Source organism: Aedes aegypti, chromosome 1, assembly GCF_002204515.2.
Source record: "Aedes aegypti strain LVP_AGWG chromosome 1, AaegL5.0 Primary Assembly, whole genome shotgun sequence".
Taxonomy (NCBI): Eukaryota; Metazoa; Arthropoda; class Insecta; order Diptera; family Culicidae; genus Aedes; species Aedes aegypti.
Genome location: NC_035107.1, coordinates 305,933,469 through 306,221,826, shown reverse-complemented (window position 1 = coordinate 306,221,826; position 288,358 = coordinate 305,933,469). Strand labels below are relative to the sequence as shown.

General features: G+C 40.1%; 6 protein-coding genes and 1 long non-coding RNA gene across 7 annotated transcripts; 3 read left to right on the top strand and 4 right to left on the bottom strand.

The window, feature by feature from the left end:
• Window positions 1–5,351: 5,351 nt before the first annotated feature.
• Window positions 5,352–6,599, bottom strand: LOC5565181 (actin). Its single transcript, XM_001649482.2, has 2 exons — window positions 6,136–6,599; window positions 5,352–6,079 (listed from the first exon to the last, which is right to left on the bottom strand). Exons 1-2 carry the CDS (start codon window positions 6,512–6,514, stop codon window positions 5,421–5,423), a joined length of 1,038 nt encoding a protein of 345 aa, XP_001649532.2. The 5' UTR covers window positions 6,515–6,599; the 3' UTR covers window positions 5,352–5,420.
• A 96,239-nt stretch (window positions 6,600–102,838) lies between these two features.
• LOC5575225 lies at window positions 102,839–105,643 on the bottom strand. Its single transcript, XM_001655581.2, has 2 exons — window positions 104,589–105,643; window positions 102,839–104,532 (listed from the first exon to the last, which is right to left on the bottom strand). The coding sequence occupies exons 1-2, from the start codon at window positions 105,641–105,643 to the stop codon at window positions 103,506–103,508; spliced, it is 2,082 nt and encodes a 693-aa protein (XP_001655631.2). The 3' UTR covers window positions 102,839–103,505.
• Window positions 105,644–124,759: 19,116 nt separating this feature from the next.
• Window positions 124,760–125,367, top strand: LOC110674698. The gene is made up of 2 exons (XR_002499106.1): window positions 124,760–124,898; window positions 124,977–125,367. It is a non-coding gene; the product is annotated as an uncharacterized LOC110674698 (long non-coding RNA).
• Window positions 125,368–137,404: 12,037 nt separating this feature from the next.
• On the bottom strand, window positions 137,405–139,698 carry LOC5575226. Its single transcript, XM_001655582.2, has 2 exons — window positions 138,661–139,698; window positions 137,405–138,599 (listed from the first exon to the last, which is right to left on the bottom strand). The coding sequence occupies exons 1-2, from the start codon at window positions 139,695–139,697 to the stop codon at window positions 137,579–137,581; spliced, it is 2,058 nt and encodes a 685-aa protein (XP_001655632.2). The 5' UTR covers window position 139,698; the 3' UTR covers window positions 137,405–137,578.
• Window positions 139,699–155,231: 15,533 nt separating this feature from the next.
• On the top strand, window positions 155,232–222,012 carry LOC5575228 (major royal jelly protein 1). The gene is made up of 5 exons (XM_021838438.1): window positions 155,232–155,526; window positions 219,555–220,209; window positions 220,269–220,455; window positions 220,519–220,713; window positions 220,773–222,012. Exons 2-5 carry the CDS (start codon window positions 219,570–219,572, stop codon window positions 221,371–221,373), a joined length of 1,623 nt encoding a protein of 540 aa, XP_021694130.1. The 5' UTR covers window positions 155,232–155,526; window positions 219,555–219,569; the 3' UTR covers window positions 221,374–222,012.
• A 24,384-nt stretch (window positions 222,013–246,396) lies between these two features.
• LOC5575229 (glycerol kinase) lies at window positions 246,397–263,810 on the top strand. The gene is made up of 5 exons (XM_001655585.2): window positions 246,397–246,689; window positions 246,762–247,439; window positions 262,404–263,220; window positions 263,284–263,388; window positions 263,469–263,810. Exons 1-5 carry the CDS (start codon window positions 246,612–246,614, stop codon window positions 263,576–263,578), a joined length of 1,788 nt encoding a protein of 595 aa, XP_001655635.2. The 5' UTR covers window positions 246,397–246,611; the 3' UTR covers window positions 263,579–263,810.
• A 47-nt stretch (window positions 263,811–263,857) lies between these two features.
• On the bottom strand, window positions 263,858–285,763 carry LOC5575230 (uncharacterized protein C18orf19 homolog A). Its single transcript, XM_001655586.2, has 2 exons — window positions 284,823–285,763; window positions 263,858–264,323 (listed from the first exon to the last, which is right to left on the bottom strand). The coding sequence occupies exons 1-2, from the start codon at window positions 285,442–285,444 to the stop codon at window positions 264,085–264,087; spliced, it is 861 nt and encodes a 286-aa protein (XP_001655636.2). The 5' UTR covers window positions 285,445–285,763; the 3' UTR covers window positions 263,858–264,084.
• Window positions 285,764–288,358: the final 2,595 nt, after the last annotated feature.

The following is a 288,358-nucleotide window of genomic DNA, read 5'->3' as shown; positions in this document are numbered from 1 at the left end:
CATCCTTTATTGCACTCTTATTTATTCATTCAGATTCGAATGCTTTTGATACTTTGTCAAAGCTGAAATTATCACTGAATCTACAAAATTCAAACAACTTTTTTCATTGTTTACCATTTTTCTGGACATGAGAACTCCTGGAGTTTGGCTGATTTTTTATGTAAAAAACATCCGTTTCAAAATAATTCTGAACTACCCAAGTAACCACTAGCCCACTAATTCGCTTTGTTGGCCTCATAGGGCTATTATATGGCTAGTATAGGGCATGTCAGCTGTATGACAGCCCTGGTGAAGGTCTGAGTGACTATTTTAACTCGATAAAATTAAAGTATTATCTCATTTTCAGTGCAAGCATTAGCATTAAGCTTTTCGCACAAATTCATTACAGTCCTAGACCATTGTATTAGGATTGCCTTTTTCCCGTTCGTTACCAAAGTCAGAAATTTGAGAATAACCTCTAACTCTTAGACAAGATTCACGCATCCTACAATAGTCGAGAGCTGTCCTGGCCACGTCCTTGCGAAAGCTGGGGGAAATGGGAAAGGATGGTTGATTGAACACCTACTTAAGAAAGATGCAGAGAACTCTACGACCTCTCATAGGTGTTACGGGATGTTATGGAATGTTGATGGAAAGGGTAGTGCCATAGGATACGTTCGGTAGACGTTCTGGCCGATAAATGTTTAATATTTACGCATTTTGATCATGCGCTGCTTCACACGTCGGAGATAAAATAAAAACGGGTTCGATTACTACCACAGAGCACTCTCCTCAAGCAAAAGCATGCAAATCGAGAAACAGTAAGAAAACAAAACTCAACAGATCTTCAGGTATAATCTTCGAGAAGAAAAAAAAACACTGTTGTTACTTTGAAAAACATGTTTCCACAGAACGTTTGCACATGTCAAGGCACCATCCGCGTAGGGTAGATGTACCAATAGTGGAGGTACTAAGCGAGATTGAACTTCATTTAACTACCTTAATTCAAGAAGCGCAATTAATGCACATGTTGATGTTGTAACGGGAAGTAACGACCATTGACTTAATGAGAAAAATGATTTCATCGCAGTAATCCACGGCATGTCAGTGAAAAATAATACCTCCACTATTGGTACGCTGTTCCTTTAGTTGCGGTATTTTTTTAATTTGTGTTCCTATAGTTGCGGTATCCGTTGTTTTCTTATGGGATCCTCCACTATAGGAACACTTTACCGCAACTATTGGTACAAGCAAGAACAGTTTTAGCAAATTTAGTGATTTTTCATCAGTTTTCAAGCAATTTGGACGCTCTTTTCAACTATTCCGTGTATAAACAAGCCAATACGTCGATTGGCAGTGTCGGTTCTGTGGTTAATGCAATAAAATCAGTGAAAACGGCACTACCGCAACTATAGGAACACCCACAACTAAGGGAACACTTATCCTATCTAATTTTCACCAGCTGAATTGAAATAACGCGAAACACGAGGTAAACGTAACACAAAATTCAAAACGCGCACGGCTTGCTGCGATTCCATTTCATTTTCGGTGCAAGCATCGCTTCAAATTCCGGTAGGCAGATATAGATTTATCAACACTGCTTACTCACGACATACATCCAACTCAGTTTTTTGGCTTATACTCGATTAATTTTTGACTCATTCTCTATTCATTCTGAGCTCACTATTGATCCACTCTCAACTTACTTACTAGTTGAATAGTTACTAGAATTTATTCTGGACTCATGCTCAGCTTATGCTTATTGTCGATTATGTTTCTTTATATTCCATCGATTCACTCACTTTTGAAATTCCTAAAAGAAACATAGTTTAAGACTTATCACAATTGAAAACATTATTTGAATTTTCATATTAAACGCAAAACGTCGCTCCAGGCTACATTGCCACATTGTGTCAAGAAGTTAAATTGGTATTTTGCCAAAGCTTTGAACTATTTTTTGTATTTATTTTCGATTATGTATGGACTCACTTAGAAAATCTGGAATATTCCAGACAAATCTGGAAGGTTGGCAACGCTGTCTATATGTACAGGATGATGTATGTGTCGAATGTACATCTCATAAATCCAAATGAGGTTCAGCAGATTGCGAAACAGGGTTGCCATTATGTTAAACTAATCTGACATTGCCAGATTTTCATTCGAGAAAAAGACACACTGCTCATTTTGCCATAAAATCCAGTCAGATTTCACAGCAGTAAATAAAATATTTAAGGATTACACATACAGCGGCGTAGAAATCAGGAAACGGGAACACTCGTATTGCAGACGCAACACGAATATTCAACAAGCCTTGCATTTTGTCCAACTTACCGACTTTCATTACTATGATATTTTAACATTTAAATCTCATTTTCCTAAAAACACACGCTCATTTACAAATTGATGCTTAATAGTTAAAACTATGTCCCTATCAACTCCAGTAGAGCACAGTTCTCATTAAATAAAGCTAATATGGATTATCGGAAACAGTCTCACTAATCCGTGGTTCTGGTTATCTAATTTTACAATCATAAAAATATAATTTCTAGGTTCTAAATCAAACATAACGGGTGTTCAACAAAAAATGAGAATGATTTCAATACCTTTCTGTAATTAAAAGAGCGTATTTTTTTTCTCTCCAAAAGAATTGCTCTCTGGACTCCTTAAATATAGGTGGTATGTTTCTTTCCGCTTGGGTGCTGTCATTTCAATCGAAGGTAGCGTCGAAACAGCAAGCACTCCGCGAGCGTGTTATACGGTTTTACCGTACGTGCCAAAAGAAAGGAACCCGATGAACTTGCCCCAGTGCCGTCCCATGGAGGATTTCTTCGGCTGCCTCAGTGACCTAGTGAACAAAAATAATTGGCGGGCCAATAATACGAAGCAGCAAACCAAGAGGATCCGAAATTGTATCCAGAAGATGAACGTCAGTGCCGTTCAGCACTCTTGTGAGAGCTTCGCGACTCGTACTAAGTTGCTGCTCAGAGGCCCTTCTCTAATATTTATTAACGTTTTTTTAGAAATAATCATTGTTTTTAACACTTCAGTCGTCGCGCTGTTGTATTTTGTACAACAGTGGTGAAAAAACCTCGCTTTCCGATCACAACAGCAGCGTGGTGGTTTTGACGGTGATCAACCACGTGACGACTGGAAGGTTTATAAAAAATACGTTTTTTGAGGAGTAAAAACTGAACTCAAAATTTTCAACACAGATCCTCATGCGATTCGAGTTAGAGTGCAGAAACATGCGAGGATTTTTTCAGGTACTCTCTCTCTCTCATGCTGCGTTGCTCATCTTCACTCACACTTCAAAAGAACTCTTGAGTGTGCCGCCAGAACAGGACAGTCCTCGGAGAGTTGTGATTGCTCTTTCTTTTATGGAATTTTACTCTGTTGTGTTTTGTGCTGCATATACCTCACTTGCTGCTCTAGAGTATGTCACCGAACTCTGACGATGTTGAGGAGTATTATCAAGCCTGTTGAGTTCTATGCATCGCTCCAATTCATTTAAGTTATGTTGGTAATTAACGACGATGCTCACGTTTGACACACTGTCAACTCTTTTTTGAATTATTCTCAATGTCGGCTTGCTTTTAGAGTCGTATAATTCCTTTGCATGCTCCTGTTTGAGCAACGTAATCAAGACCAATCGTGTTCGGTTCGCGTTCTGTGAGTGTTGAGTCCGAGGATGAATTGTCAACTGATGAGCTCGTTTTATGCTTATTGCATATGCATTTTTATCCTAGCAACGTTACGTTGATGTAATTTTCAAACAAACTATGGATGGTTCGTCACTACAAATGGTCGGTGTTCAGACAGACCGGTCTAGATTATATATTGACCTTGCAAAGATTAGTCAAGGACGCCGTCAATTCTGATTAGTCCGATGCTTTTTTGATTCAGATGTTTCATCAAACAGATAAATTCCATTAGTACAGAAAATAATCCCAATGTATTGATTTTCTGAACCATTGGGGTACGTTTTCGTAAAATCATTAAAAAACACTTGATTCACCGACCAAATGTCAACATAAACCCTTATTCTTTTATCTTATAGTTTTCATATACACATACATATCTATTTTCTTCATTACTACAGTGATACCTCCATGAGTCGATGTTCCATGACTCGATATCGACTCATGGAACCATACTGAAAACAAAATTTCATGGTTACTATGATGGTCCCTTGAAACAGGTTTCCAAAGGATTGCTGTTCCATGACTCGATATTTCCATGAGTCCCCGATGGTCCCTTCATTATCGACTCATGGAGGTTTCACGACATTATGAACGTTGACGTACTTTTTAAGAACTCTACCAATATCTACCATTATATTTTCACTGCGATATGAAAATTCAAAACTAGTTTTTAATAAGAGTCGTTTTTTCTCCTTATCCATGGATCGCATCATCACCGACCAAAGGTGACTCCCAGATCCTTTTCCTTAGTACTCTTACCGTGGTGATTGTGGAGATGCAGAGGTATTCTCGGTCTCCAGAGGCAAAAATCATTACACATTAACATTTCTTCCCCATCCCAACTGACTTTGCCGGCGCCGTTATTGATCAATCACATGAGATCTGCTAAAATGTGCATGGCGAGAGTAAGCGGAAAGTCCCATCTCAGTGCCATTCTTACCAGTTCCGATCAGTCAGTCTATGCTATGCTATGCTTTGTCGCTAGGTTGTGACTAGACCAGCACACAACTGTTGGTGAGATGGGTTTATCTTGCTTAATAACAAGGTATTGTTTATGGAAATTCAGGTAAACGAACCACTTACAACATCCTGGAATAAAAATCATATGATCTAGAAGTTCGATTGCTCAATGTATTTTATTTTTGAGTTGAACTGAGTGTAGAACTGAGTTAACTAAGATCTCCTTGGGACACAGACCTTCAAATCTGCGCGCGTTATCATTAATATATTAGTTCCATTTAACACTTTGATGAGTTTTCGTCTAATATAACGTGAAATATTATTATCCACATAGTAAATGAAACATGGTTTGCCTTTTCACGGCAGCTTTACATGCGAATTCTAACCGGAGATCACCTTCCACCTCCGTTGCACTTAGCAGGGTGTCAGCAAGTCGGAGGCCTCTTTTTAGGTAAGACACAGTAAGGATGGACATGGCCGAAAAAAGCGATATTCAAGCTTTTGGTATGCTTGTTCCAGAGAAAGATTATGGATGAGATGTTGCTATAGCTACCTACCTACGAAGTATACAGCAGTTATGCTAACTCAGTAAACGTTAGTAGAACTGTATTCCTAAACTCAAAAGAATTCCCGTACACTGAACTACCGGTAGATGTTTAGTTCAGTTCAGTATCGTTAACTCGTCAGGAAGCGGAGTATTTAACTCACGTGTTGCTTGAATTGATTGTTATTTATTACGAGATTATGATACATGGTTGATGAAACTTATCGGCACGGAAACTACAAACACTTCCGCTGCACAACGTCCAGTCCAAATTCGTCGTACTCCTCCCGGGTAATCCACAGCTTTTGGCAGCTGGCTAGCGAAGCCAGGTTCGATCCACCCCTCCAGGCGGAGTACACTCGTTGCGCCGGGGCAATCACCTTGACCTTAACCGTGCCCGGAGCTAGCGCTTGCAGTTCTAGCTCCAACCGTTCACGCATTCCCCCGAACATGGTAGATCCACCGGAAAGCACCACGTTGCCGAACAGCTCCTTTCGGACGTCGATATCGCACTGCATCAGCGAATCGAACAACGCCTGATGGACGCCGGGACTTTCCAAATCCAGCAGGGCCGGTTGAAATAGGGCTTCGGCGCAGCGGAATCTCTCCTGCCCAACGGTGATGCTTTTTCCGTTGGGCAATTGGTAATACTTCTCCGTAGTCGCCGTGGACATTTCCTTGTCGAACTCGAACGCAACATAGCCTAGCTTCTCTTTGATTCCACGAACAGTCTCGAGGTCTAACGCCGGAGTCCCTTTTTCCTCCAGGAGGGTAGCCAAGTAATCCGTCAGGCTGCGTCCGGCGAAGACCAACCTCTTGATGGCGTTGGACAACGCGTGACCACGGTAAACAGGCACGATATGGGTCACGTCGTGACCACAGTCCAGCACAATCCCTATAAAAAACAGGTTTTATCATTGCTGTCATTCGGGCTTATTCAATCCGAGTTACCTGAAGTTCGTCCGGCTGCGTACAAACTGAGCACGGCCTGATTCGCCATGTAGACCGCCGGGCAGTTGAACGTCTCGAACATGATCTGGGCCATCTTCTCGCGGTAGGCTTTCGAATTGAGCGGTACGTCCGTCAACAAGACCGGATGCTCCTCCGGAGCAACGTTCAACCGATCGCGGAACGTGGCCTGCCAAGCCTTCTCCATGCCGTCCCAATCGATGATCGTGCCCAGTCGGACGGGATTGCGATGTCCTTCGTCGTTCTCGGCAACGAACGTGGGAAATACGGCGGAAGGTTCGTCCTCTCCGGCCAACCCGGCCTTGATCCATCCGGAACCGTTGTCGATCACTACGGCGGTACCTAGGGCCGGATCGAGCATTTTTCGATCGAATGATTAGACTTTTACAAACTTTTGCTGAAGAATATCCAACAATGACTAAAGCCGTTTCCAATCTACGGCAGTGGTCATTTATAGAACCACAATCGATAAGACAATATTGCGAGCTTATCGCGTTGGTTATCTTTGTGCTTTTTACCTTTCGACGGTCCGATTATATGAATGGGACGATGCATTCGACAGAAGGAGGTTTTGTTATTGGTAGCCTAACACAAGTGTAGAACATCTGTTCGACACTTGTCTTTGAGTGTGATTCAATGAGCACAGGAAAAAGACTAAGGAATTTGAGACCGATAATCAATCTCGATGACTTTCCTGGTAAAACGATTCTCTTAAACGTCCGGCAAACTCAAATCATAAAACTTATTGGTCTATACAGGTCGGACTCGATTATCCGGGATTTGATTATCCGGAATTTTAGACTCGATTATCCGGAATTTGATTTTTGATGTTTTTGTTTTTCAATTTTTATGCATAAATCTGTGATAATTTAGTATTGTAATATACAATATGAATGGTTTTGCAATTTTGAACGTATTTAGGAAAAGTGGGGTTTGAAAAAGTGGTTCTTGTGTATGCTGGTCAAAAAATTGTTTTTCTTCCCGAGCAGAAGAAAATAACTACTGAATACCAAATTGAGGTATTCCATACCAGATGATTTCCAATACTAAATACCTGAATGAGGTATGAATTAGCCCTGCATAAGAGGTAAAATACCTCAAATAATATCTCAAGCATATTCTACGAACACCAAACTGATAACTAGATCAGGTATTGTAATACCTCAATAATACTTAATGGATTTTCATATAAAAATGAAATTTTTCAATTGTAGTTCAATACCTCCAGCAGACCTCAATAGCTGTTGAATACCTCAATGAAGTATTTTTAATTGTTTTAAAGATTTTTTTCAATACCATTATAATACCAAATTGAGGTATTGACAACTGAACAATACCTAATTTTGGTATGATACCAAAAAATGGTATGCATAAGTTATTGGGGAGTTATTTGTTCCTCCTCGGGTTGTAAAGACCCCTACTGTTCTTAAAATAATTTCTTGCTACGCCACCGCATCATACAAATAAAACAACAAAAAAAAGATAATATTTATGTTCTTTCATCGAAGATTTAAATTTTTTTAGTGATTCGATTTTCCGGAGGATTTGATTATCCGGAGTGAAAAAAAAATCGATACTCCGGATAATCGAGTCCGAACTGTACTGCTCTTCTATGATGACTTATAACATCTGATGAATTCAACAATTTAAGCAGTTTAAACAATCCACGAACTTGTACTCGTAGATCTGATGACCTGATTTCCAGATGGTTCTTGGATGACCTGTAGCAGTCCTGCTACGCATTAGACATAGGATTTTTCCAAATCGATTCCAAATCTAAATCCAAATTAGCACAATCTGCTTACCAGATGTGTACGCTCATTATCACGGTCATAAAACAGTAACGTTGGTTATTTTGAATTTGATGCGCTTGCGACCTTTACCTGCAGACGCTGTATTATTATTGTTTATTACTCACGTAGAGAGACCGTTAAGCATGTCTCATGGTTATGCCGAATTGCAACCTTTGCAAGGGCGTCACCCGAGCTATGTTTATGATGCCTCACTCGGGTTATTCCAAATATTGTCTATAAACTGTCTGTGTGAGGTAACGTAAACTTAGGTAAATTCTAGTGGTAGAAAACTTAGATATAAGCTAACGAGAAATACATTATTCGCTCTTTTTTCTGAATCCAGATACAGTCGTGAGTAGTCTTCATTCTTGATGACAGTCGTGATATACCGTGGCGAAGTTCTAATGAAACAGATGTGATTAGCAGTGATGTTATTTGGCGAACCGCGACTAAGTGGCCAATGACCTGCCTTCTCCAGAAAAAATAAGTTCAGCGCCACGAAACAAAGTGTTGCTAAAGTGTTCGTACAGAGTCGTGCAGTAATAAGTGCTAAAATGGGTTGGTTCACATCAGATGACTACATCACGAACCAAGTGGAAATGAACACCACGGAAATGAGAATCCTAGTAGGCGCGTGTGTGATAATTGTATTCGTGATTATTGCGTATCTACTGCTGCGTTTGCATAGCAAGTAGGGAGACTTACGGCTTCGGCACCATTCGACTATTATCGGCAACCAAATTTCAAACGCCAAATATACAGTATTTTTCTATCAAAACACATCAGTGGAAACATTCAGATGATTCTTTGTTCTGTCCGCTTCCCGCTGGCGAGATTTCCAAGACTAAACAAACGATATTGCCGGAGATGTCATCAATTCAAATGAGCACGCCTCAAAATGCAACTGATTTGGAGCTGCCGAAGAGATTCACCAGCAGTTGTTATGGGAAGGTTGCCGAAGAGATTGAGGCTGCCGACAATAGTCACACTGACAAGGGATGTTCGCAGCGTTGTAAAAACGTTTCCAAAAGCATTTTGACAATTCTGTCGGTGTGAATCGGTAGAGGATTGAGCAACGCATAAATGTAAATAGACAATCACGGAATTTGTCTGCTGATGTCCGAGAGAATGACAAAAGAAGCACGGCATCGGCTTAAGCTGCCGAGAATACGTAAGTTCCCCTACATGAAAAAGGGGATCAAAAACGTGGTTCAACACGAGATCCAACTGAACAATGTAAGAAGTTTGTGATCACTAAGAACAACATAACTATCGCGTGTGTTGCTATATGAACATAATGAATCGCGAAAATTGTACACATGTTTTACTCAGTGTGTGATATGTGGGGCTGTTTACCTATAATCGTAAGCACAACAACTACCACGACCCCGTCAACTACAATCGAAGAAACGCAGAGTAACGTTTTGAGCACGGACGTTAATCGTGTAAATAAGCTAGTGGAAAATAGTGAAACTGTCGAAAATCATCTGATATTCGTGATAGCAACATTGACATTAATAATTGTGTCAACAGTGATAATTAGCGCTGTTTGGTACAGACGCAGACAAAAGAAGAAAAGAAGTGAAAAAACCAAATTGATTAAAATAGTCGTTTTGATGGCACAACAGTCCGTTCTAACGGACACGTCAACAGTCAGGGGCGAACGGTCAGCGGTCAATGACCACCCTGAGAACGCATCACAATTCCAGGGCGAACAGTCACAAGACACCCTGAAGACTCATCAATTACCAGGGGCGAACGGTTGCCAGACACCCTAAGAACGCATCACAAGTCCAGGGCGAGCAGTCACCAGACACCCTGACGAAACAGCACACACCCAGGGGCGAACGGTTACCAGACACCCTGATGAAAATTTCAAGCCTCAGGATAAGTACCCATCAACAAAGATGATAATAAATAAATAGAAAATGTAGATTTATAGTTTTTCCATGGTCAAGTGGTTTCGGTAAATTATTTGAAACATTCTGAGTAGGTAGATCGCTTAACAGGCGATGTGTTCAATTCTTGGTCGAATGAAAGAAATGTGTTGTATGCTTGGGCAAAACGTGTGATTTTTCTTCTAAATGAGCAGATTAAGTTTTATCGAGGATTATATCTCCAAAGAGTTTACAAACCTCCGGAAAAGCGTCAACAAGGCCAAAACCCTTGAGACGATAACCTCGAAGGAAGAAACTTTAGGAAATTTATTCAGCGAGTATGTCAGTCTTTTGAAGTCAAGCAAGAAAGAATTTGAACAAAAAGGCACTTGGAAAGCGCATTACGAAACTTATGAAATAACGAAGACGAAATTTGAAGGATGCAGACAACTTTTATCTAAAGCAATTATCAGTTCTAGAACACCAAAATATAAGTTAAAAACTATTGCAAAAACTATCATATTCGTTAATCGTTTAGCGCCTCCAAAAGTCTGCCCACCAAAAATTCAATTTAAAACAGTCGCGAGACTAAGCATACTCCTGAAGCGTTTTTCACCCTCAACCTCTCAAATTCCTCGTCCTCCAAAAATTAAATTCAAATCGTTAGCAAAACTTATCGTATTATTACGACGGTATAACTTTCCGACAGTGTTCGCAGACGCTCAAATTATCAGATTCAAAACACTTGCGAAGCTAATCATCTGGTTAAACCGATTCAACAAAATGACTGATTTTGACATTAAAACGGCTCCTGCATTAGTCCAGCCATACAATGGAGATGCAGATGGCCTAGAAGCATTCGTCGATTCAGCAAATCTTCTAAACGAATTAGTCAAAGCTGATCACAAACCTTTGGCAGCAAAATTTTTACGAACAAGACTAACGGGTAAGGCAAGGCTTGGCTTACCCGAAACGGCCAATACAATTGAACTGATTATTGACAACGTGCGAGACCGTTGCCAAGAAAAGATCACTCCGGACAGCATTATCGCGAAAATGAGGAACGTCAAACAAAAACAGTCCGTTCAAACACTATGTGATGAACTGGAAAACCTTACGGCAAAATTAAAATCCGTGTATTTAGGTAATAAAATACCGGATGATGTGGCGTCAAGTATGGCCAATAAAGCCGGAGTAGATGCCCTCATAAACGGTGTCACTATTATACAAAGTTAATTTTAAAAGCCGGAACTTTCAACAACATTAGGGATGCCATTACAAAAGTTGTGGAGAACTCAAATTCTCCTAGCCCGCCAAATGCAGAAATTTTCACACTTTCCAGCAGAGGTAGGAATAATTTCAGCAACAATTTCGGTAGAAATGACTACCAACGAGATTTTCACGGAAATGCAAGAAACTTTCAGAGTAATCATCAAAGGCCAAACTACAACCGAGGATATGGTCAAAATTCTAGAAGACAGTATTTTAATCGAGGTTACAACAACAACAATCATAACCGTAACTACGATTCCCAGAACGAGAACCGTAGCCGCAACTATGATAATCGCTATCGTAATCGCAATAATAATGCTGATAATAGACGTTACGATAATAACAACCGTAACGACAATAATAGCAGTCGAACTAGTGAAGGCCAAAACAGAAGTCGAAATGTGTATTACGCGGAAAACGAGCAAACGTCATCGGCCCGTCCCCAGCCGGAGACGAACGCACCCACCGGGGTTGCTCAACCAAGAGCGTAAAAGTTTTCAATTTAGACATAAATTACACTAATTTTGTTACTCTGAAACTAGAGATGTGTGACAAGTCATGCACTCTAATAGTCGATACGGGAGCGGATGTTTCGTTAATCAAAGAAAACATCCTACAACCCACAACCAATATATACACAAATCATAAATGTATGATTAACGGAGTAACTAGTGGACAAATTGAAACCATCGGTATTTCACACACAAATATCCTAATGAACGGCGTTAAAATCCCACTCAATTTTCAAGTTGTCGATAAAGAATTCCCTATTGCAACAGATGGAATTCTTGGTCGAGACTTCCTGGCACACTATGGTACCAAGATTTGTTTGAAGACATGGCTTTTGACTTTCGATTACCAAAATAAAAACTTTGAAATTCCGATCGAGGATAAATTCGATAGCAAAATCATTATCCCACCCAGGTGTCAAATAATTAAGGAAGTAGATATTGAAGGAGTCACCGAAGATTGTGTCATTATTGGTGATCAAATGGACCCTGGAGTTTTCTATTCTAATACTATCGTAAGCCCAACATCGAAATATGTTCAAATTGTCAATTCGAAAGAACAACCTGTTACAGTTCACGTTACTGCCTTCAAACCAAAATTGATACCACTACGAAAATTCGAGTTCAAAACGCAACCACGTAAGGTTAATCGTAAAAAGGAAAGGTTGCAGAAATTATCCGATGAAATAAGTTTAGAGATTTACCCAGAAGCAAAGGAAAAGTTGAAGGAACTTTGTTTCAAATATAACGACATTTTCGCTTTACAAGGCGATACTTTAACAGCAAACAATTTTTATAAACAAAAAATCACCCTTCAGGACGGAAATTCTGTGTACATCAAAAATTATCGGACCCCAGAAGCCCATCTTGAAGAGATCGATAAACAGGTTAACAAAATGTTAGCCGACAAAATAATCCAACCGTCGATAAGCTCTTTTAATTCGCCAATTTTACTAGTCCCTAAGAAATCAGAAACGGATGAGAAAAAATGGCGTTTAGTGGTGGATTTTCGTCAATTGAACAAACGAATAATCCCAGACAAATTCCCACTGCCACGCATAGATGAAATTTTAGATCATCTGGGCAGGGCAAAGTATTTCACAACTTTGGACTTAATGTCCGGATTTCATCAAATTGAACTTGATGAAAACTCTAAAAAGGCAACAGCTTTTTCAACAACTACTGGGCATTATGAATTTAATCGATTGCCTTTTGGTCTAAACATTTCTCCAAACAGCTTCCAGAGGATGATGACGATTGCATTAAGTGGATTACCACCGGAATGCGCATTTTTATACATCGATGACATTATTGTCGTCGGATGTTCAGTTAATCATCACCTAGCGAATCTCGAAAAAGTTTTTGAAAAATTAAGATTTTATAACTTAAAATTGAACCCGTCGAAGTGTAACTTTTTCAAAAACGAGGTTACCTATTTAGGTCACCACATTTCTGACAAAGGCATACAACCTGATAAGTCCAAATTTGAAGTTATAAAAAATTATCCTGTACCTACGAATTCTGACGAAGTACGTCGTTTCGTAGCCTTTTGCAATTACTATAGAAGATTCATTCAAAATTTCGCTAATATTGCCTACCCGCTCAACAAATTATTGAGGAAAAACGTTACTTTTAGCTGGACAACAGAATGTCAGGCAGCATTCGATACTCTTAAGAGCACACTAATTTCACCAACAATTTTGCAGTTCCCTGATTTCAAAAAGCAGTTTATCTTAACAACCGACGCGTCTAAAACAACTTGCGGAGCAGTGCTTGCTCAGCAACACGGCAATATTGAACTTCCTATTGCATTCGCCAGTAAAGCATTCACGAAAGGCGAATCCAATAAATCGACTATTGAACAAGAGCTAATTGCTATTCATTGGGCAATTATGCACTTTAGACCATACCTCTATGGCCGAAAATTTTTAGTCAAAACGGACCACAGACCTTTAGTGTATGTCAGCTAGCGACATCAAAAGGTAAGCTCATACCTGAGAACACAAACATTATGGATATCCTGAATGAAATTGAAAGAATGGCCACAAAAATGAATATCAATGCTTTAGCTCTAGCGCTAAACAGCGATATTTTTCAGCTTGTTACTCCACATATTTTTAAGGAGAAATGTGCACAAGAACTGAATTCTCTGCAAATAATTATTTATCAGCCTAAAAGGCTTGTTGAAAGTAAAAATGAGCAATTAGAAATCATCAAAATCAACCATGACACCCCTTTAGGAGGACATGTTGGCGTCAACAGATTATATAAGAAGCTTAATAACCTATACAACTGGCCCAACATGAGAAAAACTATTACCGATTATGTCAAACAATGCGTAAAGTGTAAAGAAAACAAACACGGTGTAAAAACGAACGAAAACTTTACATCGTTCCCAACAACATTTAAAACTTTTGACTCCATTGCTATGGACACCATTGGACCGTTTAACAAATCAAATACAGGCAACAGATATGCATTGACTATTCAATGTGATCTGTCAAAGTACGTTGTCATTAAACCAATTATTGATAAATCCGCAAACTCAATAGCGAAAGCATTTGTAGAAAGTTTTATTTTAATTTACGGAGCTCCATCTGTCATCAGAACGGATCAGGGCACCGAATACAAAAATGAAGTTTTTGAAAAAATTTCAGAATATTTACACATAAATCAACAATTCAGTACGCCTTATCACCCACAAACAATTGGAGGTTTGGAACGTAACCATCGTTGTTTGAACGAGTACATCAGACAGTTTGTGAACGAATCCCAAACTGATTGGGATGAATGGTTACCTTATTATGCATTTTGCTATAACACCACTCCAAACACAGATGTTCGGTACACACCTTTTGAATTAATTTTCGGAAAACCTCCCAACCTCCCTCAAGATATCCGAAATCCATCCAAAGTTGATCCAGTATACAATACAGATTTATATTATCAAGAATTGAAACATCGTCTCCAAAAAGCAACAATAACAGCTAGACAAATCATAACCAAAATCAAAGATAAGCGAATTATTGATCAGAGTGTAAAAGCAAATCCAATTAACGTAATGATAGGAGATAAGGTAATGTTAACAAACGAAAATAGACGTAAAGTTGAACATCCGAATGTAACTTTATCGGATAATAACGGATATACTACAGTTGTGCATAAAAATCGTATAATTAAAATTTAATCACTTCTTACTCTTCCTCTTCTTCAGGGGGAAGGGGACAATCACATTTAATAAATAATCTTATATCAATTATTCTAAAAAAAAAAATAAAACTGGAAAATAATATTGTAATACATCACTGATTTAATCACAAAGGAAATATTCCATAACATATAACATATAAAAATATAATATAATAAAATAAGCTACCACAGACAGAGTCTACGCAATATTTGAGAATAGCTTCGCTATTCTTTCAAAAGGGGATAGGTGTAGCAGTCCTGCTACGCATTAGACATAGGATTTTTCCAAATCGATTCCAAATCTAAATCCAAATTAGCACAATCTGCTTACCAGATGTGTACGCTCATTATCACGGTCATAAAACAGTAACGTTGGTTATTTTGAATTTGATGCGCTTGCGACCTTTACCTGCAGACGCTGTATTATTATTGTTTATTACTCACGTAGAGAGACCGTTAAGCATGTCTCATGGTTATGCCGAATTGCAACCTTTGCAAGGGCGTCACCCGAGCTATGTTTATGATGCCTCACTCGGGTTATTCCAAATATTGTCTATAAACTGTCTGTGTGAGGTAACGTAAACTTAGGTAAATTCTAGTGGTAGAAAACTTAGATATAAGCTAACGAGAAATACATTATTCGCTCTTTTTTCTGAATCCAGATACAGTCGTGAATAGTCTTCATTCTTGATGACAGTCGTGATATACCGTGGCGAAGTTCTAATGAAACAGATGTGATTAGCAGTGATGTTATTGACCCAAGCATCCGTTGCGCTTGTTTTTCAACTCCTGTGACACGCACTTGGAGAATCAATGATTACGCTTGCAGTCTTAGGTCTTCCAAGTTCCTTATTCCAGAGAGTTCTTGAAGGTTCCATTGCACAAATGGTCCGGATCGAGAATTAAGCTGGAAAAAAAGTGTTTCCTCTTTTATCGTTGATTCTCAACGTATGAGGTCTTCTGAAAAGTTGCGCGTAATTTACAGGATTCAATCAAATGCTTGTGATTGGAAAAAAAACTGAATAGGGTGGTCCTTATTTAGGTTCTAATTTTGAACATTTTTGTTTTTGTTTGAGAAAATTTGTGGTTGCGTTCTTTATCGAGCTTTGATAAAATGTTATTATGAACAACTTCGCCGGAGAAACTTTTTTATCTAACTCTTCATTTGAGCATAAGGACTGTTCATTTTATAAAGTGGACACTTTGTTTATGCTATATCTTTTTTATTTATTGATAAAATCGTAATCGGTTTTCTGTGTATCGTTGACCTATTATTCTAAAATGCTATGAAAATATAAAAGCTTTGAAAATGCTTTTGGTTGAAGAGCTAAATAGTTTTTCCAAAAACTCTTAAAAATAGCTGTCCGTCAAAGTTTAACATTATTTTTCGCAAAACAAAAATCCTTATTTTTATGAACAAATTGTATGTTTGTATCCTTTACTATTCTACTAAAGGTAAAGCTTTAAAAATATCAATTATATTCCACCATTCTATGACATTAGGTAACTTTAGTGATTTACCCATTTATGGCCAAATTTGCTGATACACCATCCTTTCACTCCCAGCAAAAGAGAAAAGTAAAAAGCGTGTTCAAAACTAGTTTGGATTACTAAAGAAACTATATTAGTATAAACGAAAGCTAAATCGTGAGATTAAACTACAGTCTTAAGTATAAATTTTACTGTTTATGGTAGTTTTACTAAAAAGTCTCATACTTTTAAAATCATGTACGCATATTTATCGATCTACAGCAAATTGTAAACAGTTTTCTCCGAATTTTTCAATTGGTAATCTCAGAATAACATATTATGAAAATAATATGTGGAAAATAAAATCGATTTTATTACAGCAGTGTTGCCAATTTTGATGATTGTCAATGTACTTCGATAGGTCTTCTAAGAATAAAACATTTGTGTTTCTGTTGTGCTTTGAATGTGACGTGGGGACTTACTAAGTAACTCTATGAAGGCGTAAGTTATTTTTCATATTAATACTGTATTAGGACTTCCGTCAGGACGTACTTTTACACAAAAAATTCTACTCATATCAATTCCCTTCAAATTAAAGAAAAATTTCTTTAAAAATATACGGGAAAATTGATTTTATTATATCTGTAAAATTGTTGCTCCAAAAATAACTTGATTTTTTTCCATCAGGCTTCTGATTGATGATGCTTTCGAAGAACAAGCCTTTTTTGAAAATAGAAAATATAAATTATCGAATTTTCCAGCCAATTTCTTACAATCATTGATTTTGATAACCTCAAAAAATCGACCGATCTAATCGTTGTTCCATATTCGTGTGAAATTTAATTATTTTGGAGAATTTTTATTATCACAACATTGTACAATACTAGTCGAACGATGTGCAAAAAACCGATTGAAATTTCATTGATTAATAAAAAAGATACAGCATGCACAAGGTGTCCACTTTATAAAATGAACAGTCCTTAGTAGATTAACTCTGAAAGTTTTAACTTAGGGTGGACCCAAAAATCATTTAATCTTTGTTAGCGGATGACACAGACCTCGCCAAAGGACGAAGCCTGCGTGTCATCTGTAATAGATTGCACAAAATATCGGCTATTTTTTCGTCATTCTTGCAAAAATGGAAGATTTCCCCTTAGGCTTTCAAAACTCAACTTATAAAAGGGGATATAAACCAAAAGCTCTTTATTTGAAACCTTCAAGTAGACAACTCTGAATTATTGGACATTTTATATGATGTGAAATATTCCTTGATAAGTTGACAAAGAAGTTGAAGTGAAGAAGTTGAGAGTGAATCGAAACCGAAACACTCAAATCATCATAACTCACGCTTGAGATGATTTTTCATGAGTAAGTTCTAAACTACGCAACTCAGCAGTCAAAATATCATGGATGAGTTGGCTTATCTGTATGATAAATGTTACAGCTAATGAAAAAGAGAGCAAATTTAGGGTTAATTTTATGAATTAGTTTTGCTTTTTTGTTTACGGTGTAAAGCGCCGCTTTTGCTCAACCGAGCTGTCAGATGAATTTCCGTTTCCGCTACAAGTTTTTCACTTGCTCTCGCGAAGAGAAGACGTGATAAAACGATTGTTAAAACCGCGTGTGAACAAAGAGTTGAATTACAGTCCACATGTTTTATTTGATTTGAGCTATCCGAACATGATCCTTCGAGCCGGATATGTTCGAACAGTGAATAAGTTTCCGGCACCGGTGAAAAGTGCCCTGAAAGTGGATTCCGCCTCGTGGAACGCGAAGTTTTCGCTTGCGGAGTGACAGAAATCTGCTTCTTGTCGAATCGTGTTAATGGATTCCGCCACGCGGTCATTGTGTTTCGGAATGGGACTCCGCCCTCTGTGACTTGTTTTTGGGCAACGCAGAAAAAGTTCAGGAACACGTTGTAACGTGTCGGGAGTGATTTCGTCATGGCTGAGCCATTCGAAAAAGTGATTTTTTTTTGTTTTTTACAAGGGGGAAATCTGCAAACAGATCCCCTGAGAAGATAACTCAGGGAATGCGGGGATGACGCACCAACGACGACCCGCTAAAACCAGCCTATGCACTGTGCATGAGCAATTCATTTAGAATTGCTCAAGTGGTGAACAGTGCATCGACATGACCCTTGGACTCAGACCCTCATCTCCCCGGAACCACCTTACGGTATTTCTTCGGGAAGGGACCAGTGCATTAGCACAACACGTGTAGCAGAAGTAGCCTAGGCAAACTGCTTCTCCTAGCCGACTTAAACAATGTTACAAGGGACCAGCCTCGGCAGGGCTAATCCTCTGCAGCCAACTCTTGGTCGGTGCGCCATAGACGCTGCAATTCTAACATAATGTGAGTGACAGCCGTAGTTACTGCATTCCAGCACTCGGCATCCGCACACATTCTCTCTATAATATTGTCGGGGGACGTGTCCCCTCCGCATGTAGTGAGCATGCGACCTCTCACAACAATGAAACGGGGGCAATCGAACACGACATGCTCCGCTGTTTCCTCTACACCAGCACAATTGGGGCACGCAGGAGATTCTGAGTGCCCGAACCTATGCAGGTACTGTCTATAGCAACCATGTCCTGACAGAAACTGCGTCAGGTGGAAGTTCACTTCCCCATGGCTTCTACCATACCAATCTGACACATTTGGTATTAGTCGATGGGTCCATCTACCCTTAGTGGAGTTATCCCATTCCTGCTGCCAGCTTCTGAGCGTTTCCTCTTTACACGTGTCGCGGACTCCTCTGGTACCCCTTTGGTTGAAGCATTGAACATCTTCCTTGATGATGAGCCCGATGGGCGTCATCCCGGCTATGATGCACACGGCCTCTTTAGATACCGTCCGGTATGCACTTGCTACTCTTAAGCACATTATCCTGTACGTGCTTTCCAACCGCTTTAGGTTTCTGTTCGTTCTAAGCGCTTTTGACCAGATTGGTCCTCCATACCTTAGTATGGATAGCGCCACGCTTGCCAGCAGCTTGCGTTTGCTGGCAATTACAGCAGAGCTGTTAGACATCATCCTCGAAAGCGCCGCTATAGCCGTAGATGCCCTTTTACAGGCATATTCAACGTGGCTAGGGAAGCTCAGCTTGTCATCGATCATTACCCCAAGATGCCTAAGGGATCGCTTGGACTCTATGGTGCAATCACCTACCGAGATAAGCGCCCGTTGCTCGGACTAGCGGTTGTTGACCACCACCACCTCAGTCTTGTGACGGGCCAGTCCTAGTTTCCTAGACTTCATCCATTCCTCAACCAGGGAAATAGAGTGCGCTGCTGTCAACTCTACTTCCTCCATCGATTCACCATAGACCACTAGGGTGATATCGTCGGCGAAGCCAACAATCTTAACACCCGTCGGAAGGGGCAGCCTCAGTGCGTCATCGTACATCGCATTCCATAACAGCGGGCCCAGGATTGAACCTTGACGAAAAAAAAAAAAAGGGATTTGGTGTTGATCGCTGTACTGCGGTATTTTGATCCGTTCGATGGAGAACGGAGGAAGAAAAGTGTGATCTCGGCTTCGTTCTGGAAACATTGATAGTATTCTGCTACGCGTAGCATAAGAAGTTTGCACAGTGTGCACTGAACAGAATCTAGCAGTGTTATTGATGAGCTTCTGGAAGAAAGCTCAAGTAGGCTGTTTGAACACGGAAGAACCTCGCACGAGATAAGTGATCGGCGAAAAAATCGGAAGAGCAATCGCCGAAGTAAAGTGAACATAACCTCATAAATTGAGAAGACGCTGTGATTGAAGTGCTAAAAAACAAAAAGAAAAAGGAGAAAGAAAGTGATGTTTCTCCGTTCCGGACGTCCTGTAAGGCTGAATTTTTCTCTTCCGGCAACACCCCATCTTCCGACGATATCGACACCGGTAGCATCCGTCGCCGAGCAGAAAATTCAGCACGTGGAGGAAAAGGCGAAAACCAAGATGGCGGAAAGCATTGCGTCTTTGAGCCAATGTTGCGAGAGAGCACAAGGTAAGGTTACTCGTATTCAACAAGCTGTACAAGCAGCTAACCTTGATATTCACGCTCTGAAGCTGTACAAAATAAAACAGTTGAGTCAGCCTATGAAGAATACAACGAGCACCTGAACAAGATGTACCTTGTCGATCCTACGCGTAAAACGGAATTCGAACCTAAATTCGTGGATTTTGAGGAGCTCTACGAGTTTACCTGCATAGCGCTATGTGAAATGATTGAAACTTACAAAGAAAACAAAGAAACAAAGAAAACAAAGAAAACCCTAGAATTGGTTAACAGACTTGATGTGCATGCGGCGCCTTCGAGTTCCCAAGTACGATTCCCCCCGACCATTGTATTACAGCAGGCATCACTACCGACATTTGACGGCAAATATGAACACTGGTTCAAGTTCAAGCAGATGTTCAGAGATATTGCCGACAAATGTACTGCCGACTCTGCTGCCACCAAGCTCCACTACCTTGATAAGGCATTGGTTGGCAAAGCGCAGGGTGCGATTGACGCTCAAATAATTCGTGATCAGGCTTTGCAGAATTCGCTCTCATTTGAGAATGAAGCACGATCAAAGCAAGCAAAGAAAAACATCCCATCTGTTGCGGTCCACGATCGTCATTGTATCGCAAGGTGTAACAAGTCTGATAAATGGAAGCAGCGAGCGAAAGCCCCAAAGAGAGAGCTATGATAAAACCCATTTTACTCGCTTATTTACCGTTGGGGATAGGTGTTTTTCTTTACTGGCACGATAAACAATCCACGAACTTCCAATAGCAATAGTGTCCCCCAGGCTTGGAGCATGTTTAGAGGGGTTTTATCATACACTACTATCCCCCCAATCTGATCAAAGTTGTAGCAGTATACGATAAACAGTCTCTCATAATGTGCAGCATGTTATGATAGTTACAGAGAGCGATACGTGAGCGATTCTCTCAATTTTCTCAGGATTCAATCCCTGTTCGTGATAATGATTACGAAGGTGCGTAGAGGAGCCTAACCCAACAGTTCGAAAACCTGCCGGCCCTGATTAACGATACGATCAACAAGTTGTTGCATTTGAAACCAATGACGTGTGAATCTTACCAACAATTGAAGGCACTAATCGACGACGTAGACAAGTGCGTTAGCTCGTTGGAGTTCCACGGTTTGAATGTAGACAGATTATCAGAGGCCATATTGACGACGCTGATTTCTACGAAACTGGACGCTGACAGTAGAAAGGTTTGAGAATCGAATGTTAAAAGAGGACAACTACCTGTTTACAAGCAGATGATGACAGCACTTCGTGATCACCTGAACATCTTGGAACGTTGTGAAAACGCGAGGTCCACAAGGTCGTGGACCGCGAATCCTCCAACTCGGGCTCAACAAACTGCAAGGAAGGTGCACACTGTGACGACTACCCAGAAAGCCGATGATACCTGCCCTCTGTGCTCAAGCAAGCATAGTGCTGATAAATGCGACGAATTCAAGATCTTGGACGTGAAGCGACGCTACGACAAGGCCAAGCAATTCGGGCTTTGCTTCATGTGCCTTAAGAGAGGTCATAGAACGTCGAACTGTAAAGTTACCGCAACGTGCTCAAAATGCTACAAACGCCATCATTCATTGATGCATCCGGAAGAACACTTTACGAAGGAGAAGTCTGCTGCACCGGTGAAACCTGCTGCCGGAGATGCTACCGGAGAGAAACCTGGTATCGGTAGCAGCAGTGAAACGACAGTGGCGCAGTGTTCGGCAAAGTGCAGTGATGATAACTCGAAACAAGTGTTGCTAGGGACGGCAATAGTGAATATATTTGATGCTGCTGGAGTGGGGCACAGATGCCGTATGCTTTTAGACTCTGGTGCAATGGCAAACTTTATGTCTCAATCGCTGGCCGAGTTTCTACGAATTCGGAAACAGGGTGTAGATCTACCGATCGTCGGAGTAAATGGAATGAGAAGCACCGTGAGGCATAAGGTGCACGCTAATGTACAGTCGCAGTATTCGGATTACGAGTTCTGTCTGGACTACCTGGCGGTCCCTCGGGTGACCGGGACGCTGCCGCAATCGACAGTTAACGTGGAGAACTGGCCTATACCTACCACCTTGCGTCTGGTGGACCCGAAGTTCTACGAACCCGCCCAAGTCGACCTGCTAGTCGGTGCTGAAGCATTTTATGAAATCTTGCGAGTCGGTAGGATCAGGATGTCTCCTGACCTTCCAATGCTGATAGAGAGCAGGCTAGGATGGCTGATATCCGGGCGAGTGAAAATTGCAACGACGATCGGAACAGTGCGAGTGTTGCAAGCCACAGTCGACGAAGCAAACGAAGATCTCGTGAAACTGATGAAGATGTTCTGGTCGATCGACGATCAGTCGGTTGACGTTGGATCCCCAGAAGATAATTGTGAGCGACATTTCGTGGAAACGCACAGCAGAACTGCAGACGGACGGTACAAGGTACGACTACCGTTCAAAGGAGATGTTGGAGATCTTGGAATGACTCGGCAAATGGCCGAGAAGCGTTTCTACCAATTAGAACGCCACCTTGAGAAGAATCCTGACCAACAGAAGCTGTATCGACAGTTTATGGCCCTCGGACATTGCAGAATCGTCGAAAATCCAGAAGCAAGCGGTAATCTGGGATATTATTTGCCGTGCAGGCATTGTGAAGAAGGATCGGCATGATGGTGGTCTTGAAAGAAGATAACACTCCTCCGAAGACCTGGAAGCTTGGAAGAATCACCGCAACGCATGCCGGCAAGAACGGCATAATCCGAGTCGTCAAGGTGCGTACCGCTACTGGAGAATACTGTCGACCAACAACGCAGGTAGTTGTTCTACCTATTGCAGACAACGAATAGAAACAGTAACCCAGGGTTGTGCCTAGCCCAAGGGGATGTATGTTACAGCTGAGCAATTCCACCGAACATGACGAATTTTTTTTTAAATTTAATTTTTGTATATTTTGAATCACCTGAAAATTTGCATACAGATTCTTTATGACCAAAAATGCCATTTTGCACCTTCAGACCGCCATTTTGAACCTCGCCTTATTTTTGAGAAGGGCGTATCGGAAAATGCATGGCAAATCTTTAAAAAACTGTAACTCGAAAACGGTTTGTCCGATCGATTTGAGATCTTCTACAAAGTTGTAGGTATTGCTTAGGACTATATGGAGAAAAATATGCACGGTAAAAAAAGTTACAGATTATTTTTTATTTCAAAAACAAAATTTTAAAATCGATTTTCTCCAGAAACGCAGTTTCGATTTTTTTTTATTTTTGGATATGTTTTAGGGCACAACTTATGTGATTTATTGCACAATGTTTTAAAATGGAGAAAATATGGACAAAATAGTTATGATTTTTAAAAAAAATACAGATTTTGAAAAAAATCGAAATAGAGGAAAACAATAATTTTTTATGTGATTATTTGAAAGTACAGGAAAATTGCAATCGAAAAGTACTTAAGTATTTTTTTTCTAGGTTGAATCAATTTCGAGATATACTTATATTTATATAAAATTTTCAAATAAAAATAAGTAAAATAGGCCCTTTTCAAACATATTTCGTGTTTCTCCATTCCAGAAATATTTTATTTTGATTGAGTGAATCGTAGCTAATTTTTTTATTGTTTGATCAAACCCTATATACTAAAGTATTTTAAAAAGTATACACGGTAAAAAAATATAAACGAAATTTTCAAATGAAAATTTGAAGTTCATTGTTCTTAAAAACCGCAAAATTGATGTTTTTAATTTTTGGATATGTTTTGCAGCATATTGTTTGAAATTTCTTGCACAATGCCTCAAAACGGAAAATTTTTGGATAAAAAATAAATTATTTAAAAAAATAAATAAAACGAATTTATGTAAAACGATATTTTTGGTGCGTTTTTTTTGAGTACAGAAAAATAACTATATATTTTTAAATATGAAAAATTTCTATCAAAAAATACTCAAGTTTTTTTTTGTTTTTATATATATATATATATATATATATATATATATATATATATATATATATATATATATATATATATATATATATATGTGTTTACGAGGAATAAGACCCCTAGCTACACCTATGGAACTGGCTCTGCTTGGTGAGATCTTCGAACCTACGAATTGGGAGAAAACTGGGAAATAACTACTTCGGTACCTGAACCGTTTCGAATCGATGACGTCAGGTAGATAGTTCGGGTGTCGGAGTTAGGTTCAGAGATCGAACAAATGGGTTAGTTGGTTGATGAGAGATGCAGTGGCAGATCAGTTAGCTCCGTATAGTCCGGTCGCGCGGTCATCCCACTCAATGTCTAGACCTAAGTTTTAATTTGTTAGTCTCTAAATAATTCCATGTTAGAGTTAAGTGTAATAAATGTGAACCGTGAAGATTTGTTTCCTTAAATAAATGTGTAATTGCTGTACGTCGCGTGTGAAGTTATTATTGCTATATTGTGGAAGGAAGAGCCGGTTTTGTGGAGGAAATCGCCAGTGTCGGGACTGTGTATTCATCTCATACAGTCCACATCAGAACCCATACGATCGCAGGAAGGGCGATTGAATTCGTTTGGCTGGTAGGCCCCACATACACCCCGACATTTGGTCCTTCGAGCCGGATTAGGGACCCCCGGTAGGACTTTGGAACCCACAAACCCGCTCATTATCACTAAAACGCTATCCGCTGGAACGCCATTTGCAACCGCCAAATTGTCGCATCAATTGTCGCCTATTGTCGTTGGATACAAAGGATAACGCCACCATCTGTAAGGAACATAGGACGGTGTCACCATCTTGGACGCTACATCTGGCTTGGACATCAGCACCGTTGGCTATTGTGTAGGTCAGTATAGCTACTATATATGTCCTGCCGAAGCTGGACATTCCGGACTCCTTCTAACACTTCTCTATTGGTAACACGGAATCCAACGACAACGACGTACGAGCACCTGGAAATCCCCTGGAATATTCATTGGATCGGAAACAGCCCTATGCCCTGGAACACACTCTTTCGGATTAGAAGGTTCACATTCGACCGCTTTGAAGACATCATTGGACTTCGGACTTGCGCTGGAACTGTTGGCAGTAACATTTTTCTAAGGTAACTGCATGAATGTACTATGTATATGTCCAGCCGGAGCAATTCGTGCAAGTACTAACACCACACTTCGATTTTCCTATGCGTTGAGAACCACTGGAAGCAACAAGGATTACGTCATCGGGGATACCATTGCATAATCATCATTCGTCATCGAAGACAACAACATTCGACTACTTCGGGACATCGAGCACGTGCGTTTGGTACGACGTCATCATTACAACGTGGTCACCGAGAGAGGCTCTCTGGCATATCATCTACATCGGCAACGGCTTCGTCGGACTATCGAGATATCGCTTGCTATTGGTGTCGGACGAGTGAAACACCATACGAAAGGCCTGCACAACACATCGATCGAAGAGGAGGCCAGCGCAAATGGTCTGTCAGGTTAGTGAACAATAGTATGTGTTCAGCCAGCCTGGACATTGCAGACTATATACACATGTTAATTATATAACCCTCTTCGACCGGTATTGTTGTTGACCGTTTGCACACTGCATGAGCCCTGAGAACAAAGAACTTGTTTACGTCTGGATCGAAACCTTGTTTACGTCTGGATCGAAACCTTGTTTACGTCTGGATCGAGATTCGGTACCTATTCTGCTATTTTGCAGACAACTTTCCTGTAAGGTTAGTTACTGCAGTATATGGCCAGCCGAGGCCGACTCATTTTGATACTACATGAATCTTCCCCTTACACATGTTTGCTTGATCGAGATTGTATTGGATTTGGACTGATTTACCTACCATACTGCTGCACTATACTTCGTGAGAAGGCCAACAGCGCACCGTAGCTTTTGTGAAGGTTTGTGCTACAGTATATGGCCTGCCGAAGTTAGGTTTATTTTGGATACTACATTGCTTATTTTGCACTCTTTGATCACTGCTGTTCGAGTCGTCACCGTGGATGCGACACTTGATCGATCGGTTGGACTGCTAATGCGATTTGGATATATTTTGGAACTGGACTTGGAATTTCTTCAGCATTTCGAAACCTTTTGGTCGAAGTGACTGTTCCGTCAGGTCAGTCTTACTGAGTATATGTCTAGCCGAGGCTAGACATTTATTTTGCTACTACACCTGAATCTTTTTTCGATTTACCCCGAACGTGTGAGAACCAACAATCATCATGCTTGGAGCTGGGAAGTCGCCGAGCCTACGAGCATTGCAGCTCAAGCTCAAGGAGGTCCTGCTGATGTTCAATGATATTCAGCATTTCGTCTCTAAATATAGAGCAGATACTAGCGCAGTTCAGATTCAGGTTAGATTAAGCAAGGTAGATGAGTTGTGGAAAATGTTTAGCGATACCTTGGTTGAGATTATGTCGCATGAGGATTATGTAGCAGATGAGGAAAAGTATGCTAAGGAAAGACAGCAGTTTAGCGCTCAGTATTATAACATTAAGGCATTCCTTTTGGAGAAATTAGAGCAGATCCAACGAGCGGCAATGGATCATTCAACTAATGTCCATGACAGCTCTACGTTGAACATATCGGAACACGTTAGGTTACCGCAGATCAAATTGCAAACCTTTAAGGGAGATATAGACGAATGGATTAGTTTTCGAGATTTGTTCATTTCGCTCATTCATTCTCGTACGGATTTACCTGACGTCGAGAAGTTACATTATTTGAAGGGGTGCTTGATGGGTGAACCCAAGGGATTAATCGACCCTCTAGCAATTACCGCAGCCAATTATAATGTTGCTTGGAACCTGATCACTAAACGTTACGATAACAGCAAGCAACTTAGGAAACGACAAATCCAAGCCCTTTTGAATATGCCCTATATTGCCAAGGAATCGGTTACGGAACTGCAACCTTTAGTCGAAGGTTTTGAGAGGATTGTCCAGACCCTTGACCAGGTTGTTGAGGTAGCGGAATACAAGGATTTACTTTTGGTCAACATTCTGTCTAGTCGATTAGACCCTATTACTCGTCGATCATGGGAAGAACAGTCATCTACAAAGGACAAGGATACGTTCAAGGATTTGGTTGATTTCTTGCAACGTCGTATACAAGTATTGGCATCGATACCGGCACGATCATCGGACTCCAAGGTTTCATCAACCAATGCATCACGGCAGAGGGCCGTGGTGAAGGCTAGCTTCAATTCTGCGTCACAATCATCTACCAGTTGCGTATGCTGTTCGGAGAACCATTTCTTGTATAGCTGTCCGGCATTCCAAGGACTGTCAGTTAAGGATCGCGAGGGTGTGCCACGGAAGCACTCGTTATGCCGAAACTGCTTCAGATTTGGACACCAAGGGAAGGATTGTCGGTCGAAGTACTCCTGTCGAACATGTAAGGGGCGACATCATACACTCGTTTGCTTCAAGCAAAATGCGGACACTGTTTCTACGGTTGGAAATAGTGTTTCAAATTGTCCTCCAGATAACGGAGAGCCATCATGTCCTGGAACGAATACAGTAGCGAGCGTGGCGACTTCGGAGATATCTGTATGCAATGCGTCAGGGGCAGCATCGCAAGTTTTCTTGGCTACAACGTTAATACTTGTCGAGGACAACGAAGGCAACGAATATGGAGCGCGTGCGCTTTTGGACTCTGGATCCGAATGCAACTTTGTTTCGGAAAGACTTTGTCAGCTTCTCAAGGTGGTTCGATCAAAGACTGACGTCAGGGTACAAGGAATCGGTCAAACTACATCACTGGTGAAACATCAGGTCCAGATCAAGGTTCGATCAAGGGTTTCATCATTCGCTCGGTCGGTGAATTTTCTGGTTTTACCAAAGGTAACCGTTAACCTTCCTACTACTACGGTGGACACTCGGGAATTGGTCATTCCTGAAGGCGTACGGCTAGCGGACCCAGGTTTCTTCAAATCAAGTGGAGTAGACATAGTTCTAGGTATTGAACTCTTCTTTAGCTTGTTCGATATCGATCGCAAAATATCGCTCGGAGACAATATGCCCACGTTGATCGATTCGGTGTTTGGTTGGGTGGTGTGCGGCACCATGGCGATGCCCAAGGCGATATCTCAGGTCAACTGTAATCTTTCGGTGAAGGATCGTCTTGAAAACTTATTCACACGGTTTTGGGAATGCGAAGAGGTCGCAGATCAAATCAAATCTTCACCTGAAGAGACGCTTTGCGAGGAACATTATCAGGAATCAGTCAAAAGAGCTGAAGACGGTAGATACATCGTTGGTCTTCCCATGGACGGTGTTAAACTGCAGCGACTTGGCGAGTCAAGGGACATCGCCTTGCGTCGTTTCTACAGTACGGAACGAAGATTGGATAGGGATTCCAATTTACGTCAGCAATATGTAGCATTCATGGACGAATACCTACAGCTACGACATATGAAGGAGGTTCAGGAAATAGCAAGCGAAGGTAGCAAACGGTGTTACCTACCACACCATCCTGTAGTGAAGGAGGCGTCCACGACAACCAAGGTACGGGTCGTGTTTGACGCATCCTGTAGGACGTCCAATGGCATATCACTCAACGATGCGCTCTATGCTGGTCCGGTTATTCAGGAGGATTTACGAGCGATCATCATTCGTGGGCGAACTCGGCAGATCATGGTTGTGGCAGACGTGGAGAAGATGTTCCGCCAAATTTGGATACGTCCGGAAGATAGGCATCTTCAATGCATTCTTTGGCGTTCTTCACCCATGGAAGACGTCAGAACCTATGAGCTAAATACGGTTACCTACGGAACCAAACCTGCTCCATTTCTGGCTACGAGGACTCTACAGCAACTTGCCACCGACGAAGGTCGTCGGTTTCCATCGGCAGCAGTCGCTGTGAGAGAAGACACTTACATGGACGATGTAATCACTGGAGCGGATAACGTGGAGGATGCAACAAGATTGCGTTGCGAACTACAAGATATGATGGAAGCAGGTGGTTTTCATCTCCGAAAATGGGCGTCCAATTGTTCAAGGGTGTTAGAGGGCGTCCCCGTCGAAAATTTGGCTATTCCCAACACCGAAGAAATCACTCTCGAGTCGAATCCATCGGTTACTACACTTGGCCTGGTGTGGGTGCCAGGAACGGACAAATTAAGAATCAAATTCCAAGTTCCACAACTTAATCCAGCAGAATTGTTGACAAAACGGAAAATACTGTCTACGATCGCCACACTTTTCGATCCCACTGGACTCATAGGAGCTGTGGTCGTAGAAGCAAAATATTCATGCAGCGTTTATGGACGATAGAAGGTGAAGATGGTCAACGACTGGATTGGGATCAGCCGGTACCGCCGAAGGTGGGCGAGGAATGGTGCAAATTCTATGAACATCTACCACGGTTGCAAGAGGTCGAAGTCCATCGGTGTGTAATCATCCCAGCTGCAGTCATTGTAGAGGTTCATTGTTTTTCCGACGCTTCAATGAAGGCTTATGGGGCTTGCATATATTTGCGGAGTCAAGATTCGTCAGGAAATATTCTTGTACGGCTGTTGGCATCACGTTCCAAGGTGGCACCTTTAAAAACCCAATCTCTACCCAGGTTAGAACTTTGTGGGGCGCTACTTGGAACTCAACTCTGTCAGAAGGTGCGTGAAGCAATTCGTTTCAAAGGAGAGATTTTCTTTTGGACCGACTCAACATGTGTCTTGCGCTGGATAGCCGCAACTCCGGCGATATGGACAACATTTGTGGCTAATAGGGTGTCCAAAATCCAAGCTCTATCAGATGGATGTCATTGGGGACATGTGAAGGGTACCGAGAATCCTGCGGACCTGATTTCCCGCGGGCTGAACGCCTCCAATATCATCGATAACGCTCTGTGGTGGTCGGGACCTTTCTGGCTTCAACATTCCCAGGAACAGTGGCCGGTAAGAGATGCGGGAACCAACGAAGAAGGAGAGGAAGAACGACGTCGATGTGCTACAGCTAATACCGTGTCAACGTGTGATGAGTTCAACCAGTGGTACATTGCTAAGTTTGATTCGTACGACGATTTGATTCGGCGTACCGCTTATTGGTTGAGAATGATGGAATTACTCAAGCAACCGAAAGATCAGAGGAAAAACGAGGAGTTTTTGACTATCGTCGAAAGGAAAAGGGCCGAACAGGTTCTCATTCGTCGTGTTCAAGTGGAAGCGTTTCCAGAAGAATGGAAGGCGTTGTCGAAAGGGTTGTCTGTATCTGCAAAATCGCCGTTAAGATGGTTCCACCCCTACATATCCAAAGAAGATGGACTTCTGCGCATTGGAGGAAGACTCAACCATTCACAAGAGCCTGAAAATAAGAAGCACCCACCAATTCTTCCGGCCCGTCATGTGTTTACTCGGAAACTACTCCAGTCGTTTCATGAGAGACTTTTGCACGCTGGGCCACAGTTGTTGTTAGCAACAGTAAGGCTTCATTATTGGCCTTTAGGTGGAAGAAGTCTTGCTCGTCAGTTGGTACATAAATGCCTTAGATGCTATCGGTCGCAACCATGGACTGTCCAACAATTTATGGGAGATTTACCATCGTCAAGGGTGACTGTATCGAGACCATTTTCTCGGGTTGGAGTGGACTATTTTGGTCCTGTCTATGTAAGACTTGGTCCAAGGCGAACCGCTGTAAAGGCATACGTGGCTCTTTTTGTATGTTTTTGCACCAAGGCCATCCATATGGAATTGGTGACAGATTTGTCCACGGAGAGGTTTCTCCAGGCCTTGAGACGCTTTATTTCACGCAGAGGGAAACCAAGCGACATTTTCTCCGACAACGGAACCAATTTCGTTGGAGCGAGAAATCAGCTGACCGAATTGATGGCTTCGCTGAAAAATCGAGACTGCCACGAGAAGATATCCAAGGAATGTAACGCAGAGGGTATACAGTGGCATTTTAGTCCCCCCAGTGGGCCACATTTTGGCGGCCTCTGGGAAGCCGCAGTACGTTCTGCGAAAAAACATCTGCTCAAGGTGCTTGGCGAAAACGTTTTGACCTTCGAGGACATGAATACTCTCATTGTTCAAATAGAGAGTTGCTTGAATTCACGGCCTTTAACACAGTTAACCGAAGATCCTGAAGATTTAACTCCTTTAACGCCAGCCCATTTCCTCGTTGGGTCATCACTACAAGGCCTTCCCGAGTATGACTACACTGAAATCCCCTTTAACCGACTTAAACAATGGCACGCTGTCCAGCAAAAATTTCAACATTTCTGGATAAGATGGAAGAGGGAGTATTTAGCACAATTGCAAGGCAGGATGAAAAGGTGGAAACCACCTGTAGAGATCGAGACTGGGAAACTAGTCATTATCCAAGATGATAACCAACCCCCATTACGTTGGAAGATGGCTAGGATTCATCAGCTTCACCCTGGTGATGATGGGGTCGTTAGGGTAGTCACTCTTAAGACTAGCAATGGATATTTGAAACGTCCTGTTGAAAGGATTTGCCTGCTCCCGTTACCAAATCAAGATGTTGTAGTCCAACCATGAACTCCACACGTAGCTCGCAGCGATTCTGGTCGAAGAGGTTTCTTATATTTTCAGAAATCACCGTGCTTTCAGGATGGGCGAGCATGTTTACGAGGAATAAGACCCCTAGCTACACCTATGGAACTGGCTCTGCTTGGTGAGATCTTCGAACCTACGAATTGGGAGAAAACTGGGAAATAACTACTTCGGTACCTGAACCGTTTCGAATCGATGACGTCAGGTAGATAGTTCGGGTGTCGGAGTTAGGTTCAGAGATCGAACAAATGGGTTAGTTGGTTGATGAGAGATGCAGTGGCAGATCAGTTAGCTCCGTATAGTCCGGTCGCGCGGTCATCCCACTCAATGTCTAGACCTAAGTTTTAATTTGTTAGTCTCTAAATAATTCCATGTTAGAGTTAAGTGTAATAAATGTGAACCGTGAAGATTTGTTTCCTTAAATAAATGTGTAATTGCTGTACGTCGCGTGTGAAGTTATTATTGCTATATTGTGGAAGGAAGAGCCGGTTTTGTGGAGGAAATCGCCAGTGTCGGGACTGTGTATTCATCTCATACAGTCCACATCAGAACCCATACGATCGCAGGAAGGGCGATTGAATTCGTTTGGCTGGTAGGCCCCACATACATCCCGACAATATATATATATATATATATATATATATATATATATATATATACTGCAATTTTATTTCTTAATTATATCAACTACTTTCTTGTTATCGTCACAGTTCGAAAATTGTCTAATTTCAATTTGTGTTTCAGAGATAGGGATAAACGAGTGATATTTCTGAGTGCCTTGAACTGTTTTTGCACTTGAAAAAATGGGTATGGGAAAAACGTGTTTGTTCATCATACCTACTAACACAGGCAAAAGTGATGAAAACCCTTGTGGAGCCTGTTTAGTAGAATGCCTGTAAATATACAAAAAGATGAGTAGTACTGTTCCTTTTAATTCTACTATTGTATCCTTCGACAGATACGCGTATTTCAACCTCAACTGTAAAGCCGTCTTCAGTGTTGTGTACTTGACTTGACTTGGTTTGTGTTGTTGAAATCAAAATAAAATTTTCCGGAATGGAGAAACACGAAATATGTTTGAAAAAAAGCCTAATTTTCTTTTTTTATTTGAAAATTTTATATAAGTATGAGTATATCTCGAAATTGATGCAACCTAGAAAAATTTTACTTAAGCACTCTTCCAATGAATTTTCTGTACTATCAAATAAACACATAAAAAAATATTGTTTTCCTCTATTTTGATGTTTTTCAAAATTTGTAATCTATATAAATAAAAATGGAATGGTGTTTGTATGTCACGTAATGGCTTACGAACGGGTTAGCGGATTTGGATGATTCTTTCTCCATTTTGTTCTTCAAGGGTTCCGACGTGTTTGTGTATATAAAAGTTCTAGGACATTCACCGGGAAAGCTGGAAAAACGACAGTGAACTGAACTGTCATTTTGTATGGGACGATTCGTAACGGTTTTCATCAGCCTACTTGATGGCAAGACGAAGTTTGCCGGGACCACTAGTATTTTATAAAATTATAACTTTTTTGTCCATAATTCCTCCATTATGAAACATTGTGCAATAAATTACATAAGTTTTCCCCTGAAACATATCCGAAAAAAATAAAAATCACAGATGCATTTTCATAGAAAAACGATTTTAATTTTTTTTATTTAAAAAACCTGTCATTATTTTTTACCGTGCATATTTCTTTCCAAATAGTCCTAAACAATACCTACAACAACCGCAAAATATATCCAAAAATTAAAAACATCAATGTTGCGGTTTTTAAGAACTATTACAGTCATCTCTCCCTTACTCGATATTGAAGGGACCATCGAGTTAGGGAGGTATCGAGCTACAGAACACAAAAGCAGTGCAACTGCGTTCCAAGGGACCATCGAGTTAGCCATGAAAAGCAACTTTTACTATGGTTCTCTAACTCGATATCGAGATACGGAATATCGAGTAAGGGAGAGTTAACTGTAGCTTCAAATTTTCATTTGAAAATATCGTTTATATTTTTTACCGTGCACTCTTTTTTCAATACATAAGCATAAATGTTTTGATCAAACGATAAACGATTTAGCTACGATTCGCTCAATCAAAATATTTTTTTTCTGGAATGGAGAAACACGAAGTATGCTTGAAAAGGGCCTATTTTTTCTTTTTTTATTTGAAAATTTTATATAAATATGAGTATATCTCGAAATTGATGCAACCTAGAAAAAATACTTAAGTACTTTTCGATTGTAATTTTTCTGTACTTTCAAATAATCACATAAAAAATATTGTTTTCCTCTATTGTGATTTTTTTTCAAAATCTGTAAATTTTTAAAAAATCATAACTTTTTTGCCCATAATTCTTCCATTTTAAAACATTGTGCAATAGATCACATAAGTTGTCCCCTAAAACATATCCAAAAATAAAAAAAAAATCAAAACTGCGTTTCTGGAGAAAATCGATTTTAAAATTTTGTTTTTCAAATAAAAAATAATCTGTAACTTTTTTTTACCGTGCATATTTTCTCCATATAGTCCTAAGCAATACCTACAACTTTGTAGAAGATCTCAAATCGATCGGACAATACGTTTTCGAGTTACAGTTTTTTTAAGATTTGCCATGCATTTTCCGATACGCCCTTCTAAAAAATAAGGCGAGGTTCAAAATGGCGGCCTGAAAGTGCATAATGGCATTTTTGGTCATAAAGAATTTGTGTGCAAATTTTCAGGCGATTCAAAATATACAAAAATAATCGGGTTTGCGAAACGGCGTGGAACCGCTCAGCTAATGAAAAAGAGAGCAAATTTAGGGTTAATTTTATGAATTAATTTTGCTCAACCGAGCTGTCAGATGAATTTCCGTTTCCGCTACAAGTTTTTCACTTGCTCTCGAAGAGAAGACGTGACAAATCGATTGTTAAAACCGCGTGTGAATAAAGAGTTGAATTACAGTCCACATGTTTTATTTGATTTGAGCTATCCGAACAATAAATTCTCTCGTATTTTACAGTTTCCTCGCATAAAGCCATGATTCCTTGTTAGTCTGGTAGATTTATAATAATCCTTTCCGACGCAAACAACAGCATTCAGTTTTTACGAATTTGTGACAGTTTCGTGACTGAATCATAATCGACGGCTTGAGTGTCATTGAGTGCTTTGCCTGAACATCTCAAGCATGAGCTTTGCGAAGCAGATCTCGAATGTTGCTCGCGCAAGAGAGCTCATTGATTGAGATTTGAGTGTGAAACTGTCGATACTGTCAATTAGAGTTGGTAAGTCGTGAGCTAATTGACAATGAGTGAAGCATTAGTTAACATTGAGTCAAAAGTGAGATGAAGGTCACGTTTATCATAGCTGGTAGACTCATTGAGATTTGATATAAAAGCAGAAAATTGCAATCACCAGATTTTAGTTTTTCCAGCTACGAAAAAAACGCGGTTTGTTGCAATCTGTTCCCTATTGACTTCTTTTATTAAGTTAGTAACGAAAGAATTTAGTGCACACTCTTTTGCCAAAAATGAAGTAGATAAAGTTTTTTTTTCTATATACATGACCGATTTTCTCCATCAAACTCGTATAGCCTTCACTTATAATTGAAAGATTCCGTTCAAACTTTCACAGTAGCTATCAGTGATGAAAAGTAGCGAACATGTCTGCTGAACCGGAATAAATACAGAAAAAAAAATTCTCGCGAGCATCAGAGTGCTGATTTACTCGCATCTGTCGTGCTCGCGAGTAAACCAAGTCAAAGTGATTCATGAACGTGTTCAAAGCTGTTCAAAATGCATTGCGCTTTTGAAAAAAAATAGCTAGATTTCTTATTCCACGTTTTCTGGTTTTCAGGTTTTTCTGATTACAAACTTGTAGTTTATTGTCGATTTGATGGACATACAATTGATTTACTTGTCAAAACCATGATAGATCTAGGTGTAATTTCGTTAATCGCGAGTAAATGTTCGCGAACATTTTGTTATTTCATTTGGTATGTCTTCCCGAGCAGGCGGGTGCGAACTTACACACAAAGCCTGTTCGCAAGTCTGTCATGTTTATTTTGCGATGTTTTACACTCGTTAGGTGCTTCATGATGCGAATATTTCCACCACAGGTAGCTATGCTCCAACTCGTGAAAAATTTTCAAAAAAATATTTTTGAGAAGATAATTTCATAAGCTTTAATTGCTGAAATTTTTGAAATGTACTTTTTTTCGTTTTTGAGTTATGGCCAATTTTGTAAAAAATGTGCAAATGTGCCATTTTGAGCCTTTTCTTTGAAAAATCATAACTCAAGAAAGAAGCATCGTAGAAACAAAGTTTTTTTATGAAAATGAAAGCAAATTTTCTCAGGAATAAAAAAAAATAACTGGAAACAGTTTTCCACAAAATTTTCCACCGTTGAGAAAATTCTTAAAGAAAAGCCGGGAAAACTATGTGCCAACTCGTGTAAGATTTTCAAAGAAATATTTTTGAGAACAGAATTTTATGAATTTCGAATTCTCAGGAATGAGAAAATTTGCTTTTATTTTCATAAAAAACTTTGTTTCTACGATGCTTCTTTCTTGAGTTATGATTTTTCAAAGAAAAGGCACAAAATGGCACATTTGCACATTTTTTACAAAATTGGCCATAACTCAAAAACGAAAAAAATACCATTTCAAAAATTTCAGCGATTAAAGCTTATGAAATTACCTTCTCAAAAATATTTTTTTGAAAATTTTCCACGAGTTGGAGCATAGTTTCTCAACGGTGGAAAACTTTTTCCAGTTATTTTTTTATTCCTGAGAAAATTTGCTTTCATTTTCATAAAACAAACTTTGTTTCTATGATGCTTCGTTCTTGAGTTATGATTTTTGAAAGTAAGTAGTGTCAGGGGAAAATAAAAAAAATCCAACTGAGTTTTCCGGGAAAATAGGCGACCCTGAATTTTTCTCATTTTTTTTTATTCATATATTGATGAGCCCTGCCTGTGGAAAAAGTTTCATGAAAATCTGAGACCTTTCGGCCCAAACCCGTACGGAAATAAAAAAAAAATCCCCAATTGAGAGCTAAGAGCCAGTCTACCAAACACTCAAATCTCAATTATTTAGCCCTTTGGTGAAAGCAAAATCTCTTGTTCTTACACATAAAATATCTCAAGCGTGAATATTCGAGATGAGAAGTCGGGCCTCAAGCGGTGAGTGAATTTAGTGTGAGTTGAGAATAGATCTAAAGACTCGTTTCGTCTTTTGTGGATCCATAGTGAAACAGTTGTGAACTAAGTGAGAGCCAAGGTTGGGTTGTTAGCAGAATGGAAGTGAGTGGAAAATTGATTTAGAGTCCAGAACAACATTAAAATATGTTCAGAATGACTTGATAGAAAATCAAGTGTGATGCGAGCGGGCGTTCAGACTGAGCGAATAGTGAGTGAGTCGTTAGCCGAAAAGTGAGTGAATCGTTTGCAGAAGCAATCGTGAATTCAAGTAATAGTAAAAAGTCATTAAGACAGAGATGAGGGAGAGTGACCGAGAGTGAGGGAGAAGGAGTCCAGAGTGTGCCTATAATAAGTTCTACACTTACTAATGGACCTCAGAATTTAAGAAGTGGTTAAGAAGAAATACATAGTTTGAAGGTATTGAAAGTGAGTTATAATGATTCTGAAGTGAGTCGAGAGTGCTTTGAAGGAGTTTCAGGAGTGGGTCGCGATTACGTTAAGGAGTATGTTGCTAGAACTTCCATCATCCGGATGATTTACAGAGCATAAAATGCTATTTGCGGCTTAAGCTAAGTATGCTGTTTTGCTCAAGAAAAGTAAAGAAATTCCTTGACTGAAAGGGTCAAGAAATTTCCTACAGAGAGCCCCCTTTGAAGTGACATTTCTTCTCAACTGCATACTGCGATCAGAAAAAAGTGATTTTCTTGACCATTTCTTGGGAGAAATTTTCCACGCATCGAGATAGGTGATTCCTTTTCTTGTCAGTAGCAAACCGGCCTTTAGCACTCACAAAACTCACTGCTTAGATTTTTTATTGTATTTGTTCAACAAGAGAAGATTAAGAAGCGCGTGAATTGATAGTTGAAAGAATTAACTCTCGATAGCGAGCCTTCCTCAGTCGAGTGGTTAGAGTCCGCGGCTACAAAGCAAAGCCATGCTGAAGGTGTCTGGGTTCGATTCCCGGTCGGTCCAGGATCTTTTCGTAATGGAAAGAAGAAGAAGAAGAAGCGAGAGAGTAGATAATCTCTCATTGTTACATAGAACATTTAATAAAGTTCAGCGAGATTTCGTCAACATGTTAGTCGTTCGCTAACAGTAAGTTGAGATTGAATCGTTGGCGAGTTTTTAGTGAGTGAATTCGAAAATGAATCGCGAGTGAGTAAAGCATTAGTTAAGATTCAATTTGAAGTGAGTCGAAACTATCACTCGTCAGAGCTGGTAGACTCACATTCAAATCTCAAGCATTGAGTCAACTAACTTGAGTGTGCCTTGAAAATTCTCTGGATTGAGATCTTCATACAGACAAAACTTGTCTCTTTGTTTGTGAGAAAACTGTGGATGTGAGAAAACACTGAAAACGGACGGGACAACTTATAAACTCACACATGATTTTTTTTGCGAGACATAACTCACGCTCAGTAAGATCCAAGCATGAGATGTGAGAATTCAACTTGAGAATGTATAGAAAACAAGCCTGCAACAAAATGAAACAGGGTCGAGAATTATAGGGAAACATTTGAAAAGTCCTATCTGCAGTCCTATCTAAACATTGAGATATTCTCGATTGGAGATTCATTACAATATTGATAAATCCTATTAGAAACCATCTTACTTTTGTACTAATTTTATATTTGTGTTCGACACTCATTATAGTCTATTGCATGGCCCATAACACTTTTTAGGCACTTTTATGCGTCTTCAAACCAGTTAGGCTATTTCAGTTTGGAACTTTGATAAAACATGGTTTCAGTTAGGTCCTTCCAGTGGGTGCAGGTCGTTAGGCCGAAAGCCATTAGACCGAATGCCGTTAGGCTGAAATAACATTTGATGATTTACTACTATTTCAAATAGCCAACATCCTATCTAGTGTCAATTATCCTAATCTAACAACTAACAATCCATTCTACCTGAATATTCATTAAGTGGTTTCTAGGTAATGCAAATTATCCTGTTTTATCCCTGTTAGTTACCCATTACACCTTACGGTTCATTAGTACTATCGGTCATTTTCGTCCTAATGGCCTTTTCGGCCTAACGCTCGTTTCGGTCTAACGGCATTCGGCCTAACGGCCAACGGGTAGAATCCCTCCAGTTTGGTCTTTTGATTAATTTGGCCTTTTTAAATTTGTTAATTTTATTTATTATTGAAGTGATTGGCCTAATTCTCGATCGAAAAGAAAAACGCTATAAAATAGCTAAATATTGAAAAAAAATAAGAATGTGCGAATGGCCAATTTGATTTTGATGAAAATTTGCAGTTAGGCCCTCTTATGTCCAGTTAGGTCCTTTAAAAAGTCCCACTATCAGGTAGGCCCGTTTAAAATATAATTATGTGTTTCTAAAAATGCGTTTTGTATGCTTTTGGCCAGTAAACATATACACAGTAAGTTGCGAGTCGATCAGCAATGAGATAAATTCAAGAGTGAATCGAGATAAGGCCCATTGTCAGTGGATTTCATGAATGAGACGTAATGGGCGTGAGTCGACGACAATGAGTTAAAAATAAGTGAGTCGAGAGTGAATGGCCGAGCTAAGACTAAATAATCCTCAGCCAGTTTTGGTTGACTCATTCTCAATTCTCAATCAATGAGTTCTCTCGTGAGATCAAAATCATTTGAGATTCGCCTCACAAATCTGTCCTTTGTTCAAAACAGACGATGAAAATGCAGAGGTTTTCTTGTTTCTTAACAGTCTAACTCAGTGTTCTTGTAGAAACGGCTGTCCAATTAAGGCAATCCTTTTTTTACCATGCGTCGTTGTTGAGCTACAATGGTTACTGTATACAGTGAGTTAAGAGTGGATCAACAATGAGTGAAAGTGATATTTAAGGAGTGAATCGAGAGAAAGCCCATTTTTATCGAATCAAGATGAATTCTTTGATGAGTCGAAACGAACATGAGCGTGAATCGACGACAGACATTGCTGATTTTGAAGCACGATCAAAGCAAGCGACGAAATGCAACGTATCTGTATCGGTCCATGATCGGCAGTGATTCGCAAGTTGTAGCAAGTTTGATAAATGGCAGCTGCGAAAGAGACCCCCAATGAGAGCGATAATAAAACCCATTTTTCTCGCTTATTTATAATTGAGGTTTATACTATACTCATCCTATTGCAAATAGTGCACTCCATGTTTGGGAGCTTGTTTAGATGGATGTCATCACGCACTGTTATCCCCCCGATTAAATCAGAGTTGTAGCAGTAGACGATAAACGGACTCTCATGATGTGTTACGGATCATGATTATTACAAAGAGCGATAAGTGAGAGATACTCTCAATTTTCTCAGAATTCAATCCCTGGGAGAGTTTGAGTCGGTTATGAATGAAACCGCAGTAAATTAAATGAAAGGTGAGAGTTGTTTGTAGAGTGAGAGTGAATCGAACGTAAATCGAGCGCAAGACGAACTGAAACAATTAGGAGCTCAAAATGTGTTAAGAATGAGTTGTGTGTAAGTAGACAGGATATCGAATATGATTTGAGCGTGCGTTCAGATTCAGTTGTGGTTTAGTGAGTGAACCGTTGGCCGAGAATAATTTCACAATAAATCGAGAATAGGTGAAGATTCAGAAAAAAAAAAACGTAAATATTATTTATTCAAGGATGTGAGTGATTAAAAAAGAGTGATTATTAGTTGTAGACTCACTAATAAAGTTCAAACTATGATGAGCGATAAAACACAAATCAAAAAAGTATGAGTGAATAAATGTTTTTTTTTTATTAATTTAATCATGAGTTGAAAGAGAGTGGCGAGTGATTTAAGAGTTGTTAAGTTAAGACTAGTTAATTCATAAAATGAACTCAGAAATGACGATATGGTCGAACAAAATTGTCACCATAACATATTTTACTTTTTTATTTAGTATGTAAGCGCGAGTGCGAAGTGTTCTATGAAGAGTTCCTCGAGAGTGAATGATGAGTAAGTGCAATATAAGTTAAAAGTGAGTTTATGGTGTCTCTAGTCAGATTAAGTCGGAAACACAACACAAGAGTAAGTCAAGCTTCAATCTAGATTGATTAGAAAGTGAGTTGAGATGGAGCGGAAAGTGAGTTGTGAATAAGATGAGTTTGACTCAAGTCGACAGTGTATGAATCGTAACCTCAATATGAACCGAGAACAAGTCCGGAGTGGTTTTAAAGTAGGTCGAGAGAATCTGGAACACGGTTCGAAAGTGAGTGAAATAAAAGTAAGCTGATAGGTAGTACAACACCGTGTCGAGAATCAATCGTTTTTGAGTCTGATTGATCTGACTCACTCGTTATCTGAGAAGGTTTTCAAGCTTGGAAAATGCGAGTTTAAATTATCAATTAGAGAAGTCTTATACATAAGGAGTGCGTGAATTCTTAGTTGATAGATTTCACTCTTGAGGATTCATGTTGTCATCCGAGAATAATTTGGGAAAACATCAGTAGTAAATTGGTAATGTGTCGTGAGTTAGTAGCGAGTGAATTAAGAACTGAGAGTAATCCAAAGATCAGTCAAGAATGTTTTAGGATCAGGAACAATAAGCCGAAAATATAAATAAAATGGATCGAGTATAGACCGGGAATGAAACGATTATCAATAAGTCGAGCAGCAATCCAAAATATGTCCAGTACTCGTGAGTGAGTCTTCAACCAGAAGCAACGTGTGTGAATTAATGGTGAGTGAATCATGTGTCGCGAAGGATTCCTGATTAAATAGAAAATTATTCCAGTCGTGAGTCAAATATAAATGGAAAATTTGTCAAGAGAGGTAATTCGAGGGGCTATTGATTCTAGTACGAATTGGGAAGCATTGAAAATGAGTCGCGATTGAATCAAGAAAATGTTAAGAGATCGAGTTTCAGGGAAGAATTTATCGAAATTGATTAATATAAAGTAAAGAGTTTATTGAGCTACCGATGACTGATTTAGCTTTTAGTTGAATGTTAGTGAAGACTTAGTCAAGGATAATTTGAAAACTAATTACATCAACAATGATAGATAAAGTCCAAAATGAACCGAGAATGGGTTGATAGGGATGGAATCGACAGTTAATGGAAAGCTGATAGTAAATTGTTAGCCCTGATTTAATCAGGTAGGCTTCTCTAGTAATTCAAGAATAAGTCATGAGTGGAATGAGTAGGAATTAAGATTGAATTAAGGATGAGTATATAGTGAGTGAAGTTTTAGCTGAGAGTATTCACTCTCGTGGTTTCACATCGTAAGCCGAGATTTAATCGAGAAGGTTGGATGCGAATAAGTCGTGAGTGAGTGTTCGAGAATGAGTAGTGAGTAACGCGAGCATTAAGAGTGATTGAATCGTGATTAAGTGGTTTTCTTCTTTTCACAAGATTAATAAAAATAATAAAATCTCAAAAGTTTACTGTCGCTTAGGAAAAAAAAAACATAATCAATGAATTCTTTCGTGAAACAAAATCATTTAAGATTTAGTTGGTTAACAAGAGTCTTACATATTGAGTTCAAAAGAATTTTTCCTTTGAGTTTGAAGAAAAAAGAGATGATTAATTACTCGTCGTGTGGTTAAAAAATCTACTGTTTTGCAATGATCTACTGGTCAAAAATAAACTTACGATCAAAAATAAACCTACGTCAAAAATAAAACCCCAAGGTTTATTTAGTTTTCCGCCCACTGTGTGTTTCTGCCTGAAGTATTTTCATTTCAGTCAGATCATTTTCTTCAAAGCCATTCATTTCCCTCAAATCTGTCCCGAGCTCGTAGAATCGCTCCACCACAGTAGACAAAGCGAACGCCAGGTCGTTTACTCATCATCCGAGATCAACTTTAGCGTTATCGCCGAAATTTCACAGAAATTTCTCTTCCCCGATTCCGCTTTTTTTCGTCTCCTTCAATGGAAGCGGTAACAAACCAATTCAAATTTGTAAACAGAGAAAACCGAAGTCTGAGAGAGAATGAGCTCTATTTCTCTCTCGATTCGATTGCGCGAGCACAGAAATCCATCAAAGTAGGCATCACCCGCGCGCGCTTCCATAAAAGGTTACGGAAAAAGGGAAATCTTCTGCCTCGCGGGTTGCTTCGATGCGATGCGACCAATCGACCGCCTACGGTGTGTTTTTGTTAGTACTTCTAGGTCAGGCGGGATTCCTCTCTACGAAATGCCGTCCCGATGAAGCTCTGGAGATTAGATTAACGATCGCGGTGGCTATTTTCGTACGAAGGGGTAATTTTTAATCGAATTAGACGGGAATTTTCATACTTTGTAGGGCTGGTAGCAGGTATCTTTTTAGATACTTGTAAGTCTCTTAAAAATGAATTAATAACAGAGATTTTTTTTTTTTTTTTTTTTTTTTTTTTAATTTCTTTATTAGTATCATTCCAAACATTACATTCATTTCTTATATCTAGGTGTTCTGTGTTATTAGACAACACTATCATCCTAATTTGGTAAAACAAATTTAAGATTTAATTAACATTTTGTTAACAACATATTACGTTTCATTTGCCGTAGCAGTTCAGTTTTTTTACAGGTGAGTTGATTTCACCTGCTTATAAGAGAAAAAAAATGTTTTTAATATACTTAACCTAACTTAACCTAAACATATAACGCATTAATCGTGGCAATAGAAGATTGTAACGATTTTTGCCTGAAATTATTAATGATTGTATTTGACATTTGTTCCAATGTTTCAACATTGGATATTCTATGTAACTCATTGGTACTATACCAGGGAGGAAGCCTCAGAATCATTTTCAAAATTTTATTTTGAATTCTCTGCAGAGCTTTCTTCCTGGTATTACAACAGCTAGTCCATATTGGTACAGCATACAACATGGCTGGCCTGAAAATTTGTTTGAATATCAACAGCTTGTTCTTAAGACAAAGTTTTGATTTTCTATTAATAAGGGGATAGAGACATTTTACATATTTATTACATTTGGCTTGAATGCCCTCAATGTGATTTTTGAAAGTTAAATTCTTATCTAGCATGAGCCCTAGATACTTAACTTCATCTGACCAATTTATTGGAACCCCTCTCATCGTGACAACATGTCTACTTGAAGGTTTCAAATAAAGAGCTTTTGGTTTATGTGGGAATATTATTAGTTGAGTTTTGGAAGCATTAGGAGAAATCTTCCATTTTTGCAAGTATGAAGAAAAAATATCCAAACTTTTTTGCAATCGACTACAGATGACACGCAGGCTTCGTCCTTTGGCGGAGAGGCCTGTGTCATCCGCAAACAAAGATTTTTGACATCCCTGAGGTAGCTCAGGTAAGTCAGATGTGAAAATATTGTATAATATTGGTCCCAAAATGCTGCCTTGAGGAACACCAGCTCTTACAGGAAGTCTTTCAGACCTGGAGTTCTGATAATTAACCTGAAGTGTACGATTTGACAGATAACTTTGAATTATTCTAACAATGTATGTTGGAAAATTAAAGTTTTTTAATTTTACAATCAATCCTTCATGCCAAACACTGTCGAATGCTTTTTCTATGTCTAGAAGAGCAAGACCAGTAGAATAGCCTTCAGATTTGTTGGAACGGATCAAATTTGTAACACGTAAAAGTTGATGAGTGGTCGAATGTCCATGGCGGAATCCGAACTGTTCATTGGCAAAAATTGAATTTTCGTTGATGTGGGCCATCATTCTGTTCAAAATAACCTTTTCAAAAAGTTTACTGATGGAGGAAAGCAAACTGATTGGACGATAGCTAGAAGCTTCTGCAGGATTTTTGTCTGGTTTTAAAATTGGAACAACCTTAGCATTTTTCCATTTGTCAGGAAAATATGCTAATTGAAAACATTTGTTAAATATATCAACTAAAAATGATAAGCTACTTTCTGGAAGTTTCTTGATGAGGATGTAGAAAATTCCATCATCGCCAGGAGCTTTCATATTTTTGAATTTTTTAATAATAGTTCTCACTTCTTCCAAATCAGTCTCCCAGGCATTTTCGAAAACGTTCTCTTGATTAAGAATATTTTCGAACTCCTGAGTAACTTCATTTTCAATTGGACTAGTAAGTCCTAAATTAAAATTGTGCGCACTTTCAAACTGCATAGCAAGTTTTTGAGCTTTTTCGCAATTAGTTAGTAATAATTTGTTTTCCTCTTTCAATGCCGGTATAGGCTTCTGAGGTTTTTTCAAGATTTTAGATAATTTCCAAAAGGGCTTAGAGCCAGGGTCCAATTGAGAAATTTTATTTTCAAAATTTTTGTTTCTTAATTGAGCAAAACGCTTTTTGATTTCTTTCTGCAAATTCTGCCATATAATTTTCATAGCAGGATCGCGAGTACGTTGAAATTGCCTTCTCCTCACGTTTTTAAGACGGATCAAGAGTTTAAGATCATCGTCTATAATCACGGATTCAAATTTTACTTCACATTTTGGAATTGCAATGCTTCTGGCTTCAACAATGGAATTTGTTAAAGTTTCAAGAGCATTGTCAATATCAAGTTTAGTTTCTAAAGAAATGTTAACATCAAGATTAGAGTCAACATACGTTTTATATATATTCCAGTCAGCTCGTAAATAATTGAAAGTGGAGCTGATAGGATTTAGAATCGCTTCTTGGGATATTTGAAATGTAACAGGGACATGATCAGAATCAAAATCAGCATGAGTAACTAATTGGCTACAAAGATGACTAGAGTCGGTTAAGACCAAATCAATCGTAGATGGATTTCTAGAAGAGGAAAAACATGTAGGGCTATCAGGGTATTGAATTGAGAAATATCCTGAAGAGCACTCATCAAATAAAATTCTGCCGTTGGAATTACTTTGAGAATTATTCCATGACCGATGTTTGGCATTAAAGTCACCAATGACAAAAAATTTTGACTTATTGCGAGTCAATTTTCGCAAGTCAGTTTGGAGCAAATTAACTTGCTGTCCAGAGCATTGAAAAGGCAAATAGGCAGCTATGAAAGTATATTTACCAAACTGTGTTTCAACAGAAACACCTAAAGTTTCAAAAACTTTAGTTTCAAATGACGAAAATAGTTGATGTTTTATACGCCTATGAATGATGATTGCAACTCCCCCACATGCCCCATCAAGTCGATCATTACGATAAACAAAAAAGTTAGGATCTCTTTTGAGTTTAGATCCAGGTTTTAAATACGTTTCGGTAATAACTGCTATATGCACGTTATTAACCGTAAGAAAATTAAACAGCTCGTCCTCTTTACCATTCAGAGAACGAGCATTCCAATTTAAAATATTTAAATTATTATTTGGATCCATTAGAAAAACGTAATCCAATAACAATTTGATTTGTAAATTTTACACCTACTTGGACTGCTTCAGTCATAGTGGTGGCTTTGAACATTGCATCAATCATTAGATTCAATTGTTCAGTTAGAAAATTAAAATCAGAGGCAGACATGTCATGTGATTTCCCATTAGAATTTCCGGTAGACGAAGAAGCGGAATTACCTGTGGCGGTAGGGTTTTTTCCATTTGATTTGAAACAAGTAGAATGGGTACCCATGGATCGAACAGGGGAGGAGTTCAAATTTCCTGCTACGATATCGGCAAAGGATTTACCGTGGGTAGATACATTCGAAATTGAAAGATTCGAACGGCTACCCGACGGATTAAAATTAGTTTGTGAATGAGCATGATTATGATCTTCCTGATGGGTATGATTCATGATCAAGCGATCGTTAACTGAAAAATGAGCATTGTTCGATACTCTACCAGGCAAATTCCGGAAACGACCGTTATCGTAACGGATATTATCCTTCATCTGCCTGGCACGAGCCTCAATGACCCTTTTTCGTGAAGGGCAATTCCAAAAATTGGACTTATGGTTAGCCCCGCAATTACAGCATATGAACTTGGTGGTATCTTCCTTCACTGGACAGACGTCTTTGGCGTGAGAAGAACCTCCGCAAATCATGCATTTAGCATCCATGCGACAATTTTTTGTACCATGACCCCACTTTTGGCACCGACGGCACTGAGTGGGGTTCTGGTAATTTCCTCCAGGTTTCTGGAAATGTTCCCATGTCACACGGACATCGAACATAAGTTTTGCTTTTTCTAAAGCTTTAATATTATTTAGTTCTTTTTTGTTAAAGTGAACTAAATAAAATTCTTGAGAAAGTCCTTTCCGAACAAAGCCAGATTGGGTTCTCTTTTTCATAATGATTACTTGGACTGGGGAAAATCCAAGTAAATCATTTATTCCATTTTTGATCTCTTCAGGTGACTTATAGTCACTTGAGAGACCTTTCAAGACAACTTTGAACAAACGTTCAGTTTTGTCGTCATAAGTAAAAAATTTGTGCTTCTTCTCTTCAAGATATCTGAGAAGAAGTTCACGATCTTTAAGAGATTCCGGCAAAACGCGACAGTCTCCTTTCTTTGCGATTTGGAAGGAAACCTTGATTCCCCTAATGGAGTTCAAGATCTCCTGCCTAAATCCCGCAAATTCGGAACAACTGACCACGATAGGCGGCACTCTTTGCTTCCTCACTTGAATCAAAGAGCCTGGGCTAGAGGCTGCTTCGATTTGGTGTTCGGAAAATTTGTCTAGAGCATCGAACTGATTGCTCATTTCGATACAATTATTCATTTCACCCTTGGAAGAAAGTTCGCATTCCGGGGAAGCGTCCTTTCTTCCATTCTTGCCACGTGTAGTGACAGTTTTAAAACCCACTTTTTTGGAAGGAAGTAGTGAATTCAGAGATTCACCCTTCCTTTTGTTAGTTGTTGATACCATGTTTAGTTAATAAACGAAAGAAGACGTGACCTTCGAAAGGTTTTTTCCCAAGACGGTGTCCAAGAAGGATTACCACCGCTAGCTTTCGCCAACGGGTCCAACGAAAAATCGAAGGCACGGGTCCAAACAAGGATCGTAAAGGGATCAATAGTAGAAAAAGTAGTACTGAAAAGTACTGTTTTAGTAGCACTGAAAAGTACCGTTTTTAATTTTAGCACTGAAAAGTACTGTTTATGTAGCACTGAAAAGTACTGATTTATTGCTTTAGGTAGTTTTTAAGAAAACTTCCAAGAGCAGAGAGAATTCGTGTACGCACAGCACGAAGGTACGATGCGCACTGTTAATAACAGAGATGATTTTCGGTACTGAATTACAACATAAGGTTAGTCAAATTTACCGATTTTGACGGTTACGCTTTCTAAAGGGCGTAACTCAAAATTACGTTTGAAGCTTTTTTCTAATTTCCCCAGAGTTGTAAAACAATCACATAAGATATTATATATAAAAAACTGACGTTAAAAGTTTCGACGACTATTCTCGCATGATAATAACGGTAAATGCAGCACCATGACACTGCTACTATGTTAATTTGTTGCAATTCCAAGAATGCGAAAATCTTGTTTTGAAAAGTCAGTCAAGCCTGAAATAATACTATGTTTTTTATTGTAATCAAATTCCCACTGCTCTTCAGACCTTCGCGAGCGTTTTCCGAAGTATTAATCATCGCCTGTCAGCGGCTCAATTACTGACGTCCGTCTCAACGGTGGCAATCGAGAAAAAAAATCTCACATTTTGAAAGACAGAAAATTTATCGCAAAATTTGGACCGATTCCAGAGCATGTAACCCGTATGATGGCACACAGCCTGCCTGATGATCGACACCAAACTCGCATCTCTCTGTGCATACAAGTTGATTTATTTGCAAACATGAACGAATAGTTTCGTGTGGATTGAACTATTTTCGGCACCGAACAGGAAACCGCACTTTGGAGCGAATTTCATCTTGGAACAACAGGTGGAAAGTTCGCGCGCGCCACCTCGGATCGCACCAAATATGATCGCGGATCGGTGGGTAAAAGCGATGAATGGTGACGTTGCGTTTGAGCATGCGTCCTCTGGACGCGATGGGATTCTAGCGTTTAATTGTCGATCGTGGGTGGATGTTAGACTGGTTCAAAATTGGTACTGAACAAGCGATCTGTATAACACATTCTTTTTTGCAAATTCTCATCGTAATAGGCTGTTTTTCATTACGGCAGTCTGTCATTTTCCTGCACTGAATTATGCAGTGTCGTAATAGTCATTACGCCACAATTTTCTGAAATTGTTTTAATTATGATTCATGGTATATTGAAAGTTTGAACAAATACCAAAAAACTAATCATTACATATACTTTTGCAATAAGATTAACCCAATTTTAACTAGTTTTTCGGAATTGGAAATTGCAAAATAATGGTAAATGCAATGCGATATGATTTTTGATACCTTCAAGTAGTCTTCTACGAAATTACAAAAAAAAAAATCAGAGGGGGTTGTGTACAAGACACGACCGCATGACGTTAACTACGCCAAGTGTTCAGTTGCTTCTCACCTCTCGACGAGTACGGTTGTGTTTTATATCCAGCTGTGGTTCAGTACAGAAGTGTATACTAGTAGCGTGTGATTCTTGGGATCTCATTTTTCGTGCTATCTTCCTTCCACCTTCGTTTTTCGGTTCGCAGATAAGTACCCTTTTGATTGATTATTCTATTTTGAGTGACTACAACAACTGCTGAAACAGAAAGTGTTTTCCGTTTGACGCTCTGGAAGCTAAGCTTCCATATTGAGCCATGGATCAAGATAGCGATCACTGCGAGGAGCCTCCAGCTAAGATCAAGCCTCCTGATCCGGATGGTCATGTTCAGCATGTTCAGCCGATTTTGCAATCACAGATTCCTCCTACTGACTCTTCTCTGTCCGTACCGCCATTGTCCGCTCACGCTGCTCCTCTTGTTCCTCCTCCGCCTACGCCTCCGTCTTCCAGTCACGTTGCTCCACCGTCATCATCGTCGCCATCACTCCAGTCCACCTCAACACCAAAGCCCCCGCAATCGAAACGGCATAGATGTTACCCAGAGTCCTCCAAGGGTCCGTACGAAGTGTTCGTTCGTCAGAAAGATAAGCCAGTCAAGGTACTGCTTGTATCGGCCGAGGTTCATAAACATTTTCGGTCTGTCAAGGAAGTCAAACAGATCGGGTTCACTAAGGTTCGCCTCATCTTTTCCGATCGGCTAGAAGCCAATAATGTTGTTTACAACGAGCTGCTCAGCAGACTCTACAGAGTTTACATCCCTAGTGAGAAAGTTGAAATCGATGGCGTAATCAATCAAGCCGAGATGGACTTGAACTACCTAACTAATGAAGGTTATGGAAAGTTCAAGGACCCACGTGTTCCACAGGTGTCGATTCTTGAATGTCAACAACTAGCCGAAGCGCGGGTTGAAGACAATGTGAAAACCTATTCTCCCAGTAATGAAATTCGAGTCACATTCGAAGGTACCATTCTGCCAGATTATGTGGAGATTGATAAAGCTCTCATTCGTGTTCGCGTCTACACCCCGAAGGTCATGCTCTGTGCCAAATGTAAAAGATTTGGTCATACCGAAATCTATTGTTCGAATCAAGCTTGTTGTGGTAACTGTGGTAAGCGCCATGCTGAGGGTGAATGTACAATACAGCAACCAGCTTGCTTGTATTGCAAAGGTACTCACTTTTTTAAAAATGAGTGCCCCACCTATAAGAAACAAATGGTGCTAGCAAAGGCTAGAGTTGTTCAAAAGTCCAAACTGAGTTACGCAGCGATAGTGAAAGCCCCGGTGTCCCCCAATTTCGTGCATGAAAACGAATACAGTTCGTTGAGCGAACTGTCCGATGCTGACGAAGATGAGGCTCATCATAGCAGTTATGTTCCACCAAAAAGGAAAAAACTTCGATTCGATAATATCGCTAAGCGTACAAAGCAGCACAACGATAAAATTCCTCCCCCAGTTGGTCATGTTTTCAAGCAAGCTAAGCCTTCACAAGACATTCCCGGATTCAAGAAAGATGCATTCCCTCCACTCCCAGACCGTAATGATGGTTTGGACAGCAACCGACGCGCAACTGAGTCTTCTAATTCGAACCCATGTACAGATAAGTTCAATGTTACTCAATTGATTCACTTATTCGCAGAAGCGTTCGATCTAGGCAAATTCTGGATCGACCTGCTGTTGAAACTGACTCCCATTTTCAAGACCATTCTTTCAAAGATTATAACGTGCTTGCCTCTCCTGGGTTCATTTCTGTCTATCGATGGCTAATCCAAATCGAAATAGTAGATTCTCCATCTTGCAATGGAACTGTAGAAGCATTTTACCGAAAATAGGTAATCTTCGTTCTTTTCTCAATCAGATAGAAGCAGATTGTTTTGTACTCTCTGAAACATTTCTAGTAGAAAGTTTATTCTTCAGCATTCCTTCGTATAATATTGTCCGTTTAGATCGTGAAACTCGGTCAGGAGGAGTATTAGTCGGTATTAAATGTAACTATTCATTCGAACGAGTGGCTATCCGGAATAGCTTGCCCATAGAAATTGTCGCATGTTCCGTCCTGATAGATACCCAAAATGTCACAATTGCTTCCATTTATATTCCACCGTCGGCTAAAATAGATAGAAATAAACTGCGTGTAGTGATTGGTCAAATTCCGCAACCAGCATTCATATTAGGTGATTTCAACTCCCATGGCACTGAATGGGGAGAATCGGTAGACGATTCCAGAGCGAACATAATCTATGAAATTTTGGATGAATACAATCTTGCCGTGCTGAATACGGGAGAAATAACTCGAATAGCTTGTCCACCACATAAATGTAGCAGAGTAGACCTTTCTCTTTGCTCTTCGGCAATTGCGTTAAGTTCATCCTGGTCTGTTATGAATGATCCAGGAGACAGTGACCACCTTCCCATTCACATCACATTCGGTACATTTGAACAACAACAAACAACAGTACAGTTTGATCTTTGTCGCCACATAAATTGGAATGATTATTCATCATTGATTTTGCAAGCCATTGATGATAACAATGAAATGCATCCGGATGAATTATATTCTTTTCTCACTTCGGTCATAAACGAAGCTGCAATGAAAGCTCAAACTAAACCCATACCGAAATGCCCTCGTAAATCTAAAACTCCTACAATTTGGTGGGATAAGGATTGTACTGAAATGATTAATCAAAGATCAGAAGCTTATAAAATGTTCCGAAGATCTGGTACAACAGAACATTTTCTGTATTATAAAAAAGTTGAAGCGAAAACTAAACGCCTTCTTAAACAGAAGAAACGAAGTTTTTGGAGAACATATGTAGAATCACTTGATAGTCAAACTGCTCTCAGTTCTCTATGGAGTACAGCACGCAAAATGCGTAATTATGTCCCTCCACCTTGTAATCTTGAAAAGTTCGATTCTGAATGGATTCAAGATTTCGCAAAAATCATATGTCCTGCTTTTGCCGCCGTAAAGAGACCAAACTTTCTGAATGAAAGTTCCGATAATGATAACTTAGATCTAATTCATGATTACAGTTTATCTGAACTGGAACATGCATTAACAGCATGTAACAACTCGTCACCTGGATTAGACAATGTTAAATTTCCTCTGATTCAAAAATTGCCTGAAAAAGCTAAACTCCTTCTATTAAAATCATTCAATTGGATTGTTCAAAACAATGCTATTCCAGATGCATGGTCGATAGTGAAAATAGTTGCAATTAAAAAACCTGGAAGAGATCCGGGCAATGCGGATTCATATCGTCCCATTGGATTATTATCATGTTACAGAAAAACATTAGAAAAAATGATTCAATTTCGATTAGAAAGCTGGGCAGAAAAGAACAATATTCTTTCTCCAACTCAATACGGATTTAGACAAAATAGAAGTACACGTGATTGTCAAATATTACTAGCAACCGACATACAATTGGCCTATACCTCCAAAGAAGAACTGGCGGCTATATTTTTAGACATAAAAGGTGCTTATGATTCAGTTTTAATTGACATACTTTGTAAAAAACTAAACAATCTCGGGGTTCCAGGTCAGCTAGCATGTTTTTTGTACTCTTTGCTTTCGTATAAAGAAATGCACTTTGAACAGAATAATAAAATATCGCTTACTCGTTGTAGTTTTGCAGGACTCACACAAGGTTCTGTGTTAAGCCCTCTATTGTATAATATGTATGTAAGTGATATTGATAGTTGTATTCACAAAAACTGCTATTTAGTTCAATACGCTGATGACAGTTGTTTTTGGACGTTTGTTAAAAACATACAGTTGGCGAAAGAGTATTTGCAAACTACATTGAATAACCTCATGAAATGGGCCAATGACATCGGATTTACGTTTTCACCAAATAAAAGCGAAACTGTAGTTTTTTCAAGAAAACTTTCCCCCGCGAAAATTGAAGTACAACTTGGGTCAGAAAAGATTCCTATATCATCAAGTACAAAATACCTTGGTGTTTGGTACGATCAGAAATGTACATGGAAAATGCACGTTGAATATCTTGTCACGAAGTGTCACAAGCGAATAAACTTTCTTCGAACAATATCTAGCACATGGTGGGGTGCACATCCGAATGATATGATTAAGCTTTACAAGACAACCATTCTGTCAGTAATAGAGTACGGTTGCTTCGTGTTCCACCAAACAGCGAAAGTCCATTTTTTGAAACTAGAAAGGATTCAGTATAAAAGTCTACGCATATGCTTAGGACTAATGACTTCCACCCACACAATGACAGTCGAAATACTAGCAGGAGTGCCTCCGATCGATGTAAGATTTCTACAATTGAACTCCAGATACCTTGTAGCTAAGCATATATCCTCGTCACCTATTCTCAATAACATCGATAAACTATTGGAAATGAACCCACAGTCCACTTATTTGAAAGCTTATAGACTCTGTTTAACGATCCCGTCTGGACCTCAAGAACATTTACACTACTTTGACATAGACCGCCCATCTGCCTTCCCTAATATACCAATCGATAAGTCTTTGATATCTGCAGTTAGAGATACACCAAGCGCTGAACGTAGAATGATACTAGCTATCTGCAACGAAAAATTGTCTGATTTTGACGGAAACAACATATTTTACACCGATGGATCTTTGTTGGATGGACATGTAGGCTTTGGAATTTACAATGTTAATCACCAAGCGTATTTCAGATTAGTTGAACCATGTTCAGTATATATGGCTGAACTTACAGCAATATGGTACGTTTTGGATTATGTTCGGTCTTTACCACCAGGCGAATTCTTAATTTGCTCAGATAGTTTGAGCTCTTTGGAAGCCATTAAAAATATTAGATTAACCTCCAAAACTAGTCACATGGTACTCAAAATCAGAAGTGGTATTTCTGAATAACAAGGAAGAAATTTCAAAATTTCATTCCTCTGGGTTCCTGCTCATTCCGGGATAAAAGGAAACGAGTATGCGGATGCCCTGGCAAAAGAAGGTTCAGTACGAGGAGAGGAGTTTCATCGGCCATTGGAACCACATGATTTCGATAATGTTATAAAGTTCACTACGTTACAAATTTGGCAAAATCAATGGAATCACAGCGATTTGGGAAGATTCTGTTATGGTATACTTCCCAACGTTAAACTAAAACCCTGGTACTCAGGAATCAATTGCGACCGCTCGTTCATCAAAAACATGTCAAGACTCATTTCTAATCACTTCACTCTGAACGCTCATCTTTTCAGAATTAAGATAACTCAAACCAACCTATGCGAATGCAACGAAGACTACGAACACTTCGATCACATCCTTTGGAACTGCCATAAATATACGGATTCAAGAATCACGATGCAGACCGCTCTCAGTCGAATTGGGAGACCTCTTAACACTCCCATTAGAGATGTTCTTGGAACAATGGACATCCCAGCTATGCGAATCATCAACAACTTCATATTAAACGCCAAAATCAAAATATAATGTCTAGTACAGGTTAAAAAAAATAAGCTTAACCATAGATTAATTCAACTATTTTATAAAAAAAACTCGATGTATCGGCTACGAAATGGTTACAACTAACTAAAATTGCCTAATAAATCGTGGGTTTTGTGTCCATTCAAAGAAAAAAAAAAAAAAAAAACTACGCCAAGTGATTTTCTGCATTTGAATTTAAGTCGATTGTCATAGTTGCAGCCTTCCTTTAGTTTAAACTAAATATCGTAACGGTCGCAACATTATAGATTTTCAATTGACACCGAATATATTGCCGTAAGACGTAGTTAACGTCAAAATTTAAAATCTTTCATTACGTGGGGAAAGAAGGGGAACCAAAGCTGGCAAATTTTGCGTTACGTAATATTTGAATCATTCCTTAACAATAGAAAATATATTGCATCCCAACGGCACAGCAGCAGCGTCCTCGGAAACATCCTTAAATTGCCGTATTGTCAATTATTGGTAATAAATCAATTATTGTATGATGCTATGAGATGAATTAAGAAATTATAGCAAGTATGTGGTAAACACATTAGGGAATATTACACAAATAACTCTTCAAAACACATTTGTTGGCTCTGAAAAGGGCCGATTGAATTGTTGAATTTGCGTAACACGGACACACTTTGACGGCGCACTGGTTGCAATCCTCCTCGCCCGGTGAAATTTTCGGTGCTGATGACGATGTGCGCTTCAACAAGCGGCTTTGGTCGATTTTCATCAGCCACCTCGTACAAACTTACCTTTGCGCCCCGATTCCTGCAGCGCCAATTGTGGAAGCGCGAGTCTATTATGCAATCTTGAGCGATTTCACAATTCAGACGCTGGATTTTCCGCCGCTTGATCGCTTTGTGCCTCTGGAAGCGAGGAGCTGACGGCGCACTGATGGAAATCCTCCTCGCCCGATGAGGTTTGCGGTGACGATGACGATGGGCGCTTCAACAAGCGGCTTCAGTCGCGGCGGCGTGTTGTTGTTCCATTCGCGTTCCATTGAAAACTGAGCTGAGAATGCGAAAGGCACTCGAGACTTGCTCGCCGACCATGTTCACAGTCTGACGGCAAAAAGAAGAATGACGCGAAGAAGCACGAATCGGTCTGCTTTTATAGTGCGAAGCGGAACGCAAAAGAAGCGTGGAAAACTGCTTGCACGTGATTGGTTGCGTAAGAAAGGGGTCGACATTTTCCAAATTTTCAATAGTTTAATGTCGATATTCAATAGTTTTCTCCATTCGAGGAAATTGGACCGATTGGTGGGAAAATTTTGAAAATCTATCGATAAATGACTGAGTTATTAGCGTTCAAAATCTTTCATAATTTCGTGACGGTCGCAAAATTTTAGATTTTCAATTGACACCCAGTCAAACAATAGTTAATAGTTAACGTCAAACAATTGGCGGTGATCTTACGAACCAGCCTAAAGCGATTGTGTTTACAATTGCCGGTATTGGTCCGGAGAGGATGGTGCATCGGTCCCGTAGGCAGGCAGATGGTCTCAAGCTGCGCTCATAAATTGCCGCACTCATCTGCTTTCGGCGTGGCCTAGCTAAAAATAGTTTTCCTCACGGAATATGAAAACCGCCCACGCGTTCGAGTGGTTGTGCTCACTGGGGAAGGGCGTGCAAAATGCTCCGATTGGAAAAAGGTGCTTGAATTGAAGGGACCCTCGAGTTACAAAACACAAAACCAGTGCAACTGCGATCCAAGGGACCATCGAGGAAGCCATGGATACTAACTTTTACTATGGTTCTCTAACTCGATATCGCGAAACTGAATATCGAGTAAGGGAGAGTTGACTGTATCATATTTTCTGTTTGACTATGTTTCGATACTCAACCTCAAAATTTGCTACATTTGGTGGAAGCTTTTGAATTAAACTAAAGGTTAATTTGATTTCATAAGACACTTTTTTATAGTTGGAATTACATCTAATAGCACCGTAATAACGGTTGAACTTCGACATCGATTCCTTGGAGAGACGTTTTACGTTAGATGCGTTTGAACAAAGTTTGCCGACAGAAGAGATCAATTAAACTAATGTCAATGAAATCAATGCAGTTTTTAGAAGAAGCAATCATTAAATTCGGCTCAAATTAAGGCTCAAGAATCCATCATTCAATCATCAGCAATCATCAATAATTAATAACCAGTTATTTTTTTGTTCAAATTTAAAGCAATCCTCAAGCAAATCAAATTACTGCATTAAAGATATTAATTGCAACTCAATGATAAATTTTCTTGAGCATTACTTAAATTTTGAGCAGAAAAACTGGTTTTGAAAATTTGTAAAACGATGATGGTTAAGAAATAAACAGTTGAATCGAGAGTGTTTCTGTCTGAAATCCTTCTTCTTCCTTCTGGCGTTACGTCCCAACTGGGACAAAGCCTGCTTCTTAGATTAGTGTTCTTATGAGCACTTCCACAGTTATTAACTGAGAGCTTTCTTTGCCGATTGACCATTTTTGCATGTGTATATCGTGTGACAGGTACGAAGACATGTCCTGGGAATCGAGAAAATTTCCTTTACGAAAAGATCCTCGACCGGGATTCGAACCCACGACCCTCAGCATGGTCATGCTGAATAGCTGCGCGTTTACCGCTACGACTATCAGGGCCCATAAAAAATCTTAAATCTAAAACTCGTTTAGAAAATTCTAAAAATTTAGGAAAATATACAAAATTTTAAATGTTCACAATTTGACACAAATCAGTACACTTTGATCTGCTATCTTCTTCGAAACCGTTTGTAGAATCGGTACAAACCGGGTAAAAAACAACATCCTAGAAAATATCACATTGCCACTCATCGCCTACTAATCCTGCGGTCGCACAGCGTGGAATTCCTGATGAATGAATGTGCCGCGAGCGATGTGACGTCTAAATTACGGAATAAGTAATAAGTAATAAGTAATAACTAGCCGGAGGTACCGCTCAGTAGCCGGGGGGAAAGTGTGGAATGTGCGACTGCAGGGTTTGCTTTCACCCAGTTTTAGAGTGGCACCGTGCATTTACAGAACACAGCAAACCATGACCATATTTGGCGACGGATGTTGGCTGTTCTGTAGTGTTCTGGACGGCGTGCAGAAAGGAAATGCAAAAATAGACAAGTAAGCTGAATAGTGTGGTAGGTCGGATTATAGTGGATTAATTCATTTTTGGATGCTCTGATGGTCTAAAATTGCAATTACAGTCAACTCTTCATAACTTGACATAACAGAACAAAAAACCAGTGCAACTGCGATCCAAGAGTCCATCGAGGTAGCCATGAAAACCAACTTTTACTATTTTTCCGCTATCTGCGGACGCGCCTCCATTACCAATAAGCCCCATTAGAATTTGTTTCCATCGGTTCAACGTCATACGGTTGATGTTGGAGAATCATCGAAACGTGAAAGATGATGATATGGCAAAAGAGTACCTAGTACCTGAATTTAGTCAAATGATCGATAATTATATATCAAACGCATTATTGTATTCCAACAGGGAAAATTTAACGCACAAGCCGTAGCAATAAACGAATACAAATTATCTTCGGCGAGACGTTTATATTTTTAGAAAACTGTCTACCATATTGTTGCCGACTTTGGTAACAAATTAAATTTTCCGTTTATCTCGGAATGTCAAGTACCTAGAAGCGTAGCGGGTGCCGGGAATCGTCTCCGGAGTAAGACTGATTCTCCTGGTGGTGAGGGTGCGAGCTGCGGAACATGGCGCCGTGTGGATAACAGCCGGATGGTTCAGTGTGATGAGTGCGATGTTTGGTATCATTACGACTGCGTGGATGTGAATGATAGTGTCAGGAACCACGATTGGAGTTGTAATGGGTGCATACGGGGAACGCTGGAAAAGCAGAGGCGTGCGTTAAGTGAACAGTTGGAGTTTTTTGAACAGCAACAAAGGCAGTGGCAATATGAGCAACAAAAGCTTCTAGAGCAGTTGGAAGAACAGCAGAAGCTTGAGCAGCGGCAGAAACAAGAATTGCAGCAGCGGAAGCAGGAGCAGATCGTCTGCATGCAGCTAGGACAGTTGCAATTGCAAGAGCCAAGTGTGCCGTTGGGAAAAACTACAATAGAACTTGAAGTACCATTGAAATCTGTTGGCGTGATTCCGAAGCAAAATAGGCAACATGTGAAGATCGTGGAGAAAGCTGCACCGGAAGGATTTTCGGCCGACCGTCGATGCAATACTGAACCGTTTTCAAGCTCAACCGCCCATAATGAGAAAGCATCAGACAGATCCGATAGGGCATCTTCGAAATCGTCAAAACGATCAGCAAAGCTTCTACAACTCGAAGTGAGAGCCCTGGAAGCCAGACAGGCATTGGAAAAGAAGTAGCTAGAAGAGCGACTGACATTGGAGCGAGACATGCTGGAATATGACGATTTCGAAGCGGAGTCGAACACAAGTCTGGAGAAGATCAGCGAATGGTTGGAGAAAACTGAGAACGTTGCACAGGAAGCAGAAATTTTCTTGAATGACACGCCGCTGCCGGTGTACAACGAAATACTGCGCAAAACTGTGAATACGTTGGTGCAACCGTGCCTTCCGAATAGCTGTAGTCAACCTGGACCGTCTACTCATCCTCAGCTCACCGGAGAATTTGCGCCCAATGCAAACGTTAGGCATCCACAAGCCAGTGGATACATTCCAATTGTCACATCGTGCTACCAAGGCGCGGTAAATGGCTGGGCATGGCGTACCATTGGTACCTCGCGTACCTGCAGGAATAAAATAGACCCCTTTGTGCGGTCCTTAGCCTCTTGCCCAGCAACTCCTATCCCTACCTCCTCGCGGTACTGGCCGGGTAACCAACCCCCGGTGGGAACTTTGGTCGTATGCTGACAGGGAAGGGGGGTTTGCTTTTGCTTTTACCTTTGCAAACCTGGAGCGTCTGTACTCAATGTTAGGAGCGGCTCACAACAGCGTCTGTTCTCCATGTCAGGAGTGGCTGATCATCGTTCGAGTGCCAGAGAAGGACTCTAAGCTAAACTGCGCACTATGGCCCTCCGAACATTTAGGGGGTTGGTGTCAGGCCCTGCAAGCCAACCGTAAAAACACATCAGCACAGGAACGCCAACGAGAGAATACGGACCGAAACAATCGGCAAAGACCACAGCGACGAAAAAGGACTAGCGATTGGAAACTCGGTACGTGGAACTACAAATCTCTCAACTTCATTGGAAGTACTCGCATACTCTCCGATGTACTGAAGACCCGCGGTTTCGACATCGTAGCGCTGCAGGAGGTGTGCTGGACAGGAGCGTTGGTGCGAACGTTTAGAGGTAATCATACCGGTGGTAGGTCATTTGGCATAAAGTCGTTTGGCATAAAGCCGTTTGGCATAAAGTCGTTTGGCATGATGGTCATTTGGCATAAAGTCGTTTGGCATAAAGGTCGTTTGTCATAATGAGTCTGAAACCAAAAATTTCTCAATTTTTCGTTTTTACGTTTCTATTGAATCTTTCTGATGACAACAGGCTTGTTTTGGAGTCAATTGATACAAAATGACACTTAATCAACAATCATTCGCTCTTGAATAAATTTAAGCATATTTGGAAAGTTATTGTCAATAGTATCCAGAAATTACCCTTCTTTCAAATATTAATTCTCCTTTTGAATTTCGCTATTGGAACAAATTTTTGCACTGAAGATTTTTATATCTTTAGCAAAAATTTACCCTTCTTTTAGTTGTTCTATTTTTCTTCTAAATATGATGTAACCACAATTATTGGTATGAAAACTGTTGAATTAAAATTTCAAATATCCCGAATCTCCCGAATATCCCGTTTCCCCGACTTGCCCTCTTCCCCGAAAAGTTTTTAGCACTCATAATTGTCGTATATATTTCAGGGTGGTGAAAGAACTGACCATCTAATATGCACCCTTCTTTACTTAGTTGGCGGTTCTTTCGAGTTTTACCGTCCTCAGCATTTTAGCCAACATGTGTATAGCCGAGCATGACAGAATACTTCCTTTTTTGACTGTTTATCTTTCTTTCTCGTCACCACTTTTTAAGGAAACCAGTAATTCGGGGAAAAGTAGCACTTCACTTCGATGATTCTGAACACACTTTTTTATGTCTTCTCGTTTTATTATGCCGCAATAATTTTTGGCGTCCATTCTTCTATTGGTTTAATTATAAATTTTGCCTTCTTTTACAAATAGGCTGTTCTTTATATTTATTCTGTTTTAAATTTTATTATTTAGTGAAGCTAAATTTTAACCATCTTCATATTTTGCTGTTTTATCAATTCTTGCCAGATGTTAGAATGTTAATTACTTTAGAACCTGCCAATATTCAACATATACTTTTTCCTGGAAAAAAATATTTCAATCACAAATTTTCCCTTCTCTCGATAATAGACGGTGGTTTGATGCACACTTCCAATATTAGAATTTATATTGAACCGTTGAAAAGTTTTGCCACAAATATTTTCTTTTAAAGATGTGTTGTTCATTTGAACTATGCTGTGAAAAGATTTTTTTGCGTTAGAGCCTTAAACATTTTAAACGAAAAATAATCTGCTCTCGTGTTATTTCTATTCTAATCTAATCTAATCCAAGCGCTTGCACAGCCAATATTGAAAAGCATCCTGGAAATACCTAAATTTATTCAGGTATTTTCTTGTCAGTATTAATATTTGCAGAATATCAACGATATGATGCAAATATTAAAATGGCCAGGCCCACTGTGCAGACTTTGGGGTTGAAGAAGATTGAAAAAATCATGACGATTAGGTTATTCACGCATGAATAAACTGATAGCCAAAAAATTTTCAATTTTAAGAAAGAAGAAACGGGGACAACCGTACCAACCGTTTCGATTCAGGGTTAGGTATAGGTAAAATCGTTGGGAGTGGCGTTGCTAAGAAAGTTAATGCACACTCCATTGTAGTTCTCCTGGGATGGGACATTGGCATTTCTTCCTCATGTCCTGGCTCTAGAGCCTCTAGCGCCTTTGCTTACTCTCTGAAACGATATGAACTCTAATTTTGTGTCCCTTTCCGGTGTACAAAACCGAAACTGTTTCCCATAAATTTAAAAACTCATCAAAAATGAGACCATGTGTGCAATTTGTACAAGAATGATAATATAAAGTATTAAAAACGATCTTACCAGATTTCAGTAGTGCACCAACTTTTTTTTCCAGGATCGTGGATCCGCTGTTACCGCCAATGATCGCAAGTTACGCTTGAGGCAATCGTTGGGAGTTTTCCGGTAGTCCACAAAGACTGCATTTTTCATTTTTGAGAGCCTATTGGCGCATTGTTCCATCTGCTATACTGCAATACTACTACCGGGCGCCAAGACTTACTGTTGGTCTATCCGCAAAACCAAGGCCACTTCATCCGTCCGAACTCGGGCTTTTACGTTGACGGAACTCCATCGATTTTGGAAACAGCAACAACACTGTGCTTGAAACAATAGTCCATCCATAATGTTCCAGTACTGCCCACCGAACCAAGGTTGTGTTAAACGTTTTTTTCTGTTTTTTCCGCAACAACGAATATTCAAGATTATCGAAGGTTTCATAGCCACCCAGAGATTTTAAAGTCACCGAAAATGGATTCCAATTGTCTTCAGGTATTTTCCATTGCTCCTCTTCTATCGTTTCACCGAAAACTACTCAATTTGTACTACTGCTTGATGCGTATATTTAAATATTCAATTTTGGTAAAATGAATGCAAATTCTTGAATTTGACGCACGAATTTGTTTTCACGTCCATCGTTAAGCACCGCACGCTTCGATCCTCTCTGCTCTCGTGTTATTTTTGCATTAAGTCGCATTGATAAATCCTTGGATTAAAGCTTAGAGAAATCCATTCTTTTATCAAGTAATTTTCATCGATTGCTACGTCCAAACTGGAAAAGAGCTTGATATGCAGCGAAATATTCTATGAGCGTTCCCTTGATGAATAACTGCCAACTTTCTTTGCCAATTTACTGTTTTCAAATATGTATACCGCAACAAGCTCAAAGATACTCTATGTTCTGAGGTGTAGAGACCCGTCAAGAGTTTTATTTAGTAATGCTCCCTAATGTCACAACAATTTTTGAAATTCTTAGCTTGGAAAATCTCTGAACGAACACCATGCTTGTTAAGAACCCACCAATGTTTTTTGCTATGGGCTCGGTGGTGTTGATCTCGGTAAAAGCTTAAAAATGCCGATATTTATTTTAAGTCAATCATTATGCCAAACGACCATTATGCCAAATGACCATTATGCCAAACGGCCATTATGTCAAACGACCGTTATGCCAAACGACTTTATGCCAAACGGCTTTATGCCAAACGACCTTATGCCAAACGACTTTATGCCAAACGGGGTACAATCATCATACCATCTACCAGAGCTGCGGCAACACACGCGAGCTGGGAACAGCTTTCATAGTGATGGGTGATATGCACAGGCGCGTGATCGGGTGGTGGCCGATCAATGAACGAATGTGCAAGTTAAGAATCAAAGGCCGATTCTTTAACTTCAGCATTATCAACGTGCATAGCCCACACTTCGGAAGCACTGATGATGACAAGGACGCATTTTACGCGCAGCTCGAACGCGAGTACGACCGCTGCCCAAGCCACGACGTCAAGATCGTCATAGGAGATTTGAACGCTCAGGTTGGCCAGGAGGAGGAGTTCAGACCGACGATTGGAAAGTTCAGCGCCCACCGGCTGACGAACGAGAACGGCCTACGACTGATAGATTTTGCCGCCTCCAAGAATATGGCTATTCGTAGCACCTATTTCCAGCACAGCCTCCCGTATCGGTACACCTGGAGATCACCTCAGCAGACGGAATCGCAAATCGGCCACGTTTTGATCGATGGACGGCACTTCTCCGACATAACCGACGTCAGAACCTATCGTGGCGCTAACATTGACTCCGACCACTACCTGATGATAGTGAAACTGCGCCCAAAACTATCCGTCAACAATGATGTACGGTACCGACGCCCGCCCAGGTACAATCTCGAGCGGCTGAAACAACCAGATGTCGCCAATGCTTACGCGCAGCATCTTGAGGCAGCGTTGCCGGATGAGGGCGAACTTGAGGACTGCTGGAGGACAGTCAAAGCAGCCATTACCGACGCTGCCGAAAGCATTGTCGGATATGTGGAACGGAGCTCAAGAAACGATTGGTTCGACGAGGAGTGCTAGGAGGTTTAAGAGGAGAAGAATGCAGCGCGGGCTGCAATGTTGCAGCATGGTTCGCGGCAAAACGTGGAACGATACAGACTGAAGCGGAAACATCAAACCCGCCTATTCCGGGACAAACAGCGCCACCTGGAAGAGGTGGAATGCCAAGAGATAGAGTTGCTGTACCGTTCTCAAGAAACGCGGAAGTTCTATCAGAAGCTCAACACATCCCGCAAAGGCTTCGTGCCGCGAGCTGAGATGTGCCGGGATAAGGATGGGAGCATCTTGACGGACGGACGCGAGGTGATCGAAAGGTGGAAGCAGCACTACGATGAACACCTGAATGGCGCAGAGAACACAGGCACAGAAGGTCAGGACAGCGAAGGCGATGGCTACGTCAGCACAGCGGACAGCGGAAATCAACCAGCTCCCACGATGGGGGTAGTTAAGGATGCCATTCAACAGCTCAAGAACAACAAGGCCGCTGGCAAGGATGGTATCGGAGCCGAACTCATCAAGATGGGCCCGGACAGGTTGGCCGCTTGTCTGCATCGGCTGATAGTCAGAATCTGGGAAACGGAACAACTACCGGAGGAGTGGAAGCAAGGCGTTATATGCCCTATCTACAAAAAGGGCGACAAACTGGAGTGTGAAAATTATCGTGCAATCACCATTCTAAACTCCGCCTACAAAGTGCTATCCCAGATTCTTTTCCGTCGTCTATCACCTATATCAAACGAGTTCGTGGGAAGTCATCAAGTTTCATCGACGGCCGCTCGACAACGGACCAGATCTTTACCGTGCGGCAAATCCTCCAGAAATGCCGTGAGTACCAGGTCCCTACGCACCATTTGTTCATCGATTTCAAGGCGGCATACGACAGTATCGACCGCGTAGAGCTATGGAAAATCATGGACGAGAACAGCTTTCCCGGGAAGCTCACAAGATTGATCAGATCAACGATGAACGGTGTGCAAAACTGCGTGAAGATCTCGGGCGAACACTCCAGTTCGTTCGAGTCTCGGCGGGGACTACGACAGGGCGATGGACTTTCGTGCCTGTTGTTCAATATTGCGCTTGAAAGTGTTATGCGGAGAGCCGGACTTAGCAGTCGAGGCACGATTTTCACGAGATCCGGACAATTTGTTTGCTTCGCGGACGACATGGATATTATTGGGAGAAAATTTGAAACGATGGCAGATTTGTTCACCCGCCTAAAACGCGAAGCAACAAGAGTCGGGCTAATGGTGAATGCGTCGAAAACAAAGTACATGCTGGTTGGCGGAACTGAGCGCGACAGGACCCGCCTAGGAAGCAGTGTTACGATAGACGGAGATACCTTCGAGGTGGTGGACGAGTTCGTCTACCTCGGATCCTTGTTGACGGCTGACAACAATGTTAGTCGGGAAATACGAAGGCGCATCATCAGCGGAAGTCGTGCCTACTATAGGCTCCAGAAGAAACTGCGGTCAAGAAAGATTCACCCCCGCACCAAATGTACGATGTACAAAACGCTCATAAGACCGGTAGTCCTCTACGGGCATGAGGCGTGGACTATGCTCGAGGAGAACTTGCAAGCTCTTGGGGTTTTCGAACGCCGAGTGCTAAGGACGATTTTCGGCGGCGTACAGGAGAACGGCGTGTGGCGGCGAAGGATGAACCACGAGCTCGCTCAACTCTACGGCGAACCCAGTATCGTGAAGGTAGCTAAAGCTGGAAGGATACGCTGGGCAGGGCATGTTGCAAGAATGCCGGACAACAACCCTGTAAAGATGGTGTTCGCTACGAATCCGGTCGGAACAAGAAGGCGTGGGGCGCAGCGAGCTAGGTGGACTGACCAGGTGCACCAGGACCTGGAGAGCGTGGGTCACAGTCGAGGATGGAGAGAAGCGGCCATGAACCGAGTGAATTGGCGAATTATTGTTGGCGAGGCTTTATCAAGATAATTGATGTAAAGCCAAATAAGTAAGTAAGTATCGTGCTACCAACCTGGCACAGATCGACCAGCAGTATCTGGTGCTACACGGGAGCCTATGTACAGCGTAGCATCACAGCAGCCGATTGTGTCGACAGCTGCTCCGTCGACAAACTACCCTCAAAGCGTTGTCCAGAATATGGGTACTTCTCAGAGGATCGACCATGCACCACTTTCAACCCCAACTCCGCTACAAAATCTGCAACATTATCTACTACAAACGAATAATGAACCTGCACCGCTCAATAGCGGCCATCTGGCTGCGAGACAGACGGTTAAGGATCTGCCAAAGTTCGGTGGGGATCCTGAAGATTGGCCAAGATTCATCGCGGCGTTCGAACGTACCTCCAGGATGTGTGCATTTCGTAACGATGAGCTTCTTGATCGACTGGAGCGGAGCCTTCACGATAAAGCTCTCACAGCCGTCAAGAGTCTACTACTTCTTCCTGAAAATGTCCCGGTTATCATTAATCGGCTGAAAACATTATTTGGAAATCCAGAGTTTATTGTGGAAACTATGATTCAGAAAGTTCGTATGATGCCGCCACCGAAAGCAGACAAATTGGAAACAATTGTTGACTGCGGCGTTGCAGTTCAGAATCTCTGTGCAACGATACAAGTGTGTCGAATGGACGAACGACTCTACAATGTTGCTATTCTACAGGAACTAGTAGATAGTCTTCAGTCTACACTGAAAATGCAGTGGGCACTCTACCGAATAGAGATCGGCACACCTACCATGTTAGACTTTAACAACTGGCTTGAAGGGATAGTAGATGCTTTGAGTCAGGTTATTAGACCTGCTGTGTGGCTAAAATCACAAAGGTCTGACAACAAGTCTCGAAAAAACGAAGCCTATCTCCATGTCCATTCCACCGTTCCACCGGAACCGGTAGATCATAATTCTTGCTTAGCGTGCGGTAACGAGTGCAGCATGCTCGACGAGTGTAGCAGTTTTCTAGAAATGTCACCGAATGCACGATGGGCCGGAAATGTTTATCTAAGCACTTCGAATCCTGCGAAAGGAGGATTCAATGCAATCAGAATGGATGTACCTATCTACATCACTGGTTATTGCACGATGATAACAAACACAAGAAGCCACAACCAGATATTCCGACACATATCGCATCATGTAAATAACATTCATTACAGTCAACTTGGAAATAATTTACTAAAATACATTCCAGTTACGTTGCATGGAAAGGAGAAATCAATCCATACCTACGCTTTTCTAGATACTGGATGTAGATCCACACTGATTGAACACAGTTTATGGGAAGAATTAAACCTCAGCGACGAGAAATCCCCATTGTGTATATCGTGGACTGGTGGGCAAAGTAGGAGTGCGAAAGGTTCAGTAGTATTCTCAGCAGAAATCTCGGGTGTTCACTCTCCTGAGCAGAGATTTCATCTTCCGGAGGTACATGCAAAATTTAGATCTTCCTGCGCAGTCAATGTTAGTATCGGATCTAGCAAAACAATTTACATACCCGTCTGGTCTACATGTAGATTCGTACACTGAGGTCAAACAGCAAATTCTAGTAGGCGTTGATAACTGTAGACTTGAATATCCTCTTGAATCCAGAGAAGGTGATCAAAATCAGCCAACAGCAGTTCTTACAAGACTACGCTGGGTAATCTACGGTCCATCGTCGGTTACAGAGAAAACAATAGTAAAGGAAGATCTGCGTAGATGCGAAAGTTTCGAGATTCAACGCGCGGAGAAAACACAGACCCCGCAGGATGAGAATTGTGAAATGTTTTCTACTAACGTAGAGCTTGGAAGCAGACAGTTAGCAGAAATTGAAGATACCACTTTGAAGTGCTTAATCAAATGTAAAGCTCAAGGATCAGTGAAGGCCAAGAAGAAGAAGAACAGTCAACTTTCAATATTTGGCGATACATGTGGAGTAGACCTATTCATATTTTCAAAAATGTCTGGAAACTCCCCAGTCAACCAATACTTTGATTTTTCATTGCGAAATGAACTTCTGGCCAAAATTTCACTCAATTTAGAGTAAATTTAGTTGTGCTTCAAATCAATTATGTGTTTTTGGGCTATTTTCAAGCTTTAAAAAATCATAACTACCGAACGAAGCATCAAAATTTATTGAAAATACTTCTACATAGTAGTTTATCCAATTCTACGAACTATTGCCGAACACAATTTTATGATTGGAGCAAGTTTTAACATAGTTTGGTTGAGGTTTGTATCTCGAGGTTCTTGAAAATCTCTTTTTTCGGGAATTGTTTTCACTGAACAGCATGCCTGCATGAAAGTTTCGGATTTTTAATTTCCAGACATGATGACAATGCATATCTAAAAGTCAATCCCGTTCAAAGGAACCATTTATTTTACGAAAATAAATTGTAAAAAATAGGTAATTATGAAGCACATTTGTAAATCCACTGTGGGTGAGCCAAGAGCACCACCGTGAGCTTCAATGAATACAAAAAATGAACACGTTAGCACTGCCTTTTCTCAGTCGATGATGATGATTGTTTTCAAATCGTTCTAAATGATCAGTGAAATGCGATCAAAACAATCATCACTCGGAAAGAAAAAGCAATGCTAACTTGTTCAATTCATTCGTTTCCGGTACATGTGTCATGCATGATTTAACTATCATCAGGTTGCGATGCGGTGCTCTATCTTTGGGCATGTACATTGTAATTTATTGCCTTTAGCAACATGTAATCTGTTGATGGTCAATGAATTCATAAATGTATTATGTTTGATTCCCGTTGACTAGGGCCTGAAAAAATAATACCAATGCATGTTTTATATACCATGTATATTGAGAAAACTGTAATTTCTGGGTACAGCGGAGTACAAATTTGGATCAAACAATGTTAAAACTCAATTTAATCTTGTTAGCGTGTTCGACAAACTTTAACAGAATAGAATTAGCTTTCAAATAGTGGTAATAGCAAGTGGTTTTGATTTCCCACATGCTAGTTATGATTTTTCAAACCTTGAAATAAGCCCAAAAACACGTTTTCAACTTGAAGCATACTGAAATCTTTATCAAATGAGCTGAAAATTTGACCAGACATTGTTCTTAGCATGAGAATTCCAAATACTGCTTGACCGGTAGATTTCCAGACATTTTTTAAAAATATGAACAGGTCTAATGTGGAGGTTCTTGCCAAACGAAAATCAAATCTAGCGATAAGTTCAATCAACATCTGTGGGACGACTACGTTCTTAGGGGAGCATTCTCGATGAATGAATCGGGAATATACACGTGTTGGCAACGATGGTTTCGACAATATCTGCAGCTAAACAATCGTCGATTTGAACCGCATAATCCATTGAAACACATCCAGATTGAGAATGTAGTGGTATACGTTGATCTAGATCTACCAACACTGAGGAAAGCAAACGTAAGACTGTCATAAGATTTGCTTATGGAATTACGACACAAGAAAAATCTTTTAAATTCATAAGACCATCGTATGGTTTTCGGCGGATGTTGTTTCCATAATACACTTCGAAAGAATTTCGTAAGATGATCTTATGAACCAGCATTGACTTGATAACAAAATCCATAGATAGTCTTATGAATTACGTTCTGATCCATTCTTGGTTCCATAAGACTGTCTTGTGTAATTTGAGCTTTAGATTATAAATTTCAATGAATGAATAATACTAATCCGCGTTGAATAATAGGTTAACCAACTTGGGAAAATCAAATTTTCATCCATTTTGTCATGTCGCAATCCGATTAAAGCACTTTACTGTAAGCATTAGAATCGATTTGCGATACGACAAAATGGATAAAAATTCGATTTTCTCTAGTTGGCTAACCTATTTTGAACGCGAAGAAGTATATTATAGCAGCGAAACATTATTGAGAAAAGTTGTGAAGAACGCCTGAATTGGTGCAGGTTTACGTTAGGGGGGGATTAATGGGTGAGGGGGGTTTGTGATTTCTTACGCGTCATACAAAATGTTTTGAATTTTCATTCAAAAATCTTATTCTTTGGATCAAATTCCTTAATCTGATCGAAAGAAAGTGTTAGTTACAGCGGAATTGATGATAAATAGAAAATATTTACCCTTTGATGCATTAGAAACGGAGTCAGCCAGCGACAAATCAGCAAACACGTCCATTTCGGAAGCCATATTGAATTTCTGATAGTGAAATGGCTGTACCGAGAAAATTTGCCTCACGTGGTTCTTCACAATGATGAGCAATGGGGTTCATAAGCGTTCTTATGACATTGACAATTGATTGTTATGAAAAAATTACACTTGTCTTACGAATCTCAATCTCGTCGAATGAAATACGCAAGTGTCTTATGAACCAACAAAAAAATAATAAAAAACGCGTTCATTAGTGTGATCTTATGAAAATCATGCGAGATTTTTGCCTCAGTGAAGGAGTTCGTGGCCAAATGACCATGTCATAAAAGTCAACCGTAAAGATGGAAAGGCGCGTAGTGTGACAATGCGAACACCGATGAACATTGCTGAACACTCAGGTGCGAGTATTGGAGTTTTGGATGTCGGCACAACGGAGTGTACACAAGAACCTGGACCATGTGTACTGGGGGGGAGTGTTCCGCTATCTGCGGACGCGCCTTCATTACCAATAAGCCCCATTAGAATTTCTTTCCATCGGTTCAACGTCATACGGTTGATGATGGAGAATCATCGAAACGTGAAAGATGATGATATGGCAAAAGAGTACCTAGTACCTGAATTTAGTCAAATGATAATTAATTAATTATAATTAATGTATCAAACGCATTATTGTATTCCAACAGGGAAAATTTAACGCACAAGCCGTAGCAATAAACGAATACAAATTATCTTCGGCGAGTCGTTTAAATTTTTGGAAAACTGTCTACCATATTGTTGCCGACTTTGGTAACAACTATGGTTTTCTAACTCGATATCGAAATATTGAATATCCTTTAAGGAAGTGTTGACTGTAATGTTATAAATAACCCCATAATACCCAGATTTTTAAGATATTCACATGGGACTATGGTTATGTTTTGCCCTAGAAATTTCAGAATACAGGAAACAGATCACCAATGATCAAAATCGACACAGATGATTTCAAAAGTTTAAGTTTTTATTCGGATCTTAATAATTTATTAATGTTTGTTTTTCAAAAACGATGCTAAAGAGATCAAAGACGAAATTAATACAGTGAAGCCTCTATGAGTAGATGTTCCGTGATTCAATATCGACTCATGGTGGTTTGACTGTATCTTGTTTATGTCCTGTATATTTGTACAAAATTTCATGGCTTATGGTTATGAAGCAAGAGAGCAAAATCTAAAAAGCTAAGAATCAATTAGGTTATTAAGTTGATCACTTAACCCTTTGGGGCCTGATTTTTTCCAAGAACTATTATACATTTTTTTGAACGCCTTTCAATAGTTTTGGTGCTTAAAATGCTAAACATAACAAGAAATGATGACAAATATTTTTTTGGGAGGTGCTAGGTCTTCCAAACTGCTCTTGAGTTCATAACTTAGTCTATGCTTGTAATAACAACCTTGTTCATCATACAAGGTGATGAACTGTAATCTACCGTATGTTCTGAACCTTCTGAGTGTTCAGCAAATATTATCAGATCATTTCGATTGTTCTAGATTATCTAACTTGTCGGGATGTTCAGTACATAAGATCTACAACGCGATGAGAGTCGGGATTTAGTGGTAATAAATTAATAACCACGAAACGAAGCACTTCCGAAACATGGTGTATTCGACAAAGTTTCCAGTCATAATTAGCGACATCTATTGGGAAGCATCCATAAATTATGTCACGTAAAAATATACTATTTTCAACCCCCCTGCTTTTCACCTTTTGTTTGAGAACAATTTGTGAAAAGGTCAGTAGAGTCTAAATGCGTAAACGAATAGAAACACGTTTTGAATATATGTGTTTGTCGACGAATCTTCTTCTTTTTTCTTGGCATATCGTTCCCACTGGGAGGAAGCTGGCTTCTCAGCTTAGTGTTAGTTTAGCACTTCCACATTTATTACCTGAGATCTTTCTCAGCTAATGACCTTTTTGCATGGATATATCGTGTGGCAGGCATGCGCCCATACTCTGTGCCCAAGGAAGTCAAGACTCTTTCCTTTACGAAAAGATCCGGTAATCGTCATACAAATCTCGAGCTCTACTTCTTTTTTGCAATCGTGCAACACGACTATCCGTGTAGAGACGTCACTACTGTACTGTCACAGACAAACAGACGTAACACTCTTGAGAAGCTCATGGTACATGCGTTTAACGATGATTTTGAATTTCATTTGACCGACGCGATCGTTCCACCAGAGGCGCTAGTGTTCGACCGCTTTGACTTTTGATAGTGTACACGTTGCTGAATGATGCGAACAAAACTTACAGGCAATTCGTGTAGTAGTGTGCGTGTTAGGCAAACGTCAACTAAAAATCCATCATGGCAGACAGTGCTTCGCGCGGTTCTTACAACAGATGGCAGTCCATACGGAAATGCCCGCACCTTGGCCTTAACCCCGGCCATTCCGCACAACCTGTGAATCAACCGTTTTTTGCATGTGAACCCATACTTTCTTCAGTTCCTCGACTGTCTTCACTACCTTAGGTCGTTTACACACTTAATTTCCGAAATCGACTTCGGTAGAACGGATTGCCGAGAATCCAACAGCTGAATCTGGGTAAAATATTTGCTGAATCTCGGCAAAACTTTTACCGAGATTTCGGTAAACCATTACCGAATCTCGGTAACGTTTGCCGAAATCTCGGTAAAAAATTGGTTTGCCGAGATTCGGTAAAATTTTAACGATATTTCGGTAAAAAGTTTACCGAGATTCGGCAATTTTTTTTACCGAAATCTCAGCTGTTGGATTCTCGGCAATCCGTTTGCTGAGGTCGGCAAAATAATTTATGTGTGTAAGAAGGTGCTGCTTCATAATCGCCCAGTACTTCTCGATGGAGCGGAGCTCCGGAGTGTTGGAAGGGTTGAACATTTTCGGCACGAAATTGACCTTATTATCCGCATACCACTTCAGCACGTCCTTGGAGTAGTGGCATGAGGCAAAATCCGGCCAGAAGATTGTTGGGACGTTGTGGGCCTTCAGGAGAGGGAGCAGCCGCTTCTGGAGGCACTCTTTCATGTACACTTGTCCGTTCATCGTGTCCTAGGTCACGAAAGGTGCACTCCGCTTCCCGCACGTGCAAATGGCTAGCCAAACCAGGAATTTCTTCGCAAATTTGGATCTCTTCTGGGTGCGGACATGCTCCGGAACACTGAACTTATCCTTGGCCGTGAAAAACAGGTTGCCGGGGATCTGTTTGAAGTCGGCCTTCACATATGTTTCGTTGTCCATGAAAGTATGGGTTTACATGCAAAAAACGGTTGATTCACAGGTTGTGCAGAATCTCATGGCCGGGGTTGAGGCCAAGGTGCGGGCATTTACGTATGGACTGTAAATAAAATACGAGTAAATGGTAAAATGAAGTTTAATAGTTATTTCTCAATCCCTGAAGTTTTGATGGCAATCGGATGAAAACTCGAATTTTGCGAATCAATTTTGTATGTGGCAATTTCATCGTGGCCTTTACTCTATGCCCAAGGCAGTCAAGAATATTTTCATTACGAAAAGATCCTGGACCGACCGGGAATCGAACCCGGACCCCTCAACATGGTCATGATGAATACCCGCGTCTTTACAGCTTCGGCTATGGGGGCCCTATATAACCTGGTAAATTATATAACTGAACTCTATTTAGCGAAAAAAAAACACGGCCACAAGGGCAGATTTGAAGTTCTGAGCTCCAGAATAGTTTGGAAAAGCTTTTGAGATTCTCAGAGGTCAATAGATTCCGTTTGAGTTGAAAATATTATTATTTGCAGCGTTGCCAGATCTACGGAAATTTCCGCAGATCTACGGAATTGAGCACTTTCTACGGATCCGTAAGATAATTCTACGGACAATGTATATTTTCTACAGAATGCTACGGAAATTCTCATTATTCTACGGTAATTTACGGATTTTTCCAACGGAAATCTACGGAATTGCAATACCGGGGATCTCTTCCCCCGCTTATCACTTTTCGTCTACGGAATGATTTCCAAAGAAATCTGGCATCGCTGATTATTTCTAGCGCAAGCAACTATTGCTGTAAATTTCGAGAATTGAGCTTCGGGATAGTCTGAATGTCGTAGAATATCCCAGGACATGAAAAGGCATGTGAAGCAGCGTATTTCTTGACATAATAGGTATGTATTACCAAGTACGAACATCAATTGTATTTACAAAAGGCATTTTAAGCTACTTTTATACTAATTATTCTATTTGTCAGACTTCTGCATGTTCAGGATGTTCTAGGTTGCCAAGTAGGACATTAAGGCATACACCTAAAATTTTTCCCTGACAGGAAAGTATATTTGCAAGGACTTTTCCGAAGACAGTAAATTTTATTCATTGGTTCTTTTTATACAGCTATTTTCCGACTGCGGTCATAGGTCATAGGCCCCAAAGGGAAAACTTTGATCATTTTAGCGAGAAAAGTTACTGGAACAAGGGTAGACCTGAAGTTCTGAACTCCAGGGTAAATTGGAGGGCCTGGAATATCACCAACGTTCCTTGAAATAGCCAATTGGTCTGTGAGAAGGTTCAGTGAACATGGTAGATTATATAACTTCACTCAGTTTAGAAGGAAATATTACTGGAAAAATAGTAGACCTGAAGTTGTGAAGTCCTGGGGAAATTTTGCAGGATCTGCAATACCTCAATCGTTCCTTGAAACAGCATATTGATCCATGAGAAGGTTCAGTCAACATAGTAGATTCTATAACTTCACTCAGTTTAGAAAGAAAAATTACTGGAACAAGGGAAGACCTGTAGTTCTGAACTCCAGGGTAATTTGGAGGGCCTGGAATACTCCAAACGTTCCTTGAAATATCTTTTTGATTCGTGAGAAAGCTCAGTGAACATTAAACAACTTCATCGTTTAGTAAGAAAAATTACTTGAACAATTGTAGATCTGAATTTCTGAACTCCGGGGTAATCTGGGTGGCTCGGAATACCCCAAACGTTCCTTGAAACAGCTAATTGATCCGTGAGAAATTTCAGTGAACATGTTAGATTTTATAACTTCAACAAGTGCAGACCTGAAGTTCTGAACTCCAGAGTAATTTGGAGCACCTATAATATCCCAAACGTTCCTTGAAACTGCCTATTGATGCATGAGAAGGTTTAGTGAACAGGAAAGATTTTATAAATTCACTCAGTTTAGCGCGATAAATTTCTGGAATAAGTGTAGCCCTGAAGTTCTGAACTCCAGGGTAATTTGGAGGGCCCGGAATACTCCAAACGTTCTTTAAAACATCCTATGTATACGTGCGAAAGTTCAGTGAACATGGTAGATTATAAAACTTCACCCAGTTTAGCAAGAAATACTACTGGAATAAATGTAGACATGAAATTCAGATTTCCAGGGTAATTTGGAGGGCCTGGAATACCTCAAACGTTTCTTGAAGTAGCCTTTTGATCCGTGACAAGGTTCAGTAAACATTGTAGATTATATAACTTCACTCAGTTTAGCGAGAATAACTACTGGAACAAGTGTAGACCTGAAGTTCTGAACTCCAGGGTAATTTGGAGGGCCTGGAATATCCCAAACGTTCCTTGAAATAGCTCTTGAGATTCTCAGAGGTTGGTAGATTCTATTTGAATTTGTAATGTTATTGTTTTTAACCCAAACAATTACTGTTACGGTTGTAGATTTCAAAGAGTGTGCTTCAGGACAGTTTGGACGTCCTAGAACATCCCAGGACATAGCAAAGCAAGTGAAATAGTGTTTTCGTTGAAAGAGTAATTCTGTATTATCTAGCCTGAACATCATTTATGTTCACAAACAGCATTTCACGCTTCGTATGTACTTATAGTTCAATTTTCCAAACTTCAGGATGTTCAGGATGTTCTAGGTTGTCAATTAGGTCATAAAGGCATATACTTCATATTTTTCTCTGATAAAAGAGTATATTTGGGACAACTTTGTCGAAGACAGTATATACATTTGTTCATTGGTTCTTTTTTTACAGCCTTTTTTGTACTGCGGTCATATATGACCGCGCCGGCCCCAAAGGGTTAAGGAAGGCTTCTTAGCATAACTACTTATGCCATTGAAATGTCAAAGATTGATTCACGCATACTAATTGTTTATTTATGTATCAACTTAATTCAATTTCTGCCGACGGATTTCAATCCAAGACAGTCACCACTCGAGGCACCAGACATACGCAACGACGTCGTGACCGAATTAACGAATGGTCGTGGTCTGAAAATTAGTGAACCACACAGCTACCTTATGGGAACGCGACCTGTCTGTAACCAGTGAATGATACCCGTAGAAATAAAAATCAAAGCCGCCTGTGATCGAACTCCGCCCCAATTTGACGCAATCTTGAACTACCTCAAAAATGTGTTTACCAATGTTAATTGAATTGTGAGTGATTGTTGCCCGAACCCATTATTGAAGTTTGATTAACAAGTCCGTTCAACAATTCCGATGTTTTGCATCGATCGATGATCGTGTTGTTATTGTATGTTATTTCGCCATGAGCAAGGACGCCACTCGAGCAGTCACGACCCCTTTGAGGTTCCTTTCCATTATCCAAGTGTACCATGCCATAGTGATCCCATAGTTGCAGACACCGCTTGCTGCGTTTCTCGATTATCCCATCCCATTGCAATTCCAATATCATCCGGTTCTTGCAAGAAAGAAGTTGACATTGAACGAGTGCAGGTATATGATTATACCTCAGATTGGGACTCTTCTCAAAAATTGACATTTACTCCGCACTCTGCCGATTTGCTTCAAGGTGTGCAGAAACGATATCAATTTCGCGCGTCTAGGTTAAGTTTCGGATCTGTTTCCTTTTCAGCCTATAAAAAAGTGTATAACTTGTTTTCATCTGAAGCGTGCTTGTTGTTTACATATGATATGTCCATTGGACGCCAACGTGGGTCAATGCGAAGCGAGTTGCTGAAAACAGATCATTTTCGTACCGAAGGTTACCAAAAACAAACAATATTGAGTATTCGATCATGAAAAGCCTACAAGCTGTTTCATAATCGATTATTGGCCGATTACCTTCCCGAGAGTGTCCGATATCAATCCGCTCGAAATTCACTTTCAAAAACGGCTAAGTTTACACGCCAGTGACCCAACTCCGAGTTAGAATAAGTAGGCTGCGTTGTTGCGGCGTTACGTCCCTCTGTCTCTTCGCCGGTGGCATAACAATGAGATCAAAATTCGCTGTCACCTGCGATTTGTGCGAACCAAACGTGACAGGTGGATTGCTTTTTCTGCAATGATATCGAATGTAGGCGAAGCAGGCCGTTCACTTGATATATGTCGTGTCAGCTGTCGTCGTCATTGCTCAGGTTAGAGGAGATTGATTCGTACTCAACATTAAACGACCGCAAATCATTTATGGTCATATTTGGCATTCGCGTCCAATTACATTTTTTAGCCAAAGGAACGCTGAATCGAATTCTTCTGGACTACCTGAATCTCTCTTATTTCATAATTATTTTTGTGTTCCTAAAAGCATCTTAATCTCCATAAGTTTTCTGTTTTTAGGTTTTCAAACATCGAATATTTCTCGCGTCTCTTCTATCTCGCTTTCTTTCGATTACAACAGTGCAATACTAGTGCTTTTGGGAAATTTCTTCTACTATGGATCGAAGGACAATGTCTTTTGGTAGCGTTTTATACAAACAAACGCAACAGAGGAGGTTAATGTGGTTTAGTTATTTATTAAAGCTAAAGTAAACAAAGAGAGCCTCTCATCTCAATATTACATAAGTCCTTTTGAAAAGTTACGCGAGATTTATTATCTTTTACTTTAAAAATTTTCCGTCCCTTCCTTTTGTAATTATTCTTACAATTTTAAAAAACCTCGTTAGGTTAACCCTTTGGTTAAATTTCCTTATGCAGTCCACAGACGCTCAGACGGTTTGACCAACATTGGCTCCGCCCCAAGTTAATCAAACCGATTTATGTTTGTGCAATCGTTTGGTCAACTGTCAAAGTTCGTTGAAGTAACACTGCTCTTCTTCCCATGTTTTAAATTATGTCTAGTGGGGAAATGTGATCGTTATTTTTTTCGTATTCTGTGGCCGTGTTTTTGGGCATTCGTCGTAGTAAGGAAGAGCAAAACTTTCAAACTAAAAGTAGAGAAGAAAATTTAATTTGATTAGGAATTCCAGTTATAATTCACACAAAGCATTCCGGCCAAATTTTCAAATGAGGATCTCTGTTGGAGATTATTCTGAAAAGCCATCGATATGGGAATGGCTATGGGAATTTCTTCAATCATTCTTTCCAGAATCTTACAGTGGTTTCAATTAGTTATTCCAATTTGAAGTTTTTCCAGGGATCACTGTATTGAGTATTCTTGCAGGTCCTATTTTTCAAGCAGGAATTGCGCCACGGGTTATTCTAGGGATTCCACCAGAAATTCATCCTGGGATTCTACAAGGAATTGCATCAATGATTCTTCTAGAAACCATCAAGCGATTTCTTCAGAGCTCACTCCAAGGCTGCCCCAAAGAGTTCTTCCAGAGAATCCTATAACAATTCCTTCAGGACTTCCTCAAGAGACTCTTTCAATATGACTTTTTCTCGAGGAGTTGGGACCAAGGATTGTACCAAGAATTAATTACATTATAAACTCTTCCAGAAACTTGTCTAAGGGTTTCTCAAGAAAATCATCACCGAAAATTCCTCCAGGACTTTTTCCTAGGTTTTTTTTCCAGAGCATCCTAGAATTCCTCCATAAATTCCACCAGGAGTTCCATGGGAAATTTCATCATGGATTTCTTCAGGGATTGTTTTTACAGATTCCTCTGGGGGTCAACCCAAAAACTCCCCTAAGGATTTCTTCTGTGATTCTTCCAAAATTTCAGGAATTCCTAAAGAGATTCTTTTAGGATTCTTTTCTTGGAACATCACCAAGAATTCCTTTAAGTATTCTTCCAGAAATTCCTAAGAAGATTACTCTTTCCCAAAAAAAAAAAATTAGTACAAGAATTCCATCAGAAGTTTTTTTATGGATTTCTTCAAAATTTCACCCGGAATTCCTCATACCCAAAGTCCTCCAGTGATTCCTCTAGTAATTTCCCCAGGAATTCCTACAGAAAATTCTTCAATGATTAATGCAAGCATTCTTTCAGCGCTCGCTTCAGGGATTCCTACAAGATTTTCTCAAGAAATTCCTCCAGAAGTTCCAACTGAAATACCTGCTGAGATTTACTCCAGGAATTCTCACTGGGATTCTACCAAGGATTTCCTCTTGGCTTTCAAAGAAGAATTCATTCAAAGATTCCATCAAGAGTTTCTCCAGCGATTCCATCTGGAAATATTTTTAGCGATTCCACAAAAAAATCTGTAGATTTAAGCAAAACTTCCTCCCAAAACTCCGCCAGAAATTCCATTAGAAATTAAACTGGAATTTTTTTGAGAGATTACTTCAAGAAATCCTTCGGGGTTTCTTCTAGCGAATCTTCAACAAATTCTTTCAGAAATTCCTCCAGTGTTTCCTTCAAAGATTCCTCCACATATCCTTGCAGGGACTCTACGAGGCATTCCTTCTGGGATTTCACCAGGAATTACTTACAATTCTATCAGAAATTCCGCCGAAGATTTCTAAAGGAATTTGTTCATCAATTCCTAGGACAATTTCATCCAGTACTTTTTGCAGGAATTTTTATTGGAATATTTATAAGAAATGGTGGTCGAATTTCTGGTGGAATTCGTGGAGGATTATTATAAGATTTTTTTTTTTGAAAAACTTCTGGAGATTTTTTTTATTCCTGATAAAATCACCGGAAAAAAAGTTGATGGCTCTGAAAGAAATTCTAGCGTCATTTCTATAAGAATTTCAGTTGAAGTATTTGGAGACCCCTGACGTAAATCTTGGAGAATTGCCTGGGCGCATTCAAGACGAAATTCATAGAGGAAACTCTGGTGGAATCTCTGGAGGATTCATGTGTAGGGATTCTATTTGAAATACTTAGAGATAATCCTAGTGGAATTCTTGAAGGAATTTATGGCGGAATCGCTGAAGAAATTCCTAATCGAACCTGTGGAAGAACTCCTGATAGACTTACTGAAAGAAATACTGGTAGATTCCCTCGAGAACGATTTGCCTAAAGAATCATCGTGTGGAATCCCCTAAGAAATTCTGAGATAAATTCCGAGATAAATTCCTCGAGGAATTTCGAGAGTATTCCTTCGAGGAGTTTCGAGAGGAATCCCTTGAGGAATTCTGGTAGGAATTTCAAGACGAATTGATGGTAGAAAACCTGGAGGAATTGCTGCTGGAATCCTTGAAGGAATTTCTGGTGGAAAATACTTTTGATGGAATCCATGGAGGATTTCCTGGTTCTTATGAAATGTGTGGAAAAACTTCTGATGGAATCCTAGCAGAAATCTTGATGAAACCCCTAGATGAACTTCTGATGTAACTCTTCATAAACTCCTGATGGATTGCACAGGGAAACTATTTCCGTGGAGAAATTCCAGGGAGAATCTCTAAAGGACCTCTTAATTGAATCCCTAGAGGAGCTCCTCAAAAAAAAAAAAAAAAAAAACTTCTGATGAAATCCCTAGAGGAACTCCAATTGTAATCCCTAGAAGAAATTCTGGTGTAATCCATGGAAGAACTCCTAATAAATCACTAGAATAACTCCTGATGTAGTCACTAAAATAATCCTTCTGTAATCCATGGATGAATTCCCTATAGAATCTCTAGAGGAACTCTTAATGGAATCCCTATAGGAGCTTCTATTGAAATCCCTAGAAGAAGTCCTGATGTAGTCCCTGGATGAACTACTAATAGAATCCCTATAAAAACTCCTGATCAAATCCTTGGCGAAATTTATGATGAGATTCCTGTAGTAACCCCTTATGGAATCTCTGAAAGAATTCCTTATGTAATCCCTTAAAGAAATCCTGATCCCTGGAGGTACTCCTGATATAATCTAGGTGCAATTTATGAAGAAACCCCTGATGCAATCCCTAGAGTAACTTCTAATAGAATCCCTGATGGAATTCCAGGTTGAATCCTTGAAGGAAATCCTGACGGAATCCCTGGAAAAGCTCCTGATGAAATCCCTAGAAGATGATGGAATTCCTGAAGGAGCTTCTTATAGAATCCCTGAGGGAATTCCAGATGGAATCTCTAAGGAAAGTCTTAATGGAATCCCTGGAGGAATTCCTAGAGGAATCCCTATAAGAACTCCTGAATCCCGAGAAAAAATCTTGATTTAATTTTAGGTGGAATCTCTAAAGGAACTCCTATTGGAATCCTAGGAAGAACTCCTGATGAAATCCCTAGAAAATCTCCTGATGAAATCACTAGAGGAACTCCTGATGTAGTCCCAAAAAGAAATCCTGATGTAATCTCGGAAGGAACTCCTAATGAAATCTACAGAAGCAATCCTGATGAAATCTCTGAAGGTACACCCTATATAATCTTCTGGAGAAAAACGAGGTGAAATTTATGAAGGAACTCCTGGTGGAATCCCTAGGGGCATTTCTGATAGAATCTCTGGAGGAATTCCAGGTGGAATCCTCTGAAAGAACTTCTGATGGTTCTCCTGAAGACATCTCTTGAGGAGCTCCTGATGGAATCCCGGAGGTAATCCAGATGGAATACCAAGAACAATTTCTCATGTAATCCCTGGAGAAACTCCTTATGAAATCTCTATAGGAACTCTTGATGAAATCTCTTGAAGACCTGTTGATGGAATCCTCAGAGAAACTCTTGATAGAATCTCTGTAGGAATTCCAGGTGGAATCTTTAGAGGAACTTCTAATAGAATCCCTGGAGGAACCCCTAATGGAATCCTAGACAATCTTGATGGAATCCCTAGAAGAGCTCCTAATGAAAACCCTAGAAGAACTCCTGATAGAATCCCATTGAAGAACTCCTGATGGAATCCCTAGAGGAACTTTCGATGGAATCCCCAAATGAACTTTTGATGGGATCCGTAGAATAACTCCTGATTGAATCATTGGTGACATTTATGATAGAATCTCTAAAAGTGCTTCTGATATTATCCCTGGAAATACTAATGGAATCCCTGTAGGAACTCCTGATTGAAATTCTTGGATGAATTTCTGATGAAGTTATTGGAGGAATATCTGAGAAAATCCCTGTAGAAATTCCTAGTACAATACCTGAAGGACTTCGTTGTTGAGCTTTTGATGGAATTCCGGGATGTTCCTGAATGAATTTTCCGAAGAATTGTTTGGAAAACGATAGTGAAATGTATTGAAACAATTCACGTCGACGATTCACCCTTTTTTGACTTGCCACCCATCTGCATCGGCAGTTCGTGGGTCGCCGAAGCTCCAATTTGACAAGCTGACGTTGGTGTTAGTGCAACTTCTCTACAGAAAGCACCTTCGCCTACCGGTGATTTGATTTTGGCCAACCGATTCGCCAACCGTCAAATCGGTTTCACAAACTGTCAAATTGGTTCGTCAAACATAGCACCAACCTGGAGGCAAAGTCATTGTTGGTCAAACAGTCTGAGCCGTCTGTGGGCTGCATTAGAGATACAGAATGAGCACAGAAACAGATACAGAGTGAGGTAAAGAGAGAAGAGCGAGGCATAGAGAAAGACAGATAGTGTAGATAAATAAAGAGGTAGAGAAAAACACAGATTAGATGGCAAAGATATAGAGAGATAGAAAGGGTGTGAGATGGAGAGCGGTATTAAGTTTCTTCGGATAGTGGTAGGGTGCTAGCACCCATCGTATTAAGCTTTGATCAGTAAGAACCTGTAATTTTCGCAGTATTGTAACGAATGATGCCGATACAAACCGATGCCAAACAATTCTCATCTAAAACGGCTTTCGCATTGTGCAATAAAATTTTGATAAATCTTGATCGTTTATTGGAAATAATGCAATGAACTGATTACCTTCCGTTGCCTATATTCGTCGTATCCATTTCCATTTCCGTCGCAATCAGTTTTGATTCGCCTCACAACTAATGGCTCACTGTGATTTAGTGAGTGGTCAAAATACAACACTTCATCGTTGTAATGATATGTTTTACTAGAATTTTTAGATCTAAGGCCATCTCCCTTTATTACTACAGTATGATGGAATATGTGGATTCCATTTAAAATTCATTGGCGCTATCAAAATACAGCCCAAGGTGAGGTGAAGTAAGTCACACAGAGAGTCGGGAAGAAATATGAGTCATAATTGGCCCAGTCGACCGCTAATCAGATTTTACTCGGTTCGTCTTCGTCCATGCGATTTCGGTGAAAAAGAGCGAAGTGGATAATTGAACTGAAGTTATTTATCTAAATACTGTAGTTTTATTGCATTTTTGGGGTACAAGTGGAAGAGCCATAAAAGCTTTCACGAAATTACACTTGGAAAATTAGGTGGGTAAAGTCGAGTATCCGCCATAGTAGAACATTTTAAGTTTGATACGACGAATATTAGCGCTAGCGACGAAGTAGATCGAAATCCTACGTGATTGAACCAACTGGAAGACTTCTGGTGGAAGCCTTCCAGACTTCTGGTGGAAGCCTTCCAGACTTCTGGTGGAAGGCTTCCAGACTTCTGGTGGAAGGCTTCCAGACTTCTGGTGGAAGCCTTCCAGACTTCTGGTGGAAGCCTTCCAGACTTCCGGTGGAAGCCTTCCAGACTTCCGGTGGAAGCCTTCCAGACTTCCGGTGGAAGCCTTCCAGACTTCCGGTGGAAGCCTTCCAGACTTCCGGTGGAAGCCTTCCAGACTTCCGGTGGAAGCCTTCCAGACTTCCGGTGGAAGCCTTCCAGACTTCCGGTGGAAGCCTTCCAGACTTCCGGTGGAAGCCTTCCAGACTTCTGGTGGAAGCCTTCCAGACTTCTGGTGGAAGCCTTCCAGACTTCTGGTGAAAGCCTTCCAGACTTCTGGTGGAAGCCTTCCAGACTTCTGGTGGAAGCCTTCCAGACTTCTGGTGGAAGCCTTCCAGACTTCTGGTGGAAGCCTTCCAGACTTCTGGTGGAAGCCTTCCAGACTTCTGGTGGAAGCCTTCCAGACTTCTGGTGGAAGCCTTCCAGACTTCTGGTGGAAGCCTTCCAGACTTCTGGTGGAAGCCTTCCAGACTTCTGGTGGAAGCCTTCCAGACTTCCGGTGGAAGCCTTCCAGACTTCTGGTGGAAGGCTTCCAGACTTCTGGTGGAAGCCTTCCAGACTTCTGGTGGAAGCCTTCCCGACTTCTGGTTGAAGCCTTCTTGACTTATGGTGGAAGCCTTCTTGACTTATGGTGGAAGCCTTCCAGATTTCCAATGGAAGCCTCTTTCTGACTTCTGATAGAAGCCTCTTCCATACTTATGGTAGCCTTCCAAGAATTCCAATCCTTCAAGACTGCTGATGGAAGCCTCTTCCAGACTTCTGGTAGCTTTCCAAGACTTACAAGCATTCCAGACTACTGATGGAAGCCTCTTTCTGACTTGTGGTAGCCTTCCAATACTTCGAAGCATTCCAGGCTTCTGATGGAAGCTTCTTCCCATGTTCTGATGAAATCCTCTTCTAGACTTCCAAGCTCATGGTGGAAGCCTTCCAGACTTCTGGTGGAAACCTTCCCCAGACTTCTGGTGGAAAGCCTTCCAGACTTCTGGTGGAAGCCTTTCCAGGACTTCTGGTGGAAGCCTTACCAGACTTTCTGGTGGAAGCCTTCCAGACTTCTGGTGGAAGCCTTCCAGACTTCTTGTGGAAGCCTTCCAGACTTCTGGTGGAAGCCTTCCAGACTTCTGGTGGAAGCCTTCCAGACTTCTGGTGGAAGCCTTCCAGACTTTCTGGTGGAAGCCTTCCAGACTTCTGGTGGAAGCCTTCCAGAACTTCTGGTGGAAGCCTTTCCAGACTTCTGGTGGAAGCCTTCCAGACTTCTGGTGAGCCTCCAGACTTCTGGTGGAAGCCTTCCAGACTTCTGGTGGAAGCCTTCCAGACTTCTGGTGGAAGCCTTCCAGACTTCTGGTGGAAGCCTTCCAGAACTTCTGGTGGAAGCCTTTCCAGACTTCTGGTGGAAGCCTTCCAGACTTCTGGTGGAAGCCTTCCAGACTTCCTGGTGGAAGCCTTCCAGACTTCTGGTGGAAGCCTTCCAGACTTCTGGTGGAAGCCTTCCAGACTTCTGGTGGAAGCCTTCCAGACTTCTGGTGGAAGCCTTTCAGACTTCTGGTGGAAGCCTTCCGACTTCTGGTGGAAGCCTTCCAGACTTCTGGTGGAAGCCTTCCAGACTTCTGGTGGAAGCCTTCCAGACTTCTGGTGGAAGCCTTCCAGACTTCTGGTGGCAGCCTTCCAGACTTCTGGTGGAAGCCTTCCAGACTTCTGGTGGAAGCCTTCCAGACTTCTGGTGGAAGCCTTCCAGACTTCTGGTGGAAGCCTTCCAGACTTCTGGTGGAAGCCTTCCAGACTTCTGGTGGAAGCCTTCCAGACTTCTGGTGGAAGCCTTCCAGACTTCTGGTGGAAGCCTTCCAGACTTCTGGTGGAAGCCTTCCAGACTTCTGGTGGAAGCCTTCCAGACTTCTGGTGGAAGCCTTCCAGACTTCTGGTGGAAGCCTTCCAGACTTCTGGTGGAAGCCTTCCAGACTTCCGGTGGAAGCCTTCCAGACTTCCGGTGGAAGCCTTCCAGACTTCCGGTGGAAGCCTTCCAGACTTCCGGTGGAAGCCTTCCAGACTTCCGGTGGAAGCCTTCCAGACTTCCGGTGGAAGCCTTCCAGACTTCCGGTGGAAGCCTTCCAGACTTCCGGTGGAAGCCTTCCAGACTTCCGGTGGAAGCCTTCCAGACTTCCGGTGGAAGCCTTCCAGACTTCCGGTGGAAGCCTTCCAGACTTCCGGTGGAAGCCTTCCAGACTTCCGGTGGAAGCCTTCCAGACTTCCGGTGGAAGCCTTCCAGACTTCCGGTGGAAGCCTTCCAGACTTCCGGTGGAAGCCTTCCAGACTTCCGGTGGAAGCCTTCCAGACTTCCGGTGGAAGCCTTCCAGACTTCCGGTGGAAGCCTTCAGACTTCCGGTGGAAGCCTTCCAGACTTCCGGTGGAAGCCTTCCAGCTTCCGGTGGAAGCCTTCCAGACTTCCGGTGGAAGCCTTCCAGACTTCCGGTGGAAGCCTTCCAGACTTCCGGTGGAAGCCTTCCAGACTTCCGGTGGAAGCCTTCCAGACTTCCGGTGGAAGCCTTCCAGACTTCCGGTGGAAGCCTTCCAGACTTCCGGTGGAAGCCTTCCAGACTTCCGGTGGAAGCCTTCCAGACTTCCGGTGGAAGCCTTCCAGACTTCCGGTGGAAAGCCTTCCAGACTTCCGGTGGAAGCCTTCCAGACTTCCGGTGGAAGCCTTCCAGACTTCCGGTGGAAGCCTTCCAGACTTCCGGTGGAAGCCTTCCAGACTTCCGGTGGAAGCCTTCCAGACTTCCGGTGGAAGCCTTCCAGACTTCCGGTGGAAGCCTTCCAGACTTCTGGTGGAAGCCTTCCAGACTTCTGGTGGAAGCCTTCCAGACTTCTGGTGGAAGCCTTCCAGACTTCTGGTGGAAGCCTTCCAGACTTCTGGTGGAAGCCTTCCAGACTTCTGGTGGAAGCCTTCCAGACTTCTGGTGGAAGCCTTCCAGACTTCTGGTGGAAGCCTTCCAGACTTCTGGTGGAAGCCTTCCAGACTTCTGGTGGAAGCCTTCCAGACTTCTGGTGGAAGCCTTCCAGACTTCCTGGTGGAAGCCTTCCAGACTTCCGGTGGAAGCCTTCCAGACTTCCGGTGGAAGCCTTCCAGACTTCCGGTGGAAGCCTTCCAGACTTCCGGTGGAAGCCTTCCAGACTTCCGGTGGAAGCCTTCCAGACTTCCGGTGGAAGCCTTCCAGACTTCCGGTGGAAGCCTTCCAGACTTCCGGTGGAAGCCTTCCAGACTTCCGGTGGAAGCCTTCCAGACTTCCGGTGGAAGCCTTCCAGACTTCCGGTGGAAGCCTTCCAGACTTCCGGTGGAAGCCTTCCAGACTTCCGGTGGAAGCCTTCCAGACTTCCGGTGGAAGCCTTCCAGACTTCCGGTGGAAGCCTTCCAGACTTCCGGTGGAAGCCTTCCAGACTTCCGGTGGAAGCCTTCCAGACTTCCGGTGGAAGCCTTCCAGACTTCCGGTGGAAGCCTTCCAGACTTCCGGTGGAAGCCTTCCAGACTTCCGGTGGAAGCCTTCCAGACTTCCGGTGGAAGCCTTCCAGACTTCCGGTGGAAGCCTTCCAGACTTCCGGTGGAAGCCTTCCAGACTTCCGGTGGAAGCCTTCCAGACTTCCGGTGGAAGCCTTCCAGACTTCCGGTGGAAGCCTTCCAGACTTCCGGTGGAAGCCTTCCAGACTTCCGGTGGAAGCCTTCCAGACTTCTGGTGGAAGCCTTCCAGACTTCTGGTGGAAGCCTTCCAGACTTCTGGTGGAAGCCTTCCAGACTTCTGGTGGAAGCCTTCCAGACTTCTGGTGGAAGCCTTCCAGACTTCTGGTGGAAGCCTTCCAGACTTCTGGTGGAAGCCTTCCAGACTTCTGGTGGAAGCCTTCCAGACTTCTGGTGGAAGCCTTCCAGACTTCTGGTGGAAGCCTTCCAGACTTCTGGTGGAAGCCTTCCAGACTTCTGGTGGAAGCCTTCCAGACTTCTGGTGGAAGCCTTCCAGACTTCTGGTGGAAGCCTTCCAGACTTCTGGTGGAAGCCTTCCAGACTTCTGGTGGAAGCCTTCCAGACTTCTGGTGGAAGCCTTCCAGACTTCTGGTGGAAGCCTTCCAGACTTCTGGTGGAAGCCTTCCAGACTTCTGGTGGAAGCCTTCCAGACTTCTGGTGGAAGCCTTCCAGACTTCTGGTGGAAGCCTTCCAGACTTCTGGTGGAAGCCTTCCAGACTTCTGGTGGAAGCCTTCCAGACTTCTGGTGGAAGCCTTCCAGACTTCTGGTGGAAGCCTTCCAGACTTCTGGTGGAAGCCTTCCAGACTTCTGGTGGAAGCCTTCCAGACTTCTGGTGGAAGCCTTCCAGACTTCTGGTGGAAGCCTTCCAGACTTCTGGTGGAAGGCTTCCAGACTTCTGGTGGAAGCCTTCCAGACTTCTGGTGGAAGCCTTCCAGACTTCGGTGGAAGCCTTCCAGACTTCCGGTGGAAGCCTTCCAGACTTCCGGTGGAAGCCTTCCAGACTTCCGGTGGAAGCCTTCCAGACTTCCGGTGGAAGCCTTCCAGACTTCCGGTGGAAGCCTTCCAGACTTCCGGTGGAAGCCTTCCAGACTTCCGGTGGAAGCCTTCCAGACTTCCGGTGGAAGCCTTCCAGACTTCCGGTGGAAGCCTTCCAGACTTCCGGTGGAAGCCTTCCAGACTTCCGGTGGAAGCCTTCCAGACTTCCGGTGGAAGCCTTCCAGACTTCCGGTGGAAGCCTTCCAGACTTCCGGTGGAAGCCTTCCAGACTTCCGGTGGAAGCCTTCCAGACTTCCGGTGGAAGCCTTCCAGACTTCCGGTGGAAGCCTTCCAGACTTCCGGTGGAAGCCTTCCAGACTTCCGGTGGAAGCCTTCCAGACTTCCGGTGGAAGCCTTCCAGACTTCCGGTGGAAGCCTTCCAGACTTCCGGTGGAAGCCTTCCAGACTTCCGGTGGAAGCCTTCCAGACTTCCGGTGGAAGCCTTCCAGACTTCCGGTGGAAGCCTTCCAGACTTCCGGTGGAAGCCTTCCAGACTTCCGGTGGAAGCCTTCCAGACTTCCGGTGGAAGCCTTCCAGACTTCCGGTGGAAGCCTTCCAGACTTCTGGTGGAAGCCTTCCAGACTTCTGGTGGAAGCCTTCCAGACTTCTGGTGGAACCTTCCAGACTTCTGGTGGAAGCCTTCCAGACTTCTGGTGGAAGCCTTCCAGACTTCTGGTGGAAGCCTTCCAGACTTCTGGTGGAAGCCTTCCAGACTTCTGGTGGAAGCCTTCCAGACTTCTGGTGGAAGCCTTCCAGACTTCTGGTGGAAGCCTTCCAGACTTCCGGTGGAAGCCTTCCAGACTTCCGGTGGAAGCCTTCCAGACTTCCGGTGGAAGCCTTCCAGACTTCCGGTGGAAGCCTTCCAGACTTCCGGTGGAAGCCTTCCAGACTTCCGGTGGAAGCCTTCCAGACTTCCGGTGGAAGCCTTCCAGACTTCCGGTGGAAGCCTTCCAGACTTCCGGTGGAAGCCTTCCAGACTTCCGGTGGAAGCCTTCCAGACTTCCGGTGGAAGCCTTCCAGACTTCCGGTGGAAGCCTTCCAGACTTCCGGTGGAAGCCTTCCAGACTTCCGGTGGAAGCCTTCCAGACTTCCGGTGGAAGCCTTCCAGACTTCCGGTGGAAGCCTTCCAGACTTCCGGTGGAAGCCTTCCAGACTTCCGGTGGAAGCCTTCCAGACTTCCGGTGGAAGCCTTCCAGACTTCCGGTGGAAGCCTTCCAGACTTCCGGTGGAAGCCTTCCAGACTTCCGGTGGAAGCCTTCCAGACTTCCGGTGGAAGCCTTCCAGACTTCCGGTGGAAGCCTTCCAGACTTCCGGTGGAAGCCTTCCAGACTTCCGGTGGAAGCCTTCCAGACTTCCGGTGGAAGCCTTCCAGACTTCCGGTGGAAGCCTTCCAGACTTCCGGTGGAAGCCTTCCAATTCCGGGAAGCTTCCAACTTCCGGTGGAAGCCTTCCAGACTTCCGGTGGAAGCCTTCCAGACTTCCGGTGGAAGCCTTCCAGACTTCCGGTGGAAGCCTTCCAGACTTCCGGTGGAAGCCTTCCAGACTTCCGGTGGAAGCCTTCCAGACTTCCGGTGGAAGCCTTCCAGACTTCCGGTGGAAGCCTTCCAGACTTCCGGTGGAAGCCTTCCAGACTTCCGGTGGAAGCCTTCCAGACTTCCGGTGGAAGCCTTCCAGACTTCCGGTGGAAGCCTTCCAGACTTCCGGTGGAAGCCTTCCAGACTTCCGGTGGAAGCCTTCCAGACTTCCGGTGGAAGCCTTCCAGACTTCCGGTGGAAGCCTTCCAGACTTCCGGTGGAAGCCTTCCAGACTTCCGGTGGAAGCCTTCCAGACTTCTGGTGAAGCCTTCCAGACTTCTGGTGGAAGCCTTCCAGACTTCTGGTGGAAGCCTTCCAGACTTCTGGTGGAAGCCTTCCAGACTTCTGGTGGAAGCCTTCCAGACTTCTGGTGGAAGCCTTCCAGACTTCTGGTGGAAGCCTTCCAGACTTCTGGTGGAAGCCTTCCAGACTTCTGGTGGAAGCCTTCCAGACTTCTGGTGGAAGCCTTCCAGACTTCTGGTGGAAGCCTTCCAGACTTCTGGTGGAAGCCTTCCAGACTTCTGGTGGAAGCCTTCCAGACTTCTGGTGGAAGCCTTCCAGACTTCTGGTGGAAGCCTTCCAGACTTCTGGTGGAAGCCTTCCAGACTTCTGGTGGAAGCCTTCCAGACTTCTGGTGGAAGCCTTCCAGACTTCTGGTGGAAGCCTTCCAGACTTCTGGTGGAAGCCTTCCAGACTTCTGGTGGAAGCCTTCCAGACTTCTGGTGGAAGCCTTCCAGACTTCTGGTGGAAGCCTTCCAGACTTCTGGTGGAAGCCTTCCAGACTTCTGGTGGAAGCCTTCCAGACTTCTGGTGAAGCCTTCCAGACTTCTGGTGGAAGCCTTCCCAGACTTCTGGTGGAAGCCTTCCAGACTTCTGGTGGAAGCCTTCCAGACTTCTGGTGGAAGCCTTCCAGACTTCTGGTGGAAGGCTTCCAGACTTCCGGTGGAAGCCTTCCAGACTTCTGGTGGAAGGCTTCCAGACTTCTGGTGGAAGCCTTCCAGACTTCTGGTGGAAGCCTTCCCGACTTCTGGTTGAAGCCTTCTTGACTTATGGTGGAAGCCTTCCAGATTTCCAATGGAAGCCTCTTTCTGACTTCTGATAGAAGCCTCTTCCATACTTATGGTAGCCTTCCAAGAATTCCAATCCTTCAAGACTGCTGATGGAAGCCTCTTCCAGACTTCTGGTAGCTTTCCAAGACTTACAAGCATTCCAGACTACTGATGGAAGCCTCTTTCTGACTTGTGGTAGCCTTCCAATACTTCGAAGCATTCCAGGCTTCTGATGGAAGCTTCTTCCCATGTTCTGATGAAATCCTCTTCTAGACTTCCAAGCTCATGGTGGAAGCCTTCCAGACTTCTGGTGGAAACCTTCCAGACTTCTGGTGGAAGCCTTCCAGACTTCTGGTGGAAGCCTTCCAGACTTCTGGTGGAAGCCTTCCAGACTTCTGGTGGAAGCCTTCCAGACTTCTGGTGGAAGCCTTCCAGACTTCTGGTGGAAGCCTTCCAGACTTCTGGTGGAAGCCTTCCAGACTTCTGGTGGAAGCCTTCCAGACTTCTGGTGGAAGCCTTCCAGACTTCTGGTGGAAGCCTTCCAGACTTCTGGTGGAAGCCTTCCAGACTTCTGGTGGAAGCCTTCCAGACTTCTGGTGGAAACCTTCCAGACTTCTGGTGGAAGCCTTCCAGACTTCTGGTGGAAGCCTTCCAGACTTCTGGTGGAAGCCTTCCAGACTTCTGGTGGAAGCCTTCCAGACTTCTGGTGGAAGCCTTCCAGACTTCTGGTGGAAGCCTTCCAGACTTCTGGTGGAAGCCTTCCAGACTTCTGGTGGAAGCCTTCCAGACTTCTGGTGGAAGCCTTCCAGACTTCTGGTGGAAGCCTTCCAGACTTCTGGTGGAAGCCTTCCAGACTTCTGGTGGAAGCCTTCCAGACTTCTGGTGGAAGCCTTCCAGACTTCTGGTGGAAGCCTTCCAGACTTCTGGTGGAAGCCTTCCAGACTTCTGGTGGAAGCCTTCCAGACTTCTGGTGGAAGCCTTCCAGACTTCTGGTGGAAGCCTTCCAGACTTCTGGTGGAAGCCTTCCAGACTTCTGGTGGAAGCCTTCCAGACTTCTGGTGGAAGCCTTCCAGACTTCTGGTGGAAGCCTTCCAGACTTCTGGTGGAAGCCTTCCAGACTTCTGGTGGAAGCCTTCCAGACTTCTGGTGGAAGGCTTCCAGACTTCCGGTGGAAGCCTTCCAGACTTCTGGTGGAAGGCTTCCAGACTTCTGGTGGAAGCCTTCCAGACTTCTGGTGGAAGCCTTCCCGACTTCTGGTTGAAGCCTTCTTGACTTATGGTGGAAGCCTTCCAGATTTCCAATGGAAGCCTCTTTCTGACTTCTGATAGAAGCCTCTTCCATACTTATGGTAGCCTTCCAAGAATTCCAATCCTTCAAGACTGCTGATGGAAGCCTCTTCCAGACTTCTGGTAGCTTTCCAAGACTTACAAGCATTCCAGACTACTGATGGAAGCCTCTTTCTGACTTGTGGTAGCCTTCCAATACTTCGAAGCATTCCAGGCTTCTGATGGAAGCTTCTTCCCATGTTCTGATGAAATCCTCTTCTAGACTTCCAAGCTCATGGTGGACCTTCAGACTTCTGGTGAACCTTCCAGACTTCTGGTGGAAGCCTTCCAGACTTCTGGTGGAAGCCTTCCAGACTTCTGGTGGAAGCCTTCCAGACTTCTGGTGGAAGCCTTCCAGACTTCTGGTGGAAGCCTTCCAGACTTCTGGTGGAAGCCTTCCAGACTTCTGGTGGAAGCCTTCCAGACTTCTGGTGGAAGCCTTCCAGACTTCTGGTGGAAGCCTTCCAGACTTCTGGTGGAAGCCTTCCAGACTTCTGGTGGAAGCCTTCCAGACTTCTGGTGGAAGCCTTCCAGACTTCTGGTGGAAGCCTTCCAGACTTCTGGTGGAAGCCTTCCAGACTTCTGGTGGAAGCCTTCCAGACTTCTGGTGGAAGCCTTCCAGACTTCTGGTGGAAGCCTTCCAGACTTCTGGTGGAAGCCTTCCAGACTTCTGGTGGAAGCCTTCCAGACTTCTGGTGGAAGCCTTCCAGACTTCTGGTGGAAGCCTTCCAGACTTCTGGTGGAAGCCTTCCAGACTTCTGGTGGAAGCCTTCCAGACTTCTGGTGGAAGCCTTCCAGACTTCTGGTGGAAGCCTTCCAGACTTCTGGTGGAAGCCTTCCAGACTTCTGGTGGAAGCCTTCCAGACTTCTGGTGGAAGCCTTCCAGACTTCTGGTGGAAGCCTTCCAGACTTCTGGTGGAAGCCTTCCAGACTTCTGGTGGAAGCCTTCCAGACTTCTGGTGGAAGCCTTCCAGACTTCTGGTGGAAGCCTTCCAGACTTCTGGTGGAAGCCTTCCAGACTTCTGGTGGAAGCCTTCCAGACTTCTGGTGGAAGCCTTCCAGACTTCTGGTGGAAGCCTTCCAGACTTCTGGTGGAAAGCCTTCCAGAATTCTGGTGGAAGCCTTCCAGACTTCTGGTGGAAGCCTTCCAGACTTCTGGTGGAAGCCTTCCAGACTTCTGGTGGAAGCCTTCCAGACTTCTGGTGGAAGCCTTCCAGACTTCTGGTGGAAGCCTTCCAGACTTCTGGTGGAAGCCTTCCAGACTTCTGGTGGAAGCCTTCCAGACTTCTGGTGGAAGCCTTCCAGACTTCTGGTGGAAGCCTTCCAGACTTCTGGTGGAAGCCTTCCAGACTTCTGGTGGAAGCCTTCCAGACTTCTGGTGGAAGCCTTCCAGACTTCTGGTGGAAGCCTTCCAGACTTCTGGTGGAAGCCTTCCAGACTTCTGGTGGAAGCCTTCCAGACTTCTGGTGGAAGCCTTCCAGACTTCTGGTGGAAGCCTTCCAGACTTCTGGTGGAAGCCTTCCAGACTTCTGGTGGAAGCCTTCCAGACTTCTGGTGGAAGCCTTCCAGACTTCTGGTGGAAGCCTTCCAGACTTCTGGTGGAAGCCTTCCAGACTTCTGGTGGAAGCCTTCCAGACTTCTGGTGGAAGCCTTCCAGACTTCTGGTGGAAGCCTTCCAGACTTCTGGTGGAAGCCTTCCAGACTTCTGGTGGAAGCCTTCCAGACTTCTGGTGGAAGCCTTCCAGACTTCTGGTGGAAGCCTTCCAGACTTCTGGTGGAAGCCTTCCAGACTTCTGGTGGAAGCCTTCCAGACTTCTGGTGGAAGCCTTCCAGACTTCTGGTGGAAGCCTCCAGACTTCTGGTGGAAGCCTTCCAGACTTCTGGTGGAAGCCTTCCAGACTTCTGGTGGAAGCCTTCCAGACTTCTGGTGGAAGCCTTCCAGACTTCTGGTGGAAGCCCTTCCAGACTTCTGGTGGAAGCCTTCCAGACTTCTGGTGGAAGCCTTCCAGACTTCTGGTGGAAGCCTTCCAGACTTCTGGTGGAAGCCTTCCAGACTTCTGGTGGAAGCCTTCCAGACTTCTGGTGGAAGCCTTCCAGACTTCTGGTGGAAGCCTTCCAGACTTCTGGTGGAAGCCTTCCAGACTTCTGGTGGAAGCCTTCCAGTTGGACCTTCTGGTGGAAGCCTTCCAGACTTCTGGTGGAAGCCTTCCAGACTTCTGGTGGAAGCCTTCCAGACTTCTGGTGGAAGCCTTCCAGACTTCTGGTGGAAGCCTTCCAGACTTCTGGTGGAAGCCTTCCAGACTTCTGGTGGAAGCCTTCCAGACTTCTGGTGGAAGCCTTCCAGACTTCTGGTGGAAGCCTTCCAGACTTCTGGTGGAAGCCTTCCAGACTTCTGGTGGAAGCCTTCCAGACTCTGGTGAAGCTTCACTTGGTGGAAGCCTTCCAGACTTCTGGTGGAAGCCTTCCAGACTTCTGGTGGAAGCCTTCCAGACTTCTGGTGGAAGCCTTCCAGACTTCTGGTGGAAGCCTTCCAGACTTCTGGTGGAAGCCTTCCAGACTTCTGGTGGAAGCCTTCCAGACTTCTGGTGGAAGCCTTCCAGACTTCTGGTGGAAGCCTTCCAGACTTCTGGTGGAAGCCTTCCAGACTTCTGGTGGAAGCCTTCCAGACTTCTGGTGGAAGCCTTCCAGACTTCTGGTGGAAGCCTTCCAGACTTCTGGTGGAAGCCTTCCAGACTTCTGGTGGAAGCCTTCCAGACTTCTGGTGGAAGCCTTCCAGACTTCTGGTGGAAGCCTTCCAGACTTCTGGTGGAAGCCTTCCAGACTTCTGGTGGAAGCCTTCCAGACTTCTGGTGGAAAGCCTTCCAGACTTCTGGTGGAAGCCTTCCAGACTTCTGGTGGAAGCCTTCCAGACTTCTGGTGGAAGCCTTCCAGACTTCTGGTGGAAGCCTTCCAGACTTCTGGTGGAAGCCTTCCAGACTTCTGGTGGAAGCCTTCCAGACTTCTGGTGGAAGCCTTCCAGACTTCTGGTGGAAGCCTTCCAGACTTCTGGTGGAAGCCTTCCAGACTTCTGGTGGAAGCCTTCCAGACTTCTGGTGGAAGGCTTCCAGACTTCCGGTGGAAGCCTTCCAGACTTCTGGTGGAAGGCTTCCAGACTTCTGGTGGAAGCCTTCCAGACTTCTGGTGGAAGCCTTCCCGACTTCTGGTTGAAGCCTTCTTGACTTATGGTGGAAGCCTTCCAGATTTCCAATGGAAGCCTCTTTCTGACTTCTGATAGAAGCCTCTTCCATACTTATGGTAGCCTTCCAAGAATTCCAATCCTTCAAGACTGCTGATGGAAGCCTCTTCCAGACTTCTGGTAGCTTTCCAAGACTTACAAGCATTCCAGACTACTGATGGAAGCCTCTTTCTGACTTGTGGTAGCCTTCCAATACTTCGAAGCATTCCAGGCTTCTGATGGAAGCTTCTTCCCATGTTCTGATGAAATCCTCTTCTAGACTTCCAAGCTCATGGTGGAAGCCTTCCAGACTTCTGGTGGAAGCCTTCCAGACTCCTGGTGGAAGCCTTCCAGACTTCTGGTGGAAGCCTTCCAGACTTCTGGTGGAAGCCTTCCAGACTTCTGGTAAAAGCCTTCTAGACTTCTGGTGGATGCCTTCCAGACTTCCGGTGGAAGCCTTCCAGATTTCTAGTGGAATGGAAGGCTTCCAGACTTCCGGTGGAAGCCTTCCAGACTTCCGGTGGAAGCCTTCCAGACTTCCGGTGGAAGCCTCTTCCAGACATCGGATAGAAGCTTCTTCCAGACATCCGATGGAAGCCTCTTCCAGACTGCTGACAGAAGCCTCCTTCCAGGTTCTGATGAAAGCCTCTTGCAGACTTCTGGTGGAAGCCTCTTCCAGCCTTCAGGTAGCCTTCCAAGACATCAAGCGTTTCCAGACTTCTGGTGGAAGTCTTCCTGACTTCTGGTGCAAGCCTTCCAAGCTTCTGGTGGAAGCCCTTCCAGAATTTCTACTGGAATCCCTCCTTTCGAATTTCTTAAAAGCCTCCTTCCAGACTTCTGGGGAAGGGCCCCCCCCCTTCTGCCAGAGAAAACCTCCACTTCTGGTGGAAGGCCTTCCAGACTTCTGGTGGACAGCCCTTCCAGACTTCTGGTGGAAGCCTTCCAGACTTCTGGTGGAAGCCTTCCAGACTTCTTGGTGGATAGCCTTCCAAGACTTCTGTGTGGAAGCCCTTCCAGCTTCTGGTGGAGCCTTCCAGACTTCTGGTGGTAAGCCTTCCAGACTTCTGGTGGTAGCCATCCAGACCTTCTTGGTGTGAAGCCTTCCAGACTTCTGGGTGGAGAGCCCTTCCAGACTTCTGGTGGCGAAGCCTTCCAGACTTCTTGGTGGAAGCCTTCCAGACTTCTGGTGGAAGCCTTCCAGAGAACTTCTGGTGGAAGCCTTCCAGACTTCTGGTGGAAGCCTTCCAGACTTCTGGTGGAAGCCTTCCAGACTTCTGGTGGAGCCTTCCAGACTTCTGGTGGAAGCCTTCCAGACTTCTGGTGGAAGCCTTAGACTTCTGGTGAGCCTTCCAGACTTCTGGTGGAAGCCTTCCAGACTCTGGTGGAAGCCTTCCAGACTTCTGGTGGAAGCCTTCCAGACTTCTGGTGGGAAGCCTTCCAGACTTCTGGTGGAAGCCTTCCAGACTTCTGGTGGAAGCCTTCCAGACTTCTGGTGGAAGCCTTCCAGACTTCTGGTGGAAGCCTTCCAGACTTCTGGTGGAAGCTTCCAGACTTCTGGTGAAGCCTTCCAAGAACTTCCCTGGTGGAAGCCTTCCAGACTTCTGGTGGAACTTCGACTTCTGGTGGAAGCCTTCCCAGACTTCTGGTGGAAGCCTTCCAGACTTCTGGTGGAAGCCTTCCAGACTTCTGGTGGAAGCCTTCCAGACTTCTGGTGGAAGCCTTCCAGACTTCTGGTGGAAAGCCTTCCAGACTTCTGGTGGAAGCCTTCCAGACTTCTGGTGGAAGCCTTCCAGACTTCTGGTGGAAGCCTTCCAGACTTCTGGTGGAAGCCTTCCAGACTTCTGGTGGAAGCCTTCCAACTTCTGGTGGAAGCCTTCCAGACTTCTGGTGGAAGCCTTCCAGACTTCTGGTGGAGCCTTCCAACTTCTGGTGGAAGCCTTCCAGACTTCTGGTGGAAGCCTTCCAGACTTCCTGGTGGAAGCCCTTCCAGACTTCTGGTGGAAGCCTTCCAGACTTCTGGTGGAAGCCTTCCAGACTTCTGGTGGAAGCCTTCCAGACTTCTGGTGGAAGCCTTCCAGACTTCTGGTGGAAGCCTTCCAGACTTCTGGTGGAGCCTTCCAGACTCTGGTGGAAGCCTTCCAGACTTGTGGAGCCTTCCACTTGGTGGAAGCCTTCCAGACTTCTGGTGGAAGCCTTCCCAGACTTCTGGTGGAAGCCTTCCAGACTTCTGGTGGAAGCCTCCAGACTTCTGTGGAAGCCTTCCAGACTTCTGGTGGAAGCCTTCCAGACTTCTGGTGGAAGCCTTCCAGACTTCTGGTGGAAGCCTTCCAGACTTCTGGTGGAAGCCTTCCAGACTTCTGGTGGAAGCCTTCCAGACTTCTGGTGGAAGCCTTCCAGACTTCTGGTGGAAGCCTTCCAGACTTCTGGTGGAAGCCTTCCAGACTTCTGGTGGAAGCCTTCCAGACTTCTGGTGGAAGCCTTCCAGACTTCTGGTGGAAGCCCTTCCAGACTTCTGGTGGAAGCCTTCCAGACTTCTGGTGGAAGCCCTTCCAGACTTCTGGTGGAAGCCTTCCAGACTTTCTGGTGGAAGCCTTCCAGACTTCTGGTGGAAGCCTTCCAGACTTCTGGTGGAAGCCTTCCAGACTTCTGTGGGCCTCAGCTTGGGGAGCCTTCCAGACTTCTGGTGGAAGCCTCCAGACTTCTGGAACCCAGACTTCTGGTGGAAGCCTTCCAGACTTCTGGTGGAAGCCTTCCAGACTTCTGGTGGAAGCCTTCCAGACTTCTGGTGGAAGCCTTCCAGACTTCTGGTGGAAGCCTTCCAGACTTCTGGTGGAAGCCTTCCAGACTTCTGGTGGAAGCCCTTCCAGACTTCTGGTGGAAGCCTTCCAGACTTCTGGTGGAAGCCTTCCAGACTTCTGGTGGAAGCCTTCCAGACTTCTGGTGGAAGCCTTCCAGACTTCTGGTGGGAAGCCTTCCAGACTTCTGGTGGAAGCTCCAACTTCTGTGAAGCCTCAGACTTCTGGTGGAAGCCTCCAGACTTCTGGTGGAAGCCTTCCCAGACTTCTGGTGGAAGCCTTCCAGACTTCTGTGAAGCCTTCCAGACTTCTGGTGGAAGCCTTCCAGACTTCTGGTGGAAGCTTCCAGACTTCTGGTGGAAGCCTTCCAGACTTCTGGTGGAAGCCTTCCAGACCTTCTGGTGGAAGCCTTCCAGACTTCTGGTGGAAGCCTTCCAGACTTCTGGTGGAAAGCCTTCCAGACTTCTGGTGGAAGCCTTCCAGACTTCTGGTGGAAGCCTTCCAGACTTCTGGTGGAAGCCTTCCAGACTTCTGGTGGAAGCCTTCCAGACTCTGGTGAAAGCCTTCCAGACTTCTGGTGGAAGCCTCCAGACTTCTGGTGGAAGCCTTCCAGACTTCTGGTGGAAGCCTTCCAGACTTCTGGTGGAAGCCTTCCAGACTTCTGGTGGAAGCCTTCCAGACTTCTGGTGGAAGCCTTTCCAGACTTCTGGTGGAAGCCTCCAGACTTCTGGTGAAGCCTTCCAGACTTCTTGGTGAAGCCTTCCAGACTTCTGGTGGAAGCCTTCCAGACTTCTGGTGGAAGCCTTCCAGACTTCTGGTGGAAGCCTTCCAGACTTCTGGTGGAAGCCTTCCAGACTTCTGGTGGAAGCCTTCCAGACTTCTGGTGGAAGCCTTCCCAGACTTCTGGTGGAAGCCTTCCAGACTTTCTGGTGGAAGCCTTCCAGACTTCTGGTGGAAGCCTTCCAGACTTCTGGTGGAAGCCTTCCAGACTTCTGGTGGAAGCCTTCCAGACTTCTGGTGGAAGCCTTCCAGACTTCTGGTGGAAGCCTTCCAGACTTCTGGTGGAAGCCTTCCAGACTTCTGGTGGAAGCCTTCCAGACTTCTGGTGGAAGCCTTCCAGGACTTCTGGTGGAAGCCTTCCAACTTCTGGTGGAAGCCTTCCAGACTTCTGGTGGAAGCCTTCCAGACTTCTGGTGGAAGCCTTCCAGACTTCTGGTGGAAGCCTTCCAGACTTCTGGTGGAAGCCTTCCAGACTTCTGGTGGAAGCCTTCCAGACTTCTGGTGGAAGCCTTCCAGACTTCTGGTGGAAGCCTCCCTCTGGGACCATCCAGACTTTCTGGTGGAAGCCTTCCAGACTTCTGGTGGAAGCCTTCCAGACTTCTGGTGGAAGCCTTCCAGACTTCTGGTGGAAGCCTTCCAGACTTCTGGTGGAAGCCTTCCAGACTTCTGGTGGAAGCCTTCCAGACTTCTGGTGGAAGCCTTCCAGACTTCTGGTGGAAGCCTTCCAGGACTTGCTTCGGTGGAAGCCTTCCAGACTTCTGGTGGAAGCCTTCCAGACTTCTGGTGGAAGCTTCCAAGACTCTGGGAAGCCTTCCAGACTTCTGTGAAGCCTTCCAGACTCCGTGGAGCCTTCCGACTTCTGGTGGAAGCCTTCCAGACTTCTGGTGGAAGCCTTCCAGACTTCTGGTGGAAGCCTTCCAGACTTCTGGTGGAAGCCTTCCAGACTTCTGGTGGAAGCCTTCCAGACTTCTGGTGGAAGCCTTCCAGACTTCTGGTGGAAGCCTTCCAGACTTCTGGTGGAAGCCTTCCAGACTTCTGTGGAAGCCTTCCAGACTTCTGGTGGAAGCCTTCCAGACTTCTGGTGGAAGCCTTCCAGACTTCTGGTGGACAGCCTTCCAGATTCTGGTGGAAGCCTTCCAGACTTCTGGTGGAAGCCTTCAGACTTCTGGTGGAAGCCTTCCAGACTTCTGGTGGAAGCTTCCAGACTTCTGGTGGGAAGCCTTCCAGACTTCTGGTGAAAGCCTCCAGATTCTGGTGGACTTCCAGACTTCTGGTGGAAGCCTTCAGACTTCTGGTGGAAAGCCTTCCAGACTTCTGGTGGAAGCCTTCAGAACTTCTGGTGGAAGCCTTCCAGACTTCTGGTGGAAGCCTTCCAGACTTCTGGTGGAAGCCTTCCAGACTTCTGGTGGAAGCCTTCCAGACTTCTTACTGGTGGAAGCCTTCCAGACTTCTGGTGAAGCCTTCCAGACTTCTGGTGGAAGCTTCCAGACTTTCAACTTCTGGTGGAAGCCTTCCAGACTTCTGGTGGAAGCCTTCCAGACTTCTGGTGGAAGCCTTCCAGACTTCTGGTGGAAGCCTTCCAGACTTCTGGTGGAGCCTTCCAGACTTCTGGTGGAAGCCTTCCAGACTTCTGGTGGAAGCCTTCCAGACTTCTGGTGGAAGCCTTCCAGACTTCTGGTGGAAGCCTTCCAGACTTCTGGTGGAAGCCTTCCAGACTTCTGGTGGAAGCCTTCCAGACTTCTGGTGGAAGCCTTCCAGACTTCTGGTGGAAGCCTTCCAGACTTCTGGTGGAAGCCTTCCAGACTTCTGGTGGAAGCCTTCCAGACTTCTGGTGGAAGCTTCCAGATTCTGGTGGAAGCCTTCCAGACTTCTGGTGGAAGCCTTCCAGGACTCTGGTGGAAAGCCTTCCAGACTTCTGGTGGAAGCCTTCCAGACTTCTGGTGGAAGCCTTCCAGACTTCTGGTGGAAGCCTTCCCAGACTTTCTGGTGGAAGCCTTCCAGACTTCTGGTGGAAACCTTCCAGACTTCTGGTGGAAGCCTTCCAGACTTCTGGTGGAAGCCTTTCCAGACTTCTGGTGGAAGCCTTCCAGACTTCTGGTGGAAGCCTTCCAGACTTCTGGTGGAAGCCTTCCAGACTTCTGGTGGAAGCCTTCCAGACTTCTGGTGGAAGCCTTCCAGACTTCTGGTGGAAGCCTCCAGACTTCTGGTGGAAGCCTTCAGACTTCTGGTGGAAGCCTTCCAGAACTTCTGGTGGAAGCCTTCCAGACTTCTGGTGGAAGCCTTCCGACTTCTGGTGGAGCCTTCCAGATTCTGGTGGAAGGCTTCCGGACTTCCGGTGGAAGCCTTCCAGATTCTGGTGGAAGGCTTCCAGACTTCTGTGGAAGCTTCCAGACTTCTGGTGGAAGCCTTTCCCGACTTCTGGTTGAAGCCTTCTTGACTTATGGTGGAAGCTTCCAGATTTCCAATGGAAGCCTCTTTCTGACTTCTGATAGAAGCCTCTTCCATACTTATGGTAGCCTTCCAAGAATTCCAATCCTTCAAGACTGCTGATGGAAGCCTCTTCCAGACTTCTGGTAGCTTTCCAAGACTTACAAGCATTCCAGACTACTGATGGAAGCCTCTTTCTGACTTGTGGTAGCCTTCCAATACTTTCGAAGCATTCCAGGCTTCTGATGGAAGCTTCTTCCCATGTTCTGATGAAATCCTCTTCTAGACTTCCAAGCTCATGGTGGAAGCCTTCCAGACTTCTGGTGGAAGCCTTCCAGACTCCTGGTGGAAGCCTTCCAGACTTCTGGTGGAAGCCTTCCAGACTTCTGGTGGAAGCCTTCCAGACTTCTGGTAAAAGCCTTCTAGACTTCTGGTGGATGCCTTCCAGACTTCCGGTGGAAGCCTTCCAGATTTCTAGTGGAATGGAAGGCTTCCAGACTTCCGGTGGGAAGCCTTCCAGACTTCCGGTGGAAGCCTTCCAGACTTCCGGTGGAAGCCTCTTCCAGACATCGGATAGAAGCTTCTTCCAGACATCCGATGGAAGCCTCTTCCAGACTGCTGACAGAAGCCTCCTTCCAGGTTCTGATGAAAGCCTCTTGCAGACTTCTGGTGGAAGCCTCTTCCAGCCTTCAGGTAGCCTTCCAAGACATCCAAGCGTTCCAGACTTCTGGTGGAAGTCTTCCTGACTTCTGGTGCAAGCCTTCCAAGCTTCTGGTGGAAGCCTTCCAGATTTCTAATGGAATCCTCTTTCGAATTTCTTAAAGCCTCTTCCAGACTTCTGATGGAAGCCTCTTCCAAATTCTGATGGAAGCCTCTTCCAGACTTCTGGTAGCCTTCCAAGACTTGCAAGCATTCCACACTACTGATGGAAGCCTCTTTCTGACTTGTGGTCGCCTTCCAATACTTCCAAGCATTCCAGACTTCTGATGGAAGCTTCTTCCTAGTTCTGATGAAATCCTCTTCTAGACTTCCAAGCTTCTGATGGAAGCCTCCCAGACTTCTGGTGGAAGCTATCCAGACTTCTGGTGGAAACCTTCCAAGCTTCTGTGTGGAAGCCTTCCTAATTTATTTGTGGAAGCCTTTCAAGCTTCCGGTGGAAGGCAGCCTCTTCCTCCAATGTTACCAGTCTTAGTTTTCCAATGCACCAATCTACGCCTTCTACTACTTTGCTGAATATTAAAACTCTTTATTTTACACATTGAAGTTTTCTTGATTGTTCTGGGGAGTGTTGCCAATTATCATAATTACTTTTCATCGTAAATGGCACAAAATTTCACTTTATTTTCACTAACATTCGAAATAGCCTTTTTACAGTACTGGTCATAGAATCTTAAACGTCCGATATTGATTTCCGAATCAACACATTTTTCAATCGCAAAACACTTGTTACAGAAATATGAAGTTAATGCAGTTACATATTGAACAATGAAGGCATATCAGTCTCACTTCGGTTTTATTATTCTAATTGAATGCACATACCGGGTACCCCCTTTGATTTGACCACATTTAATCTGAACACTTCTTAATTTGTACCCCGTTAATTTACACATCGTTCAGATTGAAAATGGTTCTAGGGTGACTAGTTGTTCAAATTAAAAATGAACCTCGATGGTTTGCATGAGGTTTTTTTTTTTTTTTGCATGAGGTATCGTTCAAATTAACGGGGGTGCACGGTATTCTAGAAGTATATTTTCTCAATGCCAAGTTTTTCCACGAATAATTAGTAAAAGGGGTTACTGTTCGCACCAAAACGATTGCTAAAAAAATGCACTCTTCAAGTACGGCACCTTTTTTTTCTTTAAAATTGCCGACACAATAGGCTTTTTATGAGCAAGAAATCAAACCAGCTTGTTGATCCAAAACGGGGGTGTAATGGCCTGTCAATCGCCATGAACGCACATTTAAATCCCTTCACCTTGCAATGCCATCACATCTCAATTCGGCTAACCAGTCGCTCTTCGAAAACGATTTTCGAATCCGCACCATGGCTTGCTGCGACGGTATACCGAAGAAGTGTACCCTTTACTGTAAGCTCCCAACGAACGGCGACACCGAAGCCTACTTTGTTGGTGGTGCTTCTTTTCCACCAGTAAGTGGATTCAATGCTTGCTTCAAATTACCTTTCATTATCGTCAATTAAATGGAGCAATTTTCCACTTTATATTGACTTCTGGATGTCTACTGATGCTACTACCGGTGTGAATACCCGCTACTCTTTGCGTCTGAAAATTACCTATTTGCTTAAGTGGCTTGAAGGTCTTCTGTTTTGTGCGTAAAATGTTTGCTGGTAAAACAATTTCGACCCCTAACAGATCAAATTGCTGAAAGTGGAATCATCCCACTTGTACTTTTGCTTCAACTTGAAATAAACCACTTCCACTATGAAGGAGATCGTTGCCAGGCCAAGTCCCACGGCTCCCAGGATAAATGCGCCTTCGATATGCTCCACCTTCAGGACGATCTGCCCATCACCATGGCCATCACCTCCCCCGCCTCCTTCGTCCAAATCCTCATCAATACGAATTTTGTCGCTCTCCACTTGCCACTTGCCCAGCAACCCAGATTCGCTGATCCTCCTAATCAAATCGTTGATCTTCGGCAACAGATGGAAATCCTTCTTCACCATCATTCCCACCGAATAGGTCTGGATGTTGTCCGTTCTGGGGAAGCAGAAGATCTCCGCCTCGCCAATGCTCTTGCTATTATGCGAATGCGCCCGGGAAATGGCCACCGCGATCGTCCGTTCCGAATGCAAGCGCGCCAAGCAGTCGTCCATATTGGGACAAGTCTCATAGATGCGAGCGATGTGCTTCGAGAAGGAATCCGGCCTGTCGAAGAACACCAGAGTATTCTCCGCTCCAGCGAAGTGGAAGTTTTGCTCGATCGCAGTTTCCACCGTAGCGACCTGAGTCTCGAAACGAGGCCGCGTGAGAACCGATATGAGGAAACTGTGATAGGCGGCGCTCCAGTGTATTCCGTAGAACATGTATCCAACCAGGAACAGCCGAACGGAGAATCGTTTCGGCCAGTAATGGGCGTAGACACTCAAGGATAACGCCAGGGACTGCAACGCCATCCAGGTGTAGTTCTCCGGGTAGCCCTTCTCCACGTGGTTGAAGCAGTAGATGATGCCCGCAGCGAAGAACACGATCACGATCGCAATCAGCCAGGTCCACACGTTGAAGATGATGAACACGTTGAGCCACTTGGGAGCGTGCCGAGCCGTCGGAACGCACCACGTCAAATCGTCCTGGTAGTACGGAATGGTCGACGATAGGAGCTTCCGGCTGATGGGGTTCTCGTACAGACCGCCAATCATGACGTCCGTTCGCCTGTCAACAACGAAGGTTGATCAATGTGCTAGAAGACAAATACCTACGAAACCTACCTCTTGATCAAATCCGCGTAGAACCCGGTGATGTTGTCGGCCGTGATCCGCGCCGTGGTCCTTTCCGGTTCGATGATCCGGTAAACCGGCGTGAGCCTCATTCTGGCGGTGATCGCTTCGATCATCAGCACCTCCAGGCCCTTCTCGATGAACGTTTCGTTGCCCACTACGAACGGCTCCCATATGGGCGTGGACACCTTCAGCGGACAGTCGTTGTAGTCTTTCGGTATCTTCGGTCCAAAGTCCGCGAAGAAGTGCTTCTCGCGGAACATCCATACGGTTTCCTGGGAGGTTGATGATGCATCGTCATCTCCAACCTCCAAGTCTCTTTGTATCGCATAAGAACTGTTGGCGTACGTTTCATTCAAATATTCAAGATCCGGGTCTACGAATCCGTTACTTTCCGCTTGTTCCACGTCCTCGACAGATATTTCCGTATATTCGCACTCATCGATCAACCGTATATTCACAATGTCATCCGCACAACCCCCGTTCTCATACGGAAACCAAGTCCACACTTCCAGGACGCTAGTCCCGTACCGCTGAACCATCACATTAGTGTTCAACACCGAGTTCTCGAACAGCTTCTGCAGCGCGTTCCGAACTTCGATCTCGAAAATCAACGGAGTCATCTCCGAGGTGAACAAAACCACCACCTGGGCCAACGGATTCCACGTGGGCAACCGCCGCAGCTGGTTGATCGGAGGATCCAGCTCCGAAGAGTCGCTCACCATCAGCAGGTAGTTCTTGGCCTTCTCGGTCACGTGCGAGGCGTTCTGGTGCTTCTTCCGGCCGTCCTTAACCATGACGCCCATCTCGTGCCGCGGATCTTCGTTGAACGATTTCAAAATGCTCAACTGGAACTGCGACGTGTCCGGTTTGATGTTGATGATGGCCAGCGAACCCTTCATGGCCCGTTCCGATTTGAAGTATTTCTCACAGAGACGCTTCACGCAGGGAACCACCGTCAGGAGATTCTCTTCGACGTTCTGCTCGAAGAAGACTTCCGCGGTTACCAGTTGGACAGCCGCGATCCAAATGAAATAGTGCCGCATTTTTGAGAGATGGTTCCCATTATGATGGCACTTCCGTTATATAGATTTGGGAATTGCCCCGAGGTGAATATTTGATTTGCTGAGCAAACATTTCTCGGTATCAATCGACCGAAATTTGAGAGTAAATATTTGAACTGACGCCGCAGGACATGAAGCTTCAACGAGCAGCTCGCGGGCGCTATTATCGTCGATTACAGTTTTCCACGTTGAATGTCCACCTTTCGCTCATTAAGTTGCACCCTTTATAAAGGAACGGGTATTCTACCGTAAGCTTGCAATGTGACGCGTGTGCCACGAAATACAATCCCCAATATGAAGTAGTAAAACAGCGTATCTTATCACAGTGATTCCTATTCCTTCACGACACTGAAGTCAGATGTGAAACATTTAAACAAATCAGAGTAAGCAAAGTAGTGTTTTCAACAAAAATGTTCAGGAGATCCTGAAGGAGGTGAAGAAGATGAACTACAAATTGAACATTTTTCCTCTGATGATTGCATATTTCGAACATACGCATCTCATAGTTTTGATTATGGGTGTTTTATACGACTAGGAAATTCTACCGGTTTGAACACAATTTCAATGTTAATCACGAAACAAACAAATTGGCTGATCTTGTGAATAATTGTACCGTAATTCGGGGGCAAATTGATCACTATTTTACAACTTTTTGCTGTGCTGTCCGTCGGAATTCAAATATTGTCAAATAAATTTCGACAAAATCAGTACTCCAATATAATAAAAATAGTTTTAATATCAAAAAATTAAAATGACACGCTGGGGTGAAATTGATTATATAGTGATTTCGACAAAGCAGATTTAAGAATAAAAATTCCCCTATCTACTAAATTTTGGTCCCCTGAATTTGAAAATGATATCAAAATTCTTACAACTCGTGCATTTGATCATTTTATTGCAAAATTAAACTTTGAAAATCTATATAATACGCCTAAATGTAGGCAATTTCCTTTGAAATAAGCGCATTATTTGAGATAAACGGTTTTTTTGAGCAAAAAAATATACTTGCTATGCTGTATGATATCAAAAATTTGTTCAGTAGTTCATACTTAAGCTTACACAACATTTTAAACCCTCAAAGTTGAAATGTAGGCATAGCACCAGTGGATTGTTTAGCTTCGACATTTTCAACTGTATTGCTTACACCTTGAAAAAGTGTGAATATTTTAATAATAAAAATCAAATACAGCTGGAATTCGCTGGTTGGAACACGACTGCCTTCCATCTAGCGAATCCGACCCGTTAGTTGGTGAAAATGCTCCAGACTAACGCATCTGGAGATAAAAACGTCACGAAACGCACATTTGTTCTATATATGGAGACTTCAATGCGACGTTACTCGGACGTCAAAGCCAGTTTGACATCTTTTCTTAACATTCGAGTGCTTTTTAGTTGGATTTTTTTCCAACCAGCTAGCATCCAACCATCGAGCCATTCCATGTAGCGGACCCCCGACGAGAGAATTCCCACTGTAGCTCAAAATCATCGTAAGACATCTATGAACTACAAAACATGGAATGTCTGTGGTGCCAACAAAACCATCAGCATCCTTGGAAGGAAATGTTTTTTTGGTATCGGCCTGATCAAATCTCCCCAGTGATCAATTTGCCCCCGGATTACGGTACTTCGGTTGTTGTCACCCTGTCGATGTCCCCGGCAAGAATCAAACAAACTGGAATTATTTTATTTAGATTTTCACTCAAACCTTCCTTCGGTCTGTGAAGATATGGTCTGGTGTCCAGCGGACTTTGATAAACTCAGCTTCAATGCATCTCCTCGAACTTATTTCACTTTTGGTACCTTCACTAGCTTCCAGTAGCTGATCTGTTTACCAGATTCGAACTTCTTTTTGGCATTTTTGGTTTCTATTTTCTGCTGAACTTACTTTTTGATCACCATTCCTATTTTGACCTTCTGGCGTTATTTCAGCGTCATTCAAGTGTTTGTCATTATGCTGCTTTCTCCTTTCAATCGCCTCAAGTCTTCCCGAAAAACATTATTTTCGGACATCATCCGCATTTACGTAGCGATGATAATGCATCGTAGACGAACCTCAAATTTTCAAGAACTATGACATAAGGAATTTTTAACGCTATGAAATATAATGTGTATTCATATAGGTGCTTGCATTAATCAAAACAATTAGGATTTTTCAATAATTAAAAACGGTTTTAGTACATATATTATTGATTATACAATGAAATCGACTCCGCAATGCATCAGCATTATGGTCGAATGACATTTAGTCGAATGACGTTTGGTCGAAAGTACATTCGGTCGAACGGACATTTGGTCGAAAAGGTTTAGTTGCAATACAAAGCATATGATATTTGGTCGAACCGACATTTCGTGGAAAAGATAGTGGTCGAATCTAAATAGTATGAAAACGAAGGTTAACGTTTAGTCTGACTATCGTCGAGAGTAGAATTTTGTCGCTAATACAAGAGTCATCAAATAATTGAAAATGTATTAGCCACTTTACCAACAATCTATATGCGATAAGCAAAATTTTGTTATTCAATTTGATGGACGCTCTTCCAATATCTTGATCAACCTCTTGTGTTTTTTTGACGTTACATGCTGCTTTCGTTTCGGGCATATTAGATTCGAGATAAGCTGATCTTAAATGAAAGCAAGACAACTTTTGTCACCTCAGTCAACTCGCCTTCCCTTCCCCGATACATAGAATTAGTACAACTTTATTTTTTTATAATTCAAAGCTTTTACTGCAAACTCTGTTTTTCACCCGAGGTCATTAACGCTGTCAGCAAAGCCATACATTTGCTTTAGGAATGTTATTAAGCTGGAAGTCACAATACTTAAGCCAATTGGCCATAAGTAGAGTTATCGACACCTAACATTCACTTCGCCATAAAGATGTTCCCAAAAGCAAATTTTTGCTGCCGTTTTAATTCTGATTTCCGCATTTAAAAATCTTACCCACGTCCATAAGCTGCAAGACCCGAAATTCAAAGAAAGATCAAGAGCACTATCTCCGAATGCTTCCATCAAATGAAGATCAGCAGTTCATTACAAAGAACGAGGACATTTCAAAAGAATAATAAATAATGAAAACGTTATGTTCACATCAGGTCCGTCCCACTCGGGCTCAGATTGGGTACCACTTCTAGTACTGCATTTGGTCCCTCGGTAGTGCAAAAGGTACCCAAGTTTGACAGATTGCAGTACACTTTGAACGGCATTCTAGATTACCTTATGAGCCATAAAATTTTAGGCAACTGCAAGGGACATGGGGGTCTTTAACCCAAGTAACACCAAATACTTCTTTATCAGCCGCATTATGAAGGTCTTGTTATATAAGAGCTCTATTGGTGAAATCTGTAATAGTACGTGTAAAATAGAAGCTTAAAGATAGTTGTTGAAAAACATGTTTTGTCAAATTATTAGATCGCTAGCTTGCACCTTTTTTACGTATTATTATTACTATATTAACGTTATTATAACTTCATTCATATTGAAACTTTCTTGACAAAATTTAAGCCTAAAGGCTGTATTTTATTAGGTTTTTCAACTAAATTAAAACATCAGCATATGCCACCTACTTCGGATGATTTTGTCTGTATTTTGAGAGGAAGAATATAAAACTCAATTGGCACAAATCCTGTAGAATGAAGGTGGTCACTAGACTGATGCAAATTTTGAAGTTTTTGCTCCCCTATGCTTAAACGGTGTCAATTATGATGAAAATCATTCTCCCAAAATTTGAAGTGATTTGGAAGAAATTTGGTTGTGCACACGCCATTTGAAGTTTATATGGAAATTACTATGGAAAAGCCAAACCTTTTGTGTTCAGTCCTCTATCTGCTCGTCATAGTAATATATGAAAAAGCGAACACACTATTCCCATGTAAAATCTTCCCAGCTACAACTTTGCCGAAGACCACATTTTGTTGGGACGTAAGGATAATTTGTTATTCTTGATTCCAAAGTCTAAACCATGCTGAGATGATCATTCAATTACTTCAATAGCAACACTGCTTTTTTGCTGTAGAACATAGTAGCCTGGATTACTTTGATCCATTCTTCCCGCCAGGAGCACCACTGTTGCCTGTCGAACAGTTGGTGAAGCATGCTACATGCAAACCAACTTTATGATGATGAATGACAATTTATCCTGACGTCCAATCAAAAAGTGGTCTTCGGCAAAGTTGTAGCTGGGAATTTTTCACATGAGATGAGTGTGTTCACTTTTTCATAAAATTTTATGACGAAGAGATAGAGAGCTGAACACAAAAGGTTGGCGTTTTCCATAGTAATCTCCATATAAACTTCAAACGGCGTGTGCACAGTCAAATTTCTTCTAAATCATTTCAAATTTTGGGAGGATGCTTTTTACCATAATTTAAATCGTTTAAGCATAGGGGAGCAAAAATTTCGAAATTTGCATCACTCTAGTGGTCACTTATCTTTTTGGAACACTCAAATTGAGTTCTATTGTCAGCTCTGCTAGAGGCTCACAAATTTTCATGCATGTCGAATCCGAGATGCTGATCGGAGTCAATGTGGCATAAGTATGTTCATTTTCGCGGACACCTGATCATAATCATATTAAAATCGAGGTAGAATGTGCTACTGACCTTTGCTCGGTGATCGACGTATACATTTTTTCAGCGCCATCGGTAATCGGTGGACAGGCGATTTGCGTTTGTCGATACACTCTTGATAATTTTATTTCGGCTGCAGACATGAAATACCTATGTCTTCATTGATTTGAGGGCTTGCTTATTCCAATCGTTGATCTTTCTACGCTTAAAATACACTATTTAATTAATTAAAGACTATACTGTGTGAGATAGGCTCGTCATTATTATCACAATGTTTATAAACAATTAATATTTTGACGTTTAGATAGATTTTGATCTGCAAATAGAAGAAGCTATAATGAAGTTATTATCGTGTTATATTTGTAGTTGCAAAACATAATAATAGCGTATTTGAGAGCAAACCTTGAATATGCTCTAAATATGTATTATAAACGTACATTCTAAGTATTTTCAAAACTTGCTGTTCTCGTTGAACCGCAAGACGTATAGATTACAGTACCGGCTAAAAATATGGAATTATGACTGCTAGAGATTAATACCCTATTCTTTTGGTTAGAGATTTGGATTCGTTTTGGTGATGCGATGAAGAAATGTGATAGTTGAAATGGACCAATAGTATGAGTCAGAATCAATGCAACCGATTATATTTTTTAATTTGAAATGTATTTTTTTCACATACGCATTACTTTGAAATTACTTTAAGATTTCAACACAAGCTCCTGCTAGAAACGTAAGCCATGTCATCATATTTTGAACGGCACTGTAAGCTTCGCATAGAATCCGCCATATTATTCTCCCATGCGGATCAAAAAAAAATCTATTAAAATAACAAAACTTTGATGAATATATTAATCGTTTTTCATTTGCATTGCTGGCGCATGAATTCTAGTAGAGTTGAATTAGCAGTTTCACGATAAATCTTTCACCGCAATGAAAATACAACTAAACCTGTTATATGAGATATATTATTTTTTATCTGAATTATAATTGTGGTCATCTCTTTCACCACTTGTGAATTATTTCTCAGGTCAATGTAGCCATATTATTCTAAACATAATTTCATTTGTCAGTTTTATATGGAACTCGGCACTTTGAATGTAGCTGTATTTTCAAATGATAAGTTTGTAATACAAAAGTATTTTGTGGGTTAAATCACTCGCAAATAGCTATACTTCAACTAATACAACTGACTGCATTGTATATTGATGAGATTGTGATATAAATGTATTTTACAAGTTATGTTACTTGTAATCTGCTTGATTTCAACAAATAAATATCGGTGAGTTATACTAGTGTTTCGCCAGTGCTTATAGCAAGCAAATAACTTTATTATAACTTATATTTATTTCTGATTCAATGAATGCTTATTTAATGTTGATAATACGTTAATGAATTGACCATTGGAATGATTTTGCAAAATTTCGAGATGTTATATAGGCCGCCATTTTTTGCGCTTTTTCAGTTATATAAATGTGCGATATTAAATCAATAATACTAGAAAAATACAACCGAATATGTATGAAACGTTAATTTTAAACTATTATATGACAAGCTGTGTTACTTGGGTAATTTGTCTTTGTTCACATCGTTGAGCTATAAAATAACAGTTTTTCAAAAAATTATGATATTTTCAAAGAATAATAAACTCACTAGAGTTAAATATCTCAGTCAATGTACAAAAAGCTACTTACAAATTTTTCATTTTATTAATTATCAAAATCCTCGATTTTGACATAACTTCAAATTACAAATAAAAAAAAGTATGGAATTAAAAAAAATACATAGAATGTTCCGTTTTCAATTCAACAACAGCGAATGATTCAGATTATTCAAAAGAATACGTTATCTTACCAACTTTGCAAAACTTGGAAAACAATACTCAATTTTACCAAATGATCTTTCAATAACACAGCGTAACAAAAATGACATTTTTGCGTGTCTCAAGGATCAAATTATGTGTCTCTAGTAGTTTTGGGGTTGCTAAATCTGATGCCATTCTCAGAAATGTTCCAGCACGTCACAATTTTTAGCTACAGGTCGCCAAAGTTGTATAAAACAGTGGTTTAATTGATGTTTACATGAAATTTAAAGTATGATTTATTAAACTTTTTTGTGATCTAATCCACTAAGCATGTGAAATAGGACCTGAACTTTCAATTTGGATATAATTTAGTTGAAATTGCACGATCAAATTCAGTTTAAACCGATTTTTTCAACATGCTTGGTGTCTTCATACAAAATTCTTCGTTTCTCTTATATGGGAATATACAATACTTCTTTAAAAAATCAAACAATAACTTTTCCGCATCGAAAGTATTATAAACTTTACTAATAAGCATTGTTATACACATAAAGTTTAAGTTCTGTGGAAAATTAGGCAAATGAATTGCCTTACAAGCCGGCAAACTTGCATGCAAGTTGGCTAAAATAGGCAATTTTTGCATTTTCAACAGCCAATATCTCAAAAACTAGACGTGCTATGATATTTTTGAAAACGGTAATAGATTCAGCAACCCTTAATCTAATAAATAGCGGTATTTTGGTGCTTGAGACAAAAACGTGTTCCGCAGTGTAATCCATTTGAAAATAAGCTTCCAACCAAATTTTCGTTCAACTAAACGTCATTCGACCAGAATAAATGTTCCAAAGCAATTCGACCACATGTCCATTCGACCAAATGTCCTTTCGACCAAATTTACTTTCGACCAAATGTCTTTCGACCAAATGTCTTTCGACCAAATGTCATTCGACCAAATGTCATTCGACGAAATGTCCTAAAGCCAAACAAACTGGCGTTGAAAGTTTTTATGGCTATTTTTTCTTGATAATGACGGTAAATGAAGCACCGTGAAAAATGGTCAATAGAATTTTGTTTTTTTGATAATTTGATTTAAGGGTGCTATCCCGTTAGGCCGAATTCCGTTAAACCGAAAGTCGTTAGGCCGAAGGTCATTAGTTCTAATGAACCGTAAGGTCGAATGGGTGATTAACAGGATAATGTACATCACGTAGAAACCGCCGGATGAATTTTCAGGTCGAATGGATTGTTAGTTGTTTGATCAGGATAATTTGCATTATCTAGAAGCCCACAACAACCGCTGTGAAATTAAGGCGAAGTAGGCCGTCATTTGAAAATTGTTCGCGTCGTTGATGATTGTTGCTAATTTATCTCACGATTTAGAATCAAAGAAAATTAATTGGTTTTGCACTGACACAGCTGAAAAAGCATCAGCATACTTTATGCATGTTAGCGCGTACAGTGATACTTTTTCAAGTCAATATAAACTATCAAGACTGAGTTTTATCACTTTGAAATGCAAGATGAAAAGTCATCATTGATGCCAAAACAAATGACGGGCTACTTAGCCTTAAACTAAAAGAAAAGCCTTTGATTGAAAGATGGAAAAACACTGATGATTGTGTTAGTAAATGATCAAATGCTGTTTCGGCCTAATGGCATTCGGACGTTAACGACCTGCATCCATTTTCTCTAGATAATTACGGTAAATGAAGCACCGTGAAAAAAGGTCAATAGCAGTTTTTTTTTGATAATTTGCTTTAAGAATACATAGTAGGTATTATCTAACATCTAACCGATGACAAAAATCTATTTGTTCGATCACTGGAAACCGTCCAGTCTAGTAGAAATCTATTAATGAATGTATGAAATAATCTTTGGGAGAAATCTTCGAAGATATGCTTATAGGAATTCTTGTAATATCCTCAGAACCAGGGATTGAGTTCTTAGAAAATTTAGAGTCTTATTGCTCCGCAACACATCTTTCTCATTGCTCCGCAACACATCATGAAGACCTGTTTATCATCTTCTGCTTCAGCGCTGATTAGATCAGGGGAATAACAGTTCACAACAAAACCCATCTAAATCAGCTCCACTATTGCTTTATGATGTCCAAAAATTGTTTAACATGTCAGTAAAATAATACACCTATCCCTAATGGCTAATAAGTGAGAAAAATGGGTTTTTATCATCGCTCTCTCTCTTTTGCAGCTGCTTGTTAGAACTAGGGAAATATTGCCGATCATGGACCGATACATATGGGATGTTTTTCTTCGTTTGATTTGATCGTGCTTCGAAATCAAATGAGAATGAATTCTGCAATGTCTGCTCAGAACCTTCGCTTGAGTAATTTTTGATAGAAACAGTGAGATTACTCCCTGCAGGGTTTAAAAAGACTCCTTAAAATTTCTGTGCGACTTCTTGGCGAAATTCTTCGACTCTTTTTACAGGGATTTCATGATTTTTAAGTGAAATTCGTCGCTGAAGCAAATCTTCCGAATAATTACAAAATCCCGAGTGGCATTCCATGAAAGGTCATTTGAGTAAAGAACGAATTCGCCCCTTGCAGTATTCCGAGTCGAATGCATAAAAGGATTTGAGCGATTACACGAGAGAGTCTTGTAAAAAATGAAATCATTGGAGAAATTCCTAGTGAAATTAAACAAAAATTTGTTTGAAAAATCTGAACTCATGGAAGTGTTCGCATAAAAACTTGTACAAAAAATCCTTCAGTATACGAGAGAAAATTCAAGTTGCAATATCTCGGGATTCCTGGTGTAAATTTTGTAAGTTTCATTGAAGGACTGCCTGGGAGGATTTCAGGTGGAATATCTAAATATATTCTTGGAGAAGTTCATGGAGGAATCCCTGGTTGGATTTTTTGTTTGGATTTGATGAAGAATCCATAAAAAGTATGTAAGCGTGAAAGCATGAGCAAATTCCTATAGGCATCCTCAGAGGAATCCCTGGAGTCCTGCAAGGAGTAATTGGTTGCAAAATTATAGAAGATTTACTAGGAATAATACTAAAAGTATCAAGGATGGAAAAAATCGCCTCTAGCGACTAACAACATAATATTTGAATGGTCTAAGATGGCCGTCGCTCTTGCAGAAGCATGATTTGAACAGCTCACTACGCGCGCACAGTAAGGATATATGGAGCATCTGATGCATTGTTTGTCGCGGGACAAACCGTTTGTCGGATGTTGTATTGTAATAACATATTGCAATTAACATGAATCAGAACGCCCGATTGATTTTCTGATCAGCAATGGCATAAAAGAAGATAGATCGCGGAATAAAAGCTTTAAAATCCTCGAAAAGTTATGACTTTGGTTTGCGAGCAATTGATCGTTAGCACACATGCCGAGCGATTCATTTTTCGCGGAGCGGATTTTGTTATTAGGCCTTGACGACTAATGGTTTATCGTTGTTGCTATGCTCGTACGATAAAGAACAACTGCGATGCATCATTTATTTTGTCATGATTGTAGGGATTATGAGAAGGGCAAAAGGAAATATAATAGAAAAAGATAGAAACATAGAACAGATTTGAATGAGCGGAACGCGAAGTAAAGGGCTATTGAATCGAAGTAGGCTGTTAAGAAAATTTGAAATTTCGAGACTCAGTTTGTTGGTTTGGTTTGAAGGATTAAAACGTGTTTTAGTATAATCCGTGTGTTGTGAGTTTTGTGGAAAGAAATGGCCGGTCACTACATTGGCGCAGCCGCTCCAAAAGGTCGAGCGAAACCGTAAGTAATTTGTCTACAGTGATGTAGGATTAGAAAAGTAATTTGTTAATTCTCGCTTCAATTCGCTTGAAAGTGAAAAACGCCGCTTTTCTGGAAAGCCGTTTTAAGAATTTATTATGAGTGCTGAAATAGATGGTTCTCGAAGGAATGTGAGGAAATTACCCAGAAAAAGTGAGTTATTGTGTTGTTTCAATTAAAAATCATAATTATTTATCACTCACTGCTCAATGGAATATCAAACATTTTTCACTCCGGCAGTATGAGTGAAAAAAATGAAAATTTCTATCATTTTTCTTCACCCACAACCACCATTAAGAGCCGTCATCGGTTGCATAGCAACCGTTAGCTACGTCATTTGCTCTACTCAGTTTTGATACAGTGCGGACCGTCATGGAACTTCTTCCACGCAGTGGATTCTTCTCATTTTACCTATGAATGATTTTAATTAAAATGATTACTAACCTGGAGAAGCATTCTTACCATGTTCAATAAATGCAGACACAGTAGAGTGAATGAACGGCAAAAGAGGTAACATGGTGATAGAAGGAAATAACGGTTATTTACTCAGTTTACTGCGGTAGTACCGTTTTGTGTGAGAATGTTGCTTGTTTGTTTGTCACACTCACACTGAGCAAGTTCTCAATAGTTAACACTAACACGATGTTGTTCGCATCATTATTTAATCATTATCCACGGCTTGGCTTCTTTCACCAAAATGGGGATATAATAAACAGTCATTGGCTAATATCAAAGAGTTTTCATTCACAATTTTAAATATGATTGATCAAATCCAAATCGTATGCTTCGGTTCACAAAACTCACATTCCAGCAAATATCCGTCGGCATCGACGGCACTGATCAATCTATTTTCACAAAAACGGGTGCCACCATCAAATTCAGCGTAAAGTTGCGATTTAAAACCGAGTGCGCTTTGTCATTCTTTGGATAGCAAACTAATTGAAAAGCGGTAAAAATCCGACTGTTTTGAAAAATGAATGTTGTTTTGTCTTTCTTTTTCACTGGTTGAATGGTTGTGTCATGCGTCGAGAAGCCTCGCAAGAAAGAAACACTAATACATACGTACCCTAATACGAGGCCGAACGTTGTGTCAATTTTGGGTTGTAGTAAACTGTCATCATTATAATCGTCATTGATGAATTTACAGTTATTTATTTTTATCCATCGTACACATTAGGACTGTTCAATGAGTGTTTGAATGAAAATGCTAATATTTGTGAGTAATTAATCTTGGCTGTTCATTCATTATGGCATCATTTCGGACTTGGAGCAGCTCAAAAATGTTTTTACAGCTGTTTGTTTATGGTGAAAAAGTTTAGTGTTTTACGTGGTGTAATTTATTGAAATATTCAAGAAACCTTTCCGTGTTCAGGCAGGATAGAACATTTTCAAAAGAAACGCAATGTTCAGGTGCATAGTGAAAAATAAGTGTTTTCTTAATGTGAGTGGTATTTGTGACAAAGAATAACGATGAGAATATGTGTCTCTTGTGTACAATAAGGTAATTTTGTTTTCTTGTGGTAAAAAATATAAAACTGGAAATAAACGAATGCTTTAAAATAAAAATTAAATAGAGAATAATTAAAAGCTTATTGAGAACATTGCAATTTTTGAATGAATAATATCCCAACAAATAATAGGACGGTAATAGGAAACGGTTACAAATGGTTACAAAGCTCACTAGCAATACATGTATATATAAACCTTGATCATAGCAATAGGGATCAATCTGATTAAAAAAAAATAAAAATAAAACTCAAGATGTTCATTTTCTGAATTTGGTTGCATAACGATGAAAAAGTTAGTTTTTTTGTAGCTTGATCGAAAGAGTACATTATTCTATGTATTATAAATAAGAAATATAGATTTCGATAACTCAATGACATTTCAATTTACATAATGACAGCTCGTGCCGCAGTTTAATTTGCCGGGAGATTATTCAAAAGTGATTTCCAAACTAATTTCAAACGTGTTTTAAAAATAGTTACCAGGTGAAAGAAAAAGTTGAAACTATGGGTTCTGGCTAAATTTTTAGCGTAAAATCAGAATACGTAACGGATTCCCCTAAACAATCATATCGGCAATATTCCTAAAATAGATTTCTAAATATCAGCCTATTTTTCATACAAAGTAGACAAGATTGATCTCGTGACCGTTAGCTAGAACGAGGTATGTCTCAGGTAAAAATATGAGATTCCTAGATAGATTCCCTTGAGAGAGTAAACTAGAATGAATAATAAGGGAGAGGGTAGCTAATACAAAGTGAGTCGTCCGTAAAGTGAGGAGAAAGTAAGCTAAAAAGTTCCCTGAGAGGGTAAAAAAAAAGGGTAAAAAAGAGGGTAATTAAAACTAATAATAATTAAAAAGTCCCCTGAGAGGGTAAGCAAAAACAAAAAACCAAAGTCCCCTGAGAGGGTAAGCAAAAAAAAAAAAAAAAAAACAGTCCCCTGTAAGGGAAATTAAAAATAATAATAATTAAAAAGTCTCTGAGAGGGTAAGCAAAAACAAAACCAAAGTCCCCTGTAAAGGTAAGCAAACTAAAAAAAAAAAAAAGTCCCCTGACAGAGAAAAAAAAAAAAAACAAGTCCCCTGAGAGGGTAAGTAAAACAAAATAAAAATAAAACATAAAAGTCCCCTGTGAGGGTAAACAAACAAAACATAAAAAGTCCTCTGGAAGAGCAAAAAAAATAATAATAATAATACAAAGTCCCCTGAGAGAGTAGGCAAAAAAAAAAACAGAGTCTTCTGAGAGGGTAATCTTAAAAAGTCCCCTGAGAGGGTAAGTAAAAAAAAAAAAAGTCCCCTGAGCGGGTATGCAAAAAAAAACAGAGAGTCCCCTGAGAGGGTAATCTTAAAAAGCCCCTGATAGGGTAAACAAAAAAAAAAAAAAAAAAAGTCCCCTGTGAGGGTAAGCAAAAATAAAAAATCCCCTGGGAGGGCAGGCAAAAAAAAAAAAACAGAGAATCCCCTGAGAGGGTAAGCAAAAAAAAGTCCCCTGTGAGGGTAAACAAAAAAAAATAAAAATAAAAAGTCCCCTGAGAGGGTACGCAAAAAAAAAAAACAGAGAGTTCCCTGTGAGTGTAATCTTAAAAGTAGCCTGAGAGGACAAAAAAAAAAAGTCAACAAAAAAAAAAAATAATAATAAAAATAAAAAGTCCCCTGAGAGGGTAGGCAAAAAACAGAGAGTCCCCTGAGAGGGTAATCTTAAAAATAAAAAGTCCCCTGAGAGGGTAAACAAAAAAAGTCCCCTGTGAGGGTAAGCAAAAATAAAAAATCCCCGGAGAGGGCAGGCAAAAAAAAAAAAATCCCCTGAGAGGGTAATCTAAAAAAGTCCCCTGAGAGGGTAATCTTAAAAAGTCCCCTGAGAGGGTAAGCAAAAAAAAAGTCCCCTGTGAGGGTAAAAAAAAAAAAAAAAAAAAAAAAAAAAAAAAAAAAAAAAAAAAAACAAAAAAAAAACAAAAAAAAAAAAAAAAAAAAAAAAAAAAAAAAAAAAAAAAAAAAAAAAAAAAAAAAAAAAAAAAAAGGTCCCCTGAGAGGGTATGCAAAAACCAGAGAGTTCCCTGTGAGTGTAATCTTAAAAGTAGCCTGAGAGGACAAGCAAAAAAAAAAAAAAGTCCCCTGAGAGGGTAGCATAAAAAAGTCCCCTGTGAGGGTAAACAAAAAAAAATGAAAATAAAAAGTCCCCTGAGAGGGTAGGTAAAAAACAGAGAGTCCCCTGAGAGGGTAAAAAGCAAAAATAAAAAATCCTCTGAGAGGGCAGGCAAAAAAAAAAAACAGTGAGTCCCCTGAGAGGGTAATCTAAAAAAGTCCCCTGAGAGGGTAATCTTAAAAAGTCCCCTGAGAGGGTAAGCAAAAATAAATAAATAAATAATTACAAAAGTCCCCTGAGAGGGTAAACAAAAAAATATAATACAAAGTTCACTAAAAAAAAAAAAAAAGGAAAAATAAAAAAAAAAGCAAAAATAAAAAAAAAGTCCCCTGAGGGTGTAAGAAACAAAAAAATATAATAAAAAGTCCCCTGAGAGGGTAAGCAAACAATAAAAAAAAACACCTAGAGGGTAAGTGAGTGAGTGAGTGAGCTTTCTATAAAAGGGTGGTTTATACAAAAATTAATCACTCGAAAAACTAGTGCTTTGAGAGGGTAAGCTAGAGTAAAGAGTGTTTCTCGAGAGAATAATATGGAAAAACATCTCTGACAGGATAAATTTAATAAGTTAGTACCTTGAGAGGGTAAATTAATAACCATATATTTTGAAAGTATGTCTAATAAAATGGCGTGTCTATAAAGGTTTATAAAACAAAGTTGCTATAACGAAAGAAAAAAAAATAAATCTAAAATATTTATTAAATATAAATATTAAAAGTTAAACAGATTTTTCAAGAAACACAAATAACGATTGAAAAATTATTATATTATATAACTAAAATAAAACGAAGCGAGAAGGTCTTATGTAGTTTACTTTAATTATTTAATTGAAAACAAAATCTAAAAAAACGCAATTGTTTGTATTTTTTTTAGAAAAATGAACCGGAGTGTGATCAGCGAATTAGCAAGGGCGTTAGAGAAAGAAAAGAAACGTAATGCTTTACTGGAAGCGCAGCTTAATACACGTAACAGACAACCTAATTGTTTCGAATGGATCGAGGAACCCAACGTTGGGGACAATTTCTCTGAAGGTTTTATGGGTCGAAACTCTACGATGCGGGAGTCTAGACAGGAAACTACCCGTAACGCAAACGATGTTTCCATTTTCAATTCAATATCTTTTGCTTCCCTGAATATCACTGAATGCAGACCTATTGAAGGCGAAGACGAAATTGATAGAAAGTCTTTCGAGCGGTGGCGAGAACTTCTTGACGCCTCCATGGAGTTTGCGGGAGTCGTCGACGAATTTTCAAAAATGAGCATATTCAAAATAAAAGCGGGGTCGAAGTTAATGGAAGTGCTAGATAATACTAGTTCACAGATAGATGATCCGGACGTTACGGTGTATCCATATTCAAATGTAATGAGTCGATTGAAGAAACATTTCAATTCTCGTGACTACGTCCTGCTGCAGCGTCAAAAATTACGATCGATGGCCCAGAATAAAGAAGAATCAGACCTGAACTACGTTAAAAGAGTAGCTGCTGTTGCAAAACTATGTGATTACGCAACAGATCAGTTGATGGAAAACGTCGCAGCTGTTGTACAGGCGCAGGCGCTCAACATTAAGGTGCGTGAAGCTGGACGAAAAGTTATGAGAAAAGGCGGCACTCTTTCTGATTTTTTCGATAAAATTCGTGGGATTGAAATTGAAAAACTCCACGAAGAGAATTTCATTCGCAATCATAGAGAGATCAAACGCGATAATCAGGAAATTGCAGCTGTACGGTATGATCATCCTTCGGTCCCTCAACTCCGGCAACATCCGCAATTCGTATCGAAGCCTCTCAGAAGCTCCCACACGGCGGCGTACAATCAGTTCAGAATGACAGGAAGCTATCGTGGAAGAGGCGGAGCACAGCGTGGTATGAACCGGATTTCCAGCTCTGGGCGAAAACCATGTTGGAGATGTACTGGGAGCTTCCACGGGCCTCAAGAATGTCATGCTATCAACAAAGTATGTCGCAACTGCCAGCGTTTAGGACACATTGAGCGTGCCTGTCGTCAGTTGCCACAGGTTTCTACAAGAAAACGAATAATGTTTGATGAAAAGGAACTACCTTCTCCGTCAAAGCTAAGGAAGGTGGCGATGATTACCACGGATCAAGAAGTAACCGACGAGGAGAAAGATACAGTAAGTGTTCAGTAGTTTTGTGAACAATTCCGTTTGTTTCTTGAAACAGTATTGTGACAGCATTCTCAAATAAACATTTGAATTCGACACAATCCTTTACCGTTTTATTGAAAAAGTAAATCACTCGACCCCTTGTTTGGTTTTCAGAAAAAAACTGATGGCAATGAGATAAGTTACACTGAGACAGCGGTAAACAGTTCTTTTGTGGAGAAAAAATGTTATGATCTTGATCGAGTAAATGTCAAAAAGGATGAAACAGTTTACTCTTCAGATTGTTTCATCAACTCCGGCAAGTCTGAAAATATTGTTGGTGTGGTTGCGGGTCATCCTGTAGATTTTTTGATTGATTCTGGAGCAGAAGTCAACACGGTTAGTGATCACGTGTTTGATCTGTTGATCAATGACAAAAGATCTAATGAAGCCTTGTTTGACCTAAAAATGGGAGCTGACAAACCCTTGAAAGCATACGCGTCGCCCGGAGAAATTTTAGTAACTGCTTCATTCGTTGCCGAATTATTCATATCTGAAGATCGCCCCCGATATCTGGAAAAATTCTACGTAATTCCAAATGCTAGATCGTTGTTGGGAAGAAACACTGCGTTGCGTTACAGTGTACTACAGCTAGGACTCGATATTCCAGTGCTCGATCATGCTGCTCAGGATGCATACAAGCTGTTTCCCTGCGAGATATTGACACTGTCTGTTGTAGGCGAGTTTCCCAAATTCAATGTTCCCCCAGTATCGCTAGCCTTTGACAAAACAATGCCACCATCACGTAACGTTTTTACAAATATTCCACCAGCCTTTAGAGAGGAATCCCAGCGAAGATTAGGGGAGTTGTTAGAATCCGGAATAATAGAGCGAGTTACGAGTGAAATGGATGTCTCATTCTGTTCGTCACTCCTCGTAGTACCAAAAGGAAAAGATGATATAAGGCTAGTCGTAGATCTCCGAGGACCAAATAAGTGTATAATACGAACTCCATTCAAAATGCCCACTTTGGAATCAATTGTTTCCAAACTTCATGGAGCATCATATTTTTCAACGATTGACCTGTCAAGTGCGTTCTTTCATGTTGAGCTTAACGAAAATTCAAGACACCTCACAAATTTTTTCGCCGGTGATGCCACGTACCGGTTTAAGAGATTGCCATTTGGGTTGAGTAATGCCCCGGATATATTTCAGGAGATAATGCAAACCATAGTGTTGGCTGATTGCCCAGGCGTTATCAACTACCTGGATGATGTACTTGTTCATGGAAGTACGCTGGAAGAGCACAACGAGAATTTAGAAAAGGTGCTCTGTCGATTGCGTGAACATAACGTTGTGATAAACGACAAAAAGAGTCAATTTGGAAAAGAGTCGGTGAAATTCATTGGGTACCGATTTTCTCGCGACGGTATCAGCGTTGAAGATGATAAGTTGAGAGCATTAAAAGAGTTTCGTACACCAGAGACAATTCTGGAAGTAAAAAGTTTTTTAGGGCTTTTGAACTTCTCTGAGCGTTTCATTTTTAAAAGAGCAGATAAGACGGAGTATCTCAGAACTCTTGCGAAGTCCAGCACATTTTATTGGACACAGAACGAAGATAAAGAATTTGAATTCCTAAAGAACGAAGCGTTGAAATCCATCAAAATGCTCGGATACTTCAATCATGACGACGAAACCGAACTGTACGTAGACGCATCCCCGATCGGTCTCGGAGCAGTTCTCGTGCAGTATGGCAAGAATGGAGAACCAAGAATCATAGCGTGTGCATCAAAAGCCTTGACGTCTGTGGAAAGAATGTATCCTCATACACAGAAAGAAGCCCTCGCCATAGTTTGGGGTGTTGAGCGCTTTTCGTACTACCTCACGAACATAAGGTTCACAATCCGTACTGACTCGGAAGCGAATAAGTTTATTTTCGGAAGCGAACATAGAACAAGCAAGAGAGCAATGACACGCGCAGAGTCCTGGGCGTTGCGGCTTCTTCCATATCGATTCGATATCAAGCGAGTACCTGGATGCTCGAATATCGCCGATGCGCTTTCCCGTTTGATTAGTAAAACGCAGGTCGATGAACCGTTTGACGAGGAAAATGATAAACATATTCTATATGCATTAGATGCTGTTAACATGAACATCTCGTGGACAGATATCCAGCTGGCATCAGAAACGGACGATGAATTGAAGGCGGTAAAATGGGCAATGATTTCAAAAAAATGGCCAGAACACTTGCGACGTTATGAGATTCAAGAAAATGATTTAAGAATTTTGGACCCAATGGTCTTCAAGGGAGACAAGATCATCCTTCCGAAAATTCTTCGTACCAAAGCGTTAGATATTGCACATCAGGGACATATCGGAATAGGAGCAACAAAAAGAATTATGAGGGAGTACTTTTGGTGGCCGAACATGAGCAAGGATACAACGGAGTTCATCAAAAGCTGTCAGACTTGCTTAATGATCTCGAGAAAAAATCCGCCTATTCCGTTATCAAGTCGAATGCTTCCGAGTGGACCATGGGAGATCTTACAAATAGATTTTTTGTCAATACAAGGATGTGGAACTGGTCATTTTCTCGTAGTCGTTGATTGTTTCTCCAGATATCTACACGTTGTAGAGCTCAAAAATACTGACGCCAAGAACACTAACGCTGCTCTGTGTCGAATTTTTTTGACATGGGGTCTGCCTTCGGTCATACAAAGCGATAATGGTCCTCCGTTTCAAGGAAGTGAGTTCATCCAGTATTGGGAATCCAAAGGCGTGAGAGTACGCAAATCTATTCCCTTGTGTCCACAGACAAATGGTTCTGTAGAAAGACAGAACCAGGGAATAATAAAGGCAATTTCGGGAGCTAAACAGGACAATAAGAACTGGAGAAATGCGTTAGAAGTTTATGTTCATTCTCACAATACGTTGAAGCACCACTCTCGATTGGGCGTTACACCATTTCAATTAATGGTGGGCTGGAAGTACAGAGGTACTTTTCCTTGTTTGTGGAAGGCAGCAGCAGAAGAAGAGATAGACCCTGAGGAGATAAAAGAAAATGATGCAGTTGCGAAGCTTATCAGTAAAAAGTATGCAGATAAACGAAGAGGAGCCAGATACACCAATATTGATGTTGGTGATAAGGTCGTAGTAGCAATACATCAACGAAACAAAATAGACCCAACATTCTCGAAGGAAACTTATACTGTATTAACAAGAGAAGGTGCAAAGGTGGTTATTTGCAACGACAACGGAGTACAAATGACAAGGAATGTACAGGACATCAAACGTGACTCAAGAATTCCCATTGATTTGAAGGACAATGTTCAAGATGACGATTTGATGAATAACGGTATAACAATTTGGAATAATAAGTTTTTGTTTGGTTAAGAATTGCTTGACGTTATTATTAAAAACTTTTCTATTACAGATAATGAAGAAGAAGGAAGAGGGAAAGACGATCAAAAACACTCCGAAATGCAAACTAACAACAATATACGTGACAAGAACCGGCATCAGTGACAAGACCGGCATCAGTCAATTGATCGAAGACCAGCAAGGGAATCTCGAAAACCAGAAAAATTCAAGGACATGATTTTATATAACATTTTTTGCGATGTGTAGGGGTAGTGAAGAATGTAGGGATTATGAGAAGGGCAAAAGGAAATATAATAGAAAAAGATAGAAACATAGAACAGATTTGAATGAGCGGAACGCGAAGTAAAGGGCTATTGAATCAAAGTAGGCTGTTAAGAAAATTTGAAATTTCGAGACTCAGTTTGTTGGTTTGGTTTGAAGGATTAAAACGTGTTTTAGTATAATCCGTGTGTTGTGAGTTTTGTGGAAAGAAATGGCCGGTCACTACAATGATCACTAGATCTCCATCCTTGAAAAGTATCCTATGTCATGAGATTCGCACTACAGTAGCCAAGCGAAGAAATTCACAGTAAGCGAAGCCAGTGAGGCCAGTGCTGGGAATGGTAATAGTAGTAGGCTTGAATTTCGCGAAAATCACGTGGCTCTTCCTAATACAGAAGTTCGAAAACGTGAATCTCATCAAGTAGCCTATGTCGTTGAAGGCTCTAAATGCGGGAAATAGAACATTTTTCTACAGTAATTTTGGGTTGCCCTTAGCAACGGATGTTTTGCTATCTTCAAGGCTTTTTGCCTACAGCAGCGATGGGCGTGAATTTCACTGGCTTCGCTGACTGTGACTTGCTTTGCTTGGCTGCTGTAGAGTGAATTTCAAGATTTTTCCCAACCCTGATCACGGCTATCACAGCTGCAGGCAAAGTGCCTTGAAAGTAGCAAAACATCCGTTGCTAAGGGCAGTTAGCAACACTGGTATATGGAGTAGTCATAGAAGCTAAGTGCTGACGCAAAGAAATGCTCAAAAAGTGCAATAATACCGTAAATTAAATCCCCAGTGTAGTGCATATTTATTTCAAAACTATCATTTAAAATGCAGAAGTGATATCTTGTGCCAATATCAGTTGACAAGCTTAAAAACTGAAAGTAAAAAAATTGCTGTGTTGATTGGTGTCATCAAAAGTTTGGATCGGTTGACTTAGCTGTTTTATCGTTATCGTTTACGGTGTAATTCATCGATAATGAGTACCAAACGAGATCTGAGCACTCGGCGAGCCAAGCAAGATGAGGCTGCAACCAGTAGTGAAGATATGTCCGTCTCTCAGCTTGCCCAGTGGATTTCGTCCAAACTCGACACTACGAAGGAGGAACTGGTGAAGAGGATCAACGAAGGAATGGTGAGCGTAAAAACAGAGATCAAGACCGAACTGGATATTATGCGCTCTCAATTAGATAAATCCATAAGTGATCTCAGCAAGTCGGTGGCTACAAACAGTGATGCTATCCAATCCACTACGTCAGCCCTAAGTCGTTCTCAGTATACGAACGACTTGATCGTGAGTGGTGTGCCGTACATCAAGGATGAGATTCTCACGAACTATTTTGAAACATGGTGCAAACAACTCGGATATACCTCTGTACCACTCGTTGATATACGTCGTCTCTCAAAACAAGCGATGGATGTTGGGAAGAGCTACAAAATTCTGCTCCAGTTCGCAATCACCAGCCAACGAAGCGATTTTTACCACAAGTATCTGAAGGCAAGATCACTCGCGCTGGACCAAATTGGATTTAAGAGCAACGACAGGATTTTCATCAATGAAAATCATACACCTCTTGCGAGAGCAATCAAGGCTAAGGCACTCTTGGTGAAAAAAGAAGGAAAGCTGCATTCTGTCTTCTCGAAAAACGGGGAAATATTCGTCAAGAGATCTGCCGGAGCAAATGCTATCCTGATTTCGTCGGAGAGTCATCTGGTACAAGTACTTCAACAACTATAACCTTTCCTTCGCTACACTCACTCTCCTTCCAATCCATCCTATAACAATCCCATGATTCCTCTCCTAAAAGTCATTCGATAGTTTGCACCCTCTCCTAATAAACGCTCTCTGTCCTTCCAATCCATTCCCACAATTATCAAACATAGGGTATATTACTATGGAGAAATTCTAAGATATGTTCCAAACCCGCTAGCAATGTAATGTAAGTACAAACTTATTATCCCATAATAAAAACTCATTCTTCAAGCCATAATAAAGAAATTTGCTGAAGAGATTAATTCAATCCGACAAATAGCAGAAAAGATATTCATGAGTTTGTTTGTTATCAGTTTGCTAAATATGGGATTATAGCCCTGCAAACATGTATAAAAATCCCAAACAAAATTTGCTCAAAAGGGATTTGTTTTATCAGCAACATCCTTCATTAAGACTTGAAGAATGAGTTTTCAATATGGGTTGATACGTTCCTACTTACATTACAGTACTAGCGTTTTTGAAACATACCTCAAAATTTCTCCATAGTAATTTCCATACAAACCTACTTTGTCTTTGGGCCACCTTTAAATCGCCACCGAAAAAGCTGAAAATTTCACAGAACACTATTTTTATGGTAGGGATGGTAAGGAACATATGGAAGATAGGATTTTCAAACATTTTTAAATTTTGAATCGCCCTAATGTTACACACCTGCAACATACATTGTTAGGTAACTCTTTTTTTAGTTTCTTTAAAGCACGTATATGTCTTTTATTGCATAAGATAATTATAACGAAACAGCCCTCTTACCTACACTCTAAGTTACAACCGTTTCGTAGTAATAGAATAAGAAACTTTTTAATTCCTGCACATCTCACAACTTTGTACGCAGGTTCTTTTTTCGTAAGAGGTGTCATTATATGGAAATCTCTGCCTAATGTCATTAAGGAGTTAAATTCAATGTTTAAATTTAAGAAGCAATGCAAGGTTCACTTCAAATAGTTAGTTGTTAGTAAAATAATCGTTATAGAAAAGAAAAATGGTAGAAAGTAGTTTGAATATTTCTGTGACGCACTTCATGCAAAAAAAAAAACGTTGTAGCGTTCAAAAGATGTAAATCTTATGCTACGTGTGTAATAAATAATAATAAATAAATAAATAAATAAGGGCAACCCAAAATTACTGTAGAAAAACGTTCTGTTTCCCGTTGCACCCGACATAGCCAACTTGATGAGATTCACGATTTAGAACTACTGTAGTGAGAACAGCCACGTGAGTTTCACGATGAGAGTATGTTGTAATAACATGAAGCAGTTTTGTGCAGCCGTCTTTGAGTAATGAGCATTTATGTTGCTGGCACCACGTTGGCCAAATAAAGATCTTGAAAACTCGTTATTTTCAGATATCTCTAAGAATACTAATCCAATTTGAATGACTTTTTCAGAGTAGCTCCTTATTATATGGCATTGTATAGCCCATATTTTATTGTTTCGATAAGTTGACGTAGAACAAAATGGCCGCCTTGGAAAATTTATATGGAAAATGGCGGTCCCCCAAGGAGCGTTGGAATATCTTTAAAATCAGATCACCAATCATCAATATCGATACTGAATGGTGCAAAAATACCGAGAAACAGAAAAGTTATCGCGATTTAAATTTGTTTCTTGCGGTGAAAAATAAAGCTGCCGGTAGAGGGGTCATAGAGTTTTCTAGTGATTTCTGCATTAAATCTCTTATACTGTTATTATTATATATTGTGAAATTTATTCTAAAATTCTGTCAAGAAATTATTAGACAATTTGTTTCAAGAATTTTACCATGAGTGCCCCATAACAAAATTTTAGAAGTTTTATAAATGCCTGCTAAAAATGCTCATGGGCTGCTCACCATTAACTTTTTTAAAGATTTCAGAAAGATCTCATTCATGAATTTCATTCAGGGTTTCTGAGTGTTCAAAAATGTCTCCAAAGATATTTCCAGAATACATTTCTGGATTACTGCAATGAAGACGTAAAAAAATAAGCACGGAAAAATACTGAAAAAGAAATATGGAAGCGAGATGACAAGTAAATTTTCTCAGGAATAAAAAAAAATTAACTGGAAACAGTTTTCCACAAAATTTTCCACCGTTGAAAAAATTCGTAAAGAAAAGCCGAAAAAACTATGTTCCAATTAGTGGAAAACTTTCAAAAAAATATTTTTGAGAAGATAATTTCATAAGTTTTATTCGCTGAAATTTTTGAAATGTACTTTTTTTTTCGTTTTTGAGTTAAGGCGAATTTTGTGGAAAATGACCATATAAGCCTTTTCTTTGAAAATCCATATTTCAATCGAAGCATAGGAAAAACAAAGATTTTTTATCAAAGTAATTGCAAATTTTTTAAAACATCTGTAAAAAAGTTATGGGATTGGTTTTAATGAAGTATAAGTCGGAATGGATGATATTTTTCATAAAAAATTACACCGCTAAGAAAAACTGAAAAAAACTGTTTCTGCCTCAATTTTTCATTACACTGAAAGGGATTCTTTCTTTTTTATGGAACAAATATCATTATTTTTTTTTATTTATTCAATTATTCAGTATATAACTTACATTTTCATCTTAATACTATCTATTTTTTCGACCGGGAAGATTGTCTTTGGTTGCTAACACCAGAAGATTTTCGTTTCTTTGTATTATTAAGAACAAAGCATGCTGTATTTTCTTGGTTTTCATGTGCATCTAAGAATTCACTAGCAAAAATGCTTCGTCCGTCTTTTGGTATTAATGAATGATATTTTTTTGTTCCAGGAATTGGAACAAGGTTAGAAAATCTCTCCTGAAGAAATTTTTCAGCCTCTGAATAGTCATTTTCAGTTGCAAAGATAAATTCCCAATCTTTTTTAAATTGGTCTTTCACCTTTAGCGACACAGCCCTGTCGAAAAATTGTTTGGCGTTATTAATTTCTAGCATCTCTAGCCATTCGCTTAATGTTGCCACCGATATCATCACAAGGACCTTTTCCATGTGAGGTTGGGAAAAAGTGCCATTCTGCTTTAATTTTAAAATCATTTTCATGATTGCATACATTATTGAAATTTGAGATTTCCAGTTAATATTTTTTTTTATTTGCTTTCATTTTCATTAAAAAAAAACTTTGTTTCTACGATGCTTCTTTCTTGAGTTATGATTTTTCAAAGAAAAGGCTCAAAATGGCACATTTGCACATTTTTTTCAAAATTGGTCATAACTCAAAAACGAAAAAATACATTTCAAAAATTTCAGCGATTAAAGCTTATGAAATTATCTTCTCAAAAATATTTTTTTGAAAATTTTCCACGAGTTGGAGCATAGTTTTTCCGGCTTTTCTTTACGAATTTTCTCAACGGTGGAAAATTTTGTGGAAAACTTCTTCCAGATAATTTATTTTTTATTCCTGAGAAAATTTGCTTTCATTTTCATAAAAAAAAACTTTGTTTCTATGATGCTTCGTTCTTGAGTTATGATTTTTCAAAGTAAGTAGTGTCAGGGGAAAACAAAAAAAATTCCAACTGAGTTTTCCGGGAAAATAAGCGACCCTGAATTTTTCTCAATTATTTTTTATTCATATATTGATGTGGAAAAAGGGGCCCAGATAGCCGTAGCGGTAAACGCGCAGCTATTCAGCAAGACCAAGCTGAGGGTCGTGGGTTCGAATTCCACCGGTCGAGGATCTTTTCGGGATGGAAATTTTCTCGACTTCCCAGGGCATAGAGTATCATCGTACCTGCCACACGATATACGCATGCAAAAAATGGTCATTGGCACAGTAAGCTCTCAGTTAATAACTGTGGAAGTGCTCATAAGAACACTAAGCTGAGAAGCAGGCTCTGTCCCAGTGGGGACGTAACGCCAGAAAGAAGAAGAAGATGTGGAAAAAGTTTCATGAAAATCTGAGACCATTCTGCCCAGTTTGTACGGAAATAAAAAAAAAAACCCCAAAACAAATATATTCTCTTTTGATTGCCGGCATTCAATAGATTAAACTTAAAAAACTTAAACAACAATTGCTCTCGGTCTATCGACAGCTTTTCAGGCAAATCCTGACCATATACCATTCCCAACCCCCAAATCCGTAGCACTTATGAGGGCGCCGCTGAGTCGGTGGCCTCTCATTAAGTAAGTGCTTAATCAACATTTCCTTCCCCTATCCCAAGTTACGGTAAAGATGGGCGTGGCCGGGAATAGCGATATTCATGCTATTGGTATTCTTGTTCAAGATTGGATCAAGGTTTATTCCCCGGCCTTGTTCCTGAAAGCAGTCAGGATGAGATTATCAAAGAGAAACATGAATGTTGCTAGTATTCAATCTACGAAGTATACCGTAGCTAACGCTAACGCTAGATCTAAAAGAAGAACGTCATCGTACTGTAAATAACATCGTCTTCAGTGAGGACGTAATGCCAAGAAGAAGAAGAAGTCCGTATAGTTTTGCAATGCTACATTATAGTTTTAGTCGATAAAGTTGAACATCTCACGACTGTAGAAACATGGTGTAGATCATAATCAATATCTCTAATGTGCAGACACATTAAGCCAATAAACCATAAAACGATTAAGAAAATGCTACAAATTCAACTTGCTCAATTGGACAATCAAACCTTACCACGGTACAGATCAACAGAGATCATACAATTCATACAATCTCGAGCAAAATCCACCATTTGCCATCAATCATGACCGGTAATAGCATGCTTCACTCCGTTCTTAAACAATGGACCTATCATCCAACATCCAAATGACATAATGGCCAGCATATGTCGATCGCAAGCAACATACCCAATGCATGGCGTTCTAGCACCCACCTCAGGCTCAAAGACTTACAACAGCTCTCGATCACTGAGGCCCATTCCGAAGATCAAACAGCCCCTCCAATCATTCGAGACGATGTTGTGGCTCGTGGCTGAAAGATCACGTTCGCACGTTTTCAACTCTCACATTATGCTTTCGACGCACTCACAATGAGTGTTGTAGGTAGGCAAATAATTGTTATGTTGTGACGATGAGGCCTTCGTTCGGTTCAGGTGTTTGGAACCGTAATCATCTGCAATGAATACCCCTTTGAGTATGGCAACATCACTGCCAATGCCTTTTGGGTAGAATCATCTATCGATGAATGATGAATGAATCGCCGGTGACCGTAACAGTGCGTTTCTCAGCCATAGCCTACAAGTCAATCATCGTAATGGGCAGGTCGCGTGACGATGATTATGCTTTCGTTGCGACACAAACCGCCCCTCTGTGGAAGGGAGACAGTTGTCTGTTTGAAGAAGATCATAATCGCCAATAATATCGTCCGTTGGTTATTTTGGGTTCCTGGACTGGGTTTCGGTATCATGGTCTTATTATCCAATTGATTTCAAATAATTCACTAGATCAGTGGTTCCGAATTTTTCGAAGCAGTGCCCCTCTTCATATTCCTACAAATATTCAGCATACTCTTAAATATTAAAGTCGTTAAAATTAAAATTTATGAAAAGTAAGAATTTGCCCGAATTGTAAACGTGTATACTGAAATTACCAGACATCCGTCAAATTTCTAACCAGAAATCTAACAAAGATCTCTGAAAGAATCCGCTCCGTTGCCTGATAAGATGTCACAAAAAACTTGTTGAGAAAGTGCTGTTTAATGGAAACATTTCAAAGATCACGTATGCAATCAATGCCAGATCATATGAGACATTTTTCACGACGCTTTGACTAAGTTCACCAACAATGTTCAACGGAGCCATCAAGTATTTGCCCAAAAGGGCGCTATGGAACCTCTTATGGATATTTTCAGGGATGATCTCAGTACCGTAACCCGGGGTAAAATTGATCTTTTTTTTATATTCCCTACAACGTGGCTCAAAAAGGTAAATGTCGCTTGAAGGGGGTACCCAACAGAATGTAGGACATCTCAGACAATACCGTAATCGAGCAGAAAACGATGAAAAATGGCAAACCGTCAAAAGGCAGAAGAACAGAGGGAATAAACACGGCGAAGGAAGTGAAAAGAAAATGGAGAATACGAAGAAAGTGACTAGCCGCCTGCGGCGTAACTGGTCGAAGGGGGACGCCATACTTGTTAAGGGAAATGACCAAACTACGTACGCAGCGATTCACCGTAAGGTTAGAGATGACCCAAACCTGAAAGATCTCGAAGAGAACGTGGTCAGAACGAGTCGTACTCAGAGAGGAGAAATGCTCTTCGAGCTGAAAAACGATCCGGTGATCAAGAGCTCGGCCAGGAGTTGATTGCTGAGTGGTTGACAAACGAGGCAAACGTAAAAGCTTCATCTCAGGAGGCAGTGGTTGAGTGAAGAGATCTGGTAAAGAAGGAAAAGGTGGAAAATGGAGCTGAGAGGCCAGCGATGAGACGGTCCAAGTGCATGAAAATGCGAGGAGAAAGGGCACTTCGGGAAAGATTGCACAAAGCGACCAAAGTGTTTACTCTGTAAACCGGAGGAAGGAAACTTCTATGTAACGGACGGCTTTAAGTATCCTGCGTATGAAAAGGCGATCGCATCACGACAGTAGTGGAGCTAACGGAGATCAGCTTCAATCATTGCGACAGTGCACAGCAACTGTTGTGAGCCATATCGAGTACCGCTCTATACTGCCAACTGGGAATAGCGGCGATACAGGTGATGGGTAGGTTCCCCATTCAAGAAGTGGTTTCTAGCACCAAAGAAGAATATGGGAATCGATAATCGATCTTACATGGTGTAGCCTATCGCTGGTAGACAACATGAACTGGAGGGTAAGCGAAGAGTATACCCATAGCGATCACCAGGCAATTCGCTATACCATTGGCCGACGGGACTATGCGACAACGCCGAGAAACACAACTATCATGCAGCAGTGGAAGACGAATGCCTTTGACAAGGACCTTTTTGTCGAAGCACTTCGTGTAGACAGCAATATCCCTGATCTCGATACGGTGGAGCTGACATAGACGATGGTCAGGGTGTGTGTCATAACAATGCCGAGAAAACGGAAGCCATCAAACAACTGGTGGAACGAGGTACTCTGCACTCTTCGCGCCGCTTCGAGGGAGACACGAGGAAGTCCTTGAAGAGCGGAGAATTGTATTCCAGCAATCCAGAGCGGCTTTCAAACGTGAGATTAAGCGGAGCAAGTCTAACTGCTTCAAAGAGCTGTGCCGAGTAGCTGATGCTAATCCTTGGGGGGATGCCTACCGAGTGACAATGGCGAAAATTAAGGGCCCGTCGACGCCGGTCGAAACATGTGCGGACAAACTAAGAGTCATCGTCGAGGGTCTATTCCCAAAGCATGAGCCTACAATGTGGTCGTCCGCACCACCAGGAAATGCCGAAGCTCGTCTGATCTCCAATGAGGAGCTTATAGCAGCGATGAAAGCGCTGAAGTTGAACAAGGCCCCGGGTCCGGACGGAATCCCTAACGTGGCACTTAAAGCAGCGGTCAGGTTATGCAGAAATTGTCAATTTCCAGATATATGGAAAATTCAGAAACTGATACCGTTGCCGAAGCCAGGAAAACTACCCGGGGACACAGGATCATATAGGCCTATATGTTTACTGGATACACTCGGTAAACTCTTGGAACGGGTTATCCTCAACAGGGGGATGAAATGCACAGAGAGCGAGAACGGGCTACCAGAAAGGCAGTTTGGATTCCGGAAAAGAAGGTCGACGGACGCAATTCGAACGGTACGGAGAGAGCCGAGAAAGCATTAAAGTATTGAAGAACGCGTTCAACAGCGCCAGCCGGTATGCCTCAGCGATTTTGAAGGTCTACTACCGAGTACTGAGGTATAGAACCGACGCCGACCCGAAGCAGTTAAGGATAACGGCTGGAGTCCCACAGGGTTCCAAACTGGGTCCAACGCTGTAAAATGCGATTTACGATGGGATCCTATGGCTGGAGCTACCCCAGGTGGTCGAGATCGTCGGCTTCGCCGATGACGTCGTCCTAACGGTAATAGGTGAGACGCAGGAAAAAGTAGAAATGCAGGCAACGGAGGCAATTGGTCTGGCCGAAGATTGGATGCAGGCAGTCAAGCTGAAGATAGCCCACCACAAAACAGAAGTGCTACTAGTTAGCAAAAGCAAAGCAGTCATGCACGGCGAGATCATTGTCGGCATGTCATAGCATGACGGCAAACGCTGAACCACCTGCTAGACGATCGGCTGAACTTCAACAGTCATGTCGATTATGCAAGCGAGAAGGTGTCGAAGGCGAGCAATGCGCTCACAAGAATTATGCCCAAAATAGGTAGTCCTAGAAGCACTAAGAGGCGTCTTCTGGCTGGCGTATCAACATCGCTACTAATACAGTGTGCCATTCTGGGGCTTGGCGCTACAAACCAAGCGGAATCGGGAGAGGTTTAACAGCGCGTACCGACGCATCACCGTGCGAGTGGTGAGCGCGTAAAGGACTACATCGTCGGAGGCGACATCCGTAATCGGCGGGATGATCCCGATCTGCATCATCCTGTTCGAAGACATAGGACTACGACCCGGAACAATCGGCAAAGACCCACGTGACGAAAAAATGGTTACGATTGTAAACTTGGAACACGGAATTGCAAGTCACTTGGTTTCACAGTTTACGACAGGTTAATCTACGACGAACTACATACCCGTAACTTCGATATCGTTGCGCTGAAGAAACTTTGTTGGACTAGACAGAAGGTGTGGAAAAGTGGGCATCGAGTGGCTACCAAAGCTGTGGAACCACAAATTAGCTAGGAACTGGCTTCCAAGTGTTGGGCAAGATGCGGCAACGCGTTATCGGGTGGCCGCCGATCAACGCAAGAATGTGCAAGATGAGAATAAAAGGCCGTTTCTTCAACAACAGCATCATCAACGTACACTGTCCACACGAAGGGGAGACCCGATGACGAGAAGGAGACGATATATGTCGGATGCTCGCCCCGTCACGTTCTTGGTGACATGCATGCACAGTTAGCGAACGAGAATAAACGTACTAATAAAAGCCGGTTATCGCACGGAACAGCCTGCACGCCGTATCGAACGACAACGGCTACCGATACGTCAACTTTACAGCCTTTCGTAGTATGATAGCACCTCCTCACAAAGATATCCATTGGACCACCTGGAGATCACCCGTTGATCAAAATGAAATTCAAATCGACCACGTTCTAATCGACGCATAACTTTCGACGGTGACCAACTCACGTCGAAGTCGAACACCACGGCTCAACATCAAGTGGCTACGAATCTCAGAAGTAGCCCAAGAATACGCGCAGCAGATGCAAGTGGCACTTCCAACGGAAGAGCAATTTGGCGCTGCCACTCTTGAAGATGACTGGATGCACATACGATCCGCCATATGTGGCACTGCAACAGCAGCACTAGGTTCAGCGGTTCCGAATCAGAGAAACGTCTGGTACGACGGCGATTGCGAGCAGTTGAAGAATGTGAAGATGCAGCATGTGCGAAAATGCTACAACACTGCACGAGAGCGTACGAGGCACGGTACAAACAAACAACGAACAGACAAAACTCGGTCTTCCGGAGAAAGAAGCGCCAGCAAAAAGAACGAGATATTGAAAATTTACGAGGAGCTGAGTTCGCTCAAAGGCTTTGTGACTATGACGGAAATCTTCTCACAAACGAACGTGAGGTGATCAAAAGGTACACCAGGGATACTCTCGAGTCTCTTCGAATTTCGCAGAGGGTTACAAAAAGGTGATTGCCTTTCGTGTTTATTGTTCAACATTGTGGGTGTGATAAGAAGACACGGGTGCCACGATCTTCACAAATTACGTCCAGCTAGGATGACGGATACGTACATACGACTAAGGGCTGGAACTAGGCGAATCGAACTGAACGTCAATGTACCGAAGACGAAGTACATGATAACGAGGGGCTCAAGAAAGGACACGAAGAGGTTGTGGTGAGCTGGGCATGCCACCAAAATGTCGTACAACAATCCGGTGAAAATGGTTCTCGAAAACAATGCGACCGGCACAAGACGACGTGGTGCGCAGCGAGCAAGATGGGTTGATCAAATTGAGAACGGACACTGCGCAGAATGCGTGACTGGCGACGGGCCTATTGCTACCGAGTCGAATGGAGACGTCTCCTACGTACAGCAGAGGCTACTTAGGCCCTAGCCTGACTGGTAAGGTAAGTGAGAACTAGAAGAACCTCATTTAGAGACTATCTTGTTCGGGAATCTTTCCGAGTCATTGGTACAATTCTACAACAATATCATTGACTGTCGTGTCTTTTGCTCAAAATTTTACTAGAAGGTGGTAAGCGAAGAGCCGGGTGTAGCAGCCGAGAGACGATTTCCAACAGATCCAGATAATTTATTTGCTTCGTGGATGATATGGAAACTCAATACATCAACGAGTTGATGGTTGTTCCTAATGTGGATCCACTATTAGATTGCTCTTCCCCGAACAGATTGCTTTGATTGGGTGAGTCGCGTTTGTTTAGCTCGATTGTACAATACTTGAAACCGTTGTTGGAGTTCTTTCTACAATATTAACTTTATGATGAAAATATTACCCTTTAATGTGTTTTGTACTACTACTAGTTTGATTGTACTACTACGACATACTACTGCCATGAATACTACTGAATTATTAAAATTGTTTGTTGTTGTTTCATGGTTTTCATGCTAGGAACAAAGTCTCACATGCTTAAACTTGAATCTTTGTGCGATAACGACTAGCAGATCATTCTACTAAACGTCGTATCCTCCCAGTTATATTTCTGCTTCAATCCAAAGTAGACCAACTCTCCCACAAAAGCAACCGCAGAAATCCCCAATCCAATGCCTACTAAGAAAAATGCTCCCTCAATATGCGCGACCGTCAGCACAATTTGCGCATCACCATGACCACCACCGCCTCCTCCGCCCGAGTCCGTATCGATGCGGATCTTGTTGCTTTCCACTTGCCACTTGCCCAGCAACCCCGACTCGCTGATCCTCCTGATCAGATCGTTGATCTTCGCTAGTATGTGAAAGTCCTTCTTCACCATCATCTCCACCGGGTATGTCTGGATGTTGGCCGTTCTTGGAAAGCAGAACATCTCCGCTTCACCGATGCTTTTGCTGTTTTGTGAATGCGCTCGTGAAACGGCCACTGCTACCGTTTGATCTGAGTTTATCCGGGCCAGGCAGTCGTCTACATTCTTGCACGTCTGGTAAACCGAAGCAATATGTTTCGAGACGGAATCCGGTTTATCGAAGAACACCAGACTGTTTTCCGGTCCAACAAATTTGAAGGACTTCTCGATCGCCGCTTCCGCTGTGCTGATCTGCTTCTCGAATCGGGGCCGCGTCATAACCGTAATGAGGAAACTGTGATGGGCCACATCCCAGTGCATCCCGTAGAACATGTACACCAGCAGGAACAGCCGTATGGACAATCGCTGCGGCCAATAGGTTGCGGAGAGACCCAGCGAAAGGGCCAACGACTGCACCAACATCCAGGTGTAGTTCTCTTCGTAGCCCTGCTCGAAGGTGTTGAGACCGGCGATGACGCCTGCGGATACGAATATGATTCCGATGGCCAGCATCCAGATCCAGATGTTGAAGATGATGAACACGTTGGGCCACTTGGGGGCGAGCCGAGCTGGCGGAACGCACCACGTCACATCGTCCTGGTAGTACGGGATGGTCGACGACAGAAGCTTTCGACTGACGGGGTTCTCGTACAGGCCACCGATCATGATGTCCGATTGTCTGTTTGGGAAAGAGAGATCAATTTGACGTCAATGGACAATTCAGCCATCGAGCAACTAACCTCCTGATCAGATCCGCGTAGAAGCCGGTGTCCTTGTCGACCGTAATCCGCGCCGTTGCCCGTTCCGTTTCGATGACCTTGTAGACCGGCGTGAGCTTCAGTCGGGCGGTGATCACTTCGATCATCAGCACTTCGAATCCCTTTTCGACGGTCGTCTCGTTTCCCACCACGAATGGTTCCCAGATAGGGGTGGATACTTTCAGCGGACAGTTGTTGAAGTATTTGGGCAGTTTCGGCTCGTATTCGGCGCAGAAATGCTGTTCTAGAAACTTCCATACAGTTTTCTTGGGAGCTAGCGAGCTGTTATCCTCACTTTCAGAGCTATTCACGAATGTTTCATTTGGATACTCGACAACTTGATCAATTACTATGAACAATTCCTCTTGTTCCGGCTCTTCGTCCACCTCAGCGTACTCACATTCGTCGATCATTCGGATGTCTATAATCTCCTCAGCGCAACGTCCATTCTCATAGGGGAACCAAGACCACACCTCCAGAACGCTCGTATTGTACCGCTGAACCATAACGTTCACGTTCAGAAACCAGTAGTCGAACAGCTTCTGCAGCGCCTTTCGAACTTCAACCGCGAAAACGTCCGGAGTCATCTCCGAGGTGAACAGAATGACCACCTGGGCCAGCGGATTCAACGTGGGCAGTCGCCGGAACATGCTGATGTGTGAAGCCAGCTCCGACGCCTCCCGTACCATCAAGAAGTAGTTCTTGGCCCTGTCGGTCACATGCGAAGCATCCGGATGAAGTCGTCGGCTGTTCTTGGGCATGATGCCCATCTCGTGACGTGGATCCTCGTGGAACGATTTCAGAAGGTTGATCTGGAACAGGGACGAGTCCGGTTTGAGGTATATCAGTCCCAGCGATCCCTTGATGGCCCGTTCCGATTTGTAGTACTTGTCGCACAAATGCTTCACACAGGGGACTATCGTTACGAGATTCTCCGGAGCTTCGAGAAGTAGGTCCTCCGGAAGGGCTTCTACAGGAACTGACCACAAAGTGGTCAATAGAATAAGGAACCACCACATGGTTGACAATGTCTTCGATGTGGCGATCTTGTCTTATATAGCATGAGTTGGTTTCAAAATTACCCTCCATTGTTTGAAATTGATGATCCAAAATCAATCAATTTTAAACAACCGTGTAAATATTTGAACTAACGCCAATTAGGTTAGTAAATCACATAGAATATAGACAAAAATCAATTTCACCAGGCGCTGCACAATAACTCAGCAATGGGGTCCACTATCGCCGATAATAATTTTCTTTCGTCAGTGGAATGTCGTTGTCCATTCAACGAATCGTTCGTCACGCAATTCTACCGTCATAATGATAATTGGTCGATGTGGGTGGTTAGGAGATATTAAGTTTATTAGATGTGTGTCTTGTATAACTAACATTGAAATTCATTCTGACAATTCTCTTTATCGACTAAATGATAACTGGGAACGTGTATCGAGTGTTTGATCTGTTGAATCTGTTGCATGCTCTGATTTGCACCGCACTATCGGTATCACCATCGGTATCAGGAGTTGATGTATTGAAGAATTTATGTATGTGAAAATAACACGTTATTATTTCATGTATATGTTTCAGTGTGTATAATTTGTGTGTCAGTGCACAATATCTTTGACCTGACTAGAATCTTTTGAGCGTGATCTGAATTGACAGTTCGAAAGAAGGCGAAGAAATTTTTGTAAGGCTGATCACGCTTGACTTGACAACTCCCTGCCCCCTAGAAGCGTGACGTAATTTGTGCATGACTCGCATCCTTAAATTGAACTGCATTCGGACGCAGCCGGCGCCGTTATTGTTTGTTATAATAATGAGAGCACCAGTATTACACATTGAAGATGCTACTGATCCTGAGTAGCGTCTGTTGGTTCCCTGTGTAAGTACAGCTGTTTTTGCAATAACGGAGTAGCAACTGCGGGCGGTGAATCGTACTCAAATGATAGTTAGGAACATGTAGGATCATCTACTGGTCTGCAAAAGTCTGAGATGAAAGGAAGAATCAGAATTACAGTGATATAAGTCGTTCAATTGAGTAGGAGATTTCATTGATTGGTATTCCCAAAAAGAAAGTCTACCTAGATAGCCAGTAAGCACTTTAAAATCATTTATTACGCAGTAGGGTAATCAATATATTTTGGACCCCCTTGGCCATTTTCCTGCAAATTTCCCAGTTTAAATCTAAAGATCAACTCAATGCACTATGGGCCAGAAATCAAAATTTCGCGACAAAAGTCCAAAAACCTTTTTTCTATAAAATGAATTATTGAGATGAATTTCTCGTTTTTGAGAACATATGTGATTGTATACCAACTATCTTATTTGATTAAATACATTATTTTATTGCACTTTATGGAGGTGAATATTGTCTGAACCGAAATACTTGAATTTCAGCTTATCATAAGAAAATTTGGTTTAAGGAGAAAAATGGCAAGAAAAATTATTGTGTGTACATTTTCGGAGAGCAAATTAAGTGCATTTTACATGCCTGGTATAAAAATAACGTTAATTTTAAATTTTCGCATTGATTTTACAAAGTACAAGTAAAATTTACTATACTTTTTACTAGTTCACCTTGAAAGTTAAGGTATTCCACCGTATTCGACTTGCAACCAGCTTGAGGGGGAAGCCTAGATTCCACTCTTTCATGTGCTACCAAAAGTTTTTGCATATATTTGCGGATGGCCGAGATACATCGGTTCAAGTACACGCGATGTTTAGTCGATTTTTTAATTCTATATTTTTAACTTCGCTGCTGTTCAAACAATTAACAAATCAAATAAGTTTGATTGGTATAAAAACAACTGAAGTAGTCATAATCCACTACTTTTGAGCAAGTTTCCGTTCATGGACTATTTGACATTCAAGTTGAGTCGGTTGAAATATTACAAAAAATAATATTTTTTTTTTTCGTGGCCATGAATTGTATGGTATGATAAGACCATAACAGATGAATCTGTTTGAAGTTCCCAATATAGGGACTTGTGCGTGGATTCTGGACAACATCCGATAAAAGACTTTTACAGAAATATCAAACGGCTGAAATTGCTGTGTTTTTGTACAAATTGCAATGGTTTCAATTAAATATAGACCATAAGTAGAAATTTTATAAACAGAATCATACAAAATAAGCTGATAATTTTTCAACCAGGATTGAATCATTGGTATAACATTTCACAAAATTTATAAAAATCAAGTAGAAACATCGAAAATATACCCGTTTTTGAGTTTGATGGTTTCCTGAGAGTGAATTAGAAAATAATGGATTATCAAAGAAATAAAAACATAAAAAAGTATATATTAAGGTTGCTTAATCAACCTCCTGCACTATCTCCATGTACTACGTTGGAATATCAGATAAATACAGTATACAGAAAATTAAAAGGAAATAAAAATGGAAAGACAGCACCAAACGACCAGGTCCACCATTAATGAAAAAAATAAAAAAAATAGTTTTAATCCTTTAATATTGCTGCCAGAAATATCGGCAACGTAAGCGTAATGTTGTTGGGAGAATGTTAGAAGTTTAATCATATGAACTATTCAATTGTACATAAACTAATGATCTAATTTCGTTAAAAGGAAATGAAGATTAGGAAATCTATTTGATTAATTTCAATTTAAACTAAATTTGATCTGGACAAAAGTTCATGATTCTCATATAAGAATTTGCTGCACGTAATCATATAATGGATTCCATAAGCTAGTGTAAACTAGGTGCTCTGATGTTTTAACACATCGAGTAAAGCCCCATAACAGCTAAAATATTTCTGAAAATAATGTTTCAAAAGTGATTTTGATTGAAACGCTTCAAAAAATGTGAATTGTCACCTTCAAAAACAGCATAGCATCTACAAAAATGTAATTTATATTATCTTGTTCCATTTTGGACCATGTCAATATGACTCTTCGATGATTTTATGGATTTTTTCATAGGTTATGTACAGTAAAAACAATGCGTTATAAAATGTTAATAGTGCAAATGATTGATTAAATGCAAATGTACAGTGAAAACGAATAAATATATTAAATAAACAGTTGCCAATGCATTCTAAACAACATATTTTGGAACATTTAACAATAATCACATTGTTCAGGTATTTTTCAACTATTCTGAGAATCTTTAAAGTGTATCTTCGAAATACTTTGAAATGTATGAATCATATCTTTGAAAATGTACTATGAATTTTGTAATATGAAATATGAGCGAATTTTAGTTAATAAAACCTGAATTAACATATTTTTCCAAACATACATAATCCCTACAAATATTCTCAATTCAATTCAAAATGAATTTTAGTTGTCCCACACATGACTTTTCCATGCATTCTTAAGTTTATACTACTTTTAGGTTGAAGTTTGTTCATTTTGGAGGTGTTTGGAATTTTGTTGCGAAATTTTGATTTCTGGCCCATAGTGCAATGTGCATGCCATTTAGAAAGATAGGACTATTCCGCACTTGCATCAACCGTTTGTACAAAGAAAATATGTTTATTTTATCTGAAATTAATTTAATTTAATCGGTGCATCCATGCAACCGTTACAACCCGTTACACAAAGAAATTGAAGCCGTCAGAAATTTCTCAAATGTAAACAAAAACTTTTTTTCCAATTTCTGAACAGAAAGCGTAGAATTTGTTCGGTTTTCCGTTGTCGATCGATTGATTAGACTATGGGCAAGCATATTATACATCCCGTGTCATGGACTTTGACGCCAAACGATAAAAAATGCAGGGGGTCCAAAATATATACTTTGACGGTCCAAAATGTATTGGTGTGTCCAAAATAATGAAAAACAGTGCTTCACAATTCAATTATTTTCGATGTTTATTGGATCCTACATGACCGTTTGGGCATTTTTATCTTGTAAAGGAAGTTTTTCTCGACATTTTGACATGTTCTTTGACTTGGTTACGCTGTGCAAATAATTAATTGGGACACAAAACTAAAATCACTTCCTTAGGGGGTCCAAAATACGACCGTTACCCTACATGCGCCTTGAATGCTAGCAGGTCGTGTATACGCCTTAAATGCTACCAAAATGCAGTATTGGCCCGATATACGGCTGCTTAGGTGTAGTCCGCAACTGAAAAGGAACGATCAAGAATGATTCCGCTGTCGAAATTCCTTGAGCAGTCCGTAGCTTTAACGTCCGATTCTGTAACGCCGGTAACACCTTTCGTGCAAATCAATTGGAGCTATTATTTTTTCCGTGCGGAAAAATGTTCCGCTCAATTATCCAGCTAGTAAAAGTGATATTTCGCTCCTGAAGATCAGCAATCAAAATCACTTTGGTAAATAGCAGATTTTTTTCTTGAGCGTTTTTCTTGTCATGCTTTGAATGCTAGGCGTTCAGAAATGTCGTATTCGCCATTCAAAAATGATAACGTCTTGAACGTAACGTCTCACGTGGAGCGAAACAAGAATTTTCTCTCTCTTTCGCCTTCATCTTTCGCACCTCTCTTGCTTATAGGCCTTTTCATGTGACAGATCCGTCTATGCATTTGTTTACATCGGTGGAGGAGCGGTGCTAACACGAGTCTGTCATTTTCACAGAAGAACTGTCAAAGTGCTTCCCGATCAGCTGATTTGAGACGTCATGTGAATAGGCCTATTACTGTTTTGTCTTCGCCTCGCGTCGCAGCTGTTTCTCTACAACATGTTTTGTTGATATATGTTTATACGCGATTTTTTGTCAATCTACGTGGATTTAAACCTAAGATCCTACGCTTGTTGGGTGGTGATTGGTGGTGCGTTGCGCTACAGGATGATCTGAGAACGAAGTGATAATGTGCGAAGATTTTATGCAATAATTCGGTGGCGATTCCCTGAATTCCAAGCGGATGATTCTGTGGCGAATTTGGTGTTTTTTTTCGACATGTTTACCCTAAAGCCTGCTGGAAAAGAATCACTAAAGCAATTTTCTACAGTGGGAGCCACTGACTCAACAGGCATTTCTTTACAACTGCGTTCCAAGATCAGCAAAAGCGCTTTGCTTTCCTTGCAGGAATTTCCCATGCATCAGAATAGAGCGAGAAATTACTTTTCAGCAGCAAATCAGACTAAAACCGTTAACGCTACAGCAGTTGCAACAGAGCGGATCGAAAACTGATCGAATCTGTGCGATAAGAACGAAGGGTAAGCTCTTCAACTACAGTCTGATCGTCTTGGTAAAACCTTGGTAGGCTTCCATCTACATTCTAAATTCACCACCTTAGTAGGAGAAAGTAGGCTCAGATGCTAATTCTTGACTAACGCCGATCCGACTCTGAACATGGTACCCCTTGTTGACCTTGTCCCTAACATGGCCGCTTCACTGCTTTCATAGAGAACGCTTGGATCACAAAGACAACATAAGGGGCTGTCCATTAATTATGTAAGGGTTTATGGGGGAGGGGGGGTTTCAGATTTCTTACGCGCCATACAAATTATTTTTAATTTTCATACAAAAAATCTTACCATGGGGGGAGGGGGGTTGAAAAACCCCGAAAATTGTCTTATTGGATGGAGCAATACAATAGTGCGAAAGAGCTTCACAAGGAAATCAAGCTTATGGTAAAAGGGATCCGAAGGCTTTACCACAGACAAACAGACGTCACACTCTCATAATTGTCCATCGACCATCTTTTTAACGACCGATTCAAATATATTGTAGGTGGTCAATCCACCACCCGCAGCGCTCGCATCGTTATTCTTCGCGTTTGACGTTTACACACTATCGCCATCTGTTAGCTCATCGGCCAAACACACCGATTTTAGCATTAGGCATACATGTTCGCTCGACTATGATTTTAATCGCGATTTGTTTCAAGTGTTGCGTCTGTTTGTCTGTGGCTTTGCCATCGGCTGTGAAAGAGTACGATGCAGCAGTGGTAGGAGCCGAAATAACGGAACGCCCATTGGAGACGGCTAAAGCTGTCCTAGCTTTAACGTTGGAATAGCTGACTTCAGAAAAGCCAGTAAGGATGGAAAACTGATGTGTTCCATTCCATGAAGGAGAAATGTTTCTTGATCGGCAAGATTATCGGTGGCATTGTAAGCGGTTGTTACGTACCGTAAAACAGGGTAACTTTGATAGTTTTTTTCGAAGAAAACTCCATTATTTATGCATTTTGTTTCAAAGAATATTTTTGAATGATTTTTCCCTCTTAAATAATAATAAATAAATAAATAAATGAATAAATAAAAAAATAAATTAATACATATAAATAAATAAATAAGTAAACAAATAAATAAATAAATACATAAATTTTCCTGACCTATCCATGTTATTTACCCATTCGACTTTACGGTTCATTAGAACTAGTGGCCATTTTCGGCCTAATGATCCTTTCGGCCTACCGGGATCACAGGACTGAAACGGCTGTCATCCACGAACAACTGAAGTGAAGCCAAAAATTTGGTGCTGGAGAAGGTGCTGATTTGACAGCTCGTCCAAAAATACCGTTTTAGGCACGAGACACACTCGTTTTCCAATGCGACATTCATATTTCATCTTATCAATCTGGTGTTGAGTGCGTATTCTTCTTCTTCTTCATGACATTGACGTCCCCACTGGGACAGAGCCTGCATCTCAGCTTAGAGTTCTTATGAGCACTTCCACAGTTATTAACTGAGAGCTTTCTTTGCCAAAGTTGCCATTTTCGCATTCGTATATCGTGTGACAGGTACGATTATTCTCTATGCCCATGGAAGTCAAGGAAATTTCCATTACGAAAAGATCCTGGACCGACCGGGAATCGAACCCAGACACCTTCAGCATGGCTTTGCTTTGTAGCCGCGGACGCTAACCACTCGGCGAAGGAAGTTACGACAATTATAAGTGCTAAAAACTTTTCGGGGAAATAGGCTAATCGGGGAAACGGGATATTCAAGGAACTGGCGTTCGGGGAAACGACATTCGAGGTAAAGTAGCACAACCCATCGAAGTAACTGCAGTAATGGATGTCTCTTTTCGCTGATAAATTGGGTCCTAAAATGTTTGATAAAATCTTGTTTTTATTCAACAACTACTTTAGCAATTTTTCCCGCTCAAATAACGGCTATATCATGTTTAAACATTAATTTTAAAATTGGGTCCATAAATGAACCTTGACACTTGAGATCATGTTTGACGTTCGCTTAGTCGACAAAAACACCACATGGGTTTTAGTTTTAACACTGGGGTTGTTCCTATCTGACATTTCGGAAGGGACACGGAAAACAAAATTCACCCAAAATTTGAGTTTAAGCCAAGGGTTGTGACAAAATCTAGAAAAAACATAAAAAAAAATGTTTTTCGGACTTAAACCAACGGAAAACATTGGAAAATTGGTAAACATGTGTTTTTGGCCTAAACTTAAGCGTTTGGCACTAAAATCGGGACAGGGCTTTAGGACCCTATAGAGAAGATCAATGTTATCGAATGTCGCCCTTTTGTCAGTTGAAAACAATAAAATATTTAAAAAAATATAGCTCCTAAGAACATCCTATGTATAAAAGAAGGTGAAATTAATTTAAATTTTAAATCATCAGTTTTATACCTAAAATTATGTTTACATCATAATTGAAAAAAAAAACATAGAACGCTTGGAAAAAGGGTAATGATGTTCCAAATATATCAAAATCTTCGGTGCAAAATTGTATTCGAATAGCGAAACTCAAAAGAAGAATTAATATTTGAAAGAAGGGTAATTTCTGGATAAATAATAAAATACTATTGGCAATAATTTTCCTAATATGCTTTAGTTTATTCAAGAGCATATGATTGTTGAATAAAATGTAATTTTGTGTCAATTGACTCCACAACAAGCCTGATGTCATCAGGAAGACTCAATAGAAACGTAAAAATGAATGTCATCTTAAAAAATTCTTGGTTTCAGACTCGTTATGCCAAACGACTTTATGTCAAATCTATGACCGATTTGCTTGGTTTTCTCATAGTAATTCCCATACAAACTTTGAAGGGTTTGTGCAGCCTCAATTTTCATCCGAATGAGCTCTAGAACCTGAACTAGAATCGAATAAGCGGTGTGGAGCATACACGGTAATTTGAACAACCCTAACAATGAATGAGAGTGAGTAGTAGTCCGTTACTCTCCTATATTTGGAGCCCGCGTTCTAGGACAATTTGGATAACCTAGAAAAAGACACTTTACACGTCATTAATCATACATGGAACGTGGCTAGAATCATTAAATATGACCCCTTAGGTTTGAAAGATTTAATGCGAGTAACTTCGGCAATCGTTCGTCATATGCGACCAGATTCGACTGGTATTCGGAACCGTGCTCCAACAAATAAACGAACCCAGTGATCTTGGGCCCTGTATGCAATAACAGCAAGAACAGTAGGCTTCGATCGCTTTTACCTCACCATCCGGCATCGTCCAGCTGTTCTGACGCGCCTACTCTGCACGTTCTAAATCCCATCCGCGCCGCGCTGTATATGTATCTCGCGATCATGGCCAACTGAGATGGGTGTGTTGCTGAATGGGAACTCGATCCTGCACCAATCTCCTCCACTCGCCGAACGGATCTTCTATCCATTGAACTCCATTGAAGAAAACAGAATATAAAGTGGGGGTGGATTGGTATTTTGCGCAATCGCTAACTGTTGGTGAATGTCGGTGTAGACCTCCAAAGCGGCGTAATCTACGGGGAAGTTATGATGCCCAAAATGCCAAGGTGTGGAGGCTACTAATTAGTTCAGTTACTTAGCATACCTCATGTGAGTGCCGATAAAGGCAACTTTTCGGCAGCTTGTCCACCAACCCTTGTCTTCATCTGTTGGAGAGGAACCCGTTAAAAACTTAAACGAAGCAAGCGTGTGGTTTTCTGACAGGTTGGGGCGGTTCGCCGCATCAAATCCGATTCACCTATCGCATTCTATGCTCGCCTACTGACTCTGACTGGCTGAGTGCGCCAAATCGATCTTTATTGCAATTCCACACTGCTTTTATGCGGCAGTTGACTGAATAACGACCGCGGAAAGCCTATGGCATTTAAATGCTATTATTTATCTGGCGCGTTTCTATCGCGGCGAAAAAGCGTCGCTTTAGAACGTAATTCGAGCGGACTTTTTTGCATCAACATTGTAATCGCAATTAGAGTAGACTGCGCACAGTTTTGGACAGTTGATCTACACGTAACGATGAAGGGATATCGCTTTTGTGCGGAGTCAACACCCAAAGAATGGCCTTGAAGAAAAACCATTAAATTGTTTTCTCGACTTATTATCCGCAGCGACTATCATATCGCAGGCCAGCCCCAGCATTTATGTTCGAATCGAGCTGATCGATCCTGTTCCGAAGGTACATGGGGGCCGTTCGATCTTGAAATCGAGCTAAATTATAATAACTGGGTAATAATTCACCACCACAGCAGAGCGATTGTCCGGCCAAGGTAAGGCAAGGCGCCGCTATCGTCACCGGGCGCTGCAGTGCCGATCGCAGTAGGCATTATTGGGATTGGTCAGTGTCAAACATTAACCGGCCGAAGGGGCATCAAGGGGGTTCGATCAGTTGAGCAAGTTACATTACAACTGGATTGGGACTTGGAGTGATGGATGCTGTTATGAGAATGAAAGTATAACCGGTCTCGATCACGAGTATCGTGTACTTGTTAATAGAATGAGAAAGTAGAATGCAACTATTGCATTGTTTCCATGCGATTTTGATCCTTATGGAAGACCCTGCGAGAAAAAGGTCCAATTGGGTCCTAAAATTTGAAATGAATTCTAGTTTTGGTTGATAATACGAAAGAGCATGTTCTTGCAAATACTTTAGAAATTTTTGAATCTCAAATAATAGCTAAACATATTTAAACTTTAATTTTAAAAATGGTTCCAAATATGAACCTTGACACTTTTGATCATCTTTGACGTTCGATTAATCGACAAAAACACCACAGGGGTTTTAGTTTTAACAATGGGGTTGTTCCTATCTGACATATCGGAAGAGGCACGGAAAACAAAATATACCCAAAATTTGAGTTCAAGCAAAGAGGTGTGACAAAATCTAAAAAAAAAAACAAAAATAAATGTTTTTTTGGACATAAACAAACAAAAAACATTAAAAAAATTGAGTAAGCATGTGATTTTGGCCTAAACTTAAGGGGGCAGGATCCGTCATTGATTTCGGAGTTTTCAAAACCAGTTTTTTCGTTCAAAATCAACTCGTTTTAATAAGGCATATTTGTTTGATTGTAAAATCCCATGCAAAGACGCTTATAGACAAAAGTTTTTTTCATAACAAAAAACTTTGTAGAAAACACAAAAATGTTAAAAATCTTGGAAAAAAGTTATGATAAAAAATATGATTTTTAGGGGCCATTCACATACAACGGCATATATCTTAAAAAGTATAAGAGATAGAAAAATCGTGTCTTCGACAAAGTTGTTTCAAATTGCCAATTCTACAACTTTGCCGAAGACACCATATGTCTATCTAAATGTTTTGAAAAAATAGTTTTTCTATCTCACTGCTAGGTGGATTGATCACAAAACTTTTTTCGTCAAAAGTTGCGCTTTAATAAACCAAGAAACTTCTCCGAACAAACTATATCGTTAAAATCAACGGTTTGGGTGCTATTCAAAAATCGCATGAAATCGAGAAAATAAAACACAGTGGCATGGAAGCATCACACGCTCCTCGTGATATCACAGCAACTAGCTCTTCACCGTTTAGGTCCAGAGTTTTCCGTTCGTGCCTCAGGACTTCAGTGAATACTTCGCCGTCAAAGCGCGCTGTTTTCCATCCTCGGGCTTTGGTCGAGTTACATCGCGCTGCCGTCCGCCCGCCTGGTATTATACTATAACGAATCGATTAATGATCGGTATGAGTATAACCGTCATCAACGCGCCAGTTCATGGTACCTTAAAGGTTAGGACTACAAAACGTCACGTCGATAATCGATTCTGCACCATTTCTGCGGAAGGTACTCACTGTACCCACATTTGCCAGCTCTACATTTAATGCGGCCAGGGATTCCAACAATAGCTGGCCTCTTTGATTGGTGCAGCGGCTACCCCACTCCACTACCCATGCATTAAAGTCGCCAGCTATCACTACTGGCTGCCGATTAGCTAGTTCGGCTATCATCCTGTCGACCATGTGGGAAAATTCCTCAATCGACCACCTTGGGGGCGCGTAACAACTGCAATAGAACACGCCGTTGATTTTTGCTATCGCAAAACCGTCATTTGAGCTAGAGACTACTTCTTGGATTGGGTATCGTCCTGTCGTCCCTATAGCTGCTAGCTGTTGATATTTTTCCGCCACCCAGTTCCCGTTGTTGGCTGGTATGCGGTATGGGTCCGATAGTAACACCACGTCAGTCTTGGTTTCCGAGACTGACTGCCAAAGCAGCTGCTGGGCTGCATCACAGTGGTTTAAATTTAACTGTGTTACTTCCGTTTTGGCTGCTTTGATACTCCGCTTGTGCCCGGACATTTGGGTCCGCCCGTTAAGTGTCCCTTGTCTGCTCTGTCGACACATATTAGGCACTTAGCGATTTGCTTACAATCGCTTGCCCTATGGCCTTCGGTACCGCATTTTCTGCACATCTTACCTCTGTCGGGACGATTGCAATTCCACGACTTATGTCCCTTCCCGAAACACTTGAAGCAAACCTGAGAGAGACTCGCGAAGAGGAAAAATATCAACGTCATATGCAGCCCAGATTCCGCTGTCACGAAACGTCAAATGCAGCCAGCCGTTTTTATGGCTGCAAAAGTGAAAAGTATTGTATTCACAATTAACTGTTATTAAAAACCTCAGTCAACGGAGCAGTTTTTTCTAAAGTTGCTGAGAAATCTAAACACAAGATTAGTTATTTCTTAGGTCTGCAGCGTTTGCTGGCATGGAATTTCACTAAAAAGGCTATTTATGATTCGGTGTGATGCAAACGCAATCATTTTTTGCTGAAAAGTTCATGTGAGAGTTTGAACGACTTGCGCATGATTGGCATAAACACAAAGTGGAATAAGAAAAAATAACTCAGCAATCACAGAAAAAGAAGACCGTCTTCGCGAGTCTCGTCTCAGAAGCAAACTTCAGGAGGATGTTGTATGCTCAGTAGACTGATGTAAATTTTGAAGTTTTTGCTCCCCTATGCTTAAACGATTTCAATTATGATGAAAATGATCCTCCCAAAATTTGTAGTGATTCGGAAAAAATTTGGTTGTGCACACGCTATTTGAAGTTTATATGGAAATTACTATGGAAAACGCAAACCTTTTGTGTTCAGTCCTCTAACAGCTCGTCATAATAATCTATGGAAAAGTGAACACACTCTTCTCATGTAGAAACTTCTCAGCTACAACTTTGCCGAAGACCACATTTTGATGGGCCGTAAGGATAATTTGTTATTAATGATTCCAAAGTGTAGATCATGCTGAGATGATCATTCAATTACTTTCAAAGCAACACTGCTTTTTTGCTGTAGAACATAGTAGCCTGGATTACTTTGAACAGTTGGTAAAACATGCTACATGCAAACCAACTTTATGATGATGAATAACAATTTATCCGGACGTCCAATCAAAATGTGGTCTTCGGCAAAGTTGTAGCTGGGAAGTTTTCACATGAGATGAGCGTGTTCATTTTTCCATAAAATATTATGACGAAGAGATAGAGGGCTGAACACAAAAGATTGGCGTTTTCTATAGAAATCTCCATATAAACTTAAAATGGCGTGTGCACAACCAAATTTCTTCCGAATCACTTCAAACTTTTGGATGATGCTATTTACCATAATTAAAATCGTTTAAGCATAGGGGAGCTAAAATTTCAAAATTTGCATCACTCTAATGCTCAGCCGGCAAACCGACCAACCTACCTTGGGTATGCCCAAGTTCTTCGCTTTGTTGGCCTCTGCAACCGGCAGCCTGATAGCCGCCACCTGGGTGCCCTGCGGGCCCTTTCTAAGGTGGATGGCCTTACTGGCTACGTCGATGTCACACTGCTCTTTGAGAGCAGCCGAGACCTCCGCTGCGTCAGTGAGCTCATCCAGATTTTTACACTGGAGAGTCGCTTCAGCATTAAGGGATCTTACAGTAACCTCGTCGCCAAGTACTTCTTGTGCCAGTTGCTTATAGACTGCACACTTTACCTTGGCGTCCTTTTTAGGTTTTTTTTTAGGTAGTCTTAGGATCATTTCACCAATCCTAGTTCGCCTTATACTCCGCACGTCTGCGCCCAATGGCGATAACTTCCCGTGCTTCGCATCGCCTTTAGAACCTCGGCGTATTTCGCTTCCTCCGTTTTGATAACGAGGGCTCCGCCTAAATTCCTACGTTTCGCTGTTTTCGGTTTAGAGCTCTCCTTGGGCTGCGTTTTCTGTTTCCTCTGTTTTTTCTTATTTCCAACTCGTATCCACGGGTTGCTGTTGCCTTGCGCCCGTGTTTCCTGTGGATGCACTGCCTGGTTCGGGTTATCCCGTGGCTCCTTTTTCTAGGCTTTCTTGGCCTTAGGCTTGGTGTTGGCCTCTCCTTTGTTGCCACGTCCTCTTGATCGCGGGGCTTTGCTCGTGCCAGCTTTTCCGCTCTGGAGGACGGCCGTGTAGGTCACTTTACGTGTACTTGTACGTCTTTTCGCCACGTATTCATCCTCGGATGGTCCCCTCTGTCGCATCGCGTATCGAATAATATCATCATATAGGGAGTCGATGCCGGTTATGGACCCTTTGCGTATTATGGACCCCCTACAGAAAAACATAAAATTAACACTCAAAACAACCTTATTCTTATGAAAATCCACCGGGGGAACGTCGATTGCATTGTTAGTCAGCAGTTTCAGGCAAAATATTTGGTTTGAGGCGCATAAATACAGATATTTGAACAGTTTTGTAAATGAAACCACACAAGAGGGTCCATAATACGCATTTCCAGGTGGGTCCATAATAGGCTTGTCGGCAGCGAGCCGGATTACATTGGAATCAAATGGAGGGTCCATAATACGCAACGTCAAATTTGCAAACAATCCTATTATGGACCCCGGGAGGGTCCATAATAGGCATTCGGACAACAGTTTTCCAAATGTATATTTCTCTGGGAAAATCGTATGATTTTGTATGTTGCATGGATGTACTGTGAAGTAAAGACATTGAACTTGTTATTAGACTCTACAAAACGTATATCTGCCTGATATATAATTGCGGAAAGGCGTCGAGAATGAATTTCAGCTACTAAGGGGTCCATTACTAGCATTGACACCCTATATTCGCGTTGCCTGTGAAGGAAAACATTTCGGTCTGACACGACTTAGTGTCTCTTTTGCCTTCTACCTTGCCAAGTTGTTCCTTGGCTTTCTCGTAGTCCTGCTTTGCAGCTAGGACTGATTGTCGCAATTTCAGTAGACTTTTTTTTTCTTTGCTGATATTGCTTTTGCTCTTAACGAACTCGATGATGACATCAAGTTGCTCAGCAGCTACCTGCATTTTAGGAAGGTACTCCCTATTGCGATCCATGGCCTCGATTAGTCCCGGGTCATCGGCCACCTCACATGTTGCACTGGAGCGCCCAGTGCCTGCCGTCGTCGCAGCATCTAGGATTTTGCCCACACCGTTTTCACTAAAGTTGATGTTGGTCGCCTCCTTCCATGGCGGGAACCTTAGCCGGTTACTGATAGGTCCAGAAGCCTCTCCTTCACATTCCGGGGGGGGGGGGGGTGGTTCCCCCTAAAAGCCGCTATCCATCTCCGCTGGAATAGTCGTCCCATGGTTATCTATGCAAGCAGGGAGGCCGTGCTACGGTTGACATAGTCCTTTATGGGGTACTATGTTCAGAGCCGGATCGGCGCAGGTCAGGTAATGGCATCTGAGCCTACTCCCGCCAAGTTGGAACAACCAGGCGACGGATTTGGAACGTACTCTAAGGCCTGCCACGGTTTTACGGGATGGGGGCAGCCTGCGCCATTAACCCACTCGCCGTTTCGGGCCAATGAAGAAAAAAGAGATGAAAAACACTTCTTAGAAAAAGAGAAAAAACTATACAGACCCTCTGGAATAAAAGTAGAATCGAATACAGATCTCTCTTTTAAAACAATGCGTCAAATTTGCTTCGTGAAAATGAGTTTTCAAGAATTTCCCGGGAAATGGCCATTTTATTTCCCGTATCCCGAGAAAATTGGAATCCCTAAAGAGCTCTGACGGAACGAATATGGCGTTAGGTACTTTGGGAGACCACTTAACATTGAAATAACCATTTCAAATTTGAACGCGTTTGAATTTCATCTTGTTGCGATTTTGAATTCATAGAATTTGAAAAATAAAAATTAGAAGCGGCGTATTATGGAAGTCAACTAGGCTTAGAGCACCTCGGGACCTTGAGGACGTCTTCAAAGATCAGAGTTCTGCAGACGCCGCTGACTTGTTTGCAAAAAATAAATAAATATACAAATAAGTATCACTATCTTGTGCATTTCTTGCAAGCTCAATCTCTCGCCTCTCTTCGGATCCAAGTAGTCTAGTTATTAGCTCTCGGTTACCGACGACGACGACGCTCAACGCTCAAAGGAGCCTTTTTCTTTTCCGACGACGACGACGAAGACGTTGGTGGAGCCCTCGGAAAAACAAAAGAGCCCACTCGGCGGCACGCGTTCCGCAGTCTGCATTCAGACGCGAATCCGTACGGTTTGATCGCGTTATTCCGCTCTCTTTCTAGTGTGTCCCGTCGCGTGTGTTCCATTATTCGACTGGAGCTGACGTAACCGTGCAGCCTACTGTGAAGTGCCGATCCCGGGTTGAGGTTGACAACTCTTCGAAGGTGGAATTTAAAAAGTGAATCGCAGCAAGCGACCTACTGCTAGGTAGTTCAAATCGATTTATTATTGTCAGGAAGGTGTAACGGCTACTACGATTACTATTGGTGAGAAATCTTTGTGCGAGTTGTGGGAGGGTGTTTTTCGATGTTGGAACACAATTTGGTGCAACCAGGCGAAGAGTCTTCTAGCATTGGGTAGATAAGCATATGGCAGTTGAACAAAAGGGGTGTGACAATTTATGGAACGGTGTGACAAAACGAGTGCAATTTGATGGCAATTTGGAGCAGTGTTGTACGTCAATTGAATTTAATTTTCTCGAGGAACAATGGCGATGGAAACAATTTAATGATGGTCTGTTAAGATGCGATCTGCAAGGTAAGATAGTGAGCTAATGCTGATAGATGATGGTATTACCGTGGGCAATCACGTCGATCAAGATATCCCAAAACGGATCTTGCATTAAACCTAGGTCTGGGAAGCCTCTCTTGACCTAGTAATAACGTCCGCGGCTGCAAAGCAAAGCCGTTCTTAAGGTGTCTGGGTTCGATTCCCGGTAGGTTCAGGATCTTTCCGTAATGGAAATTTTCTTGACTTCCCTGTGCGTAGAGTATTATTGTATCTACCACACTATATACAAATGCGAAAATGGCAACTTTGGTGAAGGAAACTCTCAGTTAATAGACGTGGAAGTACTTATTGGACACTAACCTAAGAAGCAGGCTCTCTCTCTGTGAAGTCGCAATGTCAAAAAGACGAAGAATTTTAACCCAAAACACTGGTACTTGTCACGATAACAATCCAAGCAGGCGGCGTATAATCGACGTCGTCGGCTACAGGTGAGGGACATTCGCTATGGACTACTAGATCGGTTGTGACCCGATTGCGATGTTGCGAAACTGGATTATAAACAGGCTTTGTGATGAAGTGAAATTAGTTAGTGATTGAAGTGGATTGGATTGCCCACACTACGAACTGAGCGACGAAAGGGAAAAACGGTGCTCATCGGGTGGGTATGCTCGATTAAGTGCCCGCCCATTATCCAGTGTCTATTAATTACTTGTAACTGAGTTATAAGTGAGAGCGATAAATGTGAATTATTATTATTATCTTTATTAACATAGTTATTTTCAGTTAACTACTGTTTGATCAAAGAAGACGACTAGGTTGATCTTTTATGACGCGAGATTTTTGCGCGCGTATATATAATTATTATTACCGCTTTAAGAGTGTTAGGCGGCATCCACAAATTACGTAACACTCTAGGGGGAGGGGGGGAGTAAGCTCAAGTGTTACGGCTCATACAAAAATTTTAAATTTTTCATACAAAAAACGTTACGGACGGGGGGGAGGGGGTCCAGAAATGGCCAATTTTGGCGTTACGTAATAAATGGATGCTGCCTTATGTCTGTTGGTCTGTGAAAAAGTGGAACAAACAGAAGCCGCGTTCCCATGCTGGAGCCATTTTTCCAGACAATTATGTCACTTATCTCGATTTCGTCTGTGACATTGAACAATTAAATTCAAATCATTGGCCCTTTTTTCTGCACTGTCATGATTTTTTTTTTTTTATTTTTCATACGTCAATGCATTTTTGGCCCAAAATGCCAATCACGTAGGCACTGATTTTTTTCCGAATGGAATGAAACTTTGCACTTGTGTTAGTAGAATGGGTATAGCCAGGACATGGTGGAGGAGTTCTTGTGCTTACTCCATTGCGTGAAACTGAATTGTTAAGAATATTTTCTGATTTTATTTTTATGGAACAATCAGCATTCATCTTAATTGATTAGTTGCGTCGTAATAAAGTCCCTACAATTTCCAGTATAATAACGCAAGCTTCTATCAAAGATCCTACTAGAAGTCATTCATACATTTTGTCAGGAATCCGTGATTTTTGCTAATTCTATCACTCAATAAATCTATTCGGAAATTCTTCAAAGTTTTTGTTCCAAAACGTTTCTAAAAATATCTCTATGAATTGCTCCAGGCCTTTTTCAACTACAACTTTTGAAAATTCTTCCCTTACAAGAATTGTACTAGGCTTCCAGAAACTTCTATTAGAATTTTGCCTAAATTACTGCAAGAATCTCCTGAGGAATATTTCTAGAGATTGTTCAGGAAATTCATCAAATGATTCTTAGAACTCGTGAAAGAATTATACGCGAACATCTGTAAAAATAATACTCGAGTTTTTCCTCCTGGAATCGTTCTAGGCAGTTCTTCTGGGATTCTTCCCGGAACAAATGCAGTTCAAATTTTTTTCTTCAATTAACTTATTTAGTTGAATATTTGCTGTAGATGATAGCTTTATAAGCACATAAGTATTTTTTTGAAAATCTTAACACCTTCATAAGGCGATTAATTATTTGATAAAGGATACATAAAAATTCAATCTTTGCGCTCAATAATAGATCATTTTGTAACTTGAATTTGAGCAATTTTGATTCATCATGCACAGTTTGTTCCCAAATTGACTTGAGTACTAAATTCACTTGGTTCAAGAATTATGACACTATAGCGGGGTCAGAACACGTGGAGAGCTTCCATATGCGTGTTCCGTACATGTAATTTTTTTTAGTCGAGTGAACTTAGTACACCGGTGGATAAGTCCATCCCCACCGCGTGTTCCGACCACACTCAAGTGTCGAAAATCTTTGACCGAGTGAATTTAGTACATCAGTGGATGGTCTAATCCACCAGTGTACTAAATTCACTCGGTCTGAGAATTGTGACACTTGAGCGGGGCACGCTCCCGTATGATCCCCACGTGATTTGGACCCGCTCTAGTGTCAAAATTCTTCGACCGAGTCAGTTTAGTACATCAGTGGATAAGACCATAGTCGTATTCACTGGTGTACTAAATTCAATCGGTCAAAGAATTTTGATACTAGAGCGGAGCTTGAACACGTGGGGAGTATACGTTAGCGTTCCCCGCTCAAGTGTCACAATTCTTGGACAGAGTGAATTTAGCACACCGGTGGATAAAACCATAAGTCCATACAGCTTAATGTTTATTATTTCTAAATTCATAGTCCAATAATTATGACACTAGAGCGGCCACGTGGAGAGCATATGGAAGTGTTCTCCGTTCAAGTGTCAAAATTCTTGGATCGAGTTAATTTAGTACACCGATAAGTTCATTAATGTGAAAATGAATCGAAGCCAAATTTTAAATTTTTGAGAGTACTAATCTGAAAAAAAATTTGAAAACTTAATCAATTGGTCACCGCCAGCTAGTGACCAATCGATTAAGTTTTCAGCCTAAACGGATGCTTGGTTCTCCAGATTTGTGCTCTTGAAAATTTGAGGTTTGTCTTCGATTCATCGTCACCTTAATGAATCTGAATGAACTTTTATTTACATGATAATGGCAACCATTCGGCAATAGGCCAGGAGAAGTGGATAAATTTGTCATTCATTTTCCTGTGAAATTTCATACAAAATCTAATAATCCACTTCCCCTAGCCTATGGTTCGGCACCGTTCAAACGCCAGATTAGTGAACTCGTGCAGCAGTTCATAGTTCCGGGATAACGAACTGATTGGAAGTTGATCGAATTTCAAAAACGGATGAACATGAAATAAAGTTGATCTCAAGTCTTTTCTCCAAACGCTAATACCCCGAATGTCACATTTTTGAATACCTCGTTTCTCTGAATTTCCCCGAAAAACCTTATCGTGACTTCATACTCGCACGCTTTTTTAGCTGATTAGAGGTTCTTTCGAGTAATTCTATTTGGACCAACAACTACTATATAAATTATTCCTGTGATCAGGCTTGATAATACTCTTCAACATCATTAGAGTTCGGTGAAATACCGTAGAGTAAAATTCCATAAAAAAGGATGCTCTCACAACCCCCCGAGGACTGTCGTGTTCGGGCGGCAGACTCAAGAGCTCTTTTGAAGTGTGAGTACGGGTGAGCATCGCAACAAAAGAGAGAGAGAGCGTACCTGAAAAAATACTCGCATTTTTTGCACTCTCACTCGAATCGCTTGAGGATCTGTGTTGGAAATTTTTAGTACTTTTTTTTCTCCTTAGAAAAACGGCAAAGTCGCCTCCTCTTTGCATTGCAGAGGAGTTTCTATCAAGCCTGCTTGTAATTCATGTAGAAATATGTACTGGTACTCCTAAGCTAAGACATCAACAGTTTTTTTTTCTAAGGAAACCTCCATAAATTCGATTGACTCGATTCTCTAGAAGCTTCTTCGGAGATTTGAGTATTACTTTGGAAATTCCACAAAAAAAAAATCTTTAGGGATTCCACATGGTATGCCTTTGTCAATTTTCCAAAAATTTCAATAATAATTTGACCGCGCAGTTATATTTTTTTCAAAAATGTCATAATAATTTTCAAAAAAATTCCTGAGAAAAAAAACATACAGAATAAAACTCACTCAAAAAATCATGCTAGATCATATATGAAGTAGATTAAAAAAAACTCTGGACCGTGATTAGAATCTGCTACTTTTAACCCTTTCTAATTTTAACTGTACTGCCACTATCAAATTATTTTGTTTGCCTCTTTCATCTGAAAATATTTAACAAGTTTCAACAAGTAATTTTACCAGTTTTTCCTAAGCCATTATAAATATGAACGTAAAAATCGATTGATGTCAAGTGAAAGATCTATGTTAATTTTATTTTATTTATTAAAAAATCATAACTGGTTTGGTTCGTTGTTTTTGAAACTATAATTTATTGAAAAGCCGTCTTGAAATATGGAGAAGTTTCCTAATTGCAAATTTTCCTAATTTTTCACCCAAAAATCTGAAATTGAACCAGTTTTTCACACGGAATCGTTGCATGAATTGTTTTGCAATTTATTTTGAAACAAAAAATCATTTCTCAATTCAGGCAACTTTTATAATACGTATATGAAAGCAGATATACAAATTTCAATATTGTTTTATAAAATAAATAAAAACTGCAGGTTTTAGGGCTGATCTATCCCTTTTTGGAGACTTGGTCACTATTTCAATCAATCTCCCAATAATTCGTCCGGGTATTTATGATATACGAATGCCTGGAAGAATTTCTCAGAACTTGCTCCAATAAATCATGCGCAACTATTTATCATTAAGCACAAGAATTTTCCCAGAGGACATTTCAAGATTTCTTCCAATGATTTTTTAACTTATTTGTCCACCGATTTCTCTGAAGATTGCAACAGCAGTTCTGCGAAGAAAACCTTCAAAGGTTTGTTCTTGCTACAAGTTCTGACGCCGATTATTACAGCAATTCTTTCTGGAATTGTTCCAAAAAATACCTCTTGACACTGTTCCAAACAATCTATTGAGAAGTATTTCAGAAATTTCTAAATAAAATCGAATTAACTCATTACGCGTGGTAAAGATGGATAAATTATGGGTGAAATTATGAAAAAAAAAACACTTGCTCGGCTGGGATTTTAACCCAGGACTCTTGTATGCTAGACGAGCGCTTTACCAACTAATCTACCGAGCCACTTGTTGACCCATGGTAAAGCGCTCACAAGAGTCCTGGGTTCGAATCCCAGCCGAGCACGTGGATTTTTTTCATAGTGTCATCCATAATTTATTCATCTTTAACACGCGTAATGAGTTAATTAATTCAATAACCATGCGGATTGGACTACCGAACAGCTCAATATATGTGTTAATATTAATTAATGAGTTTTTTACAACACCACTGTGATTTTTTGCAATAATTCCTCCAATCGTTTATTTTTCAAAAACACTCTGTTGGATATTGTCTAGGGATTCGATTAAATATTTTTTCAATAATTACCTAATAAATTAAACTAGAAACCCCACCAAGACTTCCTAAGCAGTCCAGCAGTTCGGTCAAAGATCCTTGCAGTAGTTCAACAGGTATTTCTATAGAAGATTCTTGGTGGAATTTCTTTTGGACGTTTTCGGGAATTATTCCAATAATTTCCAATAATTCCAATTAGGCGTTACTCTTCTTAGGAAAACTCTATTCAGTTCTTAAACGACTATCAAGAAGCTTCTTCAGGGACTTCAGAAATATCATTACAGAAAGAGGAAAACTTTCGGGATTTTCTGCAAAGAATTACTTCATGAGTTTTTCATGGATTCGACAGGGAATCCACTGAACAATTTAATGGTATAAATCAAGCAATAAGTTATTGAAAACATACTTTCCTTATATTTTCATTCAGCATGTAGTAGCCAAATTTTTGGCTCAAGTTTATGATTTCTTCTTCATCTAAAAGGTAAAATTTTTTCCAGATGCTTACTCATGGAATCAATTCAATACTTTTCCCAAGCGATTTAAACTGTTTTAACGAGGATTTTTTTTTCAGGTATTTTTCTATAGATTCTTGCACGAGCTAATCAAAAAAACCCTTGGGGGATTTCAGAAATGTCTCTAGATTTTCCGTAATTTCTTTCTGTTTTTCTTCAGCATATTTTAATGGATCATTTCACGAGATAATCCCCGATATTTGTTTCTGAGAACCGAATCATAAATTATGAGAGTTCTGGAAAATTTTACATGAAGTTGATCCAGCAACTTCACCAGAAAAGTATGTAGATGTTTCACCGAAGTTTCCTTCAGTTATTAATCCAGGGATTTACTCAGGAACTTATCAAGTGATTTTTCCACAGATTTCACTAAAAATTCTATCAAAATTTTCGTTCTCGTGCGTTATTTTAATTCCGACAGAAATCTGTTAAAAGCTATTTTGCACGAAATACTCCAGAAATTTCTCCAGGAGGAGATTCTTGTCGTGGATTTTCCTTCAAGTACATCCACTAGGAATTTTTATCAAGAAATTCTGCCAATAATTTCTTTAGAGTAATTTTCGAAATTGTATGAAACGTGCTTGGAAAAACTACTGAAGAATTCCTGAAAAAATCTTTGAAGGAATTCTTGGGAAAATTCAACTTGGAACTCCTGTATTGAGAAAACAATTGAAAGCACTATCAAAATCAGGCTTTGCCGGATTCGTTCTCAACTGATTTCGAAACACGATCAAAGCAAGCGAAGAAAAACATTGCATCCGTATCGGTTCATGATCGGCAATGTTTCGCAAGCTGTAACAAGCTTGATAAACAACAGCAGCAAAGGAGTGCCCCAAAGAGAGAGAACGATGATAAAACCCATTTTTCTCGCTTGTTTACCATTGGAGGTAGGTATTTTACTTTAGTGGCATGTTAAACAAACCTCGAACAGCCGGTAACAATAGTGTCCGCAGGTTTAGATGGCTTTTATCATGCACTGTTAAATATTCCCCGATATAATCATAGCTGTAGCAGTAGACGATAAACAGACTCCCATGATGTGGACCGGATCATGATTGTTACAGAGAGCGATAAGTGAGAAATACTCTCAATTTTCTCAGAATTCAACCCCTGCTCCTGGTTTCTGTTTGAATTAGTTTTGTTTTCTTGGTCCATGTACTGTACTGTGTACTCACTGGCTTTAAGAAAAAAATGCTTCTTTGTAATTAAGTTTTATATTTGGGTACACCCTTGTCTCTGCTGGAACATTGAGTTTCGCTAGAAATAAAAAAAAATCTCGAAAAGGCTCTTGACATTCGACGAATTGTGAAACTTGTTGAAGTGGGAATGTGATCAAATTATGATCAGTGTATCCTTTATTATGGTCATGATGGTCATCATTCGGCTTGGCTCAAAACCATCTTTGAGGCTTGTGTATTCATTCGTAATGTAGTAATGTAGCATTCAGGAAAATATTCTAAGCGCAGAGATATCGAACAAGTTTACAATTGGGATAGTACACTTATTTACAATTATCTCTTGTATGTCAAAGTACTTATTCAAGAACATAACACTTCAATATGAAACTAAATCAAATTGAATCGTATCTATACATTTTGCAATGCGATTTAGTTTTCTACTACGCACAGTTTCGTTCCGCCAACAAAAGCGTAATTGATTACACAATATGTCGAATACAACTGCCAAACCAACGCCTCCTTCGATAGTCCAGTCCATCACTGCGCCTACTGTTTACTAGATACTTGCGTTTAACAGCACGTATGCAAACACAAGCGCTCATTTCCATAGCGCGCATTTCCGAAGCGCATTTTTCGACCATGTTCGATGCGCAAGGCGGCTAATCCTCCACCTCCTGTTGCGTGAACACTCCGCGACATTGAACTACAAGTCGGAGCCTAGAGTCATCAGCTTATGCACTTTCGCTACCGCGGACCTTCACTGAATTGCTCCGCCGATCCAACCGCGGAAAGGTCATTGGACCGACCGGAATCGTCGTGACTGAAGTGCAAGTGCATGTGCCATCCCATTTATAGGAACATCGTTTTAGGTTTACAGCGAAGCCCATAAAAATGTCATCGATGGGATAATCGTGAGAGTGGATTTTTTGCCCAAAAACCGGATTTTCCATCGAATCGGAGTCCGGGAAAAGCAAACCCTTATCACATTGCTGAGCAGCAGCTGTCGTTGCCACCTGGAACGAAGATGAAAGTGTTTTCGATCCAAGCAACCCTGTTGCGCCGAAAAGGTTGAATTGTCGACGAAGGTAGTCTTGTTATTTGCCATTCGCCACTTCTCGAGCGAAAGGGAAGATGCCATTCTTCGATGTCTGAAGGTAATGGCGATTTAGTGACTCCATCCGGGTGGCAGGTTGTTGCTGTGAATCGTGAGAACTATTGCGCAAAGCCTACTAGGGTTGATGGACACGCGAGACAAGAGGCAACCGAATGAAGCAGTTCCAGTTCGAGTTGTTAGATGAAGGCCATATTCATACAAATTGGCGCGTATTTTCAATTATGTAAAAATTCTGTGAACGCATGAACCCCATCGCATGAAGCCAAAGAGCATATTGAATGCCAATTCGAGCTACCGTGCGACCACCAACCGATCTTGATAGGATATTTTACTGACCACCGGTTGGTCGTCGTTGACTGTTGCAATGCATGCACATAAAATAATGAAAGTTGCATAAGACCTAACTCAACCCCGGACCGGGCAATAGGCTTAAAACATCTAAACGCGGATCTCACACGCCGCTCTTGTGTCCCAACTGAAGCGAACCGATTTTTTTTTGTTCTCTATCAACCGAGTCATTCTTTTTATTCTTTTTTTGTCTGACCAACTCTGTCACCGCCAGGCTACACGGAGAAATATGAAAATACTACTTAGAGTACTAATTATGACAACAATAGCATTTGAGACTTTTAATCCTTCCATGTCATATTTATTTATACTTCCCCATGCATATCGGTGAATTATTATAGGCGGTGCATTTACATTCACAGTTGCTACACTTGGGACTTGTTGGTTTTTGTCTGCCAGCATATTTCATTACATTCTCTCCTGACGAGGTGCCATTTTTTCGTGTCTTCAAATTTCACATATTTTATCATAGATTCGGTAGTATACGATTGAAACTATTGTTTCAGAAGTGCCGTTTATACGATTAAATAGAAAGTGGCTGTTGTGTTCTTGCAAGACATATTGCAGAAAGAAAATTTCTACCTGCGGACACATGGTAAGTTCAGAAATAATTTTCATGCTGCAAACAGATTATTACAAACTTCTCTGGACAATTTTCAGATTTCTCGGTTCCCAGCAACTCATCCATGGCAGAAGAAAGTAATCAACAACTGATTGTAGGAGAATCCAGGACAGCTAGCCTTGCAAACTACCGAGAGGGCCGCAGGAGGATGATGACTCCACCATATTGTGCATCCCGATAAAATTCAGAAAAAGAACTTCGCTCATTTTCCTCTTCTTTATCAACGAACTTAAGGTAACACACGATAGACTCATCGTGGCATCCATGAACAATCTATGTTCAAACTATCGTTGAAAAGAAAATATTTCTGGTGTATATCATATCGATCATTCGGTGATCTATCCGGATCAAATGCTTGCTAACAACAGGCATGTTGATACACTTTCAGTTCATCTATGTCCGGTAGAACCGATATCACATCCCCAAAACTACAAAATCGATCATCATTTATGGATAGCAAACAGTTGCACCTTAAGCACCGCCAACACATTTTCAATCGGAAGGATTTTGGCGCGCTCGAACTGACAAATCCTCCGTTGTGGTGAAACTTCTTCCGTCGACGTGATGTTGGACAGTTTTCTAAAACAGTCGAGATAAAAGCCGAGCCGGCAGAGCAATGACAGTTAGTTCGTTCAAAACTTCGCTTCGGAAGTCCAACCGGCGAACTCCAGATTGGTGCTGCGAAGTCAATAGTTCGGCAGCAACTTGTGCGATTATTCATGTTATGTAACTTTTATCAAATAACCTAATTCATTAAATTCATATTTTACCATTTTGTTTTATTAAATTGTCTTTTAGTATGTTTATATAATTTTCCTGGAAATTTTGAAAGTAAACAAAAGCATACCGCAGTATATAAATGAATGCGTAGTATGCATTATGATTGATAAACGCCTTTTATACTATGGCAAGCTTAATCCACAAATATGCATCCCATGGGGTGAATAGATCAAATATCGTTTTAGTATGACTTCTAAGCTTTTTAGTATTTATTTTTTTAACCGTGTATATTTCGCACTAGACCTGTTCAATTTTTGAAAAACCTATTCTTTGATTCCCCGTTCCTCATCAAATTCTAAATATGTTTATCAAAGTATTCTGTTCAAAAATGAGTTAATTTGATATAGTTTTAGAGGTGTTTAAAATAAATTATATGATATTTTTACCTTCTCACTAATGTCTTTCTTGGACTCGAAGATTACTTCGAAAACATCGCTAACTATATGAAAAGACAATAATCTACACGTTTGCCGAAGGTACTATGACATTTTGACTGTTTATGCACCCAGCAAATGGATAAAGTCTCGGAATGCTAATATTTCGACAGTTTTTGACGGATTGCTTTAGCCCCAATGGAGTCGTATCGATTTTTTATGTTTTGTGGACCAACAAAATTTCTGGTATTGTCCACCGGTTCGGAATTATTCATGTCCCAGACAACTAGAATGTATGTATAATGAAATCACTGTTTGCGTTATGTAAACATCGTAACTAAAACAATATTTTTGCATGTGTCTCTGTGTCAAATCGGTCAGTTACAGAACTCGACCATCTTCAATTTGCAGTAAATTTTGCACACGTTTTTGGTATTTTGACTCAAGAACAACTTTTGAAAATGGTCAATGACTTTTTACATGCAATTTATTTCAAGCATATGCTAGAATTATGGCGCATATAATATGATCGATTTTTATTGATCGATCTTCTCTTCTGTGAATAAAGTTGACAAGATTGATGTTTGTCGGCATGTTTCTATTTTAGAATGCAAGATTGCTTCGCTAAATAGCGTCCTGAAGTTAAAAAGTGCTAAGAAACTTGCATATTGTCACTTATATTCGCCGAAGAGAGAATCGATGTAGATAAATCGATCATATTACTTACGCTCTTATTGTAGCATACGCATGAATTGAAAAATTCTAGTTCCATAACAGTTGATTTCAGAGAAAAATGTTCTATGGAGAAGTTGAAGTGAACCGTTTGGACTACATAAAGAATATACCTATACCTACATCGAAAAAATATTTAATTTTTGTTATGAAAATTTAAAAAAAAAAAACTTCAAATTACACAAAAAATGAATTTTCACCAATAATCTTTATAGGAAATAGATGCTTGGGACAGAATTTCATAAACGTTTGTAGATCTTATGAAGTGTACCCAAGTATTTTTTTTGGATAACGCTGAACAGGCGTTGTATTCAAATCTTAGTAGAGTATAGTTATATAAGCCCGTACAGTTATCACCCATAATCCTCCGAAAGATCACTGATAACGCTTGTAGATCTGGAAACCTTACTTAAACAAGGTTTTGGATAACCTTGAATAGTCGTTGAACTCACAACATGGTTCAGCCCAACTTTATCAGCCTGTATCACTTGTTACGCTTGTACTGCCGTTACACGCATAATTGTCCCATGTTGCTTTTTGTGTATTTAGACTTTTTGTCATCAAACAGTTTATTTTTACGCATAGTTTTGGAAAACACTTACCAAAAATTAACTTTGTTCGGAAACTCAATGAAAAGCAAGCCAAGTCAAATTGTCCCATTGTTGAATTTCCACGCATAACTGTCCCACTATTGTAGTTCTACGCATAACTGTCACACTACACAATTCGCTGCGCTGATATCGAACAAAATATTCAGTAGGCCGTTTTTAATTAGCTGGTGTTTGGAAAAATCGTTTTGAACATCTTCTTAAGTTGACTTTACATCCCATGTGGAACACAACCTGTTTTATGTATTCATGCGAGCCTGACGTCAAATTTGACAAATTTGATTGAAATTTTCAATATCAAAATATTATTTCCCATCCGTTTTTCAATGATTTTCTATTGAATTTTCAGGGTCGATCACAACATTCTTCTAGAACCGCAGTCACCGACTAGAACTTTACCGTAATTTTGGATTCATCACGGGGAGTACTGAAGGAATTCCCATTGAAGAATCAGTAACCACTTTAATTTCGAGTCCATGGCTTGTGACAAATCAACTTCATGATTTAGCAAACCAATTCTAAACAAAAAAAGTTCGACCGTTTTTGGATAACTTGGCCACATGCTGGGTTGTTCCGAATACCGGTTCACTGGTGGAAGTGGCCATTATATTGGCGAATCTGAAACCTGGCTTGCGATATATCAATTTTCATGAATTTGCAAATCAAGTCAAAAGGTGGTTCAAATGTATTTGAATGACTTGACCACAAGTCAAATTGTTCCGAATTCTCGGTTCCCTGGGAGAAATGGCCACTAAACTATCACTTCTGAAACCTAGCTGGCAACATCAAACTTCATAAATTCCCAAACCAAGCCTAAAGAAGGGTAACTCAAACGTTCTTGGATGACTTGATAACATGCCAGGTTGTTTTGGATACCCTGTTCCCCAGAGGAAGTGGTCATTATATTGGCGGTTCTGAGATCTATCTTGCGACACATCAAACTTCATGAATTTGCAAATCAAATCAAAAGAATAATAGTTCAAGAGGTTTTGGATGACATAGCCACATACTGGGTTATTCTGGATAACTGGTTCTTCGGTGCAAGTGGCGAATATGTTGGCGGTTCTAAAACTCAATTTGCGATACATCGATGTATCAAATTTGATTTTGCAAACTAAGTCCAAAGAAATATCAAATCGTGTGAAGATTTGTGTAGTGAATTTTGAGTTAAATATTTACTCCGTATAACACCCTTGAGTTCGCAGATGAGTTTCTGACAAGCCTGCAGCTGAAAGAGTCGATATAGGAATTTATTACATCTTATAAACTCTCTACCTTAATCATCCACTCTTTCTTTCACTAAACTCATACATTTTCTCTTTATCACACATACAGAAAACTTTGCTTTCCATCCCAAGCTATAAAATCGTATTTCTTCACTTATTCACACGTGGCTCCGTTTGGCACATGTCACTTGAGCCTTAATTTGGTGCCTTAACATAGTCTTGAGAATATGCGTCCTCTACATTCGGCAGCCGAAAAAAGGAGGAGGACTTCCTGAAGCAATATTTGGGGGGCAATCCCGTAATCCCTGAAGGGCTTTCTGGAGCAATCCCTGGATTGCCTCCTGAAGCAATCTCTAAAAAGTTTCCTGAAGCAATTCCTGGAATACTTCCTGAAGCAAACCCGGGAGGACCTCCTAAAGCAATTTTCAGAGGGCTTCCTGAATCAATCTCCCTGGAGGACTTCTTCTAGCAGTTCCTAGAAAGCTTCTGGAAAAATTCCCGGTGAGCTTCTTGAAGCAATCCTGAAGCAATTTCTGAAGGACAACTACTGTCAGGAAAGTAGTTGGGAATCTTTCCATATTGTAAAAACTCATGGTTAACAGCGAAGTTACTGAACCTGTCATATCGTTAGCCAATATCTTCAAAATTATCTCGTACGAGAATGTTATATTTTAGTAATAACAAAATTTGTCAGTTTGCCAGAAAAAAAATTGACCTCTCTGCGATCGGTTCCACAGAGGTCCGATAAAAAAGATCCAAGTTGGTCCCAAGATGAATTGGAGAGGAATTTGGTAGATGTTGACTAAGGAAGTTGGGGTATAATTTAACCGATCTGAATAACTCCGAAGCAGTGGACATTCCAAAAAATTCCTATAATCCTCTAAAAACTAGAAATCCATACGATTTCATTGGAGCTAAAACAAAAGCATACCGTCTGAAACTGTCAAAATGCCACAGTTTTGGAGTTTTATTCATTTGCTTGGCGCATAACATATGATCTCGCTCTTAAAGTCATTGGTAACCATGTGTGTAGCTCGTTGCTTCTGAGCATTTGAATTGATTTACACATTATTTAACAACTAGTGGTCCCGGCAAACTTCGTCTTGCCATCAAGTAGGCTGTTGAAAAACGCTAAAGATCGTCCCATACAAAATGACAGTTCCGATCACGCTCGTTTTTTGGACTTTCCCGATGAGAATCCTGGGGTTTTTATACACACAAACACGTCGGAACACTTGACGAACAAAACGGAAAAATAATCATTCAAATCCGTTGACCATTTCGTGACATACAAACACCATTCCATTTTTATTTATATAGATGCTATGGTGCAGAAAGGACCATTTTCTATCTGACAGTGATGTTGGTTTGGATGCTTATTCATTCATTTGCTAAGAAACAACGAGCTACACACGTGGTTACCAATGGCTATTAGGGCGTTATCCCAGAGTATGCGAAAATTATACTTTTTACGTAAAATTATACTACATTCTAGTTATCTGGGACAGGAATAATTCCGAACCGGTGATTAATACCAGAAATTAAGAAATCGATACGACTCCTTTGGAGCTAAAGCAATCCGTCAAAAACTGTCGAAATTCTAAAATTTTATCCATTTGCTGGGCGGATACGGGTTAAGAAGCAGTCAAAATATACTAGTGTTTTCGACAAAATTCGATTTTTGTTTTTTTTTGTCTTATCAAATTGTTGACGATATTTTCCAAGTAATTCTCGGGTTTTAGAAAGACATTTTGGTGAAAAGGTACAAGAAAGCTACAAAATCGATTTGATACACCTCTTGAAGTCTGAGACAGTGAACAGGTCTATTGCACACCCTCGCTCTGTGTCACCAAGTAAGCGGCGAAACAGGAGAACGCCCTGAAGTCATGAAGATGACCTCAAACAAGACCCTTTCGTTAGCAGCTCATTACGCTCTGAATGCTGTTCGGCCTGATTAACGACATCTTAAAGCATATCTACCTACTTACTTAGCAGTAGTAGCAGCGTATGATTTATGGCTTTTCTATTTTGACGTTACCCTGCTATCGGCATTTCCCCCAGCTTTCCTTCGGACCCCCCTCAATAATGCAAGACTCCATCGTTGGATAATTATACATAGTAGGCATGTTCACACAGCCGCTACTCCGTTCCGCTAGTCAATCAAACCGAATTCCGATTGTCGTCTTGGCTATTGGTACGGAACAATCTAATATTGCCTTTTGCAGTTGCTCGCCGGGCTCGTCGCTCATGCCGGAATAGATATCTTTCGTCCGGATGCCGCAGGCTAAATGCGCCACCTTCCGTGCCCTACCGAAAAGTCGCGTTCCGCTTTTTCTCGGATTGCTTCGATAGGCCTTTTCATGTGACAGATCCGTCTATGCATTTGTTTACATCGGTGGAGGACCGGTGCTAACACGGGCCTGTCATTTTCATAGAAGAACTGTCAAAGTGCTTCCCGATCAGCTGATTTGAGACGTCATGTGAATAGGCCTATTGAAATCGAAAACGCAGTCAATCAAATGTGCCATCTGAAGCAGCCAGGCAACAGCGCATAAAAGCATACACAAAGTAGGCACAGGGCGCTCGTTCAGCCGGTCGTCATAGCTCCCTTGGCATGGAGGGCTTCTTTGATGGATGGCTGAAGCTTATCAATCATCGGAGATTTTGTTTGTTTTAAGTTTTCTCGACTGCCGGAATCGAGCGACTGGTTGTTTGTAACGCATCGTTATGCAAGTGGTTAAACATTAACGCAGACAAACGGTCTCGTCTCGTGATTGCTGGAGTTTGTCACCTTCGAGGGCGGTTTTCCTGGTTCATCATCATTCATTAATTATGGGTGAGGGCTTTTCCGTCATACCGGTTGCAGTTGAAGATGCACTGCGTGTGCACTCAAGTGCATTTCAGAGTACCGGTGGTTTGTGGTTTCCAACAAATGGTCGAGCGTAAATATGCCGTGACCAATTCTACGGAAACTGTCCACCACTTATTGTTTGCAATCTGAATCGACAAAAACAGCTAAATCCTTATTAGATTTTGGCTTATTCTACGAGTTGTGTGAGGTGAGATATGTCGGTCTTGTACGGACATTGCAGAATTTGTTCTCAGTTAAATGGTGCAACACAAAATGTGTTAAATTTCGTTTTCGTTTCCTTCGATATAAAAGTTTTGGTTTATGTGAAGCTTTATATTGTTTCATTTTTTAAGATGACGCAATTCATGCCCTTAAATACGCGAAGAGGCATACACACCGAAGCATCCTAAACAAAGAACCTTGACAGCGAAGCTTTTGAACGCCGCCACGTATTCTAAGACCGCACTAATTTGCCATATTTCACACCTGAAAGCATTTTCCATCTGATCAAATTTTAATTATAACACCTCACGGCTTGGTCATGGCTTGCTTTGCCCGCCTGCTTGGGTGCAGCGACCGACATTCGGTGAATTTTTCGAGCAACGCAGTAGCCGATATGCAGCGAGGCTCGCTAGACTGGGCTGACGATGGGGCAGATATCCACCAAAAACACAAACGAAAACAAATCTGAAAACCTTGAGCTGGAGTCAACGGAAGAAGGTTAGGCAAAACCTCCACCGAGTTTTCAAGACCAGCAAGCGCTGGGAAATTCGATTAACGGATTTGAACTTGAGAGCGTGTAGTCGAGCGCGGAGGAAGCTCCAATTTAATGCGTGCGATTCATCCAAGCAATCCGATCTGAAAGGCACCACTATGGGTCACAGATTGCCGGGTGTTAATACCAAATTAGTTCAAATGCGTTTGACCGTGATCGTCTGAGTAGTAGCCGCGGGGCCTAAGTAAACAATCGTTCGGTCAGAAGAACGCTCTTACCCGTATCCTAGCGGGTCATTAAATCATTTACCGAAAGTTGTTCCATCCGGTGTCCGCGACGGGGTCAACGAAACCGTCAATTACGCTAATCGTTCCATAAACAACTCAACTCAACTCAACATTTCGATCGGTGTAACGCCTTGCGGCTTTATCACTACTAGCTACACGAAGTAGGCTGTGAGTTGCGCTGTATGTTACGAGATCGTGTTTCCATGGATACTTACGCGCGTGTCTAGATTCGCTCACTTGTGTGATTTACAACCAGCGTTCATCAACTAGAGAAATAAAACAGCTGTTAGCAGCATCTAATCAAGGGATTGAAACGTAATCACCCTCTTATGTTCGATTGAAACGGCATGTAGCGCCAGGAACAGCAAGCCACCCTCTCATTACATCAACCTTGGCCGGACTGACTCACCGTTTGCACAGTGGGCAAAAACTTGTGAAGAATCCTACATATCGCGTCGCTTTTGAGTATATAAATCGATTTAGTCCTTATACAGTCAACTCTCCCATACTCTATATTCTGTATATTTCGATATTTCTCCATTCCATCGAGAATGTGCGGTCCCTTCAATCTCGCATACATATTGATACCTCTCTAACTCAATTTTCTCTAACAGTAACGCGATGCAATTTGTTTCAGTTTCCTATGCAAGTTTACCACTCTAGCTCGGTATTTTCTTTAAAAATTTCATCATCAAAAAACATCCATTGGTAGTACAGTGGTAAGGTCTCCGATTCCTCATCAAGAGCAGAGTTGCTCGATGTCACTATCAATGCTTTAAATTTGCTGATTTGTGCAGGCCGACTGCGATACAAATCGGATCATTCCATATCACATCAACATCATGCTGTCTACTCCATCACCAGTGCATTGATGGCGATAGACTATGGCTATCACTGATGGGTTAAGTTTAGCTTTAAATTAAGCACATAAAATGGCAATTTATCAGTAAGATATTATCGACAGAGTTGCAAATAGATTGAAACTATGTGTTGGTCACTGAAAAACATTAATAGCATGGATAATGACCACGTGATCACTCATTCTGCAGTGATTTTGATCTAGAGTGCGATGTCGCATCACTGCTGTTGGTTGTCAAATCAAAGTGATATTGATTGCTCGCAAGTGATATTGATAGTTTTAGACCATCAGCCATCAGCTGATATGATTGATATTAAGCAACTTTGATCAAGAGGTGCCGTGTTCGAGGCTTGCTGGAAACTTTTTTTTTATTTTCATCCAAATTTTGAGGCATCGTATTTCTGGTTGCAGAAAGTGGGCCTCGTGGCCGTGCGGTTAGTGTTACCAAGCATTTAGTTGCATCGAGTCAAGGGGTGTGGGTTCGATTCCCGCTTCAGTCCGAAAAACATTTCGTCAGAAATGTATTACCCCGAATTCCACTACCGTCAAACGGGGTATCTTGCAACAGGGGTGAAACTTGCAACACTTCGACATGTAACCGGATAGTCGTTTCGTTCAGCATTGAGTTGAATTATTATGATTTATTCCACCGTTTATTGACCTTAGGTATACAACAGAAGGTTTTGACAAGGGTTTGGGTATCGTTTCTTTTTTGGTGAGTTTGCTGGAGGTGAAAATCATATTAAAATTTGGATTGTATAAAACTAATCTTGAAAAACGTTCTTCGTACCACACAAACGGTAGAAATATGTCATTCGAGGCATTTGCTCTTAGTTACAGTACTTAGTAGTGTACAAATTGACACCATAAAAGTTTTGATAATTTTTTGCTTAAACACTCTAAAAATTCAAAAACGTTTTTGACTACCCTTGTGGGGTAACTTGCAACAGCAATTTTGATCTCAATTGTTTGATATTTCCTGCCATTTGTCATCGGAAACACATGAAAAGGCAAAATTGAACATATATTTGTACAGTAACATTAAAATTTTTGTACCTCAATCAATTCAATACACTGTTTGTATTAATTTTTGAAAAATTTAAATAAATTGTATTATTATTAGATTTAGTCTTATTTTTTTCATGAAAATAAAGAATAATTTAGAAAATCTGCAAAAAAATTAACTAACAGATCAGTCATTGGGAACTTTCTGCATGAAATATGATGAAAGTTATGTGAAACCAATTTTACATATCAATATGTTATACGTTGCTTTGATTTAAATATGTCTAAAAAATAAGTTATGTGAAGTAAAGTCCAAAATACCATTGTATTTGTAAAAAAGTTGCATTAAAACGTTTTGATGGCTTTCCAATAACTGTCAAGACTTATAATATGCTAGAATTTTCCAGTGTGGATACCCTATGCAATGCCAATGAAGCTTTCAATCAAATTGATTCAATACTCATAATACAATCGATAATAATTAGTTTTCTAAGAGAAAAGCAGCCTGTTTCTGATAATTGTCATGTTTTTACTGTAGACAATTATTAAATGACCATAATAACACAATATAGGATAATTTTTTAAAAGTGTACTTCAGGTACCATTATGTGTTGCATGTTACCCCACATCAGGGGTAGCATTAAAAATGCATATTTTTCGTCTCTCCTGATTCCAGAAAACTAAATACTGATAAAATTAATACCGTGTGGTATTCTTTACGTAGCGATTAGGGTACCAGATGGTTTTTGTCTCATCTGAATCCTCAATTTTTTCGTCCATATAGCTTTGAAGTTGAAAATTGTTGCAAGTTACCCCGTTTGACGGTACCTTAAACAACTCTTTTTCCATAATTATAGGGGAAAAGCATTAATTTTCGACCCATTCTTATGATTTAGGCCTACTTTGTATGAAAATCCGAAAATTGGCACATAATTCTTGTAGGTCGAAAATTAGTGCCGATTTGCTACAATCAGGTACTTGGAACCCATGATCTTGTTTAATCACTCTTGTCATAACTTACTTTCACTGACAAAGAAAATAGAAACGAATTATTATATACCGTTATCTATAGTTGCAGTATCACTTTAAAGCAGGGGTTTTCGGACTTTTTGGCTTGCGGAGCACTTTTTGAAATAACATTTTTGCGCGTTTCACCTATTCTCCATCGCGCCTCAACCGACCCTTTAATTTCTACGAAAATCGCGAAGCAAGATTAATGTTGGCCAATATTTTAATAAGGTGAAGATGATTCAAAGACAAACCTGAAAATTTCAAGAAACTGAAAATTCAATTGTTCACCTGCGATCAAGTTTTTAACTCAAACGGATGTTCTGTTGCCCAGATTTGTGTTCGAAAAAAATTGAAGTTTGGCTGGTACCAAATTTTAATTGAATTTTCAATAAGATTTGTTTTATTTGATTGAAAAACTTTTTGACTGTGACAGGGTGTCTACTACCTGGAAAAATTTTGATCACAATCAGTGAAATTATTTTGAGGCAGTAATCCATGGTAGAATATGTTTACTACAAAGGAGTTTTTGCGTCAAAATCCAGAGGTTTTCAATATCACTATCAATATCACTAATCAGTAAAGGATTAACATATCTAAGGCCGATAGATTTCTTTATTGTTATGTAAGTCTCCTAAAAGTATCTTTTTTGATGAAAGGTCTCTGAAGCCACAAACTTAATCAAAATAGTCTCTAAAGTCTCTTTTTTCCTTATCTTGCTTGCAGATAGTTTTGATGTAAAATTTCTTTCCATATTTCTCAAGAACAGCTTCAGGTATTATGGTTTTTTCCAGGGATTCCATCTAAAATACTATCATGAACTAATACAGAGTTCTTTCCAGAAATTCTCCAAGAAATTCCTATACCAATTCTTCCAGTAATTTTTCACAGGATTACTCACCAGTACTACCACCAGTAAATTTCTCAGGGATTACTCTAAACAATTCTCCAAAGACTTTCCTAGGAATTCCTCCAGATATTTTTTTTCTAACTTTCCAACCGAATTCTCCACTCGTTACTCTAAGAGATCTTACAAAAATTTCCACAGATTTTTTTTTCAAGAAAACCCGCAAAAGATAATTCAAGAATTTTTGGTAAAATTCGTTCAAGGATTTTTTTTTTTCAAGAAACCCGACAAAAATTTCTACGCCATTTCATCTACGGTTATACCAAAGAATTGCTCCGAAAATTCTTCGAGGGGTTATTCGAGTGAATTTGTTAACATTATTTCAAATAATTCCTTGTGTTCGACCTGTGTTTCATTATTGACTTTTCATAGATTTTTTCTAGGAATTTCTCCAGCATTTCATCCAAGAATTACTGGAGTTCTTTCAAACTCAAGAAAAAAAACCAAACCTTAGCAAAATTTCTAGTTCAAATCTCAAAGAAATACTGAAGGATGATTTTGTACAAAATCCTGAGAAATCCTTGGAGACATCTGGAGTCGTTTCTGTTTGAATATTCCAACATGTTTTAAACGGAAGTGTTAGAGAATGTTATAGAAAAATCGATGGAAGAATCACCGAATAAATTCCTGGAGGATTGAGGGCCTTCTTGAAAAAATATCAGTAATAATATATGAAGGAATTACAGCTGGAAAAAATACTCGTTAACTGAGTGTTGGGTTAATCTGAGGTGTATAGAACCATATTTATGTAACTATTGCGTTGTATTTATCTAATTCAATTTGTCTTAAGGTCGTCGAAAATCAATGGAGCTCTGGAGCTACCATGGGAAAGAGAGGGTTAATTTAGAACACTTGAACATGTTCGAATGAAATGTAATAATTCATCATTTATCCTAATTAATAATTCAATGTTATACATGTCGGACGCGATTAACCGGGGGCTTGATAATTCCGTATTTCTATTATCCGAAAAAATGAATCCGTGAAAACAAGATTTCTACGGATCATTTGTAATAAATTAGATGGGAATATACCTTATCAAATATGTAGCAGATGATTTTTGTAACAACCATTAGCACGATTCAATCAATTTACTTTACTTTAATATACTTCAAAAAATTTGCAGATTAGAACTGTATGTATGTCAATATATTATTCAGGGTACTATCATTTGGAGTAATGGAATTCGGGGAAACGGAATTCGAGCTAATGTTCTAAAGCCCTTCTAAGGGACTCTATGAGCCATACAGGTATATTTTCGACTGCCATTGGGTATTCAAATATTTGATCAATATTTTGTTTACATTTTTCAAACTTGAAAATATGAAATTCTTTGAAAAGCGAGAAAACTAGAGAGAATAAGAGATTTGAGGTTAAATAAGTTTCACAGGTATATTTGCGTCTGTTTGGGTGTATCCAAATCTACTTCCCAATCTATTTTTCACATTTTAAAATATTGACAAAAAAAACGCAATCCGGATGAAAAATTTAATAAAAATGAAGAAAGGTGACAATTACATAATAATATAAGATAATTGGAATTATATGTACACTTTGAGTACATTTACGATAAGGGGTCATGCACAAATTACGTCACGCTCCGAGGGGGGGGGGGGAGGGGGTCAAGCCAAGCATGACAAGCCTTACAAAAATTTCGAAGGACTCATACAAAAAACGTGACAAAGGGGGGGTATGTTTTCTAATCATTAAAACCACTTTAAGCTAACACCTAAATTATTTTTATTGAATACTTAACCTTTTTTCGTTATCACATAAAACAAACGTTAAATGGAGATCAAAAGTACTCTTGCGGCTGTTTGTGAGGGCTCTACTCTATTTCTGTAGGGGAAAATTGGGACTCCTTGACCAGGTTTTAATGCAGTTTTAATAAGGTGTACTAGGAGAATATCCAACAACAATCATAACCCAATGTTAGGGTGGGCTAATAATGGTAGGTGATGATCAAAGCAAGCGAAGAAAAACATCGCATATGTATTGGCCCTTGGTTTACACTGTTTCGCAAGTTGTAGTCTCAAAAAGAGAGCGATGATAAAACACCTTTGCTCGCTTATTTACTATTGGGGATAGGTGTTCTATTATAATGGTATGATAAACAATCCCCGAACATTCTATACCAAAAGACGCCCACAGATTTGGAGCTTACTTAGATGGTTTTATCATGCACTGTTATACCCCCGATTAGAGCAGTAGACGATATATAGGCTCTCATGATGCGTTGCAAATCATCATTGTCATACAAAGCGACAAGTGAGAGATACTCTCATTTTTCTCAGAATTCAACTCGAACACTCGACTTTTTATAGCGATTTTTCAAGAAAACCACTCAAATTTCTTTACAGGAAAATCAATTCTTCTATGATTCGGAATATGATACAAAACTTCTTATCAATTATAAGACATAAAGACACGTAAAGATGAATACAAGCATGTATGATCTATGATTATGACAAACCAATAGAAAACCACACCAAATGTAGGGTCACAGTAGGATTGAAAAGATTATACTGCATATTGTGTAACAAGACAACACTGACCGCACGAAAATATATATATGTTCAAACTAAATACAATAACTATCTAGAATGTGTGATTAAAAATGTCGATGAAAAAATATTCAAACGCTGTTTTTTTTTAAAGAAATCGTTTTATTTAATCATTCTAAGCTTTGGAGTTTTGAGATAATCGTCAATTCTTTACGGTCGTCAACTACCCACCATCCCCTATATTTTGAAACTGTAATTACTTCAAATAACGCACAAATAAAATCTAAGACAACTACAGAAATATAAATAAATCAAGCCTGTAGAGCCCCTAGGTCAGGGTTTTTCCATTCTAAAATGGGATAGATCGATATTGGAACTCATCAACGACAAAAGACATATTATAATTCTTTGCTGGTGTTGGTCAATGATTGCCCACTGTGCGTTGTGAACTCATTTTCCTACGCGAGCCTGCTACGATGATTGATTTCTGCGCAAACAATCGATTGTTGATCACGCGGACATTGCAGAAAAAATGACGAATGCTACAACACGACCTTGCCCGGTATGTTGCCTTCACTTTGACCATTCGAAGGCCTGAAGGAATCGCGTATGATTCTGCATGGAATTCCGTCGGAATGTGGAAGCTTTTGAAGCCTGCGGATGAAGAGCGTGACTTGCAATCTAGATCGTTATTACTCTTCGAGGGTCTCGCTAACAAGATGGTCACCGCCGCCAGCTGTGTCATATAGCAATTAATAACCGAAAACTAAGCGATTGCACAGCGCCTTTACGGTTGTCATAAAATCATAAGGCAACGCAACGAACAAACAGCAATCGATTGTGATGAAACCGAGACCAATTAGGTTCGCACAAACTACGATGGGAATGTGAAATCCGAACCAATTTACTGGATGAACAATGGCATCGCAAATAACTTACTAGCTAGTTGGGCCCTTTTCTGCGGTCGTAAAATTATACTTGCGCATCTTCAACCTCCAACTCCACCGCTTGCTGCGGTGAATGGTGAGGAAGTTTCATACCCCTTCGGAGACACAAAACTAGCGAACTAGTCTAGACGATGACTACGCGATGTGAACCGGTTGGCACGCGACGTGTGCCAGGCCTACTAGATTCGCTGACGTTGCGTCTTAGGGGGTTGGACTGCACTAGTTGTTTAACACCTCTATTTTAACGCATTTACTCAACTGACTCAGTCGAATGTATGGCGGTGTTCGAAGAGCATTTTTGAAAAGCCATAAAGGTTAGATGATCGATCAACGATAACCGTCCGTAATGCGCAAACCGTGAGTGGAGCCTTTCGTCCACCAAAAGTGATTTGTCTTTTGGCACGGGCCTTGGTGAACCATAACTAATATGGCTTCAGTTCAATAGCAAGCGGAGCAGTGCTGATGAAATGGTGGGAAGTTAGCTACACAACAACCTCGGACACGTTGGGAACGACCCTGAGCATGAAGTATCAATTCCATTATTGGTCCGAAACTGTGGCATCACGTCATGTCACGGTCCTCTCTCGCGCCAGTATCGGGGAATATAGTGGTTGACATTTGAATTAAAACAGAGAGGTTATGAACGAGAAAATGTGGATTGTGACCGGATTTAGATTGGCGCTCTTATTGCCGACCGGTGAATGTAGAACAAAGTAGGCTGACAATGGGCCATTCAAGACGACGGTATGCCCCCTTCAAGTGGGAAACTGATGGGATGTAAGAGATCCGCATCTAATGCAAATGGGTTCTAGATTGCGATAGGTAGTGCACGTTTGTGGTTATGCAATCCAGAAAAAATCGTGTTTTATTATGTGAAATAACGGTGAATACAATTCGAAAAGCTGTATGGTAACCTCGAAACCTTGTATCTTATAGTTCAATAAATATGAATTCCTAATGAGCAATCTAGGGGATTATGCTGTAGAAACCTAGGACAGGACGTGATAGCTCAACTAAGACTGCCCCGTTGTTTTTCAGTCGATATCCTTGACGATGCAAAAACCAGTGCTACCAGTGTCCTATTTAAGCAAATCTTGTGAACATATTCAAATATCAATGGCAATAATTTGGTAGTTACTTCATTCATTCAATTCAATAGAGGATGCTAGCTTTTTAAACAATCAGGTTTATATTCAAAACTGGCGAAAGTTTCAGAGAAAATTGGCACAATTCCATTGTAATGCTCCCAATTAAATATTTTATATTTATTTTAGCATTGTAGGAGCACATGCGGTAAACTTAACATCGAATATCAATAGACTTGAAAGAAAAAGATTTAATGCAAATGTTTAAACTTTTGTAGAAACATTTTATTTAAGAATTAGCAACACGGCCTGGCTAGTAACAAAGTGCCCTGCTGCAATTCAAATCAACGATGCGGAAGTAGGCCTTTGCCAAAACGATCAATGAGAAGTGGTCTTTTTTGACAGGCAATTGGTTTCGTTTTCGTACTACTATCTGACTCGTTTTGTCTTAGGTAGATACTAGCTTTCTGCTGCTGTCAGATAAAAAGCAAGACTTGCTATCTAACGGGACTAAATGTCAATAGTTTTATACGACTTTCAAAAAAGAAGAATGCTTCTAAAACTCGTCACATACCAATATAACCCAGATTATCTATGTATTCAAACATTTGATCCGATTTTAGCGCTCCGAGCCATTACTCACTGCAAGCGATTCTATCGGCATTGCACAATTTTGCTGCACCCAGCTGTATCCCACGAGCATTACTCAACAGGTCCTCCATACTGCTGAAAGGCCAAAATGTCCATGTTTAACATGGGAACACCGTTTCATGTGGCTGAGTTGAGGCGGCGATCACGAAATCCCATCGCAGCCAAATGGCAGTCGATTGTTGCTTACCCAATCCGGAGGGCTGCGGCTGCCTAGAACGGCCTGGCTCTGGCAGCTGCTCGCCTTTTGAGTACTTCTCAGTAAGTACTGCTGGAGTCACTTTACCGCGTCTCGCGACCTATCGCGTCCGTTTCCTCCGGCCTACTGGGTTAGTTCTCTTAGCAACCCCCTGACTTTTCCTTTATAGCTAAGCAACAGGCAAATTAAAGTCTTGAATAAATTCAATAAGTATTATTGAATTACGTGTCTCCTCCGTCCGAGTCCTCAGTCTTAGATGGCTGCCTATAACTAAGGTTTGACCTACAACCGAGAGGAAAAAAATAAACAACGAGATTTTAGTCGTGTCGCCAATCGCTGTAACCGGTGCAACTCAGCAAGCCATGCTCCAAAGCGTAACCTGGTCAACGAGTCAGCGGTGAAAGGCACTTGGATCGATCGAATTTGTCGATAGGTGCCTTAGAGTTTTCACAGATCGATGAACGAGAATTCTGGATTTCACGAGTTTCCCGAAGGGAGGTTCAACTTTGCCTCCCACCCCTTTACAAACAGAAAAAAATCCATCAAATGTCAATCAATCAATTGGGCTTACCGGAATGGAAAGATCACAATCACCGATCGCGATACACCCATAAACTTCGCTCCAACATGTGTCCGTTGGCCATGTTTAGAATGCGCCAGTCGGCCATTGCTTGCAAGGTACAGAGTAGTTCACCCGGCGTCCGCATAGACCTAATTATCCCCATAATAATATTTTTCTTTATTTTTACGCGATCGTAGTAGCCAACAATCCACTTAATCAGTGAACTGTTTGACTTTTTTTCACTTATTTTGTGACGGCGCTGCTGCTAATGGCCCATTGACAAGTGAGCAGCGCCTACTATCTCGCGGTATGCTCCGGCTTGAAGGCTGACTAGAAGTAATTTGGTACGCGCAAAAAGACTTGTAACACAAAAATCGATACGTTTAAAAATTCCATGGTTTCTTCTCAGTACTTCTATTAAAACTCCGCATTACATGGTTACATTTCTCCAGCTCAAACGAAATCTCGCATAACTTTTCAAAAGGACCTATCTAACATTGAGAGGTTCTCTTTGATCAATAACTGGGCCACGTTAACGTCATTGTGTTTTTCGTGTGAAACACTAGCAAAAAGTACGTTATCTTTAGATCCATTGTGAAAAACTTCCCAAAAACTTAAGTATAACACTGTTATAATCGAAAGAGAGCGAGAGGGGAGAGAGAGAGTAAAGTTACGCGAGAAATCTCGAACCTTTCTATTGATGGAGCCCACCGGTAAAAGCGTTAGCCTTAGAATGCTAATGCTTTATAGATTTCTGGCGTAAAGCTATTGAGCAAATTCAAAGGATTTGGAACAATTTAAAATCCTTGAACAATTTCCAGAAGAGTACTTCAGCATTGTTGACTAGATTCTTGGTGAGATGCTTCATAGATTTCTTTTAAGATGCATGACAAATTCTTGATGAAAACGATTTCTGTAGGAATCCTAACGGGAATCTATGCAATAATTGATCAGTTACGTGAAAGTTCTCTAGATAATCACATGAAATTTTCGAAATCGATTTTTTTTTATGCCAGATGTCTTAGAAATGCATGAAACGTCGAGATCTGGTGTTATTTGGATTTTTTTTTTAAATCGACCTTTTGGGACTTAAATTTTTGAGTTAGGGGAGTGAATTGTATTTGAAATGAACGATTTGAATTCAATTGCTGAGAAATTCAAGGCCACTGAAAGCATATTATATGTGATATTTCATTAGGGTGGTTCATTTACTTTCCATTAGGGTCCTTTTTTGTTAAAAAATAAAAAAAAAATAGAATTTTAATTGAATATTGAAGACAATAGTATTGGAACATCTCTCACATTATCGTAAGCCATTTTCTACATTTGTGGTATTTTATTAGGGTGGTTCACTTATTTTCCATAAGAATGGGCCTTTCTGTCGAAAAATCATAATTTGAATGGGATATCAAAAACAATAGTATTTTATCACCTCTTTCATCATCGTAGGGCATTTCCTTCATTAGATTCGTGATATTTTATTAGAGTGGCTCACTCATTTTCCATTGGTGTTTGCCGAAAATAAAAAAATAAAAATCAAGAAATTTTGAATTTGATCCTTTGTTTTAGCACAATAATATTTCAACATCTCTTTTTTAATCGTAGGCCATTGTCTTTCCATTAGGGTGCATCATTTTGCGTATAGTTTGAAACCATGATTTCTCGTAAAAGTCTCGTCCACTTTCCTTAATTATGGTGTCATTGTAAAAATTTCAACCTTAATATCTACAGACCGAAAGATTATGGTGTGGACTACTACATAATATTTGCGTAATGTTCGACGAAAAATGTAAAGGTAATTTAGTTAACAACAAAAGAGTTTTCTAGAAAGCCTCTCATTGTTAGAAAGGTCCTATTGAAAAGTTTTGCGTGATTTTCATTCGGAATGCAACACTTCACTAAGCTGAACCAGTTCGGAGTCCTCGTCTCATACAAAATCCGCTTGCTACTTCGTGATTTCAGATGCACTCATCTCAGAGATCAAGCATTGAGCCTCAGTGACCTTTCCAATTCAGTTTTGCACCATCTTTGCAAGCTCAGATAAAAAAATCAGAGTGATTGGTGAGAAGGCTCTGAACTGTAACCCCGGGCCCTTAAGATGGGGAACATTGGCGTAGGAACAGGGGGGGGGGCAGGAGGGCCTGGCCCCCTCCAGAATCATGAATTTAACATGAAGCAAAATCTTCTGATCCAATGTACATGACTCTTGTTATTGACAAAAATCTCTTCTATAGTAACGTTATTTTATGTTGAACATCTAAAGTGAAACCTCGCTTGTCTTATACAACATCAGCGTGGCGGTTCTGACTTCGGTGAATCGCGCGACAACCGAAATCTTAACCGTCCGGCCGTCGATTAAATGGTTATTTGTAAGAAATAGCTTCTTGTTGTTTGCGATAAGCGCAATTTTTCGACATTTCCGTTGCAAAAATATCGTGGTACAAAAATAGGCAATATCCGGGAAATTGGATTCCCAAAATTCGTTTTTTTTTCTGAATAATCCAAATAAATGCTGTTTCAGCATAAAGCAGCATATTCACTGCATTATAATTTCTCATGTTTTCGGGGGATACCCTGCTCAAGGTAATGTCCGAAAAAAAATTAAAAAATATACAAAATTACTAAAGCAATTTCTCAGACAGTACAGAGCGGGAATTTTTGTCGAAAAATGAGGCTTGACTTTCAAAAAATTTCGGCATGGCCAAGTTTTATAAAATTTTCCAAAAAACTTTTCGACATTCTTTATGAAATTTTAGTATGATGAAATTCTTGAAGAAATATTGAAAGGTGGCTTCAGAAATTTTGAAAATCTCTTGAAAATTAGTCGAGTAATTTTGTGGGACTTGTTCATACTTTCAAAGCAATTTCCTCCTGATGGACATTCGTTCTATGTCTACTATTTATTAGAAAACTGATTCCGGAATATGATCCCGGATTTACCAAAAAAAATGTTACCTAATCTTTTAAAAGTTCAGCATTCCTCTAAAAATAATTGATTCTGTCAAATCTTATACTAAGATATTTCGCTGAAAGTTGTATAAGAAATTCTTCTGTTCCTTCAAATAGTTTTCCCAAAAAATTGATTACTAATTCTTTCACGAAGTTTATCTAAAGCCCTTGAGAAATATTTCTAAAATACATAAAAACAATTGCGTCAAAAATTCTCTTATGTTTTCCTTTTCTAGAAATTTTGCTTCAAGTCCCCGGATTATTCAAGAATTGAAAAGAAAATTGTTTTTGGAATGTCTGCTGCCTGCGAATCTTCGGAGGAAATTAGTTGAAAAACTCCAGGAAATTTTTGCTTCCAAAATAAGCATAGCGGTAAAGAAATCTGTAGAGAACCATGTAGCGAAATAACAGGGAAGGAAGTGAGGATTTATTAAGATATTCATAAAGACATTTGAATTGATTTTCCTTTAAAACACTTCTTCAGAAATAATTTTACTATTTTTTGGCAGAATCCATATTTTTGGTTTGCATTTTTCAGCGATACGAGGGCGGAATTTTAGGAGGCTTGTTGGTAGAATTCCAGAAAACCAGAAGTCAAGGAAGGATAGATTCCAAAGACAATTTCCAAAGAAGATTCTGATTGAACTTCTTGAGAAATTTGTTTTATTTGTAAATTCATTAGAGAGGTTGCAACTATCCTATAATTTTCCAGGTTATAAATAATAAGGACTATTCATTTTATAAAGAGGACACTTTGTTTATTATTATTATTATTTATTATTTATTATTTATTGAGAAAATCGAAATCGGTTTTCTGTGCGTCGTTTAACTACTATTCTATAATGCTATGAAAATATGAAATCTTAGAAAATGCTTTTGGTTGATGAGCTAAATAGTTTTTCCAAAAACTCATAAGAAAAGCTGTTCGTCAAAGTTTAACATTATTATTCGCAAAACAAAAATCCTAATTTTTATGAACAAATTGTATGTTTGTATTCTTTACTATCCCACTGAAGGTATAGCTTTAAAAAATCAATTATATTCCACCATTCTCTGACATTAGGTAACTTTACCCGAGCAGAAGAAAATAACTACTGAATACCAAATTGAGGTATTCCATACCAGATAATTTCCAATACTACATACCTGAATGAGGTATGAATTAGCCCTGCATAAGAGGTAAAATACCTCAAATAATATCTCAAGCATATTCTACGAACACCAAACTGATAACTAGATCAGGTATTGTAATACCTCAATAATACTTGATGGATTTTCATATAAAAATGAAATTTTTCAATTGTAGTTCAATACCTCCAGCAGACCTCAATAGCTGTTCAATACCTCAATGAAGTATTTTTAATTGTTTTACAGATTTTTTTCAATACCATTATAATACCAAATTGAAGTATTGACAACTGAACAATACCTAATTTTGGTATGATACTAAAAAATGGTATGCATAAGTTATTGGGGAGTTATTTGTTCCTCCTCGGGTAGTGATTTAACCATTTATGGCCAAATTTTCTGATACACCATCCTTTCACACCCAGCAAAAGAGAAAAGTAGAAAGCGTGTTCAAAACTAGTTTGGCTTACTAAATAAACTATATTTGTACAAACGAGAGCTAAATCGTGCGTTAAATCATAGTCTTAAGTACAAATTTTACTGTTTATGCTAGTTTTACTAAAAAGTCTCATACTTTTAAAATAAAAAAGTAAATTATGATAGTTTAAAAAATGCAGAATTCTTATACGTATGGTTTTGGATTTCTCAAAGCCCATCAGGAATTCCTCAACAAATTTTCAAAGTAATGCAAAGTTTACCCAAAGATTTAAATTCATTAAAATCTTACATTACGAATTTTGCCACAATATATCTTCCGTAATGTTCTTAATAAAATACCGGCAATATTTTCGCGTTAAATTTCTACAGTACTACAATATAATCGATAATACACCCTTTAAAAAAGTTTGCTTGGAATTTCTAAAGTTAGGAAAATGGGCTCTACATTAATATGTTCAACATAGTATCATGAAACTGTCGAGTTCATACAAAATGTTATGTAAGATTTTAGTAACAAATACTTTCAGTTGAAATTCCATCCATTTTAACACCAATCATTTTTTGTTATAGAAGACGAAAGAAAAAGAGCATGAATTTTTGTAGTAAATTCTGCATGGACATTTTTTCTCTGAAATACATTGTCAACAAAAATTAGTAATTTTTCGCGAATTATTTTTAAGCTGCAATTATTGAAAAAAATACCAAAAAAGTTCTTTAATTTTTTTTATGTTTATTTTTTATGAAGTGATTCGTAGGAGGAGTTTGTAAAGCAATCACTGAAAAAAAAATAATATGGATAGCGAATACTACTTCCAAACTTTGAATACGTCTTTTGGCATCTTCATATTCTTTTTTGCAATCCCACTGCGTAATATCAGTTTCCAACAAGGATTCCGGAATCTCTAGAGCATGAAACATTTTTTTAGTATCCTGACATCCTTGTACAAACGAGTGTAGCTCGAGTGTTGAAACGTCGTTTGATTCGATTATCGATCGGTACAACAAATTAAACAAAGTATTTACCTGATGTATGTAAGGCTTCCATAATTCTTTTTTTTTTCGATGAGATTGCTATCCAAATACTGCAGATGATTCAAGAACCCTTTATGTACTGCTTCGGCAAGTTCTTTGTCAACAACCTCGTAAATTTTAAGCGATTTTAACAAATTGAGGTAATTGTTTGCAGACATTGCAGCACACGAAGAAAGAAACCAGTTTCTTAGATATACTTTCACAATGAATACATTAAATCGTGCTAATCCATCTTAGTTGCCTTAGGTAACGCAAAAGTGTATCGGTAAATGAACAATTTGAAAGAATGAATAATTTTAGCCATCCATCTTGCATTATGGAAAGCACCAGGAGCTCTTATTTCAAAGTTTTCATTAATTTTTCCACCCAAAAATATAATCGTAAGCTGAATAACTTCACGATAATCTTCGCGGTGAAGATGTTCTATTAGTTGTCACTCAAAAAATTCTAATAGAATCACCCTCTCGTTGTTTGTTATTGATGATTTAACGAACGCATCATTCAAACCAGAATGGATTTCAAATGGAGCTCACTGTAGAAAATTTCTTGACCATTTCTTCCGCAGAAATTTTTACTTTTTTGCGCGGAACAGCTTACTTAGCTTAAGAGCTGGCACATTTTTTTTTATTCGGTCGGACCCCCCAAATACAACGAGGTTCGCTCTGCCGATTTTTTACGATCCAACCTGAGCGGGGTCAAACAGTCAAAAATTGGTTGTTTTGCAATTATCAAAATTAACGATTATAAAAATATATTAGCGACATTAGATATTTACGACTCCATTCTGCATTGTTCATTAGGTTATCAATAAGACTATGTTTTGTCCTTTTGTACTCAAAAAAAAGTAGACTTTGATTACACTGTGTGGCTGAAAGTTCGAATGTAGAAATGTCACAGTTTATTTGACTCGAACCTGGATCCGTTTTCGTTTGTTTATTGCGAGTCGGGTCAGACCTGACCCCAGGTTTACAACCGAAAACGCCATAACTCAAACCTAAATATTCCCGGCATATCCCTGTGTTCAGTCACGATGGAAAATTTTTGATTGGGAAGCTGCTTAGAATCAAGTCTATCGTATGTTTCGTCTTCGATCAAAGTACAGCCCTTGTGTTTCGTCAAAACACGGTCCTACAAGAGCCTTGCCGTTTTGTTTTTGATCAAGCGTGTACTAGAATGGATGTAACATGATCGATTTCTCTTCATCGATCCTCTCTTCTGTGAAAAAAGGAGGCAAGATGCAAGTTCCTTAGCACTTTTTCACTTCGCGACGCTACCTTGCGAAATAGATCATGTTACATCCGCCCTTATTCCAGTACACGCTTGGTAAAAAAAACGACAAGGCTCTTGTAGGACCGGGTTTTGACGAAGCATAAGGGCTGTACTTTGATCGAAAACAAAACATACACACTTCGAAAAAATCATGTGATTTTACGTCTTTTGGATGCACATAAAAGAAGCGAGCCAAATGACGTGAATTTGTGTCACATTTTAAATACGATGGTGTCTGATTCGGGAAATGTCAATCATAGTGGCATCGTTTTCATGCACTTCATCATGTAAAATTACATTTTTCGTTCAATACATCTTTCAGAACACATTTTTACGTCATTTCATCACTTACATCATATGTCACTCAGTCATAATGTGAATTACGTCCGCAGTAATTTTCATTATTTTTAAGAGTGTACGTCAAACTTGATTTTTGGCAGCTTCCCAAACAAAAATTTTGGTTCCGGGTCATTTGGCCGAATGTCATTTGGCCGAATGCCGTTTGGCCGAAATAGAAAACAAAAGTGAACCATAGTTAGTATGGATTTATGATGAATTCCAAAGAGCTTATTCACCTTATTCATAAAAAAAGATAAATCATCATTGATATACATAAGCTTTTTAGTGTTAGTTGAAGAAACAGTCAGTGCTGAAAGAAGAACATCCTAAATGTAAGCAGTTGTTCACTTCGAAGCTAGGGGTAATAGCCACCAGCAGATGTTTTGGCATCGCGTTTGTACAGTAACTAAAGCTTTTGACAGTAACTAAAACAATACTGTTTCAAATGTTTTGGCTTAAAGCAGCATATTCACTGCATTAGGATTTCTCATGTTTTTGGAAGATGCCTTGTTCAAGGTGTCGGTGATGATATCCAAATTCACCAAATAATCCATATATTAACTAAACTCATTTAATGTCCAACAAAATTATTTGTAAAAAAGCTAAATAGGGTCCTAAAGCCCTGTCCCAATTTTAGTGCCAAACGCTTAAGTTTAGGCCAAAAACACATGTTTACTCAATTTTCTAATGTTTTCCGTTGGTTTAAGCCCAAAAAACATTTTTTTAGATTTTGTCACATCCTTTGGCTTAAACTCAAATTTTGGGTGTATTTTGTTTTCCGTGTCCCTTACGAAATGTCAGATAGGAACAACCCCAGTGGTCGAACTAAAACCCCTGTGGTGTTTTTGTCGACTAAGCGAACGTCAAACATGATCAAAAGTGTCAAGGTTCATTTATGAACCAAATTTTTAAATTAAAGTTTAAACATGATATAGCCATTATTTGAGCGGGAAAAATTGCTAAAGTAGTTACAGTAACATGCTTTTTTGTGTTATTAAATAAAAACAAGATTTCATTAAAAATTTTAGGACCCAATTACTAAAGGCATTTCTTAGACAATATAGGGCGGGATTTTTTGGTAAAAAATAAGCCATAATACTTAACAGACCTGGCTGAGTTTTCTTCAGACGGAAGGTAGAAACTTAACTTGGTTTGAAAAGTTACAACAAAATCTTCTGCATTAAATTATTTCTTTGATATTGCTTAATTTTTCATGTAATTTCGCATGCATAAATTGATTGCCTAAAATAAAAACTACATTTTCCAAGAAAACTAATTTTATTTTCAATTCTTAAGAAACTCAAAAAAATATTTTACTAACTTCCAAAAGATTTGTGGCAAATTTTTCAAATCATCCTTCGATATTACTTGAAAATTTTGAGTATAATCAAATTCTTCAACGAATATCTTAGAGACGCTTCAGAACTTTTGCTACAAATTTCTTGGAAATTAGTTAAATAATGTTGCGGAATTCATACTTTTAACGTGAATTCATCCTGGAGGACAACCAATTTTTATATGTCTACTTTTCATGCAAATTTATTCAAGTTAAAAATTACCTAACCTTCAAAAAGCTTAAATTCCCTCGAAATTCCTCTAAAAATTTTTGATAAGTGTGTGAATAACTTCAAATAGTTTTCCCTAATTTTTTATTACAAACTAGTGGCCGGGCAAACATTGTCTTGCAATTGAGTAGGCTGTTATAAAACGTTATGTATTCCTCGATACATAATGACCCTTTAGTCTTCTTCCGTTTTCCCGATTATTTCGGTGACATTACCGAACTTTTTCCTTGCATTATCACGGATGCTTTGTCGAGTGCAACAGTGAAAAATTAATGTCAATCCGTTGATCCGTTCTCAAATCATTTCGTGACATACAAACACCACTCCAGAAAGATGTATGCTAGATTTCATGAATAATTTCTTAAAAAAATTTTGAGAAAACTTCTTGGGAAAAATATTTTTAATTTCTTGAAAGTGGCTTTAGTTATCTTGCAATCACGTACTTATCAACAAAAGCAATACTTTCAAGAATCTGAAGAAAAATGTACATTTAAAGTAAGTCATAGTTGTTTTTTTTTTTTTTAAATTGCAGAGTTCTCTTACGTATTGCTCCTTATTTCTGAAAGTCCATAAGCCATTCCTCAACAATTTTTCAAAGTAATACAAAAATGTTCTCCAAGATTTCAATTAAGTATAATCTAACATGACGAATTTTACTATAAGACACCTTAGGCAATATTCTTGAAAAATGCCACCAATATTTTCGCTTTAAGCTTCTAGGGTCCTAATCAAAAATATTCCTTCCAAAAAGTTTATTTGGAATTCATGCAAGAAGAAAAATAAATGGTTTCTCCATCAATCTGATCGCCATAGTATCATGAAACTTCGGAGCTCATGCACAATATTTTCTTTGATGTTAGATACAAATACCTCCAGCGAAAATTCCATCAGAATAACGGCAATTGCCCATTGTAGGGAAGAAGATTTTTTTTGTGATCGATTTTTAGATTTTTTTAATAAATGTTACAAAAACTACTTAAGCTTTTCTGTGTCGTGGATCGTTGGGAATATCGTTAAAAAATTTCAGAAATTCAAGCAAGAATTCACAGCAATTCTTAATATTTTCAACAGAAATTCAGTATTTTTTTACGAAATCAGATTAGGCTGAAATTATCAAATAAATTTCTCAAGAAGTTCTTCCAACACTTTTTAAGTGTGTGTTGCTCTATGAATCTGAAATAAAAATGATATGGATATTGAGTAGTCGAAATCCATGAAAAAAAAAAAATATTGAGGTTTTCCTGGAGTAGTTCCTGAACCCAAAATGAAGAATGGATAGATTTCTAGATGTTTTTTCCCCGGTATTAACCTTCGGAAAAAATGAAGTGATTTCTGGTATCTGCAAGAAAATCTGATTAATTGTTTGACGACATTTTTAAGGAAGCCCATTTTTTTTATTTTCTCCAGTATGCATTTTTGAGGTAATTTCAAAATAATTATTTCGAGTGAGTTTTGAAAGAATTAAAAGAGTAACATTAAATTGATTTAAAGAGAAATTGAAAGAAACACTTACAGATTTTTTTGTAAAAAATGCACCAAAATCTCATAAATAAAGGTCTTTGTTCTCTGAGAAATCCCTAAGAACATTTTGCCAATTGAATCCTCTTAGTTTCCTTAAGTCTTGTAGAATATTATGAAGAAACTTATGAGTAACATCTGGAAGAATAATAAAAATTCAATTTTTTTTATTCAGGAAGTCCTGGATATTTTTTGTTGTCAAAATTTAAAGTGATCCTTGAAGAAACTTGAGTGATTTTCTGAAAGATTTGTTGAATGAATATGAAGAAAAACTTATATAAAAACCTCAAAGACAAAGTTTGTAAAACTGTTGGTGAATTCTCTGAAGAATTTGTGGAAAGAATCCAAGTTTGGTGATCTTGTAGTATTTTGGTTTCTTGCAGATACCACTTCTTGGAGAGATCCTCAGTAATTCCAGAGAATCCTTACCCCCTCTACCGGCAGCTTCATTTTTTAACGCAAAATTCAAATTCAAATCGTTATAACCTTTTTGTTTCTCAATATTTTTGCACCATTTTTTCACAAGCTCTCAAAAAACTCTTCTAGTTTTAGGATCTGTGTCGATATTGACCATTGGTCATCTGGTTTTGAAGATATTCCAAAATTCCTTGGGGGACCGGCCCGTAACTAGAACCTCCCGTTAATTTCTCAGACTACAGAATTTTAATCGTATTCGGACATTCATTCTTCAGAACAATACATTAATGAGAGTATGTTGTGAAAAAATGAAACAATTTGGTGCAGCCGTTTTTAAGTAATGGCCATTTAGATTTCTGGAACCACGCTGGCCAAATACAGATCTTAAAAACTTCAAAAACTATCATATCGTAATTTTCAGATATCTCTAAGAATACTGAACCGATTTGTACGATTTTTTCAGAGAAGCTACTTATTACCTGGCATTATATAGCCCACATTTTATTTTTTTGATAAATTGACCAAAAACAAAATGGCCGCCAAAGACATTTTATATGGAAAATGTCGGTCCCCCAAGGAACATCGGAATATCTTTAAAACCAGATCACCAATAATTAATATCGACACGGATTCCTAAACTAGAAGAGTTGTTTGAGAACTTGTGAGAAAATGATGCAAAAATATAAATAAAAAACAAAAAAGTTACAACGATTTGAATATTTATTTTGTGGTAAAAAGTGAAGCTGCCGGTAGAGGGGTTAATTAGGATTTCTAATTAAAAAGTACGTAGAGAAACCTTCCTTGAGAAATTAAAAAAAAAACATCTAAAGCATTCTTTGGCAAGATTTTTTTAAATTAAGTGGGTAGAGATTCTTTGAGCAATTCGATAGACTTTCTCCGAGAAAGCCTGCAGAAACTTCAGGTAAAATCTGGGAATGGTTGTCCGTGGGCATACCAGGAGGATCTCAGAGAAAACTGGTAAAGAAGTTCTTGGAGCACTGAAAAAGTACGGAAATAATTAATAAAGAAATCCCGTGAAAATTCTCAGAGGAATCTCTTAAAAGCACATGTTTGACTACATGAAAAGATCATAAAAGAATCACAAAGGATATTCCTCGTGAGCTCTTTGGAAGAATTTTCGAAGGATGTATTTACTAGACAAAAAATTAATAAGTGAAAATTGACTTGCGACAATATCACAATTAAATAAAATCAGTAGTAATCTATGCAAACTACGAAATTTGTTGAAATCGTGATTTTTGCGACAGACATTACTTCTGTAAAACAAGATTTTTCTAGGCCCCTCCTAGGCCCCCTCCAGAAACAAATCCTAGCTACGCCAATGCTTTTCACAACAAAAAACAGTGTGCTTCTTTAATGTAAGTGTTCATCGAGTCGTTTATTGCTATACGCAAGCAACGGTGCAGTGTTCAGTTCTCATGTTGTAATCTTTATCTTGAAGGAGAATGACATCTCACCTAAGTTAACCCTTGAGCTAAAAAAATGTGTTTTGAATAAAATGTATTATAAGCATTACTTCCAATAACTATAAAAAATATTTCTCTCTTGAAAGAACAGTCTATGATCAAAAGAAGGAAAAATCTCTTATGAAAATTTAAGAAAGTGTAATGCATATAATCATTTCATCAGTACAACTACAAAGAACTGCCGATGATTTAAGAAGGAAAAATGTCCAATTAATATATTATCTAAACAATTGCCGATAGTAATGGAACCAGTATAACCAAAGACAAATTAAAGACCCCCATGCCCCTTGCAGTTGCCCAAAATTTTATGGCTCATAAGGTAATCTAGAATGCCGTTCAAAGTGTACTGCGAACTGTCAAACTTGGGTACCTTTTGCACTACCGAGGGACCAAATGCAGTACTAGAAGTGGTACCCAATCTGAGCCCGAGTGGGACGGACCTGGTATAACTAAGAATAGCCTCTGTTTAAAAGATGAAAAAAAATCTGATCTGATGAAATTATTACACCGTTGGTAATCCAGTGGCTAATCAATCATCACCTCAGAGTCTTGACGCGAAGTGTGGAGTTTACAGCTTCATCCTGAATTAAAGGGTCGGTACACCTTCCCTACCAACACTGGAGTCGTGCAATTTCACATGAGGTGCGTACCGATTTACTTTTGGTCAGCCTTTAGGTGTCGTACTCATAGCAAGCCAGAAGCGGAAAGACAAAAACAGTCCTCGCGCCTACAAGAGTTGGCTTGCTGCTTGCAGCTGGCCAATAGCGGAGGAGCTGTCAATTAAAAGTTCGATCGCCACGCGGCCATGGGAGCCAGGTTAAGGGGGGCACTTGACCGCGTGTGCGGCGGAATCGATTCGTACAAATCAATGCGCGGCAAAACTATCCGGGGAGGGCGGACCGGAGGGTAGTTACACTTTTCAATTAAATCAAATCTCAGCAGAGCGACGCCAAACCGAACCGAAAGGAATCTGTTCCAAGGATAAGAGGTTAGGTTCACGTACGTGAATGTGTATCGGACGCTTCGAGCGCAGCAGGCGAGCATTGTCCGAACCAATCCAATCCATTTCAAGAAAAGGAACGATCAAAGGATGCCAATGTGTGCAGTGTTCTAGGTTGGGCTAATTTGAATTTAATATCCATAATCGAATGGCTATTTGTTGGTTCCATTCTTCAGAGCGGTGTGCTCCATTTACGATTTACCCCTCCTTCGGGCGGTCAAATAATTGGAGTGAGTCGTCGGATGGCAGAACGCTGCTCTTGAAGTTGGTGCGGAAGTAGTCGCAGGCAGGCGAGCGTGACTAATGCGATCAAGTGTGTTTGCATTCTTCGGAGGTGATTTTAATAATTAGGCCATTGTAGTTTTTGGCGGTTCTCGAATTCCTATCGAGATATTTGGGTTTTGTGTCGGGGTTCGAATGGGGTCAAGGTCAGTGGCGTAGCTGGGGTTTTTGAGGCCCGGTGCGGAGTTCCATTTAGGGGCCCTCAAAAATACATCAGTTTACTGAAAATTATCGACAGGACTTCTAGTGAATTGTCATGGAAGTGGAAATATTAGCTGGTGAAGTAGTTCTGGAAAGTAATGATTCACATACAGCTTAAATTGGGAATTCTAGCGAAATATTTTCATTTTCCTAATTTTGTGGTTTTAAGTCGGGATTGATTTTAAAATTCTTGATGGGAAAATCAATAAATTTTCCCCAAGTTTGCTTCAAATAAATTACAGAATAAACTCTTTAGGAATCCATTATGTAATTTTTAAGAACTTCCAAAGGAGATATCTTAGAAATTCAACGTAGAATTTTTCTAAGTATGGCCATAAAAGTTGCCTCAGCGATTTCAGTAGGAATTTCTTCAAAAAACTTTCAGAAATTTTTCTTGAAAATCATATGTACTCCAGGAATGTATCCAATGATTTTATCATCGTTTTCTCGAAACTTCCACCAAGATTCCCACTTACAACATCTTTGAGGGCCGATTTCTGCACCACCGCTTAGGCCTCAGTTTAACTATATAGGTAAGCCTGGTTTACGGCTTAAGCCATGCTGAAGAAATCGGCCCTAAGGTGTCTAAAAGTATTTTCCCATAGGATTTTCTAGAATTTCCTTCAAAATTATCGTTCAGATTTCAACCCGTGAATTCCTTCAGGAATTACTACAGAGATTGTTCCTAAGATACCTTCGAAAATTATTTTAGAAGTTCTTAGAGAAATTTCCCGAAGATGTATTCAAATAATTTCCCCACTATTTTTTCCAGAAAAAGATCAAGCATTTGTTATTAGAAAATATTGGTGGAATTTGTCAAAAATATCGGATATATTCTTGAACAAATCCGTTTCTTTAGGATTAATAGGATATGATGAAACATGATTTTGTTTGATAGTTACTCATGATGAACTCCCACAAAGTTCTCTGAACGAATCCCTGCGCCTTTCCCAAGAGCCCTTAAAGGATTCCGTAGATTTTTTTTAATTGCGTAGATGATTGCAATTACTTGAATATTTACTGTTGTATTAGCTGGTGCGGAACCTCAAATGAACTCATTAAGAAGCCATGAATATTTTACTTAAAAAATACACCACAATTTGTTTGGAAGAACTACAGGAGTCATTTCGCATAAAATGTTGGAGAAATCGTTAGGCAGAGTATTAAATATATTTCCTCGGATAATTCCTGGAGTAATTTTTGAAGCAATTCCTAGGGTAAATGTGGATGAATCCTTAAAAAAAATCCATATAAAAATTCTTCAATAGCAAACTGGACAAACTGGGATATGAATTCTCGTAGATCTTCTTGGAAAAATCCTCAAATGATTTTTTTAGAAGAACGGTAGAATTCTTTTCTTAAAAGTACTCCAGTAAGGATCTTTAGAAGATCAGATGTGTTATAGTAACAACTGTGGAAAACAAAATAGTTGAGAAAAGCATTGTAGTGCTCATGAATTGCCTGGAGCAAATTACGAAGAAATTCATCCTACCATCATTTGGCACAACGCTGGAAGATTTTTTGGGAGACTTGGGTAGTCTCTGAAGGTCTTTCTGAACCCTTTTGAAGCAGGACTCAATGCAGAATAAATAAAAAGATTTGTATTAAAATAGAGACTGACCTTTTAATAAGAGATCTGTCACCATCCTTGATTGTATACAAACCTTATCCCGACGATGGTAACTGATTTATTTTTTTTTAATTATTTCAATGAAACATGGCTTGTTTAAGGATGCCCAAGTAACACCAAGCAATATAACATTGCACGTATTCTACTGCATATCAACAATACTGATGCGACATTGGTTTTATTCGACAAATTACAACCCAGTAAATCACGTATCGTATAAGAATGTGCATCCAAAATCACATATTCGTACGTCAAAAATCGGAATTGCACAATATGCCAAATAAGGCGTTTTTAAATCCCCACTACGATTCATAAACGACAATCTGTGTTGACAACAAAACATGTCGTAAATAGTGCAACATAGAATCGCGTCAAGTTGTAAAAATTGACAGATCATATATCAATCCAGAAAATATTATATGAAGTCGCAATAACTTAGTAAACATTGACACCCAAACTTGGTACCTGCTCACGATGGGCCTCAAAGATCAACAAAGAAAGTGTCGTTGTACATGAAACATGCATTAATATTGGCAAATAATCAGAAATCTGCCATGAAACCCTTGGTGGTACAGTGGTAAGGTGCCTAGTTTATGATCCAAAGGTCCCGCGTTCGAAGCTCGCTGGAACCTTTTTTTTTTTTTTTATTTTCATCCAAATTTTGTGGCATCGTATATCTGATCGCAGAAAGTCTGAAAAAGTCATGCCAAGTGCGTATATAGCCTCCACTTTGGTAGGTATATAGCCTTTTCATGCATTCTATACGATGGGAAGACCTGTCAAGCAAAATAGCATTAACGCTACATTACAAATGTATCAATGCACTAATATTATGAATTGCTTGGTTCTTTATAAACATTATTGCATTAGTCAGACTATATCAGGGCCTTTTTCCACTTTTAAACTACTTTAATGGCAAGGCAGCTGTTTTATATAAGCAATGATATAATGCTCCTTGGTTACTTGGGTATGATCTGTATCATACCTCCAAACCAATTCCTATTACGATTGTGAGCAACGCACATTTTGGTAGATCCGTATGAATTACAAAATAAACCGAGTTATTGAGAATGAATTTTAAATAGCTATCAACACTCAGAAACACGGGTAGTCACAAAATTACTATATTTAAGTAATTAAAAACTATTTTTTATCTGTCCCTCTTTTATTCTGCAGGGATTTTTTATGCTATTTGTCAATTCACCTGGATTGATGCATCGCTAAGTTTCAACCCAATCGAAATAACAGTTAGTGTGATTTGAATTTATTTGAATTAAAGAGAGGCAGATTGAAAATTATCATCAATGCACAAACTTTTGTAATTCTGTGACTATTTTTATTCCATTGATCATGGGGCCCCTACACATTGATCAAGGTCATCTTCATCTGCTTGTTAACGTGGTCAGGTCATTTAATCTGCTTGTTAACGTGTTAGTTTTCAAGAAATCAGTTTCATAGTTTTAAATGAAACTCTTAACACGATTTGGGGGCCTCTACTAACTCGGGGCCCGGTGCGGACCGCACCCACCACACCGCTCTGCAAGGTGCGTTATTAGGGTGGGGCTTATTTCCAAAAATTATCGGTAGTCAGGATTTACAAATGGAAAATGATCATCGGTCCCAAAATAACATCCTATGAAAAAATGAAATTTTTTGGTTAAGGTTTAGAGGTGGCGCAAAGGGCGTAAGTGCAGTTTTATCATTTTAGTGAACTCTGAAAAAATTTGGTATGCTTTTCAGCTTGTTTTGGTGATTTTAGGACCCTTAAGGGCAAAAAATCACTTCAAAATTGCGATATCTCCACTCTTTTAGATGATGTTTGACGAAATATATTTTATGCATGCGATTTTTGGCCCTTGAATAGCTGGGGAGAATTCCTATGCTAGTAGAATGGAACAAAGAGCAAAGAAGAATGAGAGAAAGAACAAAGAACACAGAAGAATGTAAGGTGGGGTGGGTTAAACAGGTGGGAGAGTGAAACTAGTGATGTCTTGAGCGTAACTGAGGAATCTAGAAAACGATGATTATATTTGATGACATCATTTTTTTATTTTTTTTTTCTCGGGATGGGATTCGATCCCAGATCCTCAGCGTGAAAGGTGTGTATTCTAACCACTACATCAGGTCCGACCCCTTGACTTCTATTTAATATTACCTACTTCAGAAATATTTCGAGCAATTTTTATTTATTTATAATTGGAAATAAGCCCCACCCTAGTGCGTTATTTCTCATAGATATCTAGAGATCGCTCATGATCATAATCTTGTTTTATACTGCAATGTATACGAGAGATTTTTTTCATTTCTACCTTGAACTTCAGAAATTGTGGAATTCAAGTCTTCAGCTATGGATTACTCAAAGTTCTGAATGCCATTAAAGTTTTGCGGGGTCCAGATAGCCTTAGCGGTAAACGCGCAGCTATTCAACAAGACCAAGTTCGAATCCCACCGGTCAAGCATATTTTCGCTCAGTCTATGTCTACTATGCTCGACGCCCCGAATTCTCCGTTTCATCAAATAGCCCATTTTCCTGAAAAGTTTTTGGCATTTATCATTGTCATAACTTCATACATCTACCGGTAATCTGATATTCAATTGGCGATTCTTTCAAAAAGCATCGTTTTCAGCATTTTTGGAAATATGCGTTTAGTCGGGAATGACTTTCTTCTTCAGCCTTTTTGAACTGCATTACTTTTCGGAAAAACGAGTTATACCTGCAATTGTCATTTGGGGAAAACGGTTATGCAGGGAGAAACTACGTTCGGGGAACATTCAAGGAAAAGTAACATAATCTAATTTAACAGATCTTCTTCTTTTTTTTCTGTTCTTATCTCAGAGCTTTGTGAGGTATCAAAGTAACCACTATAACCATTTGCCTTTTTGGGCTTATAGGGCTATCAGCACGGCGGACAGTTCTCTTGTGACTACAGTGAGAGTCAGACGTGTCTGCGATAAGCTCGTGCGTGATTGCGAAGTGCTTCAAGTGACGCTTAATTTGGCTTGCGTTTGATCAAAAGTGTCGATGATTCATGGTGTTAATACTAGTGGGGTGTGGGGGTAGTGCAAATTCTTTTTTCGAATCGTCTTGAGGTGAAAAGATGCTTTGGATGGTTGAAATTGAAAGTGACTTGAAAGAAGCAAAGGTTCTGAACAAACGGAGTGGATGAAATCATGAAAAAATGTTGACATTAGTGTGTGTGCGATGGAAAGAACGGGAAAGAGACCCAGAGAGAGAGAGAAAGGGAGAGAGCTAATTATAACGAGAGTGAGGGTTCTCCTGGAAATAAAGCAGTGAGAATTAACATGTTGGCGGCAAGTGCTAGTTGAGATTTTCGGAATATGATGAAGAATTTGATGTACAAGAGATCTAAACATAAGAAAAGTGAATAATTCTAAAATACCAGCCCTTTGCCTAGAAATCGGCCATACTTCAATGTTGTTGAAATGTGTGTTTTGTTTGTATATTGGTAGCTGCAGAAAAAGTTACATCGCACATAGTGTTCCGCTGCTGGCTGATAGATGTAGCATCTGAATTCGGCTGTTTTTGTGTATTTGGTTTGGTGATGATACGTTTTGATGTGGAAATGTGTAGGGCAGCGTTCGCAGGAAAAATTGGTGTTGCGACGGCGGAAACCACTGCTGACCAAAGCTAAGTATTTTCTTTCTGTTTGTGTTTTTTTTTTTATTGTTTGTTTGGTCAATCATTAGCAAATGGACGGCGCACTCGATTCGCATTAGTAAAGTGAAAATTCGTAAACAAAAATAACTAACGTCACTAAATTACACCACCTCTGATGGAAGCTCAATTGCTTGGTATTGTGAAACATTTGCATGCACTGCACACGGATGTCACGCACACTTAATGTCTTCTGGTATATATTCCTAGAGTGCCTGTAAACAAGAGTGACGTCATGTTCCAGTTTTGACAGGTCTCCTGCTCGATTGGAACGCGGATTTGTATGGAAATGACAGTTCTCCGCTGTTCCAATTTTGACATTGACGCCACTCTTATCTAAATCCACTCTGTATATTCCATATATTCTCATTGATAGGTACTGGCACCCTTGTTTTCAGCATTCGAAAAGGAGAGAACGAGAGCGATTTACTGATGTGGTCACCTGGCTAGGTGCAGAGTGGTACCTATTTTGTAGTGTTAGCGAAAGAACGTACATCGTTGTGTGCTCTATTTGAAGCTGAAATCTGAGTCGCACATGGATGTGTTGCTATCGAGCATGGTTTGCAACGGGGGAGCGGCATTTCCCCATCGTTTCTACTCATGTGAGTGTATGCTGGGCCATTTCAATGATTGTGTTATTGAGACTTTTTGACTATTTTAGCTTGAGTAACTAGTTGATTAATATATTTTAAGAATATTTTCAGGAAGAGGATTCCTACAATATTTTAAAAATCTTCATGCATAAAATGTAACATATGGGGAAGGGCTTAAAACGGGCCAAATATCGCGTGATGTAATTTATGGATGCACAGCTCAATTAAATCACTTTCGATTTCAGTACAGTTTCTATTCTGGTTTGCTATGTCCTACTTCAGCGTGTTGTAAATACCAGAATGGTTCGTAACCTTATATAAATCTTTTTCAGCATACATTGTTTACTGAATGGAAAAGATAAAAATTTTTTGTGGCTTTGGTTTTGCTTTTTTGCAGGTATTGTGTTTTTCATGTTTTTCATTCCGGTATTTTAATGCGTTGTTATTTAGCTTTTATATGTAATACAAAAGTATCCAGATAATACCTTTCTCCAATAAATTTACTTGAAAATTTTTATTCCTTATAGCTACCAGACCACCTGTGGCGCACATATATTTGGTTTATTGTCCCAATTAATTGGTTTAACTTCCAGAAGCATCATGGAGTCTGCATATCTGAGATACTAACTTAATAACTGCTCTTTATATTTCAGCATATCATTCTACTATATAAATTATAATTCATCCTTAGTTTGGAGATTACTAAATGAGGTTGGATTCATTACATTTAAGAATCAAATTAAATTGAACATCTTCATCTATTTCATATATAGCTATCATTCCCATTTTTATATTTGGGTATTGGGAGGGTACCGTAATTTCGGGTGAAATTGATCATTTTTCACGGTTTTTCTAGTCTGTTTTCTACAATGTTAACAATCCCAAACAACTAAATGCAGGAAATCAAGTACGAAGGTGAACCTCATCGACTTATGTACCGAAATTTTCTAACAAATGTCATTTTAGTATTAACAATTACCTCTAAAATAAAACATCAGAGGATCTCATTTCGGGGTGAAATTGATCACTTGTCAATGCCATTATTGTAAGTTTCCAAAACAACTCTACATGATAAATTTGAGCACCCTGAATCCGAATATGCTTGTAAAATTCAATATTGCAATTGCAATTGCAATATTTGTATAAATCACGAATAGTTAAATTTCAAGAAAAATGTATGCAATTTCCTAAGGAACTAAATGATATCTAAAAGAAATTCAATTATTTCAACCATATGAGCCAATTGGTACGAGTGTTGGTGATGAAATCTGGTTTGGGGATATATCTCAAGCATCCTCACAAACTTTCAGGTTTATACCATGTTCAAATCCTTGCTTATAAATAGAAGTTAATAGGTGTTTGTCAATACTGCACCGTGCATGATTTTGAAATTTTACGTTATTTTCATAGTAATAAACATTCTTTAACGCATAAAATTTCACAATACACAATTCGACAATAGTTACGATAAGCAACGTTCATTTACTGCAGCTTACATCAATATTTGTGCTCCATTACGAGTAAACAAAATCGTGTGATACGATGATCAATTTCACCCTGCTGATCAATTACACTCGATTTTACGGTACATCAAGGCATCATTGAAGTTGCAGCTGGACAATGGAGTGGACTGCCAGCCGGAGTCTAGGAAAAGAAGGAGCATAAGGGGAAGATTAAAGTTGCAAATTTACAATGAATTGGAATACCTGAATGAGACGCGAACTTCGTTTTTACAAGATTGTTAATTGGAATTATTACTATCAGCCCTGTCCAGCGTACACATCTAGCTTTAGTCATTTTCAGGAAACTGGGTTGGCGTATTGTATAATATTATATTATGTTTCATTATAATACATTATGTTTTCTATATCACATTAAATTATTTAGTATTTTAATACTTTATGTCACTTACATATATACTATATTGACAAGCGGACGGAGCATCAAAGCATCATTGAAGTTATAACTGGACAATGAAGTGGAGTTACTGTACGTGACACAAATTTTGTTTATACAGGATTGTTATATGGAATTATCACTATTTCCGCATTCTCCGTTTTCAAGATACTTAGTCTGGAGATTATAAATACTATATTATATTACATTATATTATGTTTCATTAAATTACATAACATTATATTATATTACATTTTATGCTATATATTATATTACATATTAAACTATATACCATTGACAATATACTGGGAAGGGAGGGAGCACCAGGGCATCATTGAAGTTACAACTGGACAATGAAGTGGAGTGCCAATCGGAGTCAGGAGGAAAAATGTTAATCGCTAGCGATTAATACTTTTCTCTCCAACAGTTGTAATCGATTTGACGCGCCCTTCTTCTAACAAACCATCCCGTGGAAAGCTCGACAAGTACTGCAAATTCCAATACACAATCTGCTTGATCATACTGTTGGAAGGAGATTCTCTACTTCCCGCGGGTTTCGCGTAAGTGTCTCTGCTTACGGGTCCGCCACCCCCCTTTTGGCCCTTCATACAGCAGTATGTTGAAATCAGGTTGGTAGTGAAATTTGACCTTACTGTTGAGTGGAACCGCAAGCAGAGCAAGACTCAAGCAAGGATGGTGGCTACCTACATACATACATACATATAGGGCTATCAGCACGGCGGACGAATTAAAGTGCTACTTGGTTACTTGGATAACTCTTCTTCTTCTTCTTCTTCTTCTTCTTCTTCTTCTTCTTCTTCTTCTTCTTCTTCTTCTTCTTCTTCTTCTTCTTCTTCTTTATTCTGATCGGTGGTGCTTTTCTTTTGTTCGAACCCACCTTCTAATGGACCAGCATCTAAGGCTATATGTCCAACCTATTTCTATTTATACTCCGTGGAGTTTACAATGCTCAAATCTGCTTTATCGATCCTGCAAGTTTGTGTGTCCGTAGACTTTTCTATTCTTTTTACGTCCGTGGACCAGGTCCGTCACACTCGGGCTCAGATTGGGTACCACTTCTAGTACTGCATTTGGTCCCTCGGTAGTGCCAAAGGTACCCAAGTTTGACAGATCGCAGTACACTTTTCACGGCATTCTAGATTACCTTATGAGCCATAAAATTTTGGCCAACTGCAAGGGACATGGAGGTCTTTAATGTGTCTTTGCGTGGACGGCTTCCATTACTGCTAAAGGGTGAATCGAACCCATGACCATCTGATTATCAATTAGACGTGTAGACAACTACTCTACATCCCCCCTCTGGATAATTCTTTGAAAATAAATAAATGCGAAAGCGTGTATTGAATCTATACAAGAACCCATCTTCGAAGAAAGAACCTACAACTTTTCAAACAATACGAAAATTATCAGCGCGGCAAAAGGTACGCATAGGGAAAGATATGCTATTACCCACTTATTACCACAAAGAGAGCAAACTTACCAGCCTACTCATTTCACTATATGTAATCAATTCATAATCATGATTATGTATGCAATAACGACGACGCATATTCACTTTATAGTGCCCATAAAAGACGATCGTGACGGGTTTAGCAAAAGTCAGTCGAGAGCTGTCCTAAAACTAGTCCGAAAACATGTCGTCTCGACTGACTTCGATCGGTCGGATCTTTAATCCTTTATCTTGCAAATTTTCGTTCGCAAAATGTCTCTCGCGCAGACCCGGTTACGCAACCTTGCGCAGTTCCACGTTTTTTAATATTTATTTTCACCTAGTCAAACAGGTCGTGTCGCGTCGTGGTAATCAGATTAATACAGGGTTTCTCAACCGGTGGTCCGCGGACCCCTAGGGGGCCGTGAAGTGATCTTAGGGGGTCCGCGAAGCTATTGGTAGCAAGTGTCGTTTGTCCTAATTGATTAATCAATTTTCGCGTAAAAATTCAAAAGGATCGTTGATTCAGAGAAAATTCGATGTAAATATTGTTCACCACATTTTCAATTCCTATTCCTCAGTATTATAATCAATCAATATGGTTTTTTGCTCGTTGATTGACGAATTACTGTTAGTACACGTTAATAATTGATTTTATTTTGAAAACTGCCTTAGGCAACCACAACTGGCTTTTGGTCCACATTTTTATGTGGAAAAAATGAGTTTAAATGCTAGGCCTATTTTTGATTGTCAACGAATAAGCAAGAGTGAGTCATTGGCCTCTCACCATGCTAAGACCAATGATAGTTTGCGAAATTGTACGATTGTATACCCTCTTGATGGAGAGAGGTCCGATTGTTTTGAGCAGGGGACCAATGAATGATTTGGGAAAAAGCCGTTTTGAAAATGGGGCTTATAAAGGTAAGTTTTATGATTATGTTGACAATGTTTGCATAGTTTGTGGATGTTGGGAGATACTATCGAATAATATCAAAGCACGATTTGTGTACAATTTGATCTTTAACTCCTAAGAATTGTAACACGAGAAATGTGATGAATCTTTAATCCAACTTTCAAGAAAACATTATTACCGAGTTGCAATTTTTTATCTGTGAATTACTTTTTAACTAAAACCGATATTGCTCCTGTGAAAATACTGAGAAATACCATCAATGTGATCCTGTCTGTTAAAGATTGCAAGTCAGCTATAGTTACTCAACGCACATCAATGAAAATTCTATCCAGTGAGAATCTTGAAAATTAAAAACTTGGATAATTTCTGGAGGTATCCATTGGAAATATCTGGTATATTTGCGACTTAATCCTGGGTAGATTTTGCCAGCTTACTGACCAAGGGATTCGGAGATTCCCTGACGATTTTCTATCATTCTCCCTACGGCTTTTAAGGAACATATAAAATGTGCCATTAACTCCTGGGAATATTTTGAACGAGTTATAAGCTGATTCAATTCGACATGTGTTTTTAGAACTACTGAGCTCTTATTTGATCACAATATGCGTTGATTTGAGGCGCCTTTTATTGCCAAGTTTCGTACAATTCGGCTGAGAAAATTCCCTTTGTCAAAATGTATCCTGGAAGAACCAAAGTTCTTAATTTTGTTCTGAACCGTCCATAAATACGACTTACTGTTGTGTTTCAGACAATTAGATGGTGAAAAACCCCAAGTGATTTATCCTACTTACCCTGAATGAATTGTTGAATTTTGTCAAGATCCCTTATGGAACTTCCTTGTCATATTATTGGAAAAATACTAGGTAGATATATCACTCAATTCTTAGTGGACTCCTCCAAAAGATTACAGGTAAAGATCTGTTGTGGAATACATACATGGTTTGTAGGAGTGTCTTCCCAGTACATCGCATTGTGTATATTTTACAACACAGTTGAGAAAACCTCGCTTTTTGTTCACAGCAACTTCTGGTGATGGTCAATCGCGTGACGACCGGAAGGGTAAATCACTGGAGGGATTCGGTATTTTCATAAACATTGATTTAAAGAACATCCATCGTTAGGGGTCCGTGAGACGTTTGTAAAGCTTCAAAGGGGGTCGCGGCTCCGAAAAGGTTGAGAACCACTGGATTAATAAGTAAAATGCATTAACACACAGCTCAGTCGCAGCAGGCCGGCTTCGTTTTACCATGCTCACCACTGACAGACTTACCTACTGCGATGTGTTGGATGCTGTAATGTTTGTGTTTACCTTTTCCAATGTGGCGTTTTTTCTTCGTCGTACTCTCATTGAAAGTATCCTATGCTCGCTACTCATGGAGCCAGTAGACAAACTTCATGGTCAGGCAGGAAATGGTCCGACTATGTTCACGGACCGGCGGAGATGATGGAGTAGCCACATATTTGAAATACAAGGTCACGTGCCTCCATCGAAGCCGGACGGTGGAAAACAAGACGAATGAAGACTTATAGAGAAAGAAATGTAGAGTAATGAGAAGCGATGGGAGGAAAATCGTTATGATTGCGGAGCGCGTCTAGTAGGCCTGGGCTCGGCGGCGGCAAGGCAACCAAAGTCAGTCAGCTCAGTGCTGAAGCCGGCTCGAAGGGAGTCTGTTGCCCGAAGGGACTTCCACTTTTCGCAAATTGGCATTCATCACTGACCAATGGTTACAACAAAACTGGTTGGCCTTACTCGAGCAGGACTTTCTCTCCGGGGCATGTTGACCACCGACCGTTGCACACTGGAGTAATTTGGATTGATCATGGCCAAAAATATATTCTGTCCTCAATGGTCATATTATGCCCGAATATAGTAAAGTAGGGTTAAACTTCGAGTTGGGTAAATATGTCTTTCTAAGATTTCTAACTCAGTTCAAAACAAATACCATAAATGTCCTGGAGGTTCGCATGCTATTCGAGAACGGCATTGTGTTGGGTTTAGACAAAATATTTGTTCTAGTTACTCCTCTGTGGCATTGGTTCGTTCGTTCGCCCGCAATGAATGACCATAAAACACCTCTCGTAAGCCCTAAGGCCCGTAGAGTCAGCTCAGTTCAGCGGGCAAATAGTTGCGATGGACAACAGCGCGACAGACGACGTGAGGTAATTGTACCCCATCAGTAGTCTATTAGTGCGCCTGCGGTGATACATTTGTGTTTTACCAATTTGCTGGGAATACCTTGTTATATCTACACGGGACGGGGCCTAGTAGGCGTGCGCTAGTAAACCGATGCAACATACACCATGCATTTGAGATTTCCTCCGATGCGACGTAAGATGCACTGGATTTCAACGGGGTGAACAATACTCGCAAGAGCTTGAGAGTTGCCGACTTCCTCCTGATCGACGAAAAAACAAACGGCGTTAACGTCTCCCGCACAGTGAGCCATGATTACAATCGAAGAAGGCGCAGAACAGCGGGGCGACGCAGCAGATTAGATAATAAACTCCGCGGAGCGCAGAAGCAAAAAAAAACAGAGCAACCATCGATCGTTCAATGATGCATAACAACGAATTGGTCCGTCTCTTTGGCAACCATTAGGGGACTTGTGCCGGCCACCTGCGATGTCTGACTCTGCCATAGGTGAGCAGTAAAATAGCATGCAAATAGCAGGACGGTCCCCATAAAAGAAATTTCCAGCAGACCGCAATGCAATTTGCTCCACGACTGTTTACGCTAATTGAGGCGTGGGAAATCGGTATGCCGTTACGGATATTTTGAATGTTTTGATCTAATGTACTCCGTTTAACACGCGCCGATGTGGGGCAGTATGGCGATCAAAGTGAGCGTTGATCAGGTGTATCTAGCCAATGTCATAGATACTTGACCAGATCCAATCGCATATATGGTCAAGTGAAGGGTGCTCAAGGCCGTGAAAAATGCTGTTAGATTTGATACGTGGGAGTTTTTCTTTGGACTTCCACGATTGCCTCACTAACCACACTCGACACTTTGAAGTGAAATCCTCCATGTACCTTTATGGATGGTTTATCTAAGATCTAAGAATCGTCCAGGACTGTACTGCCGTGAATCGCAAGTCAGTCCCATCTGCATTTTCGTCAAAATTAAGTTACCCAGACAACCAGAATGTACATATAACGAAAACACCTTTTGCATTGTGCGATGCTTATACGTGCAAAGTTTCAAGTATAAGATGTGCGAAAAGGCCTTATGCGTACAAAAGTGGAGGCGATATACGTGCATATTTTATATGATGCAAAACAGCATGCAATGCGAGTGCGTAGATTTTATTGCGAACTAATATGTACTCTTATGCGACTCAATTTGTGATATAAAAAGTTGATTTGACAGTTGCTACGGATTGATCCGAGTTACTTTGTACGAGCTTACGGGACGAAATGAAATGTACATATGAACTTATAAAACAGCGTTTTATGCGAGGAAACTCATCAATAAAACTATTTCATCCACCATACAGTGCGGGTGTGATGCAGTTTGTATGAATAAACGACTTTTTTCGTAAACTGTTATGCGACTTCTGGTTGTCTGGGTACTGATTTATATCCAATCGAAAATTCTTCAACAGACCGGTTGGTTCCCATATAAACTTTGAAGGGCTTGTGCAATCGTAGTTTTCATCCAAATGAACTCAAATTTTTGGAGGGCACTCAGAATGTGATCTTGAATCGAATTAGCGGTATGGAGCAAACATGATTTTATGAATCACCCTACTACACATGTCTATGGTTGCTATTCCGTGATTGACCGAAGTCAGTGAAGATACACAAAGAATAAACTAGAGGTTCGGCTGGGATTGGCCATGATTTTCTTCAGTGTGCACAATTAAGTGCCTCTATTTATACAGGGTCAAAAATGGCACCGTCACGTCTTTGTGGTCAAGTGGGGTTGGGGGAAGGAATATTAGTGCGTAATCTTCGCTATTTGAAGACCATGTTTACCTCTGCATCTCCAAAAAGGAAGGGATGTTTGTAAGTGGGGAGAAACTTTGAATCACATGATACACTTTGATAAGTGATTAGACTATGATAAACAATCATTTGTGCGATACAGAGCTGCTAGTAAATATAATACTTTTAGTAAAAATGAAAAAAAAACCAAAGGGAAGAAAATTCAGTGACGAATCATTCAAATATTATTGAACAACTTTAAAAATGCAACATTCTTATCGTTATCAGGACGATTTTATTCATTAAAAGAAATGAAAGAAATAAATGAGCTCACAAATTTCTAACCAATCCTTGACTGAACAGCCAAAATCAATTTCAACTCCGTCAACACAAAACGCACAAGCTGATGTACATATTAAATCACTTCGAAGACGCTCGCCAAACGAACTCGATTGCTTGGACCCTCGCAGAACACCCTGCCCAGCAAACCAATCGAAAAGGAAAAAAAACTTCTCCGTTGGCCTGAAAACCTTCTTTTGAGCCTTTCCGGAGCACTGCCCAACAAAATGCGTGAAAATCGGAGAAAAAACTTTTTCGCCGGCTTTAAAACGCTACACGAAAACTGATGAAAAACCTCGATCGTCATTTTATCAACACGAGATTAAATTTGTTATATTTTTTTCACCAGATTTGTCTTATACATATTCCGTGTTAATTCGAATTTCGGACCAGAGTTGTTTAATACCATGACCGACTGTGACACTGTTGAAACGAGTCTTTCCACTGTTACTAGACGAACATGTGCTCATTTCATCATGTCGGAATGACGGAGCTCTCACGAGAGCAACTTTTATGTCTGTTTTGCTTCTAAAATTTCTATATTATTTTGCGAAAGTATACTACAAATGCACCAGGAAAACTGGAAGGATAAACCTTCACACGAGAAGTAGTAATAGTCCCAGCGAATCCACTGAATCACAAGGCAAAGCCTACGAGACTATGCTACGAGGAATGGTCTCAGGAAATCCACGAAATCGCAAACCAAAAACTCGGAAGTACTTTGTTTTTGGAATGGGTGAAAAAATATGACAAGCAGAGAAAAAAAACCGTTTTACCTGGTCAAGGCCTACTTACCGAGTATGCCTCAACTGCCCATACTCGCATAACACTCCCATATTCTATGGGATTTCCTATAAATATGGGACTGTTATCCGAGTATGAGCAGTCATGGTATTCAAGTACCAGCTTGCTAAGGGAGACAATTTCGGCACGGCATAAAAATTAACAAGGCAGGCTTTTTACTGATGTAAATATCAAGTTTCATTGTAAACATGTGACGTCACTCCTATACCTTCCGGATCACTAGGGGCTCATTCACAAATTTCATAACGCTGAAGGGGGTGGGTGGGTGTCTTCATGATGTTACGGCTCACTATGTTGAAAGGCTAGTCCGCTAAGACCACGCAGATCCTAGCAAGACTAGCCCGTCCTTCGGCAGTGGGGTTTTGTGAAAGCTACTGAGCTCATATTTGGCCACAATTTGCGTCGTATTGAAGTGTACCTTATTGCGAGATTCCAGACGATTCGGCCTACAAAAACCCCCCGTGCCAAAGTGAATCATGGAAGTGCCCAAGTAGCTCTGCACCCTACTGACTGATACCTCAATCAGCAGCTGCAACTCTCTTTATTCATTCTAGGTATTTATTTACAATTCAATCACACTTATCCAAATACCATACCTCTCTCAACGAACTTCCACACATTCACCTACGACGACGCATGCTTCTCAACCGACGATTCTTCTACCTGAGGTGTGACACTACCGCTATTCCAACACACTATTGGTACACTGTTCCTTTAGTTGCGGTATATTTTTAATTTGTGTTCCTATAGTTGCGGTATCCGTTGTTTTCTTATGGGATCCTCCACTATAGGAACACTTTACCGCAACTATTGGTACAAGTAAGAAAAGTTTTAGCAATTTTAGTGATATTTCATCACTTTTAAAGCAATTTGAACGCTCTTTTCATCTATTCCGTATATCAACAAGCCAATACGTCGATTGGCAGTGTCGGTACTGTGGCTAATGTAGTAAAATCAGTGAAAACGGGAACACTTACCCTATGCTGTTTTGCTCAAGAAAAGTAAAGAAATTTTTTGACTGAATGGGTCAAGAAATTTTCTACATAGAGCCCCCTTCGAAATGACATCTCTTCTCAACTGCGTACTGCGATCAGAAAAATGTGATTTTCTGGACCATTTCTTATCAGTAGCAAACCAGCCTTAAGCTAAGTATGCTGTTCCGCTCAAGAAAAGTAAAAATTTCTGCACAAGAAATGGTCAAGAAATTTTGTACAGTGAGCTCCATTTGAATTGACATTTCGTTTCAACTGCGTACTGCGATCAAAGAAAAATGCTTTTCTTGAGCATTTCTTGGAAGAAATTTCCCACGCATCGAGATAGGCGATTACTTTTCTGTTGAAGTGCATACTTCGCTTTAACCATGGTAGATGTCACCAACTTCTTGGCGAGATCCTCGAGAAAGTCGTCGGCGATTGAAGCAATTTGAAATTGTTCACTGTTTCAACTCAAACCATTCGTGGAGGCCTCTCGAATCGAATATTAGGATCAATGATTTTCGACTGATATCTATAGTAGTGATCCTCGGTAGATGTCTATCAAAGAGTTTGTGGCGAAAATTTCATAGATTTTTCCCTGGTTAACTCCTAGGAATCTCATTGGAAAGTTTTGTAAAATACTCAGTTTCGCAGTTCCCAGGGGTAGATACCTAAAATCTTTCCGGATTGATACTGAAGTTTTTGGAGGTATCAATAGAAATCTTCAGAATCTTTCGAGGTGCTTGCCAATCTTCTATAAACTGATGGAAATATTTTTGAAAAATCTCTTGCGTATTTTTGGAATTTGGTTTAAATTTTTCGAAGTACTTGCGAAGCACGCTTCTGTAGGACTTTGGCAAGATCCCTTTGGAAGGATCCTTATAGGACTCTTCAAGAAATACTTGATTTGCATCTCGACCGTAGGTATGACGGAAAGGAAGGAGAGTGTTTTCGACCCTACAAGGGTAGCCAAAACGGATTTGTCCTTCTGATCCGGTTAAATTCTTACATCATTTGCGGTGCATATCCTACGGCCTACGCGATTTTTTAGTGTGCCTTCCAAATATAAGGTAGGTCTACCAGTTTTGATCTGCCATATTTCATCATACGTGAAATTTTCAATATTCATTTGTGATGCAAGTTTCAAATGGCAAGTTCATCTCGTTACTCAGACACGAATGCCATGACAAATGGTAAAGTGTCTTAAATAAAACATAATAATAATAATAATAATCTCGTTACTAATGTTAGAAATGATTCAAAACTTGAAAATGTTCGAAATTGAAACTGGTACACTTTGCTTATCTGTTGATGCATTCTGAGGTTCTACTGCAGATTTCTTAAATTATGATTTCATGCACATCCCTTTTCACAGATCCACGGGTTGTTGGTCGATCTTCCAATGAGGTCGCAACTTCAAAAAGTTTGAGAATCATTGCTGTAAAATAAGTACGACGATGAACCTCATAGGCTCATGTACAGGTTTTCTCTAACAAATGTGTTTTCAGTGCTAAAAATCATCACTAAAATAAAATAAAAAATCTGGGGGAACCAATTTCGGGGTGAAATTGATCACTTGTCAATACTAGATAAATGCTAGTTTTGAAAACAATTTCACATACCTAATTTTGGCTCCCTGAATCCGAATATGCTTACTAAATTCTTAACAATACAATATTTATGGAAATATTGAAGATTTAAACTTCAAGAATACCGCAGAAAACGCCTAAAGGTACACAGTTCGAACGAAACGTGTAAATTTCTGAGACATGATATGTCCTGTAAACATCAATTATATGTCATGTAATCCATCAGGATCCTGAGTGATTTCATTACATATAACACATTTTTACATGATTTCAGACTTAAATTTATACTGTGTAGGCAATGTCCAAAGGAATTTTCTAACATCGAACAGAAATTTAATTATTTCAACAAAATTAGTAAGTTCGTACGAATTTTGATGATAAAATATGTTTCGAGGATATATTCTAAGCTTCCTTACAAACTTTCAGGTTGTATTATTTATTTATTTAGTTGGTGTTACATCAATTAATTTGATAAAACCTCGTTAACGATGTTACGCCAATTTACTCGGTCCATGGCTGTGTCTCTCCAACCTCGATTTTGGCCCACGTCCAGATCTTGTTGCACCTGATCAAGCCACCTCGCTCGCTGTGCTCCCCGCCTTCTTGTGCCAACCGGATTCAACGCGAACACCATCTTTGCAGGATTGTTGTCCGGTAGTCTTGCAACATGCCCTGCCCAGCGCACCCTTCCGGCTTTCACAACCTTCTGGATACTTGGTTCGCCGTAGAGCCTAGCGAGCTCGTGGTTCATTCTCCGCCGCCACACACCGTTCTCCTGCACTCCACCAAAGATCGTCCTAAGCACCCTTCATTCGAACACTCCAAGTGCTTGCAGGTCCTCTTCCAGCATGGTCCATGCTTCATGTCCATAGAGGACCACCGGTCTTATAAGAGTTTTGTACATGGTAGATTTGGTGCGGGGGTGAATCTTTCTCGACCGCAGCTTCTTCTGGAGCCCATAGTAGGCGCGACTTCCACTGATGATGCGTCTCCGTATTTCACGACTAACGTTGTTATCAGCCGTTAACTAAGATCCGAGGTAGACGAACTCATCAACCACCTCAAAAGTATCTCCGTCTATCGTAACACTGCTTCCCAGGCGGGCTCTGTCGCGCTCGGTTCCGCCTATCAGCATGTACTTTGTTTTTGACGCATTCACCACCAGGCCGACTTTTGTCGCTTCATGTTTCAGGCGGGTGTACAGGTCTGCCATCGTTCCAAATGTTCTGCCGACAATATCCATATCATCCGCGAAGCAAACAAATTGGCTGGATCTTGTGAAAATCGTACCTCGGTTATTGAACCCGGCTCTCCGCATGACACCTTATAGCGCGATGTTGAACAGCAGGCACGAAAGTCCATCACCCTGTCGAAGTCCCCGGCGGGATTCGAACGAACTGGAATGTTCGCCCGAAATCTTCACGCTATTCTGCACACCGTCCATCGTTGCTCTTATTAGTCTTGTGAGCTTCCCGGGAAAGCTGTACTCGTCCAAACTTTCAGGTTGACTCCACGTTAAAAACCTTGCGTAGATCAGCAGTGGTTCCCAATCTTTTTGGAACTGTGACCCCCTTCGAAGTTGAACAAAAATCTTGCGAACCCCTAAAAATGAGTATTCTGAATATGTAAGTTTATGTAAGCCTTTCAAATATATTTTAAATCCACAGATATTATTAGTAGGCCACCCAAAAACCACATCTGGAATCTATCACATATAATTCAAAAATTCTGGAAAGATTTTTACTACTCATCATCTTTCCAATAGTTCAAGAAGATGTTTGTGGTAAGTATCTTTCCGAAATCTTTTATTCTACTTATTCGCAAATTCCTAAGTTCCGAAAATTCCTAGAAGATGATTCAGAGAAGTCCCTTCTTAGAGATAATCATAAAAGAATTTATGAACGAATATTTGAAGGTGTTCCTGGAAACAGCTCTGGAGTCATCTCTAGAATATTTCTGGAAGAAATTCTAAAGAAGTTAGAGGAACGAATTTCCAAAAAAAAAATCAGTGATTCTTTTTTGAAATGCATTTTTACACTTGGGTTATGAGGGAAGATCCAACATAAACACGTATCAGTAATAACGTTTTGTTTTCCACAGAAATTATAGCAATACTGACGGTTGCAAACTTCCGGAAAGAGCCCCATGTGTTAGCAAATAGGGAAAATTCCTTGTGTTCGGATTTACCTTAGAAATACACCACTTTCTTTGAGCAGCCTATTGTAGCAGCTAAAACTGTAATTAAATATTTTGTTCGTATTAGTGTTTCACAATAAGTTTAATGAGTTTCACTTACAATAGATAGTTTGACTCTAGGACCTCGTGCTACGAAGTGGTCAGCAGGGCTTGCTAGATACCTGTTCAGTCTGCATATAATTCGTATTTAGGATTTTACAAATGTTGTTTAGATGTATAATTTATGTTTACTTACGTAGATTAAGTTTTAACTTTAGTTTTAATCTTCTAGGTGAATTCACTGGATTTTAACCAAAACCTAGTCCCTATGATAAGTAGATAGATAGCATGTTATTTCCAATTTAGATATATAATTCAATAGCCAGTTTACCACAATTTCACTTTAAGACTTAAGAAAACTTTAAAATTCAATTTTAGATAATAATTTTCAATTACTTAGCGTGCTTTGGGAATTTCCGAATACTTTAGCGATCGTATGCATGAAATACTCTATCCTTGTTTTTGTTTTTATCTCTCCTATTCCTTATCCACTGTCACCTTAATCAACGATCTGTAATACAGACTAGACCGTTAAATGATTGCCCTGTGGTTTTCTGTACACCTTGCTCAAGTAACTATTTGTACTTGTTTATTATGAATCGTGGTTTACGGCTAACCAGCCGAGTGGAAGTTTAACAACTACTGAAAATCTAAACATTACATATAATTTACTAGAAAGATTCGCGAATCAGGCGAAACTGACAAAATGTACACAATTTAAGAAAATATAGCGTTGAAATTGTAGCTCGATTGTCTATTCACTGCACTTGAACTTTTCCCCTATCGATAATTTAACTATTCAAAAAACACAAATTTGTAGAAGACGAAACTTCAACTCATGCCAAACCACACACTTTATTGATTACGCCTGTGTTTTTGTTTATCAAAGTGATGGGCGCATCTGAAATCGAAATCAAAACACGGCGAGAGTAAACGGCGACACTGCAAACAAAAAATAAACAAGGCGTACATGGCGGGCTTAATTGAAACCAGAATGAAAACACGGCGCAAAAGTAATAGGCGACACTGAAAGTAATATCGATTACAGGCTCATAACATTGGGCGATACTGGCATTCTTGAGTGCGTTCAAGGCGAAACCTCATGATATTTTTTTTAGTACGAAATAGCTAGGGAAATTGTAGGAGATGTGTGTGGTATTGATGAGGATTTTAAAACTAGGTTTATAAAATGTGTATTAAAGTGAAAAGGTTAAAGTTTGAGTATATTTTCTTCAATTGGGATTAAAAATCGCACATGAGAATTTCATTGGTTATTTTCTCATTGTTATTGAATTGTCAGATAGGCCCTTATCGCGAATCCCTCTCGATTTGCAATTGGATTAGATGGACAAATTGATGTGAAGATTTTGCGAACAAGTTACACGTCTTCTCAGTGAGAATCGAACTCACGACTCCCCAATCTCTAGTTGGGGCGCGTTACCACTACGCCATGAGAGGACTCATGAACGCAGAAGTTAACCTGAATTCGATTTCAGCTCAATAATCACGTGATCCTTTTTCGCAAATTGCACGCTTTCTATATATACCCTATGCCTAGCCCGGGAGCGCATTGTTTTTTAGGTATAGGAATAGCACACTACACTAGCCAGCAACTGCGCTGTCTGAGGTTTCTATTGTGTGGGCTTGTCCATCTAATCCAATTGCAAATTATATGTTATGTTTAGCTTTTCGGTAGTTGTTAACTATTTATGTTTTGTTGCGGTTTTATAGCTAACTTAAAATCGAAAAATGATCTCCAACAATCGTAATCAAACCAAAATTTTCATCAGGGTAAGATGATATATAAAACCCTAAATAAATTGGATTCCTAATACAATCCATGGAATAATTCTTGGAGATCTCTTTTAGATTTTTCAGGAGAATCCTTAGAGCAATACTTGAAGGATTTCTGAGTGGAATTCCTTGTCGGATTGGGTGGAATTGCTGGGGGAAATAAGTGGAGTTTGTTCTAGGAATTGATAGAAGATGTTCATTGAAGATTCTTTGTAAGAATCCCTGGAATTCTCGAACGAAATCATTTTTTTTTTGTTTCAAATCAAATCTTTGACGTTCAACCTTGACAGGTGCCGAGAGAACACTCTTCAGGACAATCTTTGCGAGAAGCACATGGAAGAATACAAATATGAAATTTTCGTTGAAGAGTTCTCGAAGAATGTGTGTGATATTTTTGAATAATCCATCAGTAGCTTACTATAGCTTACCTCAACCTGGCTATGCCCTTGAGAAAGTTGAGAAAAAAAAAACTACATAAAACAAGCTTACCAATTATTAATGAGGGAATATCGGTCACCAACCTCCACCGACATCAACTTCACTTTCCATAGTCAGTTATTTGATATTATTTGGTCACAAGAAGCTAGCAGACCCAGAATAATTTGCCACCGAGATGCTTTCCTAGAATAAAAATATGTTCCATTGATAATTGAAAAGCAATGAATCTGTATGACTAGATAAAGAATCATCGTACAATTCCATCAAAATCAGTATCTGTCCTATCTGTCATCTAGTAAACCACAATGCCAGACTCTGCCGCCCCTATTCTCTTCGTCGAACCGTTTTGCCCGAGTGCCTTTACGGGGTGAGGACACGCAATGCTTTCTCGTCTCGGGAAACATTATCCAATCGTAGTAGGCTAGGAAAATAAATACGCTCGCCTAAAGACAACCCCGCAGCTTCGGAGCGCGCCTGTTGGTATGAGGTAAGCTTAAAAGCACAGACAAACGTAGACGTAATTTTAACAAAATTTCCATCGACCACGTTTTGAACGATAATTTTAAATTTCCTAGGTAAGTGTAGAACTAGCCCTCGTGCGTTAAAATACACTCAAATAAAGATTTAAAAAAAAAAAAAAAAATTTCCTAGGTTTCGTGTCTTACAGCCATCGTTTTCATTCGTGTTTGACGTTTCTCACTAGCGCCATCTGTAGATCTTGTGGCACATAATCGCATTTCGCGCAACATGGACACTAGAATCTAGTGATGATGATTTGTGAAGTGGGTGATGGATTTTAAAGAAAATTGTTCTAAGTGTTACGTCTGTTTGTCTGTGGTAAAAGCATCACAAGCTCGGAAATCAATGAAACGAACACTTTTTATTTCAACATTGGGGTGTGATTATTTTTGAGTAATCGTTCGGACTGATTGGGGAGGTGGGTCGGCATATGGGGCGAGGGGCGCTCGAAGCGTTCAATTAGATCAAAGCTCTTGATTGAAGACCCATGGGTGATGAGCAATAAGCCGCAAGCGCGACGCGCCATGGCAAGCTAAGATGCGTTTTTTACTCGCTTCATTTTCCATCCAAGCAACCGCTTGGCTCTGCACTAGTAACCAGTAGTGATCCCCTCATACCCCCAAAAGAGTTTTGTCAGTAAACAACAATTAAGTCATCTGCGTTGATGCGGACTTGTTTCGTCATTGCGCTACGCTCAATTATTGCCAATTTCGAGGTCGACACTTAAACGCGGTTCAATAAAAATACTTAAAAGCAATCCTGTTCTGCGCTATATATAGGATATCCGGGGCAAGGTCACTCTTCAGCTTCTGTCTGCATCACGTTCCAACATCCGAAAACAACTTAACTTTCAATGGGTGACGCTCTTTAAATTCCGATCAATCTCTTATACGTTCATCTTTTTTCATGCTTTCGTAACCGTAGATTTAAAAGGCCACAATGTACGGTGGTAAACTGGCGTACCTTGTGGCGCTGTCCAGCCTCTGGTTGGTACACGCCGTAGATTACGCGCCCAAAATGGAGACTGTTAAGCAGTGGAGCTTCCTGTCGTACAATTTTCCCTGGGACTACCCCGCAAACGATAAGGAGTTCTACAACCCGGAAAACATCGTTGCGACCGGTATCGAAGTAGGCTACGATCGCATCTTCGTAGCAACGCCGCGGTTGTTCAGTGGAGTGCCGGCAACGCTGTCTGCGATCCCTCGTGGTACCCATGGTGATTCGCCAGCGCTCCAGGCCTACCCTGATTGGACGCATCACACCGCCGGCACCAAGGAGTACAACTGCTCCGACATCGGACTGGTGTCGGTCTATCGTATCCGAATCGACTCGTGCAACCGACTGTGGGCTTTGGACGCCGGTGTTTCGCGATCGCTAGAAGACTTCGAAGTGACCTGCCCTCCGAAGATTTTGGTCTACGATCTACACACCGATCAGGTTGTGCGGAGAATCGATTTTCCCCCGGAGGTCGTCCGACGTGAATCGCTGTACACCAACATCATCGTGGACGAAACCGGATCCAGGCCGGAGAACAACTGTGACGATGTGTTCGTCTACATTACGGACACCGTGGCGCCAGGTTTGTTAAACTCTCTTGATGGGTAACGATGTTATCTACCGTTAAACTTCTCATTCCAGGAATCGTAGTCTACGACAGCGGAAAGGATCTGACGTGGCGTGTGAGCCATCCGGCCATGTACCCGGACCCAGACTTTGCCGAATCCACCATCTTGGAGCACCGCTTCACCCTCATGGACGGAGTCGTTGGCATTGCCTTCGACCAGGAAGCCGGCATCATCTACTTCCAACCATTGGCTACTGACAGGTTCGCCACGACAATCTACGAACTCACGATAACTCTTAACTATCTCTCTACTTCCGTTTCTAGATTATTCTCCGTGACGACGGCGGCACTTCGAGCTGGACCTCTTCCGTTCGGAAAGGATCTTCCCGTCAAACTGGTCGGCCGTAAATCATCCCAGGGAATCGGTCTGGCTGTATCGCCACGTGGAGGCACCATCTTCTATTCGCCCTTCACGGAAACTGCCGTTGCATCGTGGAACCCCCGTACCAATGAGCATCAGTGAGTATCGAACCCCTAGACGACCCTTAACGCCAAGTAACCCCCTTCCATCCATCTAGGATCGTTGCACAAGACCAGGAACGTCTGCAGTTCGCAGCTGACGTCCGCACCCCGGCCCGCGACGGAACCGCCGTCTATGTCCTGACCTCCAAGTTCCACCGATTCTTCCTCAAGAACGTCGACGCCAACGAGTTCAACACCCGTATTCTGCGCATCGACGGAGTCGTCGCTCCCACCCTACCAACGATAGCCCCGTCCGGATTCGGACCAACTGTCGAGACCAACTCTCCGTTCTATAGCTTACCGGCCGTAACCCCGTCCGTCGCAAATTCCTTCAAACCACTTCCCCCGTCCGTACCCTTTACCAAGTTCCCCGCGCACAAGTCCCCCAACCCCAAGACCTACGCCTTCATCCAGAACTACTACGTGAACAACAAGCAACCCTACGTCTACGAACCGGTTCCGGTCATCGACAAAACCAAAACCAACCCCTTCTTCATCCTGAACAGTGGCGAGAAGCCCTTCCCCGCGACGCAACAGCGACCCCAGTACGGTCTCAACGGAGAAATCTTCTTCCCCAAGATCAATCACCACTTCAACGACTTCAACGGCCTTCGGTACGCCAAAAGCTTACGGGCCAATCTGACGGCGACGCCGTAAGCGTACCAGACTACTGGACGACACCCTTTCGGCGTCTCTTCCGTCCCTCGGCATGAAGAGACGCTCCCGAAATTGGGTCCCTCGTTCGAATCTAGAAGCTCTGACTGCGCGCACAAATTCGACCGCAGAGCCCCAATTCTAGCTGCAAGTGTAAATAGTATCACAAATCTCATCGAATTCGAACTCCTTGCTCTACCTTTCAACCCCATCCATCCCATTCCCGCCCGAATTGAGTACCACCGGAGAAACATTCAGTGTGATGTTCACTTAAGCGTAAGTATTGTCGTCGGTTCCAGCAAAATACTCAGTAATTTTAGGGAACTCCTCCATCTCTATTGGATTCGTCACCTTTGAACTTCTTTTGTAAAGCCATAGCTCAATGCATTTCCCACAGTTCTCGTTCTGTTTTCGTTTGTTGCTCGCGAGGGTTGCCTTTCGATGGAGCTTCCTCCAATTGAGACTTTGACAAAAGTGCAAGATTACATCATAAAGTTATGAAATTTTTCATTTTTGAAAATGTTGCGCTCAATTGTTCCAGAATGTTTCATGGAAAGTGACGCTTCCAATTATGTAGTAAATTATATTGAAAAGACAACTTAAGTTCAGTGTAAATAATTAATAAAAATAAATTAAACATCGTAATATGTGTTCGGCTTAGTGAATTTGATGACATCCATGTCATGTCTACCTATCTCAAGTGAAAGTACTTATGACTCTGGTACCTTTTATTTGATCGTACCTACGGGATTTCTGAACTATAAATACGGGCTGCCGTTAGCGCAGAAGAGGAGGCTTCCCGGACTGTGGACTGATTAACATATTATTTTATTCTTTATTTGCAGGATATAAAAGTGGCGACGAGGATCATGGAAACGTGTGTTGGCGATTATCGTTTTTCTAAGAGGTGGCGAGTTTGCTAATTTTATTTATTTGAGTATGGTGAAATTGCCAATTTTATGTATTTGAGTATGGTGAAAATGCCAACTTAAGTTGAACTAAATTGTTCTTTAGAGCTGACGAAATTGTCGTACATTGTGAACATAGTTGTTCTGTTTTTAAGCGAGATATTATATTGAGGTGGACGAAATTTTTCTTTAGTGTTGACGAAGTTGTCATATGTAATGTTGAGCAATATGAATCCAATGATTTGAATGTTTTATTGTAGTTGTAATACAATTGTGGAATTTTTTAGGTATATTTTCGATTGTTCGTTGTATCAGTTGTTATAACGTGAAAATGGCATTCTAAAGGGGAAAGGACTGTCATGTCTACCTATCTCAAGTGACTCTGACTCTGGTACCTGTAGTAGATAGGGTTCATTCAAATATTACGTAACGCAAAATTTGCCAATTTTGAACCCCCTCCCTCCCCCACGTAACAGCTCTTGTATGAGAAATTTTAATTTTTTGTATGGACCGTAACACTAGTTAAGACCCCCTCCCTCCCCCTGTTGCGTTACGTAATATTTGAACAATCCCATATAGATTCCGTGATAAAAATGTTAAACAAAATGATGAGGTATGACTAATACAGGTGTTACGCAATCTGCGAACGCGCCTTCGCTACGAACAAGCTCCCATACGATCTCGCCGTCCCTGTCAAGCGATACTAGGAATAGGTAGAACGTGAAAAACGATAAAAACAAACAATATGATAAGGAGATGTGTCAAAGGAATGTTGAAAGTTATTATTTACAAAACCCAAATCTAAGCTGCTAAATCTTGCGAAGTTATCTTCTTAAATTAACTGAATAACTAAATTGAGAGTTGCTACAAAACTAAAATAGGAAGTTAAAAGATGATGTGCTAAAAGGTAAACTGAATTTAAAAAGATTATTGTTATTATAAACGAATTCTAATCTAGGTATCACAGAGGTGTATCACAGTTTGGATTTCGATTATCGTTAGCTGTCCCGGTAGATCATTAATTGATTGTAAGAAGTATTGTAGGAGACCGCTTTCCGAAATTGACGGACTAGATAAAATCACTAAACGTAAGTAAACACATGAAGCAATTGTAGAGATAGATTGAATTTAAACATACATTTATATTCCTCTATTTGTTAATTTAACAGGAAAAATTTAACATAAGCCAATAAACGAATACAGTAAACCACTGGAAAATTCACTTGCTGGCAAGTTGTTCAAATTTGCGGAAAATTATCTACCGTCTTGTTGCCGTTCGGGAACAACAGGTTTAGCGTGTCTTACGTTAAATCGAAACATGCCATAAAAACTATTTCCCGCTTAAATAGCATTCGGGTAGTTCAATGTAGACCGATCTCTGGAGAGATCGTCCTAATATGATTCGGAGAGACGAATGCTTCGGCTTTACCAGTGAGAGATAAAATAGGCACGAACTTATCATGTAGTTCGGCTTTGGGTAGTTAGCGTCGGTGGAGTGTGAATGTGAGAATATGGCGGCATGTAACCGTCGAGAATGTGAGAAAAAAAGATAGCACATAAACTGCGTCTCCCTTGCTTCGCGAAGCTAGAAAGAGCGAGTTGATCATCTTGCTGCGATTCAAAGAGAAATTCAGTCTGTTGGATAATTTTAGCGCGATTAGACGTGCCTTCAAAAAGTGCAATGATTTTGGTCCCTAATGATCACAAGTGGATTGTGGATCGTCAATGGACTTTTAAAGAAATTTGGGGAAGTAGTCACGACAGTACCTTTTATTTGATCGTACCTACGGGATTTCTGAACTATAAATACGGGCTGCCGTTAGCACAGAAGAGAAGACTTCCCGGACTGTGGACTGATATAAAAATCCAATAGCATCGAGATTGTTAAAGTCATTCTTTAATGTCCAAAGTATCAGCGAAGTGGTCCTAAACTGTTTAATAAAATCGAAGCGAAGGGTCCTAAACTGTTTAATAAAATCTTGGTTTTATTTATTAACTCAAAATAGAATGTTACTGCAACTACTTCAGCAATTTTTCCGTCTCAAATAACGGCTATATCACATTTAAACTTTAATTTAAAAATTGGGTCCATAAATGAACCTTGACACTTTTGATCATGTTTTACATTCGCTTAATTGACAAAAAAAACCACAGAGCTTTTAACACTGGGGTTGTTCCTATCTGACATTTCTCAAGGAATACGGAAAACAAAATACACCCAAAATTTGAGATTAAGCCAAGAGGTGTGACAAAATCTAAAAAAACATAAAAAAATGTTTTTTGGACTTTATCAAACGAAAAACATTAAAAAATTGAGTAAACATGTGTGTTTGGCCTAAACTTAAGCGTTTGGCACTAAAATTAGGACAGAGCTTAGGACCCTATTAACTGGACCCTGTAAAAATCGTTCCCCTGCGGTACAGCCCTGCTCTTCGCACACTTTTGTGATTAGTCAGTGAAAGTTTTTCTCGTTCATGATGTTCCATGGTTCTGTGCGGTCGATACTGTCAAATATTCTCTACATTTTTAGATGATTTTCAGTACAGTGAAGAGATTGTTAGTCGTGAAAGGGCTCCACTCAAAGCCCGCTTGGCAAGCTTGCAAATTCTCACTTGCCTCCGCTAGCTGTTCTGTTTTACATACCAGCTGTTGAATGGTAAATATTCTTAATCCCCCCTCCCCACGAGAGGTAGACAAGCTTCATGATTAGGGACGTTTCGATACTTCCTTTCGATATATCGGAATATCGATATTTTACTTTCGATATTCGATATTTTGGTATCGATATTTTCTATTCAATATATCGGTTATATCGATATTTCCTTCCGATATATCGTAAACTAATATATTGAAAACAATTGTAGGGTATTAGCATTAAACATTAGTTGGTGGTACAGCCCTAGACCGCTCTATGTGGGTTGCCTCTTTCTCGTCACTTACCATAGACAAAGATCGGGAATTTTCTGAGGTATGGGAAAAGGGTAATTGACTGGATACCTATTTACACCCAGCAGAAAATTCGCCTGATTGTTACGCAAAATCTGCATACAGCGACCACGAAAGTTTCAGAGACCTCTACATGCTCTAAGTGAAAAAACAATTGTATGATTTTCTCCAAATATAATTTTTTTCTTGTTTAAATACAAGAAATAAATTAGATTTGGAGAAAACCCAAAGCAGTTTCCCTTTCAAATGTACTAAAATGTATGTTAACAGAGAATATTAATGTAAATATCGGTCAAAACAGCAATAACCTTGAGTATTCAAAGATTTTTTTGGCAATTTTTAGTGATATAGCAATTTTGCTCCATTGAAATGTATCATATGATATTCCGATATATCGATATTTTGAATCAATATATCGGTGGTATCGATACTTTGTTTCTATAATCGTCGCATAATCAACGTGCACAGCCCTCACCTAGCAAGTGACGATGACGATAAGGACACTTTCTACGCGCAGCTGGAACGTGAATACGACGGCTGCCCAAGCCATGATGTCAAAATCGTTATCGGAGATCTCAACGTTCAGGTTGGCCAGGAGGAGGAATTTGTACCGATTTTAGGGAAGTTCAGCTCTCACCAGCTTACGAACGAAAACGTTCTAGACTGATTGATTTCGCCGCCTCCAAAAACATGGCCATACGTAGTACCTACTTCCAGCAGAGCCTCCCGTATCGGTACACCTGGAGATCACCCCAACAAACTGAATCGCAAATTGACCACGTTTTGATTGATGGAAGACACTTCTCGGACATTATCGACGTCAGAACTTATCGCGGCGAAAACATCGATTCGGACCACTACCTAGTGACGGTTAAAGTGCGCCAACGACTCTCCGTTTTGAGCAACATTCGGTACCGACGCCCGCCACGGTACAATCTGGAACGACTCAAGCTACCCGAAGTCGCAACTGATTACGCGCAAAGCCTTGAAGCAGCGTTGCCGGAAGAGGGAGAGCTCACCGAAGGCCCTCTTGAGGACTGCTGGAGTAGTCTCAAAGCAGCCATAAACAAAGCAGCGGAAGGTGTCATTGGGTTCGTGGAAGCAAATCGACGGAACGGTTGGTTCAACGAGGAGTGTCAGACGGTTTTGGACAAGAAGAATGCAGCGCGGGCGATGATGCTGGAACAATACAAACAGAAGCGAAGACAGCAAACCCATCTATTCCGGGATAAAAAGCGCCGCCTGGAAGAGTTGGAATGCGAAGAGATGGAGCCAGTGGCGTAGCTAGGGTTTCTGGGGCCCGGTGCGGAGTTCGATTTAGGGGCCCTCAAAATTAAAGTGAACTTTCTTAACTCTTGTTCAGAAACACATAAGTTTAGTGAAAATTATCGAGAGGACTTCCAGTGAATTGACATGGAAGTTGATATATTAGATGGCGAAGTAGTGCTGGAAAGCAATGATTCATTACAACTTTAATTAGGTATTCTAAGAAAGTTTCAAGCTTCCTCTATTTTGTGTTCTTGAGTCGGGATATGTTTTGAATACTTGATGGAAGAAATACCTTTAAGATTGATAAATTTACCCAAGGTTTGCTCAAAATAAATCACCAAATGAACTCCAATGATTTCTGCAGGAGTTCATTTTGTGATTTTCACGGACTTCCTGTGGATTTCGTTTAAGACCTTCAAAAATTTAACGTTTAATTTTTCAAAGGGTAACCATAGAAGTTATCTCAGAGATTCCATCATGAATTCTTTTGAAGATTTATTCAGAATCCATCCAATGATTTTATTATCATTTTCCTAAAATTTTAATCAAGATTGTCATTTACAACATCTTTGAGATTTCAACTATTATTTTCTACAGGGATTTTCTAGAATTTCCTTTAACATTTTCGTTCGAATTACAAACAGATAAATCCTTCAGGAATTACTCCAGTGATTGCTGCTAAGATTCCTTCGGGGATTATTCTAGAAATTATATGGAAATTTCTCAAAGATGTCTTGAAAAATTGTCCTTAGTCATTTTCTCAGGAATATCTCCAGAAAGAGATCAAGGATTTTTTTCAGAAATTATTAGGGTTTTTTTTTTAAATCCGAGATATATTCCAGAAGGAAATTTCAAAGTAATATCTGATGAAGCTCGATTTAGTTTGAAGGTAACTCTTTATGAACTCCCAGAAATTTCTCTGAACTATTGGGCTCTTGAAGAAATCTAGAAGGATTTCATAAGCGGATTGCTAAGTAGATGAAAACCCGAATTTAGAACTATACCATTTAATTACACTAGAGTTTGTGTCTTTTGACAAATACGCGTATTTCGACCTCAACTATAAGGCCGTCTTCAGTGTCGTGTACTAGACTCGACATGGATTGCTAAGATGATAAGAATTACTAGATTATTACTGTACTATTAGCTGTAGTGTGGAACCTCAGATGAACTTTAGAAGCAGTCATGAAGATTTCAACTTCATGAGGAATCCTAGGTTAAATTTAAAGTGGAATTCCTGGATGAACATTAATTACATATCCTCGGATAATCCTAGCAGGAATTTTAATAGCAACTTCTAGGGAAATAAGGATTAATAGCTGAAGAAATCCATATAATTCTTGAAAGAATAACTTGAGGAACTGGCATTGGAATCATTATAGATCTTACTGGAAAAATCCCCAAGATGAAATGCAAAGTATTCAGCATGATGCCAGATTTTTCTTCCTGAAAATTTTGTTCCATCTGTTAACTTAATGTTTCTGTAATTAGATTTACCATCATTCTAAAATTTCACTATGATACCGTGCCATTTCATTTTACACCAGCTGTTTCGAATTTCCCCGGTAAACATTAGAGACTTTCAAGGCCTACCGTTAAAATTAGAGACTTGCATTAAAACTTCTAATACGAAATCTACTACCAGTTTTGAATGTGTACAAACCATGTCCCAAAGATAGCAACAGATTTATTTTGTCAACTATAATTGAAATGAAAATCTGCTAGTTTAGAAATATGCTCTACCTCCAAATCAGTTTCAGATACAATAGGGTCCTAAAGGCATGTCTCAATTTTAATGCCAAACGCTTAAGTTTAGGCCAAAAACACATGTTTACTCAATTTTTTAATGTTTTTCTTTTGTTTAAGTCCAGAAAGCATTTTTTTAGATTTTGTCACACTCCTTGGCTTTACCTCAAATTTTGGGTGTATTTTGCTTTCCGTGTCCCTCCCGAAATGTCAGATAGGAACAACCCCAGTGTTAAAACTAAAAGCCCTGTGTTTTTTTTTTGTCGATTGAGCGTGCGTCAAACATGATCAAAAGTGTCATGGTTCATTTATGGACACAATTTTTAATTTAAAGTTTAAACATGATACAGCCGTTATTTGCGCGGGAAAAATTGCTCAAGTATTTGCAGTAACATGCTCTTTCGTGTCATTAAATAAAAACAAGATTTCATTGAACATTTTAGGACCCAATTATGGGCCCCGCACATTTAGGCAGATCCGTGTGAATTACAAAATTAAATCGAGTTGTCATGTAATATTAGTAATAACTAATAACATTGATCATGGGGCGCCTACACATTGTAGATCAAGGTCACCTTCGAACTGATTTTTTATCTGCTTGTTTACGTGTTAGTTTTCTTGAAATCAATATCGTTATCTTCTATATAAATAAAAATGGAATGGTGTTTGTATGTCACGAAATGGTTACGAATGGGTCAACGGATTTGAATGATTCTTTCTCAGTTTTGATTGTAAAGGGTTCCGACGTGTTTGTGTGTATAAAAATCTCAGGATATTCATCGGGAAAGTTGAAAAAACGAGCGCGAACGAAACTGTCATTTTATATGGGATGATCAAAAGCGTTTTTCAACAGCCTACTTGATGGCAAGACGAAGTTTGCCGGGACCACTAGTATTAAATAAAATTCTTACCACAATTTGGGGCCCCCATTAACTCGGGGTCGGGTGAGGATCGCACCCACCGCACCTCCCTAGCTACGCTACTGGATGGAGCAGCTATATCGTTCTCAAGAAACACGAAAGTTCTACAAGAAACTAAATGCATCCCGCAAAGGCTTTGTGCTTCTGGTGTTAGCAACCAAAGACAATCTTCCCGGTTGAAAAAAATAGATAGTATTAAGATGAAAATGTAAGTTATATACTGAATAATTGAATAAAAAAATTTAAAAAAATAATAATCTTATTTGTTCCATAGAAAAGAGAGAATCCCTTTTCAGTGTAATGAAAAATTGAGGCAGAAACAGTTTTTTTTAGTTTTTCTTAGCGGTGTAATTTTTCATGAAAAATATCATGTAAGTCGGAATACACTTCATTAAAACCAATCCCATATCTTTTTTCAGATGTTTTAGAAAATTTGCAATTGCTTTGATAAAAAGTCATTGATTTCCGATGCTTCGATTGAAATATGGGTTTTCAAAGAAAAGGCTTATATGGTAATTTTCCACAAAATTGGCCATAACTCAAAAACGAAAAAAAGTACATTTCGAAAATTTCAGCGATTAAAGCTTGTGAAATAACCTTCTCAAAAATATTTTTTTGAAAATTTTCCACGAGTTGGAGCATAGTTTTTCCGGCTTTTCTTTACGAATTTTCTCAACGGTGAAAAATTTTGTGAAAAACTTTTTCCAGTTATTTTTTTTAATTCCTGAGAAAATTTGCTTTCATTTTCAGAAAAAAAAAACTTTGTTTCTATGATGCTTCGTTCTTGAGTTATGATTTTTCAAAGTAAGTAGTGTCAGAGGAAAACAAAAAATTTCCAACTGAGTTTTCCGGGAAAATAGGCGACCCTGAATTTTTCTCAATTTTTTTTTATTCATATATTGATGAGCCCTGCCTGTGGAAAAAGTTTCATGAAAATCTGAGACCTTTCGGCCCAAACCTGTACGGAAATTTAAAAAAAAAATCTCCAAAAGACACTTTTGTCAAGGGCCTTTCTTAGCCGAGTGGTTAAAGTCCGCAGCTACAAAGCAAAGCCATGCTGAAGGTGCCTGGGTTCGATTCCCGGTCGGTCCAAAATTTTTTCGTAATGGAAATTTCCTTGAGTTCCCTGGGTTATAATGGACCAATGCACGAGTTCACTAATTTGACGTTTGAGCGGTGCCGAATTCACTAGTTGTCATGGTCACGTAAATAACACGGCACCGCTCAAACGTCAAATAATGAGCTCGTGCATTGGTTCATATTACCTGCCAAACGATAAAGGAATACAAAAATGGCAAATTTGGCAAAGAAAGCTATCAGTTAAGAACTGTGTAAGTGCTCATTAAACACTTATCTTAGAAACAGGCTTTGTCCCAGTGAGGACGTAATGCCAAAAAAAGAACTTTTGTCAAACTTTTGCTAGAAATCGCAAAAACGAACAGACTGAGGGATTCCACGGAGGCATGCAAGTCGATTCTGATCGACCATTTCAAAAATATCTGAAACTTTGCACAGTTTTTCAGTTCCATCTAAATCGTCATTTTCCGATATCAAATCTTCAAGTTGAGTCACGACTAACTTTTCAAAAGGGTGTATGTGAAAATGGTTCAAAAATATTCAAAAAGCTGTACAGCAAAAACGGTTCGTTCGATTGTTAGACAACTAAAGAAACAAAGTTAGACAACTAAATAAAGATTCCAAAAAAAATACACACAGTAAAAAATTTATTTTTTTTTTGCATTAAAAAACATCATTTTTGTCACAAAAACTCAAATATCTCAAAACCCTATCGGAATACCAACGTAATTTTTTGAGGGAAAACGGTCCATTATATTAGCTATCTACCATAAAAATTTGGTGATGGTAAGCCAATAAACAAAAAAGTTATGACATTTCAAATATTTCACAAATTTGACACTTAGTGAAATTTTTTTTTTTTTTTTTCATTGTTAATTTTTTTTAGGACCGCAGTTTGTTGCTGAATTTTTTGTTAAGGGTACCACATGAGGTTAACAAGTTGTTTTCATGATATTTTATTTAATTATTCATAACTATTATAGCATCTATTAGAAAGTTAGACGCGATCCAGTGTTGTGATCTAAAGTCTTGATAGTGTCATATTTTTTATTGTACGTAACTGAAGAAAAATTCTCTCATTAGTGTTGAAACCTTTTGATAAAAGAAACCTATAAGAAATCTAATATTGAAGACAAAAGCTACAAAAAAAGTTTTCTATACAGGTATACGACTAGTTTACCTGCAAAAAGTTTACCTCGTAGAGAACAAGGCGGGTCTATACCCAGGTGATCTAGTATACGTAAAGCAGGTCGGTTTTCTCGGCGCTGGTTTTCTCCACAAAGTTAAAATCTGATTACACCTGGGTATAGACCCGCCTTGGTAGAGAATAGACTTTGTTAATCATATTTGGGAGAAAGCGAGTAACTTCAACAACATCAAAAACATGATAGGTACATACCATGAACATACTCACGAAAAAGCTAAAAATATACTACCACTATGGTTATAAAAGATTTAATTGTAAAATTTTTCTTCAGTCAAGCAAACGACACCAAACTAGTCAGTAAAAACTTAAAAGTGATTTTGTTTATTAAAATCTAACGAGCAACATGAGTAGTCGCTTTCTCAACTGTTGCAGGCCGTTTGCAGAAAAAAAGTGTTCGAAAGAGCTACGAAATCTCACCGAAAGCACCATAGATAAACTGAAAGCGGCTGGTTATGCTCCAATGTCTACATTGAATACAAATTTACGCATTTGTACGTCCTGCCGTTTAAACGTTGACAAACGGGCAATCTGTACATCATCGGTGGATTAAAATGTTAACTGGTAGTCTTTTGTGTGAAAATACAACATCAAATTGCTATCTACGATCTTGTTCGGATTGTCCAGATTCTTCATCATTGGAAAATACTTTATTCGCTGAGTTTGAAGAAAATTATATTGATCAGTTATCATTTGAGCAATGGGTGACCACGGATAGGTGTGACCTAGAAACTATTGTAAAACCTGTAGATGAGTTTGTGTCATTTTTTTGCTTGAAATTAGAAAGTTTAATTCCTCACGACTTTATTAAAACAGAGCAATCCCGCTTTTTAAAAAATACGAAAAATACATTACAAGATGGTGAATTTTTAGTCATTTGTGATTTTTCTGAAAACTATAGCTTTGTATTGCAAGATGAAGTGCAGTCCCATCACTGGAACGTACAACAAGCTACAATTCATCCATTCGTTATTTATTTCAATGGAAGTACGCAAATTGAACATTTTAGTTTTATTCTATTTTCCGAAGATTTAAGACACGACTCAGTATCTGTAAATTTGTTCATTGCCAAAATGATTAACTTTTTACGCGTTGATAAGGATGAAGAAATCAGAAAGATATATTTCATGTCTGATGGAGCAGCATCGCAGTACAAAAACCGTAAGAATTTTTCGAGCCTATGTCAATTTAAATCAAAGTACGGAATTGAGGCAGAATGGCATTTCTTTGCTACGTCACATGGCAAAGGTCCTTGTGATGCTATTGGAGGAACCACAAAGCGCATGGCCACAAGAGCAAGTTTAGCCAAAGAACGTGAGCATCCAATTGAAACTGCAAAAGAACTATTTGATTGGGCGAATCGCAGAAAAGAAGAAGATTTAACAAAATTATAATTTTGTTTTACTACTACTGAAGAGTACGAATTAACGACATCAGAGCTCAGCGAGCAATATAATAACGCGAAAACGATCCAAGGAACCCAAAAATTTCACTGTTTCATTCCATTGTCAGAAAATAAAATTAAAGCAAAACTATACTCGAACTGTACTGATAATGATGCAAAAGTGTTCGATATTGTAAAAAAATTGAATAACAATAAATAAATAAATAAGTATTAATAAAATGTTTTCATGATCTCATGACGCATACCCAAATCCAAAACTTTTAAAGTTTATATATAACATTTAGAAACTCATCGATCATACTCTAAAAAAAATTATCTTGTTAAAAAAAAAATATTTTTTCGTGTAATCTGTTAATTTATTTTAATTTATACATTTATACATATACATATAATATTTATACATATACATAATATTTATACACATAATACAAATGAATACATGAAAACGACTTGTTTAATTCACGCAAGGCCCTTAACAATAAAATAAGCAACAAACTGCGGTTCCCGTAATAATTTACACCGAAAAAAATTTTTTTTTTCTACTAAATGTGAAAATTGTGACATGTTTGAAATGTCACAACTTTTTTGTTTATTGGTTTACCATCACCAAATTTTTATGGTAGATAGCTAATATAATGGATCGTTTTCCCTCAAAAAATTACGTTGGTATTCCGATAGGGTTTTGAGATATTTGAGTTTTTGTGTCAAAAATTATGTTTTTTAATGCAAAAAAATTTTTTTTTTACTGTGTGTATTTTTTTTGGAATCTTTATTTAGTTGTCTAACTTTGTTTCTTTAGTTGTCTAACAATCGAACGAACCATTTTTGCTGTGCAGTTTTTTGAATATTTTTGAACCATTTTCACATACACCCTTTTGAAAAGTTAGTCGTGACTCAACTTGAAGATTTGATATCGGAAAATGACGATTTAGATGGAACTGGAAAACTGTGCAAAGTATCAGCTCAATAGAAAAAAATGAATTAAAGAATTTACCAAATTTTGGTGCTGTTGCTTGGAATCACTCTACCAAAAGACGAACGAAGCATTTTTGCAAGTGAATTCTCAAATGCACATGAAAACCAAGAAAATACAGCATGCTTTGTTCTTAATAATACAAAGAAACGAAAATCTTCTGGTGTTAGCAACCAAAGAAAATGTAAGTTATATACTGAATAAGGCTGATACAAATATTAAATTTCTTTTATGTCCGAGACCACTTGGAAGGTACGAGGGGGGATAAAAATAAATAACGAACAAAAAATTAGAAATGAAAAAAAGTAGTATCAAATATTTATTTTTAACGATAATTTTAAACTTTTTTCAAACGTCCACTGGATCATTATTTTACTTGTTTTTTACTTTAAAAATTGAAAAAAACCTATCTGATGTCAAAAAAATGATGAATCTTTTTTATTCTCCCCTTCAAAATTTTCGAATTTTTGAAGGGGGGGGGGGACATAAAACAAAATTTATATTTGTATCAGCCTAATTGAATAAATAAAATTTAAAAAATAATAATAATAATCTTACTAGATTACCCAGCGTGCCTAGCCACGCTTTAAACAAATTTGAAAGCGGATTGCTATGCAGAATCTTTCAAAGATTGATAATGTTTATGCCTAACTGCAAAATGACAACATGGACTGATAAATTTCTGAGCTGAAAAGCATACTCCGTCCCAGAGGAGGTGTAATGTTAGAATTAGAGGATAATGGTTATATTTTTATTAACCCTTCAGTTGCCGTGCGGTTTGCTACCGTTAGAACCCAAGAGTGGAGGGCGGCTGTCAAATGGGAGTAAAATTGAAAAGCCGCCAGCCTAAGTCCAGAACCAGTTTTAGGGCTTAACGCGGAATAGTTAAAAATATTATTCGCAAGATTACAGGTAATAAATGCGCTTGAAGGATGTTGTTTGCAAGCAATTATTTGCTATGTGCTACTACAGTGCGCTGTTGGAAATTTAATTAGAAAATTCTGCTGTATTCCCAAAATGGATGTTTTCGACAAAATTGATTACGCCTTCACTATTGCACATTGGTCCCAAAGCCATATCTAGGAAGACAAAAACAATTGCGCCTAAACCGTCAATTTTAGATATATGGTGTCTTCGGCAAAGTTTCTCCATATTAAACAGAAATTTTTTTCAGAGATTTGAAATTAGGGTGGCCCACATGGTTTACGAGATCAGCACATAAACTTTTTTGCTGACACATTTAGGACTACACAATATTCTACAAAATGTTTTAAAACAACCGATTTGGAGCAACTTTGCCGAAGAACCCAAATTTCTATCTCTTATGGTTCGCGAGTTATGATTTTTTTTTAACAAAAAAGTTAGGGTGGTACTGAAAAATCAGTTTTTTCTTGATAGCTTTTCATACGATAATTTCTCGCAAAAACTTTGTTCCGAGCACTTTTAGAACTTTTGATTGCGCAACTTTTTGCCGAAGAAACTACTGTTCCATCTCTTATGGTTACAGAGTTATAAGAATTTTTCTTCGAAAAAAATGGTTGTTTTCAAATGCCGATATCTCCAAAAGGCGCCAACGGATTTTCAATCTATTGTCGGCATTAGAAAGATTATCTCTTTCTCTGGTTATGGTGAAAAAACTGTGAGGACGTTTTTTGTTTGAAAAGATTGACAAAATTTTGAAAATAATATGTTTTTTAACCGAAAATTGTCCATAACTTGAAAAATATTCGAGATAGCTCATTGGTGCCTTCAGCAAAAATGTGCAAAATTGAAAGTTCTGAAAGTGCTTCATACAAAGCATTCATAAAAAAATCAACCCTTTAAGATATATTCACCATAAACCGAATTGTATATGGTAAAGAAAGCGAAAAAAGAGATATTTGCTGGAACAATCGAAATAACTGTATGTAAAGTCATTTTAAATGGAGTACACATGTATTGATATCGATCATAGTAAGCGGAATCTAAGGAGTTGAAAAAAGGAAAATTATTCGCTGAAGCAGTTTTCAAGTGATCAAGGCCCACCTTCTGGTTCGTTACCTTAGACAGATATTTGGGATTTATATCTGGCTCTTGTTCAAGTTTCATACATTCTTCAACAGGCGAATGCTGCCTTGACTTATTCGTTGTGGCAGATTTATTGGATTTGATTGAATTGAATGGGATAAGTTGGATGCCCAGATAGAATAATTGCAGATACTTCTATATTTCTATGGGAGGATATAACGGGAAGTAAGGTTTTGGTAATTTGAAGGAATTCTTCAAAGTATACGTTTTGTTATCGTTTAGGGATGATAATATAATAAACGGGACCGGTATTGAACGCATGACCTTCTGCTTAGTAGCAATTTATAACCAACCACGGCATAGATTAGCTGGACAAACAATATGTCGCGTGAAATAACAAGACTTCGTTTATGGATTAATGTTCCATGGATCACTGTTACAACTGCTTCAGCAACTAAATTTCCCTAACTCCTTAGATTTCGCCTATTGTGATCGATCTTATTTCATTACATATATATTCAATTTTAAATGACTTTACATGCAGTTATTCCGGTTGTTCCAGCAAATATCTCTTTTTTCGCTTTCTTTATGATATAAAATTCGGTTTTGTATGATGCACTTTCAGAACCTTCAATTATGCACATTTTTGCTGAAGGCACCAAAGAGCTATCTCGAATATTTTTCAAGTTATGAACAATTTTCGGTTAAAAAACATATTATTTTCAAAATTTTGTCAATTTTTTCAAACAAGTTTTTTCACCATAAACAGAGAAAGAGAATATCTTTCTAATGCCGATAAAAGATTGAAAATCCGTTTGCGCCTTTCGGAGATATCAGCATTTGAAAACAACCATTTTTTCGAAGAAAATTTTCGATAACTCTGTAACCATAAGAGATAGAACATTAGTTTCTTCGGCAAAAAGTTGCGCAATCAAAAGTTCTAAAAGTGCTCGGAACAAAGTTTTTGCGAGAAATTATCGTATGAAAAGTTATCAAGAAAAAACTGATTTTTCAGTACCACCCTTTTTATTAAAAAAAAGTTAGAGGTTGTTTCCGAGATACGACCGCCAAGTTGACGTTGGATAACGTTAGCTTCTTCTATTTCCTGGCTTGAGACCGTCACGAACTTATGAAAGATTTCTACTTATAAAAATCCAATCAATTTTCATACTATTGTTGCATGTCAATTCTGACCTGTTATGGACATTGTGTGTTATTCAGTAGCGCAACCAGGATTTGACTCTGGGGGGTGGTTTGTAGACTTGAAGATCATGTGTTTTTGGGAAAGTTAAACGAGTGCAAAAAATGTCTAACGGAAAAAATAAAAATATTGCGAGACTAACATTAAAGAATAACGTAACACCATATGTAAAATCAAGCTTTTCTCGTCCACCCTGGGAATCTATTTTATATGAATTCACAACGTAATGTAAGGAAATCTGTTGTACCTAGTAAAATTTTCAAAAAGTTTTTCCAAATGCGTTTGTTGGGTATGGAAAAACCTTCGGGTTTACAACGGGATTACAATATTCTGATATCATTTAAATCTACATTTTTCATATTTTATTCGAAAGTTTATCCAAGCTACATTTGGATGCACGCACATACATTAGCGTGATAGCGTTCAAACACACTTCGTTTGGTCTGTTCCTTATATACGTGTTCAAATTTTTCAACGAACAGAATGATCTTTCAGTGCGAGTCGCAGTAAGAAGCATTGCGACTATCATTAGTAGTTTGTCGAGTGCAAATCAGCATTGCAGATATTGAAGCGTTTTCAGACTGTAGAAGAATGTTTGTGATTTTTCAGCTTAGCAATGGAACCACGATATCCTTTAAGAGGAATATAACCATCATCGTTTTACAAATTTTCAAAACCAGTTTTTTCGCTCAAAATTAAAGCAATGTTCAAGATAATCTATCATGGCACTGTACTTGCTATCTGTAATGTGATGATAGATTTTCATGAGGATTTATTAGAAGTTGAACGAAAAAAACTGGTTTTCCATTCTTGATGATTGGTGATGATTAAATGATGGATTCTTGAGCCTTAACCTTTCCTAAGATTTTTACCTGTGATCATTATAAACTAAAGAATTGCTTCTACGCAAACTCACGTGCTCTATAACAATTTTGCATTTATCAGTTTTTAAAACGATATGCAAATCTGTATGTTTGTTTGTCTTCAAAAACCTGTAGTTTATTTATACAAAAATTGAGGAAATTAAGTTTTTCAAACTTTTTCAAATTAGAAAGCCACATCTTAGAACAAGTTAATTGTTAATATAACTTACTGCTCCGGTAACTTACTGCTACTTGTGAATTTTAGTGTTGGAGTTCAAAAATATATTTGTTAACTCATATATAACTGTGGGGGTCCCCCAAAGAAGTAATGTGGGTCCCCTCTTGTTTCTCCTCTATATCAATGATCTGGCAAACTTGAGACTTAATGGAAAACCACGAATGTTTGCAGATGATACGTCCCTTTCTTATCGAAACGTAAATCCTGACACTATCGTTCATGAAATGCAAGAGGACTTAGCAAAACTGGTTCCGGATTATGATTCCGGAGGCGCTCTGGAAGAGCGCCGGATTGCTTGTTTGGTTAGCAAAATCGTGGTTTCGGATTGTAATGCAGGAGGCGCTCTCGAAGAGTGCCGGATTGCTTTTTTGAGGTTAGCAAAACTGGTTCCGGATTATGATTCCGGAGGCGCCCTGGAAGAGCGCCGGATTGCTTATTTGGTTAGCAAAATCGTGGTTCCGGATTGTAATACCGGAGGCGCTCTCGAAGAGTGCCGGATTGCTTTTGAGGTTGGCAAAACTTGTTCCGGATTATGATTCCGGAGGCGCTCTGGAAGAGCACCAGATTGCTTATTTGGTTAGCAAAATCTTGGCTACGGAGTGTAAAGCCGGAGGCGCTCCGGAAGAGCGCCGGATTGCTTTTGAAATTAGTAAAATAAATTCCGGAGGCGCCCTGGAAGAGCGCTGGATTGCTCTTGTTGTTTGTAAAAACTGGTCCCGGATTATGATTCGGGAGGTGCTCTGGAAGAGCTCTGGTTTGCCTGTTTGGTAAGAAAAAGTCGTAGTTCTAGATGGTTTAGCCCAGAGCGCTCTAGATGAGCACTGGATTACCATCTGTCAGTTAACAGGTTTTTGGTTCCGGATAGTAATGCAGGAGATGCCTTTGAAGAGCGTGGTTTCAGTCTGTGCACGGAATGTGCTCTGGAAGGGTTGGCGGATTGTTTGAAAGATACAAACAGGAATGATTTGATTCCTCATTGTGATGCCAGAAACGTTATGGACAGCGATGAAATGATGATCATGATGCATTCCAAAAGATTGCTCCGATTGTTTGCAGAGTAGCTCAAGAAAATATTTTTTATCGCAAAACGTAGATGAGGTAAAATGTCATTTTAAATGGTGCGTGCCTTAGAAAATTTCTGGACCAATTTTGTCAGATTTTTTTTTCTACAATTGAGCGAAACAACACGCTTAGCTCTAGTTAGCATTAGGAGATTATCTTACAAACGATTTTTTTTTTTGGCGTTCTCGTTTTTTTAGAGGCATATTTCTACCCGGTGTTCTATACATTTCCATTTGATATATCAATTAGATAATAATATTTTTTCTTCTGCTGATTGCGATTTTACATGGGTGGAATGAGGGCGTGTTGTAAAGACACCAGCGCCATTGATGGCTGACTTCATGGCAACTTCAAGAAGTAAAGAGGAGGAAAGTATTTGATTCGAAACGAATAAATACCGAAAAAAATGCGTTAATAGTGCATTAGTTGTACGAAGTGTTTAAGAACATCTGATTGCTTATTTTATAAACAATAATATATTATTTTGATGTTGCTCCTGAAAATAGCGCGACGAGGCGTTTTCAATTTTCTTGAAGTCTTGAGCTGTGGACTTTTTGTTCTGTTTTTCTTTAGAGAAGGAGTTGAATGTGTGGTATGTAATATATAATGCGCATCATACATTTAGTGTGTATGTTGACATACGAAAGAATTCGCCTTCATCGGCCTCGTAACGGCAATTGTCAGCCAACGAGCAGTTGGCCATGACTCTACCTCTTTCCTCATCGGACGACCGACGCAGATGGACGCATATCAGGAGCGCTCGCGTGGCGCGTCAAAGTGGTGGATTTGTGAATTGCACAATAACTATGAACCATATCAGTACAGTTTCCCGTATTATCCATAACCATTCGTGACACTATATGAACAGTTTCCTTTAGCACCCAAAATAACAATAAGACTACAGTTCCATGAACGGTTTTGACAGTTTGGGAAATGGTAATTGGGAAAAGTACAATGTGGGGAATAGGCGGTTAAGTTATGTAACCTTTTAAAAACGCCAATTTTCCCGAACATTTTTTTTCGTTCACTGTTTGCTAAACAGTTGATATACTATCCATTTTTTGCACAATTGACTGTTAAGCAAACTGTTAGAAAACGGTTTAACTATTACGTTGGAATAAAAATGAATAATGTACGTGAAACTGTTGGTTTATTGTGTTTAATGGTAATGTAACCCTATACCAAAGACAAATTAAAGACCTTCATGTCCCTTGCAAATGCCCAAAATTTTATGGCTCATAAGGTAATCTAGAATGCCGTGAAAAGTGTACTGCGATGTGTCAAACTTGGGTACCTTTTGCACTATCGAGGGACCAAATGCAGTACTAGAAGTGGTACCCAATCTGAGCCCGAGTGCGATGGACCTGCCTATACTGTACTGTACTGTTGTATTTACTCCATATGAAAAGATGGTATATTATAGCTCAATAGAAAAAAAAAAAAAAAACAAATAATTAAGTGTATTAAAACTTTACTTCAATTACAACATGTTAAGTTTAATATTATATGTGTACTGGATACTGGAAAGAACCGGAACAAGCTGGGAACCATTCCCCACTCAAGTGCCAATTCTTGGAGCGAGTGCACTCAGTTCACCATTGTCCATAGTCCGGCAGTCCTGCTTTTTCTCCACGTGTTGCTGGTCCTCCGCAGGCGTTTCACCGTTTGATTGCAGCTTGGATTTACGTTCCGAAAAAACAGAAAGCACACTTCTTCCAGCAAATCCTCACCTCGACGCACCCGACGTAGAAGAAAACCTCCTGTTCGCGACACCGCTCAGCCGGTTTGCGAATGTGTGGTCCAGAGAATTTTCCTGTCCGATTCTGTGGATAAATCCATGTGGGGGATATCGTTGTCTTCTCGATGATTAGTGTTGGAAAATAACACCCGCTGAGGATTTGGCCGTTTTTCGTAAACTGGTGGATGCCCATTCCGATACGGGTGTTTTCGTTGTTTCACTTTGTGTCAAAACAAACATAACATCATGCAAGTAAAAAACTTACAAATACGTAAGCGTGCAACTGTTTGCCAAACTGTTCATTTTAGGTAACATACAGTAAATGCCAAAGTGTGAGTGCGTAACGCAAATTTTAATTGGAACCATTTTGTGAACGGTGGCGATATATTTCCACTGTTTCCACAGGTTTCCATGCTCATAACATTCAAAAATATCCGAACACTGACTGCAACATACTGTTACTATTTGGAATGAGTCACTTAAACAGTTCATTATAGTCTAATACTCTATACATCATATTATTTAACTACAAAGCTACAGTTTGTGACACGGTAACCGTACAGTTAAATGGAATTTACTGTTTTGAGTGTACGACAAAATGTATTTTTCTATGCGGGTTTTTCTGCTCAAAAACTTAAGATTTCCATTCTAAATTAATGCACTTTTGGCATTAATTTATAATCAAAATAATACGTTAAAACTACAGATAACACACAAGACTTGTGTCCCAACGCGCAATCTATAAACTTCAATGAAAAACAATGCATATGGTAATAAAAAGTTTGTTTATTTAAATCAATGTTCATCAATTTCCATTTCTTGAATTTGTATAATCATTATTCCTGAATTCAAAGATATGTCGAAGAATTATTATGTTATCAAAAATTGCATTATAATAGAAAATTCCTATTCAATAATCTGTATAATAACTAATAAAGCCGAGTATCAGGCTCGGTTCCGGTAGGGACGTAACGTCAGAAAAATGAAGAACAATAAAAAGAAGAGTATACGTAACCTTGTTTTTCTTGGTAGCCTCTAAATTCGACATGTTGAGTGCTTACAAGGTGAAAACTTATTCTATTACTTAAAACCAAGATGGCGTCAAAATCCAAGATGGTCGCCATATTTTTTTTTACTAAAAATAATACTCTTATTCCACACTCGACTCGTATTAAACACCAACGATTGAATACTTGTTTCTTTGTTGTACAAAAAATAATGTTTGCATTGATTGCACTCGCCATATACGTCAAAATCGTGGAACATGATTTAGAAAATCATTCATTTCATAGGGTAAATACCATTGCTCACCTAGTTTTTGTAGCCTATCTTACGCAATTTTTCCTCCGCTTTCTGATGGTGATCTCAGAATTCAAACCCAGCGGTGCGCTAATGGTGAAAAATCGATTTTTCTAACAAAAATCAAGATGGCGGCCAAATTCAAAATGGCCGCCAAAATGATTTTAACTTCAAATGAAAGCTATATCCTTTCTCTATACGTTGCCACTAAGTTTGCTATGTGTTTCAAGGGAAATATGAGACACATCACTGTAGTAGATAAAAGGCCCATTGGAAATATAAAATAAAATAAAATGTAATGCAAACTTGTCTTTGTAGTTCTTAGCGTGTTTGACTTCCAACCGATCATTATAAGTTCCCCGGAAGAAAGAAAAAAAGCTATAGGAAAGGGGAAATGACAAACGGGAGAAATCTGGTTGGGCTAAGGCCGAGGGCATAGTAACGCGATGCGTCAAGCAGCGCGTGACGCGTTTTTGTAAGATTTTCAGATAGGCGTTGTGTTACGCGATATATGACATAGTGACGCGTTTTGAATCGCTTGGGGCACAGCTACATAATCGAATATCCGCCAGAAAAATCAAAGAAATAGATGTTTTAGCAAGCCAGCTTAACATTTTTTATCATTAACAACATTTTAACTAAATAAAAATAGAATTCAGGCTGGTCATTAATCACGTACCTACGACTATTTTGACTATTCTCCCATGGTAAGATTTTTGTACGGAAATAAAAAAAAATAATGCCGAGTATGACCTATCAACAAACATGGGGTTTGTCCCATAAAACTTTATCAAAGTTTCAGTCACTTGTAGCTGATGCGCCACTTGGTGTCCCATGATTCTTATTCTTATATCATGCGACCTGCAGTAGTACCAAATTCCACTGAAACCTGTCTCCAGAAATTGTACACGATGGTCCTGCTTCTATACACATACTTCACGATAAGCTTTTTAGCTAACAAAAACTTAAAGTTTTTGCAACGAACGCCATCATAAACAAAATGAAACAGCATCGGACGCGCGTGAAACCACTTCACGGAATGGTTCGACGCGACTGCACGCGCATCGCATCGCGTTCACTTTGTCATGTATACGCGCTGCACCATGCGTTTTGCATTGACGCCTGCCAGAACTGTTCAGACGCAAACGCGTCGCGTTGCGCATCGCTTGACGCGCGGCGTAACTATGCCCTCGGCCTAAATTGATCGTTCTTCTCGATGTCACAAAGAGCGTGCCTGGCCGAGTGAGAGAGAGCCGTACTCGGGTCGAGAACGAACGACGAGGTTGCGCTAGATGAATGCTTCGGATCGATCGGTTGCCTGGAGTGAGAATGTGTCGGTGAGGCCATAGTAACGCGTCTGCGTCCGCGAACGCGATGCGATCAAAGGATTTCCTGATGTTGATATTCTGCTTTGCGGGCTCGCACATGCGGACGCGTCGCTCGACGCGTTTACTATCGGTGCGGCCATAGTAAGGCCGATGGCATAGTAACGCGATGCGTCAAGCAGTGCGTGACGCGTTTTTGTAAGATTTTCAGATAGGCGTTGTGTGACGCGAGGTATGACATAGTGACGCGTTTTGAATCGCTTGGGGCACAGCTACATAATCGAATATCCACCAGAAAAATCAAAGGAATAAATGTCTTAGCAAGCTAGCTCAACATTTTTTATCATTAACAACATTTTAACTAAATAAAAATAGAATTCAGGCCGGTCATAATTCACGTACCTACGACTATTTTGACTATTCTCCCATGGTAAGATTTTTGTACGGAAATTAAAAAAAATAGTGCCGAGTATGACTTATCAATTAACAACAGGGGGGTCTGTCCCATAAAACTTTATCAAAGTTTCAGTCACTTGTAGCTGATGCGCCACTTGGTGTCCCATGATTCTTACATAATGCGACCTGCAGTAGTACCAAATTCCGCTGAAACCTGTCTCCAGAAATTGTAAACGATGGTCCTGCTTATATACACATACTTCACGATAAGCTTTTTAGCTAACAAAAACTATAAACTTAAAGTTTTTGCAACGAACGCCATCATAAACAAAGTGAAACAGCATCGGACGCGCGTGAAACCACTTCACGGAATGGTTCGACGCGACTGCACGTGCATCGCATCGCGTTCACTTTGTCATGTATACGCGCTGCACCATGCGTTTTGCATTGACGCCTGCCAGAACTGTTCAGACGCAAACGCGTCGCGTTGCGCATCGCTTGTCGCGCGGCGTAACTATGCCCTCGGCCTAACGGTGAGGCCATAGTAACGCGTCTGCGTCCGCGAACGCGATGCGATCAAAGGATTTCCTGTTGTTGATATTCTGCTTTGCGGGCTTTGTGGGTGATGGGAAAACGAACGATGAGTCGATGCCGAACTGAGGGTTCGGTTCACCAAATGAAAAAGTTGAATGCGAAAGAGAGCGGGGAGATATTTCGGGGCGTTTGGCTTCGGGTAGCTAGCAGCGGGTGTGATAATGGGTGATGGAAAACGAACGATGGGTCGAGGCCGGACGGAGGGTTCGGCTCGACGAATGGAAAGGTTGAAGGCGAAAGAGATGGGGGATAGTTCGGGACGTTTGGCTTCGTGAGAGCGTAGGTAAGAATGAAAAAAAAAGTCTTTCGATGAAAAGTCTCTCGGGAGAAGCAAAGAAGCGAACCGACCCGAAGCGGCTTCTGATTGATCTGAGTTCAGGTTCGCCGTTGCTGCGGCGGAACGGGTTCTTCATTCTGTTGACAGATGTATGTGCGATTGGACGCGTTTTGATAGTACAAAAACCTTGCTTCGGAGTCCCGAATTGTAGTTTGTTAATTTAACCGGAGATCTATAAGTGATTCGGAATAAAAAAAATGGCGAAACGTTACGACAATCACGTGAAGAAATACCCAAGATTTATCAAAAATTGGGATTTTTCGCAAACTGTTTAGCCAGCTGGCATACGAGGGGTCCACCAATTTGAGAAAATCGAAAGGACCACCCTTAAGTTTTATCGAAAACTAGCGATCAGTGACATAAAATTTGAATTCTAACGATGGGTGCCGATGGCGGCCTGGTTTCAGCGAGAATTGCTCCGATGCTTCTTTCTTGAGTTATGATTTTTCAAAGAAAAGGCTCAAAATGGCACATTTGCACATATTTTAGAAAATTGGCCATAACTTAAAAACGAAAAAAAAGTACATTTCGAAAATTTCAGCGATTAAAGCTTATGAAATTATCTTCTCAAAAATATTTTTTTGAAAATTTTCCACGAGTTGGAGCATAGTTTTTCCGGATTTTCTTTACGAATTTTCTCAACGGTGGAATTTTGTGTAAAACTTTTTCCAGTTATTTTTTTTTTATTCCTGAGAAAATTTGCTTTCATTTTCATAAAAAAACTTTGTTTCTATGATGCTTCGTTCTTGAGTTATGATTTTTCAAAGTAAGTAGTGTCAGGGGAAAACAAAAAATTTACAACTGAGTTTTCCGGGAAAATAGGCGACCCTGAATTTTTCTCAATTTTTTTTTTTTTTGTTCATATATTGATGAGCCCTGCCTGTGGAAAAAGTTTCATGAAAATCTGAGACCTTTCGGCTCAAACCCGTACGGAAATTAAAAAAAAATCCCCAAAAGACACTTTTGTCAAGGGCCTTTCTTAGCCGAGTGGTTAAAGTCCGCAGTTACAAAGCAAAGCCATGCTGAAGGTGTCTGGGTTCGATTCCTGGTCGGTCCAAAATCTTTTCGTAATGGAAATTTCCTTGAGTTCCCTGGGTTATAATATTACCTGCCAAACGATATACGAATGCAAAAATGGCAAATTTGGCAAAAAAAAGCTATCAGTTAAGAACTGTGAAAGTGCTCATTAAACACTAATCTTAGAAACAGGCTTTGTCCCAGTGAGGACGTAATGCCAAAAAAAGAACTTTTGTCAAACTTCAACTTTTGCTAGAAATCGCAAAAACGAACAAAGACTGTAGATTTCAATCCCAATCAAATTCTGAGTGGAATTAGTTTACCGTGATCTCTCCTGTTCGAGTTTTGCTAACAACCCATCGTCAGGTGGCAGCTAAATCGCTAGCAGAGAGCCCGCCCAAATTCACCCGACTTTGTTTTCGTTCATCAGCTGAACCGTTCGCCAAACGGTTCAGCTGATGAATCGTCCAGCGGTCGGCTCTCCCGTTACTCGGCTGTCAGTTTTCAGTCAGGCAGTCGGCTTCGCAAAAACCAAAACAGTGCACTTTTCCTTTTCCCTGCGTCTCGTCTTCGATTGTTTTTCACGCGCAAGAAAACGCAATGTTGTGAAGTCATCATTTTATTTTTGTTCTGGCGAATTTTGTAAGAAGCTGCGTTATCCTTCGTCCTATAGAATGTCCGGTAAGAGAATCAAGCAGTAGATACAGCAGCAGAAAATGAACGAACCGTCCCGCAGCAAATTTGGCCCGCTGATCGGAGTCCTAAGCGTGGGCCATTCCAACTGTAAATTCCTGGTAAGTGGCTTTTTCTTCAAGGTCTTATCTTATCGATCTGATTGCGAAACAACCTTCCTCTCACTCTCGTAGATTTATGCGGCGCGAAACGCCGAAGTGCTGACCTGCCATGAGGAACCACTGGAGGTCATTTCCTCGCACTCGGGCTGGGTGGAATTCGACCCGGCCCGGATCTGGGCCAAAATCCGGTGCTGCATCGAGCGGGCGGTGCAGAATCTGGAACTGCTGGAAATCGATCTGCGGGACATGGTGGCCGTTGGGGTGTGCAATCAGCGCGAAACCAGTGTCCTGTGGGATCGGGTCGGAGGGGAGCCGTTATGTAATGCCATCGGATGGTGCGATACGAGGACTTCTGGTTTGGTGGGAGGGTTGCTGACACGGGTCAAGGGGAAGATTAACTTCCTGAAGGCGGTCTGTGGGCTGCCGTTGGCGAACTGTTTCAGCGCGGGGAAGATCCGCTGGATGTTGGACAATGCCTCAGGAGAGGTTGAAGGCAAGGAAGTGCTGTTCGGGACGCTGGACAGTTGGGCCGTTTGGAATTTGACCGGCGGGGTCAACGGAGGGATTCACGTGACGGATGTAACCAATGCCTCGAGGACAATGCTGATGAATCTGGCGGATTTGCAATGGGATGACCGGCTGTGTCATTTCTTCAGGATTCCGAAGGACATTTTGCCGCAGATTCGGAGCTGCTCGGAGATTTACGGGTACATCAGCGAGGGACCGTTGAGGGGCATTCCCATTGCAAGCGTGAGTAGATTTCAATGCAGAGCTTTAGCTCTTAGCTCCAGAGCTAAACCCATTATGGTACCAGATCTCTTTTCAGAGTCATGGTCATTATTTTAATGCAAGTCTCTAAAAAGTCTCAATTTTCAATAGTTGGTCTGTAGAGTCTCTTTTTTTATCCAAAATGGTATGAAGAATTTTTGTATTTCTTCTTGATGAGAAATTCTAAAGGCTCTAGACTCTAGAGTGTGTTAAGTTCGCGTTGTGCGAGTGCGAAAAATTATTCGTTTCATCCTTATGGTAACACAGTTTTTTCCTTGGCGAGTTGCTGCCCGGAAGCCTAACAGGATTAATGGGCGGTTTCTTCAAGAAGCCTGCCTTAGCTCAATTGTTGTATTTTCTGAGAAAATGGTTATGATGATGATTACTATTTCGATACTCATCAGTACACGAAATGCTCCGAAATTACACCAGGAATTATCCTTAACCTTTTCTTCCAGGAATTCCACGACAAATGCAAGCAGTTTTTTTTTTATTAAATCTGGAGAATTTTTATTTATAAATTTCTGCAACGAAAAACTTCTGCATTTCTTCCAAGTACAGGGTGTCGACTACCTGGACTTTCATTTTTGACCTGAAGAGTCAGGGAATTTCACTTGAGGTCAGGAAAAATACTCCCATACCAGGGTGTCTACTACCTGGAAAAACCTGGAAAACCTGGAATTATCAGGGAATTTTGTTAAACCTGGAAAAAACCTGGAATTCTCAGGGAAATCAGGGAAATTTCTTTGTGGCAGTAAGGACTCCCCAAAAATATTCGGCTGCGCCGCTATCAAAACCCTCCTTTAGATGTTCAGTAAAAAGTTATTGACTTCCCAAGACATGATTGTCTCTATTTTTGATGAAAGGTTTCTGAAGTTTTTTTTTATCAAAATGGTCTCTAAAGTCACTTTCCATATCTTGCTTGCAGTGAATTCTGATGCTAAATGATGTAGGCATAAGAGAAACCTTTGGTGACTGTTACGAGACTTTTCAACTAATTCTTTAAAAATTTAATCTCAGATTTCTCGAGGAAAACCTTCAGGAATAATCCTAGTTGTTTCTCCGGAGATTTCCTCTGGGATACTTCCAGGGATTCCTATCAGGATATCTTCAGAAATTCTTCTAGAGATTCCTCTGCCAATTCTCTAGGTTATTCTCTCAGAGATTTTTATAGAAGATCTTGAGTAATTTATCCAGAATTTTCTCCAGGAAACACTATATGGGGACTTTCTTTAGATATTTTTCCATTAATCCTTCAACCGAATTTTCTAGTTGTTACTCTAGGAGATCTTTTAAGAATGTTTACTGTATTTTTTCCAACAAAAACCACAAAGATCAATTCCACAGTTTTTGAAAGAAATTGTTCAGAGGTTTCCTCTCAAACTCGTCCCTGTGTTTCATCATAGAATTCTTCTAGACTTCTCCAGAATTTCATCGAATGATTACAACTGCAGTCGAGTCTAGTACACGAAACTAAAGATTGCCTTTCAGTAGAGGTCGAAATACGCGTATTTGTCAAAGGATACAAACTCTAGTGGAATTAAATGGTATAGTATTAAATTCGGTTTTTCATGCAGTTCTTCAAAACATTTCCCATTAAATCCCATGGAACTTACAAAAGTGATGAAAGTTTAAGTTTTCAAACTAATTAACACTGTACCATTTTACCAGAAAATTATACACATATTTTTTTCTTTTTTTTCAATTATCCCAACAATTTAACAAGAAAATCTTCTAAAAATTCTTCAATGGTCTATGAGTTCTTCTAGTAACCGGGTGACTTAAAAACTAACACAAGTTTCATCAGAGTTTGCTTTAAAATTTGCTTTAGAAATACCTCACAAATTCAACATTTTCTCAAATTTCTGAAAAATTGCATTAACATTTTCAGGCAGAAAAGCCTAAAAAAAACCTGGAAGTATACTTGAACATATCTGTAAAGACTTCCTTGAGAAATCTTAAAAGGATTACTGTAGGAATTCCTAAAGAAATCTGAGTAATTCCCGGAGTCATCCTTAGAAAAATTGAAGTTGAAATCTTAAAGAAATTATGAAGGACATTTTTTAAGAAATCCATAGATGCATCTTTGGAGAAACTTCTGGTTGAATTTTTGAAGAAGCTCTAAACGGAAGTCTTAGAGGATGTCCAAGGAAAATCGATGGAAGAATCACTGGATGAAATCTTGGAGGACTTAGGTCTTTCTTGGAAAACATTCGAAAGAATCAGTAAAGGTCGTGTTTTTGACATATCTAAAACAAAATTCTTTTACGAATTCCTTAGAAAAATTCTCGAAGGGATTCCATGGGAAACAATCACTTCATGAACTCCTGGAGACATTTAAGATGTGAGCTAGCCTAGTGGTGCAAATTTCACAAATAAAGAAATCCATCCATCTATCCTAGCCTGAGTAAATCTTCGGTGTAACATCTGGATCTTTGGGCAAATACTTGAATTAATGTCTGGTGAAATTCCTTTTGAAAATAATTGAAATATTTATCGAAAAACATGTTTTACGACATGTATTTTAATTGTGAAATATTGTCGCAAACATTTGTAAGTATTGTTTATTTCGCCCTTTTATCTGTCTTGAGTATCCAAACTGCCCATGGATACCTTTTGAGATTTCTTCACTGAACGTGGGCCAAAAATGAATATGTAGTTCATTATCTGTTTTTTGCACAAGTACGCTGTAATCAATATACTTGAAGGGTTAAGCATACTGTATCACTTGAAGGTTCCGTTTAGTTTACAATGATGATCAGAGCTCTCACAAACGATATTAAAATGAGTCTTCTTATCAAATACAATCAAGGGTTTGTATCAAATACAATTCAGTTGACAAAGTTGACAGTTGAAATCGTTCCACCTTTAAATAGCTTCGACATGCATTAAAAAATTTGGAAGCATGAAACGAAATGAAGCAAATTATTTTGTCAATAACTTTTTGCATGTCTGAAATTGAGTATTTCTTAAACCTGGAATTATTTTGTAGAACCTGAAAAAACCTGGAAATATCAGGAAATCTCATTTATGTAAACGAGTAGACACCCTGCATACTATGTTCTAATATTAAAACGAGTTGTTCAACATGAATCAGATAAAAAATCGTTAAAAAGACTCCGACACGTTAATGCTTTCAGTGGACGATTCGCTCTTTGAAGGAAGCACCACACTAGACAACGGACTACCATGCAACGCCCAGTGGCACAGTCGATATGCATTTCTGACGAAAACTTTTCCGGACTGGCATCTTAGCTGCTCGTCAAACTTCAAGCGGACAGAACGAAAACGTAACTGTAACGACACAACAAGCGAGTTCCGAGGGGGCTGAAGGTGGAGGAATCAAACATGGATTTCGGCTTGTTTCAAAAAATTGTACACAAGCTTCATATACACAAGGTCCAGTTTACCCAACACATCTCTAATGTCTTCCTTTTCTGGTTTCCCTTGGGCTCTGAGAGATGCACTAAAAACAGATCTGACAAAGTCGTATTCGGGGCATTCCCACACCACGTGATTAATATCTTGATAGCCTGCATCACAGCTACAGTGATTGCTATTGTTGAGCCCTATTCGATGGAGATGCGAGCCTAGAGCGTAGTGATTGGACATCAGTCGACACATTACCTTGATAAAATCTCGACTGAGGTCCAACCCTTTAAACAATGGTTTCTTTGATACCTGTGGGAGAATGGAATGTAACCATCGGCCTGATTCTCCCGCATCCCATTTTTGTTGCCAACTGATCAAGGCTTGCTGACGAGCAATTGAGAAAAATACGATGAAAGCGATTTGTCTGTCATAAATATCGCCTTCCATAGCGCCCACCTTAGCAAAAGAGTCCGCTCCGTTCCGGGCAATGAGAAGGGATCCAGCCAAATCAAGGTGATGGTATAGAATTGTTTAGATAGAGCACTCAGTTTAGATCGTATTTCGCGGAGGAAATACATGGAGTGCTTTACCGGCCTCATTGATCGAATAGCCTCTATGGAGCTGATGCAATCCGTAAAAATGAAGTATTGATCAGAGGGAAGAGAGGCAATTCGCTCTAATGCATAATGTATAGCCGCTAGTTCTGCGACGTATACGGAGCAAGGGTTTTGAAGTTTATGGGCGGCGCTATGAAATTCAGTAAATACACCAAATCCAGTGGAATCATTTGTTTTTGACCCATCAGTGTAAAACGTTCTGTCGCAATTGACGTGACCGAACTTGCTTGCAAACATTTTGGGAATGTGCTCCGAACGGAGCTGATCTGGAATTCCACGGAATTTTTTCCATGAGACAATCGTCTATGTCTCTAACGTAAATGTTGTAAAGCAGGGAGCTTAAGCATTAGCCCTGGGGGAGACCCATGTAACTTATTCGTGAAGTTGTTGAGGTTCCATGAGAAAAGTTCATGTGTTTCTCAGACAACAAATTGTACAAGAAGTTGTTCAAAATCGGAGAGAGTCCACACTGGTGGAGTTTGTTTGAAAGGATATCCATACAAACTGCATCAAAAGCCCCCTTAATATCCAAGAATACTGAGCCCATTTGTTCTTTTTGAGCATAGGCCAGTTGAATTTCTGTAGAAAGCAACGCAAGACAATCGCTCGTCCCCTTACCTCTGCGGAAACCAAATTGCGTGTCTGATAGAAGGCCATTCGATTCAACCCATTTGTCGAGTCGATGTAGGATCATCTTCTCGAGAAGCTTCCGTAAGCACGACAGCATTGCAATCGGACGATACGAGTTGTGGTCCTACGCGGGTTTTCCAGGCTTTTGAATGGCAATTGGGTCCTAAAATTTTTAATGAAATCTTGTGTTTATTCAATAACACGAAAGAGCATCTTACTGCAACTACTTAAGCAATTTTTTCCGCTCAAATAACGGCTATATCATGTTTAAACTTTGATTTAAAAATTGGGTCCATAAATGAACCTTGACATTTAAGATCATGTTTGACGTTCGCTTAGTCGACAAAAACATCACAGGGGTTTTAGTTTTAACACTGGGGTTGTTCCTATCTGACATTTCGGAAGGGACACGGAAAACAAAATACACCCAAACTTTGAGTTTCAGCCAAGGGGTGTGACAAAATCTAAAAAAATGTTTTTTGGACTCAAACCAACGGAAAACATTAGAAAATTGAGTAAACATGTGTTATTGGCCTAAACTTAAGCGTTTGGCACTAAAATTGGGACAGGGCTTTAGGACCCTATAACCCTCACTGTATTTTATTTATATGGTGCAGTGGCGCAGCCAGAAATTGTTTTTAGTAACATTCGGAGTCTTGAGAAGAAAAAAAAATTGACCAGCATACACAAAAATCCCGTTTTTCAAACCCTTACTTCTTACTTACTTATGTCCTAAACTGAAAAACCATTAATATTGTATATTGTATATTCTCAGGCCCATGGCACGGGACGACTTTTAGCGTAGTCAACATCTCCATGTGTTTACTCATTTTCGGGTAATTTGAATCGAGAGTGCAATCAGAATGCAAAGTTTTGTTCAATGTTTATGATCCCTACTCGAGCAAGTGTCGCAATCAAATCACTGATTGCTTGCTTGGAGGCTTGCAGGATGCCTTTTAATGTTTGCTCTCTTTCCAAAACCATCGAAATATTGAATGTGCTTCAACTTTTTAGCACATTATTAGCTGATCTAACAATATAAAAAATTGATAATCAAACCATAGCAAACAATTAAACAAAACAATGGTCTTTATTTTCACAGTTCTTACAACTGACAGTGGGCGATATTCACTTATCGCCCGGGACATCCTGGCTACGAAGAACAAAACCTGGAAAACCTGAAATTCTCAGGGAATTTTATTCAACCTGGAAAAACCTGGAATTCTCAGGGAATTTCGGCTACACTCAGGGAAATTATTTTGAAACAGTAATAGATGGTAGAATATGTGCTTTTTGCGACAAAAAATCTCCTCAACCATAAATTTTGTCGGGTGCGCCGCTATCAAAACGCTGAACATGTCAGTCCTTTTAACGATTTTTGATTAATCAATATAAAACATGTTTAAACAAGGATTTAGAACTTAAGGTTGTCAAATTGGTAAAATCAAGTACAGTTCCAGTTGGGTGTCGTTCATGAGCAGTTGATAAGTTGAAAACTTAAAAAAAAGTACAAAATTGTTTTTTCGCCTATTATACAAAATAAATAAACTCCTGGTGCAAAATTCTAAAGGCTTCAGAGATACCTACAAAACCTGTTAGACGACTATTCCACAAGCTCTTAATTATATTTTTCTCATGTCTTCAGAATGCTTCAGCATTTCTAGTAATTTCTCCAGTGATTTCTTTTTAAACACTTTCATAAATTTCTTCAGGGACGCTACATGCGGTTTTTCAATGGATGATTAGAATAATTTCTTCAGGATTTGGTCCAAAAATCTTAAAGCGCTCTAACGCTTCCACAAAAGTTTATTCGTTTCGACACTTTTCCACAAAAACCTACAATAATTCCTAAGCCGATTTTTTCATTTATTCCAGGTATTTTCATAAGTTTTTTTTTTAAATATTCATCCTCGATTACTTTCAGGAATTGCGTTATTCGATGATGTCTATTATAAACTTTTCAAAGAACTCCTCGATAAATTTGTTTCTAGGATTCCTCATTAAGTTCCTCCAGAAGTTTCTCTTGGAATGTCTCCAGCATATCATCAACATATTGTTGCTGCTTTGATATTTTTTCTGTAAAATTTCCCAATCTACATAGATTTTTCAAAACTTTATTCAAGGTTCAGGGATTCGGTCCAAATACTTCAATTATTTTCTTCAAAACGTCTTGTAGAACATTATTTGAAGATAATATTTGTTTGTATTTTAGGATGAACTTCATCAAACATTTAGAAGGTCTTTTAGAGATCCTCGAAGGAATTCAAGGTAGTCGTACTTAGAACACACTTTTAAAATTCAACGCAGATTTTTTTTTTTATTTTTTTCAAAACAATCTTAAAAAATTGCTTGAAATATTGATAAATAACTAGAAAATATATAAAGATTTCAATGAAAATTGTTCAAAAAGCAAAATGGAGGAATTATTTTATGAATTTTTGAAGATACTCTAAACGGAAATGCTGGAGAAAGTCCTAGAGAAATAATGGAATAATTTTTGGATGGATGATTCCTGATGTGGTTACCTTAGAAAAAATCCAGATTGAATTAATGAAGGTACATATAAAACAATTTTTTTTTTGAAGAATTATTTTGAAAGTTCATGAAAAATTTCAAAACAAACTCCTGAAGAGATCTGCGGAGTAAAACGTGAAAGAAATATATAGTAAATCAAGCTGTTATACTGGTAATGTCATGAGAAATTCCAAAAAGGCCCTTAGAATCATACATAGAAAAATGTCTGTTCAATGTAGCAATCAAACTCTCATCTCGTGCTTCCTGTTAGGTATCTCTGATTATTCATAATATATGTATGGTCTCGTTTTTTTAACGAGAAGTGTCTAAAGTATTTATTTCTAATACCATCATACTACCAGCCTTAATTTCCCCAGAGAAAAAATGCAAAACGCTCTCCAGAAAAATATTGTGGGTACGTCAATGAAGTCCATACATCTGAATCCCATTTTAAGAGAAAGGATATGAGAAAGGCCCTTTCAGATCATTGGATAAACATTCTTGATTTTGTTCCTAGATAAATTCATTTTCGAAGATACTTTTCATTTGAAAAAACAAGTTTTTATTCACCTTAAATTAACTATTTGTATGTTTTGGAAAATTTCTTTAACTTGTAATTATTTTTTGAAACCTGGAAAACTTAGGGAATTTCACTTCTGTAAATGAGTAGATACCCTGACTGTGTATCGATATATGGTTGTCATGGGCCTGTATATTCTATATTGCAATACCAATTTGTTTAAATTTATTCATTAAAATGAAAAACAAGAATATCAAAAACCAAACTCCGGATAATTGAGCCTAAAATTCCGGATAATCGAATCCTAGATAATCGAGTCACCGGATGATCGAGTTCGACCTATACTGTGACTTGAAATATAGTTCAGAGACGAGTTAGTTAATTTCTGTAAAAATTGTCAAGCTTCGGTTTTCTTCCGCTTTTAGCATGCATAGCATAGCATAGCATAGACTGACTGTACATGTCAATGGTTGCTACTCCATGATTGATCGGAACTGGAAAGAATTGCACTACGATCCAAATGAATAAGGGATGGGAACCGCTTACTCTCGAAGTGCAATTTTAGCAGATCTAATATTATTGATCAATAACGGCGCCGGCCAAGTCCTTACAGTCAGTTGGGATGGGGAAGGAATGTTAGGGTGTAATGATTGTTGCTTCTAGAGACCGAGAATACCTCTGCATCTCCACAATCACCACGGGAAGGGTGTTTATTAGTGAGGGAGGAAAAGATCTGGGAGTCACCTCTGGTCGGTGATGCGATCCATAAAGCTAGTTTTTTATTTTTGTCTCGAGAAGTTTTTGGTAGAAGCTTTAAAAAATACGTCAACATCTAATGTCGAACAATTCAAAAGACGTTTTTATTAATGACGAAAACTGAAAATCACATGTATATATTTTAAATTATATGAAACAGGAATAATGCCGACACTTGTAGTGACGAACCATACATAGTTTGTTTGAAAAGTTTTAGAAAATACGTCAACATTCACAATGTCGAACAATTCAAAAAATAATTTTCAAAAAGAGAAAAATATATGTATATTGAAATTGTATAAGAAAAAAGCATAATACCGACACTTATAGGGACGAACCATACAATGTTTGTTTTAATATTACATAAAAGTTACGCTTTCAAGAAAAAATGTGTTATCATAAGCATGAAACGAACTCACCAGTTGGTAATCCATTCTCGACTGAACACAAAACTGACACTGACAGCAAAACTTCTTGGCGTCCCGAAAACAAACCGTCTTGCTTGGGCCTTCCCAAATACATACCCAGCAAGACGCTCCAAAACAGGAGAAAAAAAATTCTCCGGCGACGAAAACACGCGTGAAACCGTGAGCAAAAGCTATCGGACGACGCAAAACCGAACTGTCCTGCTTGGGCTTCACGAAGCACTCACTTCGGTTTTCTTCCGCTTTTAGTGACATAAAACTGAGAAGCAGTTATGACTCCCTATTCTATGCCTTAACTGTAATTAATATATTTTTGTATTCAATATTATAATATAAAATATTGTTGATTTATGAATCAAAAGACCTTTGGTTACTATCAATACATCAAACGAAAGCTTTCAATCCATGCTCAGCAGGGAAAATATAAAAACTAATCAGAAACTTTGTTTTAATATTGAAAGTGGTGGTGGCGAATACTGGACCACTTGCACCAGTATTCGCCACGATTTTAATTTCGATTCTTGAATTCGACACTTACGTTGATTTCTTATCGAGGGTGGCGAATCAGGAACAGGTGGCGAAAAATAGGTGCAAAGGAGCAAAAATTTTAAGGAAAATGATTTTTTACTATTATTTTCTGAGAAAATGTTGCGGTTTCCAAGAATGTTTCCGTATCATCTTAAAGCAATTTAGCGAACACTAAAAAATTGGCAACCATATATGTAGTAAAACGGTATAAAATCTGGGGTGGCGAATAACTGGTACATGGCGAACACCGGTACACCTTCCCTATCAAGAAGTTTCAAGAAAATCGCATCAGCGTAAACCTTCTGATAATCGATTAAATTTAATAACTATGTTAACTTAATCCTACAAATGACCATTGTCGGGTCCCCGGGATGCCTCAAATTTATGATAAAGTGCACAATTTGTGTCTCCACATCTGTGCCAAGCTTATGGGAACGCACTTTAGTGAACTATTATGCTCGATCTATACTTCTAGAGATTTGAAACGGTTAAGTACCTATCCAATCTAGAGCCGGTTCTTCAGGGCATTAAGTCCAAGTGGCCGCATCTGTTGTTGTTGAATATTAGATCTTAATTATTTATGCAAAATGTCCCAAATGTCCCCCATCTAGAAATTAGATATGTGGGCCAGTATACTGACAAAAATCATTTGAATACGTCAAGTATTCATTGCGTGGTAATGGTTTTAGTATTTTTGCTTTCACTCAGGCCTATACGGGTTAAATGATATTCCATATCTCGATACTGAGTTGGTTTTCATGGCTTCCTTGATAGTCGCTTGAACTGCAGTTGTAATTGTTCTACGAATCGATTGTTCTACGAATCGATATTGCCCAACTTGATGGTCTCTTTATTATCGGGTTTTGGAGAGCACAGGATATCATAGGAAAAGAACTTTTATAGAATATGAGTATGTTTGAAAAAAAAAAATATTTTTGCGATTTCTCATCGTAATAGGCTGTTTTTCATCACGCCAATCTATCATGAAACGGCCTACTTTCCTGCACTGAAGTATACAGTGCGGGAAAAGTCATTACCTAACTGAAACGAGTGCTGTAATGACTCATTACGCAACTGTTTTGAGTTGCGTAATGAGTCATAACAAAACACTTTTCAGAAATTGTAAAATAATGGTGACATCATTCCGATATTATTTTTGATACCCTCAAGTGGTCTTCTACGAAATTGCAAAAAATGTTGTACGTAACTCATCGCAGAACTCGATTTTTACAGCACTCGTCGTAATTGGGTCCTAAAAATTTTTAATGAAATCTTGTTTTTATTTAATAACACGAAAAAGCATGTTATTGTAAATACTTTAGCAATTTTTCCCGCTCAAATAATGGCTATATCATGTTTAAACTTTAATTTAAAAATTTGGTCCATAAATGAACCTTGACACTTTTGATCATGTTTGACGTTCACTTAGTCGACAAAAACACCACAGGGGTTTTAGTTCGACCACTGGGGTTGTTCCTATCTGACATTTCGTAAGGGACACGGAAAACAAAATACACCCAAAATTTGAGTTTTAACCAATAGATGTGACAAAATCTAAAAAAATGTTTTTTGGGCTTAAACCAACGGAAAACATTAGAAAATTGAGTAAACATGTGTTTTTGGCCTAAACTTAAGCGTTTGGCACTAAAATTGGGACAGGGCTTTAGGACCCTATTATCCTACTCGGCCTCGTAGGATAAATTTACGACTCGTGCTGTAAAATTCATTAGTAATAGTAGTTTACGGAACAAGTTGCAGAAAGAGGATTTTTAAAGCACGAGTCGTAAATTACGACGAGTGCTGTAAAAATCGAGTTCTGCAACGAGTTACGTACAACATTTTTTGCAATTTCGTAGAAGACCACTTGAGGGTATCACAAATTATATCGGAATGCATTCACCATTAGTTTACAATTTCTGAAAAAATGGTTAACTCAAAACAGTTGCGTAATGAGAAAGCGTTGCGTAATGAATCATTACAGCACTGTTTACAGTTGCGTAATGACTTTTCCCACACTGCATACTTCAGTGCAGGAAAGTAGGCCGTTTCATGACAGAATGGCGTGATGAAAAACAGCCTATTACGATGAGAAATTGCAAAAACTACTATTACAGTACTATCCTGCAGAGTGCGTTTTTAATGAATTAATTTCCGTCTATTTTAAAAGTCATCTTATTCTGAAATTTAGAATGTGCAGTAAGGTACCCCGGGGCAAGTGAGAATCTGGGGTAAGTGGGGCGTTTCGTCATAGCTCACTTGGGAAAAGTTTTTCATGGCGGTATTCTTCTAGGAAGTTGAAGATACAATGACAAGGAATGTATTAGGTTCAAAACATATTGTAATTTTTATTACCATGTGGTTCATGTAACTTTTTGTGGTGACAGAAAACAATTCCACCCGATTAAACGGTTTTTTACTATGCACATAAATAATAACAAAACATATTTATAATTTCGTCAATTATTGATTGTTTATGTTCTAACTTTTAATTAACAACTTATAAATTATATATTTTGAACATGTTTTATTCCTTTTTACGCTTTTATTGAGAAATTTTCAGGTAATATTAAATGGGAGGTGACATACTATTATATACACATTTTCTTCATAAAGCGTTATGTATTTTATGGTTGATCCCTTATGTACATCAAAAATGTACTCGAAATTAAAAATCTATGATTTATCAATCCTATTATTGTAATGGTTGACTTACTGATGTGGATTGACGTATGAAACTGGATGTGTCCCACTTGCCCCGTTTAGCGATGTAACTGCGTCAAATGGCTCATTCTAAAACTTCCTTCCAAGGATTTCACAATTTCGAAATTATTCGATCAGTTTCATGCACACACCAGCAAATATGTTGCCAAAATGTAATTGTGCTGTTGGATTTGAAAAATATTTACAACTGAAAATTTTATTGAACGATTCGTTTGAATTATCGTTTTTTAGTTCCCACTTGCCCCGCTGTACCTTAGGATGTTTTAGGAACTGAAATCTATTTATTTTTAATAGTACATATTTGATAGTTTATCAATAGTTACCAGAGGCGTCGCGTGGCCTAATTATCAACCTAAACACTTATAACACGGAAAAAAATCAAGCTAGTTTGAAAAAATCAAAATGTTTGTTGTTTTTCAAACCAGAAATTTGGTAGAGAAAAAAAACCTAGAAAATGTAGAGATCCCTGAAACTCAGCCAGTCATCGATATTACCATCAAAACATTGAAGTTTGATTTGAGGCATTCGAACTTGGTCCATTACGCCATGTAGAGTGGAAACAGACAGAATTGATTGATTCTGGATGTAATTACTCTGGAACATTTGAGCCTTATCCGCTAGAAACGATTTCGCATCGTAGTAATGATATTACATTCTAACGATTCTAACTTTTCAAGACGAACATTGATTTGAGAAGCGGAAGTATCATCCTCAAAGTTCCTTAAAAACTGGCAAATATTACTTAAAGATAATTTAAGCCCCTTCAGTCCCGTAGTCAACGACTTCAGGAAACCGGCATTTCTTGTGATGGGTTTCGACATGGTTGCTCGCACTAAAGTTGGCATGATGCTCCAGTAGGCCCTGTCGATTTTGGCAAATTTTCGAAATTGAAAATCCGCAAAGTTATAAATGGTAGCAAATGGGCCCAACGAAACCCTGCAAAATTAAAAATTCTAAACATTCGTTTAGCTACTCGGCAAGCGACTTGAAGTTTAGTATGGGAAAATGATTAAATCATTTCAAATAAATTTTATTCAGTATGGGGAAACGAACCATTTCAAAAATAAATAGATACTTTAAGGACGTACTAAAATTCTCCCTAGCTGATAATTTAGGGCATGAAACAGTAAAGATTTCGTTAGAACACATCTTTCTAGTAGCTCTTCAAATAAACGAGTTACAAAAATTGGAGGCAACGAAAATTTTAAACGCATGATTTGCCATTTTTTAATATGGCATCACGGTGCATTTTGAGTAGGAAAGTGGGTTGCAAAGCCGTCTTCCACATCACCGCCCGCTGGATGGAGGTTCCAAGTAGTTGTTGAAACTAGTTTTACTTCAATGTTGAACATTCTTACGATTTTTACTAGATAGAAGAACGATGTCTGCAGCAAAGTTGTTGCCTAGTTTAAGGACTACCCCTTGGTGAGCCTATTTTTTTGGGAATTCAACCGCTAGGCGGCGCTAGTGAGCATACAAACTATACACAAACTATACAGGAAGATTTTTTCTACAATTTTGTTCAGGTTGAAAATTACTGTCAATTAAACATTTTGTAATCCAAGATGGCGGCCTGAAAAACAAGATGGCGACTTTCGGTTCATGAAAATCGTATCTCAAGATCATGATCATTTAGAAGCATGGTTGTGGTATTTACTGATATGAAACCTTGATCAAACTCTTGAAAAATCCATGGAAATTTATTTAGAATTTACTCCAGAAATGTTTGAAAGAACTGTAATCTGAAAGGAGCAATCTTTGGATGAAATAGAACAGTTCCTGAAATAAAAAATTCCCGGGAACAATCTTTAGAGGAATTTTTGGAGCAATTCTTAGGAGAAACTGTGGATAATTTTTTGACCGAATGCATATGAAAATGGCTGGAAGAATAATTGAAAAATCGACGTAGAAACTGAAATAAATCTTGGTTTTCTTGTGAGAACGCCTGTAAAAAAAATCTTTGGAGGATCGCCTGGAGAAGTCTGTATGGAAGACTTTTTGGGATAGCCGCTTGGAGTGTTCATAGGTTTTCTGGTACAAATTTTGGAGAAATGCCACTGAGAATAAAGAGACGAACCAGCCAAGGGCTGAAAGTCTCGATAATAAAGACAATTCATTCATTCATTCCACTGAGAATCCCTTTAAAATCGCTAAAAGAACTTTGGACGAATATTTGGTACCGTGATGCTACCATATTTCGCGCACGCTTCTAATTTCGCTCACTGCTATTTTATCCATATTTGTTGATACATATTGGACTATATATTTATATGTTATGTAATCATGGCTGAAGTAGAATTATTCAAAATATTAGTCAACAAAAATTTCTTTTGCAAAATATGTTTAAGACTCAAGAATCCATCAGTCAATCATCAGCAATCATCAAAAATTGAAAACCATTTTTTTAATTCAAATTTGAAGTAATCCAAACGAAAATCTATCATCGCATTATAGATACCAAGTGAAATGCAATGATAGATTTTCTTGAACATCGCGTCAATTCTGAGCAAAAAACTGGTTTTGAAAATTTGTAAAACGATGATGGTTATTTTCCTCTTAAAATGTCAGTGAGCGAAATTAGGAGCGCGCGCGAAATATGGGTACTTTATGGTATTATAAGTAAAAACAAATATTATACTAGCGGAATTTTCGGTATGATCCCTGTAGGAGTCCTTGAAAGTATTTCAGTGTAAATCTCTGGAAAAAACCATCAAAAGCACTCCTGAAGCTATTCCCAGAGTAATCGGAGAAGACGTTTCGGAAGAACCTACTGAATCTTTTAAGATTTCCAGGACTTGCATTGACTTGTTAGAAAGAGACCTGCGAATCGATGTTAAAAGCTAATCATTTCAATATCTTCCAGTGCATGGGCGACCAGCAAGCGGCATTGGTCGGACAAATGTGTCTCAGCGCCGGCCAGCTGACCTGTAACGTCGACGAAGGATCGTTCCTGCTGTTCAACACGGCTCAGGAAATCATCGACTCGGACAATGGACTACTATCGACGGTGGCCTTCAAACTGGGTCCGAAGGCGAAAACGTTTTACGCTTTGGAAGGTGCCATTCCCCACGCGGGAAGTACTCTTAGTTGGTTGCACGACAATCTACAGTTACCAAGCGATTCCAATCACAATGGGTCGTTGACCCAGAGCTTCCTGGGTGATCCGGGAGGGCCGTCGGCTCTGCTGTCTTCGGTCTGCTCGATGAGTTCATCGTTTGGGGCTCTCCAGAGCGAGGCCAGCAAGTTCAAGAACCCAAACTACGAAGTAATTCTCGTACCGGCCTTCAGCGGTTACTACACGCCTTACTGGCGGTACAAAGCCCGGGGAATGCTGTTCGGCCTGACGCTCCAAACTACGGCCCAGCAGATCCTGTTCTCCGCCTACGAGGCCATCTGCTTCCAGGTGCGCGAAGTTCTGGAAGCACTCACCAAAGACTGCCGAACTTGGCCGGCCATTACGAAGCTGGTGGCCGGTGGGGATCTCAGCGAGAAGCCATTCCTGATGCAGATCCTTGCCGACCTGTGCGGGGTGAGCATCGAGCGGCCACAAACCTCCACACCGGCTTGCCTCGGAACTATGCTGGCCGCCGGTTTGGCCATGGAGATACTCACCCTGGACGAGTTCCGAGCGTGTTGCATTCCGCCGACCGATCAGTACTCGCCGGCCCTCAATTCTAGTCGTAAGTGGATCCGAGATATTTCGGGAAATCACCGTTCTAATGCCTTTCTCATCAATGTTTCAGATCGAGATATGAAGTTCCGTAAGTGGAAAATCGCAGTGGATCGCTGTCTGAACTTCGACTCCGTCTCGGAGACGGACCTTTCCAAATTCCAGCAGGAGGAACTGGGTAAGTGCACTTCATTCTTTTATTCCCATTGGCTACATTAGTCAACTTTGACCTATTGGCACTATTTCCTTCCCCCGTAGATCCGGAATACTCGGTCCGTTGTTCGATTCCCGGAGGGATCTACATAATTTCCTCCTTCGCCCTGATCGTACTGGCACAGATTCTCCAGCAGAGTCGATCGGCCTCCTAGTTCGTATTACCCGTAACGCGGTTTAGGTTTTCTTCGTTCCTTTGTGAGACGTTCCACGAGACACACGAGATAGAGGAAATGTTCGCTTCTCGCCTTGTTGCTCCTCTTCGAAAACTATGACACAAAACTACCATTTTTTTTTATTGTAGATATCTAGGAAATTACGACGCTTTGCTTCTTACGCTGTGAGAGAGAAGCAGTTTATCGAAATACATGTTGAACATTGTTGCAAGATCGAGTGAAAGAAAGAAATCTCCATTTCCGTAACAAAAAACCTTGTCTCTTTTAAATATTTATTTTTTGGTCAAAAATAAATTTTAAACGAAGCATGATTAACAATCTCAAGAATAGAAAACACTAGGGTAGCACTTTGTATTAGCACGTGGTACGACTTTTACACAAATCTTTTTATACAGTACGTAGTTACGATTAATGCACGGCGAAGGATGTGTGAACACATCCTAACAGGTGTCCCGAAGCCGGTCTGAATCCGCTCTGGCCCGCCGCTACTTGGGCTCCGGGACGTCCTTCTTCGGTTTGATCGTCTTCATCGTGTCCTGGAGGTTCTTTTTGCCCGCGTCGGCCAGCTGCTGTTTGCGGTCGTGGAAGTCTTGCTTCTTCTCGGCGATGCGCTCCTGGAGGTTCTCCTTCCGGTCCTTGTACATCTGGACCAGCTTGGCCTTCGAGGGCATCGGCTTGATGTAGCCCCACTGGACGAGGTATTTGATGGAAAGGGTGGTACCACCTGGGGAAGGGAAAGAAGAGGGGTCAGAATTATTCAAAGTAGAAGTAGTGTATATAAAATGAGAAATTTAGAGTTATCTAAGGTTCAAACAAGAAACAGGAAGTACTTTTGAATTCCCTCAGAGAAGCTTGGCGAATCTTCGTTATATTACGTCAGGTCATAATGACGGTTTCTTGATAGAAATGAAAGGATTTTACAAGAATCCGATGAGTATAGACTATAGAAGACTCGTTTGATCATTAGGTGCCGAATTGCAGGACAATTTGAATCACTTCTAGTATTCAATCTGTTGTCAAAATTTAAAAATTTTGTGGACACTTCTATAAGGGCTTTGGGAGTGCTGTAAACAACTAATATTTTCTTACGCCTGATACAGACGCAGTCTGCTAACCAAACAGCAAACCTCGCTGCCATAAATTTACCACCCCTATACCTTTCCGCATAAACTTGTGTAAATGCAGGGTTATATCCGGTCTACTTTGGAAGCCACTTTAATACATCATCAATTCCTGCCCCTTCTCCTCAAGCTCATTAGTATTCACATGTTAGTACAATTATATTGCAAGTCAGGAAAAGAAAACAGTTTGAAACAAACGTTGTAAAAACCAATCTTGCACTGTACAACAAAAATATGTTTTAAATTTCTGTCAATGCTTTTTTCAATGGAATGCTCCGGACACTAACACACTTTTCCTTTTGCTGAAATAGTTCGATAGTTTATCTTCATGTGAGTCGCTTTTAGAGCCCTTGGCGAAGTTCGCCACTTATCAATCCAACAATTGAGATCCAACATTTGAATGTATTTTTCCTTGTGAATTCTACTCGCTCTGGAAGGGCAATATATGTCACACTTTTAATTTATTAAAATTTTCCACAAACTGAAAGATGTATTCCATTTGAACCAAATGTAAACAATGTACATTTGATATAAAGCAGCACCTATGTGAAACATTTTCTCAGTGTTCTAAAAATTCTCGAAACCTATTCTTTTCAAGAAAACACTAGGGTAGCACCGGTTTTGGCCAGCCTAAGAGATTTTTTCAAACTAAATGGGAAGCCCTATCTATACTACAAATTTATCAAACGCAAGCTTTCATTCCATATTATGCATGGAAAATATCTAAACTGAGCTGAAACAATTTTTCGCTTTCAAAATCTCGTTTGTCAATATAGGCCACCAGAACCAGTTTCGGCCACAGATTTAGCTTGGGTTCCTAAAATGGCTAATCACATTAATTTCTAATGAGAGTGGCCAAATCAGGAGTATCCTGGCCAGATTAGGTGTATGGGAGTTGGAATAGTAAGGAAAATGAATTCTTTTTCTTATGTTTTGAATCAACTAAAACGGGTAAATGAATGCAGCTCTATCATGTGAATGTGATCTACTCTATCGAGGTCGATTTCCGAATGTAAGTGTGTAGGCTTATTTCACCTGCAGACTGCTTCTATGTCGAGTGCTCGACATGAAAGACGACTACGCATAGATCTTTTATTTATACTAGAAATGTGCGTATGTATGTGTGGGTATGTTAGAAACTACTGTGAAAACTCCATGATTCGATGTTCCATGCTTCGATATCGACTCATGGAACCATACTAAAAACCAGTGCTGGGAATGGTAATAGTAGTAGGCTTGAGTTTTTGCGAAAATAACGTGGCTCTCCTAATACAGTAGTTCAAAATTGTGAAACTCATCAAGTAGCCTATGTTCAGGGCTGGTAGCAGTCAGGCAGCAAAATAATAGTGACTTTAGTGACCAAAATAATCAAAATAGTGACCAAAAAGTGACCTAAAAGTGACTTCAAAACAACAACAATTAGCCATAAAATGACTAGAAATGAAAATATATTCTATGTGTATATTAACCAATCTACATATTGGGTGAATTTAGAATGTGAAGAACTGCAGTAAGGAGTCATGCGCAAATTACGTCACGCTCCAAAGGAGGGGGGTCAAGCCAAGCGTGACAAGTCTTACAAAATGTTTGAAGGACTCATACAAAAAACGTGACAAAGGGGGGGGGGGTCAAAAAGTCGAAATTTAGCGTGACATAATTTGTGTATCATCCCTAATTTGAAATATTTCTTAACATTTATCTGTTCAGTATAAAAGTTGATTGCCATAAGTTGTCGAAAAGATGGCGAATTGAAGATTTGACCTATCGTATTTTTTTTCACGAGACAAACATTAACTTGATATAAGTTACTGTTTTATGTTTCACATTTCAATCAAATGAATTATAAAACAAAAACCATCACATACACGAACTCCGGAAAACAAACTCGTGATATAATTTTAAGCTAATTCCTGTTCATGAGGAGCTTACTGGCAAAATTTTTTTGAAGAGTTTGGAATAGGGTGTCCGGCCATTTGGCCGAACGCCGTTTGGCCGAACGCCATTTGGCCGAATGCCATTTGGCCGAAAGGGTCATTTGGCCGAATGCCGTTTGGCCGAATCATGAACAAAAAAAAAATGCTACAATGCTGATGTATAGGATTCATAAGCGTGACCCAATAACTGATAAGCTAATTAATATGTCGATTTTTATGATGTGACAGGACGTCATGTTTGCCACTATATGAGCTGATAACATCGAACCTTTAATTCAGGACGAAGCTGTGAACAACACACTTCGCGTCAAGACTCTGAGGTGATGATTGAATCGCCACTGGATTACCAACGGTGTAATAAGGTTTCAAGTGTTTTTATTAATTTCATCAGAAATTTTTCCTTCTTTAAAAAAAAGGCTATTCTTTCGAGTTATACTGGTTTCATAACTATCGGTAATAGTTTTGCTTATATTTTAATTGGGATTTTTTCCTTCTTTAAATAATCGGTAGTTCTTTGTAGTTGTACGGATGGAATGATTATATGCATTACACTTGCTTTAATTTTTATAAGAGATTTTTCCTTCTTTTGATCATAGGCTTTTCTTTCAAGAGAGAAATATTTTTCATAGTTATTGGAATTAAAGCTTATAATAAGTTTTATTCAAAACATATTGTTTTAGCTCAAGGGTTAACTTAGGTGAGGTGTTATTCTCTTCCAAGATTAAGATTACAACATTAGAACTGAAAACTGCACCGTTGCTTGAGTATAGTAATTAACGACTCGACGAACACTTACGTCAATGTAAAGCAAACTGTTTCTCCGTATTGAAAAGAAGAAGCCAAGACTTGTTGGTGCCAGAATTATGACATATCTCACTTAGTACGGTTCGAGAGATCGAAGCAAGCCGATCCAGCAGAAGAACGAATAAACCGTTTTAATTACTGTCAAAAGCTAACTACAGACGCGATGCCAAAACATCTGCTGGTAGCTATTACCGTTGGCATCGAAGTGAACAACTGCTTACATTTAGGATCTTTCAGCACTGTCTGTTTCTTCAACTAATACTAAAAAGCTTATGTATATCAATGATGATTTATCTTTTCTAAGAATAAGCTGACTAAGTTCATTGGAACTTATCATAAATTCATGCTAACTGTAGTTCACTTTTGTTTTCAATTTCGGCCAAACGGCATTCGGCCAAATGGCATTCGGCCAAATGACCCTTTCGGCCAAATGGCGTTCGGCCAAACGGCATTCGGCCAAATGGCATTCGGCCAAATGACCCGGAACCCTAAACGTGTTACTTGAAGCACTTCTTAACAAATCAGTGGAATAAATCGAAAGAAAATTGTTGGTTGTAGACAAAATTGTGATGAAAATCGTGAATGAATTACAGAACATTCTGAAAAAAAAAACCTGACGGAAATAAAAATTCAAAAACAAAAAAAAAAGAAACTCAGGCTAAATTTGTGATGAAATTTTTCGTAAAATTCCACTTTTCTTCTAAATAAACAATTCTAGAATACAGTTTATTGTTGACGAACTCGAGACAAATGAGACTGGCGTGCATAAAGAATTAAAAACAAATATTCTATGCGTAAATTTAGAATATCTATATTTCAACTGAACGTTTCAATAAATCTTGCATAACTTGTGATCTCGCCCTAAAAGCCATTGGTAACCAAGTGTGTAACTCGTTGTTTTTGAGCAAATGAATAGACCGAGATTAAAACTATCACCATTGGGAGAAAGAGGAAGGTCTTGCCTTCATCCTGGAATTGTTGAATAACTTGTAAATCCGTTCATTTGCTCATGCGATAAATGAATAATTGAAAACAATTATATAACTCAGTAGCGACTAACCTTAAGTTTTGTCTGATATACGACCCTGAAAATGACAAACGATTAAAATCGCATATTTCTGGACAAACATTTGAAAAGGTCTCAAGAGGTCTTGAGCCTTTTTTCAGAAACGTTGCTGTTGAGCCCTTTTTAGCCCGCCCATGCAAACTAACACCACTATCAGGAAGATTAGTGTTAGCTTTCCTGATAGTGGTATTGGTGAACGTGATCGAGTAGAATTGGGCTCAACAGCGTTCTGCAAAGCCATTGTTTACCAATGTCGATGTGCCCTTTTGAAATGTTTGTCCAGATTTGTTGCTGAAATTCATGAACAAGTGAATTTGACGTTAGCGAACTGCCACTGATATCACTATGGATCGATGCACGAGTTCACTATCTGACGTTTGAGCGGTGCCGTGTTATTTACGTGACCATGGCAACGAGTGAATTCGGCACTGCTCAAACGTCAAATTAGTGAACTCGTGCATTGGTCCATTGATGAATTATTATCAGTCAAACAATGTTCAAACACCTAATGAACTGGGGGTAAAATGAACACCCTAAGCAATTTTCATGTTTTCTTGTGTATGAAGCTGCCAGATTCTTTTTCAATAGCTCAGAATTGAAGAAGGATGTTTATGCAATGTAACAAGTTGAAGTAGAGTGATGGAAATATAATTTTATCAACATTATTATAATTTTGAAAATTTCTTTCTACATTGTCGATGTTACAAACATGTGGGTAAAATGAACATGTAACGGGGGTAATATGAACACCTGCTGGGGGTAAAATGAACACCATTCAAATTGAACGGGTTGCGGCATGTTTCTCGGCATCTAGTACATGATCAATGCGTATCTCACAGACATTCCGGAATCAATGGAACGTTTAGTTGCGACCGGAAAACTCTCGGAATCTGAAATGATATCCGGTAGTAATCGTCCTACCAAAGTGTTCATCTTACCCCCATCTCGAGTGGTTCAATTTACCCCCAAATAATCAACATAATCAAATCATTTGTTCTAAGAATTCAGAAGATGTTGCCTTAAAAGCGGCAGTGAACACGGATCCGGACATGTTCAGAACCACGATGCAACGCTGCATTGATCAAGGAATCTTCCCGGATGTATGGAAGCGACAGAAATTGGTGCTACTACCAAAGGCGGGGAAACCACCAGGTGACCCGTCGGCGTATAGACCTATCTGTCTACTAGATACGACGGGCAAGTTATTGGAGAGGTTGATTCTCAACAGGCTAGTACCGTATACGGAGAGTGCGGACGGCCTGTCCAACAACCAGTTTAGATTCAGAAAAGGTAAATCTACTCTGGACGCCATCCAGTCGGTCGTTCAAACAGCTGAGGTGGCAATCGAGCATAAAAGGAGCGGCATCCGTTACTGCGCGGTTGTCACTCTGGATGTGAAGAATGCGTTCAACAGCGCAAGCTGGGAAGCAATAGCACACGCGCTTCACCGCCTCAAGGTACCGGTGCAGTTGTGTAAGCTTCTAGAAAGCTATTTTAATGGTAGGATTCTACTGTATGACACAGAGGAGGGGCAGAAAAGCGTTCGAATTACCGCGGGAGTACCTCAAGGTTCAATCCTGGGCCCGCTGTTATGGAATGCGATGTACGATGACGTACTTAGGCTGCCCCTTCCGACGGGTGTTAAGATTGTTGGCTTCGCCGACGATATCACCCTAGTGGTCTATGGTGAATCGATGGAGGAAGTAGAGTTGACAGCAGCGCACTCTATTTCCCTGGTTGAGGAATGGATGAAGTCTAGGAAACTAGGACTGGCCCGTCACAAGACTGAGGTGGTGGTGGTCAACAACCGCAAGTCCGAGCAACGGGCGCTTATCTCGGTAGGTGATTGCACCATAGAGTCCAAGCGATCCCTTAGGCATCTTGGGGTAATGATCGATGACAAGCTGAGCTTCGCTAGCCACGTTGAATATGCCTGTAAAAGGGCATCTAGGGCTATAGCGGCGCTTTCGAGGATGATGTCTAACAGCTCTGCTGTAATTGCCAGCAAACGCAAGCTGCTGGCAAGCGTGGCGCTATCCATACTAAGGTATGGAGGACCAATCTGGTCAAAAGCGCTTAGAACGAACAGAAACCTAAAGCGGTTGGAAAGCACGTACAGGATAATGTGCTTAAGAGTAGCAAGTGCATACCGGACGGTATCTAAAGAGGCCGTGTGCATCATAGCCGGGATGACGCCCATCGGGCTCATCATCAAGGAAGATGTTCAATGCTTCAACCAAAGGGGTACCAGAGGAGTCCGCGACACGTGTAAAGAGGAAACGCTCAGAAGCTGGCAGCAGGAATGGGATAACTCCACTAAGGGTAGATGGACCCATCGACTAATACCAAATGTGTCAGATTGGTATGGTAGAAGCCATGGGGAAGTGAACTTCCACCTGACGCAGTTTCTGTCAGGACATGGTTGCTATAGACAGTATCTGCATAGGTTCGGGCACTCAGAATCTCCTGCGTGCCCCAATTGTGCTGGTGTAGAGGAAACAGCGGAGCATGTCGTGTTCGATTGCCCCCGTTTCATTGTTGTGAGAGGTCGCATGCTCACTACATGCGGAGGGGACACGTCCCCCGACAATATTATAGAGAGAATGTGCGCGGATGCCGAGTGCTGGAATGCAGTAACTACGGCTGTCACTCACATTATGTTAGAATTGCAGCGTCTATGGCGCGCCGACCAAGAGTTGGCTGCAGAGGATTAGCCCTGCCGAGGCTGGTCCCTTGTAACATTGTTTAAGTCGGCTAGGAGAAGCAGTTTGCCTAGGCTACTTCTGCTACACGTGTTGTGCTATATGCACTGGTCCCTTCCCGAAGAAATACCGTAAGGTGGTTCCGGGGAGATGAGGGTCTGAGTCCAAGGGTCATGTCGATGCACTGTTCACCACTTGAGCAATTCTAAATGAATTGCTCATGCACAGTGCATAGGCTGGTTTTAGCGGGTCGTCGTTGGTGCGTCATCCCCGCATTCCCTGAGTTATCTTCTCAGGGGATCTGTTTGCAGATTTCCCCCTTGTAAAAAACAAAAAAAAAAAGAATTCAGAAGATAAAAATACTTTCAATTTCCGTCGTCTTATCATAAATACCTTAAAGATATGATGTGCTGCGCAGTTCAATAGATCATTGATGATTTTAGTCATAAAAACCTTAAATTCCACGAGTGAAATTTTACATCGTATGAGGCGTACTTTGTTTTTGTTTACTTTTCTAGCTTTTGACAGTTCTAGATCACGCTAGAGTTGTCGAAATAGTTTCTTAGTCATAGGATTAAGGATGGTGCTGTGTTTTGCATAGATTTATTGCATAATTACCGTAAAACACAAACCTGTTCATTTTACCCACAGTTCCCCTACAAAAACATGTTTTTTGTATGGAAAGAGTTGACCAACATCGCATAGAAAAAAACAGCAATAAAGGTTAATCAATGGAAAAATGTATAGTTTATTTGTTTGAATTTCTAATGTAATTTCTGAAAAGATTTCTTGCAAAACTAGTACCGTTTTGATTCGAATCCCGGACACTCTACTTTGTAATGGCAATCCATGAAAATTTACAATGTTCAACTAGTTTTGGCGTCTTTCTTACGGCTTAGTGCGTTTAATTATTGATTCGACTATTCTGATTGTGTTTTTCAAGAGCTGTCCGGAATTCGAATCAAAGTGCCCGGAATATGAAGCAAAAGTGTGGTTGTGTCCGGAATAAAAATCATGAAAAGGCCGAACTATTTTATTGATTAAAGTGAATCAAAGATTTGGAATCCAAATCATCACCCACCATTCGAAATTCAAGTGTTTGCAAGGCCTGATTACGCTAAAATTTTGTACAGAACGATTAAATTTATATGTGTTTCGATCACTGAAGCCTTAAGTGTCCGTAATATAAATCAGAACGGTACTTGCCCCTGGTCGTCCTGGACGAGTTTCTGACAAGCTTTTTGATATTTTTGGCTGTTCTTCTCAATGCTTATCTTCCGGAGGAATTTTGATAATGTACTTTAATAAGATAGGTTTAGGATACCTTCTATAGCTGTAGATTACTGCAGAAAGTTCACTGATAATTTTTTCAGCAGATCTGTCAAATATTGGTCCTGGTTTGCGCCAAAATATATTAAAATATTTAGGCTAAAAAGTTCATCCCAAAGTTGCCTTCCGAGTTTTGTCAGAAACTTATCCAAAACTTTTCCCAGAAAATTTTTACATTTTCCTTTGGAAATGTCTACAGATTATTCATCTGAATTCTTCCAGAAAATCAGTCACTTTGACGCTTTGATTTCCAAATCACACTATAGTTGTCTTTACAATAAGAAATATCCATTTATTGCTGTTTGTATTTAAAAAGCTAACCCAGCCTGCAATTTTATTATCATCAGATCGCAAAAATAGTGACTTTAGTGACCATTTTTCTGAAAAAAAAAAGTGACTTTAGTGACTTTTTGCTGGAAATAGTGACTTTTTAGTGACCAGGTTCTACAGTAGTCTTGGGTTGCCCTTAGCAACGGGTGTTTTGCTATTTTCAAGGCATTTTGCCTACAGCAGCGATACGCGTGAGTTTCACTGGCTCCGGTGACTGTGATTCGCTACGCTTGCCTACTGTAGTGTGAATCTCAGAACTTTTCCCAACTCTGCTAAAAACAAAATTTCATGCACACTTAAACGTATTCGCCGAGAACCCAACCGCTGATATCTCGGTAATAACTTGACGATTCTCGGTAAAACTTTTACCGAGATCTCGGTAAAGCGTTTACCGAATCTCGGTAACGTTCGCCGAAATCTCGGTAAAATAAGTATCGAGATTCGGCATTGAAAATTATCGAAATCTCAGCTGTTGAGTTCTCGGCGAAACGTTTTAGGTACTAAGGTCGGCGAAATAATTTAAGTGTGTGGTTAGTACGATGGTCCCTTTAAACAGCTTTTCAAAGAATTGGTTTCCACAACTCAATGAGTCTATGGTCCCCTCAGATATCGACTCATGGCGGTTTGACTGTAATAAAATGTTAGGTATTGAAGTTATTTGAAAAATGTTAGTAGACGATGAAATACTAAGTGTCAGCAGTCTTGTTTGGGAAATTGCAGCGAATGGCTGTACCATAAAAATTGTCTTGTCATTGAAGAGATCGAACGAAGATTTATTCATGTCCTTTTTCATTAAGCACTGATCAAAATATCAAATCTACTTCCACCGATAAATCAAACCCTACGTCACGACACCCTGCATCTACGCCAGTTCATGCGGGAAAGTGTAGGGATGGTAATTTTATGACTTGCTGTTTGGTTTGAAAGACTGCGCCCAAGTATCAGGCGTAAGGTAAGGCGTGCTACAATGAAAACATAAGGAAACGGCTTCTTTCCCGTCTCTGGTTCTAGCGTTTGCTATGAACGAACGAATAGTTTGAGTGTGATAGTTTAAAGGATAGAAGCAAGTGAAAGATACAACTACAAAGTACAAGGAAAAGGACGGGTCTGGGATTGAAGCCATGACCTTCTGCTTATGAAGCAAAAGCGGTAGCCATTAGACCACCAACCCCATCACAAATATATAAGTGGCTCGTTAAACCTTCAAACTATAATTTTGCTATATGCTATATAGTTGATGGAAATTCAATCCAAAAGTGCTGTATGAAGCCTGATTCGCTGCTGACAAGTAATTTCTCGGCCTATCTTGATGCATGGGAAATTTCTGCAAGGAATCGCTCAAGAATGCGCTTTTTTCTGATCGCAGTACGCAGTTGAAAAGAAATGTCAGTTCAAATAGGAGTCGCTGTAGAAAATTTCTGCAAGCAATCGGCGAGAAATTTCTTTAGCGATTCCTGTTCAGCAGCAAATCAGGCTTGAAGATATATCATCTGTTTGCATGCTTCAATTGGGTTTTAAGCGCTTTTATCGACAAAATTTGTGTTATTTTTTTGGGCCCTAATCATAGTGGTTTCTGCGCTCGTGTACATACACATTTCATATCACCAATACTACTTAAAGAGTGCTGGTGGAAAATATAAACAAAGACCAGCTGTTCCCAGCAAAATCAAACGGGAGTATGGACCGTTGCACGAGTTCACTATCAGACATTTGAGCGGTGCCGTGTTATTTACGTGACCATGACAACGAGTGAATTCGGCACCGCTCAAACGTCAAATAAGTGAACTCGTGCATTGGTCCATGGACCGATGCACGAGTTCACTAATCTGACGTTTGAGCGGTTTCAAGTTCACTCGTTGCCATGGCCACATAAATAACACGGCACCGCTCAAACGTCAACGGGTAAACACGTGCACTTGTCCATAGTATCGAGCCATTCGGGTGATTTATGCAACCCGGTGCTAGGCAGCCATGTTTTCGTGGTCAGCATGAAACTCAAGAGCAACAACGTACATTGGCCCAATCATACAAGGGAATTTTTCCTCCAATACTAAAATGTGTTTCTAGCTAATCACATCAACCCAAATTGGCTTGCTGTATTGCAATCCAATAGTTTGTAACCGTTTATTTGTACGAATAACTGTTGTTTTGCGGAAAAAAGAAAATTTTCTGAGAAAAAGATTGATGAGAAGAAAAAGATGATGGCGCATCATCGATTGTTATTCCTCAAACGGTTATTTGTTTACAAACATTGAGCTGTCAGTGGGAACCACTTCCCAGTGGGAACCAGAGATGTTTGCTCGTTATTTTTCAATGGGATTGTATGCGCGGTGTTTGGAGGCTGGATTTATGGTTTTCTTAAACTTGGTAATAACTTCCATATTTTCTGATAATGCAGCCTTCAACAACCTAACTATAATCTATTGGACCATTGAACACCCATTTGGTTGCAAACATAGCACCGAAAATAACAGATATTCGCCTCTGTTTCTTGATCAGAATGAGTGTGGGTCAGCGAATGTTACAAGTGTTGACACCAGGGATGAGAAATGTACTGTAGCCAACATTTACCACCTCGACATTCACATTTTTCTACACGACCATCAAAATCCGAAGCAAACCATGACCGTTCAAAACAAAAAAAAATGTCACGGCTCTTCAAAACTGTAATCTTCTTCTTCGCAACGTTTTTTCAAACCCTAATGCGAAATGACTCGATTTTTCCGGATTTCGGGGTTTTGCATTTTTGCTCGATAAAGGCAGCATGAAATTGAAATTGTTTATATGTATCGCAACGGAATGATTGTGCTCTTGCTGTTAACGCTAATAGATATCAATTAGTTGAAAACACAAGCGAAATATTAGCGATTGAATTATTTTACATTTTTTTCAATCATTCACCTCGAGATGGCTGCCCGAAAACGGTCATAGTGGAGAGACAAAAACAGTCAAGCAGTGTGTGAACCATAGGCCTTTTCATGTGACAGATCCGTCTATGCATTTGTTTTCATCGGTGGAGGACCGGTGCTAACACGGGCCTGTCATTTTCATAGAAGAAATGTCAAAGTGCTTCCCGATCAGCTGATTTGAGACGTCATTTGAATAGGCCTATTGGCAGCGCAACACCTGATGGTATTGATGCTGCTTCTGCTTTGTGTTTTGGTTGACTGGCAGAATCGATGAACTGTGGCAAATTGTGATCACAGTTCTCAAGCCTGGTTGACACACATTGATCGGGGCCAAACAGTGGGTGGTGTGTGTCTGTCTTGCTTTAGTTCATGGCTCGTTATCTTCCGCGGACAATAAATGTCATGCGTGTTGTGTGAATGCAGGCGAATAAATAAGCTGAAATTATGGCTCGATCGGCAATGATGGCAATGATCGTTAAATTTTCCAAAGCCTGGGTCTACTGCTGCAGCTCTGATTATATCAGGGCGTCAACAAATGCATGATAGGGGATCCGTAGCCTTGAGGTTACGCTTTCGCTTCATAAGCGGAAGATCATGGGTTCGATTCTCAGCCCCTGCACAAAAAAAAAGCGTCCAGCCACCAGAAAACACCGCATGGAGGACCGTGCTTTGGGGAACACATCCATCCGCCGTCAGTATCAGATGCTGACTGAGACAAACTGACCATCTTCGAAGGCATCTAGCCTCAAACGACTCAGGAACACGGCAAAACGAACCACCGCAAGAGCAATGGACTATGGATTATATAAAAATTGATTGGACTAACAGCACAGCACTCTCCTACCAGGTCGATTTACAGAAGAACCACAGAAAAATCACTAAAATATTATCAGGGAGATTTCTTAAGGAATTATTTTAAGGATTCTCGTAAATATCTGAAACAATCTCATGAGAATTCCGAATGGATTTTGAATGTTTTTCACAGTGATATCCAAAAGAACCCCAGAAGTTATTTCGCAAGAATCCCTGGAAGATTCAAAGAAAAGTCACAGACATCCAGAAGATTTCATGAATATTTTCCAGAATAATTCCGATGTCCAGAAGAAATCCAGGAAGATTGACGGAATAATTTCAAATAGAATATCCGGAACCATTTAAAAGTAACTTTCAAAAGATGCTCAGAAAAAAAAAAATCAGTAATCAAAGAATCTCATAGGTATTTTTTAAAAGTCCCAGTGGCTGCACGGTTTTTTTTTTTTTTTTTTGAAGGATTTCCATTTGAACTTAAGGGGGATTTTCAGAAGATTCCGTCAAGAATTTAAGAAAATTTCCAAAGAAAATCACTGATAAATCACGAAAAATATCAAAAACACTTCCTTATGAATTTCCAGAAGAATCACCGTTTTTTTCTCAAAGAATCTTAGAAAAAAATTCTAAAGAATCACGAAGGAATTTTCGGAAAAATTCTGGATACAAAATTATCTGAGGCAGAAACAATAAATCAAAAAAAAATCAATAACAATTAATGTGTAAGAATATAAGAAGGATTTCTTTAAGAATATATGGAGGATTTCCAAACAATTTCAGAAGAATTTTTGGATGATTTCCATAAATAAGTATTTAAAAAAATCCCCGATTTAAAAAAAAACGACATCCTAACAGGATTTTCGGAAGTATTCCACAGCGATTTCTGGGAGAATTCCATTGGGATTTACAAAAGAATCCCAGAGGAATTTCCGAAAGAATCCGAATAATTTGCACGGAAGAAAGGGAAATGGAATAATAGTTTTTTTTTTTATTATAGTCTCAGGCGTCTTTCCGAGAGTATTCCAGAATAATAGGTATAATCTAAGACATTTTTCTGAAAAAATCTCAGAGGGATTTTCGAAGAAGTTTCAAAGAGTTTCACGGTAGAAATACTGAAGGATTACGAGGAAAATATCAAAATTAATTTCGGTTGAGAAATTTTGTGAGGATCCCCGAACCCAGATGAAACCCAGATTTTTTAAATAGATCCCATTCCACTGGAAAGCAATAATTAAATAATTTTCGGCAGAATTCCAGGGAAATTTAACAGAAGAATCTTGAGAGGATTTCCATAACAACCCAAGATGGGTTTCCGGGATAATCCAATAGGAAGTCCCAAGGAGGTTATTGGAAGAATCACAAAGCGATCAAAGAAATAACTACATATAATATTCAGTGCGCATCGTACCTTCGTGCTGTGCGTACACGAATTCCCTCTGCTCTTGGAAGTTTTCTTAAAAACTACCTAAAGCAATAAAACAGTACTTTCCAGTGCTATAATTAAAAACAGTACTTTTCAGTGCCACTAAAGCAGTACTTTTCAGTACTATTTTCTACTATTGATCCCTTTACGATCCTTGTTAGGACCCGTGCCTTCGATTTTTCGTTGGACCCGTTGGCGAAAGCTAGCGGTGGTAATCCTTCTTGGACACCGTCTTGGGAAAAAACCTCTCGAAGGTCACGTCTTCTTTCGTTTATTAATTAAACATGGTATCAACAACAAACAAAAGGAAGGGTGAATCTCTGAATTCACTACTTCCTTCCAAAAAAGTGGGTTTTAAAACTGTCACTACACGTGGCAAGAATGGAAGAAAGGACGCTTCCCCGGAATGCGAAGTTTCTTCCAAGGGTTAAATGAATAATTGTATCGAAATGAGCAATCAGTTCGATGCTCTAGACAAATTTTCCGAACACCAAATCGAAGCAGCCTCTAGCCCAGGCTCTTTGATTCAAGTGAGGAGGCAAAGAGTGCCGCCTATCGTAGTCAGTTGTTCCGAATTTGGGGGATTTAGGCAGGAGATCTTGAACTCCATTAGGGGAATCAAGGTTTCCTTCCAAATCGCAAAGAAAGGAGACTGTCGCGTTTTGCCGGAAACTCTTAAAGATATCGAACTTCTTCTCAAACATCTTGAAGAGAAGAAGCACAAATTTTTTACTTATGACGACAAAGTGAACGTTTGTTCAAAGTTGTCTTGAAAGGTCTCTCAAGTGACTATAAGTCACCTGAAGAGATCAAAAATGGAATAAATGATTTACTTGGATTTTCCCCAGTCCAAGTAATCATTATGAAAAAGAGAACCCAATCTGGCATTGTTCGGAAAGGGCTTTCTCAAGAATATTATTTAGTTCACTTTAACAAAAAAGAACTAAATAATATTAAAGCTTTAGAAAAAGTAAAACTTATGTTCGATGTCCGTGTGACATGGGAACATTTCCAGAAACCTGGAGGAAATTACCAGAACCCCACTCAGTGCCGTCGGTGCCAAAAGTGGGGTCATGGTACAAAAAATTGTCGCATGGATGCTAAATGCATGATTTGCGGAGGTTCTTCTCACGCCAAAGACGTCTGTCCAGTGAAGGAAGATACCACCAAATTCATATGCTGTAATTGCGGGGCTAACCATAAGTCCAATTTTTGGAATTGTCCTTCACGCAAAAGGGTCATTGAGGCTCGTGCCAGGCAGATGAAAGATAATATCCGTTACGATAACGGTCGTTTCCGGAATTTGCCTGGTAGAGTATCGAACAATGCTCATTTTTCAGTTAACGATCGCTTGATTAGGAATCATACCCATCAGGAAGATTATAATCATGCTCATTCACAAACTAATTTTAATCCGTCGGGTAGCCGTTCGAATCTTTCAATTTCGAATGTATCTGTTAAGAAGCAAACCCTAGATTAGTAGGCTATGAATAAGTTAGTTAGTTACTTAAAGCTATGTTCTGTTATCACCTGCCAATAAACCGTTGAACCATTAAGGTGATTATAAAACGAAGCCAAACTTTGAATTTTCAAGTACACAAGACGAGAGTCCCTGACAACCGTTCGCGTTGAAAGCCAATCAACTTTCTTGCTTGTTGGTGGTGACCAATGGGATAGATTTTTAACGCGGAGCCTTGTTTGGTTCTCAAGTCTTGTGCTCTTGAAAATTTGAGGTGTGGCTTCCTTTGATAAGCACCTTAACATCACTCTGCTCATCAGGTTATGGGCCCAGTCGCGCGGTTCCCTGGTAACGTAGTTTGTTTGGCATAGTTCGGATCAAGTCGAAAATTTTCACGCGCAAGGTGAAAAATTCGGAACGGTTGTTCGTTTCGAAATAAGTATCGGTTACGGAATTGCGATTCGAACGATCGGTAGCGGAATGGACGAAGAAAGAACACAACGGGTATACCTCTTCGACGGAGCCAACTTCTCGAACTGGAGCTTTAGGATGGAAGCCTACCTGGAAGAATTGGGACTGGCGCACTGCATCCGGAAAAGCTTGGAAGAGGAAGATTTTTTCGCCGATAACGAGACTGACACTGCCGAGATGAAGATTCAAAAGGACCAAAAACGTGAACGACGAAGACAGCAAGACGCAAAATGCAAATCCATACTTATCCACAAGATCGCGGACTCGCATTTGGACTTCATCAAGGGAAAGGCTTCACCAAAAGCAATCTGGTCTACGTTGGAGCGACTCTTCGAGAAGAAAGGTGTTGCTGGTATATTCTATCTATTGAAGCAAATGTCGGTCATGAGGTACGATGAATCTCGCCCCCTGGAAGAACACGTCGTTGCCTTCGAGAAGAACGTTCGTGACTTGGAGTCGGCTGGTGTTAAATTCGACGAGAAGGTAATAGTCTTCAACCTGCTGCAATCGATGCCCAAGTCCTACGAGCAGCTGATAACGGTGCTAGAAACCTTGCCAGTGGAACAATGTTCTTTGGAATTTGTGAAGACAAGACTGCTGAGTGAAGGTATCAAGCGACAACTGGTTGAAGTACGTTCGGAATCCGGCACGGCGTTTTCTGGAAAAAGCGGAAAATTTAATTTCAATTGTTACGCATGTGGCAAATCGGGACACAAGAGAGCAGATTGTCCGGGAAGCGGCCGCAAGCAGGAGTACAATCCAGGAAAGCTGTCTGGAAAGCAGAAGAAGAAGCCAAGGGAGAAGGCCAATGCGGCAGACACGCAACATGACATCGCATTTGTAAGTATCAACGACTTGAATAGCACGTGTGGCGGAAAATTCCGCTGGATACTCGATAGTGGCGCATCAGAGCATATGGTTGGAGATCGCAAGTACCTCAGCAATGTGTATCGCCTGGAACAACCGGTGGTTATTACAGTGGCAAAATCCGGACATCAGTTGGTGAGTGAGTATGCTGGGGAAGTGCGAATGCTTGCTGCTGTGGGTGATAAGCAACTGCGATGCGTCGTCTACGATGTTCTGTATGTTCCGGATTTAACCATGAATCTGTTTTCTGTGAAGAAAATCGGAGAACGTGGAATGCGTACTACCTTCACACGCGATGAAGCGTTTATCACCAAGATTGATGGTTCACGAGTCTGCACGGCTACGAGGAGAACTAAACTATTCGAGCTTAACGTCGAGTTGATTCCACCAAGCGAGTCGGCTCTAGCTACTGATTCCAAAACGCAAAGAATTCTGTGGCATCGGCGTTATGGTCATATTGGAAACTCCGGTCTGGCGAAGTTGGTTCGATGCAACATGGTGGACGGCCTGGACATCGAGAAGAACCTGGAATCAAGCGAAATATGTGAATCGTGCATGAAAGCGAAGCAGGTTAAATTGCCATTTTCAGACACACCGCGAGCTAGATCAAGTCGTCCGTTGGAGTTGATACACACCGACGTTTGTGGTCCGTTCCAGCCAGCTGCTTGGGATGGAGGAAAAATGTTCGTGAGTTTCATCGACGATTTCACCCACTTCACGGCGGTGTATGTGATCAAGGCGAAGAGCGATGTTCTAGCAATGTTCAAGAAATATTCGGCGATGGCAGAAGCACATTTCGAGCGCAGGGTAGCACGAGTTCGCTGTGACAACGGTGGGGAGTATGTCAACGAAGGCTTCATCCAATTTTGCGAAAACAAAGGGATCGTGATGGAGACAACAGCGCCTTATACGCCACAGCAAAATGGCGTTGCGGAGCGCATGAACCGTACCATTATGGAACGATCCCGTGCAATGTTAGACGATTCTGGATTCAAACGATATATGTGGAACGAAGCCGTACATGCTGCTGTTTTCGTGATCAATAGAAGTCCTACGTCAGCGTTACAAGAATCAGTGACCCCTTTTGAGAAATGGTATGGACGTAAGCCTAACGTGTCCAACATGCGTGTATTTGGAAGCAAAGCATTTATGCACGTTCCGAAGGAGAAAAGAAGCAAGCTGGATGACAAAAGCAAGGTGTGCTATTTTGTCGGATACGCTGTAAACGGATACAGACTGTGGGATTCCGAGAAGCGAAAAGTTGTGGTCTCACGGGATGTCATCATCGAAGAACCGAAACCCAAATTAGCGTCCATCTACACGTCCGATCACCTAGTGTCCGATAGGGAAATTGCGCCGGCTGAGAACGAAGTAGTTGAGGAAGGAAGAATACTTGAAGAAGAAGAGGAAGACAACGATGTGTACGAATCATTATCAGAAAATGAAAATGGAGAAGTAGAGCAGGAAGAAATTAGAGCAGTAAGACGAACCGAAAGGAAGCGAAAGCAGCCGGATAGATTTTCCGATTATCATTTGTACGGAGCGTTTGCATTAAATGCTGAAAGCTATATTCAGAATCTTCCTGAAACGATCGACGAGGCAAAGAAGCGAGACGACTGGCCTGAATGGCAGCTAGCGATCAACGAGGAACTCAAATCGCTGGAGAAGAACCATACCTGGGATTTGGTAGATCTTCCAGATGGTTGCCGAGCAATGCCGTGTAAATGGGTGTTCAAGATCAAATACAACGACGATAATTCGATTAGCCGATACAAAGCACGGCTGGTCGCAAAAGGATGCTCGCAGCGATATGGGATGGACTATCGGGAAACATATGCTCCGGTGGTTCGAATGAGTACCGTTCGTGCGCTGCTGTCCGTTGCTGTTCAAAGGAATTTGCATCTACACCAAATGGACGTACGAACTGCATTTTTGAACGGTAACTTGAAGGAAACTGTTTTTATGAAGCAACCGCCAGGATTTGAGAGGGGGAAGATGGTCTGCAAACTCAACAAATCGCTATACGGTTTAAAGCAGGCGCCTCGGAGCTGGAATGAGCGGTTCCACAAATTTATGGTGAAGCTTGGATTTCAACGTTCGAAGTACGATAGCTGCCTCTACACGTACACCGGAGAAAAGGTCCACATCTACGTTGTTCTATACGTGGATGATATTATTCTGGCGTCTGATTCCTTGGAACAGTTATCACACATCAAGAAGAACTTGGCCGCTGAATTCGACATGGTTGATCTTCAAGAGCTGAATCATTTCTTGGGCCTGCACATTGAACACAACAGAAAGCAAGGTACGTTATGCATCAATCAAACTAAATATGTTCTCGATCTGTTGAAGCGATTTGGGATGGAATTATGCAAACCGGTTTCTACGCCGATGGAGCCAAATGCCAAGTTGGTACAGCTGCAAGATGATCAGGAACCATACAGATGTCCCTATCGAGAATTGACGGGTTGCCTTACGTACCTAATGTTGTCATCACGTCCAGATATATGTGCGGCGGTGAATGTCCTCAGTCGTTTCCAGAATACACCATCAGAAGAACACTGGAAAGCCCTCAAACGAGTTGTACGATACCTTCAAGGAACGAAAGACATCTCGCTCGTCTACCATCGTAGCAAGGACGTCCCACTCATTGGATTTGCGGATGCAGATTGGGGCAGTGATATAAATGACAGAAGATCAACATCTGGTTTCTGCTTCAAAATGTTCGGCAACGCAGTAACATGGGTTACACGCAAGCAACCAACGATGTCGCTATCCTCAACCGAGGCGGAATACGTGTCACTGAGCCAAGCAACATGTGAAGCGGTTTGGCTTCGTAATCTCGTTACGGAATTTGGAGTTCAGCTGGATTCACCTTTAATCATTTAAGAAGACAACCAGTCCTGTATTCAAATAGCAAAAGAACCAAGGGACCAGAAACGACTCAAGCACATTGACATTCGTTATAACTTCGTTCGAGAACGCATTGAAAACCAAGAAATCGAGGTGCAGTACATTCCAACCGGGGACCAGGTCGCCGATCTATTCACCAAAGGTTTACCAACGGATGTATTCAAGAAGCATCGCCATGCACTAGGTTTGAGAGGGGGTGTTAAGAAGCAAACCCTAGATTAGTAGGCTATGAATAAGTTAGTTAGTTACTTAAAGCTATGTTCTGTTATCACTTGCCAATAAACCGTTGAACCATTAACATCACTCTGCTCATCAGTATCTACCCACGGTAAATCCTTTGCCGATATTGTAGCAGGTAATTTGAACTCCTCCCCTATTCGTTCCATGAGTACCCATTCTATTTGTTTCAAATCAAATGGAAAAAAAAACCCTACCGCCCCAGGTAACTCCTACTCAGCTTCTTCGTCTACCGATTCTAATGGGAAATCATCAAATGTACTCACTTCAAGTGATATGTCTGCCTCTGATTTTAATTTTCTAACTGAACAATTGAGTCTAATGATTGATGCAATGTTCAAAGCCACCACTATGACTGAAGCAGTCCAAGTAGGTGTAAAATTTACAAATCAAATAGTTATTGGATTACGTTTTTCTTATGGATCCAAATAATTTAAATATTTTAAATTGGAATGCTCGTTCTCTGAATGGTAAAGAGGACGAGCTGTTTAATTTTCTTACAGCTAATAACGTGCATATAGCAGTTATTACCGAAACGTATTTAAAACCTGGATCTAAACTCAAAAGAGATCCTAACTTTTTTATTTATCGTAATGATCGACTTGATGGGGCATGTGGGGTAGTTGCAATCATCATTCATAGGCGTATAAAACATCAACTGTTTTCGTCATTTAAAACTAAAGTTTTTGAAACTTTAGGTGTTTCTGTTGAAACACAGTCTGGTAAATATACTTTCATAGCTGCCTATTTGCCTTTTCAATACTCTGGACAGCAAGTTAATTTGCTCCAAACTGACTTGCGAAAAAATGCTACGTCATTTATGTACGGACCAAACTGGTATTAGTACTCACCCAACGTGACGGTGTACCGCGCCGGCGTTGCAATCTTGTACAGCAGATACGCGACCGCAATGTGCCCCAGGCTGGAATCCCGCACCGGATCGATCAGCTTCTGCGAGACGCCCATCGATTCGAGGAGGGCAATCACGTCCACACCGCTCTTGGACGCATAGTAGAACCCACCCAACCAGAACACCGACGTCACGCAATGGACCGGAACCAACACGTACCAGTACTCCTTGCCCATCTTCTTGAAGCGTGCAAATAGGCCAAGCTTGGCCGGTTCCTCTTGTTGCATTGTGCCACTGCTGCCATCGACGGGTGATGCCTTACTGCTACTATCTGTAGGGTCTTGGGGTTCTCCCTTATTCTTCTTGTCCGGTGTCTGTTCTTGTGGAACATCCCTGTAGAAGTGCCTCACACTTTGGTGCTGTTGAAACCTCGATGCCACGGAATACTCCTGCCCATGCCTACTTCCATTGTCGTCGATTCTTGGTCGCTGCCCACTCCAACTGTGCCATCCACTGGAGCTAATGGCCACATTCCTGAGGTGAAGATGCGACACAAACCTGTTTGCAGGGGATCTCACTGCTAGCGTCGTCAACCGCGATAAACCGATCACCAGTGACGACATTGTATTTCGTAATACTTTGTGCTTCTTTCCAAGCAGTACGAAACCTGGGACAAACTTTCTCCGAATCGCGCTTTCTATCAAAGACACATTCCCGCGAGAACCTTTTTCTGGAAGAACACCCGGAGTCTTATCTGTACAGAACACCACTTGTACGAAACACTATCAACTAAACACGATGTGGTTTTGTAATCAGACCGGTTTTTTTGGTTGCACGGAGGAGGAGGATAAGAAAGCCTCTCGAAGCTGTTTACGGTTCGATTCGATGCGATTCGGCAAGCGTTTGTTTCAACGCAACGCACTGCACGTTTTGTTGACAAACGTCAGGTCGCTTTTCACTTTTTGATCGGGTGGTGGTCGCGTTCATCGCGGATGAAATCACACTCATGAACACTGGCCGTTCATTATGAACTGTTCACTTCAGTTTACAGGGAAAGATGGAAATTTTGAACGCTTCAAAGAAAATGTGCTTTAGCATTCAGAGAGGCAAAGTTGGCTCTCAAAAAGGAAATCAAGAGTCGAAAACGGGCATGCTTTGATAGCCTATGCGAGAGTGCCAATTCTAGTCCATGGGGTGACGCCTACAGAGTGGTAATGGCTAAGGGCGATGACATATTGCAGGAGTAGAGAAGGGATAAAAGGAGAGAAGAGAAAAGAGTCAAAGCTCTCTCAATGCAAACTATATGGAAAACGCGCTTACCTGGTATACTGAAGGCGAAGCAAAGAGGTTCAAAGAGATCTGTGGAAATCATTTGCTGCTTCGACGCGCAAGAACGCTAGTGAACGCTAGAGGAATATGATATGACTGCGCTCGTTTTTTGGCGTAAATGGAGCACGGATCAGAACGTTTGCTAGTAAATTAAATCCACAAATAGGGAATTTTATAATTAAATGAATTAACTTTTGTAACTTTTCATAATTACAACTGATTTATTGATAAACTGTTACCGTGATGAATCAAAATCCGGACAGGACCAATATCCGGACACTCTAGTGTGAGAATATTATTCCTTCTATTAATGTTAACTATTGTTGACCATTGTAACATGAATCGACATCAAGTTAGCCTCGTAAAACATTAATAAAGAAAAAAACAAAAGTCGGTTCCGGTAGGACGCGTTTGCTTTCAAAATTAACAGTAACCAAAAAAATTCTACTCAATGCGCCATCGTAATTCGGCGATTCATCACGCGTTTGTTAGTGCTTATCATATGTGATTCATGTTCTGTAGTGATTTGTTTGTATTTTGTTCTCGGTAAAGTCAATAGTTTCGAAGAAATTAATGAAATGCATGTAATTCTGTGCTAGAAGAAGACTGTCCGGATACTTATATGTGTGGTTTCGAATCCTGACACAGTGTGTTAGCATACAATTTTTCAAAGTTCAAAAAGAAATACAACATCATAATTGTTCGAAAACCTGGAAAACTCTTTGAATGTTGTACCGTTGTGATTTTAAATAGTATTAACTGAAAATGTTTGTAAATTATGTGTAATTATTGGGGGAACGATGCACACATCACAAGTATCTTTTGAAGACTTAAAAACCTACGTTTTATGATGTTTCTGTATAATCCAACAGAGGAACAACATTATTTTTACAAATCCATGAATCTTTGTATCGTGATATCAAGGTATGTTTAATGGTTTTTATTTTTTTTAAGAACAACTGCGATTTTTTGAATGTACGGAATTTGATGCACCGATGTCCGGATTTTGATTCATGTGTCCGGATTTATGGACACGACATGATGCAGAATTAACTCAATTTTCATTAAATTCATTGTAAATTTGGTGAAAATTATCAAGTTTCAACCTAAAAGCTATCATCTCAAAGTAATACATAATAAAATAACGATTAACCAATCGTATGCAAGCATTTGAATATGTGTATCATCTTAGGTGTCCGGGTTTTGATGCATCACAGTAATCAGTATTTTTGTTTTCTATATTATTTTATTGCTTTCTCCAGTTGATAACTACTTCAGAAAATCTTTTATCATTAAATGTGGTGGAAGAATCCCTACTTGGTATTGTTGGTGAAAATGAAAAAAAAGTTTTCGATCGAAATGGCATTTGAATATAAACAAGAACAGGGGTGAATAATATTTTGCTTCTTCAGCACTAATCTCTCTTTTAAATATCTATATTTTTCAACATTTTTATTACAATCATGAATAATTATAATTCGTCAATCATATATTCCTTATTTCTATTTGTCTTGTTTCCTGTCTACATTTTCCTAATAAATCGAGATACAAAGATGTCAAAGAATATGATCAGTTGATCATGTAAGCTCAGGCTTTGATTTAAACTTTCATCAGTTTGAATATTCACTCTTGTATAATTTTCAGAGTACTCTTGGCTTTATGTGACTCCATTTTGCTGATTTGAAGAGCAGATTGTTCACTGTTAGATAGGCTGACCATAAGTTGACCGGATAAAAACGGGACAAGTGAAGAACAAAAACGGAACAAACTTCAAAGACAAAGATAATTATCTCCTAGGAAAATTTTCTTCTTCTTCTTGGCATTACGTCCTCACTGGGATAGAGCCTGCTTCTCAGCTTAGTGTTCAATGAGCACTTCCACAGTTATTAACTGAGAGCTTACTTTGCCGAAGTTGCCATTTATGCATTTGTATATTATGTGGCAGGTACGATTATACTCTATGCCCAGGGAAGTCAAGGAAATTTGTATTACGAAAAGATCCTAGACCGACCGGGAATCGAACCCAGACATCTTCAGCATGGCTTTGATTTGTGGGCGCGGACTCTAACCACACGGCTAAGGAAGGCTCCTAGAGAAATCTACATCCTCTAATTAAAATAATATAAATAAATAAAATTTGTAAAAACTCAAATTTCTTTGCAAAATCCAAATTGTTTATTTTCCATTGTTTTGTAATTATTGTTGTTT

Excerpts from the sequence above, each read along its gene's own strand:
- LOC5565181 (XM_001649482.2), bottom strand. The coding sequence starts at position 6,514 with ATGCTCGATCCGGCCCTAGGTACCGCCGTAGTGATCGACAACGGTTCC. Across the intron at positions 6,080-6,135 it reads CGCAGCCGGACGAACTTCAG|GGATTGTGCTGGACTGTGGT; the intron begins GTAACTCGGATT and ends TGTTTTTTATAG.
- LOC5575225 (XM_001655581.2), bottom strand. The coding sequence starts at position 105,643 with ATGCGGCACTATTTCATTTGGATCGCGGCTGTCCAACTGGTAACCGCG. Across the intron at positions 104,533-104,588 it reads TACGCGGATTTGATCAAGAG|GCGAACGGACGTCATGATTG; the intron begins GTAGGTTTCGTA and ends CGTTGTTGACAG.
- LOC5575226 (XM_001655582.2), bottom strand. The coding sequence starts at position 139,697 with ATGTGGTGGTTCCTTATTCTATTGACCACTTTGTGGTCAGTTCCTGTA. Across the intron at positions 138,600-138,660 it reads TACGCGGATCTGATCAGGAG|ACAATCGGACATCATGATCG; the intron begins GTTAGTTGCTCG and ends TTTCCCAAACAG.
- LOC5575228 (XM_021838438.1), top strand. The coding sequence starts at position 219,570 with ATGTACGGTGGTAAACTGGCGTACCTTGTGGCGCTGTCCAGCCTCTGG. Across the intron at positions 220,210-220,268 it reads TACGGACACCGTGGCGCCAG|GAATCGTAGTCTACGACAGC; the intron begins GTTTGTTAAACT and ends TTCTCATTCCAG. Across the intron at positions 220,714-220,772 it reads CCCCGTACCAATGAGCATCA|GATCGTTGCACAAGACCAGG; the intron begins GTGAGTATCGAA and ends CCATCCATCTAG.
- LOC5575229 (XM_001655585.2), top strand. The coding sequence starts at position 246,612 with ATGAACGAACCGTCCCGCAGCAAATTTGGCCCGCTGATCGGAGTCCTA. Across the intron at positions 246,690-246,761 it reads ATTCCAACTGTAAATTCCTG|ATTTATGCGGCGCGAAACGC; the intron begins GTAAGTGGCTTT and ends TCACTCTCGTAG. Across the intron at positions 247,440-262,403 it reads GGGGCATTCCCATTGCAAGC|TGCATGGGCGACCAGCAAGC; the intron begins GTGAGTAGATTT and ends AATATCTTCCAG.
- LOC5575230 (XM_001655586.2), bottom strand. The coding sequence starts at position 285,444 with ATGTCGTCACTGGTGATCGGTTTATCGCGGTTGACGACGCTAGCAGTG. Across the intron at positions 264,324-284,822 it reads GCGGTACACCGTCACGTTGG|GTGGTACCACCCTTTCCATC; the intron begins GTGAGTACTAAT and ends TCCCTTCCCCAG.